Source organism: Mesoplodon densirostris, chromosome 3 (assembly GCF_025265405.1).
Source record: "Mesoplodon densirostris isolate mMesDen1 chromosome 3, mMesDen1 primary haplotype, whole genome shotgun sequence".
NCBI lineage: Eukaryota > Metazoa > Chordata > Mammalia > Artiodactyla > Ziphiidae > Mesoplodon > Mesoplodon densirostris.
In genome coordinates, this window is record NC_082663.1 from 177,759,688 (window position 1) to 178,048,045 (window position 288,358).

Here is a 288,358-nt window from a genome sequence, read left to right on the forward strand (position 1 = left end):
CTCTTGGGGGTACATGGACCCCAGAATAAGAACCCCTGTCCTAGGCGATGACAGAGCCGTAAGAGGAAAGGGTTTAGGCCCCTGAGTCACTACTAGGAAGAAAAATCACTTGCTGAGTGGTTACATGAGCAAGAAATTTTGTATCTGTTTATTAGAGAAGCTAGTATTTTCCTGAGCCAATACACTCCTATTTCTGCTTAAATTACTTCAAGTCAGGTTTCCAACACCCCATATCCCATAATAAGCAGCAAAGTAACAAAATGTTTTTTGCCCAGGGCAGTATCAATGATTAATCTGCCTGTAGGCCTTAAATCAAACTACCCTAAAGGCTGCCCTACATTTGGACTTTCAGTGATGGAAGTCAGTAAATATCCTTATTCGGTAAGCGTGTTTGAGAAGGTTTTGGCTTGTTTATTTTATTTTATTTTGTTATTTAAGGCCAAAGCCTTGTAAACAATTCAAATCTTTGAGGAGTGTGGCTGGAGTCGGGCCAGGGATGAGACCTCCACTTTCTTATTCATGCCTTTCTGTAATTTAGTCTTTTTTTTTTTTAAACCATGACCACAAATTATTTTTATCACAATGAATAAGGTGGTTTAATCTTAGGGAAAAAAACTATATATGGGCAAACTTCAGAGATATTGTGGGTTCAGTTCCAAATCACTGCACTAAAGCAAATATCAAGTTAAAGTGGGTCACACAAATTTTTTGGTTTCCCAGTGCATATAAAAGTTATGTTTACACTGTAGTGTATTTAGTGTGCAATAGCATTATGTCTAAAAAAATGTACATACCTTAATTAAGAAATACCTTACTGTTGGGACTTCCCTGGCTGTCCAGCGGTTAAGACTTCACCTTCCAATGAAGAGGGTGCGGGTTCAGTCCCTCGTTGGGGAGCTAAGATCCCACATGCCTCGCGGCCAAAAAACCAAAACATAAAACAGAAGCAATATTGTAACAAATTCAATAAAGACTTAAAAAAACAAACAAAAAAAGAAATGTCTTACTACTAAAAATTGCTAACCATCTGAGCCTTCAGCAAGTCATAATCATTTTTAAAAAAAATAATTTATTTATTTTTTATTTTTGGCTGCATTGGGTCTTTGTTGTGGTGTGTGGGCTTCTCATTGCAGTGGTTTCTCTTGTTGTGGAGCACGGGCTCTAGGCGCACGGGCTTCAGTAGTTGTGGCTTGCGGGCTCTAGAGTGTAGGCTCAGTAGTTGTGGCACACGGGCTCAGTTGCTCCAAGGCATGTGGGATCTTCCCGGACCAGGGCTGAAACCCGTGTCCCCTGCATTGGCAGGTGGATTCTCAACCACTGCGCCACCAAGGAAAGCCCAAGTCATAATCTTCTTGTTGGTGGAGGGTCTTGTCTTGATGTTTATGGCTGCTGACTGATCAGGGTGGTGATTGCTGAAGCCTAGGATGGCTGTGGCAATTTCTTAAAATAAGACAATAATGAAGTTTGCCATATTGATCGACTTCCTTTCATGAACCATTTCTCTGTAGCATGCAATGCCATGTGATAGTGTTTTACCCAAAGAAAAGCTTCTCTCAAAATTGGAGTCAATCCTCTCAAATACTCTTGCTGCCTTATCAACTAAGTTTATGTAATATTCTAAATCCTTTGTTGTCATTTCAAGAATCTTCACCAGGTGTAGATTCCATCTTAAGAAACCAGTTTCTTTGCTCATCTATAAGAAGCAACTCCTTATCCATTAAGTTTTTTTTTTTTTTTTGTGGTATGCGGGCCTCTCACTGTTGTGGCCTCCCCCGTTGCGGAGCACAGGCTCCGGACGCGCAGGCTCCGGACGCGCAGGCTCAGCGGCCATGGCTCACGGGCCCAGCCGCTCCGCGGCATATGGGATCCTCCCAGACCGGGGCACGAACCCGTATCCCCTGCATCGGCAGGCGGACTCTCAACCACTTGCGCCACCAGGGAGGCCCCATTAAGTTTTATAATGAGATTGCAGCAATTCAGTCACATCTTCAGGCTCTACTTCTAATTCAAGTTCTCTTGCTATTTCCATAACATCTGCAGTTACTTCCTCCACTAAAGTCTTGAACCCCCTTAAAGTTTTCCATGAGTGTTGGAATCAACTTTGTTCAAACTCCCATTAAAACTGATATGTTGACCTCTTCTCATGAGTCATGAATGGCATCTAGAATGCTGAAACTTTTCCAGAAGGTTTTTGATTGACTTTGCCTTGATCAGATGAATCACTCTCTATGGCAGTTGTAGCTTTACAAAATCTGTTTCTTAAATAAGAAGACTAGAAAGTCAAAATTACTTCTTGATCCATGGGCTTCAGAATAGATGTTGTGTTAGCAGGCAAGAAAACATTAATGTTGTACATCTCCATCAGAGCTCTTGGGTGACCAGGTGCTCATTGTCAATGAGCAGCAGTATTTTGAAAGGAATCTTTTTTTCTGAGCAGTAGGTCTCAACAGTAGTTTTTTTCGGTAAACTGTGATTCAAACAGGTGTGCTGTCATCCAAGCTTTGTTGTTCCATTTATATAGCACAGGCAGAGTAGATTGAGCATAATTCTTAAGGACCCTAGGATTTTTGGAATGGTAAATGAGCATTGACTTCAAGTCACCAGCTACATTAACCCCTAATGAGAGAGTCTGCCTGTCTTTTGAAGCTTTGAAGCCAGACATTGACTTCTCCTCTCTAACTATGAATGTCCTAGATGACACCTTCTTCCAATATAATGCTGTTTTGTCTACATTGAAAATCTGTTTAGTGTAGCCACCTTCATTCTTATTTTAGCTAAATCTTCTGGACAACTTGCTGCAGCTCCTACATCAGCACTGTTGCTTCACCTTGTACTTTTATGTTAAGGAGATGGCTTCTTTCCTTAAACCTTGTAAATCATCCTCTGCTAGCTTCAAAACTTTTCTTCTGCAGCTTCCTCACCTCTTTCAGTCTCCATAGAATTGAAGAGAGTTAGGACCTTGCTCTGGATTAGGCTTTGGCTTAAGGGAATGTTGTAGCTGGTTTGATCTTCTATCCAGACCATTAAAATGTTCTTCATATCAGCAATAGGGCTGTTTCACTTTCTGGTCATTCATCAGTTCACTGAAGTAGCACATTTAATTTCCTTTAAGAACTTTTCCTTTGCATTCACAGCTTGGCTGTTTGGCATAAGATGTCTAGCCTTCAGCCTATCTCAGCTTTTGACATGCCTTCTTCACTAAGCTTAATCATCTCTAGCTTTCGATTTAAAGTGAGAGATGTGTGACACTTCCTTTCATTTGAACACTTAGAGGCCATTGTAGGGTTATTAACTGGCCTAATTTCAATATTGTTGTGTCTCAGGGATTAGGGAGGACTGAAGAGAGGTATAAAGACAGAGGAAAGGCTGGTCAGTGGAGCAGTCAAAATGCACACAACACTTATTAAATTTGTTGCCTTACGTGGGCCCAGTTCATGGTGCTTCAAAACAATTACAAGAGTAACATCAAAGATCATTGATCACACGGGGCTTCCCTGGTGGTGCAGTGGTTGAGAATCTGCCTGCTAATGCAGGGGACGCAGGTTCGAGCCCTGGTCTGGGAGGATCCCACATGCCGCAGAGCGACTGGGCCCGTGAGCCACAGCTACTGAGCCTGCGCGTCTGGAGCTTGTACTCCGCAACAAGAGAGGCTGCCATAGTGAGAGGCCTGCGCACCGCGATGAAGAGTGGCCCCTGCTTGCCACAACTAGAGAAAGCTCTCTCACAGAAACGAAGGCGCAACACAGCAAAAATAAATAAATTAATTAATAAAAACTCCTATCCCCAACATCTTCTTAAAAAAAAAAAAGATCATTGATCACAGATCACCATAACAAATATAGTAACAATGAAAAAGTTTGAAATATTGTGAGAATTTTCAAGCATGACATAGAGACATGAAGTGAGCAAATGCTGATGGAAACTGATGCCAATAGACTTGCTTAATGCAGGGTTCCCACAAACTTTCAATTTGTAAAAAATGTACTCTCTGTGAAGTACAATAAAATGAGGTATGCATTTGCAGCTGGAGCTGTTAGAATCTAAGCCTGTAGATGCTAGTGGCCATCTTTCCTGCCTGGTTGCACAGCCCTTGTGAAGCCAGTGGGGAGGAAAGCTGAGTGGAGGGTGGAAGAGTGAGATTGGATTGATTCTTGTTGATATTTTAAGATGTCTGAACTTTTCAGTTATGTGATACCTGAATACATAAATGACCTCTTTCTGCATCAAGCCTATTTGAGTTTGGGTTTTATAACTTACACAGGGAAGTCTTGCCTAATATGAGGGGCACTTTGATCTGGATCTGGAAAGGCATTTGGTGGGGTTCTCTTCAGATATTCAGAAAGAAGAGGATGTGCACAGGCAGGGCCACCATTGGTTCCTTCTCTGTGGTAGCTAGTCTACTGAGATGGCCCCAAATAAGTCTCTCCTTCCCTTTATGTGCATGCAGCTCCTGCACTGCTTATGCCCTCTTCTCTTAAATCTGGACTGGGCTTGTGACTGTTTTGACCAATAGAATACAGAGAAAGTGACATTCTTCAAAGGGTCTTCCACTTCCTCTCTCTTGGAGCCCTGGGTTGCCATGAAAGATGTTCAGGATAACCTGCTAGAGAGAAGCCACAAAGAAAAGTGGGAGGATAAAACACTACAAAGGGAGGGCTTGTTGGGGACATGGAGGTGCCAGAATCCAACCCCAGCCACCATCTCAGTAGAGGCTTGAGAGACCCCAAGTGAGACCTGGAGCACTAGAATAATGAGATGTAATAAACTCGTGGTTCTATGCAAGTTTTTTTGTTATGCAACTGGACTTCCCTGCCCCCATACACATGGTACCAATCACAAAAAGTAGCTCCTTCTGGGCAGATGAATTACAAAAATTCACCCCTCTCTCCAGGCTGGAGCACAGGTTGCCAAGGCACAGCATTCACATGGGGGGCAGAGAGTGCCAGTGGTTCCTCCCTCAGTCTGGTGACACTTTGTAGAGCACAGGGACTGCACAACCCCAGTATTCAGAAGCCTGGGGTTGGAGGCTGTGGAGGGATGCCCACATGCAGCCAGTCAGTCTGCACTTGTTCTTGGCAACCCCCTACCCCTCCTGGGCTTTCATGTTGCCCTGCTGTTGTCTAGTGTCCTCTGACACTAGAGGACTGGACCGTTGATGCTGAAAACTCAGACTTCGTGCACTGGTGCTGAATTGAATCTTGGAGTTTTGGGTGAAGAGGAAAAGAATAGCTTTATTGCTTTGCCAGGCAAAGGGGGGACACAGCAGGGTTGTGCCCCTGAAAAACTGTGTGTCCCAACCTGGAAGGATTTGGTGAGGAGTTTTATAGCAATGGTTCAAGGGCAGGGTTGCTGATAAGATTAGGGTGTGTGCAGGGCATTCACTCCTTTAATCTGGTCTCTGGTAATCTCTTGATGAGCTTCTCTGGTTCCTTTAATCTGGCCTCAAGTGGTCTTCTCTGGAATGAAGAACGCTGACATCTTCTGTTTGTTGGGGTTTTAGTTCTGTAAAGAGCTCAAAGATACTATTATGTGTATCCCTTGAGGTAGTACCAGGACCCTGGCCCAAGGCTGCACGATTATTTCTTGGCTGCTCCTGCCTTGTCTCTGCAACCCCTCCCTTCCCTGACTAGCAACCGTTTGAAAAGCTTCCGTGCCCAGGAGTCCATAATGGTCTCAATCTTTTCCTTGCCCTTTTAGCTCTCCTCTGCCCCAACAGCAGCCAACCATTTCCCATATCCTCTAGCCCAGTATAGCAAGAAAGGGTGTCTCATTTTGTTGCTACTGTTAGTTCCTGGAACCCGTTTCACTCTCATTTCTTCAGAGTTGATTTTCCAGGAAAGAGCCAGGGGCCCATACTAGTTTGCCATGTAGGTGAGTGGACAGCTATTCCGTTTTCCTCAGGCCATGTCTGTCCTCATGCACTTCTAATGGGTTTTAACAGTCTGTTGAGTGTTTCTCTTGTCCCTAGGCTGTAAGCTTACTCAGGGCAGGCCGGGGCCTGATTCATCTCTTTGCCTTGGTCCCAGCACAGGGCCTTGACCACCAGTCAACTAATGTGCACTCATGCAAGCATCATTAATCCTTTCTCTGCTCATTTTCAATCTCCACCTGAATAGAACATCTTGCTCTTTGAACACATCTGCGGACAGTTACTCCGGGCTAGGATCCCACCGGAATTGTCCCTGAATTTACTGGACTGAATGACCATTAATGGACCGAATCGTGCCATTAATTAGATTTTTCTTCATATCTGAGGCAGGATGAATCAAGCCACTGTTCACGACTCAATGTCTTGTCTTTAGGCAGCTCAGGGTACTGGCTAAGGGTCAAAAGTCTGAGAGCTTGTCCCTGTTTCCATGTAATTGATAGGCGAAACGAAAGGGAGGAAGATCGAGGAAATAGAGGGAAGAGAGGAACAAAAATGAACAGCCTGAGACAAAAAAAAAAGAGAAAGAAAGAAAAAAAAAGAGCTAGTTGAAAAGCGTAGGAGCGTTAAGAAGATGAGAAAGTAGAAGCGACAAGGCAGGAAACGAGCGAGGAGAGCGGGAAGAGGAGAGGGATGTCTGACCCTGGAGCGCGCTCGGCCGGCTCACTGCTCCCCATCGTGGGGGTGGGGGAAGAGAGGGACGAGCAGAGAGAGACCTCCCCGGATGCTGAATGGTCGCGCCCGGCGGCGGCGGCCAATGGGTGGCCGGGATGTTGGAGCGGCAGCGTCGGTCGCGGCGCTCGCAGGCTTGGGGTGGAGGGGGGAGGGGGAAGGGGTGGAGGGGGAGGGGGAAGGGGGAAGGGGTGGGACGGCGGCCGCCGCCATGATGCTTGTTTGCTTTCAATGAAAACGAGGGGGGCGCAGAGGAGGAGGAGGCGGCGGCGTCGGTGGCGGCGGCGTCGGCTGCGCGAAGGGGAAGGCAGCGGTGGGTGCAGCGAGGAGGGTGAGGCCGGAGGCCGAGAGGCCGGGAGGCCGTAGTGGCGGCCCGTCGAGGCGGCTGAAGCGGGCGGCTGACGCGGTGGATCTCGGAGGGAGAACAAAGAGCGGCGGCTGAGGCGGCAGAGGAGCGGCGACGGCGGCGCTGCAGCAGCGGGCGGGATTGGTATGGTGGTTCCACAGGTCAGACTCCGCTGCACTCACAGGGAGGAGGCGGCGGCAGCGGCGGAGGAAGGCGGCGCACCCCAAGAGGTGAGCGAGACCGGCTCGAGGCCCGGCTGGGCGCTGCTCCCCACACTGGCTGCCCACGGGCCCCTCTCGGTCGTGTCCCCGGGACCGTAGCGCGGGGGACTCGAGCAAGAGCACCTTGAGTTTTGCGTGCAGCGGGCCCGGAGACTGGAGGAGATGGTGGCTGTTGGGGGTCCCTAGACGCGCGGCTGTCGCCATCCAGTTGGTCCCCAGACCGCGCCCCCGCGCCGAGTCCGGGGCTGGGGGGTGTTGTTTGACGGCGGGGGTGGGGCCGCGCGGGGGGCGCCAGGGTTGGGGGATGCCCTGGCTGTCGACCCTGGCTCTGGTCACCGAAGGAGGGGAGTTGGTGTCCGGGACTCTTGGCTGGGATGGGTGGCAACTTTGGAGAAGTGGCGGTGTGGGATTGCGCGGAGTGGAGTGTGGAACTTCGCAGTTACCGCAAAGCGGGAAACCAACTGTTCACCTCCTCCCCCAAATGTATTTAAAATTAAGTTTAACACAAATTTTTGGGGGGGTGGGGGGATGGGAATGACATGGTTAAAGAAGCCCTTAGCACCAGATGAAGAGATTTATATTGCTGAGGACTCAGAGATAGTTCTAATTACTTGAAGTTTTGTGTAATAACCTGAATCGTATCTCTTTTCTTTTTTCTAAACACCAATCATTATTTTCTTTGGAAAATTTTTTTGACCCTTTTTCTCCTACAGCTTCCCCTAAGAGCCTGCTAATGAACACCTGTAACCTCTTCTTGAACTGTTACTGCAGATGACAGCATTGTGAATGGTCATCTTGCTTGTCCTTTTTGGATTTGTTATTGTGTTAAGCTGACGTTTAAATAATCTCCTTGAACATGCGTTCCCATGCCTACCTGTTTTCCAGGTGGATTGCCCCGTTAGTGGTAGTGTGGAATCTTGCCTCTTTGTGTCTGGGGATTTTAATTTTGGAGAGGAAGAGAGTGAATATGAACAAGTGAAAAATAAAATGGCATATAATAGCACTTGGTGTTTTTCACAGTGCAATAGAATTTATCATCCCAAAACAGTTTTGTAGGTTTTAGGAGCTGTGTCCATTGATCGAAAGGTTTTGAAGACTTGTTTTGTAATTGCTATCAGAGCAATTACCGCAGTCTTTAGAATGTGATAACTTTTAGAATAAAAATTCCTTAATATTTTTAGACCAGTGATCTAGTCCAGTCAACTTGCTTTAAACAAAATATTTGAATAGCTGCTGTTGAGGAAACAGGCCTAGAAAGGTTAAAGTGACTTGCCCAAAATATTACAGTTAAGAGGGAAAGGACCAGGTTTTGTGTAAATGTGAGAGCACATGAGAGTGAGGTACTTGATGGAGATTAGTTTTTTTGGGAGGGCGGAGTGCGTTTTAATGGCTGGAAGTTATTTGAGGTAGTTGGGTCTGGTCAGTTCTCAGTAGGTGAATAAGATACTTAATGAAATGGTCAAAAAACTAGGATGTGACAAAAGACAACGTTTCCTGTGAGACTCAGAAGATTTTGCATAGTTTCAGAAGTGTCTTGATCATTGGTAACGTAGATGAGGAAGCTCTTTTGAATGCCTGTTTGATTTGTAGGTATTTTCAGGTTTCTTAAACCTTGGTGGCAAAGTAAAACTTTTCAGACTCTTGAACAGATATGAGTTGGTTACAGAACTTGTTCCTGGCTACAGATGAAGGCATTTGCTTCTGTACTTATGGTTTATAAATAATGCATTTATTTTGGTTAATGTGTAGGCTTTCCACCACGTTCATATTAGCCTTTTTTATATTTAAAGCGTAAACCTTTTTCATATCATAGTGAAACAGAAAGGGATAATATATGTAAGGCATACTGGAATAAATGGTCAAGGCTGCTCACAGCTGTAGCCTTTGGGCCATGAGAGGTGAGGGCCGTCTTCAGCATACTTGTAACTTTCCCATATGGAAGGTATACTGGTTGGGAAACTGCTTTTAAAGTGTTTATTTGCATGTAAGATAGGGACTAATTTAGACTGCCTTAATCTTACCCTTCTCTGGGCTTTACCTCTCCCTCATCCATTTTTATTTTCTTGATAAGTTATGTGCAAGGAATAGTATATGCTGGACATAGTGTTGGACCCTGGGAATTAAAAAGTGAATAACACTCATTTGCTGTCTTCTTGTTGCTGTAGTCTTAGTAGGTGCACAGAGTGCTGTGGGGAGAACAGGAGAGAACGATGAAATTTGTAGAATATGTGGGAGCAGTTTACAGAAATTAGCACGGAATAGGTGTTTGTCAAACTGGAGAGATGGGGACATTTCAGACAAAAGGAACTGTGGGTGCACTGAGGTGCCAAGTGTTGGGGTAAGGCCAATATCGATGTGTTACTGAAACAAGGATAGTGACTGAAGATGAGCCTGCAAAGGTGTGTCCATCCTAGATTTTGAAGAACCATACTTACTAAGCTAAAAGTGAGGTTTATATCTTTATCCTATAGGAAAGAAGAGAGCCAAAATATTTTTCATAGGGGAACAAGGTGATTTAGAGATCATTTGGGCAGCAGTGCAGAGAATTAAGTGGAGCCATACGTATAAAAAAGTCACATTTGAGATACTATGGAGTTAGTGACTCTGAATCTATTTTAAACTTGGATATAAGGTCTTTTGTGTCTTATCCATTTTATAGTGGGCTTGAGGGCTCGGTTCAATTGCTCTATAATACAGGGTAATTTAAAATCAAAATGTTTTGGAAAAAAGTTAAGAGCAATAAAAAAAATGAACCCCATATAATGGTATATGTGAAAGTTCAGGCAGTCAGAACTTGTCTTCTGAGTTAGGTTTAGGCAGACTGTAGAGCTTAAGCTGGAAAAATCAACTCTGCTCACCAGAAGTGAGAGCCACCAAGCTTAACGGTTATGGCTCTCCTGATGGTCTGTAAGGATATGGACTGTAAACATTTTGTGAAATTGGGGAGAGGGCAGAGTTTTCTCTCCTGTATGTTATTGGAATTGAAATATTGAAAATTTCTTAAAACCTAAGAACTCCTCATACAGCTGTTAATTTATATAGTCAGTTCTGCTGTAAAGCAACATATAAGTTCCTAAAAATTACCATGATATGGAAAATTGTGCAGTAAAAACTACAGGCCTTTTGGGAAAAGTGGAACTAAGGCATAACACTCAAAACTCTGTCAGTGACTTATTTTAATAAAAAGGAACCTGGTAAAAATGGTAGCATAGTTTTACACATGTTAAATGGTTATGGTATACATAAATACTACAATAAATGTGTCACTTTACCTTGAAAAAGACCTGGTCTGCTTGTGTTAATGGGCATCAGAAAGGTTGCTGCTTGTGAGTTACTGTACAGTGGTGGAAGGAGGGTTACCTGAAATCGAATGGAATGTTATAATAACACCAGAGGTGGGTGGGTGTGGCTCAGCTCATGTGCACACACACAGAGTGAACTGATGTAGCTGGTAGGTGTTTTAAGGTGTGTGTATTTTGTGTATTTCTATGCAGCTCAGTTCAGCTGGGGGCAGGTTTCTACCTTCATCTAGTTTTTTTACAGACAAAATCACACATAAGCAAATGGGAATTTTGTGTTAAGCTCAAATTTTCTAATATATCGGTTATGTTGGAACAGATTATTTTCAGAATAAGTGATACAGCAGAACTGATTATACTTGAATACAGCATTTTAAAATAGGGCTAAAACTCAGTTCCAGAAATACTGGAAACACCCATGTGTCAGGCACCATAATAGACTTGCTCCTCTAATAGGGCTTATGCTCTTATTCTAAATGGGTTTATAATGGTATGGAGATAAAAACAAATGAACCAATAAAGTGCTCATCAGGTTATATAGTAATGAGGAATACACAAAGCATTTGGGGCATGCTAAAGAAGGAGCAACTAATTCTGCTTGGGAAACTTGAGGGAGTCATCTCAGAGGTCTTTGGGCTGAGCTTTGAAGGTTGAATAGAGGTTTGTTAGACTGAGTAGGACCTTTTAGTGAGAAGAAAGAACATGTGCAAAGTCAAGTTACATAAAACTTGGGCTGTGAAACATAGGATGCAAAGATGAAAGGGACAGGAGGAGTGGCCAGAAACAGTCTGTGAATAGTCTTAGGCTTTTTCTTAAAGTGTTGAGACTTTCGTCTGTATATAATAGGGATTCATTGAAGGTTTAGGTGGATAGGGGTGGGGAAATTCTGTGTGTGACATACTTTTTCAGGAGACATAGTAAAAATGTGAAGGCTGGGGGGCCAAGAAACTAGGGTCAGAGAGTTCATTTAAACCCTTGTGAGAGAAATATTCTAGAGTTGTTAAAGGCTTCTTGATGATTTATAAGGTCAGCATTTCATGAATAATTTTCTTTCTTAGTTTTTAGGGGAAAAAAAGACTAGTGGGTCAAAACTGATTGCTACTATATTAGGACTTCCCAAAATGATTGTATACATGAATTAGCAGCTAGAATAAATGTTGACTGCCTCAAAAGGCCAAAATTCCAACTAGATAGGGGTAGCTAGAATACTGTGATTTTAAGAGTGGGAGGAGCAAATAGATTATGGAAACTGGAAGAAGATAAGAAAGAAATGAAAATATTTCTGTTGGCAGCCATCATTGCTGAAGGTGTAAACTAGACGGTTGTTGCTTGTCTCATACTAAGAGAACAGACTTAATATCGATGGCTCCCTCTCCTTTCCTTTTTGATCTCGGTGATGTTTCATCACACAAATCATGGTTTGACTTAATGTTAGTGGGCCCTCAGCTTTGCTGGCTAGATCATAAATCTAAATTGTCCTAATATGTTCTTTTGTTTTATACTTTATATTTGACTTAAAATACAGAAATTAAAAATTTTAAGCTAAGAAGTGTTTGTGTTTTAAATTGAAATTTGTGGATGACCTATACTTAGTGTATCTTTATAGTTCTATTTTGAGTTAATTTATTGAGTTGAATGACATTGCTAGTATTTGACCATTTTTGACCTTCAAAATTGGTAGTTTCCTGTGGTGTTGTAGTACACTCAGGCTTCTCTCTGACTGTATTTTATATTCACTTGTGTTATTAGGCACAGGCACATGATTAGAATTGCATTTTAACAGCAGTCTAGTAAACTCTTAGAGGCTGTTGGTTATTGGCTGGGCACTTCAGATGCAGATGGGTATGCCGGTCTTCTTTTAGAGCTTAGACTAACTACTACATCTGCTGTTTGACTCTGTTTTGGAGGAATATTTTATCATAATTTTAAAATCTTTTCGCAGAGGTCTTATTGATTGGAAATTTTAGTTAAACCAGTATGGACTTAAATTTATTCTTATTCTACTTGAGAAAAGGATTTAAGGAATTAAGATTTTGTGAGGCAGGAGGAGGTGGCTACAGAAACCTTAAGTTCTTAGAAATATCACTAAGATTATTTGCCTTTTTCATTCTCTTCCTCTTACGGGTCTACAGTGGAGTTTTCCAGAGACTGACAAAATGATATGTAATATCTGATCAGTTGAATTCAGAGCAGATAGGTGAATCCAGCTGTCTTCTAGCATGTCAGACCTTAAAGATTTGCAAAAATGTAAGACAGTGTCACTCTTCTCACAAAATATTACTTTGTTTTTGAAAGTAGTTACTTTTCATAAAAATGTTAACGTGATAGGTTTATTATATTTAATGAGTTAATACATATTTTAAAATTCCTTATTTCTAATTTCTAGTATGGTAAATATTGATAGATATAACCCACACAATTGAAAGGTCTTTGAGGTACTTGAGTATAAGGGTCCTGAGATGATAGCATTTTGAGGTCTGCTGTGTTAAGTATTAGGCAGAGTTTGGGAGTAGAGAATACAGGTGAAGAGTAGTTTGGAAAGATGATACATCTGAGAAGGAAACTCAGGGGCTCATGGTCTTAGCAACATAATATTTGGAGAATGAACACAAGACCTTGGTTTCATCAGTGACAGAATTCTAGACTTGTGTGAGGCATTGGTGTTATAGAGTACACCTGTGCAGCTAGATTGTCCCAGGTTCAAATCCTAGCTCTACTACTTACTAAGTGTGTGCAACCTCGGGCAAGTTATTTAAACTCAGAGTCTCAGTTTCCTCATCTAAAATAAAATGAGGATGATGTCTACTTCATGGATTGCTATGAGAATTAAATCGAGGTAATTACCAGTAAATGATTGCATAGTGGTTGAAAGCATAGACTTTTGGATCAGACTTGGGTTAAAATCACAGTTGTGCCAGTAGGATCTCTGTGATCTCAGGTAAATGACTCACTTTCTGGACCGTTCTTTATGTATGGAGAATAATACAATAGTATTTACTCATAAGAGTCCTGAGGGTTAAATGAGATAATGCGTGTGAAGGGCCTGCCAGTTGTTGAGTGCTCAAAACATGTTAGCTGTTACGTGCCTAGTTTAGAGTCTGGCAGATAGGCACTCCAACACAGTTTTGCCATAACCCCCACCTGTCTGAGGTTTGCTCTTATTTTGCCATAGCATGTCACTCAGATTATGTTTATACAGTTTTACCTTTAAGTTTGTCCCTTTGCTTCATATCCCAGCCTATCCTAGAACGAATATTCTCAGCCTTTGGTCACTTAGGTCCTTTCTGTCTCGTTTCTCTAGATTTTGCCTTCAAGATTAGAGGCCTATGTTAGTTTTTCTTACTCCTGGTAACATGGGCACTGCTTCTGTTAGCATACTTGTCCCTTACACAATGTTTGCTTTTTTTACTGTCCCAGCTTATTCCCTTGAATTCTTATAAGTATTCACGAAACACTATTTGCCAGGCTCTGAAAATATAAAAATATTTAAAATGTAAGTGCAAAGACCCTGTATTAGAGTAGGTGAATGAGACATGTCAAAAAAATTAAGGTGGGATTAAAGAATATAACATTAGAAATATTTTCAAGGTTCAGAGTAGCTCAAAGCAGGGAATGATAAACTCCTGTGTCTGTGAGGGGTAGGGAAGAAGTCCTAAATTAGAGTGATGTTTGTAAAAAGGGTTGTAGTGTGATTACATCGTCGTAAGATTTTTGTTTGCACTCCCCAGTAGATTAAGATCCGAGATCATGTGTGTATTTCCTATTTATTCTTTATTCCCAGAACCTGGCAGAGTGCTTGGCACATAGAGGCAGAAGGTGCTTAGTAAATATTTGTTGAATGAATGATTCTGTAAAGAAAGCTCCCTTAAGGAAGCATGGTTCGGATGTATTGAACTGCTTTTTTTAGATTTTTCTTTGAAAACCTGATTTTGAGTCATGAAGGAAAGAATGTTTAGGCCATTTTATTAGTACAACGTGCTAGGTGTTACACAAGACACTGGGAGATACAAACTGGGGTGATAGATGCTGTAGTAAATGTATGGTGTGCAGAGGAAAGAGTTGTGAACTTGTGCCTTTGTTGGGAAGGGCTTACAGGGACTCTGACATCTAACCTGAGTTGCCGTGAAGGGGGTGAGTAGGAGTTTAGGGTGAAGGTTCCCTTTGGTGAAGGGATTAGCATGTGTTATTGAAAGACTATGCCTTAGAAATAGGTTTACTTTGATTAATTTAGGACTTTATAGGGTGACTTGCGTGTCAGTGGCTGAAGATGAGTGAGAAAATAGTTGCCTAAATCCAGATTGTAAAGGACTTTGAAGTTAGGGCTTTAGCTATGTAGGCAGAAAAGGCCATCTTAGATTTTTAAGCAGGAGAGTGACATGAGCAGGCATCTATCAGGAAGGTATAGAGAAGGTTGTTTAAAAGTTGTAGCTGAGAAATGAGGGTGTAAATTAACTTCAGTAGCTGTGAAAATGGAGAAGACAGGTTTAGAAGTCCTGAAGAGGTAAAAATCAGTGGGATTTAGTGAAAAATTGGATAAGACGTAGTGAAAATTTGGATAGGAAGAAGTAACTTGGCACCAAGGCTAGTGGCACTGCCTTTTCATGTATTCCATAGCTTGTGGCTCTGTGAGGCTCCTGGTCATCAAATAAAAGGATTTTTCTGCACATGAGTTTATTTCCTCCTTCTCCCCTCCCTGCTTTTCCTCTGCGCTTTTCCTTTTTTTCTCCTTTGTGTATGTGAAAGAAGTAAAGCACCAAGAATGGAGGAGAAAATGTAACAAGCAAGGAAAGGAAAAGAGGAATTTAGCATTTTATCTTGTCAGTTAAGATTGGCTATAACTCAGCCTCATTTCCCTTGGAAAAAAATCTGGCCAATACAGTTTAAAATAAATTATTTAACTTCAGAGTGCCTTTTAACAAGAAATGCATTTTTGTACATTGTCAAAATAACATGATCTCATAATAATTCATTAATATTTCAAAATATGAACCAGGTGTTAAATGTTTCTCGAACAGTCCGCAGAATGTCCTTTGTTGCAGATTTGTGGATCCTATATAGGGAGCATTCATTGCATCTCATTCTATATATCCCTTAATTCTCTTTAAGTCTAGAATAGTCCTGACACCAGCTTGTTAAAGGTAGCAGACCATTTACCCTGCAGAAAGTCCTGCATTCCAATTGCTGCTTTGGTGTCATCTGGCTAGTTCCTCTAGTTCTTAATCAAGGTAAACACTGTTGGTGTGTATTTCATATTCTGTCAGATGCGAAGACCCACAGTATCTGGTTCTACCCCCATTAATGTTGGGAAGATTGATGAAGGGGGTAACAGTTTATTCCTCTTTTGAACATTTTCTACCTTATAATCAAAAAACAATCTGGGTGGTGGTGTTACCTTAGCATTATGCCAGTGCCAATGATTCATCTAATGATTTTAACCCAGTTTATAAATCCTTGTTTTAAAAAGGCTCATTAGGAATTATGAAATGATGTTGTTTTTGTTTTTTATTAATTCTTTCATTCTTCATTTATTCTTTTGTAAAATAGGACACGTTTTCACCTGGGGCTATTTGATGACTCTATTTACAGTACCCACTGAAAGGATAAAGACTTACATCTTTCTCTTTAGTACCAATTTTCTTAGTTTAAAAGCTGCCTCAGGGCCTCCCTGGTGACGCAGTGGTTGAGAGTCCGCCTGCCGATGCAGGGGATACGGGTTCGTGCCCCGGTCTGGGAGGATCCCATATGCCGCGGAGCGGCTGGGCCCGTGAGCCATGGCCGCTGAGCCTGCGCATCCGGAGCCTGTGCTCCGCAACGGGAGAGGCCACAACAGTGAGAGGCCCGCATACCGCAAAAAAAAAAAAAAAAAAAGCTGCCTCAAATGGTGGCTGACTTGCACTCATGGTCTCTCCCCCACCCTGCGCCCCCCTGCGTCTTCCTTCTTAGCTCCCTCCCGTGTGTATTTTTTAAGCCATTTCATGAAATGTTTAATAATGAAAGCATACCTTTCTATGCTGGTAAATAATGTCCTGTATTTCTTTAAGGTAAATAATTATTCTAAGATACTGAAAAACCGTTTCTCTGAGATCTAGATTAGGGACAGATTTTATGCTGCCAGGATCAGTAGTGATGTTTGGCACTGGATTGGAGGAATTAGAGATTGACTAGTCAGGGGCTGTATACCTGCTGACTCTGGCCTAGCTATTTTTTAAAAGTCTTTTAATTCTACTTGACAGTTTTCAAGCCTGTTTTGGAAACGTTTTATTCTTTTTAGATAGTAATCTGCAGTGACATACTGTATTTTTTTTTTTTTTTTTTTTTTTTTTTTTTTTTTTGCGGTACGTGGGCCTCTCACTGTCGTGGCCTCTCCCGTTGCGGAGCACAGGCTCCGGACGCGCAGGCTCAGCGGCCATGGCTCACGGGCCCAGCCGCTCCGCGGCATGTGGGATCTTCGCGGACCGGGGCACGAACCCGTATCCCCTGCATCGGCAGGCGGACTCTCAACCACTGTGCCACCAGGGAAGCCCCATACTGTATTTTTTAGAGAGTAAGATCTGCTTGTTGATTTCAAGCCTTGGGAAAAATCCTAAATTGTTTGTATTCTTATACCCTTTTCACTACCTGGTTTCCAATACTATGTTCGGTTGGACTCCAAGAAAAATGGGTGGGGTTGCTCACTGGGCAGATAGGCTCCTCAGAAGGGCTTGATTGTCCAATTTGCTGCCGTTTCTTTTATTCTGTCATATTCTTTTTTCCCCCCACTTCCTAATCTGCACTGTCAGGGATTTGGAAAATAAAGAAGATCTCACTGCTTTCAAGTAATGAGCTGTCTCTTAAATTTTAAGGCAACACATTGTATGTCATGAAAACCAAGAAAGGGAGTGGTTGGCGGCTTAGGCAGAAATCATGACTCTTTGATGGAATGACCCCAGGTCTAGGGCTTGGATTTCAGATTTCAGTTCAGTAATACTTATATTTATTCTCTGAAGCGTGATCAAACTCTGGACATTGATTCACACTAAATAAGCTCACATGAGAGTGGTAAATCAGACTTCTGAACTTTCACTAAGAAGTCAAATGATTAATAATTAATAGTAACTCAAAATACTAACCTCAGCTGGAGAGAGCAGCTTACCGTTATTAAATTCTATTTGGAAAAGCCAGTGAAGATCACACGGTCGTAAATAAAATCTAGTCAGAATAGTGGCATTTGGGTGATCTTAAGGAATCTTAAGGGATGTTGTCATCAAGCTCTGGTAACCTTACACAGCATTTTGTTATCACTGGTATATTCATATGATTCAGAATGGGCACTTGCTTCACCAAATTGTCCTCTAGATGGAACAGGAACAGTTCTTGACTGTAGCTTTCTCTGTTAGGTATTTTTTGTATTAGTCTAAAAACTTGAGGCACTGTATTTCTGTTTTGGAGAAATTAACGTGTAGGAGAAAAGTTTTATTAACAATATTTGACAAAACAAAAAAATGCGCTGTTTCTTATGCAGATGATTAGTCTCACCGTTTATATTTTTACTTTCTTCAAAAAGCTTTTTAGGATTACTTATCTCCTTCTGTGTTTTGACTACATGGTCAAAACCATTTCTACGTTTGAAAGATAGCTCTACTCATCATTAGAGGAGCAGCGTAGCATAATGAAAGTTGCTTTAACCTTTTTTCCATTTTTTTTACTGTAGAAAATATACATAACATAAAATTTACCATCTTAACCATTTTTAAGTGTAACATTCAGTGGTATTAAATACATTCATAATGTTTTGTAGCCTTCGCCATCATCCATCTCCATAACTCTTTTCTTCTTGTAAAACTAAAACCTCGAACACGTTCAACAGTAAGTCCATTTGACATAAGTGATTGCTGACTGGCTTACTTTAAATTCACATGATGGTAGGTTTTTCTCCAGCTTTGTTTAGCTGTGTAGGTATCCAGAGCAGGTAGAGACTTGGTTAAAGCAGATGATGGCTCATCCAGACACATAAGGTGAAGTGAGACTGGGGCAAGGAGTTTGGGAGAATATGCAAGGAAGTGAGATTTCATTTCACCTGAATATTTCAGAATGTTTCTATAAGAATAAGAATTTAAAAAATAACCACAAGCAAAATGAACAGTAGTCCCAATATCAACTTAGGTTTAGTTCTTCTTCAAATTTGTCCAATTCTCAGAAATGTTTTTTACACTTGATTTGGTCAGATCAGACCCAAACAAGGTCTGTACATTGCATTTGATTGTTGTGCCTCTTAAGTCATTTAATATCAACTTCCTTTCACTCCCCCTTTCTCATGTCATTCATTTGTTGAAGAAACTGGGTCTTCTGTCATGTTGAACTTTCCATGGTCTGTGTCTGGCTGGCTGTATTCTTGTGGCATTATTTTAAAATAAAGAAAAAATTTTTTAATCATGGTAAAATTATAACAAAATTTACTATCTTAATAATCATTTTAAGTGTACAGTTCAGTAGTGTTAAGTATATTCACATTGTTGGGTCTCGTGTTATTTTTAACATGTTCCTCTGTCTCCCTTACTTAGTGTAAACCGGTACTAGATCTAGAGAGGCAGATTTGATTCAGGTTCAATTTTACTTTTAATTTTTTGGATGAAGGGGCAAGGGCATACATAGTGTTGGCATGTAAGTCTAGTTGTCCTAATACTGAGATTGATCCTTGGGTTGAGGTCTTGCAGCCTGATCTATTTAAAATTTTTTCATTGGACTTTTTTTACCTAATGCTTTTATTAACCATTGATGGTCATCCATTTTTTCATTAGAGATTGTGAAATAGTGTTTTTTCTAATTATCTAACTCTTTTTACATTTATTAGATAGAATTCTGTTAAGAACATTTCCTCATCTAGTTTCTGCCAGAAATGCAGGATAAATGCTTGATTCTTTCCGTTTATTTTCCACTTTTCAGGTGACTGCATTTTTTTTTTCCTGTTAAAGTTTTGGATTCATGCAGTTTGAAATGTAGTCTTTCATTTGATGTTCAGATTGTCATATCTGTGGCCAGTGGGACCTCTTCAAGCTGGCTCCTGTGTCCTTCACAGCCACAGCATCTTTCTTAGTGTCCAGGCTCGTTTGTATTTTTCCGATCTCAGACCTGAAATCCTCCATTTCTCCAAGGAGCTCCTAGTTCCTTTTAGTGGGAAATTGTGTTTAGAGATATAATATGGGTGTCTACTTTAAAAAAAGATGTTATTTTCAGTTATTTGATTCTTCTGGGTATTGATTGGTTTCTTTTCTTAATTCAACAGGCATGCCCAAAGAAAAATATGAGCCCCCTGACCCTCGGAGGATGTACACAATTATGTCCTCTGAGGAAGCAGCAAATGGAAAGAAATCACACTGGGTGGAGCTTGAAATAAGTGGTAAGACACGCAAGCAAAAATTTATGGTATGGAAGTTAAGATATGGTAGAAAATTGTTTTCTAATGCTAATACACAAGGAAAGCAATGTTGTGTTTTACCAGTGCTCGTTTATCTTAGAAGCTGGAAGGTTCAGTAGGAAGAACATGGTTTGCGTCAAAGTTCAAAACCCATTCATTGCTTATTCTCTCACTATCAGTGTCCTTTTATAAAATGGGGATAATAATATCAAGGATGCAATGAAAATAACACATGTGAAATGCCTAGTGTACAAAAGTTTGTTCTGGTACTTAATTCTCTAATAAAGTAGGATAGAGCTTTTACATGATCAAATTACAGGTTTCCAATGAGGTGGGAAATGCCGGTTCTAGTATAGGTTCTGGGATAGATTTGTTTCTCCTTATTTTCTTCATTTGCTTTTCAGTCTTAGTCTCTGGGGACAGCTTTATTCAGAAACAAAATCTTAAAAGCGATTGGATCAGCTCTCAAAGTTCCCTTCTACCTTTAATGCAGTGTTCAGAAGTGGCAAAGGGACATTATTACTTCTCAAGGCAACCAGTGCTAAAGAAAGTTTGTGTTCATGTTGGCCTCCCCATACTTTCCTTCTAGTTTGTCTTGGTTTTTGCCTTCTGAAATAATACAGAGCAAGTTTTCTCTTCTTTCGCCTGACTGCCCTTGATTTTTCTTTTTTAATTTAATGCAGCAGACATACTGAGTATATGCTATGTGTAAAACATTTTGCCAGGTGCTATACTAGGCATATGGAAAATATGTAGATAAAAAAACATATTCTCTTTCATTCTGAAGCTTATGGCATATTAGGGAGTGAGAAGAAGGGAATATACCAGTGTAAATAACTAATAGACAAAATATAAGTGCCAAGTCTAAGCAGAAGCATGCTATACAGAAAGCAAAAAGGAAGTAATGATGATAGTATTTCTCCCTTGTCAGCTCAAGAGTTCTGATTAATCTATTGAGTAAACCTAAACACCCTCCTCTGCTGCAGCCATAGTAGAGGTCGGTGCCACATGGGTGTCTCCTTTTCTCCCTCTTCGATTTTTGGAGAGCTGGTGTGGTGTGATGGAGAGTGAAATTTCTCTCTTCTTTTGCCTCTCCTGTCAAATTTGATTTTCTGTGTCAGGGGAGCCTTTGAAGCACAGGCAGTCACCACTCCAACTTCCCCTTTGAATTTCTGCCGCATTGGTATTTAACTATATATATATATTTTTCAGTCTGTATTAGCAGTTTTTGAATTACAAGTCCTTTGCTTCTAGAAAGTTTAGGCAATCTAGAAAGTGCTCACTTGGGTCAGTGAGATTGTATATCTGAGGTTAAGGGGATTCTTCGCTCTCTCCTCCCTCTACCTCATGTTGGGAACTCCTTGGCAATTTTGAGTCACTGTTCTCTGCTTACTCTAAACTTTGGGAAGAAATCTGTGTACAAGATAGGAAGGAAGAGGAGAGATTCTTCTAAAGTAACATTCTTAACAAAGTCTTATCTTTACCAAGTATCATGGAGGATAAACTATTGATTGAATAGGTCTGTGGAACAAGACCTTATAATTAACAAAGCCACTATCAGGAAGGTCACTTTATTGTCTTAGTCAGTCCCTAATACATAAACTCCTGTGTGTAGAAAATTTCAAGGCTGAATTCATTTCATGCTAAGACAGTTATTTCATGAATATGCCCTAGCATCAGTTCCTTAAGATCCTGTGATATAAAGTTCCAGGGATCTGAGGTCATTGAATCCTGGACCTGCCATAATCTAATATACTCTTCTGGTTCTAGGGAGATGGGTGGTTAGATCCTTGTGCCATTTGGAGATAACCAGATAAGCCAAATGACTATTAATCATTTACTTTTTAAAGAAAGCCTTGTTTATTGTAAAATGAAACAGATAAAGAAAACCGGGAATTCCCTGGCTGTCCAGTGGTTAGGACTCTGAGCTCTAACTGCCGAGGGCCTGGGTTCAGTCCCTGGTTGGGGAATGAAGATTCCCCCCTGCAAGAGCTGCGTGCTGCAGTCAAAAAAAAAAAAAAAAAAAAATCCTCAAGAAAACCACACAGATATATTAGTGAATTATTATAAGGCCAGAAGCCTGATAATATGCAGGTCAAGAATTAGAAGTTTTTCACTTATCCCAGAACCCCTTCCACACCACAGCCAATCACAAGCCCTTCCCTGCTCCCCAAAAGTAACTGTTACCCTGACTTTTATAGTAATCACTTCTTTTGTTTCCTTATAGTTTTAACACCAAGTTATGTACACCTAAGCATTTTAGTTTAGTCCCCCCCTTTTTTATTTGATGTCTTAATTTACATGTTCCCCCTCCATCCTTTTCTTTACAATTTATCTGTTGAACCTGAGCAGTTTGACCTGTTGTTACCCCACAGTCTATATTTTGCTGCATGCATGTCAACATGTTTCCCATCCATATGGGCAGCAGGATGCAGAGGCTTGATCAGACTCAGAATTTAAGACCCTTGACAGGACTGAAGGTTGTGTTGTGTATGTGGTATTGTCCTTTTACTTCAGGAGGCAGATGAGGTAGAAAGGCCTTCTTTCCTACTGGTGTTCAGTGCAGTACCTAGAGCCATTAATTCTTTGAGGGTTGCAAAATAGTGATAGTCTGTCTTTTTTTTAATTAGGTGAGCTGCATCTGTAAAGAGATAATTTCCTTCATTTTTTTAAAATTTAATTTTTATTTTATATTGCAGTATAGTTGATTTACTCCCTCATTTACTAATTGATTACTCAAGGTACAATTTGTATAGGAAAGGCAGAAAAGAATGCTTATTTCTTTCCTTTTATTTACTAGTTTTCACGATAAACTATTTGAGGGTCCTTTGAGGGTGACCAATTAGATTTTTAAAGTATCATTATTAACTAGTATATTTTGGTTTCAAACATATGCCATGAGTTGTCATGATTACTCTTACTTTGTTGCTTAAAATTGTCCTGTTGTTGGCAAATGGGAGAGATTCTTTAAATGGCTTCTGGGTTCTTTGACATAACCTTAGTTGTCTTTGGTAGTTTCCTTGCTATCTGCAAAGATTAAATGGCAAGATCTTCTTGCCTTATCTTGTATTTCTTGCCTCAAACATGAAGTATGTCATTTTTTCCCAAGGAAGAATTGGTTGTTTTACTTGGAAATGCTATTTCAAGACCATAATATCTATTGCTAGGAGTGCTCATTGCTACTGGGTTGGTCGTTGTAGGTCTTTTCACTGGACTGTGCTAGGAAATTTGACATGTATGTATGTGGTTATATACATTTATGATGAAAGATGTGCTAAAAATATATATACGTACTTTTATGATAAAATATCTTTAAAGCTATAAAATATATTTGTATATTTAAAATTAAATATCTTAAGAAAAGATACTATTTTTGACTCAGATTCAGAATAACAGGAGTTTTAATTAACCTTTTTTATAATCACATCTATATCTTCTTTCATACTGAGAGTCCTAGTTCTCAGGGTCATGGGATGCTGGAGTTTGAGTATCCCATAATTACTTAATTGCTTTATCCCATATTACACAATAATCTTAAAATAACAGAACTAAAAATACCGCCAGTAATATGAGTTTTACCCCCCCATTTAAGTAGCTGTACTCAATCTACATTGTCATAGTACGTAGCCATTACATACTATCAGCTTTCCCATTTAACTTGCATAAACCCTCCCATTTAGAATTAGTTTTGCAAGTAACTATATATTCAGTACCTCCTACCAGTTCATTTGTTTCCTAATCATTTTGGTTTTCTGGAAGCTTGTTCTGTAGATGTTTCCTTAGAAAGGGCTCATGGGAACAATATTCTGAGTTTCTTGCAAGTTGATAACAACTTGCAAAAAACTCATTTGAGAGTTTGTCTTTGAGAGTCAGTTTGGTTTAATGAAATTCCTTGGGATTAAGGAAATGTGAATTCTTTCCTTAAGTGTCTTAAATATGTTACTCCAGTTTTGCTGTAGGCTTGGTGACAGTCTGATTTTTTTTTCATTGTTAGTTATTTGCCCAAAGGATTTTTTCTCCTTAAAATCAGTAATTTTACTTGAATATATTTTGGTATAGGTTGTTCTGCCTTGATATTCTCAGGTATAATATGCTCTTTCAATGTGTAGTTTGAATTTTTTCTCTTTTAATTTCAGGAAAGTTCCCTTGGATTATAATTTTAGTATTTGTTCTGATCCCTTGCTTTAATTTTTCTTTCAGAGAGATTTATTCTTTGAATTTGAGTATTTGCATATTTGTCTCAGAATCACTTTTAAAAATAAAGTACAGTAAGTTCAGTCCCTTACTGTTGTACCTTTCTTTTACAAGTACAGACAGACAGTCGTGTAACCACCATCACAATTACAATATAGAATGGTTTCATTCCCCCCAGAAAACTTCCCCCTGCTCCATTGTAGGCAGACCCTCCCCCCACTTTCAGCCCCTGGCAACTGCTGATTTTTAATTTTTTTTTTACTAGACTTTTTTAGAGCAGTTTTCGGTTCACAGGCACCTTTGACATAAAGTACAGTGTATGACCCCTCCACTGTCAACATCCCCCACCAGAGTGGTGCATCTGTTACAATCCATGAACCTACATTGACACGTCATTATCACCCAAAGTTCATAGTTTACATTAGGGTTCGCTCTTGGTGTTGTACATTTTGGGGTTTAGACAAATGTATAATGACACGTATCTACCATTGTCATATCATACAGAGTAGTTTCACTGCCCTGAAAATCCTCTGTGCTCTGCCTGTTCTTTCCTACTTTGCTCCCCCTGAACCCCTGGCAACCACTGATCTTTTTACTGTCTCCATAGTTTTGCCTTTTCCAGAATGCCACATCCTTGGAATCAAACAGTACGTAGACTTTTTAGATTGGGTTCTTTGACTTAGTAATGTGCGTTTAAGTTCCTCCATGTCTTTTCATGGCTTGATAGGTCATTTCTTTTTAGTGCTAAGTAATATTCCATTGTCTAGATGTATTGCAGTTTATCCATTCACCTACTGAAGGATACCTTGTTTACTTCCAAGTTTCAGCAGTTATGAATAAAGCTGCTATAAATGTCCACATGCAGGTTTTTGTGTGGATGTAAGTTTTCAACTCCTGGGTAAATGCCAAGGAGCATGATTGCTGGATCATAGGGTGAGAATGTGTTTAATTTTGTAAAAAAAAAAACCCTGCCAAACTGTCTTCCAAAATGGCTGTATCGTTTTGCATTTCCACTAGCAATGAATGAGAGTTCCTATTGCTGTACATCCTCTCCAGCATTTGACATTGTTATTGTTCTGGATTTTGCGCATTCTAATGGGTATGTGTAGTGGTATCTCATGTTATTTTAATTTTTATTTCCCTGATGACATATGATTAAGAGCATCTTTTCATATGCTTATTTACTGTGTACATATCTTCTTTGGTGAAGTGTCTGTTCAGGGCTTTTGCCCACTTTTTAATTGGGTTGTTTGTTTTCTTGTTTTAAGAGTTCTTTGTATAAATTAGATAACAGTTCCTTATCAGGTATGTCTTTGCAAGTGTTTTCTCCCAGCCTGTGGCTTGGCTTCTCATTCTCCTAACAGTGTCTTTCATAGAGCAGAAGTTATTAATTTTAATAAAGTCCAGTTTATTAATTATTTCTTTCACAGACTGTGCTTTTGGTGGTGTTTGTAAAGTCATTGCAAACTCAAATCATGTAGATTTTCTCTTGTGTTATCTTCTAGGAGTTTTATGGTTTTGTGTTTTATGTTTAGTTATATGATCTATTTTGAGTTAATTTTTATGAAGAGTGTAAGGTTAGATTATTTTTTTTTTGGCTTGTGGATGTCTGGTTGTTCCAGCACCATTTGTTGAAATGAGTTTTCTCCATGGCATTGCCTTTGCTCCTTTGTCAAAGATCAGTTGATTGTATTTATGTGGGTCTATTTCTGGGCTCTGTTTCATGGATCTATTTATGTGTTCTTTTGCCAATACCACAGTCTTGATTACTGTAACTTTATGGTAAGTCTTGAAGTCAGATAGCATCCAAATTCTGTTCTCTCCTTCAATTTTGTGTTGACTATTCTGTATCTTTTTCCTTTCTATATAAACTTTAGAATTAGTTTGTCAGTATCCACAAAATAATTTGCTGGGCGTTTAGTTGACATGGCATTGAATCTATAGATAAATTGAGAAGAGCTGACATTTGGACAAAGTTGAGTCTTCCTATTCAGGAACATGGAATATCTTTACATTTATTTAGTTCTTTGATAGCTTTCATCAGAGTTTTATAGTTTTCCTCATATAGAGTATGTACATATTTTGTTAGATTTATAACTAAATATTTCATTTTGGGAGGTGCTAACGGTATTGTGTTTTTAATGTCAAATTCCATTTGTTTATCTCTGGTATATAAGAAAGTGATTGGTTTTTTAATCCTTTTTTATTTTTTCCTTTGTGATTAATTTTTTTTTCTCTTTTCTAAAAGTGTTCTCTTGTGTGGTTATGCATTATTAAGTTCTTTGTAGTTTAGTTTTCCTTTACTGAGTTTTTCTAAATCTGATTTATGTTCTTTGATCGCTTTATCATTTCTTAATACCTTTCAGCTCATTTTGAAATTGTAGGTGATAGTTTTTGGGATGTGTTTGTGTTACGTTTTTGTTGTCTATAGGGAGTTATTCTAGTCCTTACACTCTTTTTTCTACTATCTTTTAAAAATATATAACTACTTTTATGGGATTTTACCTTAAAACTTTTCTGTTGTTCATTTTCATTTAAATTTAGTTTTTCTGAACTTCTAGTTGTGATTCAGGATACTTTTTCTAACTTCCGAGCTCCCTCTTCTGTGTTTTGTTTGTTTGTTTGCAGAGTGTTCACAATGTGGGACATTGTTTTCTGAAACTTTCTGGTTCTGTTCCCTTCTCTCATTTTTTTTTTTTTTTTTTTTTTTTTTTTATGGTACGCGGGCCTCTCACTATTGTGGCCTCTCCCGTTGCGGAGCACAGGCTCCGGACGCGCAGGCTCAGCGACCATGGCTCACGGGCCCAGCTGCTCCGTGGCATGTGGGATCTTCCCGGACCGGGGCACGAACCCGCGTCGCCAGCATCGGCAGGCGGACTCTCAACCACTGCGCCACCAGGGAAGCCCCCCTTCTCTCATTTTTATCTGGACCTTTTTTCCCCTTCATGTCTTTTTATACCTGTCCTGTTTAATTTCATTTCCATTTTTGGAGCTTTGTTTTTCTCAGTGTGGGGCCTTGGCTGGTCAGTTTGGAGAATCTCTGGGGCCCCGACTACTTTCAGACTTACTGTGGACACTTTGCACTTGTTACTGAATTGCACTAATTTCCTCCCAGTTGTGATAATGTGGCTGGTTGGGTGGGTGGGAGGGAGTATTCTCTTCAGATCTCCAGAGCTTTCTATCTGTTTAGTCTCTCCTTTCTGGCCCTCTGCCCTGTGAACTATAGCCACCTTGGCATCTTTGGACTCCCAGCTTTATCTCCTCAACTTACATAATATCGCCAGACTCCACCTGGTTTCTGTCTCCCTGCATTACTTTCTGGAAACTGTAGCAGTAAACTGGAACAGTCTTAAGGGCTCACCTTGTTTGTTCCCCATCTATCAACGATCACTGTCCTGTGCTGCCTGGTGTCCAGTGTCTGAAACTCAATTTTGCATATATTTGTCCGGTTTTTTCGTTGTTTTAGGTGGGAGGGTAAATCCAGTCCATATTACTCTATCTGGCTGAAAATGTAAGTCTATCAATTAAAAACAAATTGTGTTTGGTAACTCCAGTATCTGAATCTCCTGGGGGTTCTGTTTTGTTGTTTCTCTTTTTCTTCTGTTTTTCACTCCCTTGGTCTGGTAATTTTTATTAAATACTAGCAATTATATATGAATTGGTAGAATAATTTGATGGTCTGGATGGTATTCTCTTTCTTAGGAGTGAATTTGCTTCTGTGTTTGTCAGGCAGTTGTGGTAGGAATGGGTGGGTGACCTTAATCTAATCAGGGATTCATTCATCTCATTTAAGCCTGGTGTTCAGTGGTTGTAAAAGTTGACTTACTGCAGGGTCACCCCTATTCCATTTATAGATGCCAACTGGAATCTTGATGGTTAACAGAGTCTAATTCCTTGGTGGTTCTTCAGTTCCCATTTTGTCTTCCCAAATGTGTAAGAGGACTTAAAGTTGTGCTCAACAACTCAGCCTTTCAGCCCCAGCTTTCACTTCATCTACTTGCTTCTTCTGCTTGTGATTCAACGTATTCTTCCAGAAGTAACGTGGTGGGATGTGTCTTGCTCGTTACTGCTTGTGATTTAACATATTCTTCCAGAAGTAATGTGGTGGGATGTGTCTCGCTCATTACTTCTGTTTGCTTCCCTTTCCTCCAGGTTCTTTGTCTCTCACATCTTTGCTGCCTCTGTAGTCTTCCATTGCTTTTGAGCTCATTTGGGGGGGGTTCTTCTATTTTTACCTAGTTTTTCTTTCCCCCAGTGGGATGATTGGTCAACAACAAATTACTCTCTTGTTATAGGAAACTGAAATCCAGATGTGCACAGATTTGAAAATTGTGCTTAAAGAATCTGCAGGTACCAAACAACTCTCAGGTTCCTCATTTGGTGGTGGTCTTACTGCTTTTTCATTGTATGGGGACAACACTGGTTACCTGGTTTTGAGATACATCTATATCCCAGAAAAACTACTTGTTCCAGGCTCTTGAAGTAGCATTGTAGGGCAAGGAGAATGTACTAACCAGAGCCACATCCAGGAACCTTCCAGGAAATAGGGGCTTGGGTCTGGACTCCTTGGTCATTAAATGATCTTTGAATCCGGTGCCCTGGCTGTAGGCTGCATATTAGTCTTTTCTACTTTGTGACATTTTCCAACATTTTGAAAGCTTGAGTTTATCATGAAAGTCATCTGTATTCACACTTACTGTTTTTCCATAGGAGAGTGATAGACCATGTCTCTCAAATTCTGGATCAAATATTTCTGATTTTTAAAAAAATTTAAATATTGTATTTGGCTCTGTTTTGGTAATGTGAGAAGTGTAGCTCCAGAGTCAGGTAGCTTTAGTTATGTTATCAGCTTGTGCATCTGCTCACCCCCTGGACAACCCAGGTGTCTGCTATATGGAAGTTCATAGTGGGGGTGGGTAAACAGGGGAGGAGGGAAACCCAGGTAGAGGCAACAGATACTGAATGGTGGCTCTGAGTCCATCATGAACTCATTGGAATCACTTACATGTCACTCATTTATTCATTTATTCTGAAACTTCTGATGGGACATGAGATTTCGGGAATCCAGCAGGCTATAGGAGGAAATTCCCACAATAAGGTAATTATCAAACCATGATAAATACAGGGGAGAAAGCTTGAACCATTTATCGTCTCTAAGATTGTCTTAACCAGGGGGAATCATGGAAAGCATCCTTAGAATAGCTGACTCCTGAGTTAATGATATTAGTCAGTGGAATACAGAGTTAACCACATCTCAGGAAGAGGAGACATGTGAGAATATAAAAAAGTATATAGTGGAAGTCTCTCATCCCCCTGTTATACCTCCTAGCATGCACAGGCATGTGGCCATTCACATACAGCTTTATTAATTTCTTTTGCATCCCTTTGGAGTCCTGTGCATATACAAAATAGATTCTTATTCCATACCTTATTTTTAATTCAAAAGGTCGTATATTATACACATATTTCTGCACTGTGCTCTTTTTTTAAATGTAACATGTTTTAGAACGATTTCTAAATAAGTATATAGATAGCTTTCCTATATGTTTTTAGCTCCATAATATTCTATCACATGTGTACTGTAATTTATTTCAGTGGTACAGTACTGATGGTCAGTCTGTGACAAACAGTGTTGTAGTGAATAACCTTGTAGGTTATTTTGTATTTCTGCTGATATATTTGTAGGTCAAATGGTATATGCGTTTGTAATTTTGACAGAAGTAATGTAATGACTCGTTGGGAAGAAATGTAAAATGATGATCTCTTTCTGTTTTATTATAGGGAGTCAAGTTTAAAAGTGAAGCATGCAGTTAAAACTATACAGACTCTAACCTTTAATGTTTTTTAGAACTTCTCTTAACCTTAGAGGGATTTTAGAAAATCTTTTGTAGCAAAAGAAAAAGAAAAAAGAGTTTGAAGGTCTATAGTTCCATTAGTTTTTCATTTTTTCTTTTATTAAGTCAAATTAAAGAAGCATGTATAGTTCAGTCCATTTTGATTCCTATTTATTTTTTATATTAACAATATGAATGTGATATAATGGTAGTTATGCTGGGTGATAGAATTTTTTTTTAATGGTGCTGTATTATTTAATAAGCATGTTCATCTAAAAAATGTTATGTTTTTGAGAAAAGTGTAAGGAGATTAACTAGTTTAGATGTTAGTGACTCAGCTTTGCAAAAACCATCTTCTTTTCTTAAGGGCAGTTATTAAGTGGTGGAGCTACTTAGTGGTAGAGCTCAGAACTGTAAAATGTAAGTCCCCTGACTTTGAATGCATCACTCTTTTCTATATCACACTGTGGTGGTCGTTTTATTTTGAACTAACATTCTCCCCTTTCTCTCACTTTTTGTCTTCTTCCTAAGATTTGGCCTTAGTCTTTCCATTCTCAGGTTCTAGGCTTATTACCTTCAGGTATAATCTTCTTTTACTTAAATTAGATCTGTTTAATTTGAACAGGCTGCATCTCTGTGTTGCTCTGAGGACATGAATTCCTTGTCACCACAGTTCAACGATGTGTATGTACCTTTGCAATTGTGTTTTCCTTTATGGATCGAAACTTCCATTTATTAACTCATACGATTAACACTTGGTGCATTAAGTTCATTTCCTCCCATGTCAACGCTGCTATTTTTTTTTTTTTTTTTTTGCGGTACGCGGGCCTCTCACTGCTGTGGCCTCTCCCGTTGCGGAGCGCAGGCTCAGCGGCCATGGCTCACGGGCCCAGCCGCTCCGTGGCACGTGGGATCCTCCCGAACCGGGTCACGAACCCGTGTCCCCCGCATCGGCAGGCGGACTCTCAACTACTGCGCCACCAGGGAAGCCCAACGCTGCTATTTTTAAACTAAGCATTATTGCTGAATTTAATCTGCCAAATGTTTTCCTTAGCACCCTTTGTGTAATTTAATCTAGTTTCTTTCCAAATCTTACAACAGAGTCTTCCTTTTGTGAGGTTGCAGTTTCCCTTGCTAGGAGCCTGAAATCCTAGTCTTGAACTTCATCAGGAGTTGTGACTGGAGAAAAATTCAAATTACCACCTTTTCCAATTATAGTTGATTCTCATTATTCGCTGTAGTTATGTTCTATATAACTACCTGAGTTAGCAAATACTGAACCATTACTCCCAGAGGAAATAAAGAGCTAGGTTCCTATGAACTTCTGGTGGTAACATTTTTGTCAGCTGATCAGTACTTAAGCTGTTTTGTGTGTTTCTATTTAAAGACACCTTGTTTAATGTATATTGTCACTCATTAAAATTAAACTCATGGCCAGCAGCCCTGTAACTTGTGCCTGAAGGAAGCTTTATCTGAGGCACATTACACAGCCTTGCATTCAGCACTACACTTGAGGGCCATTTTATACATCAGAATCACTTAGAAAGCACAAAAATGCAAAAACTGTGGCACTGAACAGTTAAAAAGATACTTGTTTACATTGTGAGAGCTGCAACAAGAAGAAAGAATGTTGCCTTGTTGGACCTCAGCTGGAAACTTGAGCAACTCCAATTTTTATTACTCTGTGCATATTTGTGAATGACTGTGAAATCATTGTAAGAATTGATTTGGGAATTACACATAAATTTGAGGGAGTGGGCAAATTGCAAATACGGAATCCAGGAGTAATGAAGATCAACTGTAATTCTTATTTCTTCTACAATGTCAGAGTTTCAGAGATTTAGTCAAGATTTCGTGTTTTTTTCTGAATCTGCAAATGTGGAGGTAGTGATCTCTCTGTAGGTAACCGTGATTACACCTAATCTCTTTAGTGTTTGCTAATCACCCCTCTCATTTCAGGGAGCACTAATTAGATTCTTTCTGTCTCCTGATATTTAGCAATAAAGGATTCTGGGCACTTTAGAATGAAATTACTTATCAAAACAGGGCTCTTGGGCTTCCCTGGTGGCGCAGTGGTTGAGAGTCTGCCTGCCGATGCAGGGCACACGGGTTCGTGCCCTGGTCCAGGAAGATTCCACGTGCCGCGGAGCGGCTGGGCCCGTGAGCCATGGCCGCTGAGCCTGCGCGTCCAGAGCCTGTGCTCCGCAACGGGAGAGGCCACAACAGTGAGTGGCCCGCGTACCGCAAAAAACAAAACAAAACAAAACAAGGCTCTTAACCTAGACCAGGATAATCCCAGCTTTTCTCAAGTCACTAAACTGCTTAAAATTGAATGCAAATTTTTGAGTGCTCCATGAATATGTTCAATTTATTGAGTAAATAGATGTCATCAGAACCTCAAAAGTTGTCTTCCTTGTTCATTGCCCTCTACCAGAAAATTAGGAACCTTAATTTCTTGGATTACCTAGTTCTACCAGTAGAGATTTATTACAGTATGTTACAGTCTTTTGCTTCTATAACCTTTGATCTTTTAAACCAAATTTTTTTCAAAAATGGAGTACTATAATATAATGCTTTGAAATTTGCTTTTTTCCTACTTTCTTTTTTTTAAAGAAACATCTTTCCGTATCAATGTATATAGCTCTACTGCATCCTCTTTAATGGCTGCAGAACTGCATTGTATATGTGATCCAAAATTTAAGTATGCCCTATTAATGATCATTTATGTTATTTCAAATTTTTCCCTACTACTAAGAGTATATATCTTGGCATACTTGAATAGCATTGTCATAAGGTAAACCTCTAATTGTGGAATTGTGGTGGGGCAAAGAATATTCAGATTTAAAATTTTAGTAGCTATTACTACAGGATTAAAATATGGTTTAAAATATGGTTGTATTTTTTCCATAATGCATGAGTGCATCTGTTTCCCCCTTAGCCTTGTCATTACTGGGTATTAATCTTCTTATTTTGCTATTTGCGTAGGTAGAAGTGTTTTATTTAAATTTGCATCTCTTTCATTACTGAAATGAACTTTTTAAAATTACTGATCCTTTGTTTTTTATTGATTGATTTACTTGTTCTTATCTGTTGTTCGTTTTCCTTTTGCTGATTGCTTTATTTTTTGTTTTATGTTTTATTGTTTAAAAATTTATTTCATTTATTTATTTTTGGCTGCGTTGGGTCTTTGTTGCTTCGTGCTGCTTTCTCTAGCTGTGACGAGCAAGGGCTACCCTTCGTTGTGGTGCGCAGGCTTCTCATTTGTGGTGGCTTCTCTTGTTGCAGAGCACGGGCTCTAGGCGCATGGGCTCAGTAGTTGTGGCTCGCAGGCTCTAGAGCACAGGCTCAGTAGTTGTGGCGCACAGGCTTAGTTGCTCCACAGCATGTGGGATCTTCCCAGACCAGGGGTCAAACCCATGTCCCCTGCATTGGCAGACGGATTCTTAACCACTGTGCTACCAGGGAAGCCCATATTTTTGTTTTATTCTTTATTATGGAGCTCACATAAAAAATCCTGAGGGTAGGAACTTTGTCTTATTCTGTCCCCACACCAGCATACTAGTCACTGAAAGTTGGCTGAATTAATGGATGTTATCTCTTTGGCTGCTGAACATGTTGACATCTCCACTATATACAGTTGACCCTTGAAATTACCGGTTTGAACTGCATAGGCCCTCTTACGTGCAGGTATTTTTCAGTAAATGCACACTGCAGTACTACACGATCCAAGGTTGGTTGGATCCGAGGATGCAGAACTGCAGATACAGAGGACTTACTGCAGGTTATGTGTGGAGCCTCCACATTGTTCAAAGGTGAACTGTAGAGGTTTTAAATTTTAATGAATTCAAACCTGACAGTGCTTTCATTGTTGGATTCTAGGATAGGAGTTTTGCTTAGATATATTCTCTTCCATTTATTTTCTGGGTTTTGGTGTTTATAACTTTATTCCAGAATTTTTCTTTTTGGCGTATGGTAGAGATCTGAGTCTTCCCTTCCCTTTTCTCTCCAACCCCTGTATGATTTATGTATTTATACATGATTCCTTATACTTGACTTTTTCCCCCCTTCCCTTCTTCACAGACTTTCTGGTTTTCTTTTTGGCTACCTTATTGTTTGAGAATTTTATATCCTTCCAACTAAGTTGAAGTATAAAAATACATTTCTCAAGTCCTTCTACCTTTTCTTCTTAAGTAGTACCTTGAGTGTAGGGGGCTGAAACAAGTGGTAGGCTCTCAGTAAATAGTTTATTATATTTTAAGTGCTTTATTCATATTGAATATTAGCTGTGTGTTTCAGTTTTATGACCTGAAAATTAAGTAAATCAAATTGAGTTTACAAATAGTCTGTGTCACAGATTCTGCTCTTAATTATTATACAGTAAGGAAAAACACCTTCTTAGATCAAGATAGATTTTATTACACAACTTTATTGAGGTATAGTTGACATGTAATAATTGAGTAATGTGATTATTTTGATCTACGTGTACATCTTTGAAACCATCACCACATTCAGGAATGAACATACCCATCATTCCCCTAAATTTGTAATCCATCCTTCCCTGCCACCCTCGTTTCTTCATCCCCTCTCCCATACGCAGGCAACCACTGTTCTGATTTCTATAACCATAGATTACTTTACATTTTGTAGAATTTTTATGTAAGTGAAGTCATAAGGTATGTACTCTTTTTTGTCTACTCTACTTATTTTGAGATTTATCCATTTTTGTTGGTCAGTAGTTCATTCTTTTTATTATCGAGTATTATTCCATTATTTGGATATGCCAACATTTGTTTATCATTCACTTGTTGATGAACATATTTGGATGATTTCTAGTATTTGGCTATTACAAATTAAGCTACTGTGAACATTTTATGTGTAAGTCTTTGTGTGGGCATAGCTTTGTTTCTCTTGGGCAAATACCTAAGAATGGAACTGGTCTTATGATAGGTGTATGTCTCACTTTTAAAAATACTGACAGACTGTTTTGCAAAGAGGTTGTCTCATTTTACATTCCTGTTACATGTCTTTGATCCATACCCTCACCAACACTTGGCAAGGCAAGTCTTTTTAATTTCAGCCATTCTTCTGGGTGTGCAGTGGTATCTCATTGTGGTTTTAATTTGAATTTTCCTAATGACTACTCACGTTGAGCATCTTTTCATGTGATTATTTGCCGTCTCTATGTCGTCTTTGGTGAAGTGTCTGTTCACATCATTTACCTGTTTTAGGTTGTTTTCTTTTTATTGAGTTTTGAGAGTTCTTTATATAATTAGTCCTGAAATCAGGTAGTGTTGGTCTTTTAGCTTTGTTCTTTTTCAGAGTTGCTTTGGCTTTTCTAAGTCCTTTGAATTTTCAAATCAGCATGCCAGTTTCAAACTTGTTCATATTTTCATTGGGATTGTGTTGACTCTGTAAACCACTTTGGGGAGATCTAACATCTTAAGAATACTGAATCTTCTGATCTGTGAACACTATCTCTCTTCACTTACTTTGGACTTCTTTCATTTCTCTCAGCATTGTTTTGTAGTTCTTAGTACACACGGGTTCTGCACATTTTTTTGGTCAAATTTACCCCTAAATGTTTCATAATTTTGATACATAATACAGTAAATAATTGTAAATGTTATGATTTTTAAATTTCAATTTCTGATTGTTCATTGCTAGCATACAGAAATACGGTATTTTGGTATATCGATCTTTCGTTCTATGACTTTGCTAAACTCACATATTGGTAGCATTTTTATAGATTCCATAGGATTTTTAAATAGATGATTTGGTATTTGCAAATAAAGAGCTTTACTTCTCTCTTTTCAGTTTTTAATTTTTCTTGTCTTCTTGCAATGGCTAGGACTTCTGGTGTAATGTTGAATGGTAGTGGTGAGAGTAGATACTCTTGCTTTGTTTCTGACCTTAGGGAAAGGATTTATCCCTTAACCACTAAACTTTTTGTAGATGCTCTTTATCAAGATTGAGGAAGCTCTCTATTCTTAGCTTACTGAGAGTTAAAAAAAATTTTTTTAGTGTACAAGAGGATTCATTTTATTTTATTTTTATTAAATTTTTTTTCAAATTTCTTATACAATCTTTAGAGGTTACACTCCATTTACAGTTATTATAGAATATTGGCTATATTCTCCATGTTCTACAATACATCCTTGTGGCCTGTCTTTCACACAGTAGTTTGTACCTCCCACCCGTATATCGCCCCCGCCCTCCCACCACTGGTAACTACTAGTCTGTTCTCTATATCTATGAGTGTGTACCTCCTTTCTGTTATATTCACTAGTTATATTTTTTAGATTCCACATATAAATGATATCATACAACATTTGTCTTTCTCTTTCTGACTTATTCACTTAGCATAATGCCTTCCAAGCCCGTCCATGTTGTTACAAATGGCAAAATTTCATTCCTTTTTATGGCCGAGTAGTATTTCATTGTATCTCTATACCACGTTTATCCATTCATCTGTTGATGGACACTTAGGTTGCTTCCATGTCTTAGCAATTGCAAATAATGCTGCTATAAACATTGAGAAGCATGTATCTTTTGGAATTAGTGTTTAAAGAGTGGAATTGCTGGGTCGTATGTTAATTCTATTTTTAGGTTTTTCAGAAACCGTATACTGTCCTCCACAGTGGCTGCACCAGTTTACATTCCCACCAACAGTGCAGGAGGGTTCCCTTTCCTCCACATCCTCACCAACATTTGTTATTAGTGTTCTTTTTGGTGACAGCCATTCTGACAGGGGTGAGGGGTATCTCATTGTGGTTTTGATTTGCATTTCCCAATGATAAGAGATGTTGAGCATCGTTTCATCTGCCTGTTGGCCATCTACATTTCCTCTTTGGAAAACTAATCAGTTCTGCCCATTTTTTAATCGGGTTGGTTGTTTTTGATATTGAGTTGTATGAGCTTTTTGTATATGTTGGATATTAATCCCTTATAGGTCATATCATTAGCAAATATTTACTCCCATTGAGTAGGTTATCTTTGTGTTTTGTTGATGGTTTCCCTTGCTGTGCAAAAGCTTTTAAGTTTAATTAGGTTGCATTTGTTTATTTTTGCTTTTATTTCCTTTACTTTAGGAGACAGATCCCCAAAAAATATTGCTGCAATTTATGTCAAAGATTGTTCTGCCTATGTTTTCCTATAGGAGTTTTTTAGTATCTGGTCTTACATTTAGGTCTTAAATCCATTTTGCGTTTATTTTTGTACATGGTGTTAGAGAACGTTCTAATTTCACTCATTTACATATAGCTGTCCAGTTTGCCCAACACCACTTTTTGAAGAGATTGTCTTTTCTCTGTTGTATAGTCTTACCTCCTTTGTCATAGATTAATTGATCATAAGTGTGTAGGTTTATTTCTGGGCTTTCTGTCCTGTTCCACTGATCTATGTGTCTGTTTTTGTGCCAGTACCATACTGTTTTGAGTACTGTAGCTTGTAGTATAGTCTGAAGTCAGGGGGTATAATTCCTCCCACTCTGTTTTTCTTTCTCAAGATTGTTTTGGCTGTTCAGGGTCTTTTCTGTTTTGATACAAACTTAAAATTTGTTGTTCTAGTTCTGTGAAAAATGCCATTGGTAATTTGATAGGGATTGCATTGAATCTGTAGATTGCCTTGGATAGTACGGTCATTTTAACATTATTGATTCTTCCAATCCAAGAACATGATATATCTTTCCATCTGTGTTTCTTGTCTTTAGTTTCTTTCATCAGGGTCTCATAGTTGTTTGGAGTACAGGTCTTTAGGTAGGTTTATTCCTAGGTATTTTATTCTTTTTGATGTGATGCAAAATGACGTTGTTTCTTTCATTTCTTTCTGGTAGTTTGTTGTTAGTGTATAGAAATGCAACAGATATCTGTATATTAATTTTGTATCCTGCAACTTTACCGAATTCATTGATGAGCTCTAGTAGTTTTCTGGTGGCATCGTTAGAATTTTCTATGTATAGTATCATGTCATCTGCAAGCAGTGACAGTTTTACTTCTTCCTTTCTAATTTGATTCCTTTTATTTCTCTTCTGATTGCTGTGGCTAAGACTTCCAAACTATGTTGAATAAAAGTGGCAAGAGTGGGCATCCTTGTCTTGTTCCTGATCTTAGAGGGAATGCTTTCAGCTTTTCACCATTGAGTGTGATGCTAGCTGTGGGTTTGTCATATATGACCTTTATTGTGTTGAGGTAAGTTCCCTCTGTATCCACAATCTCTGGAGAGTTTTTTTATCATAAATATATGTTGGTTTTTTTCAGAAGTGTTTTCTGTATCTATTGAGATGATCCTATGGTTTTTATTCTTCAGTCTGTTAATGTGGTATATCCCATTGATTGGTTTGTGGATATTGAAAAATCCTTGCATCCCTGGGATAAATCCCACTTGATCATGGTGTATGATCCTTTTAATGTGTTGTTGGATTCAATTTGCTCTTCTTCTTCTTCTTCTTCTTCTTATTTTTTGCGGTACGCAGGCCTCTCACTGTTGTGGCCTCTCCCGTTGCAGAGCACAGGCTCCAGACGCGCAGGCTCAGTGGCCATGGCTCACCGGCCCAGCCGCTCCGTGGCATGTGGGATCTTCCCGGACCGGGGCACGAACCCGTGTCCCCTGCATTGGCAGGCGGACTCTCAACCACTGCGCCACCAGGGAAGCCCCAATTTGCTATTATTTTGTTGAGGATTTTTGTATCTGTGTTCATCAGTGATATTGGCCTGTAATTTTCTTTTTTTTTGTTATATCTTTGTCTGATTTTGGTATCAGGGTGATGCTGGCCTGATAGAACGAGATTAGAAATGTTCCTTCCTCTATAATTTTTTGGAATAGTTTTAGAAGGTTAGATGTTAACTCTTCTCTAAAAATTTAGTAGAATTCACCAGTGAAGCCATTTGGTCCTGGACTTTTGTTTCTTGGGAGTTTTAAAATTATTGATTCAAAATCAATACTGGTAATTGGTCTGTTCATGTTTTCTATTTCTTCCTGGTTCATTCTTGGGAGATTATACCTTTCTTAGAATTTGTCCATTTCTTATAGATTATCCATTTTATTGGTATATAGTTGTTCATAGTAGTCTCTTATGATCCTTCGTATTTCTGTGGTATCGGTTGTAACTTCTTTTTTCATTTCTGATTTTATTGATTTGGGCCCTCTCCCCTTTTTTCTTGATGAGTCTGGCTAAAGGTTTGTCAATTTTGTTTATCTTTTCAAAGAACCAACTTTTAGTTTTATTGATCTTTATTATTTTTTTAGTCTCCGTTTCATTTATTTCTGCTCTGATCTTCATGATTTCTTTCCTTCTACTAACTTTGGGTTTTGTTTGTTCTTTCTCTGGTTGCTTTAGGTGTAAGTTTAGGTTGTTTATTTGAGATTTTTCTTGTTTCCTGAGGTTAGCTTGTATCACTATAAATTTCCCTCTTAGAACTGCTTTTGCTGTGTCCCATAGGTTTTGGATCATTGTGTTTTCAGTTTCATTTTCATTTTCACTTGTCTCTAGGTATTTTTTTATTTCCTCTTTGATTTCTTCAGTGGTACATTGACTGTTTAATAGCATATTGTTTGTGTTTTTTGCATTTTTTCCCTTGTAGTTGATTTCTGGTCTCATAGCATTGTGGTCAGAAAAGATGCTCGATATGATTTCAATATTCTTTACAATTTTTTTTTTTTTTGCGGTATGCGGGCCTCTCACTGCTGTGGCCTCTCCTGTTGCGGAGCACAGGCTCCGGACGCACAGGCTCAGCGGCCATGGCTCATGGGCCCAGCCGCTCCACGGCATGTGGGATCTTCCCGGACCGGGGCACGAACCCGTGTCCCCTGCATCGGCAGGCGGACTCTCAACCACTGCGCCACCAGGGAAACCCTGATTTCAATATTCTTAAATTTACCAAGGCTTGTTTTGTGGCCTAGCATGTGATCTGTCCTGGAGAATGTTCCATGTGCACTTGACAAGAATGTTTATTCTGCTGCTTTTGGATGGAATGCTCTATATATTTATCAGTTAAGTCTATTTTGTCTAATGTGTCATTTAAGGTCTCTGTTTCCTTATTGATTTTCTCTCTGATGACTTGTCCGTTGATGTAAGTGGGGTGTTAAATCCCCTACTATTATTGTGTTATTGTTGATTTCTCCTTTTATGTATGTTAATATTTGCCTTATATATTTAAGTGCTTCTATGTTGGGTGCATATATATTTAAAGTTGTTATATCTTCTTCCTGGATTGATCCTTTGGTCATTATGTAGTCTCCTTCTTGGTCTTCTGTAACAATGTTTATTTAAAGTCTGTTTTGTCTGATATAAGTATTGCTACTCTGGCTTTCTTTTGGTTTCCATTTCGGTAGAATTCCTTTTTTCCATTCACTCACTTTGTGTGTGTCTTTAGTTCTGAAGTGAGTGTTTTGTAGGTAGCATATATAGGGTATTGTTTTTGCATCCATTCAGCCACTCTGTGTCTTTTGGTTGGAGCATTTAGTCTATTTACGTTTAAGGTAATTATTGATATGTATATTCTGTTTGCCATTTTGCTAATTGTTTTAGATTTGGTTTTTTAGGTCTTTTTTCCCTTATCTTCTTTTATTGTGATTTGATGACTGTCTTTAGTGTTATGTTTAAACTCCATTTCCTTTTTTGTGTGTATATCTATTATAGATACCTGGTTTGTGGTTACCATGAGGTTTGTATAGCAGTGTATATGCATTCTAAAAACCCTGCATTTGTACTCTCCTCCCCTTACAATTACTGTTTTTGATATCACATTTTATGTCCTATTTTTTTGCGTATCTCTTAACTGCTTATTGTGGATGTAGTGATTTTACTACTTTTTGGTTTTTAGCCTCCCTACTAGGATTGTGTGTGTGTATGATTTCCTACTTTTACTGTATGCTTGCCTTTACTGGTGAGCTTTTTCATAACTTTCATTCTAGTTGTGGCCTTTTATTTTTCACCTAGAGAAGTTCCCTTAACATTTGTTGTAAAACTGGTTTGTTGTAAAGCTTAGCTTTTGCTTGTCTGTAAAGCTTTTGATTTCTCCAAATCTGAATGCTGGGTAGAATATTCTTGGTTGTAGGTTTTTCCCTTTCATTACTTTAAATATATTGTGCCACTCCCCTCTGGCCTGTAGAGTTTCTGCTGAAAAATCCACAGGTATGAGAGATTTTTAAAAATCAGGAAAGGATGCTGATTTTGTCAAATGCTCTTCCTGCATTTATTTAGATGATTTTCTTTTCTGAGAAAACATTTTTTACATTATATTTTTTGAATGTTCAACAAACCTAGCATTTTCTGGCACAAATCTTACTTGGTCATTATCCTTTTAGTATATTGTTGGATCTGTTTTGTCAGTTTACATTTATGTTTTGTAGTTTTCTTGTACTAGTTTTGTCTGGTTTTGGTGTCAGGATGATGATGGCCTTATAGAATGAGTTGGGAAGTGTCCTCTTCAGTTTTCTGGATGAATTTGTGTAGAATTGATATTAATTCTTCCTTAAATGTCTGGTAGTATTCGCCAATGAACTCTTCTGGTTCTAGAATATTCTTTGTGGGAAGGTTTTTTTATCAGATACATTCATAATGTTGTGCATCCATCACTGCCATCCATCTCCATAGCTCTTTTCATCTTGCAATTTGCCATCACTCTTGAAAGTTTTTTTCTGGGTTGCTAGGTCGATAGGACTTTTTTCCTTCCGTGCATTAATGTGGAAATTTTTCTGCCTCTGTGTGTGGTGTCTGTTTGCCTCTCTTTTGGTGACAGCTGTAATTGGTAACAGTATAATTCACACAATTCACCCACTTAAGGTGCAAATTCAGTAGTTTTTATATATTTACAGAGTTGTGCACCCATTACCATAGTCAATTTGAGAACATTTTCACTGTCCCCAAAAGCAACCCTCAACACATTAACAGTCATTCCCCATTTCCTCTTAACCATGGTGTTCAACTTTAGAAATTCAATTTGAGTGTGCTATCTTGTATCACTAGTTACTATGTTTAGCCTTCTAGCTTCTGACCATATGGAATATAATTAAAGTAACTTCTAATGTTTGTCTACTAATTTTGTCATCATTGTCTTTTCTGGACTGGTCTTAATTGACTGACTTTTCATTATGGATGATATTTTCCTGTTTCTTTGCATACCTAGTAATTTTTAATTGGGTGCCAGATCTTGTGAATTTTACCTTATTGAGTGATGTGTGAACCTGGGTGATGTGTGAACCTAAGGGTTGTTACCTTTACTCCTTTTGGGTGTTTTTTTCCTCTGGCTCAGGCAATTTCTCACATGCATATGGTGATCAGTACTCAGTTGACAACTTGAGGGGAACCTCAAATCTCCAGACCTTTCTGTTCATCTGTCTCCTCTCTGGTACTCTGCCTTTGTAAATTCTAGTCATCCTGGCTTCCCTGGACATTCGCTTTGTGTCCTGAACTTGTGGGAGATCAGTGTTCTTTCCCTGGAATCCCCTCCCTGTGCTGCTGCTGGCCTGTCTTGTTTGTTTTTCATCCTTCAGGGATCACTCTCCTGTGCTGATTGGTGTCTGATCTCTGATATTTGTTGATTCATGTATATTGTCTGGTTTTATAATTGTTCAGGTGGGTTAGTAATTTTGGTTCCTGTTATTCCATTTTGATTAGAAGTTTCTAGACTGCTTTTTCAGCCAATAGAAAATCAGTTTTCAAAGACTTATATTTTCATTACATCCATTTGTTTCATTCTCTCTCAGACTGTAACCTGCACTATTAAAGATATTATGGGGAAAATCTTAGGTGAATTTAGAAACAATTGTCATCTTACCAAGAACTGCCAAAGTACAGATTTAATATTGCATTGAAAGAAATTATTCTGTTTCTAGTCACTACTCTTGACTCTTGAATCCTACGTCTGTTACTGTTTGATTTATTTAGTTATGACTTAATATCTGAAATGCTTCTGGGCAGCTATTTTTCCTTTTAATTATACAGTACAGATTTGTCTAATTACATGATTATTGATGAAATTATTACCTTGGTACTCTTGGTTTTAAAAGTTTGCTAAGCTGAGAATATCTCACGTACCTTCTGTTTTTAGGCAAAATTCTTGTTTTCTGGAGTACAGATATGAATAGCCTCTGAGATACTAGATTTGATTTTCTTTTTTTTGCATAAGTCCAAATCATTCATGTTGAAATATTGGACTTATCATTACTATAAATTATTCATGCTTTTTCTTGTCATAGCTGAGGCTAATTTAAAGGATAAAGTCTTAACTATTGTATTCTTAAAAATAACAATGGAATCTAAATATTGATATATTGCCTTAAATGGGTTTTTTTTTTTTTTAGTCTGCCAAGTGGAGAGTTTATAACTTAATCATAGCAGTGAATTGTTCTAGAATCGGTAAGGTTTCTACTATTGACCCCTTTCTCACAGTTTTTTGTGTGATAAATTATTATTCAATATGGGACTTCCCTGGTGACGCAGTGGTTAAGAATCCACCTGCAAATGCAGGGGATACGGGTTAAGCCCTGGTCCAGGAAGATCCCACATGCCGCGGAGCAACTAAGCCTGTGCTCCACAACTACTGAGCCTGTGCTCTAGAGCCCACAAGCCACAACTACTGAAGCCCCCTCTCCACAAATACTGAAGCCTGCACACCTAGAGCCCGTGCTCTGCAACAAGAGAAGCCACCAGAATGAGAAGCCCGCACAGCACAATGAAGAGTAGCCCCCACTCGCCACAACTAGAGAAAGCCCATGTGCAGCAACGAAGACCCAACACAGCCAAAAATAAATAAATAAATTTATTTAAAAAAAATTATTACTCAGTAAAATATCTAAAATGTTACTTAATCCATGGATCAAACTATAGAGAACACTATATAATTCTTTTTTTTTTAACATCTTTATTGGAGTATAATTGCTTTACAATGGTGTGTTAGTTTCTGCTGTTTAACAAAGTGAATCAGCTATACATATACATATATCCCCATATCTCCTCCCTCTTGCGTCTCCCTCCCATCCTCCCTATCCCACCCCTCTAGGTGGATGCAAAGCACCAAGCTGATCTCCCTGTGCTATGCAGCTTCTTCCCACTAGCTATCTATTTTACATTTGGTATAGAACACTATATAATTCTTACCCCATTTTTTTCTTCTTTTACAGGAAAAGTAAGAAGCTTAAGCTCATCTTTGTGGTCACTAACTCACTTGACAGCTTTGTATCTAAGTGACAATTCCCTGTCCCGCATTCCTTCAGACATTGCCAAGCTTCACAATCTGGTGTATCTGGACCTGTCCTCTAATAAAATCCGGAGTTTACCGGCAGAACTCGGAAACATGGTATCACTCAGGTATACAGATTCAACTTAGTACATAGCTATATCCCCCCTAAAAAAATATATTATTATATTGTTAGGAAACACCACTTTGTTGGGAAAGGACATTGTCAATTTAATGGTATTTGAACACAGTTAAACATGACTGTGTTCTTCAGGTAGAGTTTTCTGGGAGAATTGAATGTCAGCTAATAAATAAGTCATTTAGATCCATTGCCTAAAATTTATTTTATTGCTGTTTTGTGTAATATACTTTATTTTTGAAACAAAATTTTTGGGCAAAGTGGGGCAAACAAATAGAAGGCACTTGTGTTATCCCATATATGTACTCAGCTGTGACAGACAGTTGAGATGCTTTTCCCCCACTAAATTCTGGGGCCCTATACCATCCTTAATATGGGATCCAGGAAGCCATTGACAATTAATGATCCCATTTTGGCCATCCCAGGGCTTATATGCATGATAGTAACAAAGCCAGGACTTGAAAGAAGCTAGAATTAGTGATTGAATATGGGGGTCTATAGTGTGGACTATAGGAGGTGGATACTATGTGGAGTCACACAGAGTTCAGGTTAGAAACCTGACTCAGTCGTTTACAAGTTGTGTGATTTTGGGCAAGCTTCTTACAACCTTATGGAGTGTTTCTTCATCCGTGAAGTTGCTATGATAATGACCCAACTAAGGCTGAGATTAGAAATATTTGAGATAATGACTAAGAAACTACTAGCAACATTGCTTGGTACATATTGTATTAGTAAATGATAATTGCTGTAACCTCTGTTTTATAAGATAGATGAGATCTACCCAGGTTGAATATAAAGCCAATTTCCAGCTATTATGTTAATCCCAATAGAAAATCTTGCTCCATTTCATATTACCTCCCCCCCCTTTTAAAAAAAAATTCCACTGGCTTTTCTGCTGCCTTCTATCATTTGCTGCATAGTAAAAAGGAATAAGGACCTTGTGAGAGTTTCTTTACCTCTATTGCTTCCATTCCAGCCCTTTGACATTTTTTAGGCTTAATTATTGAGTATATACCATGACTATTTTTAATCCCCTGAACCAAATTTACTTAAAGGACCTCCTTTCCTGTGTGATATATTTGGAAATAAACAGGAACCAAGTATTCAGAGTGAATTTTTCTTATTCAGTTTATGGCCTCACCAGCCTCTGGTTTACTCAGTGGTAACCAAGCTTCATTTAAATTCCAAGAACCAAGTCAGTAGTTCTCATTCACATGTAAAAATTGACAAATAAAACTTATCATAGGACATTGCCAATATCTTAATATTGGGTCTTTCTTTTTTTCCTACTGAAGATTCCTTTCATAGTTATATTTTCTATACAAAACAAATCATTAAAATAATCAGTAGTTATTAATATAGCTGCCATTATTTCTAAAGTGAAACTTTAGTATTATTAATCATAAACATTGGTCAGCTACCATAAACTCTTGATTTGGTACTATATGATCATTTAAATTTTCTTTTAACAATTCACATGTTAGGCTGTTTTATCATTTCCACTTTCTTAAACATGTGTATTAGACCTCCATGTATGCTAGACCAGTTCTGCTCTCAGGGTGGTATCTGGACTGTGCCATTTTCAAACGTGTCACCAGCCTGCAGTGAGATACACAGCAAGTGTCTTTTGAATCCAATACCCTTAAAAAAATTGGGGCTTATATTTTGTTGGTCTTTTTTTTTCTCATCACATTTTTATAGTAATTGATTTTTTTCCTTTGTTTTACAAATGTATTGGTTTGTGGCAGTTTGGGGTTTTCTGTTGTGTCTTTTTTCTTGTTTGTTTTTTTAACCACATATGATTTAAGAAGCACTATACTAGACATTGGCATATAATACTAAATTTTGTATTCTTAGGAACTTATATCTTATATTCCTAGAAATTATATTGTTGATTTTAGCTGTTAGCTAAAGGTTAATATATCTTCTGACTTCCTGGAATTTTTACATCAACAGGGAACTCCATTTAAATAACAACCTGTTACGAGTTCTACCTTTTGAGCTGGGAAAACTGTTTCAGTTGCAGACTTTAGGCCTGAAAGGTATGACTTCCCATACTTGTGCTTCTTGTGGTTTGTATGTATGTCTTTGAGTCTAAAGAAGCCATAAAAGGGAATCCTTTTGCCAGGGATTTGCAGGTTCACTCTTCCCCAGAGTTCATCATTTTGTTAGATACAGTCCAATGGTTTTCTTTCCTTTTCACCTGTAGATTGTCTGCTAGTCTTCTTCTTAATTTTTGCTCCTAGCCCAGCCTTGCTTTTCTAGCCTTTCTTTTAGTCACCTGTATGTTTTGGTGATACATTCCTGACGTCAGACTTTATTTCATCATGCTGTAAAACAGCTTTTTTGTTTGTTTGTTGTATGTTCAAATCTCAAAAAATGGAGATTCTCACAAAATGCAGAAAGCAAGTAGAAAATTTTGATCTGTTTGGATCCTCTAATAAAGACCAGTATTTAAGCATTTCTTTAAAAATCAAAAATAAAATTGATTTATAAGGACTTTACTAATATTTTAGAACTCGGGGACATAATTAACCTAGTAAGAACTATTGGGAAATATTTTTTTAAACCAGCAAGGTTAAAAGTCCCATTTTAATAATATGTCAAAACCTATAAATTTTTTTTTATCACATTGTGGTTCTTCACCAGTCTTGTAGATGTATCCAGCTTACTCTATAATTGATTCCTTAAAAAAGATCACAGGGGGACTTCCCTGGCAGTCCAGTGGTTATGACTCTGCCCTTCGCTTCAGGGGCCATGGGTTTGATCCCTGGTGGGGGAGCTAAGATCCCACATGCTGTGTGGTGTGGCCCCCCAAAAAATCGCATGATGAAGTCTTCAAGAAGTGTACTTCTATTTCTTAAAAATATAGTTTTAAAGTGAGGTTTTATTTCTATAAATCCATATCATATTATAAAGGTAATGGTATTGTTCACAAAAACAAATGGAAAAATGCAAATAATACATTTACAAATATATGTAAAACCATGTTCAACAAACATCAGCTTTATAAATCATTCTTTGGAAAGTTTTTGTCTGTGTGGGCTACACTGGCTGAGACCTCTTAAAATGGAAGTGAGGGAAATGTGGGCTGCAAATGCCTTTTCTGTTGTATCTCCCTATGATAAGTCTAATTTATTCTTATTTTCCTATTTTTAAATTTGAAAAACAAAAATATAAAATGTAGCAAAGTGTAATTCATATACAGACTACCAGAATTAACCATTAATATTTTGTCACTTTTATGTCCGTTTTTTAATGCAAAAGAAATAGAACATTACACAACATCAAGGCCCTCTTTGTTCCTCTTCTAGTCTCTTTCTTGTCCCAGAGGCAGCTACTGTTGTATGTCCTTCTGGTTCAAGGTTTTGTAATCTTACAGTATATATTTTACAAACCTTAATCTGTATTCATTTCTCTAAGGATTTACAAACTTTATTTGAAGTTAGGGTCGTTGCTCACAAATTTTCACACTGATTTAAGTAAACGCTGGGGCCAGGTAGGGAAGTCTTTATGGTACATTTGTTTTTGATTAGTCCTTGGTCTTCCACTTCAGAAAGATCCTTTACTGTTTGACATTTATGCCTTTATGTTTCTTTCTTGGAAGTATAGTTTCACCGAGATAACTCGTTTATCTCAGCTATTCTGTTGGACATTGTTACACGTCTGTCTGCAATAGCAGTCTTTTCACTTGATTTCACCTTTTTAAGACAAATCCTATTTTATTTTCCTGACTTACACTTTAATGCTGTGCTAGCTACTTCTTAAAACAGTTGCATTTTCCTTGCTCTCTGAAAACTTCTTTAATGATTTCTCATGGCACCTGTTAATTATTTGGAAGAGACAATGTATTGCTTAGTTCAAAAATCATGCCTATTTGCTATATTATCCATTCGTACAGAGCCAAAGTATTTCTGCCTCACGAATCAGTTCATATCATTTTCTTTAAAGTTGATTGCATAGGGCTAGCATGCGTCACTTTTTTTTTTTTTTTTTTACATTTTTCCATGTTCTTCAAAACTGTTCTACTGTGAAAGATAGGACTAGAACCTTAGATAGTGTATTCATTTTTTTAATTTTGAGATAAGAGATTTATGTGAACCTGTAAGAAATAATGCAGGGAACAATCCATTTGCCTTTTACCAATTTCCCCCCAGTGATAACATTTTTTCAAAACTATAGTACATAGACTTGCCTGGTGGCACAGTGGTTAAGAATCTGCCTGCCAATGCAGGACACACAGGTTCAAGCCCTGGTTCAGGAAGATCCCACATGCTGAGGAGCAACTAAACCTGTGCGCCACAACTACTGAGCCTGCGCTCTAGAGCCTGCGAGCCACAACTGCTGAGCCCACGAGCCGCAACTACTGAGCCCACGAGCCGCAACTACTGAGCCCACGCACCTAGAGCCCGTGCTCCGCAACAAGAGAAGCAACCGCAATGAAAAGCCCGCGCAACACAACAAAGAGTAGCCCCCGCTCGCTGCAACTAGAGAAAGCCCGTGCGCAGTAACGAAGACCCACTGCAGCCAGAAAACACAAAACAAAAACAAAGCAAAACAAATACTGTAGTACAGCATCACAACCAGGATATTGACATTGATACAGTCAAGGTACAGAACAGTTCGATCACCAAAGGATCCCTCATGTTGCCCTTTGATAGGCACACTTGCTTTCCTCTTGCCCCAGTTGACTCCTTAACTTCTGACAACCACTGATACGTTATCTATTTCTATAATTTTGTTATTTCAAAAATAATATAGAAATAGAATCATGCTGTGTGTAACCTTTTGAGATTGAGTTCCCCTCCCCCCACCCAAGGTTAATTCTTTGGAGATTCACCCAGGTTGTTGGGTGTTTGCTCCTTTATATTGATTAGTAGTATTCCTTGGTATGGATGTATCACAGGTTGTTTAACCATTGACCTATTTAAGGACATCTGGGTGGTTTCCAGTATTTTGCTGTTACAGATGAAGCTGCTGTTAACAGTCTGTGTGCAGGTTATTGTGTGAATGTAAGTCTTCATTTCTCTAAGATAAATGCCCAGGAGTGCAGTAGCTGGGTCATAGGTTAGTTTCATGGTCAGTTTTTTTAAGAAACTGTCAGGTTGTTTTCCAGAGTGCTGTACTATTTTACATTTTCACCAGTAATAAATGAGTGATCCAGTTTCTTTGCATCCTTATGTACTGTCACTGCTTGGTTTTTTTTTTAACATCTTTATTGGAGTATAATTGCTTTACAATGGTGTGTTAGTTTCTGCTGTATAACAAAGGGAATCAGTTATACATATACATATATCCCCATATCTCCTCCTTCTTGCGCCTCCCTCCCATCCTCCCACCCCTCTAGGTGGACACAAAGCACCGAGCTGATCTCCCTGTGCTATGTGGCTGCTTCCCACTAGCTATCTGTTTTACATTTGGTAATGTATATATGTCCACGCCACTCTCTCCCTTTGTCCCAGCTTACCTTTCCCCCTCCTGGTGTACTCAAGTCCATTTTCTACATCTGTGTCTTTATTCTTGTCCTGCCCCTAGGTTCTTCAGAAGCATTTTTTCTTTTTTTAGATTCCATATATATGTGTTAGCATACAGTATTTATTTTTCTCTTTCTGACTTACTTCAGTCTGTGTGACGGTCTCTAGGTCCATCCACCTCACCACAAATAACTCAGTTTTGTTTCTTTTTATGGCTGAGTAATATTCCATTGTATATATGTGCCACATTTTTATCCATTCATCTGTTGATGGACACTTAGGTTGCTTCCATGTCTTGGCTATTGTAAAGAGACATGCAATGAACATTGTGGTACATGACTCTTTGAATTATGGTTTTCTCAGGGTATATGCCTGGTAGTGGGATTGCTGGGTCGTATGGTAGTTCTATTTTTAGTTTTGTAAGGAACCTCCATACTGTTCTCCATAGTGGCTGTATCAATTTACATTCCTACCAACAGTGCAAGAGGGTTCCCTTTTCTCCACACCCTCTCCAGCATTTACTATTTGTAGACTTTTTTTTTTTTTTTTTTTTTTGGCAGTACGCGAGCCTCTCACTGTTGTGGCCTCTCCCGTTGTGGAGCACAGGCTCCGGACACACAGGCTCAGCGGCCATGGCTCACGGGCCCAGCCGCTCTGCGGCATGTGGCACCTTCCCGGACCAGGGCACAAACCCATGTCCCCTGCATCGGCAGGTGGACTATCAACCACTGTGCCACCAGGGAAGCCCTGTTTGTAGACTTTTTGATGATGGCCATTCTGACAGGTGTGAGGTGATACCTCACTGTAGTTTTGATTTGCATTTCTCTAATGATTAGTGATGTTGAGCATCCTTTCATGTGTTTGTTGGCAGTCTGTATATCTTCTTTGGAGAAATATCTATTTAGGTCTTCTGCCCATTTTTGGATTGGGTTGTTGGTTTTTTTGATATTGAGCTGCATGAGCTGTTTGTATGTTTTGGAGATTAATCCTTTGTCAGTTGCTTCATTTGCAAATACTTTCTCCCATTCTGAGGGTTGTCTTTTGGTCTTGTTTATGGTTTCCTTTGCTGTGCAAAAGCTGTTAAGTTTCATTAGGTTCCATTTGCTTATTTTTGTTTTTATTTCCATTTCTCTAGGAGGTGGGCCAAAAAGGATCTTGCTGTGATTTATGTCATAGAGTGTTCTGCCTATGTTTTCCTCTAAGAGTTTGATAGTGTCTGGCCTTACATTTAGGTCTTTAATCCATTTTGAGTTTATTTTTGTGTATGGTGTTAGGGTGTGTTCTAATTTCATTCTTTTACAAGTAGCTGTCCATTTTTCCCAGCACCACTTATTGAAGAGGCTCCCTTTTCTCCATTGTATATTCTTGCCTCCCTTATCAAAGATAAGGTGACCATATGTGCATGGGTTTCTATCCAGTTCCACTGATCGAAATTTCTATTTTGGTGCCAGTACCATACTGTCTTGATTACTGTAGCTTTGTTAGTATAGTCTGAAGTCAGGGAGCCTGATTCCTCCACCCATTTTTCGTTCTCAAGATTGCTTTGGCTATTCGTGGTCTTTTGTGTTTCCATACAAATTTTGAAATTTTTTGTTCTGGTTCTGTGAAAAATGCCATTGGTCATTTGATAGGCATTGCATTGAATCTGTAGATTGCTTTGGGTAGTATAGTCATTTTCACAATGTTGATTCTTCCAATCCAATAACATGGTATATCTCTCCATCTGCTTGTATCGTCTTTAATTTGTTTCATCAGTGTCTTACAGTTTTCTGTGTACAGGTCTTTTGCCTCCTTAGGTAGGTTTATTCCTAGGTATTTTATTCTTTTTGTTGCAATGGTAAATGGGAGTGTTTCCTTAATTTCTCTTTCAGATTTTTCATCATTAGTGTATAGGAATGCAAGAGATTTCTGTGCATTAATTTTGTATCCTGCTTCTTTATCAGATTCATTGCTTAGCTCTAGTAGTTGTCTGGTAGCATCTTTAGGATTCTGTATGTATAGTATCATGTCATCTGCAAACAGTGACAATTTTACTTCCTCTTTTCCGATTTGGATTCCTTTTATTTCTTTTTCTTCTCTGATTGCTGTGGCTAACATTTCCAAAACTATGTTGAATAAGAGTGGTAAGAGTGGGCAACCTTGTTTTGTTCCTGATCTTAGAGGATAATGGTTTCAGTTTTTCACCATTGAGAACGATGTTGGCTGTGGGTTTGTCATATATGGCCTTTATTACGTTGAAGTAAGTTCCCTCTATGCTTACGTTCTGGACTGTTTTTATCATAAATGAGTATTGAATTTTGTCGAAAGCTTTTTCTGCATCTATTGAGATGATCATGTGGTTTTTCTCGTTCAGTTTGTTAATATGGTTTATCACATTGATTGATTTGTGTATATTGAAGAATCCTTGCATTCCTGGAATAAACCCCACTTGATCATGGTGTATGATCCTTTTAATGTGCTGTTGGATTCTGTTTTCTAGTATTTTGTTGAGGATTTTTGCATCTATATTCATACGTGATATTGGGCTGTAGTTTTCTTTTTTTGTGACATCTTTATCTGGTTTTGGTATCAGGGTGATAGTGGCCTCGTAGAATGAGTTTGGGGTTGTTCCTCCCTCTGCTATGTTTTGGAAGAGTTTGAGAAGTATAGGTGTTAGCTCTTCTCTAAATGTTTGATAGAATTCGCCTGTGAAGCCATCTGGCCCTGGGCTTTTGTTTGTTGGAAGGTTTTTAATCACAGTTTCAATTTCAGTGCTTGTGATTGTTCTGTTTATATTTTCAGTTTCCTAGTCCAGTGTCAGAAGGTTGTGCTTTTCTAAGAATTTGTCCATTTCTTCCAGGTTTTCCATTTTATTGGCATATAGTTGCTTGTAGTAATCTCTCATGATCCTTTGTATTTCTGCAGTGTCAGTTGTTACTTCTCCGTTTTCATTTCTAAGTCTGTTGATTTGAGTCTTCCTTTTTTTCTTTATGAGTCTGGCTAAAGGTTTATCAATTTTGTTTATCGTCTCAAAGAACCAGCTTTTAGTTTTATTGATCTTTGCTATTGTTTCCTTCATTTCTTTTTCATTTATTTCTGATCTGATCTTTATGATTTCTTTCCTTCTGCTAACTTTGGGGTTTTTTTTGTTCTTCTCTCTAATGCTTTAGGTGTAGGGTTAGTTTGTTTATTTGAGATGTTTGTTGTTTCTTAAGGTGGGATTGTATTGCTGTAAGCTTCCCTCTTAGAACTGCTTTTGCTGCATCCCATAGGTTTTGGGTCGTCGTGTTCTCATTGTCATTTGTTTCTAGGTATTTGTTGATTTCCTCTTTGATTTCTTCAGTGATCTCTTGGTAATTTAGTAATGTATTGTTTAGCCTCATGTGTTTGTAGTTTTTACAGATTTTTTTCCTGTAATTGATATCTAGTCTCATAGCATTGTAGTCGGAACAGATACTTGATACTATTTCAATTTTCTTAAATTTACCAAGGCTTGATTTTGTCACTATTTTTATTTTAGCCTTTCTGATAGCTGTATAGTGATACCTCATTGTAGTTGTAATTTGCATTTCCCCAACAGTTAAAGGTGCTGAACATCTTTGCATGTGCTTATTTGTCATCTGTATGGCATCGTATGTGAAATATCTCTTATTCCTTTGCCCATGCACTAATTGGATTGTTTACTTTTTTACTGTTGAAGTTTGGGAGTCCTTTATATATTTTTGATACTATGGTTTTGTCAAATATGCAATTTGCAGATATTTTCTCCCAGTATATAGCTTGTCTTTTCATCCACTTATTAGGGTGGGAGGGTGGGTGGGTGATTTCCCCCAACACCAACAAGCAATTCTAGGACAGTGGCTGGGTGTCCTACAATTCAACTCAGTTCTGACACTACTTACCCAGAGATAGCATCAGTTTCCATAGGTAAAGGGCTCAGTCCTACAAGACTGCCCCTTTCCCCTTTCCTTCCAACTTCAGATGCCGGTCACAACCCAGGTTGTCATTTGTGCTTGTGCTTCTGACCAACCAGCTACAGATTGGAGGTTCCCATCACTCCCTCATTGGGTTTGATTAACTCGCTAGAGTGGCTCACAGAACTCAGGTAACCCATTTACTCACTAGATTACCTGTTTATTGTGAAAGGATATAACTCAGGAATAGCCAAATTGGAGAAATGCATAGGCCAAGTTATGGGGAAAGGACACAGAGCTTCCATGCCATCTTCCAGGCACACCACTCTCCCTGAATCTCCACATGTTCACCAACCCAGAGGTCTCTGAGCCCCATCCTTTCAGGTTTTTGTAGAGGCTCCATTACGAAGGCATAATTGATGAGATCATTGGTCTTTGATGGTGATTGGTTTAACCTACAGCCTCTCTCCCCTTAGTAGGGTGGGACTGAAAGTTCCAACTCTAATCACATAGTGGGTTCTGTTGGCAACCAGCCTCGTCTTTCAGATAAGGCCAAAAGTCACCTCATTAACATAACGAGTCATCTTAGGAAATATCACTTAGGAAATATCAGAAATTTTATGATATGTGTGCCAGGAACAGTGGATGAAAAGCAAATATATATTTCTTAATATAAATCACAATACCACACAGGGCCTTTTATGTAGGAAAAGTTTTTAATTTTGATAAAATCCAGTTTTTCAGTTTTTCCTTTTATGGCTCTTGCTTTTGATGTCAAGTCTAAGAACTCTTTGAAATAGCCCTAGATCCCAAAGATTTTCTCCAGTGTTTTGTACTAAAGGATTTATGGTTTTGTTTTACATTTAAGTCTGTAATCCATTTTGAGTGAAAAGACATGAGGATTAATTCAAGGTTTGTTTTTTGCTTGTGTATGTCCAATTGCTCCAGCAAGATTTGTTGAAAAGTCTGTCCTCCATTGAATTGCCTTTTCACTGGACAATTGGACATATCTGTGTGGATTCTCTATTCTTTTCATTGATCTGTGTGTCTGTGCCAATATCACGTAGTTTTTGGAACTTGAAATAGGGTAATAATTTTTGAAATAGATAGACTGATTCCTCCTCTATAGTCTACTTCCTCAGAATGGTTTTAGCTATTCTAATTCTTTGGCCTTTCTATATACATTTTAGAATAATCTTATCTATAGTTACAAACAATATTACTGGGGTTTTGATAACCTGTATATCAAATTGGGGAGAACTGACGTCTTTAGTATGTAGAGTCTTCGAATCAATGAACGTGTTATGTCTCTCCATCTATTTAGATTTTGATTTTTTCATCACTGTTGTGTAGTTTTTTGTATAAAAGTCCTGTAAATGTTTTGTTAGATTTATACTTGATAAGGTATTTTAAATTTTGCTGTCCATGTTTTCATTCCCGGTATACAGAAATATAATGGATTTTTGTATTTTTATTTTGTATCCTTCTACTTTGTTGAACCCAGTTCTAGTTCTAGGAGTTGGCTTTTCTATTTTTTGTAGGTTTTTTGGTAATTAAAAAAAAATTATATATAGAAAATTAGTCACTTACAAATAGGGAGAAGTTTATTTCTTTCCAATATGTATGCTTTTCTTTCCTTTTTCTTGCCTTATGGCACTGACCAGAACTTGCAGCACTATGTTGATTAAGAGTTGTGAGAGCAGACATCCCCCCTTTTCCCCGACCTTAGAAAGTATTCTGTCTTCATTATTGAGTATAATGTTAGCATGGGTATTTTGTAGATGCCCTATCAATTTGAGGATTTTTCCTTCTATCCTTCTTTTTCTGAGAGTTTTAAATCATGAACAGGTATTTAATTTTGTCAAATGTTTGTTCTCCATCAGTTGATATGATGTGATATATAATTTTTCTTCTTTAGCCTGGTAATTAATTTTTTAATATGGAACCAGGCTTGCATTCCTGGAATAAAATCCGCTTGATCATGGTGTATAATTTGTTTATTGCTGATAAGTGTATGCTAATATTTTAATGATTTTTGACTGTATTCATGAGAGATATTTGTCATTTTGTTTTTTGTTTGTTTTATACTCACTTTGCCTTGTTTTGGTATCAGGGTGATATTAGCTTTATGAAATGGATTTGAAAGCGTTCCCTCATCTTCTGTTTTCCAGAAAAGATTCTGTAGAATTAGAGTTAATCCTTTTTAAAATGTTTAGTAGAATTTTTTAGTGCAACAGTCTGGGTTGGAGATTTCTTTTCTGGTAGTTTTAAAATTATGAATTCATTTCCTTTACTAGGTGTAGTGCTATTAAATTATCTACTGGGTGAGTTGTGATGGTTTGTGTTTTTCAGGGAAGTGGCCCATATCATCTGTGTTGTTAAGTTTATGTTTATAGAGTTGTTTATAGTATTCCCTTATCCTTCTGATTTCTGTAGGGTCTGTAGTCATACCCTTATCCCCTTTCGTTGTTGATATTGGTAATTTTTGTCTCTCTTTTTCTTTATCAGTCTTGGTTAAAGGTTCGTCAGTTTTATTGATCTTGTCAAAGAAACAGCTTTAAAATTTTTTTCCTCCATTTTTCTGTTTTCAGTTTCACTGATTTCTGCTCTTTAGTATTTCTGTGCTGCTTTTTCTTTGGATTTATTTTACTCTTTTTCTCTTGGTTCTTAGGGTAAAAGCTTAGATTATTGAATTGGGACTTTTTTCTTCTGATGTATGCATTTAGTGCTGTAACTCTCCCTCTTGACCCTGCTTTAGCTGTGTCCAGCAACAAATTTTATTTTCACTAGCTCAGTGCATTTTGAAATTTCCCTTCAGACTTCCTCTTTGACCCATGGATCATTCAGAATTTTCCAAGTGTTTGCACATTTTCCCATTGTCTTTCAGTTATTGATTTTTAGTGTCATTCCATTGTGGTTGAAGAGTACATTCTACATAATTTCAGTTCTTTTAAATTTGTGGACGTTTGGTTTTATGGCCCAGGATATGATCTATCCTAGTATTTGTCCCTTGGGCATTGGACAAGAGTTTTGTATTCTGCTGTTATTGTGTAGATGATGTATAAATAGCAGTTAGATCCAATATATTTGTCTAATGTCTATTAGATTGATGGTTTGTGGACTTTTGTCTGGTTCTTTCAATTTTTGAGAGAGGGGTGTTGACGTCTTCAACTGTAATTGTAGATTTCTCTATTGTCCTTTCAGTTCTATCAGTTTTTGGATGGAACTGTTTTTGCTTAAAATATTTTGCAGTTTTGTTGTTTGATAGATACACATTTAGAATTGCTAATTCTTCTCGGGGGATTGGCCCTTTATCGTTACATAAGGCCACTTGCAGTGTGGTGATTTTCTCTGAAATCTACTTGATCTGATATTAATATAGTCACTCCTGCTTTCCTCTGACTAATGTTTGCATGATTTTTTTTCCATCCTTTTCCTTTCAACCTGCTTATATTGTTATATTTGAAGTGAGTTTCTTGTTGATAGCATATAGTTGGGTCATGTTTTTAAATCCTCTCTGCCAATTTTCTGTCTTTTAATTGGTCTATTTAGACCATTTACATTTACTATAATTATTGATTTATTGGGGCTTACATCTGCCACTTTATTTTTTGTTTCTGTTTGTTCTCCTTGCTTTTGTTTTTCTGTTTTCTTTTTCTTGCTTTCCTATGGGTTAATTGAGCATCTTTTTACATTTCCATTTTAATTTGTCTGTGATGTGTTTGAATTATCTTTTTCAGTGGTTGCTCTAGGTATTTCAGTATATAAACTTAATTTATCATAGTCTTCTGGTGTTAACTGCTTTACCAGTTTGAGTGACATATAAAAACCATAGCTCTTTTTAGGACCTTTTATTTGCCTGCTCCCCCAATTAACTGCCAAACATGATTTAGAAAACTTGAGAAGGAAAGCCTATTATATTTGCCCCCCCCTTTTATTAAACCATAATCTTTTTTCTTTTTCCTTCCTGATATTCCAGGGTTCCTTCTGTTATCATTTCCTTTGCATTTAGAGAACTTTCATTAATGGTTCTCTTAGGGGAGGGTCTGCTGGCAACAGAGTCTCTTAGTTCTCTGTCATCTGAAAATGTCTTTGTTTCTCCTTCATTCCCAAAGGATATTTTCACTGGATATAGGATTCTGGGTTGACAGTTCTTTTCTTTCAGTGCTTGAAAAATACCATGCCACTTTCTACTGGTTTGTGATGAGAAATTTGTGGTTATTCATATTGTTTTTCCCCGACAGATAAGGTTGTTTTTCTCTGGCTGCCTTCAAGATTTTTTTCTTTGTCTTTAGTTTTCAGCAGTTTAATTACGATGTTGCTTGGGTTTGTCCTGTTTGAATTTTTTGAATCTATAGGTTTAGGTTTCTTGCCAGGTTGGGGGAGCTTTCACCATTTCTTTAGTACTTCTTCAGCCCTGTGCTCTTCTGCTTCCATTGCTCTGAGGACATGAACGTTAAGTCTTTTGTTGTAGTTCCACTGGTCCCTGAGGCTCTCTGTTCATTTATGTTTCAATCTGTTTCCTTTCTGTTGTTCAGATTGCATAATTCTAGTGTTATATCTTCCAGTTCACTGATTCTTTCCTTTGACCCTCCATTCTGCTATTGAACCCATCCAACTGAGTTTTTTTATTCCATTTACCCTATTTTACAGTTTTAATATTTCCATTTGGTTTTTTACATTTCATTTGTTTACCAAAACTTTCTTTTTGTTTACTGAGTCTTCTTGTTTTTTTGTCTTTTTACTTCAGGCATGTTTGTAATTTTTCATTGAAGCATTTTTATCATGCCTTCTCTGTTTTGCTCAGATCATTCTAATGTTTCTCTCATCTCAGTGTTGGAATCTGTTATCTTTTTCATTCAGTTTGAAATTTTCCTGGTTCTTGGTATGATTAGTGATTTTCACTTGAAGCTGGATATATTCACATTATGGTATAAGACTCTGGATCTTATTTAAACCTTTTTGCTGGCTTTCTCTAACACTGCTGTGGCAGGGAAAATGGAGAACACCATCTCCTTACTGCCAGGGGAGGTAGGAGTTAAGATTCCACTTAGCCTTTGTTGACACCTGAGGGTCAGCTGGGTACAGGTGGCAGTTTTGGCTCCTTATGTGGTCTCCATAGTCACTGCATTGGGGTGACCTCATTACCAGTGGGAGATGGTAAAAGTCTTGACTCTCCTCAGCCTCCTCTGACGTCATCCCCAGAAGGGAGGTGGAAGAACACCTCATTACTGCGGGTTGGGGTGGAAGTCCAGGCTTCCCTTCTTGGTCTCTGCTGACACCGCAGGGCGGAGGAGGAGGTGCTTGTTACTGCCTGGAGGGGATAAAAGTCCCAGCTACCTTCTTGGCCTTCTCTGACCCTACCCTGCGAGGGGTGTTGGGGTACCTCCTTACTTCCTCATAAGGGTGTAAGTCTAAGCTCCCTGCTTGGTCTTTGCTGGCCTGAGTAGAGAGGATGCCATGTATGTTTCTTTGGTGTTTAGCTGTAGTAGAGCTGTTACTATCTAAAAGTTTCGTTTTGTTAGGCTGCCCTTTCCTGGCCCTTTGGCTTTTGTTGGAATTTTTTTTCTGTACCCATAGGTGTTTCTCTGTTGCTGGCTTCTTAGCTCTGTGTCTGGGATATATGAGACAAATAGTAAACCCAAGGAATTCACCACTGTGTTGTTCCTCAGGTCCTGAGGTCTCTGAACATTCTGCCTTCTTACCACATTTCAGAGTCTTACATTTCTTTACACATAATTAATGGGATTTTAGTTGTATTCAGCAGGAGAAATAGGGAAAAGTATGTTTACTTCATCTTTCCAGAAACGACTTCTCTCATTCACTTTTGTTCCTTAGTTCTGAGACTCAATATCATGATTTAATTCCAGAATTGTACTTGCTAAGTTCACCCTATGTGTATTATTTTTCCAGGCAATGAAGAGTAGATTAAGTTTAAAGGAATTCCAAAGAACAAGCAGGTGTTGGGGGAAATATACCATTTGGCTTCATGCATTTATTAGAGAGTCAAAAATAGATATTTGGGTTTGGGGATGGTTTTTAATTTTATAGAAAGATCTTAGACGGGAGGATCACATAGTTATAAGTACTCAGCATTGCCTTTAAATATTTTTTGCACTAGAAAGTAGTAAAAATAACAGTAGTAATGTAGGTCTAGTTAGAATGGGATGCTTACCTGGTACTGAGAAGTTTTTTTGTTGACTTCATTTTCTCAAGATATCCTTAACAGGGTCCTGGTAACTTTCAGGTTATAGCTACCTGTCTCATAGGATTGTGACTAAATGAAAATTTCAGGACTCTGGTAGCTGTAAAGAACTGTACACATATGGGGAATGATACTATTGTTACTTGTCTTCCTACAAATATATACTTTGCACTTATAGGAGCATGTTTTTACCTTTACAGTTCTTAAAATCCTAACTTAGGATTCTTCCCATCCGTGTAATCCAGCTTTTAATGAAGGATACTCCACTACCTCACAGGTCAGGGCATTTCATCTTAAATAATTCTAATGTTTAACAAACACTTCTATTCTGAGCTTGGTCCTCATTCTGCCTTTTGAGTCTACTCTTTCACAAGAGAAAAGGAAGAAAACGCTTTTTTCTCTGTGCGGTGATCATTCTTATAGTCCATACCTTTTTGTTTTTTTTTTTTAATTTGGAATGGCTAAGATCTCTCATCATTTTACCTATCTTCCATCTATAGAATTTATTAGTCTTTCTTAAAATGGAGCATGGATAGGAACTTTGCTTTTGAAACAGTGTCCTGTGCTGTTACTTGTGCATAAGAAGTCCTTCTGAGAGAATTTGAGACTATTAACAATACATGTAAACCATTGCATTTGCTTTCATTTTTGGCCCTGTTGAAACAGTGATTGAATTGACTGTTGGATCACTGCCCTGGGGTTTTCCCCTTCATTAGTGGCTTAATCTTAAACCAAGTCTGTCCCATCCTGTTACTTTATTCATTAGAATTTAAAAAAATCTAAGTGTTAGACTGCATTTGTCATTAGGATGTTTTCTTATTAACTTTGTAGCGTTCTTAAATTTTGATTCTGTGATTCATGATATTGGCTCTCACCTTTCCTTTGCCTAGTCCTTCTTCCAGCTCTTTCCCAATCCAGTTTTACTCTCTTTTGATCATTATGAAAGTGTTGATGAGGCAGGGTCAGATGCAGAGATATACTATTAGATATCTCCTAGATTGACATCAGTCCATTAATAATCATTTTTTGGATACTTCTATAGAATGTGGTATGAATCATTTTTATTCTTCACATCAAAAGCTGAAAAAAATAATATTCTAGTTTGGTATGTTGAGTTAATATATAGTTTTTTATATACAGTTAATATATGTGGTTTATATAGTTAATATAGTTAATATACATTGTTATAGATGATCTGATAATTTTGGTATATTTTTGGTCTATTTTTCAGTTTTGAAATATTTTAGTATTTGTCTTGGTTTCATTTTACCTATTTAAAAAACATTTCCAGGAAATCCACTTACCCAGGATATATTGAACCTCTATCTGGAACCAGATGGAACAAGAAGGCTACTGAACTATTTGCTTGATAATTTGGCAGGTACTGCAAAAAGAAGTAAGTGGTCATTTGATTAAACCATTTTTTTTCGAAAGACATGTAAGAATATTGTTTAATTTTGTGTTTTATTTTCAACTAGTTTCAACAGAACAACCACCTCCAAGATCTTGGATTATGTTACAAGAACCAGACAGAACACGGCCAACTGGTTGGTAGCCTAATTTTTTAAATCTTATTTTTACTTTTTCTTGTAAACCTAATAGTATTGTTGGTATGCTTTAGATTTTGGGCAGTGTTACAGTAGAATGCTTAAGGTTGATTTGGTTTCGGAGATAGTAACGGAGACTTGTTTACCTGGCCTCTATACCGTGCTATGGAAAGTTTGGTATAAAGCAGTACTTCTCAACCAGAGGCGATTTTATGCCCCAGAGGACATTTGGCAATGCCTGGAGATATTTTTTGATTGTTAACAACTGGTAGAAGTGCTCTTGGCATCTTGTGGCTGGAGATCAGAGGTGCTGCTGTTGAGGAACTCTGCTCTAAAGTATTGATCAATTTCAGTTATAATAAATACACCAAAATCTTTCTATACTGTAAGTTTCCAAACCGTACTGTGTTCCAGATGTATTTGATAATACAAAAGTTTAAGATAACCAAAACACCTATTTGAAAGAGAAATCGAACTAATGACCTCTAATTTCCTTTTAAAACTGTATGAAAATAGTTTGAGCACTTCTGTGATGTGTGCAACAGGATTTGGTCTATTCTTTCACATGAATTAATAGTAGTTGCTCTGTAGAAGAAAAGTAGAGATGCCTGTTAAGCAAACTACCTGTCAGATTTCCACATTCTACATTAACAATTGTTGAAGTGGTGGAGGGAACATAGAAATGAGGGAGCCCTGGTCTTAGAGGCTGAAGGACTTAAGATTGTATTCTGTTAGTTTTTGAACCTTCCTGTGTGTACCTCTGTAGCAGGAAACACATTATTTATTTATATTATAATTTGTTCACATATCTGTCCTTCATTTATTTTCTAACATTATTTATGCCATGTCTGGCATATAGTAGCTTTTCAGTGAATATATATTGAATGAATAAAGTCAAACTTAGCACTTAAGTGAAAATTATTGAAATTAATTATGTTTTTTTTTTTCTGCCACGTGTGTGAATAAGTAAAGTTATCTTTCCTACAGCCTTGTTTTCTGTCATGTGCTATAATGTTCTTTGTGATAAATATGCGACCCGGCAGTTATATGGCTACTGTCCATCATGGGCACTAAATTGGGACTACAGGAAAAAGGCCATTATTCAAGAAATCTTGAGTTGCAATGCTGATGTCATAAGTCTTCAGGTAAGTTATCAGAAGAGCACTTGTTTAAATTGCAGAAATGCCCCAACATTGATCAAGCAAGGAACAGCTTGGGAACGGATTACACTGACACATTTGAAGTCCTAGCTTTAGCAGTTCTTAAAATATGGACTTTTTCTGTATTTAGTGAATTCTGGGAGCATTCACTGCCTGCTGTGCTTTGTAGCAGTGTGCTGCCAAATTAAGCAGATGGGTTAAGCTGGGTTTTAAGTGTTTGCTATGACAGCTAAATGTTTACTTTTTCCTCCCTGATGCCCCTGTACACTATTTTTTAATTGGGTGGCAATGTTACTGAAATTGTGGCACTATCAAGGTATAATTTTGCTTTACTACCAGTGGTAATTGAATAGTTAGGTCAAAGTAGAAAGGGCATTGAAACTTCTCAGTCCAACTCTCATAATAACTTACATGACCTTGGGCAAGTCACTCCTTGTGGTGTGAAATTTGACCTGTGGAGTTCCTGCTACCTCTCTGATTTTTGTTCTATGCCAATTCTAAAATATAAGGAAATATATATGCATGGGGGTGTATGTCCTTCTATTCTTTACTCCTAAACAACAAAGAATTGACCTTATCAACTGGTACCTGTAAAATGACAAGTAGGTGTTCTGATTGGTTTCAGATAAATTACATCGAAAAAATGTAATTCTTCATTCTGCAGATCAGTCCTTTGAAATTCTTTTAAGTTCTTAAACTGTACATATAAAGGTAATGCACAGGACTGATTTTTGTCTTAGGAAATAACTCTGCTATTTACAATTTTTCAGGAGGTTGAAACAGAACAGTATTACAGTTTTTTTCTGGTAGAACTGAAAGAACGTGGCTATAATGGATTCTTTAGTCCTAAATCTAGAGCAAGGACAATGTCAGAACAAGAAAGAAAACATGTTGATGGCTGTGCAATATTCTTTAAGACAGAAAAGTAAGTCATCTTCTTTCTTTCTTTTCTTTTTTTTTTGTCTGAGCCACATGGCACGCAGGATCTTAGTTCCCAGACCAGGCATCGAACCTTGCCTCCTGCAGTGGAAGTGCAGAGTCCTAACTACTGGACCGCCAGGGAATTCCCAGTCATCTTATTTCTTTCTTTTTTTTTTTTTTTTTTTTTTTTGCTGTACACGGGCCTCTCACTGCTGTGGCCTCTCCCGTTGCGGAGCACAGGCTCCGGACACACAGGCTCCGCGGCCATGGCTCGCGGGCCCAGCCGCTCCACGGCATGTGGGATCTTCCGGGATAGGGGCACGAACCCGTGTCCCCTGCATCGGCAGGCGGACTCTCAACCACTGCGCCACCAGGGAAGCCCCATCTTATTTCTTAAAAAGAAAACTTTCTCTGTTTGCAGGATGGGGCCAAGGGAATGGAAATTTGTTGGCAAATAAGAGAATGAGGCGTTACGTTATTACTCAAGAAAACAGTACTGTTGACTTAGAGGGGTTTGTTTTGATTCATCAGAAATAGTGTTTTGGAGGACATGTTGAAAGTGCTGCTGTTTCTTCAGGTGTTTGCTAGGGTTTAACTCCAGTTGTTACTTGAAACACCTTGTAATTGCATTCCCTCTGGGATGGTGGAGAGATTCTTAAGCGTGTACTTAGGAAGAGAATTATTTTAAAATTATAAGATGGAATTTTCCAATGTGAAACCTAAACAGAAGATGACTACATTTTCTTAAGTTGTAAAAGTTTATCGAAGTGTTATTTGTATCCGTAACAGACTGAGAACAACTTAAATGGACATGGGAAGCTTGGTGTTAAGTGGGGAGGATTTTCCATAATGTAATTTACATGCCATCATATCTGTTAAGGAAGTTTGGGAAAATTGCATTTTCCACAAAGCTAATGTCTTGGTATTCTCAATTTTATATTTGTGTGTGTGTTTTTGTTTTTGTTTTAGATTTACTTTGGTTCAGAAACACACTGTTGAATTTAATCAGCTAGCAATGGCAAATTCAGAAGGGTCTGAAGCTATGTTGAACAGAGTCATGACAAAAGATAACATTGGAGTTGCTGTACTGCTAGAACTGCGAAAGGAATTGATTGAAATGTCATGTGAGTGACCTTTCCATTTCCTATGAAATTGACCTCCAAAATTTAATAGAAAACAGAAAATTTGTTACATATTAATAGTCTTGTCTAACACCTGAAGAAACTCAGAATTTAAATCTTAGATTCTAAAACCTTATATCCATTTATCTCTACCGCAAAGCTCAAGATGAGGAAGCATTGCCCAGAAAAGTATTTCAAATCTTAAAAGGCATAAAGCCAAAGGAAAAAAACAGCTTTCTTTTCTCCTCAAGAATTTTTCACATAAAATGCTGAAGGAAATATTAGTTAAAATGACTGCTCAGAGAGAAGAACTCCATACGCTTATATAATTTCTTGGCAACAAGGATATTCTGTATGCTTACTGCTCTTCCTGACCTTTTTAGTCATTATTTTAAAGGTCTTGAGTTTTGGAGAAACGGACCACTTATTTCAAATTAAATGTATGTTTAGAGTGACCATCATGCTAAGAACTGAAACTTCTGTCACCTGAGGAACAGTTGGAAATGGGGATATTTAATCTGAGGGATAGAAAAGATGAAAGATGGAACTTAGTGACTATCTTAAATATATCTTAAGAAAAAGGGTGTCAATTTAATTTTATGATGCTCAATTTAGGACATCTAGAAGACCAGAATTTTTAAGGAGATGGAACTATTTAAAAATCCCAAATAGAATGGGCTGTCTCTGTTCAAGTAGTGAATACCCTATGCTGGAAGTACTCAACTGAGAGGTTAGGTGTCTATTTCTCAGGTTTGTTGTAGGGTAGATTCAGTCATCAGGTGGGAGATTGTTAACTAAATTTTAGGCTTCTTTATTATTCCCAAGATTCTGAGATATTACTTGCTTTCAAACCCTGTGAGCATATATGGGGTTATGGACAGGTTTTGTTTGTTTGTTTTCTTTTTATCTAATATAGCTGGAAAGCCACATCTTGGAACAGAAAAACAACTTATTCTCGTGGCTAATGCTCATATGCACTGGGACCCTGAATACTCTGATGTGAAGTTGGTTCAAACAATGATGTTCCTCTCAGAAGTGAAGAACATCATTGATAAAGCCTCGAGAAGCCTCCAGTCCAGTGCATTGGGAGAATTTGGAACTATTCCACTGGTGTTGTGTGCAGATCTTAATTCTTTGCCGGACTCTGGTAAAAACAAAACCAAACCAAACAATGCTATTTTATATGGAATACTTACTGACTTAAAATGTTTTTGTAGTGTGTTGTTTCTGATAATTCCAAATTTAGTCAAAATGAAAATTCAATTTATAGTGGCAGCTATGAATCAGGTTAAAAAAAATATGTTGTGGAGTAGGGGAACCTTTTGAAAATGAAATGGTATTATGAAAAACCTCAGGAGGAAGGATGTTAATCATCTTCATTAAACACGTAGGTGATAATTTGAAGTAACTTATTAAAGAACATATAATTGTATTTCATTATCCCCAGGTTACATGTAATGCACACTCTGAAAAGGTTATTAAGACAGACTCTTTGGGATTCCAGCATGTGGTAATAAAATCCAGTTTAAATTTGACCATATATTAAAGGATCTCCAGTTTTGGTGGGCTTGATTAGAAAAATACACCTCAGGTGGAAATTGAGATTTTTTTATTTACACAGATCATGCAAGTGATTTTAACAAACAAAGATCAAGAATCTTGATTTTTAATCACAAAGTAGAAGAATACAGAAAGCCTTATTCTTTTTTTTTTTTTTTTTTTTCTTTTTGCGGTATGTGGGCCTCTCACTGTTGTGGCCTCTCCCGTTGCGGAGCACAGGCTCCGGACGCGCAGGCCCAGCGGCCATGGCTCACGGGCCCAGCCGCTCCGCGGCATATGGGATCCTCCCAGACCAGGGCACGAACCCGTATCCCCTGCATCGGCAGGCGGACTCTTAACCACTTGCGCCATCAGGGAGGCCCAGAAAGCCTTATTCTTAAATATACTTTTCCATAGATAGTACAGTGAGTAAAAACCATAGTCCTTGTATTACAAGTCCTTGTATTACTATAAGTCCTTGTACTTACAAACTAAGTATTTCTTTTGATCTTTTAGCTCCTTGTTTATACTTTCTCACATACACAAGAATACTTTTCCATGGACTTACATGCATGCAAGAATGTGCACATTCACACGCTCGGAGTGTTTAAATTCAGTAGCACATCACTGTTCTCACAATAGATGAGAGAATAGATAATAAGTTAGAAACTATGTTAAAATTAGTTTTTAGGGCTTCCCTGGTGGCGCAGTGGTTGAGAGTCTGCCTGCTGATGCAGGGGACACGGGTTCGTGCCCCGGTCCGGGAAGATCCCACATGCCGCGGAGCGGCTTGGCCCATGAGCCATGGCCGCTGAGCCTGTGCGTCCGGAGCCTGTGCTCCGCAATGGGAGAGGCTACAACAGTGAGAGGCCCGTGTACCGCAAAAGAAAAAAATTCGTTTTCAGGGGAAATAAAGGTGTCTAAGATCCATAATTCTTCTTTCAAAGCCATCTGGGGATTACCGGCAATTTCTCTACATGCTTTGCATCCTCTTTTTAGCTACAAAGTATCTGAGGGGCCAAGAGAGACTCTTGTCAAATAATGCAGATCTTAGGACCTATTTCCATGTTGCAAAATATAGTATTTTAATAGCAAACACATGGGAAAATGTCCAGTCTTGTTAACTAATTAAATGAAAGTTAAATATTTTCAGAACCCATCTTATGCTTCGCATATTGGAAAAATAGTGTCCAGGGATGATGAAGTTTGCTCTGTAACTCTTTCAGAGTAGGCTGTGTGTGTGTGTATACATTTTTCATTTTCACCAAGAACTTTATTGAACGGTGTATTCACCGTTTTGTTCTACTACCTTCTGCCATTTTTCAGGCAACTTCATAATTCCATCTTCTCAAAGCTTTTTATCTTTTTGAGCAAAGAACTGTTCCAGGTGCCTTTTACAGTCTTCCAGGGAATTGAAATTTTTTCCATGAAGAGAATTTTGTAAAGATTGAAATCAATGGAAATCCGAAGGTGCAATGCCTAGTGAATATGGCCGATGAATCAGAACTTCCCAGCCAAGCTGAAACAGTTTTTGCCTGGTCATCAGAGAAACATGCGGGTCTTGCATTATCCTGATGGAAGATTATGCGTTTTCTGTTGACTAATTCCAGACGCTTTTTGTCGAGTGCTGCTTTCAGTTGGTCTAATTGGGAGCGGTACTTGTTGGGATTTAATCATTTGGTTTTCCGGAAGGAGCTTATAATAGAGGACTCCCTTCCAATCCCACCATATATACAATATCATCTTCTTTGAATGAAGACCGGCCTTTGGTGTGCTTGGTGATGGTTCATTTTGCTTGCCCCACGATCTTTTCCATTCCACATGGTTGTACAGTATCCACTTTTCATTAGCCATCACAATTTGTTTTAAAAACGGAACATTTTCATTATATTTCGGTAGAGAATCGCACGGGGGAATTGGTCAAGAAGGTTTTTTTCACTTATGTGGAACCCAAAAATCAAAGCAATTAACATAACCAGGCTGGTGCAGATGATTTTCAACGCTTGATTTGGATATTTTGAGTATATCGGCTATCTCCCTCGTGATACAACGTTGATTGTTCTCAATTAATGTCTCTATTTGATCGCTATCAACTTCAACTGATTTACCTGACTGTGGAGCATTATCCAGTGAGAAATCTGCAGCACGAAACTTTGCAAACCACTTTTGACACGTTCAGTCAGTCACAGCACCTTCTCCATACAGTGCACAAATCTTTTTTTTTGCGTTTCAGTTGCATTTTTAACTTTGTTGAAATAATAAGGCATAATATGCTGAAAATGTTGCTTTTTTTCTTCCATCTTCAGTATTGAAATGGCTACACAAAAATTCACCATTTGTGAGAAGTTTTTTTTTTAAATGCATGCTGATATAACTGCTGTCACATACAATCTAACAGAATTGTTTCGAATGAAGTTAAGTGCTGCTACTGGAGCCATCTTACGGAAAACACTGAAAGAACTTTTTGGCCAACCCAATGTATATTTAGGCACAATTAATCCTAATCTTGGTATTTTATACTAAGCATAGCAGAAACCTACATACTAAGATGTTGATTATAGTATTCATTTTTTAAGGTAGAAATAACATGAATTTAAAAGAATAAGGAACTAGCTTAACAAATACTATACATCAGCCCAGTTGTATTATGCAATCATTAAAAAAAATAATTGAGAAGACATATGAGCATAAGTTCATGTGATACAGTATAGAATATTCAGTATACTATGATTAGAACCATGTAAAAATGGGCTTATACAAGTTTTGGCAAATGTGAAAAACAATGAAACATTTTAGAAAGTGGGAATACGTGTGATTTAAAACTTTACTACTGAATTATGTTTTTAGTTATGTATTGTACACTGTGTATGATACTTGACAGTGCAAAAAGTACATTTATTTTCATTATAGGTGTTGTGGAATATTTGAGCACTGGTGGAGTAGAAACAAATCATAAAGACTTTAAGGAACTGAGATATAATGAAAGTCTTACAAACTTCAGCTGTAATGGGAAAAATGGGACAACCAATGGAAGGATCACTCATGGTTTCAAGTTAAAGAGTGCCTATGAGAGTGGCCTGATGCCTTACACCAATTACACGTTTGATTTTAAGGTGAGTTTTGAGATAATAAACTTTTTTTTTTTTTTTTTTTTTTTTTGCTGTACGCGGGCCTCTCACTGCTGTGGCCTCTCCCGTTGCGGAGCACAGGCTCCGGACACACAGGCTCCGCGGCCATGGCTCGCGGGCCCAGCCGCTCCGCGGCATGTGGGATCTTCCGGGATCGGGGCACAAACCCGTGTCCCCTGCATCGGCAGGCGGACTCTCAACCACTGCGCCACCAGGGAAGCCCGATAATAAACTTTTAAAGCCTTCATTTTTTTAAAGTGTCTTATAACTTTATGATGGCTTTAAACGTTAATGCCCAGAATGGAATTAAGCCATCTCAAACTAGTTGACAGCAGCATTCTTTTATTACTCTTAATGTAGAATTCCATGTGATTAGAGTCCCATCCCTACTTTATAGATACCTATTAGAATCATTTCCAAGGTAAGAAATAAGATGAAATAATGATAATAAATCCTGAGTTAACTGTCACCTTTTTGAGGCAATTATTTTTTTTTTATAGGCTCATTACTAACAGCTGGATATGCAGGGCCATCGCATTTAATTTGCTGTCAGTTGAGATGAGGTGTTCCATCTCTATTTCAGTTTAACTGAAACTGTAATACTTGAGAACCAAAATGTCTTTTATTATTAGCCATTTTTAAATTTCTAATATATATATTATTTATATGCCTTGTTACACAATTAATGGATTACAATATGGAGCCTTTTCCTTAGTAATTCTCCTCATTTTTATTATCTGTGGTTGTTTAGGACTTGTGTTCACCTGTCCTTTTTAGCTACCTTTTGCATTTATGCTCTCTAAAATCCTAATTTTCCATTGCTAACCTGCTGAGAAAATAATCATTCAGGTTAGATTGTCTATTAGAATAGTGTAAGTACTTGTGGTAACTGGTTCTTAATTTTAGAGTGGAGGTTGTTTAGACTCCTTTGAGAAACTGTTGCAAACTGACAATTTTTTTTTATTTGGCTTTGGAGGATCCACAGTACTGTAGATAATGATTTAACCCTGGGAACAGATGAGTGTGTAGAGTTGAAGAGAGACTGGAGTAGACTGGGGAAAACTGACATGTAAATGACAGTAACCAGAGAGGTGGAAAACCAGGACAGTATAGGGACTTAAATGCCAAGGAAAGAAAGCCTTTCTAGGGAAAGAGGTGTGTGTGTTAAGCTTCAGAAAGATATTGATAAGATTTGTTTCACTGGAGAGCTAGTTAGAGAAACTAGAATATCATGAGTTGGAGAATAACTGAGCAATGAGGTAGGAAAAACCAACTTCTAGATTCTTATTTCAAGCAGGTTGATTGAAGAAGAGGTGAGGGTGATAACTAAAAGGTGGGAGAGATTAGGGATTTTTTTTTTCCTCTTGTTCCTGTTCCTGATAGAAAGTTAGGAAGAAGACTCTTGAACATGCTTAAATGCTCTTGGCCAGGAGCATGTAAAGGAGAGTCTGAAGTTATAGGGAGGAAGTTACAGGGAGGAAAGGAGCAAACCAAGAGTAACCTAGCTGTGTGCCAGATGCTGTGCCTCGGTACTGTTGAGGGTGTTGAGAGCAGAGACAGTCTGGCCCTCGTGGAATCATGATCTGGTGGGAGAGATAGGTCTCAACCACACAAATGAGTATATAGTTACACCTTGGGGAGTGCGTTAGCAAGGGAAAAGAATCAGAGGTGATAGGAGCTATTAAGTGGGTGAGGGCAGGATTTAGGAAGGCCTTGGGAAAGTGATTAAACTTGGCACTTGAAGGTTGAGAAGGAGCTAGCCAGTTGACAAGTAGAAGAAAGTGTTCCAGACATGTGTGGAGGCCCTGGGGCAGGACAGAGCTTGGCGCCTACAAGGAATGTACCCCACTTCACACCGCACCTCCCTACTCCCCAAAGAGGGCTAGTGTGACAGTGGAGTAGTGAGCAAGGAAAAGTGTCACAAATTAAGTTAGGAAAGAGAAGCAGAGGTCCTATCATGAGGGATCCTTTAGGTCTTGTTAAAGATTTTGAACAGATCCAGATAGGAGGAAGAATGATTATCATGCCTAAACTTTCTTCATTCTCACATTTGGGGATGCCATTTGGTTTATGTAGTATTGCATTTTCCTACAGGCTTGTAAGTTTTTTGTTTGACTCTAAGGATATGTCTTGAAAGTTCTCAGTATTCAAGTGTTATCTTATATGGGGCCTTGTCTTTTTTTTCTTTTTGCCTTCTGTTTTTCAGGGTATAATTGACTACATCTTCTATTCTAAACCTCAGCTGAACACTTTAGGCATCCTGGGACCTCTGGACCACCATTGGCTAGTTGAGAACAATATCAGCGGCTGCCCACACCCACTCATCCCCTCTGACCACTTCTCACTTTTTGCACAACTGGAGCTCTTACTGCCTTTCCTGCCCCAAGTTAACGGCATTCACCTTCCTGGCAGGAGGTAGTCAAGTACCTTCAGAGGATGACCTCAGTTTCACTCGTAAACTCGTAAAAAATCTGAATATAGGGGAGTGAGGTATGGCCACTAGGGATTTTTTTTTCTTAATGATGATTTGAGTTTTCAATCTGATTATTTGATAAGGATATAGTATGAAAGCCAGGTGCTAGCAAACAGACAAATTCTGAGCCCGATATGCTTTATATACTGTTAGACAGGGACTGGTGTGTTTGCACCTATCTTTAATTTGTTACAAGTAATTTTCCTGTTTCTTCTATCCAATATAATATTTTCATGCCTTGAAATAGGAAAATGTTTGAACAGCATATTCTCTTTGCACAGAAATCTGTAGCACTACTTTTTTGAGGCCAGTAATAACATCCAGAGATCATTCTTCCATACTTTACTCCCTCCTTTTTCAGACTTGTTTGTAAAATATAGAATTTAAATTTAGCCTTTATGATTGTATATGATCCACAGAAGACCTGATTTATGAAATTTTGTACTAAAAAAATCAGATTTGGAAATGATTGTATTGTAATCTAAGGCTAAGTTTTTTTTACCTGTTTCATGTGTTATAAAGGCCAGCTTGTAAAAGAAGTTGCAACAGACTTTCTCTGCTGATGATTTGCACTGTTAGGGTTTTGTTAGCCCTTTTGTACTACTTTGTTTTTAAATTGAGAACATTGCTCTTTAAATCTAAATCTGTTTAAAGTTTAGGACATTTTCTTGGACCAGAGGCAACTTACCCATGAATTCCTGGGTTTTTACAAAAAGCTATCTACCAGGACAGATAAGCTGAGCAGTGAATGATCTGTAGGCATTATGGACTGAATGTAATGGTTGATATATGTACATTCTGATATTTTTAAATCCTCAGCTTTTTTAAGTTACAAAATTACAGCTGCTTAGGGACAGCTTCTTAACTCCTTTTTGAGACACTTCCTGTCCTCTCCACCGTGCCTGCCTGAATTTGTTCTCACCAAGCACTGCCTGTGCATGCAGAGAAAATCTGTGCATCCTCTTTTATATTTTTAAATACTGTTTAACATTTGTCAGAGTTTTATGAAAATGCTTTTGTATGGGCTGTGGCTTTTTTTCCATTGTGAAGCATTGAATATCACATTTTGGAACATGTTCATAGGGTGGGTCCCTGGGTCTTTACTTACCAGACCCAAGCACTGCTTCTTGGTGTCATTGCACAGTGCTGTTCGTCACCCAGAGTACTACTATCATGTGAATTCTTTTTGTTTTCTGTGTATTCCTTAGTTTCCATGTTTTTTAGAAATCATGCCTTTAAAAAAAAAAAAGTAATTTTCCGTTTATGAAGCAGTATAAAATAAATGAGATGTATTTTCAAAACAGGTCCCTAAGACAATACTTCAGATCATTTTAAAAGTGACTAAGTCATTTTAACATGTCAACCAAGATAAAAGTTATATTATACCTTGTATTTTGCCCATAGTGCTGTTAGTAGAGATTAAAGCCAGCTTTAACTTTGCAAAGTTAACTCCTATATGTTCTGTTCTCATTCATTCATTCTCTCAAAAAAATCAAATGAATTCACAGGGAACTTGGTCTAACTGCTTTTGTTTCAACTGCAGGCAGGGGAGCAAAAGGGCACCATGTATGTGAGCATTAAGAAAAGAAATTGTTGAATGTTAATAACAGTTTTTATACAGAGAGTGAGTCATTTTGGATAATGACTTAAAATTTTATGAAAAATGTTTAGCACTTAAATGTGCTTATTCTGTTTTTAAGAGAAAATAAAATCACATACTGTTTAAGTAAATGATTCTTTTTTTTTTTTTTTCTTTTTCTTTAAAAAAAAGAAAAAATTCTCCAAAAGGTTTTGATCTTGAATCTTTGTCTGGGACCTGGTTTTTCCTTTGAAGGTTTTTTTTTTTTTTTTTTTTTAACATTTTGTTGTGATGGTATTTTATTTTTTGCTTTTTGTTTTAAGTTGTGCTGGCACCGAACACATCCAGTTTATAGTCAGTATATTGGAAAGCTGGTATTACTGATATAGAACCAATGCATAACTTTTATGGGGTTTCTTTTTGGGTTTTTTGTTTTGTTTGTAAAGTGTGAATAAAAGGTGTGTTTACTCATTTATCCTAAACACTGTGTTGGTAATGTGCATCATGACAATTTCCAGCAAGGGCAAGCTGGAGCTGGTTGGACTGATGAGATGAAGGAAACTGCTTTTCCTATGATCTGCATTATGTAATAACAGGTCCAGAGAGCTTTATGGAAGGGGAAGGGGAGAAGCACTGTTTATGGAGGATATATTCTTTTCATAGATGCTGGAACTAGAGTGCACTTGTTAGATGCTAAAGGTTTGAGCTTTACACAAAGTGTTTTCATCTGTGTTTGTTATTGTCTACAAAATATTTGAATTTGGGGGCAGCATAGTAAGATATAATGGCCTGTTACATCTTGAAAATATTTGTTCTTGCCTCTTCTAGGCAGACTGCATTCTGTGGCAGACTACCTTCTGTGGGTCAGTTTGAACAGCTTCTCCACCTTATTAGATTAGATAAATTGAACCAAGAGTGCAGATTTACAACTGTAACCTTTAAAAGAGAGAAAAATATTTTAAGTCTATAGGGAATAAATGGTCACACCAAAATAGACTGTTAAGCAAGATTTTGTGTTTTAAATATTTTCTGTGTCCTGAGTAATTTCCAATAATCCGTACTCCCTAAAATGCAATAAAAACTAGTATGTTTTCACAGTATAGGTTTTCTTCAAAAATTCTGTAACAAATATATTTAATGTGGTGTTGCCATAATGTAATTTCAGTATTCTTACTGGATAAATCCATTTTATGAATGTTTTACAGAAAATTTGGGGTATATATTCTGTTTTTAATGATCAGAAATTTGGAGGCGCTCAGTTCCTTGTAAATCTCTTGAAGTACAGTTTACTGTATTAGTGATAATTATTTATGCTTTAAGAATTTAAACAATGTTCATCAAAATTAATTTATGGCATAATTTAAACTAAAGTTGTAGAAATAAATTGTTGATTACAACTTTAATAGTCCTAGAAGATAGGCAGGGAACATCTCCAAGAAATGTGCTTTTATTTTTACTTGATTTGGTGACAGCCAGGAAAACTTATTTTGAGTTAGCACTTTGAAACCTAAGGACATTATTAAATTGGGTGGAATGCACTTCTAAATGTTGAAATTAAAATTTCAAAGCTCTTAAAAGATTTCCGGTTTTCAATAATAAATTCCAATTTTAGTATTCCATTTTTTTACTATTTAAACTTATGGAATTAGTTTCCATAGTGACTTTTAAGGTTTTGGGGTCATGCTATATAAGTATAAAAGCCAACCTAAGTAAAACAGTTATAGCAATTTGCTCTTTTAATGAACCAATAAGAATAGCCGTACAAATGCTGCAGATAATTCAAAGAAAACCTTTAGCAAGTGTTTCTCCCCTACTTGTAAACAGTATTTTGAGATGTTCACTTTGCTCTTCTTCTTGGTTACATAAATTTTAGTAACCAGTATGTTGAAGTAGTGTTTAAAATAGAATATCTAGTCTTTATTTACAGTACATTAAATTGTGTAATGCACTGGACTAAGTTTTGTTTACCATTCATGTAACAAAACCCAGCACATTATCTGCACTAAGCTCAAAGAATGTCCCATTTGCCTAGGCAGCTCTTTGATAAGGGTAATGGGAAACTGAATATGACCTATGGACTGGCGGTAACAAGGGCTTTTACTCTTCTTTTCAGTGGAACCTTCTTGGTCAAATTGTAACTAGCTAGTATTATATTTATATACAGGGTCTCTTTTCTTTACCGATGTATTTTCCTACTCATAGTCAACCAATAAATTCAATTATCTGTTTCAAATATTTTTAAAGTGTAATTTGTATAGCTGTAGTATTGAGGTTTGAGAAAATATGTGTTAATCAGCAGACCACCTATTTAAAATTCTGAGTCATCTGGGACAGGGTTATAACTCACCCTTTGAAAGGGAAGAGTGAACAGGGACAGTGCCATGATATAGGAAGACGGTGTAAACTTAAGGATCTCCTTATTGGCTGTGGTATTCTGTATAACACTCATATCTTTGCCAAAGTTCAATTTTATATTTAGGCAACTGATGATCCTTTTGTATTTAGGATTTTTGTTGTTGTTACCATATACCTCATAATATAAGAAATGGGCTCATGTGTCTTTCATCCTTTGGAAGGAGGCTGACATATTTTGAATAAATGCTTTTAATACAGTAGCAAACATTGTATCGGTGGGGTTATATTAATTCATTAAATGTTTTAATTGTTACATGTATAGTTTGTTGTATATATAAACTTTAAAATTGTCTGACTTCCCAACTCTTCAGAGCATTGAGTCTGTTTTTAGAAACTACTTCTTTAACAACTAAATGTAAATTTTTATATAGATGCTGGGAAAAAAATCCTTTAAAATCACAACACAATTAGATCAAATGAATGTTTGCTCAGATGTCCAGTTTTTAAAGTAGGCATTTTCTACCTGATCCTTAATATATAATTTTATCTCTCTAAGAGAAGTCTTGTTCTTCCTTATGATTGCCAAAAAAATGTTGTAGAAGTTAATGAAATATGCCCATATTTATAAATTCTAGTTAATGTTCTGTAGAGGAACAAGTATCTAAGGAAACATGAACTGAAATGTATATGCAATAAAGTTTTTAGGTTTTAGGTAAAAATGTTACATATATTGAGAATTCCCTTCTTTAAGTGTTATTTATGTATTCAAATTTAAATTGAGTTTAAAATAAGCTTTCATAAATACTTTAAAGGCAATTTTAATATACAGGTTATATATTATAAGAATCCTATAGAAGATAGTTTTTACTAGAATTTTACAAGAATTTTAGGCTATTTCTGTAAGTTAATAATTTGCTCCAAATAATGAAAAATGTTCTAAATAGATTGTTCCTCAAATGAGTCTAACCAGCTAGTCTATAGCTAGGAATTGAGAAGACTGCTGGATTACCAGGTGACTTGAAGACCAGTTTCTACAGTTACTTTAGCAACATTGACAGTTTAAATCAAATGAGTAGGGATATGTCCATTTTCTCATTTTCTTTGAACTGCACACTTCAGTTCACTCTAATCTACTCAAAAGCTATTAAATTATTTTGGGCCCGTTGTAAGAAACTTTGTTCGCTATACCAATGTGACTGGAGGTGGTGGTCTCAAGAGCTTCTACTGCCATATACTTTTCAGGCTTACTAGCAAAGTGAATTTAAGCTGTGGGGTCCCAGAGAGCCAACTCAGCATGACTGCTTCATTAATTTATTAATGGCCTTTTAAAATATTAATTTTTTTATTATTATTTTTTGCGGAACGCGGGCCTCCCCCGCCGCAGAGCACAGGCTCCGGACGCGCAGGCCCAGCGGCCACGGCCCACGGGCCCAGCGCTCCACGGCATGCGGGATCCCCCTGGACCGGGGCACGAACCCACGTCCCCCGCATCGGCAGGTGGACCCCCAACCACTGCGCCACCAGGGAAGCCCTATAATGGCTTTTGACTGCCAACCCTATAGCCCTGGTGATTTCAGTATCCCCCCTTCATGGCAGTCCTGCTGGTGCTATTTTTTTCCAAGCTTTGTGTAATTCTTGAAAGCCTGATCCATGAAAGACATTGAAAAGGGACGCTGGTGTGATCAAATTCAGGGAGAAGAAAGCTGCAAAATGCAGGACTTGCTTTCCTTTTAATATTCATACTGATGCAGGTGGCTGCTTCTCAGGGCAATGATGTAGGTGTGAGGGGTATATGCTCACATTCTGAGCTTTATATAGGGAGTTACCATCTCCCCTCCCCATTAACATGATGCTTGCTAGTGGTGACTTTGAACAGACCTGATGAGTGGGAGGACTATATGTAATTAGTCCATTGCGATGAATCAGAGTTGTCCTTAATCTACTTTTCCTAGTCACCATACTGATCAATACTTATTTAGAATTTCTTCTTGTCAGACACTATGTTTAGGTTGGAAATAGAGATTTATCAGACGTTCTCTGACTTCAGGTTGTTCATTGGTCATTATAATCTAGTGTTATAATGTGCTGAAGATACACCAGGTATGGAGGGAGCAAATCTCTACATGGGTCTGTAAAGCCTTCCAGGTGACTGTAGAACTGGTTTTGAAGGACTAAGAACTTGCTTACTGGATGAATAATAGGAGCTGTATTAAATGCCTTTGTGAAATGTGTATAGCTATGAATGGAATGGATTTTGAACATCATGAGGGTCTTTCAGTGGGGAGTGCACTAATGGAGTGTCTGGAACACAGTGGGCACCTTTGAACTTTGAACCATGTACTAAAGTATGAACTTCATCCTGTAGGTGGTGGTAAAGAACCACACAGGGTTTTTTTTTTTTTTTTTGCGGTATGTGGGCCTCTCACTGTTGTGGCCTCCCCCATTGCGGAGCACAGGCTCCGGATGCGCAGGCCCAGCGGCCATGGCTCACGGGCCCAGCCGCTCCGCGGCATATGGGATCCTCCCAGACTGGGGCACGAACCCGTATCCCCTGCATCGGCAGGCGGACTCTCAACCACTGCGCCACCAGGGAGGCCCCACACAGGGTTTTAAATGGGAGTAGCATTACCCAATTTGTGTTTAGAAAGGTCACTCTAGCAGTGTTGTGGAGGGTGGATTAAGACAATGACTATTAGCTGGTTTCTGATGTGGTCCAGTTGACAGATGATAAGCTGAGGACAGCTTGCAGAGCAGTAAGAGTAGAAAGGAAGGGAAACTTGACACATTCAGGAAATAGAATCAATAAAAACCTTGATTCCTGCCTCATTCATGGGAGAAAAGACAGGTAAGTGAGTTTTGCTCATTCATTATTTCCATTAGGCAAATCCTGACTCAACATCTGTTATGTCTTTATCACCAAGGCCCTTGTTTTTCCTTTACTGACCTCACAAAAACATTTAGTCAAACAAATTTGTTTCTCAAACTGCATTTTACTTCATTTCCCATTATAATTCATTCAGATTTTAGTCTGCAAGAGAGATCCAATGTGCCCCTACTAGACAGTTAAGTAATTCTGGAAAATAATAAAAGATAGCACTTGATGCTAATTTGATTATTTCAGCCTGTTTCCTTTAGGCTTTTTTTTTTTTTTAGGCTTTTTTGTATACTTGTAAATGCCTTATGTGTAAAAAGACTGTCAGAGATCACTAGGTAAGATTATTCATTAGAAGATGCTTCTATAGAGAAGTACATAAATGGAAGGAATCCAGCAATTCTAAACCCACTTAAGTTTCCCCTCATGCAATGAATTAGACTGTGTTGTTCAATATGGTACCCTCTAACCACATGGCTTTTGAGCACTTGAAATATGGCTAGTGTGAATGGAACTGTAAAATGGTTTTTGTTAAATGAAACTTTTGATAGGACCATATTTCCCTTTATCTGTTGCATTGTGTAAGATAAGGGATCAGTGTATTGCTTGTTTGTATTAGGCATAAACACATCACCAGTTGATGTCAAAGAATTGGTTCCATTCTAACAATGATTTACTAACCAAAGTAATGTGTTCATTTGATATTTTATTCAAACAGCATGAGTTACTGTGCCTATGTAAGTCACAATTAGTAATTAAATTGAGATACCTATATTCATTTTAATACAATTGAATTATGTTTTCTAGTTCAAAAGTATGAACAAATTATTAAGTTTAAAATCAGTTCTACTGATACAGAACTGAGCTAGTACCACAACTGGAAAAGACTGGAAGATAATATCATGAATTTTATGATGAATGATTATTGCAATATGCTGCACCAGAGCAGAAGAAAAACTATGTAAAAAATAATAATAAAGTGAACAATATTAAGATACATTTTCTTCAAATGCATATTGAGTTTAATGTTTCAACAGTCAAAAAAGAATAGATGAAATTAATCACCTGAAATCAAAAGTCCAACAAAGTTTTTAAACAGTTTATAACAGGATAAGAGCTTATATACTTGGCCAGCTATAAAAGAGCTTGTATTCGTGCACAGAAAAAGATTTTTCTGTTGGATTTGTGATTTCTGTTATGGAAATTTTGTTAGAAAATTACGAGGAAAAGACAGTGTTTTACAAAAATGAAATATCTTCAGTTAAGCCAGCAACTACCTATAGAATATAAGACCTTTCTAATAGTACTAAAGATTAGTTGATTCAAAATTGAAAAACTGAAACTATGTTATCTTTAGATGAGCTGTGATGTAAAAGACACTGCCCAGTTAATACTTTGTATGCTTTGTATTAAAGGAGTTCCAAATTTACAAAAAAATATGAATTCTCAGCCTAAAAAAAAAAAATCACTTGTGGCATGTTTTTGCATCTTTGACATCTGCAGAAGAATTTTGCTAGATACAAAGAAAAAACTATCACTACAGAAAGTGCTTCTGCTATGTTAGGTCAAAAATCTGGATCTCTTGGAATTTTTTAATGAGCCTGGATTTCTCTTACTGTTTTGTTTCACCTAATGATGCTTATTGCAAATAAGTTTTCTGAAACAGACTCTTTGAAAAGTGTCACCATTGTTAAAATTGATCAGTATATAGATTCAAATCCAGGAACCATAACCAGTTTGTGATAAAAGACAACAATCTTGTCTTCCTTACTAATGCTCATTGGTTGAATTATTAAGATGTTTTAACAATGGTTTACATTCCTATTCCAGTTTCAGATTTTCTTGCAACAAAAGGAATGCCAAGTACTCAGTAATCAAGAACAAAACATGTCAGTGTAATACTTTCTTGCTGATACCACACTGTATATGAGTAAACCAAAATTAAAACTCCAAGGAAAGGAAAAGCTTGTCACCTTCACAGGTAGGTACAAAAGTTTAGTTGAAATTGAAGCATCATGATACGGATCAAGAAATGCTGATTTTGCATAGTTTCTGACATTATAAATTTTCATTGTAATTAGCATTTTGTAAATTTGCTGCAAAAGCTACCAGGAAAATTTGAAAAACACTTAGTTGATATTGAATAAGCTTAGAGTTGCTTTTGAAATTATGCAAATACCCCTCCCTTTGAATTTGATTTAATCTAGAGTTGACACAAGAATTAGTACTTGAGCAGAAAAGTTCTTTACTTGGAGAGAAATTGATAACTTTTTGCTAAAATGTTAAATAGGTTCATATAAAAACATTTTTGTTGATAGGGATCCAAAAAAATGTTTTAATGATTTTTTGAGTACTTGATTCAGTTATGGGAAAAGTATATTTGGAGCAATTTGGATATTTGAGTCTACTTTTTCAACTATGAACTCAATTATGAAATTGCAAAAATTTTGAAAGAATGTTACACTAGAAAATAGTCAATGCAAAAAGTAAATAAAGAATAAAGGAACAGAAAAGACATGAGACACAAGTTAAATGGTAGGCATAGGTCCAATAATAACATTAAATGTGAATGGATTAATCCAGTCAAAAAATAAGGGATCAGACTGGATAAAAATAAACATGATCCAACTATATGCTGTGTACAGGAGACACTTTAAAGATACAAATAGTGAAAGTAAAAGAATGGAAAAGGATGCAAATAAACTATCAGAAAGTTGGAGTGGCTATACTAATAGATAAAATAGACTTGAAAACAAAGTATGTTATTAGAAGGGCACAGTCTGAAATGATGAGCAACACCAATGATAAGGAACCCCAAGCTATATGAAACAAAAACTGACTGGAAGGGAATGACGGACAATTCAACAATGACAGTTGGACACTAATACCCTGCTCTCAGTGGATAGAACAACTGGGCAGATCAACAAAATAAGAGACTTTAACAACACTAAGGCAACTAGACCTAACGTGTAGAGCACGTAAAAACATCAGAATACACATTCTTCTCAAGTGCACGTGGGACGTTATTCAATATTCCACAGGCTACATCATAAAACAAGCTTCAAAATTTAAAAGAACTAAAATCATACAGAGTATATTCTCCAATCATAATGAAGTTAGATGTAAAGTTGAGAACTTTGGAAATATGTGGAAATTAAACAATACACTCCTAAAACCAATGGGTCTAAAAACTCAAAAGAGAAATTAGAAAATACTTTGAAATAAATGAAAAGACATACCAAACCTGGTGGGATGCAGCAAAAACTGCTTAAAGGGAAATTTATAGCTATAAATACATAGATTTATTAAAACAAAAACAGAAAAGCTAACCTTCCAATTTAAGACACTGGAAAACAAAGAGCAAAGTAAACCCAAAGCAAGCAGAAGAAAGAAAATAACGAAATGGAGAAAAGGAACACAATTGAGAAAGGAGCAAAACAAAAGTTAGTTCTTTGGAAAGATCAAAATTGATCAAGGAACACTCAAATTACTAAAATCAGGAATTAAAGGGGGACATTACTACTAACTTTACAGAAGAGTTATGGAATACTATGCTAATGAATTAAATAACATAGACAAATACCTAGAAAGACACATAATACCAAAACCGACTCAAGAAGAAATAGAAAAAATTTAATAAACTTAAAACAAGTAAAGAGGTTGAATTAGTAATGAAAAAAAAACCAAAAAACAACTATGGGGGCTTCCCTGGTGGCGCAGTGGTTGAGAGTCCGCCTGCCGATGCAGGGGACACGGGTTCGTGCCCCGGTCTGGGAAGATCCCACATGCCGTGGAGTGGCTGGGCCTGTGAGCCATGGCTGCTGAGCCTGCGCGTCCGGAGCCTGTTCTCCGCAACTGGAGAGGCCACAACAGTGAGAGGCCCGTGTACCAAACAAACAAACAAACAAACAAACAAAAACAACTATGGAAAGAAAAGCCCAGGCCCAGATGGCTTCACTGGCGGAGTTCTAAGAAGAATATCAATTCTTCACAAACTTCCAAAAACCTGAAGAAGGAACACTTATTAACTCATTCTATGAGGTCAATATTACCCTAATATCAAAACCAGGCAAAGCTATCACAAGGAAAGAAAACCACACACAAACATCACTTATGAATATAGATGCAAAATTCTTTAAAAAACTAGCAAAATAATCCAGCAAAATATTAAAAGATCAGACACTATGACCAAGTGGGACTTATCCCAGGAATGCAAGCTTGGCTTAATATCCCCAATTAATGTAATACACTATATCAGTAGTTTAAAGGACAAAATGACAGGATTATCACATTAGACATGGAAAAGGTATTTGACAAAATTCTACACTGCTTCATTTAAAAATAACAAAAACCCACTTGCCAAACTAGGAATGGAAGAGAACTTCCTCAACCTGATAAAGGCATTTACAAAGAACCCACAGCTAACATCCTACTTAATGGTGGAAGATTGAAGACTTTCCCCCTAAGATCGGGAAGAAAAAATATATGTCCACTCTTACCACTTCTATTCAACATTCTACTAGATGTTCTAGCCAGGGAAATTAGGCAAGAAAATGAAATAAAAGGCATTTTTTATTGTTTGTAAAACCATATGGCATTTGTTGTTCTTTGGAAAGATCAGCAAAATTGATGGGCCTTTATCCATACTGTACAGAAAAAAAGCCACTCAATTTACTAAAATCAGAAATGAAAAGGATGCATTACTACCACCCCTACAGAATAAAAAGGATTATTATGGAATACCAAGAACAATTGTATGCTGATGAATCAGATAACAGTGAAATTGGAGAGGAAAAAGTAAAACTATATTTGGAGGTGACATAATCTTGTACATAAAAAATCGTAGAAGCTGTTACAGTTAACAGGTAAGTTCAGCAAGATTACAGGATAAGATCAGTATACAAAAATCAATTGTATTTCTACTCACTAGCCATGAACAATTCCAAATTAAGAAAACAATTTCATTTACAATAGCATTAAGCAATAAAATACTTAGGAATAAATTTAACAGAAGAAATGCAAGACTTGTACACTGAAAACTATAAAACATTGAAAAAAAGACCTAAGTAAATGGAAAGACATTTCATTTTTATGGATTGAAAAACTTGATACTGTTAGGATGGCAATAGTCCCAAAATTGATCTACAGAGTCAATGCAGTCCCTCACAAAATCCCATTGGCTTTTTGTTTCAGAAATTTACAAACTTATCTTAAAAATTCATACAGAAACCTAAGGGACCCCAACAGCTAATCTCGAAAAAGAACGAATTTGGAAGGCTCAAACGTCCTGATTTCAAAACTTATTACAAAGCTACAGTAATCAACACAGTGTGGTACTGGCATAAGGAAAGCATATAGATCAATGGAATTAAATTGAGAGCCTAGAAATAAACTCTTACATTGGTCAATTGATTTTGAACAAAGGTGCCAAGACACCTCAATAGGGAAAATAATTGTCTCCAGCAAATGGTGCTAGACCACTGAATATGTACAAAAGAAAAGTTGAACCTCTACCACACACCATATACAGTTAACTCAAAATGAATAAAAAAATCTAAATGTGAAAGCTAAAACTACAAAAACCGTTGGGAAGAGACATAGGTAAATATCTTCATGACCTTAGATTAGGCAATAATTAACTTAGATAAGACATCTTTTAAAGCACAAGCAACCAAAGATAAAAATAGATTACCTGGATTTTATCAAAATTAAAAACTTTGGGGCTTCCCTGGTGGCTCAGAGGTTAAGAATCCGTCTGCCAATGCAGGGAACACAGGTTTGAGCCCTGGTCTGGGAAGATTCCACATGCTGCGGAGCAACTAAGCCTGTGCACCACAACTACTGAGCCTGTGCTCTAGAGCCCATGAGCCACAACTATTGAGCATGCCCGCCACAACTACTGAAGCCCACGTGCCTAGAGCCTGAGCTCCACAACAAGAGAAGCCACCACAATGAGAAACCTGCGCACCACAACAAAGAGTAGCCCCTGCTCACCACAACTAGAGAAAGCCCGCGAGCAGCAATGAAGACCCAATGCAGCCAAAAATAAATAAAATAAATTTTTAAAAATTAAAAACTTTTGTGCTTCAAAGGAAAAAAAAAAAGACAACCCAATATTTGCAAATCATGTATGAAACTAGTCTCCAGAATATATAAAGAACTCTTACAACTCAACAGTGAAATGACAACCCAATCTAAAAATGGTTAAAGGATTTGAATAAATATTTCCCCAATGAAGAGTGACTTCTAATGGGTATAGTTTCTTTTGGGGCTGATATAAATGTCCTGAGATTAGGTAGTGGTGATGATTGCACTACTGAATATTCTAAAACCTCTGAATTCACTTTAAAGGGGTGAATTTTATGGTACATGAATTATCTCAAAAATAATACATGAATGAAATCATTTTGTATGATTTCTTCTGCAACTTGAATTCTTTGGTCACTATGTTTTTTAGATTAATTCATGCTAATGCATGCAGTTGTAATAGCTGTAGTTAATTTGTTTTCCTTGTCGTCTGATATTGTATTGTGTGAATATTCCAAAACATATTTATTCATTTATTCTTTGCAAGTGTCTTTGAGTTGTTTCTAATTTTCTTCCACATTCCCCCAACCCTTACAAATCATTCTGCTCTGAACACTGTGGTACATGCTGGAGTACAAGAGCTTCTCTGGAGTATAAACTTGAGGGTTGGAATTGTTAGGTGATAGAGCATGCACATGTTTGACATACTAGGTATGCTTAACTCTGTTCAAAGTGTTTGTTCCCATTTACTCTCCCACGAGCACTTTGTGAGTTTTTTTCATTGTTCCACAACTTAGCCTATGCTTGTTTTTGTCTGATTTTTAATTTTTGGCAGTCTTGTGGATATAATATTTCACTGTGGTTTCAATTATGTTTCAGATTCCTCTTATGATTTTATGTGTATTTTTGGCACAATCCCAATAGTGTTTGGTAGCATCCTTCTATTCTGTATGGAAAGATGTTTCAGGTTCATCTTTCACATTTCCTGCTTCAGGCCTGGAACCAGGCATTCCTCCAAAGATTCTTGGTTCCTTTAGTTGGAAATGTTATCTAGAGGCCACAATTCTCATTAGTCATGTTATAGGATTAGTCAGTTTCTTGGTCCTTTTAGGAGACAGAGATAAGAGGGTTTTTTTCCCCCACTAAGGATAAAATACATCAGGATAATTATACTTCCAGTTCAAATTATACTTCCAGTTCAAATCTTAAGCTGTAAGGTTTTTACTCTAATCATCTCATATCAACATCTTCTTTCAACTTTGCCAGAAATCTCAGGTTTCAATGACACTAACATAATTACTCATTTGACTTAGAATATGCAAAGAATGACCTCAGTATGGCAATGACACCAACCAGAAAACTTCACTGTTTTTACAGTTCTTCTTGTCCTTGGGGTACAGGATGCAGAGTTCCAAATTACTACGTTTTTGTGTTACTTGAAATAGTTCCTCTCTGCTGATTATACCATCACTGACAACAAAGTTAGGTTTATATGTTTCTTTAAAAAAATTTTTTTATTGAAGTATAGTTGATTTACAATATTATAAATATTAGTTTCAGGTGTACAGAAATAGTGATGCAATATTTTTATAGATTATAAAAGTTAAAGTTTTAAAGTTATTACAGAATGCAGGGGCAGAGTCAAGATGGTGGAGTAAGAGGATGTGGAGTTCACATCTCCTCACAAGTAGAGCACCTACTAGGTGCTGGTGGGGGACCTCGAACATCCTAGGGGATGGGAGGAATCTGTGCATGACCAGGTAGGATGAGGGGAAGAAAAGTGGAGGTGGGACAGGACCAGCACCCCTGAGGTGGCGCTGGGGGAGAGGAGAAGTTCCCATGATCGGAAGGGCCCACTCATGGTGGGGTATCAGCGGGGATGGAGAGGGACTTTTGGGGGACTGGGGGATCTGAGAGGATGCAGCCAGCATCTCCCCTGCCCACTCGGGCCCTAGTGAGCCTGATGGAGATCAGGGCCTGAACAGCACCCCTCCCCCTGCCACACTAAGGCCACTTCCAGCCACATGAGTCCCAGGTCTGAGCCCCACTCCCACAAGGCCTCTTCCAGCTGGAGCCCCACCCCCGGGTCCCCTCCAGCTGCGTGGGTCCCAGGCCTGAGTCCCGCACCAGCTGGGGCCTCTTCCAGCCACATGGGTCCTGGTGGACTTGAGTACCAGCCCCCACAAAGCTGCTGTTAGCTGTGCAGGTCCCAAGAGCCCACACACCACCCCGACAAACCCTCTTCTGGCAGAGTAGGTCCTGGGCCTGAGCCCCACCCCCACCAAAGCCTCCTCTGGCTTTGTGGGAACTGGCAGCCCGAGTGATGCCCCTGACAGGGTCTCTGGCCATGTGGGTCCTGGCGGGCTGAAGGCTGTCCCCCTCGAAGTCCTAGTCTGGCTTCACCAGCCCCTGCAGGTATGCCTGTGGAGGCCTGTGTCTCAGCTGTCCTGCGCAGACACATGTGCTCCAGTCCAACTTCAGGAATAGATGCTGGTGAGAGAAACACATGCAGAGGTGGAGCTGACACAGTGGTTGCAGAAACCCACCTAGAGGTCTTGGAGGCCTACTGAGGAGGCAGGTGTTGGTTGGCTGTAGCTCACTGTGGGGGCAAGGACACTTATACAGGAGGCACCAGGGAGTTTTAATTTTTTTTAATCTTTTATTATTTTATTTTATTTTTATTTTTTTATTCTTATCTTTTAATTTATTTTTTATTTTAAAATTTTCTTTATTTTCTTTTTTTTGCTGTTGTGGCTCTGTTTTGTTTTGTTGTTGTTCCAATTTTATTGTTATTTTTCATAATATATTTTTTATTTTTCTAATTTTATTTTATTTTTTATTCTTTGTTATTGTTCTGCTCCTTGCTGTTTGTTGCTTTTTTTTTTTTTCTTTTCTTTCTGCCTGAGTATCTGTGGTGGGATTGTAGGGTCCAAGCCACTGGACTAACAGAGAACTTCAGGTCCCAGGGAATATTAATCAATGTGAGGTCTCCTGGAGGTCCTCATCTCGACATGAAGAACCAACTCCACTCAATGGCCTGCAAACTCCAGTGCTGGATGCATCAGGCCAAACAACAAGCAAGACAGGAACACAGCCCCACCCATCAGCAGACAGGCCACCTAAACTCATACTAAGCTCACTGACACCTGAAATCACACCACCTGATGTGGCCCTGCCCATCAGAGGGAAAAGACTCAGCTCCACCCACCAGAGCATGGGCACAAGTCCCTCACACCAGGAAGCCTACACAAACCCCTGAACCAACCTCACTCACGAGGGGGCAGACAACAGAAGCAAGAGGAACCATGACTCAGCAGCCTGCAGAAAGAAGAACATAAACAGAGTAGGTTAGACAAAATGAGACAACAGAGAAATATGTTGCAGATGAAGGAGCAAGGTAAAATCCCACAAGGTCAAATAAATGAAGAGGAAATAGGCAATCTACCCAAAAAAGAATTCAGAGTAATGATAGTAAAGATGATCCAAGATCTCGGAAATAGCATGGAGGCACTGCTCAAGAAGATACAAGAAATGTTTAACAAGGACCTCGAAGAACTAAAGAACAAACAAACAGTGATGAACAACACAATAACTGAAATGAAAAATACACTAGAAGGAAACAATAGCAGAATAACTGAGACAGAAGAAACAATAAGTGAGCTGGAAGATATAATGGTGGATAAAACTGTGGAGCAAAATAAAGAAAAAAGAATAAAAAGAAATGAGGACAGTCTCAGCTCTGGGACAATGTGAAACACACCAACATTTGAATTATAGGGGTCCCAGAAGAAGAAGAGAAAGGGAATGGGCCTGAGAAAATATTTGAAGAGATTATAGTCAAAAATTTCCCTAACATGGGAAAGGAAATAGTCAATCAAGTCCAGGAAGCACAGACAGTCCCATACAGGATAAACCCAAGGAGAAACATGCTGAGACACATGTTAATCAAACTAACAAAAATTAAATACAAAGAAAAAATATTAAAAGCTGCAAGGGAAAAGGCACAAATAACATACAAAGGAATCCCCATAAGGTTATCAGCTGACTTTTCAGCAGAAACTCTGCAAGCCAGAAGGGAGTGGCAGGACATATTTAAAGTGATGAAAGGGAAAAAGCTACAACCAAGATTACTCTACCCAGCAAGGATCTCATTCCTATTCGATGGAGAAATCAAAAGCATTACAGACAAGCAAAAGCTAAGAGAATTCAACACCACAAAACCAGCTTTAAAACAAATGCTAAAGGAAATTCTCTAGGTGGGAAACACAAGAGACAAAAAAGACCTATAAAAACAAGCCCAAAACAATTAAGAAAATGGTACTAGGAACATACATATTGATAGTTACCTTAAATGTAAGTGGATTAAATGCCCCAACCAAAAGACACAGACTAGCTGGATAGACACAAAAACAAGACTCGTATATATTCTGTCCACTTCAGATTTAGGAACACATACAGACTGAAAGTGAGAGGATGGAAAAAGATTTTCCATGCAAATGGGAATCAAAAGAAAGTTGGACTAGCAATACTCATTTCGGACAAGACAGACTTTAAAATAACCATTACAAGAGACAAGAAAGGATGCTACATAATGATCAAGGGATCAGTCCAAGAAAAACATAACAATTGTAAATATTTATGCACCCAACAGAGGAGAGCCTCAATACATAAGGCAAACACTAACAGCCGTAAAAGGGGAAATTGACAGTAACACAATCATAGTAGGGGCCTTAAACACCCCCACTTTCACCAATGGACAGATCATCCAAAATCAAAATAAATAAGGAAACACAAACCTTAAAAGACACATTAGACCAGATGGACTTAATTGATATTTATAGGACATTCCATCTAAAAGCATTAGAATACACTTTCTTCTCAAGTGGACACGAAACATTCTCTAGGATAGATTACATCCTGGGTCACAATCAAGCCTTAGTAAATTTAAGAAAATTGAAATCATGTCAAACATCTTTTCTGACAACAATAAACACTATGAGATTAGAAATCAATTACAGGAAAAAAAACTGTAAAAAACATAAACACATGGAGGCTAAACAATATGCTACTAAATAACCAAGAGATCACTGAAGAAATCAAAGAGGAAATCAAAAAAATACATAGAAACAAATGACAACAAAAACACAACAACCCAAAACATATGGGATGCAGCAAAAGCAGTTCTAAGAGGGAAGTTTATAGCAATTTAATCCTACCTCAAGAAACAAGAAAGATCTCAAAAAAACAACCTAACCTTACACTTAAAGCAACTAGAGAAAGAAGAACAAACAAAACCCAAAGTTAGTGGAAGGAAAGAACACATAAAAATCAAAGCAGAAATAAATGAAATGGAAATGAAGAAAACAATTGCAAAAAATCAATGAAAATAAAAGCTGGTTCTTTGAGAAGATCAACAAAATTGATAAACCTTTAGCCAGACACATCAAGAAAAAAGGGGAGAGGATTCAAATCAATAAAATTTGAAATGAAAAAGGAGAAATTATAAAGGACACTTCAGAAATACAAAGGATCATAAGAAATTACTACAAGCAACTCTATGCCAATAAAATGGACAACCTGGAAGAAATGGACAAATTCTTAGAAAGGTAGAACCTTCCAAGACTGAACCAGGAAGAAATACAAAATATGAGCAAGCATCACAAGTAGTGAAATTGAAACTGTGATTGAAAATCTTCCAACGAAAGTCCAAGACCAGATGGCTTCACAGGCGAATTCTATCAAACACTGAGAGAAGGGCTAACAACCATCCTTCTTAAACTCTTCCAAAAAATTGCAGCTGAAGGAAAACTCCCAAGCTCATTCTATGAGGCCACAATTACCCTGATACAAAAACCAGACAGATACTACAAAAAAAGAAAATTACAGACCAGTATCACTGATGAACATAGATGGAAAAATCCTCAATAAAATACTAGCAAACAAAATCCAACAACACATTAAAAGAATCATACACCATGATCAAGTGAGATTTATCCCAGGGATGCAAGAATTTTTAAATACACACAATCAATATGATAAACCATATTAACAAATTAAAGAATAAAAACCATTATGATCATCTCGATAGATGTAGAAAAAGCTTTTAACAAAATCCAACACCCATCTATGTTAAAAACTCTCCAGAAAGTGGTCAATGAGGGAAACTAGGTCAACATAAGAAAGACCATATATGACAAACCCACAACAAACATCATTTGCAATGGTGAAAATCTGAAAGCATTTCCTCTAAGGTCAGGAACAAGACAAGGATATCCACTCTCTCCCCTTTTATTCAAGATAGTTTTGGAAGTCCTAGCTATGGCAATCAGAGGAGAAAAAGAAATAAAAATTGGAAAAGAAGAAGTTAAACTATCACTGTTTGCAGATGACATGACATTATACATAGAAAATCCTAAAGATGCTACCAGAGAACTACTAGAACTCATCAATGAATTTGGTAAAATTTCAGGATACAGAATTGATGCACAGAAATCTCTTGCATTCCTATACACTAAAAACAAAAGATCAGAAAGAGAAATTAAGGAAACACTCCCATTTACCATTGCAACAGAAAGATTAATATACCTAGGAATAAACCTACCTAAGGAGGCAAAAGACCTGTACTCAGAAAACTATAAGACACTAATGAAAGAAATCAAAGATGACACAAACAGATGGAGAGATAGACCATGTTCTTGGATTGGAAGAATCAATATTGTGAAAATGACTATACTACCCAAAGCAATCTACAGATTCAATACAATCCCTATCAAATTACCAATGGCACTTTCCACAGAATGAGAACAAAAAATTTTACAATTTGTATGGAAACACCAAAGACCCCGAATAGCCAAAGCAATCTTGAGATAGAAAAATGGAGCTGGAGGAATCAGGCTCCCTGACTTCAGACTATACTACAAAGCAACAGTATTCCAAGACAGCATGGTACTGGCAGGAAAACAGAAATACAGATCAATGGAACAAGATAGGAAGTCCAGAGATAAAACACACGCACCTATGGTCACCTAATCTATGAAAAAGGAGGCAAGAATATATAGTGGAGAAAATGCAGTCTCTTTGATAAGCAGTGCTGGGAAAACTGAACAGCTACATATAAAAGAATGAAATTAGAACACTCCCCAACACCATTCACAAAGATAAACTCAAAATGGATTAAAGACCTAAATGTAAGACCGGACACTATAAAACTCTTAGAGGAAAACATAGGAAGAACACTGACATAAATCACAGCAAGACCTTTTTTGACCCAGCTCCTAGAGTAATGGAAATAAAAATAAAAATAAACAAATGGGACCTAATGAAACTTAAAAGCATTTGCACAGCAAAGGAAACTATAAACAAGATGAAAAGACAACCCTTAGAATGGGAGAAAATATTTGTAAATGAATCAGCGGACAAAGGATTAATCTCCAAAATACATAAACATTTCATTCGGCTCAATATTCATTCAGCTCAAAACATTTCATTCAGCCCAATCAAAAAATGGGCAGAAGACCTAAATAGACATTTCTTCAAAGAAGACATACAGATGGCCATGAAGCACACGAAAAGCTGCTCAACATCACTAATTACTAGGGAAATGCAAATCAAAACTACAATGAGGTATCACCTCACACCAGTTGGAATGGGTATCATCAGAAAATCCACAAACAACAAATGCTGGAGAGGTTGTGGAGAAAAGGGAACCTTCTTGCACTGTTGGTGGGAATGTCAATTGATACAGCCACTATGGAGCACATTATGGAGGTTCCTTAAAAACCTAAAAATAGGGCCTCCCTGGTGGCGCAAGTGGTTGAGAGTCCGCCTGCCGATGCAGGGGATACGGGTTCGTGCCCCGGTCTGGGAGGATCCCATATGCCGCGGAGCGGCTGGGCCCGTGAGCCATGGCCGCTGAGCCTGCGCGTCCGGAGCCTGCGCGTCCGGAGCCTGTGCTCCGCAACGGGGGAGGCCACAACAGTGAGAGGCCCGCATACCGCAAAAAAAAAAAAAAAAAAAAAAAAAAAAACCTAAAAATAGGGGCTTCCCTGGTGGCGCAGTTGTTGAGAGTCCGCCTGCCAATGCAGGGGACACGGGTTCGTGCCCCGGTCCGGGAAGATCCCACATGCCACAGAGTGGCTGGGCCCGTGAGCCATGGTTGCTGAGCCTGCGCTTCTGGAGCCTGTGCTCTTCAATAGGAGAGGCCACAACAGTGAGAGGCCTGTGTACCACAAAAACAAACAAACAAACAAAGAAAACCTAAAAATAGAATTACCATATGACCCAGCAATCCCACTATTGAGCATATACCCAGAGAAAACTGTAATTCAAAAAACACATGCACCCCAATGTTCATTGCAGCACTACTTACAATAGCCAGATCACAGAATAACCTAAAGGCCCATCGACAGATGAATGGATAAAGATGTTGTACATATATACAATGGAATATTACTCAGCCTTAAAAAGGAACAAAACTGGGTCATTTTTAGATATGTGGATGGACCTAGAGTCTGTCATACGTAGTGAAGTAAGTCAGAAAGAGAAAAACAAATATCGTATATTAATGCATGTATGTGGAATCTAGAAAAATGGTACAGATGGACCTGTTTGCAGGGCAGGAATAGAGATGCAGATGTAGAGAATGGACTTGTGGACACAGTGGTGAAGAGGAGGGTGAGATGAATTGGAAGATTAGGTTTGACATAAATACACTACCATGTGTAAAATAGATAGCTAGTGGGAACCTGCTATAAAGCACAGGTAGCTCAGCTCGGTGCTCTGTGACAACCTAGATGGGTGGGATCGGGGTGGGGTGGGGTGGGATGGAGGCCCAAGAGGGAGGGGATATATGTATACGTATAGCTGATTCACTTCACTGTACAGCAGAGACTAATGCAATATTGTACACAATTATACTCCAATAAAAATAAATAAATTAATTTAAAAAATAATGAGCCTAACAGGGAAAAAGGCTCCTTGTTAATTTTCAAATCAGTTTAACACAGATGCTTGCCTGATCCCTGTCAGCTTTCATTATTGGCTCTATGCCACCTACCACATGTCAATTATAATTCTCTCTCTCTCTCTCTCTCTCTCTCTCACACACACACACACACACACACAATCTGAGGGCATGGTGTACCTCCTGAGGTGTAGGGACCAACCCAGCCTTAGCCCCAGGCTGAGGCCCCTCTTCCTTCACTATTGCTCACAGCAGGGAAAGGAACTGGAATTAGCATAAAGGTGAGAAGACATCAACCCCAAAGCTGCTCTTATCCATGTTTATTGAGAGAATAGGGGAAGGGTACGAATGCTCAGGGCTGGGCAGCAGGTCCCCAGCCTGTAGGTGGCAGCATCTTGTCCCCAGGCTGGGATAGTCCAGCCTCAGCTCAGCCAGAGCACGTCAGGGCACCCTGAAAAGGAGAAGCCAAGCTTGAGCGTGCTCCCTGTCCAGCCACTGCCACTGGGAGAGTGAGGCGAGGCCACAGACGCCTGAAGGACCTCAGGCAGGAGGGTACTGCTGCAACTCTGGGGAGGGTTCCCAGGTGGGTCATGACACATACTTTGTGCTGGGACAGGCATGGGCGGCATCCCTGTGACAGGTACGTCCAGTACCTTACTCCTCCTGACCTCCACAGCCCCCGCTGCCGTTCAGATATGACCATCATCCTGATTCCTGCCCAGGAACAGCTAGCTTCTCCTGGGAGTGGGAAATGAGGTTTCCTTGACATAGGACCCAGATGCCTCTTGTAGGATTTTGAGGCGTGAAGTACTTCCACTCTGCTGGAGGATGGCTGGAGGGGGCTGCTGGCACGAGGAGGGTGCCCACATTACCAGCAGAGCCTTCAGGGCCCCCATGGCCTCCGGGTCCAGCTCAGCCACACACTTTCTGGAGCCCTCCACGAGATGCTCCACTGGGTTTCCCAGCCTGGCCAGGATGAACTTCAGAGGGTTGAAGCCTTTGAGAAAGGGGTTGGCCGCAGCCCCAGCCCTGGCCTCCACGGCAGGGGCGAGGGCAGCCGAAGGTGGAGCCACAGGCTTGGCTATGAAGTTCATGAAGAAAGCAGCAGCTGCAAACACAAGTAGAGATTGAGAAATGGAATATTTCCTGCCATATCATTAAACAAAAGATGTCATAGTCATCAGCAAATGCGGCCACCAGGAGGAATGTGAGCTGGTGAGCCCTGAGGAAAATTGGGAAGGAAAGAATACCTGCCATCTAGCAGCCATCAGACTGCAGCCACTCCCTGCTGTGAGCGCTGAGGAAACTCAGGGTGTGAAAACACAGGATACTGGCCCCAGAGAGCTGAGGCACATATCAAAGGAAAGATTTCAGTGAGCCCAGACCCTTGCATCTTCCCATATATAGAAAAGCACTAAATTCCTCAACTTGGGATATCTGGTTTTCTTTAATTGACAATAAATTTTGATGGTCAGACCACCTGCCCTTTGTTGCAAAACTTCTATATAACCAGGTTTCCCCCCTCGCCTCCTCGGGGCAGTTCTCTCCGGGTTACGTGAGATGCTGCCCCCAGGGTTTAAGTCCTAAACATTTCCGCTGAATGAAGCATAGCTCTCAACTTTTAGGTTGTGAATAATTTTTTAAGTCCACAAGATGAACTGCCCCCCGGGACCTGGGGCCCCAAGAAGGCCTGCTGAAGGCGTGTCTCCTATAGGAGGTGCCCAGGGCGCCTTTACAGCCTAAACAGCACCCCTGGCCACCCACTCCCTCCCTTGTTGACAGCTGGCCTGTGCTGCGTCCAGGCAGCCCTGGCCGGTTGGGAGAGGCAGCTGTATAAGCAGAGAGCTGGGGTCCAGCAAGGAGGTGGCTGGACAGAAGGACATAGGAGGTGGCTTAAGAGTGGAGGGAGAGAAGGTGAACTCTGTGCAAGCAAGGGCAGGCTTCCCAGAGGAAGGGACATCTGGGCTGTGCCTTAAAGAATGAAGCAGAGAGCAGACGAATGTTCCCAGACTAGGGCTCGTGCTTGCACCAGCTTAAGGGTGGGAGAGCCTGGTGTCGGTGGGTAAAGAAAAGAAACTGGGGTGGGCAGGGTCATGAGAGGAGGCCTGAGGGCTCAGGTGGGGCAGTCCCCAGAGGGCGTGAAGACCTTAGGGATGAGCAAGACTTCCTGCGCAGAGGGATGGGGAGCCCTGGGAGGTGGTAAGCAGAGGAATGTCCTGGTTCCTCCGGGGCACTAGATGGACAAGCACGAGGAGCCTGGTGCCCCAGGTGCAGAGGCAACAGGGTCAGGACCGGCTGGAGTGGAAGAGGGGGACAAGCAGAACCACTGTCAGGGGCCCGTGGCGAGGTGCCATGAACCAAGACCTGAGGGCTCCCCAAAGCGGAGACTGGTTCTGGAGTAAGTGGGGACGATAGCACAAGGCGGGTAAGGAAAATGTGGACACAGCTGAGGGTTTCCTCCCAGTTTCAAACCGAGGAGATTCTGTCTTTCCCCACCTTCCTCTTCCCCATATCAGCATGAATCAGTGGTCTCCCATGAGACTCCTCCAGATTGCACTGCTCTAAGTGGCTCTGCTGACTGCAGTGGCTGTGGCCAAGTTGTGTCCTGTATAATTAAGTCCAGCCCACCTGTTTCACCCTGGGCTAGAGTGGGGCCCTACAATCCATGGGCTGAAGGTGTAGCCAGCAGTCATTCCTTAAATGGAATGGTATCACCCTTACGAGTCAGAAGAAAGGCAGCTCAGAGAAAGTCAGTGACCTGCCAGGGGTCCCCAAGCCAGTTCCAGGTGTGTCTGCACACCTGGCTCTCTTCCCATGCCTTCTACTGCCCCTCAGGACTGGAAGGTCCCCCATTGGACCAGCACCGTGTGCTGCCTCCACGCACTGGGACTGGGAGCAGCTGCCTGCCAGGTGAGGAATGGGAGCTGGTGGATCAAACCCCAGGGGATGTCCCAGCCCAGATTCCAGATCAAGGCCCAACCTACAGACAGAAATGCTCCCTGCCATCCCAAAGTGAGGACTCTTTGCAGCTGATTCAACAGGTTAAAACCCAAGGGTTTAATAGCAATCCCTTCTGTTACTCCTATCTCTCCAGGCCATAGAGGGAACCATGATACCTATCTGTGCCCAAGGGGGCCAGGCCTTCCATTCTGGGGAGAGGGAGCAGCCTCCTTCCAGGTGGTCCACACCTGGCTGTCTTGCTGCATGGAAACCAGCTCTGATGGACTTCTGGCAGTAGCCCAGAGCAGCCCAGAGATATCACCCTGGGAGCCATTCTGACCTGCCTAACTGGACCCCGTGTCCCATGGAGGGTGACCGAGGCCTTCAAAGATGCTGCCCCACCACCTTCCAAAGCCCTCAATTCTCTCTCCCCAACCTCTCTGAGCTCCTCCCTCAGCCCCTCCATTAGCCCTCCTGCCTCCCACATGTGGCTTATGACAAACTTTGTCACCTATGGCTCCAGCTGGGAAGTAAAGAGCTTCCTATCTGGCTCTGAAGAGTCAGAGGTACACCCACTGCACTGTGGTCCAGGACAGGAACGACTCACTTGCCCTGCAGCGGTGCCTGCAGCCAGTTGCTCCAGCAGATCCTCAGAGGCTGCTCACTGACTTCTTGAACTCCCCAGTTTGGTCTCATACAAGGGATACATTTTCTTCTTTTAATATCGGGTTGACCCTAATCCTTCTAAAAACAGGCTTTCCACCTCCCCTGTCTGTTCTCTTCACTGAAGCCCTCACTGATTAGCCGAGAAAAACTCTGTCCCCATCCTCCCTGGCTGAAACCCCAAAAGGTCTCTGGGATTCCTGAAAGGGGCATTTGTGGGTGGGTTGAGTTCCCGTTTATTCAGCCACAGATGAATGGATGGGTGGGTGGATGGATGGGTGGGTGGATGGAGCAGTGGGTATCTGGGGGATAGGTAGGTGGGTGAGTCCATGGAGGGGAGGTGTCGGGGTTGGATACCACTGCAGACAGTGTCTTTCCCAGTTGACTTTTAATGTTGCTTTTGAAGGACATGACTTGGTGAGGGCAGGGCTTACTCCTTAGTGTGGTCACTCCTAGGGGCATTTCAATTTTTTTTTTTGGCATTTCAATTTTTATCTAATCATCAAGGTGGCAAGTCACAAATGAGAAGCTAAGGCCCTAAGGGGCAGTGCCTGGCCCAGGGCCACCCAGCCTCAGGGTGCCACATTCTCCACTCTCAGCTGTGAACAGCTTTCAGAGCACAACCTGGCCCAGGTTCTCTGCCTGGTGGCTCATGGCACCCAGACCTCGCTCAGGAGTCCACAGGGCAGGCCTCCTTCTTGGTGATGTTGCAGTTCCCTCTCTGAAGTTGCATGTGGACATCTGGTGGGGTGGGCCCCATGACATGGGCACTGGCCAGCACCTCGGACACTCTCTGTAGCTGATTATCTGGGCTGAGGTGCCCAGCCTCAAGAGTTGACCCGGGCCTCCTAGGGACAAGTGGCCTGGAGGATCCACCATGGGGGTGGGGGAGGCCAGTGTCTGTGCTGGAAGCTGTTTCCTGGGTTCCCCCTACTGACAGTGAACATCAAGGTCAGGGACTCTGTAGCCCAGCTTGACAGGGCTGGAGTCCTGACCTACCCACTCTGGGTGTCCCTCTGTCTTCCCCCAGGACATCAGCACTGCCACCTCATCCGGAAGATCCTGGGTGCTTCCAGTGCTGGCTGTCTCCTCTCTTTTGAACTATTTCTTCTTCCATTTGGACTTTCCTCCACTGAGGAAGCCAGGAAGACCCTTCCTTGGGTGCGGGTCAGGCTCTGTGTCCCCATCCTCTGCTCATCCTCCGGGCTCTTCCCTTGGTACTTAGGCGCCTGGACCCTCCTCCTGGACTGAGAACACCCTGGGCCTCAGGCAATGTGGGTGGAGCAGGTCTTAGGACTGGCTCTTGTAGAAGACCACTTAGGAAAAGGGATTTTTCCACATATGTAACCTGGATAAGGACCCCACTAAGAACAGAACTGCTCTGCCTTTCCGGTGTCTTCCAAAGCTGTCCTCTTCTGCCCCTCACAGCCCAGCCTGGTGCAGCCCAGACTCTCCCCACCCAGGCCTCACCCAGCTCCCAGGAGGTCCTGTTCTGCTCCTTCAAGAGGTGTGTTTCTCAGAGCATAAATGTAAGTCAGAGCTCATCACCACTTTCTCTAAACTTCACCTTAAAACAAGAAACCAACTCCTAATTTTGGGCTCCCAGGACCCACAGGATGGGCTCTTGCCAGCCTCTCCTCTTTACCTCCAGCCACCCCCCCAGGTTCCTCCTTCCTTCTGAACTTCCACACCAATCTTCCTCCTGTGCAGGGCTCCACCCACATGTCACTACTTACAATGGGAACTGTGGACAGGGGCTCTGCCATGTCCCAGGGCCCAGGACAATGCGTGGCTCAGAGCAGGGCCTGATGCCAAGGGGCAGTGGTAACATTAGGACAGAATCAAGGGACACTCAAGTGTTCCCTTGGCCTGATTCCTTCTAAAGGAGGTAACTCATGGCTCTCTGGTAGAAATGAATAGGAGTGTGAGACTGGGGAGGAGGGGAGGTGGGACAAGGGGGTGGGTGGGCACCCTGTGAAGGGCTGGGGCCTGAGAGGAGGAGAGAAGAGAAGGTTCCTGGGACGTGGGAAGGGCTGAGGGACCCTGAGGTGGGAATACACTGTTGCCTGGTAAGATGCTCCTGGATGGTGCCCTCGCTGGCCGAGTTCCTATTCACACCTGGAGTCTCTGGTGCTCTGGGGAGTGAGGGCAGGTGGGGACATTCCGTGCAGCCCTGAGTATCCAGCCCAGGCAGGACCAGAGTAGCCCAGAAGGGCAGTCCCACTTGGAACTGGGCACCGTGGGGGCACTGGTTCCCACAACATGTGGGTGCACTTCGGGCTGGGTGAACAGGCAGGCATCCGGATGGCTGACACCTAGGTTGAGACATTCGCCAAGGGAAAGTGGTTAAATTCAACCAATGATATTGTAAAGTTAAAATGTCCAAACTCTGTGGGGGTCTTTTCCGTATTCACATTTAGAATTATTATAGAGGTAAAAATAACAGCAAACCCACTGCCGCCAAAAGCTGCCTTTGTCGGGAGGGACTCTGCCCATGAAAGTTGAAAATGAGGCCGGGACAGTGGGCGTTGCAGCCGCGGGATATAGGCAACACAGCAGGTGCCCGAGGAGTGAGAGAGGCCTGAACAGGGTAGGCACAGGGCCTGGCCACAAAGTGGCCTCTGGCTCCCGACCTTTGCTGGGCTTCTGTCTGCTCACTTGGGTGAGGTGCCCGCTGTGCTGTGCTGACAGCTGGGTCCATGTGACATGGCCTGATTTCCTTCCTTAGTCCCTGGGACTGCTCCTGGGCTAGCCCTCCTGGGAAGCCTGCTGAGGCTGTGTCCAGAAGGCAAGTGTCACACTCCAATCTAAAACCACCTCTATTCGAGCCACTCACTTGTGAAGGGAAGGCATACAAATATCCCAGGGCAGGGCCCTGCCACACTCTCCTGGCTGGAGCTCATCTCTCTGGGTGGGGATTGAAGTAAGGGTCTTTGCTCAGAACCCCCTGATCTTGGAGTCCAGGAGTGCACTCAGTCATGGAGGTGACCCTGGGTGCACACCGAACCCCTCTTGTCCTGTCCCCGTCTGTGGTCTGTGATGGAGGTGGTCATAGGCTCTTTCTGGGGGGGAGGGTGAGACTTGGCGAGTTGATGGCAGGGACCCAGCCTGGGCTGTGCTCTCAGGCCCATGGGCCACCGGTGCTTAGGGCCTGAGGCAGCATTTGGTTCTAGTAGGTGGGGACAAAGCACTGTCACTTTATTCATAAAGTGAACATTAGGGGAGTGCGTTCTTAGCTCTCTCGGGAGCCAAGCTGGGCGCTTCCCAGCTCAGAGTGGAACCCTGCGTCCTGGTGCTTCCAGCACCCTCTGCTGGTGGCTTTGGGAGACTCCACAGCCCACTGGGCAGAGAAGGGGGGCTGAGCTGCCTCTGCTGCCCTTTCCTTTGCGTGGCCAGTCCTGTGACCTTGTGGGGCTGATGATCAGCAGGAGGAAGGCTGATCACAGAGACCTGGGATTTAGCTGAGAACCCATTCACCGTAACTCAGGACTGGCATCAAATTTATTATTATCTTTTGTTAAATATTTTATATTTTCAGAGCATATGTTCTACAAGGGGGGTGGGGCTAGATTTTCTTCCCAGTACATTTTTGTGTGTGCAGTTATGTGACAGGAGAATAAGTGACACAAACAGGTGGTACACATGTGAGAGGGGTCTCAGGACTGGGCCCCTGCACGCAAATCATGAGTTGCTCCTCTGATTGAAAACAGCCTCTGGACTTCCACCAGGTAAACCTGAGACCCAAATCTCACAGGCAGGTGACAACAGAAGGAGAGGTCCACTGGGGACAGTCATACCTGCCTTCACCATATCTTAAAGGAACAATACACAATGTGGGGAGGGGGTTCCTGCCGGGCAAGCCCCTGCTCGCTGCACGGCCGCCTGTCCTGCAAGCGTCTCATGGGGTGGGGGTGGGGTGTCAAACATTGTGGTGCTAACTGGGATGAGGGTCTTTCTCCTGCTAGGGGTGTGGGTAGCTAGGGAGTGTGAACTGGGCTGGGGGGGTGGTGCCCTGGGCATGATGGCTCCAGCCTCCAGATGGTCCTCTGCTGTTCTGTGAGAGCAGAGGCTTGACCTGCCTGACTCACTCTCCAGGGCACTGATGTCAGGTACAGATCAGAGGGCAGAAGACAGGGCCTCCCTGGGGCCACAGGGACATCCACTGATTGCCTCCTGGTACAGAGCTACGCTGGTGGGCCCTCTGGGCCAGGCCCAAAGCCTTCCTCGGTGGAACCCACAGTGTTTGCCTCTCACAAGGATGTTCACAGCTTGGATGGTGCCTTGGGTGGCAGATCTAGGTCCCAGAGGGAAGAACCAGGTGATTGTCAGATGGGGCATCTCTAGACCATCGGGTGATTCTTCCAGTTCTGGGGTAGGCAGGTGAGGCTGGGGACTTTCTCTGGAAAGAGGTGGCCACAGTGGGGTCTGTTACGACAGCACTTGACTGGGTGTCAGAGGCCAGGATCGTCCAGATTCAGAAAAACCTTCCCTGGGCTCCCTTCAGACTGAAGTTTTAAAAAGTAAATTCTTCACAGCAGCTCAAATAGTCTCTGAAGTTCTAAGGGAAAAACCAATGTTGAATAGTACTTGTCAACACGCAGGAGAAGAAGGCTTGCTGTAACTGGCTCGGCACTGCGGAGATGGCTACTCTGAGCCGTTTTGGCCAGGCTCAGGAGAGGACACCCCCATTCCCCCCACAAATTTCTCATTTGTTGCTTTGAGCTGGAATGCATCTTTGAGCCATATGCATCTTCTCCTGAGCCTTGGAGTGGCAAGTGAAGAAAGCCATTCCCACGGGAAGAGAGGCTGCATGGAGGGGGCAGCATTTTGGGTGGGTGCTGGGAGACCACAGCTGAACCTTGATAACTATGTGATTCTCAGACCCTCATATTCCTCATCAGAAATCAGGGATCACACCACCCACCATGCTGAGAGGAGGCACCCAAAGAGATATTTCCCATGAGAGTGCCCGACCCAGGGCTGGCCCCTGTGGATGCTGAGCTAAGTGGAATCTGAATCTGAAGGGGAGAAGGGCCCCAGGGGTCAGCAGGGTGGTCCTGGGCAGGCATGGTGGTGGAGGTCAAGAGAGCCCTGGAGCCTGGGGTTTGCTCTTCCCCAGACTGAATGAGATGAGTTCCCAGCCTGGGCCTCCAGCCTTCTGCTCGCTGGCAAGGCACAGTCCCCACCAACTGTTGGAGCCCAGGGTCCAGTGGGCCTTGCCCAAAGGTGCTTTAGTAGCTGCTGTCTGTGAAGGGCACTTGGGCAGATGGGATGCCGTCGCTCTCCTCTGGTGGCCCTGCCAGCTCCCCGTACTCGCTGTTGTAGAACACCTGGCCCTGGGCCCCTGGGTCTGGCCTCTGCCGCCTCCCTGGGGGGTCAGGGTGTGCCATGGTCACGTCCATATTCCTGCCTGGTCCTTTACAGCTGCTGAGACAGGGAAGGTGACGTCAGTAAGAAAAGAAGAGAAGAGTGATCGAAACCATGTTGGGTCTTCTAGGAATCACCAGGCACAACCGGAGCAATAAGAAAAGCCAATGGAAGCACACACAGACTTGACTTAAATACAAAAACAAACCGATGTGACTGTTGGCAAACACCAGAGCTTTCTTTGTCCCAAGCCTGGGTGTGGGACAATGGAGAAAGCCCAACTTCATCCCCCCAAACCTGCTTTTCTCCCAGTCTTGCCCACCTCTGTAAATGACACCAACGCTGATTCAATGACTCAAGCACCTGGGTGTCATCCTTTCTTCCTCCCTTTCCCTCATCCCTTATATCCAGCCCACCCAGAAGTCCTGTCCCGTCTATTCCAAAATGCATCCATGCCCCTCAGTCCATGCTCTTCCCCTACTTTAGAGTGAGCTGCCATCACTGCATGCTCTGGGCTGCCCTAGCACATCTCTCTTCTCCCACTCATGCCTCCCTATAGGCCAGTCTTCAGAGATCCTTCAAGTTAGATGGTGTCCTTCTCCTCTTGATACACCCTTCAGTGGCTTCCCATCACCCTCAGAATAAAATCCAAGCTTCTCCCCCTGGCCCAGGAGGCCTTACTGCATCCAGTCCCCACCTGCCTCACTGATGGCCCTATGATTCTCCCTCCTTAGCACTCATTTTCTTTGAGATTTTTGAAAATTTGTTTCTTTGCTTTTGCTTCTGTTTTGGCTTTGCATGGTGCTATTGAAAAGCTGGATGCCAATCTCTGTCTCTCTCTCTCTCTTTTTAAAAGTGACTTGGTCTTTTTACCTGAATTCCCAGAATCTTTATCTCTAAAGTCAAATAGTTCAACTAGGATATGCCTCAGAGTTTACTCTGCTTGGACCAGTTTTCCCAGGTACCCTTCCAATATGTAGATTCAGGTCTCCTTTTATTTAAGAGTTATCTTGAATTACATATTTAAAATATTAGTTCTGTTTCACTGTTGGCATTCTTCTTCCTCAGAGACACCAATTGTACATAGGTTGGATCTTTTCTACTCAACTCCTAAATGTTTCACGTTCCTTCTGACACTTTTTTACCTCTTTACTTATTTCAGTTTTAATTTCTTGACTTCTTTTCATGTCTATCAAATGTGCCCTCCACTATAAGTCTGATCATATCTAATTGTCCCTTGGGCACTCTGCTCTTCATTTTTGAGAGGATTTGTCTTTTATTTCAATTTCTTCCATGAATTTAGTCAGCTCCCATTTGATATCTTCACACTGTTCATCCATTTCTATTCTGAATTTTTGAATTTATGATTCATTGTGCAGCTGCTTATTTAATTATAAATTTAATTCATGTTGATGTGTTGTATCACAGTTTTTCCATGCTTTTTTTTTTGGAGTGTTTACAGCTACTGAAAACTTTTAATTCTAATTTTCTTTTTTATTCTTATATGGATAGTGCTTATTTTTTCTGTTCATGATTATTCACGCTGAGATTACCCTATGGAAGGGGGGTCAGGAATGTGGGTGTCTCCCTAGGTTTCCTCATTCAGGAGTGCCGTATCAGATCCACATCACCTTGAATTCCTTCAACTGCATCCCTCTTTCCAAAGGCTCCGTTTGTGTCCCATGCTGTATCACCACTGGGGACCAGCCAGTCACTTAGCAGGGAGTGGCTGCTGCCATTCATCCATACTGACCAACCACAAGCCCCGGGTTTCCAGATCTTCCTTTCACCTACAGACTTGGATGAAACGCCACACCACAGGGAATGAGATCTGGCATCCTGAGTGGCCATTGAAAGGGCTGGGTGAACCACCTGGAAGTGAGGGTGAGTTAACTTCCCATAGGGTGAGTACTAACCAGTGGTTAAGAGGAGATAGGAAAGAACTGGGCAGATAAACTCCCTCCTTCTCCCTGACAGATGCCTCCAAGGCACATTCCATCCTTGCACCTGTTTGGAGAATGGTCCATATGTCAAGTGAATGCACCTGCGAAGTCACCTGCTACACCTCTCTGTGGCTCATCACAAAGTGTTTCTAAGGGGACCTGGGAAGAGACTAGTGCACTTTGTTGCCTCTTTCATGAGGTGCAGTTTCTGTAATGAACAGATCCTTGGGTATCTGTCTTCTGGATTCTTAATACAATCTTGCTTCCATAAGAATCTTCTGCAACTTTCTTTTTCCTTCACCACCAGGCACCTGAGGTGTACACTCACTTCCTGCTCACTGCCCTTTCAGAAGCAGTGCCTTCCCAAGACAGTTGTTCTAGTGCTCATACTCCGTTATCTCCCCAGTCTGCACGGCCACCATCCCAAGGACCTTTACATTCCCTTCTCACGGGGCAGTCCCCATTCTGCCCTCCTTCTGCCAGGGCTTGGGCATGGCTCTGCTGGTTCTGCTGCTGAGTTCTACACCCACACATAGCTGGAGTCTCTCCCCTGGTTGTATCATAGGCATGGGCTCTGAGAGGCCTTGTTCCATGTGTTGTTTTTAGGAAGATCTGTGGAGATTTGAATTTAACAAGCTACCATCCTCTGGCTCACCCTCTTACTGAATTACTTTCTGGGGAGATAAACCAACTGTTGTGTAAAGAAACAGCCAGAAGCTCTTTCCGTCAAAGAAATTAGCATTAATTTTCCAAACCTAGGTTAGTAATAGGGATCACCTGATAGAATCAACAAAAACAAAAAATGCCAAGATGCATGATACAGATGCAGTAATTATCCCTAGGCATATGGCCCCACAACCACCAGTGTCCACAGTGCTGCAAACATGCCCTTTGTAAGCTTCTGGGAAAATAACAGATATTTGGCTAAGTTGTAGAGGTCTTAACTATACCTATCAGAAAGGCGAAAAATGGCATCAACTATACTAATGTGATACAAATTAACATCTGTGGACTAGGGTAAAATATTCAGAGACAACATCTATGACTGAAAAACAGCCTAGGCAGAAGCCAAGATTTGCTCTGAAAAACTGTCAGATGACCCAAAAAGGGGACCCTGACAGACACAGGTGTCAAAGGTGGAAGTGAACTGTCTGAACACAAGGATCTGAAGAAAGCAGAAAAGAGCAGTTTTATATAATATTGTAGGTACTGTCATTTAAACAGCTATGAGCAAGTCAACTAGTAAAGTGGATAAGTAGACGTTTAACTACTTTATATATACCCTTAAAAGTTTAAATATTCAGGTTTTTTTTTTTTTTTTTTTTTTTTTTTTAGAGACAGGGGCTATCTTCTTGGGCAAATGGAGGTCATTGTTTATGCAGGTCACCCCCCTATGCAAGCACACAGGAGGATTTCTCTGTAACCATATTCTTATAAAAGTAGGACACCAGCCAGCTCTAGGTCACATGATCTGTGGCCTCCCCTGGCTGGGGGAAGGGTGTTACATGCATTGGGCAGCCTCCCCTGGCTGGGGGAAGGGTGTTACATGCATTGGGCAGCCTCCCCTGGCTGGGGGAAGCGTGTTACATGCATTGGGCATGGTGGATCTTTCCTGGTTTCACAAAGAGATATTGTCTGAGCATCTGTCGAATGGCAGGGAGGTTTGGGGACCAGCGCCAGGCGTACTGGGTCAGGACAGTGATGGGGGAGAGGGGGCCTTTGGTAAGGCTGGTGGACAAAGGCCTCAAGTCCCAGAGTGGCCTGCCTTGAACACACAGAAAAGCACTATGGAGCCATGAAAGGTTTCAGGTAAGAGAGTGACAGGCACATGCCAGCCTGGCCTCCCTTCCCTGGCCCCTTCCAGGAGAGGAGGCTCCAGAAGCCCTACCTGAGCCCACTTTCTTGTCTGTGCCTGCTCTCCAGCCGCTCAAATTCCTCGGAGGCCAGCACCATCCCACTGTCCGTCTGGCTATCCTGTGCAGAGAAAAGAAGCCAAGGCTGTGGGCCCCAAGGACCTGCCCCGCTGTCAACCTGACACTCATCCTGCGTGAAGTGTGCGGGAAACAGGCATCCGTTCCATCACCAGAGCCTGTAGGTTAGGGTCACATGCCCCCACCACAGAGGGAGAAACTGAGGCCTGGCGGGGCCATGCCTCACTACTCAGGAGGGTGGCAAAAGTGGAACACCCCACTGGGAGACATAAAATGTGGCTATACACATGCTCAAGGCACAGGCAGAGTAGGAGCACCAGAAGAAACAGGGAAGGTATCAAAAGGATCTGGCAGCTCATAGTATAGAAAAATGATTCTTAGACACATCCCAGGTTTAGCGGGCCTAGGTCACCTTTAGCCTGACTTGGCGTTGTTTTCATTTTGATTTCCGTGGAGGGGAACTGCACTCTTGTCAAAGATGGGGGGCTCCCAGTGTTTTCATCTGGCCCTGGGAATGGGAGCCTGGGTCTGCATGGCTCTGATCCAGGGCACCCACTGCCGCCTCTGCACCCAGCCTCCCCTGGGCCTGCGCTCACTCACCAACCCCATCTGGAGGGAGGCTGGGAGGCTGTCTGTGCCTTCAGCCTCCTGGAGCTGTAAGAGATGTACTCTGCTTGACCGCACCTGAGAACACAGGTGGGTTTCCGTGCCCCTCACCCCAGCCTCCTCCTCTAGGGACACAATATCCTCCTCTCTGGCCATGCGGCTTGATGACCACCAAAGGGGGGTCCTGACTGAGGCTGATCCCAGGAGAACCATCTAGAAGGAGTCATCTTTCCGCTGGGTTCCTACTGGGGGTTCTACCTTGCTGGGAGAAAAAGGGGGTGCTAGGGAGGCGAGCCCCTCTGTGAGTGAGGAGGGCACAGATGAAAGCAGCAGAGACACGGTGGCACTGCATGGGTGCCCAGACCCCACCATGCCTGAGGCACAACCTGGACTTGACATTTTCAAGCTGGTTTCTGCTGCTGGCCTCAGGACTTCCTGACTTCTGACTCCCGGTGGAAAGAGCCCAGTGGCCCTGACCTGGGGCGCACAGGTGCACCCACTCCCACTTACCACTGAGGCCTTGTATGTTGTCAGGGTCATGGGAAATTCTTCGAACGTTTTCATCCTGAAGGGACCCTGGGTCTGAGTCCCCCTGGCAAGGCATCCCGGAAAGGACACACAATTATAATACCTGTGGGGAGAAAATGTAAAGTGCTGAGGAACGCACTCCAGCACCCTTCCTGAAAGCTCTTCCCACCTCTCGTTCTGCACCCCTCTCCAGTGGGGAGGGTGTGGAAGGTGAGTGGAGGGCACCCAGCTTATGTGTCACGTGGAACTGGAGAGAGACTGAGGGAGGACTTCACCCCAGGATGGGCCACCCTGTACAAGGCAGGCAGTTCCGGTGCTGCAAGCTACTGCCCGACCTGCACGTGTGTGTTTGTGTGTGCACATCTGAGTGCCTGTTTGGGGGCTGGTGGAAGGAGCCTGGCAAGAACCAGCTGGGTGTTCCTGTCCCCCAGGCCTGGCTTTGCTCTATGCTGGGAAAGATGGGGTGGGGAGTCTCAGAGCCCTTCTCTCAGCAACATCAATGGGAATGTGGATACACGACTTTCTTGGCCTATAGACGTACACTGGCAAGAGACCTCTGAGCCCAAACTCTGGGAACTTAGGCTGCATTCTAAATCCTAAATAAAGCTTAGCGAGTGACCTGCCCTGCTCCCAGGGTCCCTAACAGTGGCCCTTGGGACTCGCCCCTCTCCCCACCTGCTCCGCTTTCTTTCCCTGCAGTGTGGAGCTGGCCAGGGCATTGTGCCTGAGATGGGCACTTCCTTGAAATTGGCAGGGGGAGGGCCTCTCAGGGGCTAGGAGTGCGGGCAAGCAGGGGATGGCAGAGGGAAGAACTGAGGGGGTGTGAAGAAAAGCAAAGTCGCAAGGCTACATGGCCTTGGAGGGGTCCCGAGGCTGACCAGGACCACCAGGGAGTCACTGACACTGGCACTGTCATTTAATGTCACTTTGGTGAGTTGGTCTACAATGGCCTCTCAAGTCCTTGTAGTTCACTTTTCCTTGACGACTGACGAGGATAAAACATACTATGTTCCCCTTGCCTGGGGGACCCCTGGACCCGGAGAGGGTGGCTGACCTGGCAGCCAGGCTGTGCCGGTGCAGGCTTGCTGGGCTGTCCTCCATGTCAGCATCAGCCTCCGTGACATGCAGGGCCGTGGTGGACGCCTGCAAGAAGCTGCCCTCCTCTGAGCTCTGAGAGCCACAGGAAACCACGCAGTCCTCCTCTTCCTGGCAGGAACGGCACAAATGGCCAGGGTCAGAGGCCCCTGTGCCCCCTTAGCCCCACCCCTGCACTCAGGACTGCTGGAGCTCCTCACCCTTCACGTGCTGTGCTCAAGGGCACCGAAGACTAAAGGAGCAGGCAAATGCCCTCCACAGCCCTCCCAGGCGCCCCATTAGGCGCAACAAGAGCATCCTCACTCCAGAGCCCCGGCTGCTCCACAGCCTCAAGAACCAGCTCTAGTGCTTCCCACCCTCTTCCTGGGCAGAAGTGGACCCCAAGTGCCTTTCTCCAGCTCCTGAGGCTGGGGCAGCAGGCAGCTCCCGGCTCCCTCCTCCAGGTCCCAGGGCACTTGCTGAGGCCCTGAGCTGCCCTGAGCTGCCTTTGTTCCCCACCCCTGTGGGGGGAGGTACAAGTCAAAGGCAGGTGAAGGGGTCAGAGGGACAGAGAGGGAGGTAGAGAAACACATCACTATTCTGCTGGGAGACAGGGCTCCCTATAGGCTCCCCGAGGACCAGCCTGGGGCTCTTCATGGGCAAAGTTGGGCTCTGACCATCCACGTGATGGTCCCTGGGTTGGAGCCAGAGGTTGCTGTAGCAGGACAGGGAGAGTGGGGGCTCACCTGATGGCCCCTGCCCTGAAGCAGGTCCCCCAGGATCTCCACCAGGTCTGAGAATGCAGGCCTCTCTTTGGGGTCTCCGGCCCAGCAGCTCAGCATGATGCGGCGTCTGCGGGTACAGCCGGATGCTGGATTGTGCTCTGAGTGCACCCCTCACCCTACCCCAGCAGACCCCAAACCCCCTGCCTAACGATCCCTCACACCTGCTCTGCCTTCCTCCCTCCCCAGGGCTTAGGTAGGGCTGTCCATCCTGCCTGCAGGGAGGAGAGCTGTCAGTGGACCAGTGGTGGAGTGAGAGACTGTGTCTGCAGGCCTCCACCCCCACCCCTGTGACTGAACAACCCTCAGCCTCCCACCTCCCACCCTTGCCTGCATGCCGCCCTTCCCGTGCCCGTACACAACCCCTCTTCCCCTTTCCCAGTGCCCATCCACCCCTCTGGCCCCCCGGTGCGTCACGGCCTCCCAAGAGACTCACATGGCAGGAGTGGCCAGCTCTGGGGCCCTCATCCGGGTGCCTTCTTTCAGCCGTTGGCAGAACTCCTCATTGATCTGCACCCCGGGGTATGGGGAGGCCCCTGAGGGCAGGAACAGGATGGGTGGGTGGGTGGGGAGCAGGCTACTACTGTTCAGCCCAGACCCCAAATCGCCTCTGTCCTGGCCCTCCATGGCAGAGGGCTTGGCCTGCTGCTCCCCTCCCCCACTGCTAGTTCTTCATCTGGTTAAGAGGACGGTGGCATCCGCTTGCTAGAGCTGCCGTGAGCATCACCGCTTATCACAGGCACATTAACGAAAACATGTCCCATCCTGGGATCATCAGGGTCAGTAGAGCTTCGACGAGCCCGTTGAGCTGCCCTGTCACAATGACCCCTCTTAGGAGAAGCTTTCTCTAATGCTTCCTTAAGTCCCGTGGCTGTACCAGCAAACAGGACCTAACCCCTCCTAGCTCCCTCCTTGCCTCTCCTGACCAGGGGAAGAACAGCTCCTGCAAGCCATACAGCAGTGGAATGACACTTTTAAGACAAGAGTCAGATGGCTCTATCCCTCCCTCAAAACCCTGCATGGCTCCCAGTAGACCTAAATTCCAGGTGCTCATCCCAGCGGGCCTGCAGAGGCTGCACGAGCCACCTCTCCTAGCTCTCACCGCATCTCCCAATGCCACCTGCTTACACCCGGCCCACCTCCAACACGTGGGGACCATGGCCATGGCTAACCCCTCACCCTGGACTGCTATCCTCCCAGGCCCACCTGCACCAGCCTGGGCCCTCCTGGCCCCTCTGGCTCACACACAGTGCTGTCCTTCCTGCTCTTTTAGTTTTAGTAACAGCATCGGTCACGGCTGCCATTCCGTGTTTTCACTTTCCCACTTGCTTACTCCCTCACCCCTACCCTGGTGGAGGGGGGCTTCACCTTGGTCCCAGCAGGGCCCAGGGTCCCATGTGAGGTTCCTGCAGGTGTGGTCATTGAGTGAGCACCCAGTCTCCTCCCAGCTGCTCCCAGCCCTGCAAAAGCAGGAGCAGCATCCCCGATGGCAGGTGAGGAAGGGGGTCAGCCAGGGAGGGAGAGATCTGGGGGAGCTCGTATGGTGTTACCCTCTGTGACCTGTGTTGAACCCAGGGGCTGCTGAGTGAACACAGGGTTCTGCCCTGGCACAGGCTGGAGGTGAAGAGGAGAGGTAAGGGGCTCTCCAACCACCTGCCTCAGAATGACCTGGGCTGCTCCCTCCAGGTGTGCACCTCTGGGCTGCTCAGCTCCCTGTGCAGAGGGGCTGGTGGAGTGACCTGGAACCTGTGATCCTGCCTGCCCCCTCCCTGCACCCTGCCCTGCACTCACCCAGGGAGAAGATCTCCCAGAGCAGCACCCCGAAGGACCACACATCGCTCTGTGTGGTGTACACCTTGTCGAAGATGCTCTCGGGGGCCATCCACTTCAGGGGCAGTCGGGCCTGTGGGAGGAACATGTGTCCCCAGTGGGGTAGGGAAGAGAGGGAAGAGGCCAAACACTTGGGCAGCCCTCCTCCTGCCCCCAGTCTCCCCAGGACTCTGTGGAGTCACATCCCAAGAAAGGCTTTTTGGTTACATCCACCTTGTGTGTATTCGGACGGCTCTTGCAACTTGCCCTGTTCCCCCTCCCCCGTCCTGCAGGTAGGATGCAGAAGCCTTCAGTCCTCCCTTGAAGGCTTCTGCCCTGCTACTGTTCTCCTGGGTCCATCTGGGCCCCTCTCTTCCTCTGTGCTCTCCCAGGGAAAACTTGCAGCCCTCCTCCAGCTCCAGGCCCCTCGGCCCAGCATCCTGAGGAACACCTGTATCCCTGCACACCCTCACCAGCTCCACCTTTCTCCACTCACTTGGTCCCCAAGCTGGAAGCATGGCATCATTCCTGACCCCTCCTCCTGTGGCTTCTGATGTGCCTTTCCTCCTATGGCTTCTACCTGGGAGCCCTGAGGGCCATGGCCCTTCCAGAATTGCCTCTGCCTCCACCCCAGCACCCCCACTCCCCTCTCCTCACAGCCTGCAGAGAGGGTGCTTCTGGACCGCACACCTGACTCTTACCTCCACACACCTGCCAGTTAGAATGAAGGACAAAAGCCTTCACGGTGGGCCTCTCATAGCCCGGACCCATTTTGCCTGTTGACCTCCCTCTAAGCCTCTTCCTTCCTCCCCTGGGGCAAAACTCTAATCAGCTATAGATGCTCAGATGCCTGCCTGCCTCTGAGCACCACCAATGAGACATGAGTTGTACCTAGCACCCATGTACTTTGCTGTGACCCTGCTACACCAGGTCTGTCCACCTCCAAGACAGACACCATGTAGGGTCCACCTCTGCATGCCCAGCCCCTAGTGGGCAGGCATGGGGAGTCAGTGCCCACCTAATGGACCAAGGTACGGGGCCAAACACAAGCTCCAGTTGGAGCGCTCTGGTCCCTGTTTGTCAGCTCCTGTCTCCACTCACCTGCTCCAGGTGCCTCAGCAAGGTCACCAGCATCCGCGTAGGCGCAGGCCCTCAGACCTTCCATGTGGATGGCAGTGAGTCCACCACCCTGCTCCATGGCCCCCAACCCCCATCCTTCCTCTGTGGTCTGCACTCACACTGCCCTTGCGCACGTAGTCAGGGTCTTTGTAGATGTCCCGGGCCAGGCCGAAGTCACAGATCTTCACCACATCACTTTCTGACAGCAAGATGTTCCGAGCAGCCAGGTCTCTGTGGATGCACTAGGGGTGCAATGAGGTGCAATGCAGTGATCAGTGCAGGCCCCTGGGGCCACACCCACACCTAGAGCTCCAGGGTGCCCCACCTGAGCCCTGCTCTTTGAGAACAGATTTCTGTGTGCCCCCAGGACTTGCCATGGAGAGAGCTTGTGGAACCGTGCGGACAGCAGAAGAGGCTATGCAAGAGGGACAGGCTGATTCTATATCTAGTTCTGCCTCTGACTAGCTGGAGACCTTGGGAGGTCAATTCCACCCTTTGGGCTCAGTTTATAACTCTGCGAAGTGGGAGAGATGCGCCTTGATCATAGCTGTGCTGTGGGGTGAGCTGGGACCAAGCTTGACATGCTGGTGAGTTTTGGCCTTTTTCCCCTCTGAAGAGCCTGCCGGGGCAGTCACCTTGCGAGAGGCCAGGAACTCCATCCCTCGGGCCACCTGGAAGCTGTAGCAGACAAGGTCTTCCATGGTCAGTGGGCTCAGCCACAGGTCCTCAGCTGCACAAAGAAGTGAGGCTGGCTCAGGAGGGTCCTCATCCGTGACTCCCACCTTCCACCCAGCCCCAAAGGGAGCATTTGTTCACTGAACCTGGCTGCATCCCCCCTGGCCAGGCTCAACAGGCATGTTGGCCCCCTCTCCTGCCCCTCAGCTTCCATTCTCTCTGTGGCACCCACTAACCACTTCCAGAGCAGTGAATTCTGCCTGGACTGCTCCCCACCATGTTTGCAGGGCAAACTCCTGTTCATCTCTAGATGTCCAAATCAAACATCAAAAGTCTCTGTGCAAACTGGTCCTGAGGTGTCCTCCCTTCCTAAGGCAGAGTGCGTCACATGTTCTCCCACATAAGTCTCTCCAGGAGGGCCCCAGGCTGGCTTATCCCAGGGTCCCTGATCATGAGGTATGAGTGTGCCAGCCAACTCAGGCAAGGGGAAGCCAGACTCTTACCTTCTTGGACCGGAGGGGCTCGTCCTGCCCCGCCCTTGCCCATTAGGAGCCTTGTGAGGAGGGCCCTGTCGCTGCTCCCTGGCCTCCTCCGGTCAGCCTTGGCACCCTCCACCATGGAGCAGAAGCGCCTTCGCTGCTCAGGGGACTTCTCCTGAGATGCACAAAGCAGGACCGAGGGGGAGGAGGCTGGCCATCTACTGCAGAAGCACTCCCCACGCCTTCTCCCCAGCCCAGCTAAGAGCCTTGCCTGCTCACCAGCAGAGCTCTGGCCCCTGGTGGGGCGCCTACCTACCGCGTAGGGGTTGAAGGCCTCCCGCTTGGCGCGCAAGAAGTTGGAGAGGTTGCCGTACTTGCAAAACTCCACGATCACCATGAGGGGGCCTGGGGCAGGGCAGGAGCCAGGAGCTTGGTGACTGAGGGTACGCTGGAGGGCAAGCACCACAGCCACAGCCCTGCCCCAAAGCCCTCCTGCGCCCCTCCTCATCCCCGCCCATTCCCAGCCCGGCTGGCCCTGCGCACCCACAAAGACAGCACCCTGGGGGACTCACCCTCCCGCCAGGGCACCCGAGCTCTTTACCGTTGGGCTTGGTGCACGCCCCCAGGAGGTTGACCACGTTGAGGTGGTTGCCGATGTGGATTAGGATTTTGAGCTCTGACATCAGGGCACGGTGCTCGCTGGCTGTGGCACCCTCTGGAGGGAACGTGGGGGCTTCGCGTGGTGCCCAGCCCACCACCCAGCCCCCGCACGACTCTCTTTCCACGCCACTAGCTTAGCTGAGGCATGGCCAGTGCTCTTGCTGGTGTGGGCGCAGCACATCCCACCTGCCTCTCTGAGGCAAAGGGTTTAGGTGGAGCTTGGAAGTATTCCTCAGAGATGAGCCCCAGGCTCGGCTCTGATGCCCACGGACTCCCTGCAGAACCTAGGGTAAGAATCTGTTCCGAACCTCAGTTTCCCCTCCTGTACCACAGGCCCACCGGCCCACCCAGAGCGGCTGATCCTCACCAGCTCGGCCACCCCTTCTACCAGCTGAGGCCGCACCTTTCAGCATTTTCACGGCCACAGTGTTGCAGCTGCTGCCCTTGCTGATGCCAAAGGCCGAGGCTTCCACCACCTTCCCAAAGGCCCCATGGCCGAGGACTCTCCCTGTGGAAGCAGGGAGCCGGTTCCAGGTGAGCTGTATGGGGGTTAGGGTGGAGAGGATTGGGCAGAAGGGACAACCCCTGTGGAGGGCCAGGAAGGAAGGCCCAGGAGGCGGAGGAAAGTCAGGCTCCCCTCTGCCAAACAGGAAGTGCATGGGGAGCGGGAGTGGGAAGAGAGGGAGAGGAGAGGCAGACAGGAAGGCCTGCATCCTCTCCCAGCAGGTGCGATGGGCCCACCCTGCTGAGAGCAGCAGGAGGTGACCTCGGGGGCCTGGGAATTGAGAGCCCCAATCATTGTTCTGGGGATGCATGCCTAGATGGACAGGTCGGGCCAGGTGGGGGCTAGGTGGGACCTTCTGGCATGAGTTCTGAGAATAGAGGGATTTCAAGGCTCTAGCCTGCCCGGTCCCACAGCAGCTGAAGCTGTTTCTGCCCAGCAGTACAGGGTGGGTGAAGTAGGCTGGGTGCGGGGTCTCACCGAGGTGCAGCCGTTCCCTGGGGAACTCCCACTGACTGGCATCATAGGACAGGTATTCACACTGCTCCTCCAAAGGCACTTCGCCAGGGTCCATGATGATGGACAAGTAGCCGGTCTTGATGTCTGCATGGGTTGGCTGGGGGTGTGGATGGGGACAGCTCATTGACTTGGCCGTACCACCCTGGCTTGGGTAAAACTTTGCCTGGGACAGATGGGAGCTCCTTAGGGACTTTCAATATAGGACGGGGACAGATGGACAGACAACCTGTGGTCCTGTAAGAGCCCGGCATGGAGGGGTCAGGGAGGCCTCCCAGGATACAAGGCTTCCACGTGGAACGATGTTCCTTAACTTAAGGGCTAGCCAGGGTGGAGAGAGACCCCATGAGGAGCTGGGGAGAGACTCAGCTGGGGGGAGGAGCGCTCACCCTCCTCATGTTACAGAAGATGAGGAGGAGGAGGACCCAGAAGAAGACAGCGATGACCCCGGTGCCAATAAGGATCACGATCTCCATGTTGCCTTTATCCTCGGAGCCTGAGTGGGCAGAAAGAGGCTAGTGTGTGCGTGTTGTGAGGGGGGGGAGAGGGCGCACCCTGCGGGAAGTACCCCTTCTGGTGGGCACAACTAGCAATGAGGTGGCCACGAGAAGACGGCGCCAAGGGCGGGCGGAGGGTGGGTGGAGGGGTGTGAAGGGGAGGCCGGACCTTCCACGGCCACGCTGGCGGAGGAGTTGACGCAGCCCTTGGCGTTGCACACGCTGCACAGATAGCGCCCGGCATCCTCCTCGCGTACGCGCTGGATGCTCAGCCTCTGGTTCGAGTCCGCCAGGTCGATTCCTGCAGCGAGTTGGGGCGCAGGTTCGAGTTCAGGTAGGTCTGGGGCCTTGGCCTCACCAGCTTCCGGACCCCCCCCACCCCACCCTTACCCACGTCCATCCCCCTACCGGACTCTTCCTCCAGCGGCCTCTCATCTTTGTACCACACGATGCTGGGCATGTGCGCCCCGGCCACCGGGCACCTCATCTCCAAGGAATCGCTCACATTCACCAGGAGGTCGGTCAAGTTCTGCGTGAGCCGCGGGACTTCCAGGGCTGGGGGCGGGGTGGAGACGGAGCTAAGTGGAGCTGCAGGAAGCGGGAGGGCACTCCAGGAAGGGGCCCTCCAGGGCTGGGAACTCTCGAAGCTGAAGGGTCAGGATTTGAGTTCGGGGGTGGGCCGGGCTGCGCGCCTCCACAGAAGGGCTGGGGAGGGTGACGCTTTGCAGGCTCGGGCTCGGGAATGGACCGCCCAGGCGCGTGCTGGGCTGAGGGTGAAGGCTCCTTGGGAAGCGCCGCCCTGCCCTGCCCTCAGGCCCTGCCTGCCTCACCCTGCACTGACAGGTACTTCTTGTGGCAGTGCTTGTCGTGGCTGCGCCGGTCCTGCACCTCGCACACGTAGTCGCCTTCGTGTTCCGGTGCCACGCTGGGGATGGTCAGGCTCAGCGTGGTGTGGCGCGCCCCGGGCGCTGCCTCCTCCAGGCTGGCGGCCAGCGGCGTGGCGAATAGGTGCACGTTCTTGCAGTCAAGCAGCAGTGGGTTCCCGTGAGCGTCATGCAACGTGGACAGGTTGAGGCGATACCAGCGCAAATGCTGATAAGTGTAGTTGTCGGCCCGGCAGCTCAGGCGCACGGCCTGTCCCTCTAGAGGGTCTTCTGATGGCTCTGATTCTATGCTGAAGCCATCGGGGATGGCTGGGGAGGGAGGAGGAACCACTGTGAAGCTGTGTCTCAGTGTTGGCTCACTTACCCCCTTGCCCAGGGTCTCTGTCTCCCTTTTTCATTGGCCTTTGGACTCACTGAGCTCTCAACTAAGGGTGTACATCACATGTATCTGGGGCAGGGAGACCACTCTGGAGCCCTCTTCTCCCTCTCACTTACGAGAGACCAGCTCTCTGAAGTCACTTCCACCAGGGTCTCCTCCGGCCTTGCCTCCCTCTAGCTTTTTCCTAGACAAGCCCCAACTAGCTGCTGCCCCTACCTCTCCCAGGATCCCAGATCATCACTGAGTTCCTTGCTACCAGGCTCAGCAGGGGCCTAAGTCCCCATTCTCCCTCACTGCTGACCACACTCCCCACCACTGTCCTCTCCTTGAAACAATCTGGTTTCATCAGCTTTGGGCAATGCCTCCCAATTTCCTTTTGTCTCTCTGGCCATTCACTGTCAAGTTCCTACGGGCTCCTCTCCCCTCCAAAGTGCTCTCTTTGGATCCATCTTTCTTCCACATGCCCTCGTCTACACCTCTGGGCCCAGTGACTGTCCTTCCATGATCTTCTTAGCTTTTCTGAGGTCACTAACAAGTTTGAAAATCTGAGGAAACTATGGGTCCTTTTCCCCAGGGCAAAACGCACATAGGAACCAGCTGCTGTGCAGGATCCAGGGCTTAGGAAGGGGGTGGGAGGGAAGTGGAGTTAGGTGGAGCTGTGGGGAACAAGAGGGCACCCGTAGGGGAGGCACTCCAGGTCTGGGGGCAGATGGTGCCAATCCATCCCAGTGGATTACCACCCCAGTCCATATGCCTATGACCTCCAAATCTATCCCTCCTGCCCAGACCCAGGGGCCCAGTGGACCCTGGAGATCACTCCTGGGTGCCTCGAGGTCACCAGAACTCAATGGGCCCCAATCTAGGCATATCATCTTCTCCCAGGCCTGTTCGCCTCCTGTGCCCATCTGGCTCCTGACCTCCATCCAGGCGTGCCCACGTCACTCACTGGTCACGTAGAAGTAGATAAGCCGCTCATCCTGGCCCACCTTGTTGAAGACCACACACTTGTACATGGCAGACACATTGGCGTCCTGGATCACCAGCTTGCTCACCGTCTGGACAGGACACGTGTCAGGCATAAGGATCCATTTCCTGCACGAGTTCCCCTACCCCAACCTCCTTTTCTGCATGGAGGTTGCTGTGCCCACCAGAGTAATGGGGAAAACTGAGGCTCTGAGCTGGAGATGACCAAAGCTCAGAGACAGTACCAGGAATGCTGAGGCAGGGAGAAGGTGGTGAGGCCCTTGGGCAGCAGCAAGGGGTGGCTCCCCAGAAAACCCGAGGAACAGCACTATGGACAGTAGACCTCAACTGTGGCTGAGGTCGGAGGGCAGCATTAGGCAGGACCAGAGAGACCTCTGGCTGTGGATGGGCTCAGGCTATGGCCATATCGAGGAGGGGACAGGGGCCTGGTAGTACTGGGATGGTCCAAGCCAGAGTTAGGATTCATGCTCTGGTCACATCAAGGGTCAGCCTGTGGTCCAAGGGGAGAAGCTGGTCACTGTGTGAGATCCTTGTGATGTGCCCATAAATGCCCCAGGGCTTTTGTGACGTGCCCACAAGTGCCCTGGGTAGTGGCAAGGGGAGGGGCTGGGTTCCAGGGCTCCAGAAGGACTCTGGCCTGGGGGAGTAGGAAGCTTGGAAGCAGAGGAGGAGAGAGGGCCATAGGCCCTGCCTACCATCCAAAGACCCCACCCCCCACCCCCAAGCCGGGTACTTCCTGGCCAGCCTGGAACAGGAAGAGCTCTGGAGGTGTGTAGGAAAACAGGAAGTGACTGTAGGAAGTGGGTGCCTTTGTTCAGTCCTTCCCCTGCCTGGCCTCTCCTAGGCATTGCCCCCAGCCTGATCCAGCAGCTCAGCAGCCTTTGGTAAGGATGGAGCCGGCCCCCAGCCCCAACCCTCCCAGCCCTGGGTGGCTTGGGCCCATGGCCTTGAATCTCAGCCTGCCTGTCTGGGAAGCAGTTGGAGGTTTGGCCCCCACAGTCTACATGCACGCAGGGAAACTGATGCCCAGAGACACCGCAGAAAGGTTACTGACTCTCAGCTACTATCGGAAGAGCTCTGCAAGCCCAGTGGAAATCTAGAAGGCCAGGAGAGGGCCCCACCCCGCCTCCTTTCGTCTTCTCCCCCAGCCACTCAGTGACCTGGTTGGCCCATACCTTATTTTTGCCCTCCACAAATTCAGTCCAGGTGTCCAGGCTCTCAATGGGGTTCACAGCATCCTGCATGGTCACCTCCCTCCAGTCCTGGCACTGTGGTATTTGGTCTCGCTGCTGCCGCCGCTGGCTGCTAAAGACAAGGAGGGGCAAGGGCAGGTCAGGGATACAGGCAGAGAGGGCCCACGCTGGGGGTAGGGTCAAGCTTAATCCTACTCAGATTCATCTCACATCATGGTGGGTAAGGCTGGCCCTTGGGCTGAAGTGAGAGAGGGGGTTGGGGACTCTGTTTCTGGGACACTGTTCAGGGCCTGGCGACCCATCCTGCACGAGCTGCCAGACACAGCCTTCCCCAGTAAGCCAGGACCTGCGCCTGCAGAGTACCACAAGCCCGTGGCTCTGCAGTCATCCACTAGTCTGCTGTGCCTCCTGCTTCTACCTGCATGTGTCCCTTCCTGCAAAGTCCCCCCAGATCTCCTAGGGCAGCAAAGTCACCAATCCTGTTACAGGAAGCCCTCTCCCTCCTTACCCCTTCTAGAACTGCAGCCCCTCCCTGGGCTGGCTGTGCATCCCAGCACCTTTGGTCTCCTGCTGGGATGGGGGTCTGGGGGAAGGGGTGGCCCAAGGGAGGCTCTCGTCTGCCCCTCATGGAGTAGGGTTGGCCCCAGGGTTCTGTACTCGTGCAGAGCATAATGGTAGAGCGTAAGAGGGAGGCACATTTGGAGGTGCCAGTGCCCTGAAGCCTCGTGGTCTAGAAGAATCTCTTACGAGCCTTGAATGTTGTGGGCTGGCGACCCTGACTGAACCTTCCTAACTGACCATGCCAGGGCCACAGCCCCTCTGCCAGTTTAGCCACCCTGTCTCCCTTGGGTTCCCAGCTCCTGCCTCTCCCCAGCCTGTGACCCTGCACCCTGCCCGTTAGGACCTCTTGCCTTTAAGGCAAATGTGACTAGTTACTCCCCTGCTCAACACCATTCACTGATTCTCTAGTGCCTTCCAGACCACTGACCACCTTGGCCCCTCCATTCCGGGCCCTTGTTTGTCCAAGTTTTCTCTGTTCTCCCAGACTGTCTGTCCGGTTGGCTCCCAGTCAGGTAGGGCAGTGTGGCCCAGCAGTTGGGCAAGATCTGCTGCTGATTGCCGTGACCTTAGGAAAGTCACATCCCTTCTCTGACCTCACTTTTCTCCTCTCTAAGGGGTCATGGTGAGCGCTGCACAGATGAGCGGATGAGCATTGGACATGCTTAGTGTGCCTTGGGGCTTGGTACAAGTCTCCCAAAACTAGCCTAGGTCTGCCTGTTTGGTGAGAGGTGTCCTCCCTGGTGCCCAGAGGTCCTCTCCAGATATGCAACCGTGTGTCGGGAGGGCTTTGCTTTCCAGGGGGGTGGGTGGGCTGGACCATCCCCAGTGTCCAGCCCGGCCTGACTGATATAAGTGAGCCTTGCTCAGGCGAGGTGAGGTCAGGGATTGGCTACAATCCCTGAATCGCGATAGCGTTCGGGTTTAGAGCAGGGGTCTGGGGAGGGCTGTGGACAGTAAGTGGGGGTTATGATTGAGGTTGGAGATTGGGCTGGGAAGTAAGGGGAGACAGGGTGGAGCCACACTTACAGGCTGCGCTGGGTGAAGGTCTTGCAGGGCGTCCACGGCCGCCAGTGCCACTGGATGCTGAGAGGAGGGGGCACCGCATAGGCAGTACAGGTGAGGGCCTGGCGACTATGGCGGGAGTAGATGCTGGGGGAGGAGGCCTCCTTCTCGTGGATGTGGGGAGGCACTGGGGACACAGGCAGACAGCCCGTCAGTCAGCCTCCCCCGCCACACCCGCCTATCCACCACCTCCTCTCCTGTCCTGCCCACACATACCATTTACCACCAGCTCCAGGCTGATGTTGCGCCTCAGGCCGGCCGCGGAGTTCCACAGGGCAAGGGTGTAAATGCCCGCACTGGCTTCCGTCACCTCCTTGAGCACCAGAACGTGTGGACTATGGCGCCCTGACACTGCCTTTCGGTCCTTGTACCTGGACCAGGAAGGGAGCTCAGGGGGCTGTGCGGACCCCACCTCGGCCCTGTCCTGGCACTCCTTCCAGGAAGCACCCCAGCCCCTACAACTGGGATATACTGTCAGGAGGCAGGAGAGGCCAGGAGCAAGAGGCACCAGACCAGGCTGCTGGGAAGAGTGGTAGGGGTGTGGGCTGCGGCAGCTGACTCTGGACTGGGGAACAGATGGCCTAAAGGCTATGGGGGTGGTCTCCGGGCTCAACCTACCGGGTCTCAGAACACCTATAGGCTCAGGGCCAACTGCAGTCCCCAGGGGGCCTTGTCTGTCTCTCGTAGGCTTCACCGGTGTGTGCTGTGAAGGGGGGAGGTGCCGTCCCCGAGGGGCACAGCTCCTAACCACATGGGGGTCCAGGAGCCCCGACCCTGGCTCTGCCCTTTTTGGAACTCTCCAGATATGGGGCCTTCCCGTTGCCTTGCCCCCTCCCCAGGGCTATGCAACTCACTGTCCTGCCTTGCTTGGATGCTAGACACCTGCAAGCCTCCCTCTCTCCTAAATTCACATCACCCACTCATCAGAGAAGCTGTGTGAGCCTGGAGCTGGCCCTCGGGCCTGTGCCTGCTCATCTGTACACTAGTGTTCACACGTCTGTCTGTTGACTGTCCGTCTCCCCTACTGAGCTGTACAGGCACTGTCCCCTCCCTGCCACATCCCCTACACGCAGAGCAGCGCCCAGCACACGTAGGTGCTCGACACACATGTGAATGAATAAATAAACTCACACCCCAAAGGAGACTCCTCCCCAGTACTGAGCTGGGGATGCTGCAGGCAGTGCTCCTGCAACCCAAGCTCTGGACTTTGCCCGGAAGCTGCCCTCCCTTAGGCGGGTGCCTTACCCTGGTTTACTAAGCCAGAGAGACACTAGGAGAAGCACAGCCCTCGGGGCAGAGAGTAACAGTGAGGGGGATGCGGGGGTCTGACCCTCAGCTGCAACACCACAGCCCGGTCAGAAGAGACGTGACTTGCCAGGAGTCACACAACAGGGCAGAGCAGGACCCAGGCTGTGAGGCCTGCTGGGCTCTGGTGCAGAATCCTGGTTGCCACCTGCCGCATTTGTGATCCTAGGTGAACTGCTTCACTGCCCCAAGCCCCTGTGTCCTCAGCTGAAAACCAGGGAAACCAAATGAACCTTCTTGCAGGTGTTGTCAGGCCTACCCAAGATGTGGCCTTTAGGGTCAATCCAATGCCGGACACACAGAGGCTGCTTTGGGAACGAGGACCAGCCTATCTGTTTGTCCACTAGATCTCCATCCATTCACTTACTCATAATCATCACATGATTACCTGGAAGAGTTGGCCCCTGTGGAGCTATGGTCACCAGTAATGCCCTGGGGCAGGTGTCTCAGTGAACAGTGGGCCCAGCTGAGCACTTCTTGGAGGCAGGTATTGGCCAAGTGAGAAAAGAAAGGCCAGATGTGGTGGGAATGGTGAGAAGCAGTTAGCTGCCAGAGGATCAGGCCTGGGCCAGATCTCTGATGCAACAGAGCTGGCCACCCTCCTAGGCAGGGTCAGTACTACTGGCCTTGGAGGGCAGGGTACTGGGCTCTAGGCATCTCCAGGAGACCGCACCTGTGAGGGAGGCTCCAGACTGCATCAGCGCCCTTCCGGACCCTGTCTCAAGGGTCCTGGTCCTGCACCAGATGCCCCTGATGGACCCCAAAGCCTGTGGCCTCAGTGGTAGGGTCACAGAAGGCGCAGGCCCAGGGCATCTGGGGGATCTCCCAGGAGAAGCCTGCTTCCAGCCTGTGGCCAGTGAAGTGGGATGCTGGCTGAGAATGTCTGGGCTTCTGCTTGCCCAGCTTCAGGCTTTCAGCAGATGTCATCCTGCCTGGTGGGAGGTGCTCCTGGCTGGGAAGGCAAGGCTCCTCTGGCCAACTGTGAAAGAATGGACCAGACTCCTCCCAGGAGGCTCAGGGCTTGGGCAGGAATGCCCTTCCCCTTTCCTGGCCTGTTTTCCTCATGTGTACGATAAGGGTCAGGCTAGAGTGTGACCTCCCAGGGTCAGGCCAAGTGGACTGCTCAGATGGCCGAAGGGTGCATGGTGGGGTGCTATGCCTTCCTGAGCTCTCCGGGAGCTCTCGGGGAGCGCCCGGTGAGGGTGAAGCCACCAGTGAGGGACCCCTCACTGACCCTTGGCATACCCTGCAAGGGAGACCATACTCTCAGGTCACACACCAGAACTGGGGATCTGGAGCCTGAAAGCTTTCCAGAAGTTCTAGCTCACTGCCACACAGATCAGGCCCAGCCCAGGGCCCAGCACCATAATAATTTGTGAAACCCCTGTGACGTCTCCAAAATTCTGGTTAGAAGGCTCCTGGGGGTGGCAACCTGTTTGGAGAGGGGCCTAGGAAACCTGAAGTCATCCCTCTATGACACCCTCCAGCGGGGGCCCTCAGAGAGGCTGAGTGGGTGCAGGAAACAGTTAGATAAAGCCCAATGCTGTGCCCACACACACCCACACAAAACAGGAGACCGGTATTTACGCTCTTTCACAGTTTAGCGGCAATTCAGGCCAACATTTCCTCTAGCCAAAATATCGCATTACGTGCATATTCCTTAGAATCTTCATAGGGGTTCCCCGCCCAGAGTGCAGGCCCTGATGGTGGCGACAGTTCCCCACCCTGGTCTCAAGGAGTAGGCCGCGATGGGGAGAAGGCTGCCCTGCCCCTCCTGTGGTTACTTTCTGCATTCGACCTGGTGGGTGGTGAGGGGCAGGAGCGAGGGAGGTACCATTGGAACTCCGGCGGGGGGTAGGCTGCCAGCTTCACGGGCAGTTTCACCAGCTCGTCTCCTGCCGTGGCCTCCAGGACGGGACCCTTGAGCCACTCGACGCTGATGAAGGGCTTTTCTGCCAGACAGGAGGCATCAGGGTAAAGCCGGGGCCAGCATCGCTGACCCACAACCACCCAGGTATTCACAGCCACCCCCAGTGGCCAGATGCCTTGCCTTCTGGCGTGTGGGAACCAGGCAGTCCGTCCACTCACGGCCCTCCCTTCCCTCTGGCTGGATGCCACACTGCTCAGGTGCACCATGACCTATGACCCTGGGCCCACACTGCACAAGAACCCTTGTTCCCCAGGCTTGACAACTGACCTAGCCCAGGCCATGCTGGGCACAATGACCTGACAGGCCGTACCATGCACAATGACCTCAGTGCTCTCCTGGAATTGCTGGATGCCATTGTTGGCCAGGCACACATATGGGCCCAAGTCGTGCTGGCTGACGTTGTGGATGGTGAGGATGCTGGAGAGCTCTGTGTGAGTCTGCTGGGATCGCCGCTCCGGCACCCACTTACCCCGCTCTGCCTGCCCAGGACCAGGGGAAGCATAGGGTCAGAGCGGGCTGGCTGTGACAGAGCTAACCCCCACAGGCACACACCCCAGCCCAGCCAGCAATAGCTCCAGAAGCCTTGGACCCAGACCCAGAGTTTTCCACGGGATAGGAAAACTTCTGCATCAGACAGGGGCTCCTGGGGCAGGACTGAGTCTGCACCTCTTCTACACAGAGGTAAGTGTGTGCCTGACCAGGGTGAGTGTGGGTAGTGATGGGGATTCCTGGGGATGATTCAGTCACAGCCTCTGGCAGGGCTGCTGACCTCACCTGCTTCCCTGGATAGTCCCAGTCGAAGGTGACACCCGAATTGAACTCAGCCCACACAGTGCAGTTCAGGACCAGCTTTTCCCCAACCAGCAGCTCCAGTGATTTCTTGGGGAACAGCTGGATGTCATAGAGCTCATTTCCTGGTGACACACACACAGTGACCCCCATGTCCCTCATAGGACAACGTGCACAGAGTACAGGGCACCCACTGAGACCAGCCAAATCATGGCACCTACAGCCTCATTATTGTGAATTGGGGGGTCCCTGTCCTCTTCCTGCGGTTCTCCTCCCAGGACACGGAGAGTGGTTGCTTGGGGAGGGCCCTACAGCCCTAGGCAGCCCCTACCTGTGATATGCACGAGGAAGGGGTTGGATAGGAAGGCCTGGCCGCCCCAAGTGGTCTCACACTGCAGGTACAGGGCATCACGCAGCAGGGGAGTGGGCACACGCATGCCCCGGCGGTCGTCCCACACCACCTCCTGCCCATCAGGCCACAGTGCTGAGCTTTGCTGTAGAGACATGGTGGCTGTCAGCGCCCAGCTGCCCCCTTCCTCTTGGCCAGAGAAGCATCAGTTTTCCCAGGGACAGGACTGGAGGGCCAGATCCAGGGTGGGTGTTGGCGTGGGGTTGTACCGAGCGCAGCGTGACGTTGAGGCCAGGGATGGACACCAGGCAGGGCACCCACATGGAGTCCTTCCTGTTGACCAGGAGTGTGTCCGGCTTGTTGATGAATGGCTGCTCCAAGTCTGGGGAGAGGGGGCGTGTTGTGGGAGGGGAAGGCGGGGCTCAGGGAGTCTCTGCCCAGGTCTGGGGACGCAGGACAGCCCCATGGGGTTCAAAGGCTGGGGTTGGGGGTGCAGGTGCCAGCCACCCCTCCAGGACCCAGGACCCTGCCTCTGGCTCCTGAGTGGCTGCAGGGGTGAGTGCTGGACCCCTCTCACCTCTCACAAATACATAGGTGCTGGCTGCGGTGGTGCCCTCAATGCGAGCCTTGATATACTTGTAGTAGCAGCGGTAGCTGCCCGTGTCATTGGCGTGGGCCTCCTGCAGCAGCAGAACCTTGCAGTAGGGCCGGGCATCTGTGCCCTCACAGTCTCGCACGATCCCCATGTCCTCGCCGTCCTTCTCCCCTGTGACTGGTGCATCCTGAGCCCCTGGCCAGGCCCACTCCAGGGGGTGCTGCCCCCTGGCAGAGGATGCAGGACATCAAGAGGGGCCCAGGCTGCAGCCCTGGGGGACAGTCCCTGTGGAACCTCCTCAGGAGCCAAGCCTGGCCCATAGCTTATCTCACCCAGAGGTCAGGGCAGACCAGCGTTTGGGCACATACCATGAACCTGGGGCAGGGTGCTCCCTGAGCCCCTTGGGGCCTCTGCCTGGCTCCTGGGCCTGCATGTGGCAGGCTGTCCTGCAGAAAAGCCTGAGCCTCAGATTATAGCTGGGGCTGCAGGGAAGCTAACAGGTCTGGGGTCTGTGTGGGTGGGCCTGGGGCCAGTGAAGGGTGGCTGAGGGTGGGTGCAGGCAACCTGGGGTCCATGCAGGATGACCTGGGCATGGGCATGGGGTGGCCTGGGGTCAGTGTGGGGTGACCCAAGGGTGGATGCAGGGTGACTGATCTGTGGTCCATATGAAATTATGAGGGGTGGGTATGGGTGAAATGGGGGCGGGTGCAGGGTGCCTGTGTCTGCAGAGCAGGGGATGGTCTATGCCTCCAGGCACCTACAACTCAAGCCACTTGGAAGCGACCCTAAGCCTTGAGGCCTCTGCCCTGGGGAGAGGCTGCCTTCTGGGTGCTCCGCCACCATCTGCTCGGCCTTCTGTAGTCTCCTTGGCCTGCCAGGTGGGAGGGACCCAGTCCCCTGCCCTCCTGGCTGAGGGCTGAATACCTGCAGGAGATGGACAGGCTGTCACTGGAGTCGATGATGTGTGTCTCCTCCGTGATGTTCAGGGTTGGGGGGGTCATGGAGTAGCCACTCGCCAGGCCTGGGGTGGGAGATAGGGTTAGCATGGGACTGGGTCATGAGTTCACATGATGACATCCATCCGGTGCTGATGGGCCCCTCCCCGGACAGGGGCTGCCTAGGCTCTCAGCCCTGGGCAGTACCTATAAGGCCCCAAGACAACTGGTAACCTCCACCTCAGGTTGCCCCCTGGCCGCAGACTGGGCTCAGCCCCAAGTGAGCCCTGATTGAGGCCTGGACTGAACCTCTAAGCCCCGCATGAGCAGAGCTGCCAACATGAAGTCAACAGGGGAGACCACAGGCCTCATCCTACATTGGGCGAGGCCTGGAGCACATCACCTTGGCACTGTGACCCTCACATTTCTGCCTGAAGGCTCCTCCCCCCAGATGCACAGTTACTGCTTGTGAGGGAGACCTGCACAGTGCAGACCACCAAACGTGCCCAGAACTCAGGCCTTGGTTTCTCCCTGGAATTCTGCCTGTGACCTCGCCCTCTCCCATGTTCCACGGAGTCCAGCTCACATGTCCTTGGTTCCATCGGTTTCTCTTCAGCCCCAAGGCGCCCTCTGGCTGCCGCAGCTCTCCTCTCCCTGTCCCTCCTGCCTCAGCTCCGCATTCCTCCAAAAGGGCTAATCCCCAAACAGGTAACTGCCTCGCCTGTTTAAACACCCTCCTGTGGCCCTCCAGGACCTTGGCCCTGCTGCCCACGCAGCTCCTTACTCCCCATCCTCCTCCCAGCGGGATAGTGTGTGTAGTGTGTGCTTGTGTGTGTGCACGTGCACGCGTGTGTTGTCTCTGTGTGTGCGTAGATCTGTGTTTATAGGACTGATATGTGAGTGTTGTGTGTGACTTTGTGTGTGTGTCATTGACATGTCTGCGTGTGCACGCTCGTGAACGTGTGTGTGTGTGTGCGTGTGCGTGTGTGTGTGATCCTGGGGGAGGGTGGGAGCAGGCCCCAGGGGAGGTCTGGACCTGGAACTCTAGCAGATGCATCCTGCCAGGACCATCCTGAGACAACAGGAAGAGAGGACTGTGTGGCCGGAGGCCCAGGGCTGCGTCCTGTCCCTCCCCCAAGTCCCTGTCCTCCTGGGGGGCACAGCCCACTATCCTGCCCCAGCCCCCAGTGCTACAGGTTCAGCTCCTCTGCCCTTCCCAGCCCAGCTCCCTGAGGCTCGGGGTCTTGCCCTGGCAGCTAACTGTGGGAGGCAGAGGCTGGGGGAATCCCCACCATAGTTGCTTCTACACCAGCCTGACCCCAAGCTGCCCTAGGGAGAGCCACCAGGATGGCACACTCTGCACCCCAAGGTCTCATTTCAGCATCACCCGGACAAGTTGGCTGCCAGGGCCCGGCTGACCTCTCCCTTCTGTGCCTCCTGCTGGCCAAACTTTTCTAGGTACCACACCACCGTAGGTCAGAGGCAGACGGCCCTCATCCAGCATCTAATCCCACTAGTATCCAGTACAGCCAGGGAAACTGAGACCCTCCAGCTGGACTACAGCACAGCCCTAAGAAGGCAGCCCTTCATCTAGCCAGCTGCTGTGAACACTGAAGTCTCTCCTTACCTCGAATCCAGTGCACCCACTCCTGGCACTCAGGACAGTGGCCCCACCCTGGGGCCCCGAGATGGGAAAGTAGCCCTGGGCTCTGCCAACAGGTCCACTCCTCCCCAGGGTGGGTCCAGCCCCCCCCCAGCACACCTCCCCACCATGTACTCCCAGGGCTGCTGGGGTGGAGGAGTCCCACCGTGGGGAGGCTCTGCTCTGGTGGTGAGGGGCCAGGAAGGAATCCGAGGCGGACACCACTAAGATGGGCTTTGACAGAGAAGTAGGATTTTCCAGGCAGTGGAAAGTGAATAAAGCCATGCCAGGCAAACTGGCCTCTGAGCTACATAAGTGGGGGGAGAGGGGAATGAGGGACTTGGGTTTGGACCTGTGAGGGGATGAAAGAACTAGCTGTCCCTGTGGACCAGTCAGGAGTCAGGCCTGAGGCTGGCATGTGGGCACCAGAGGAGAGGTGCAGCGGCCAGGACCCACCTGCCCCGGGTTATGTATGCTCCGTGGTGAGGCCTGCAGCGTTGCCCAGGGGCCCCTGGGGAGGCCAAGCAAGGGTCCCCTTCTCTGGGGTGCTCCTCCAGGGCACACACCTGGCACCCTGGCAACAGAGCTAGGGCATTTGTCAGCCCAGCTTCCTTGTGCAACTCCTCGTTGCTTCCAAGATAAAGTGGGGGACCCCAGCCCTCTCCCTTCTGCCTACTCCGCTTCTCTCCAGCTTCAACTCCTGACACATCTGAGAGGAACAGACCTCTCACCGTTGTCCCAAAGTGCAAAGGTGTTCATATCTTGAAGTCTCTGTCTGCTCATTTTTTTTTTGCCCTGGACATTTGCACTTCCTTCCCTCCTGTGGAGCTCCGTCTTTAGGGTCTAGTTCATGAGTCCCTTCTCTATGGGGCAGTCACTGTTACTCAGGCAGTGTTGGCCTCCTAGGCTCATGGTGTTAGAACACTTATTGGACTGAACTGTGGTTTTCTGGTCACATCTGAACAGAGGCTGTATGTTATTCATCTTTCTAACCTTAGTACAAAAGAGGTGCACACCAAAGATTGAGGGGATGGATAGAAGAGTGGTAGGATGGGAGATGGATGATCAGATGAATAAATGGATGGATCTGTGGGAAGGTGGGTGGGTTGAGTGGATGGATGGGGGATGGAGCCTATAACAGCTTCCTCCCTAGAGGCCACCACACCACCAAAGGAAGCATCTCCATCAGTGTGCTCAACGGCAAGATCCACAGTGTTTGCCAACCATTTCACCCATCTGAGAGAGCCTTTCCTTTGTGGCCACGTGCCCTGAATTTCCCCAGTGCTTCTCTTTCTTCAGTCACCTCCACTGGACCCTGTGTGATCAGTGGTCTTCACTGTAGACATCACTGACCTCCTGCATCCTTCCTGCCTTAACTGAAACCTGGCTTTCTGAGGACACCACTGCCCCTGGGGTGATTATTGCTCCCATTGCACACATCAGAGAACTCCCTGAGGTCACTTCCCCTTTTCCAGCAGCCCCAGCCACTCCCCACTAAAGCTGTCATCAGCTGCTGTCCTGGTCACTTCCCCTCATTCTCTGCTCCGGGCTCTTCAGGCCCCTCCACCCCAACTCAGGCCATTCCTCATAACTTCGATATGCACACGGGTGAATCACCAGCGCCCTGGCCTTTGCAGTCCTCATCTTCATTGTCCTCCCTCCTCCCCTCAGCCCCTCACTTCCTGGGCGTACCCTGGACTTGGTCCCCACCAGGAGCTGTGCCATCACTGAGTGCCTGTCTTCTTGCACTTCTCTCCTTGCCTCCTCTGCCTCCTGCCAGGTGCCACTGTCTTACCACTGCTAAGTTCTTCAACCTCATCAAAACTCTGAGGCCAAGGACCCCTCTGCACTGCTCCCTCCTCCCGGCCTCACCTCTCTTTTGGCACTGCGTGCCCCATGGCCCATCGTTCTGAATGCTCCCTTGCCCCTGCTCTCCACTGCAACCCTGCAGCACCCATGTCCCTCAGTGGCTCAGCTTGCAGCACAAAGCCAGAGCCCCATGCTGCTTCCTCCCCTTTCTTTTCCTTTTGGCAGACTCTAAATGACCCCCGGGCTGCAGTTCAGGGTGTTCCCTTCTCTCTCACTCTCAGCACCAATGAAGTAGAGGCATCAGATGGAGACACCTCATCTTCCCACATCTGAATCCCACACCCTTGCCCTAGGCCCTGGAACTCTCTGACGTTCCTGCTCCCAAGGCAAAGCGCTCCAGCAAGCTAGGAATCCCAACCCCCCAGATCTGACCACCGTAGATAATTTCTTTCTTTCCCGATTACCAATTTTTCTCTATGGAATCATCTCCCATCTTATAAACAAACAAAAACTCCTCAATTCCTTGATCCTACATTCCCTTCCTCTTTTCTATTCCCATTCCTAGCAAAAGCTCTGCTCGCTGACTCCTTGCTCTAACATTCGCTCATCTTCCCACAGGGTGCAGCCCCCTCGCCTGCTTCATGGAGCCAGTGGTCAAGGTACCCTGTGGCCTCCGTGCTGCTGTGGGAGGCCCTCCAGGGCAGGGAGCAGGGCTGTTCCCTCTTCTGCTAGCTTCCGTGAGCTCACTCTCCCCTCGTCTTCTGTCCCCTGTGCCCAACACCAAGTGCTGCTGCTCCTCACTTCCTCTTCTCTACCAGTCTCTCTCCTAAGCGTCCATATACTTCCGAAATCTCTACCTCCAGCCCAGACCCCTTCGCTCAAGTCCAGCCTTAAGTATCCAGCTGCTACTTCACTTGGCCACCCCACGGACACCTTGAGTTCCACATTTCTGATGCTGAACTCCAGACTCACATCCTCTCCACCCCTGCCAAAGCTATCTCCTTGATAGCTCCCATCTCCCCAAATGGGAGCTCCTGTGGATGCCCACCTCTCCCACCCCGGCCCATCCACCCACCACCAAAGCATCCCAGAGCCAGCCCCCACTCTCCTGCTGGAGCCTACCCAACTGCACGCGCCCCCACAGTAGCCCCTGGCCCACTCTTGCCCTCCTCCAATCCTTCACACAGTTGATGGTGACAGTTTAATAATGCAAAGGGGCCAAATCATGCTCCTGCTTAAATTTCATCAGTGACTTTCCACTACACTTTAAAGAAAATCCAAACTTCTGACTGTGGCCTGGCCCCCGCCCCCTCTCCACACCCTCTTGGTCCACTCTCACGTCCTATTCTTGTCCTCCAGCCACCATGGCCTCCAGGCTGTTCTATGACATGCTACGCTCCTTCCTACCCCAGGGCCTTTACATACACCTCTCCTGATTTGTCTCCTCTCACATGCCTTGCACAGCTGGCTTCTTCCCATCTTCAGGCCTCAGCCCAGGCGTGACCTCCTCGCCCCCTCCAAAACCTAAAAGTCCTCCTTAAGCTTCACCTTAAGCTCCTGGTTGCTTATTTCATTCTTCTTATCACAATATGTAATTTTGTTATTTACTTTTTTATTTAAGTTATGTTTTTTCATTTCCTCTACTAGACAGTAAGCTTCAATGGGGCAAGGACCCAAACAGTCCTCTTTTCTACCCCACTCCATGCCTAGCACTTCACCTGACAGAGAGTCAAGGCTCCATAGATCCTTGTTGAATGAATAAATGCATGGACAGATGGACGAATGGATGGATGGATGGATGGATGGGTGGGTGCGTGAATGGAAGGTTGAGTGGATGGATGCTGGAAGGAAAGATGGTTAGCTGAATGGACAGATGGATGGATGGATGGATGGAAGGATGGAAAGGTGGAAGAAAGAACGAAAGGCTAGAGGGAAGGACAGATGGACAGATAGATGGATGGACAGGCAGATGGACAGAAGGGTGGATAGATAGATGAATGGATGGAAGAATAGGTGGATGGATGGAGGGATGAATGGCTGACTGGTTGGCTAAACACTCCTCTGAGGTCTTTCTTTGGGCTGGAACTCTGTCAAACCTTGCTGTTCCTTTGGAAAAGCTGTTTCTGGTTTTAAAGGCCAGGCTCCCTGGTGACCATCTGTACCCCAGGCTGCTCAACAGCTGGGGCAGATTCAGGCCTAGTTTGCCATGCCCAGAGGCTCTGTGCTGCCCAGCCCCCACCTGAAACCCCAAAGAAGGCGCATCCTTCCTGCCTGGCTGTTGTCTGTCCCCGCTGTCCTTCCTTTCCCGAAGCAGGAAGCACTGTCATCCTGGCTTCTGCCGCACTCCCCATGCCTTCCTGTTCCTGACCCAGGAACTGGCTTCTTCCTTCCCCTGGCCAGCAGCCCTGGCCCCCTAGCCTGAGCAGAGCAATCCGGGCAGGCGCCAGGCCGAGGTCAGGGAGGCCAGAGAGCATACCTCCTCTTCTCTGTGCTGTCAGCAGCCTTGGGCAGTGGGACCCTGGGGTCAGCCACAGGCGCTGGCTGTGGAAGCAGCACACCAGGATCCTGGGTGAGGGGCAGGCAGGAGGGGTGGGAAGTCCTGTGGGTTAGGCACTGAACCACAGCCCAGCAGTCACTGCCTCATTTGATCCTCACGTAGCCTGGGAGGGAGGGAGGGATCACGAGTCCAGTCAGCAATGAGGAAACTGAGGCTCCAGGCTCCACATCAGTGATAACCAGCAGCTGTGCAGGAGCCCAAGTCTGGCCAAGTCCAGGCCCGTCCCTGCCTGGGACTCAGCCCTCACACCTCTCCATCTCCTTGTCTCCCACTGCCACCCCGAGTGCCAGTCTCCCTACCTCTCTGCTCCCTAGCAGTCTCCTTCCTGGCCTCCAATTTGTCACTCAGCCCAGCGGACACCTTCACTGGCTCCCTGTGGCCCTCTGGAGCTGTGAATGCCCTTGGCCTGGCGTCCAGGGCGATGCCCTGCCCAACAGGCACCCCGCTTCTAACGAGCTTCACCTCCCAATGCTTCTGCCACACAGTCAAGACACCAGCCACACCCAGTATGCACCTGCTGAGCACACCAGGCCCTCACCCACCACACGGGGAAGGTTTGTACCTTTGGGTGGCTCCTGGGGGCCAGAATGTCATTGGCCCATGGCTCTGTCCTCACGTCGAGCACAACCAACCCAGGGATGATGTCAGGATGGTGTGTAAGCTCAGGGGTGCCCCTACATACTCTGGCAGAGTGTAGCACTAGTGGTTTTTGCATTTGCAAGTCCTTATTTCAAGGAAATGTCATGGTCACCTGGTGGGTGACAGGCGCTGTACTGCAGTCCTGCTAGTCTGGTCCACACTCTCCTTAGCACCTGTGCCCTGGAGGACAGAGGCAGCCAGGGCCAGGCCCATGGCTGCAGACTGAAGCCAAGCTGAGGGGAAAGCACTGGGGGCAGGTGAGGCCAGGTTGGGGTCACCATGCATCAATCCCAGGGCTGGGCTGAGTTGGGGAGCCGGCTCTAAGGCCCTCTCCCTTCAGTCTTGGGGCCAGGCTTGTGCATAGACCTTGGAAGAAGGCTCAGGGGTGTTCTGTCTTGGAGTCCCCCCACCCCCACCTGGATGGCAGCCTCTGTGCCTCCAGAGGTCAAGGGTGAGGTCAATAGTCCATGAGTCCTCCCATCTCCCACCCTGCAGGACTGAAAGGGCTGAGATGGGAGGGGCTGTACCGAGAGAGAGTGCCCGAAGCCCCGTGAACCCAGCTGCACGCCCTACAATGTCATTCTGACTGTATGACCTAGGGCAAGTCACTTCCCCTGCTCCAAACTTATGAAATGAGAATCGTCCCCAAGATTACTGGGAACAACAGACCACCATAATACCACACTAAGAACCATTGTAAGGCTAAACTGTGGCCTGCTCAGGCACACTGAGATCTTCACTGTCACTGCCTGTCCACTGTTTTGCATGTCACAGCAGTTGCATCCCGCTGTGACTCTGTGCTTTGGTCACAGTGCCAAGGTGGGGGGCAGTCAGAGAAAGCCTTGCCAGTGGGAGGGAGTGTTCCTGTGAGTTGAAATAGGCTTTGTAGACTGAACAGGAGCTTGCTGGCCCAGGAGGAGGGCACAGAGGGCAGAGGGACACGTGCAAAGACCAGAGTGCGGGTGACCTTGGACGGTCAGGTAGGTGGAACAGATGGAGCATGGTGTGGAGGAATGAGGCCCCAGAGAAGGGCCCCGGGTCACAGGCCCAGCCTTAGGCTCTTGGTGGCTCATTTAACTGGAGCTGCTCAAGGTGCGCTCGTTCCCCCTGGAGGTGGCACAACCCCAGGGCTTCAAGCCTACCTCTGAGCCCCCCACCCTCCCTGGCAGCTCTCCTGAGCTCCAGCCCCAGGGGACTCTGCTTCCCAGATGTCTCCTGCCAGGCGCCCCCAGCCCTCCTACCACACCACCCACTGAGGAGGACAGCGAGCCACAGGGCACAGAAATATCCCCAGCCCACATGAGCAAGTGTTAAAAGTATAGAGGATTCCCAGTGCTGGCAAGGATGTGGACAAACAGGCACTCACAGTAATAAAAAAACTGCTCATATGCTCTGACCCCCAAATTCTGCTTACCCCAATATACCCTGTTACAACAACAGACAACGAGAGCAAACATTTTCTGTATGCCAGCACAGCCTATGCACTTGTGCATACCACACCCCTCTATTGCCCCCCTGAGGTGGGTACTATTCTTACCATTTTGCAGATGAGAAAACTAAGGCACAGAGGTTAACTTGCTAGTCAGAGGTTATCTTTGGGGGACAGGATTGTGGGAAGCTGCTATTTACTTTCTACTTCCTCAGAACCAGCACCAACGGCAGCATGGCTGGAACCACCAGGCCTGCCCCTCTCGTCTCCCTGCCACTTGGCAAAGTGCTTTGCACTCGCAGAGCTCAGACGCTTAGCAGTAGATGCATTCCAGCCCGAGTGCCACCCCTAGACGTTCTGGGGCTGCCCTTTCCAGTCCCCTTCTTTGCCACCCCACTGCCTGGCTAACCTCAAAATCCCTCCTCTGGCTCACCACACCAGTGTCTCCCCACTGGTCCAGGCTTTTCCCAGTGGTCAGAGGAGCCTTCTAGAGACAAATCCCTCTTCTGCCTAAAACAATTTCCTGCCTCTCCGCTGCTTAGGGATGGAACCTGATCTTCTCAAGGGACTCACCAGTCACTCTCGTCACCTGCCTGGTGCCTGCTCCAGCCCCAGGGTCGCAATTTTAGTCCCCTCCTGGGGGCCTCTCTGCATGTTTCCACAGCTTCATGCAGCGGCCCCACCCACTGCACTTGACAGGTCCTCAGTGGAAGGATGAGAGGCTTTCCAGGGTGGCATCCCCAGCATGGACTTTACCCTGGATCGCTCTTGACTGGCTTTGAGGATCCAGGGAACAAAGCGACAGCACACAGTGTGTGGGCACGTGTGGAGGCAAGGGATGGAGGTGCAGATGTCCTGCCCTGAAGTAGGCACATCTGCCAGGCGTAGGCCTGGGGAAAAGCAATGTGTCTAGTGGCATGCTGCTTTTGAAAGCTGTACAGGACATCAAGGTGAAAAGGTCCATGAGGTGGTCAGAAATTTAGGACCGCACATGCCCACCTCTCCAGTGCTTTCCCTGGGGAATGTGGACAACACCTGCCATGTCTGCCCCTTCTTGCCCCTCAGACCCTATGCCATCTGGCACCAGGCACCAGACACTTGTCACTTCTCTCAAAGCTGCTCTAGCATCTAATGAGCCATTTCATTCCTCTGGCCTTAACTTTCTAATCTCTAAAATGGGCACAACAGCCTATGTCACAAGGTTAAAATCTTCACACACGCTAGTGTGAAGAAATTTGGTTAAGCATTTCAGACCGAGGTGTGGCTCACTGGTAGACACTCCAAGTGTGTGTGCGTGCATGTGTGCACATAAGTGCTGCTTCATACAAACGAAACTCCATTTGGTAGAATTCAGGCTAGCTTTGAGGATGGTGCTTTAGGTTGGATAAGGATAAGAGCTTCCCCTGAACCTACCTGGAAGCCTAGATTCTGTGCTCCTGGGGCACACAGGGAGTGGGAAGGAAGCCCCCCTCCCGCCCTAGTAGACCCCTCGCACTTGGAGCGGCATCACCTTCTGCCTGGAATTCTCAGCAGCCTTCTGCACGTATCTGGAGCAGGAGAAAGGTCATGTGCTGAGGCTGGGGTACGTGATGGGTGCAGGCTAGGTGGATGTCAGGCTACATACGGCTGCCCTTGGGACCCTAGCAGGAGGGCCTGTACTGTCAGCCCAAGAGGGGCCGGCAGGGGCGGGTGGCCCGAGGAAGGCTCAGATCTGTGTTTTAGAGTGGTCCTGCTGAAGCAGCAGAGAGGCAATTTTGGGAAGCAGGGAGTGTTGGAGAGGCTGAGTGGGACCGTGGGCTGCCTGAGTACCCCCTGGAGGTGAGATGGGGAGGAAGGGCACCCTGGTAGATGTGAAGCTCCCAGCGCAGCATAGCTGTGGGTGCAGCCAACTGTGCCAGGCAGTTGCCCTGGCCTTTCTGGGATCAGGGCTCTGCTCTGTGGCAGCGGGACGGGTGGTGTTATCAGACAGCCCAGCTGGCTCAGAGGTGGCCCCCCAGCGCTGCTAAATCTGGGCCATGGGCTCCTGCTGCAGGAAGAGGGAAATGCAGGCAGGATGTCCTCTCCTGTGGCTGACAAGTCCTTTCCCATGAACCCATGCTGACCTCGCTGGCCACGTGGCGGGGCTCCCCCACTTGCCACCCTGAAGCCTGTGCCGGCTCACTGGGCCACCACACCCCAGCCAGGCCTCGGGGATGGGGGTGGCCTGGGGCACCAGAGCCAGGCAGCAGCGGGCCTGCTGTCGGCCACACCCAGCCTCAGCAGCAGCCAGCGCCAAAGCCCGCATCTTCCTGCTCCCAGGCTTCTCCCTTTGGCGTGACCGGAAAACCGAGATCCCAGAGGAAGCCAGTGTCTGAAAAGGATCGAAACTCAGGAATCCCTGGCTCCAGCTGGACACGTCGGCTGTGTCTTGCTCAGAGGTCGGTGCAAGGAGTGTGAGAGGCTGTCCGGATCCCTCTCCCCATCCATCCCCCCTCTCTGAGGGGTATCTCAGGGCTGTGGGGCGCAGGCTAGGCCCTAGTGGAGAGAAATCTACAAGGGCAGGGCGGTGGGGGGGACACCCAAGCGGCAGCGGGAGGGGTGTAAGCTAGACATAGAGAAGAACTTCCCCTCATGGCTGAGACCCCACTTAGCTTCCCTGGGTTCCCCGACTCCCCTCTGCCTCATCACACTCAAGTGCCCCCAACTTTCCTCCTCCCTGCCTTCGACTTGAGGCCCTGCCTCCCTGGTGGAGTGTCTCACCTTTCCCCGCATTTCCTCCTCTTCTCAGGGTCCCCAGCTGGTAAACAATTTCATGACCTGTTCTGTTGCTTACGCCAGAGACTGGCACTTGCCCCTCTCTCTCCGCCATCCCCTGCTGCCTGCTTCCCTGGCGTATCTCCTGGCTTCACCCGCAGCCTCCTTGCTGTGGACTTGCATCTGGTCTTACCCCTCTGGTGATGCCTTCAGGGGCATCTGACCCGGTGACTCCCTGCTCAGTCCTCCCCTTTCCGGGTGAGCGGCTGGCTCCTGCCACCTCCACTTGCCTGTCTCCTCCATCCCATCCTTCCGCCCCTACGAGTCCAGCCTCACCTGATCACCATCTGACTCTTCTGCCTCTGGGCCTTTGAGGGGGTCTTTGCCCTACCTGGAATCCCTTTCCCTGGAGCCTGCAGACCCCTCCAGGAAGCCCCAAGCTAGAAGCAACCCTGTGCAGCCCACAGCCACCAGCTGGGGCCCACTGGGTCACTGAGCACTTTCGCCCCTGGGCTACGATACCATGTTTGTGCTCCTGCTAGCCTGGCGCTCAGGAAACCCCTGCAGGATGCGCTGGGTCCAAATCCTCCCTAGCCTGCCCGGACACCATACCTTTCAACTTGCACAGAACTGCAGTCCCCTTCCCCGGGTTGGGGTGCCACTGCCTGGGGGTCAGCGTGGGGATGGTAGAGCAAGGAGCTGGCCAGACAGTCCCCTTGCTATACCTCATGCCCAGTCTGGTGCCTGGCCACGTGGGCACTGGGCTCTGGGGAGGCAGAGAGCCTTCAGCCTCACTGACCTGGTACCTCTGGCATGCTGGGGATGTGAGCAGCACCTACACTTGAGTCCTCAGAGCACTGAGCCCCTGATCCACAGGCACCAAGTAAGATGGGCCCAGCCCCCACATTCTGCCTGCACTGACTTGCATCCCCACCCCCACCCCCACACCTCTGTCCACACCTGGGTCTGGCTCAGGGCTGAGGAGCAGGGACAGCAAACAGCTGGGATGGGTATGTGTGCCTCAGCCCATGGCAGGAGCCAGCATCCTCAGGCTGGGCCAACCAAGCTTCCCAGCAGTTGCCTCCTTCCCCCACATGTCCCCGAGCTGACTGCCCACTGTTCAGCGGCACAAACAGCCTCACTCTAGACTAAGCTCCAAGAGACAAAGTCTGCTGGAGGTGACCTCCGCCACCTACCTTCTCTACAGGGACACTGCTGGGGCAAAAAGCCCAACCCCAAGCACAGCCCCTCAGTGCTTGCCAGCTTGTTGCACTCCTATGCATGGGGAAACTGAGGCACAAGGAAAGGAAGAGAGGGGCCCAGGTAATATAGCAAGGAATTTAGGGGTAGAGCTAGGACAAGAGTCTCGTTCTGGGACCAACATCACACCTTTGAGGGTCAGCTTCACGGCCAGGCTGCTCACCTGCCAGCACTTGGCCTCCTACTCTGGCTGCACTGGAGTGTTTTTGCTTCTGCTCCAGTATCCCCCATCAGGCTGGCAGCTCCTCGGGCCCTCCTCAGCCCAGAAATGGGTGGTGCAAATGCAAGGCTCAGGGACACAGCAGCAGTGGTCTGTTCTCCATGGGACTTCTCCCCACGAGCCATGACCTAGTCCACCCCCCTTCCATGGGCCCCTTAGCTTCATTCTCTCTCTTGCCCTTCATTGCCCAACTTTGGTAAGAATCACCTGCACTCACTGTAACACTGACCTCGTCCCCCCCACCTCCTCCACCTCCCACCCTGCTCCACTCAGGAGCACCAGGACACAAGCCTCTCCTGGTTTTCCTCAAACCCTGCATGCCTAATATTCCCCGTCTCCCTGGAAGCCTCTCCCTCTCTGGTCCCCTCCTTGGGGGAGAGGGTCCCATCCTAGACCCTTTGCTCTGCTTCCGCTCCAGCTCTCCAGCCCAGCCTCTCTCCTGAGCCTTGGACACTACACCTAGTGCTTGCTGGATGTCACCTCAAGGTGGGATCTCCCACTCCTCTGCCCTAAAGCCCAGCCATGGCGCCATTCAACTCTTTCCCCACACTCATTCAGTCACTTAACACATGCTGAGCACCTGTGAGAGCCTGGTCCTGGGCAGGGTGCAGGGGAGCGAGGAAGGGCCGAGTGGCAGCCCCTCTGCTAAGACCTGCCCTGACTTGGAGGCCAGACAGATGTCTTCCTCCCTCCTCCTCCCCCTAGGTTCACCCACGCCTTCCTCGCCTCCGCTATCCCCAGCTCTTCAGCCCATATAGGCACAGAGAACAGAGCTCTGTTATTCCAAAGACCTGGGTTGACCATTTCCCTTATTACTGGCTTCCCGGGGACTTTGGGGGAAGTTATGTGTCATTGGTCTAAGTGTTCCCATCTGTAAAATGGGTCTAACACTCCCTTGTGAGGATTAAAAGAAATGAAGCACGTAAAGCCACTATTCAATGCCCATGGTGCTTAAAAATAGCGAGGTCCCCATCTCTCCCTTCAGACCTCCCAGAACTCCTCCCTCCACCACTGGGGACCCATTACCCCTCCTCCACCTTCTGATTTCCAGGGTCACCAGATCTTGCATCAGCTTCCAGCTCATCCTCCCCTCATTCCTGATGCTTTATACTGACATCTCCGAACAACCATACCCGCCTGCTCCCTCCCTCATCCCCCACACTCTCTTCCCTCCAATCCCTCAGCAGCAACCTCCAGTCATGTTCCCATCAGAAACCAGACCTTGCCTCTCCTGTGTTTAAGACCCGTCCTTGTCGGCCCCTGCCTTATGATCCAAGATCCTTAGCTTGGCCTTCCAGGGTCCTACCCCCCATCAGATACGGCGAGGGCCGGCCCCTGCCTCTTCTGCCATGCTGATCACTTACGAGTTGCCGACTCAAGATTCGCCTCAAGTTCCAACGGGCACCTGCGCCCAATCCGCCCCACGGCACCTATCTCCCACGATCCCGAGCCCCTGCCCCCGCAGTCCTTGGCCTGGGGAAGTTAGTTCCCTCTGGAGGACCGATCTCGAGCGCAGACTAGAGGTGTCGGGAAGTGCGCACCCAGGTCTACGACCCGGCGGGGATTGCAGCCTCTGCGCGGGGGGACAATGCCCAGTGCTCCCGGGTCCGAGGACAGAGCAGTGCGGTGCCTGGACTCCGCGGGAAAGCGTGTAAGCAAGCGAAGGATCCAGGCTGAGGGTGCAGCGCGAAGGGGCCCAAGTCCGAGGGAGCTGAGCCACAGACTGTGGAGCGCAGTCGGGGACTGAGCACCACCTCTAAGCTGCGGTGCAGCCCCGCGCCCCGTCCCCGCCCTTTCCTCATCCCGGCAAGCCCGGCCCGACTCGCCGTGCTCCTTCCGGTGTCTGAATCCCTGGCTCCCGACCCTGTGTCGTGCCGGAGGGTCCCGCGGGCCCTGTCCCCCGCCCGTCTCCCATCGGTGAGGTCCCACCATTTGCCCAGGGAAAACGTCCCCCCTCGTGGCCAGCTGTACACTGGGGCAGGCGGAGGGCTCACCACGCTCGCTGTCGAGCAGTCCGAGGCAAAGCCACAGGCGCAGGCACAGCGCGGCACCCCGCTGCATCTCCGGCCGCTGTGGCTCGGGTCAGATGAGCGACCGCGGCTCGGGCTCTGAGTGTGGGAGCGCGGCAAGGCGCGGGCGGGGCCGGGGCGGGGCTGCGGCCTGGGCGGGGCGGGGCCTGGGCGGGGCTCCCTGGAAAGAGCCTGGCATCTAAAGCAGCCCTCGCACCTCTCAGTCCCGCCCTGCCGCCTAGGGAGAATCCCTCCTAGACTGGAGGGTTGCTGGCTTTGCACAGTGGAGGGAAGGCTGGTCCGAGCCCCACTTCCAAATCCACCGCAGCCCTTCATGCCGGCCCTGGGGTTGCTCCGGCCAGTCCTTCATTGTGCGCTAAACAAGGAATGAATTCCGCCGTCAAGGTTGGACAAAATGTGGCACTACGTATTTTTCTGTAATTTTCTTCCATCAATAAATGCTATGTTTACCACTAGCTATCTATTTTACGTTTGCTAGTGTATATATGTCCATGCCACTTGCAGCCGCATAGCACAGGGAGATCAGCGCCTGCTTTGTGACCACCCGGAGGGGTGGGATGAGGAGGGTGGGTGGGAGGGAGACGCAAGAGGGAAGAGATATGGGGACATATGTGTATGTATAGCTGATTCACTTTATTATAAAGCAGAAACTAACACACCACTGTAGGGCAATTATACTCCAATAAAGATGTTAAAAAATAAATACTATGTTTAAAGCAAGAAAAAATGAGCAATAAACATATTTTAAAATAACAATATATCAAATATTTGAGAACATTCGGCAAACTTTATGTTACCGTCTACGTCGTGTAGCTGGAGGCTGTACCCTTGGGCCAGGCACCCAGTATAACCAACCTCCATCCTGCAGGCATGTCCTCTTTAGATTTCCTCCGAATAGTTTTGCTCTGAGCTCATTCATAAGTCCTTTTATCAGGTGACATTTTGCTCTCTGACTTGGCAAACCTCTCACAGACTTCCTCTCTCTTTTCGGTTCTGTCTCTAGAATTTTCCTATTTAAAAACAAATCCCATGAGGATGACTCTCTCCCTCTCCTGCTTTTTTATTCACACTTTTACTATCCCTCCCCTTTACCCACCCCTCGCAAAAGTCCATTCATCCTTGCCAAAAACTATTGTTGATAACAACAGTTACCAACTCTCAAGTGCAAGTAAGAATGGAATATATTAAGTTGTAATCACATATAGATGGTTTAATAAGTAATGTTGGGGAAAGTAGGCAACCAAATAAATGAAGTGAGATTTTTTTTCCTCAACCATATATTGATTTTCTTTCATTTTTTGTTTAGTTTTAATATATGGAAAGTATATATCAATGTATTATAAATGTAAATTTTAAAGCAAACACCTCTGTTTCAACCCTCCAGATCAAGGTATATAGAATGGCACTAGCTTTCCAGAAGCCCTCCCTTTCCCCTCCCTAACCCCCAAATCCTGGCTTTATCATTTCCCTGCTTTTCTTTATCATTTTATTGCCCAAATATGTTTTACTTGTTTTTTAACCTTACTTAAATAAATTCATCACACATATATTCTTTTGCTCAGCATCTTTTGTGAGATTAATGTGTACTGCTGTGAAGACCTATACTTCACTCATTTTCATTGCTGCAGTCTTCTGTGTGATACAGCATAGTTCACTTGTCCATCTACTGTTGATGGAAGTTTGAGTTGTTATCAGTTTCCAACTTTTGCTGCTACAAACTTGCTTTTATATGTTTCTTGCTGTACATGTGCCCTCTTCTCTAAGTTATGTGTCTAGGAGTGACACTATTAGGTCGTAGTATATGTATCTTCAACTTTGTAGATGGTACCAACTATCTTTTTCATTATTTGAATCGTTTTGCACTCCACAGCAGTATAACTAGCTCCCTGTGCCCCACATCTTCGCTGACACTTGTTGTCAGTTTTAATTTTTAAAGTTAGCCATTCTAGTTGGCTTGTAGTGGCATCTCTTTATGATTTTTGCTAGCTTTTCCTTAATTAATGTTGAGTTTGAGCACATGTTTACAATGGTCCATTTGGATTTCATGTCTTTTGCTTCTTAGTACTACCTTTTTCTTATTTTTTTGTAGTTCTTTATATATTTTGGATATGAGTCCTTTGCCAGTTCTCGTTATTATTGTTCTGGTTATTATTGCTGTGCATCTCTTTGTTTTCTGACTTTAGGGTTTATGGTATACATTTTTAACTCATAGTGGTCTACATTAAACTGATAAATATACCACTTCATGTATAATACAAAAACCTTCCAACAGTTTACCTCCATTCTTCCCTCTCAGCCTTTATGCTACTGTTGTCATTCATTTAATTTGTATGTATCATAAACCCCACAATATATTGTCATTACTTTTGTATAAGCTAGTCACTTATCTTTTAAAGACATTTAAATAGAAAGAAAAATATTATATATTTATTATTTATGATCTCATATTTTCATCAGGTATCATCAGGTATCAATTTCCTGCTGCCTGGAGGACTTCTTTTAACAATTCTTTTACTCCGGGTTTGCTAGTGATGAATTCTTTCAGCTTTGGTATGTCTGAAAAGTCTTTATTTCTTCTTACCTATTCTGGGACTCTGATGATATGAATATTATGAATATTAACAACTTGTTATTATCCCATACTTTCCTGAGAGTCTCTCCATTATTTTTTAACCATTTTATTTTTTAAATTGTGGTAAAATACACTAAACAGAAAATTTAGAATTTTTTTCAATTTTTATTTAAAAAAATTTTTATTGAAATACAGTCGATTTACCATGTTGTGTTAGTTTCAGGTGTACAGCAAAGTGATCTGTATATATATATATATATTTTCTTTTTTAGATTCTTTTCTATTATAGGCTATTACAAGATATTGAGTATACTTCCTTGTGTTGTACAGTAAGTCCTTGTTGGTTATTTATTTTATATATAGTAGTGTGTATATTTTAATCCTAAACTCCTAATTTATCCCTCCCCCTTGGTAACCTTAATATTATTTTCTATGTCTGTGAGTCTACCTCTGTTTTGTAAATAAGTTCATTTGTGTCATTTTTTTAGATTCCCTTTATAAGCGATATCATATGATATTTGTCTTTCTCTGCCTGACTTACTTCACTTAGTATGATAATCTCTAGGTCCATCCATGTTGCTGAAAATGGCATTAGTCTGTTCTTTTTTTATGGCTGAGTAATATTCCACTGTATATATATACCACATCTTCTTTACCTGTTGCTACGATTCACCTGCTGATGCACACTTAGGTTGCTTCTATGTCTTGGCTGTTGTAAATAGTGCTGCTATGAACATTGGGGTGCATGTATCTTTTTGGATTATAGTTTTGTCCAGATATATGCCCAGGAGTGGGATCACTGGAACATATATATCAAAGATATATATATATATATATATATATATATATATATATATATATATATATATATATATATATATATCTGAGTCCCTGATTTAAATTCCTAAAGGAATTGCTGGATCCTATGATAATCCTATTTTTATTTTTTAAAGGAACTTTCATACTGTTTCCATAGCAGCTGCACCATTTTACACACCTACCAACAGTGTGCAGGGCTTCCAAGTTCTCTGCATCCTCGTCTATACTTGTAATTTCTTTTTTTTTTCCCCTGATAGTATCCATGCTTAATGCGTGTGAGACAGTATCTTCTTGTCATTGTGATTTGCAGTTCCCTCATGGTTAGTGATGCTGAGCATCTTTTCTTGTACTTATTGGCCATTTGTACATCTCTGGAGAAATGTCTATTCAAGTCTTTTGCCCACTTTAAAAATTGGTTTTTTTTTTCCTTTAGCCTTTTTTTTCTAGTGTGTTTCAGTTGGATAGTTTCTATTGTTGTTTTTCAAGATCCCTGGTTTTTCCTTCTGCTAATTTGTTATTTAACCCTTCCAATGAATTTTTCATTTCTGATATTATAATTTTTAGCTCCAGGATTCCAATTGATATTTTTATATATCTTCGAGTTCCATGCTCATTGTGTTTGTTTGTTTGTTTTTTAAATTCTTCAACATATTTATAACTTTTAAAAATTTATTTTGTATTTTTATTTTTCACACACACACACACACAAACACACACACACTGTGTTTTATTTTTACAACAGATAAATAAACTGACACCAAACATTGTAAATGGATGACCACAACAAAAGAAACAATGATTGCAATTACCAAACACGAAACACACTCATACTATGTCATAATATTTTTAAAATATTTTTTAAATTTAACAAATTTAATCAGTTATACATATACATATGTTCCCATATCCGCTCCCTTTTGAATCTCCCTCCCGCCCTCCCTATCCCACCCCTCCAGGCGGTCACAAAGCACCGAGCTGATCTCCCTGTGCTATGCGGCTGCTTCCCACTAGCTATCTACCTTAGGTTTGGTAGTGTATATATGTCCATGCCGCTCTTTCACTTTGTCACAGTCACAGCTTCCCCTTCCCCTTCCCCATATCCTCAAGTCCATTCTCTAGTAGATCTGTGTCTTTATTCCTGTCTTACCCCTATGTTCTTCATGACATTTTTTTTCTTAAATTCTATATATATGTGTCAGCATACAGTATTTGTCTTTCTCTTTCTGACTTACTTCACTGTGTATGACAGGCTCTAGGTCCATCCACCTCATTACAGATAGCTCAATTTCGTTTCTTTTTATGGCTGAGTAATATTCCATTGTATATATGTGCCACATCTTCTTTACCCATTCATCCGATGATGGACACTTAGGTTGTTTCCATCTCCGGGCCATTGTAAATAGGGCTGCTATGAACATTTTGGTACATGTCTCTTTTTGAATTATGGTTTTCTCAGGGTATAAGCTCAGTAGTGGGATTGCTGGGTCATAGGGTAGTTCTATTTGTAGTTTTTTAAGGAACCTCCATACCGTTCTCCATAGTGGCTGTACCAATTCACATTCCCACCAGCAGTGCAAGAGTGTTCCCTTTTTTCCACACCCTCTCCAGCATTTACTGTTTCTAGATTTTTTGATGATGGCCATTCTGACTGGTGTGAGATGATATCTCATTGTAGTTCTGATTTGCATTTCTCTAATGAGTAAAGATGTTGAGCATCCTTTCATGTGTTTGTTGGCAACCTGTATATCTTCTGTGGAGAAATGTCTATTTAGGTCTTCTGTCCATTTTTGGATTGGGTTGTTTGTTTTTTTGTTATTGAGCTGCATGAGCTGCTTATAAATTTTGGAGATTAATCCTTTGTCAGGTGCTTCATTTGTAAATATTTTCTCCCATTCTGAGGGTTGTCTTTTGGTCTTGTTTATGGTTTCCTTTGCTGTGCAAAAGCTTTTAAGTTTCATTAGGTCCCATGTGTTTATTTTTGTCTTTATTTCCATTTCTCTAGGAGGTGGGTCAAAAAGGATCTTGCTGTGATTTATGTCATAGAGTGTTCTGCCTATGCTTTCCTCTAAGAGTTTGATAGTGTCTGGCCTTACATTTAGGTCTTTAATCCATTTTGAGCTTATTTTTGTGTATGGTGTTAGGGAGTGATCTAATCTCATACTTTTACATGTCCCTGTCCAGTTTTCCCAGCACCACTTATTGAAGAGACGGTCCTTTCTCCACTGTACATTCCTGCCTCCTTTATCAAAGATAAGGTGACCATATGTGCGTGGGTTTATCTCTGGGCTTTCTATCCTGTTCCCTTGATCTATCTTTCTGTTTTTGTGCCAGTACCACACTGTCTTGATTACTGTAGCTTTGTAGTGTAGTCTGAAGTCAGGGAGCCTGATTCCTCCAGCTCCATTTTTCATTCTCAAGATTGCTTTGGCTATTCGGGGTCTTTGGTGTTTCCATACAAATTGTGAAATTTTTTGTTCTAGTTCTGTGAAAAATGCCAGTGGTAGTTTGATAGGGATTGCATTGAATCTGTAGATTGCTTTGGGTAGTAGAGTCATTTTCACAATGTTGATTCTTCCAATCCAAGAACATGGTACATCTCTCCATCTATTTGTATCATCTTTAATTTCTTTCATCAGTGTCTTATAATTTTCTGCATACAGGTCTTTTGTCTCCTTAGGTAGGTTTATTCCTAGATATTTTATTCTTTTTGTTGCAATGGTAAATGGGAGTGTTTCCTTGATTTCACTTTCAGATTTTTCATCATTAGTATATAGGAACGCCAGAGATTTCTGTGCATTAATGTTGTATCCTGCTACTTTACCAAATTCATTGATTAGCTCTAGTAGTTTTCTGGTAGCATCTTTAGGATTCTCTATGTATAGTATCATGTCATCTGCAAACAGTGACAGCTTTACTTCTTCTTTTCCGATTTGGATTCCTTTTATTTCCTTTTCTTCTCTGATTGCTGTGGCTAAAACTTCCAAAACTATGTTGAATAAGAGCGGTGAGAGTGGGCAACCTTGTCTTGTTCCTGATCTTAGTGGAAATGCTTTCAGTTTTTCACCATTGAGGACGATGCTGGCTGTGGGTTTGTCATATATGGCCTTTATTATGTTGAGGAAAGTTCCCTCTATGCCTACTTTCTGCAGGATTTTTATCATAAATGGGTGTTGAATTTTGTCGAAAGCTTTCTCTGCATCTATTGAGATGATCATATGGTTTTTCTCCTTCAATTTGTTAATATGGTGTATCACGTTGATGGATTTGCGTATATTGAAGAATCCTTGCATTCCTGGAATAAACCCCACTTGATCATGGTGTATGATCCTTTTAATGTGCTGTTGGATTCTGTTTGCTAGTATTTTGTTGAGGATTTTTGCATCTATGTTCATCAGTGATATTGGCCTGTGGTTTTCTTTCTTTGTGACATCCTTGTCTGGTTTTGGTATCAAGGAGATGGTGGCCACGTAGAATGAGTTTGGGAGTGTTCCTCCCTCTGCTATATTTTGGAAGAGTTTGAGAAGGATAGGTGTTAGCTCTTCTCTAAATGCTTGATAGAATTCGCCTGTGAAGCCATCTGGTCCTGGGCTCTTGTTTGTTGGAAGATTTTTAATCACAGTTTCAATTTCAGTGCTTGTGATTGGTCTGTTCATATTTTCTATTTCTTCCTGATTCAGCCTTGGCAGGTTGTGCATTTCTAAGAATTTGTCCATTTCTTCCAGGTTGTCCATTTTATTGGCATAGAGTTGCTTGTAGTAATCTCTCATGATCTTTTGTATTTCTGCAGTGTCAGTGGTTACTTCTTCTTTTTCTTTTCTAATTCTATTGATTTGAGTCTTCTCCCTTTTTTCCTTGATGAATCTGGCTAATGGTTTATCAATTTTGTTTATCTTCTCAAAGAACCAGCTTTTAGTTTTATTGATCTTTGCTATCGTTTCCTTCATTTCTTTTTATTTCTGATCTGATTTTTATGATTTCTTTCCTTCTGCTAACTTTGGGATGTTTGCGTTCTTCTTTCTCTAATTGCTTAAGGCATTTAGGTTGCTTCCATTACCTGGCTATTGTAAATAGTGCTGCAATGAACATTGTGGTGAATGTGTCTTTTTGATTTATAGTTTTCTCTGGGTATATGCCCAGAAGTGGGATTGCTGGATCATATGGTAATTCTATTTTGAGTTTTTTAAGGAACCTCCATACTGTTCTCCATAGTGACTGTATCAATTTTCATTCCCACCAATAGTGGAAGAGGGTTCTTTTTGTCCACCCCCTCCCCAGAATTTGTTGTTTGTAGATTTTCTGATGATGCCGATTCTAACAGGTGTGAGGTGATACCTCATTGTAGTTTTGATTTGCATTTCTCTAATAATTAGTGATGTTGAGCAGCTTTTCATGTGCGTCTTGGCCATCTCTGTGTCTTCTTTGAAGAAACGTCTCTTTAGATCTTCTGCCCATTTTTGTATTGGGTTGTTTGTTTTTTTAGTATTAAGCTGCATGAGCTGTTTATATATATTGGAGATTAAACCTCTGTCCATTGATTTGTTTGCAAATATTTTCGCCCATTCTGAGGTTTGCCTCTTTCCATTCCCGTTTCTTTAACAAAAAAGAAAGAAAAAGAGGCAGAACACTAATGTGCGTAAAATATGCCTCTTGAAACTGTCTTTTTGAAATATGGACGTCTTTTGAATTTTTTGGTCGATATATGACCCCAGGATTGGTTTTCAGAGCAGGTGTCATTTATAGGCCTGCAATGATTTTGAATATCAACTCACCATTAGCGCTGGGATTAAAGCTGCTGTTGCGTGAAACGGCCACAAGGTGGCAGCAGTTCTCCATTACCAAATCTGGTTACTAGGACAACAGAGCCTCAATGGAAGTCGTGTTCTAAGTTGTCATTTAGAATGGAATGTGCCAGGAGAAAGCCCCTTAAGTTTGTCTCACTACTTGTTCGTTTTTAAATTTAATTTTTAAATTTTTTATCACAGCAAGTTTGATTACAATGTTTGGCTTGTTGTAGGTGTGCAAGATGTGGTTCTTTTACACATATACAGATGTCTGTTCTTCCTGGGATCCTTTTCCCATGTACGTTATGACAGAATATTGAGTAGTCTTCTCTTGGTATTCCGTAGGTCTTTGGTGATTATATATTTCACCTGTGTTTGTATATGTCTGTTAACCCCAATATCCTAATAGATCCAATCCTCACACGTTTCCATTGGTGAACCATAAGTTTGTTTAATGAATCTGTGATTGCCCTACTCTGTGGAAATATGTGCACTGGTATCAATTTTTAGGTAACACCTATAAGTGATAACATACGATATGTGTCCTACTCTTTCTGACTTACTACAAGTCACGTGATTACCTCTAGACTCATCTACGGTGCTGCAAATGGCATTGTGTCCTTTGTTCCTTGGCTAATGTTCTGTCTTAGAGAGGTCCATTTTCTGCAAAGTGAGTCCCTGAGGGGTGAGGATTAGCTGACCAGGGCAGCCTGACCCTGCCGGCCAGTCCTCCCCAGGTGTGCCTGGGTTGAGGTCAATATAAACAGCGCTCCAGGCAGCAAGAGCCCCTGCAGCTGTGCCTGACGCCATATTCTCTGCCCCGTCAGCAGTCTCGGGGCTGTGCTGGTGGGAGGGAGTGAGGGGCCACGGCTTTGTGGGTGGCCCGGTGTGAGTGGGGCTCTGCTGGACTTTCTGCAGGAGTTGCCAGGCTGCCACCTGCTAAAGAAGAGGATGTGTCACCCATACCTTCCGCTGGAATTTCTCTCTGGGCAGAGGTGAGGAAGGAAAAAAGCAGTGGGGGCCGGGACAGGAGGGGTATCTCAGGCAGGGGAATGGAAAGCTTCCAGAAGAGCGCCCGGGGCCAGGACCATCCTGGCTGGCCTGCAGGCACAAAGTTGGCCTGCATGATGTCGCTGGTGTGGCTCCACGGCCCTTCCTCTAGGCTTTCAAGTCCTTGTACATATTCAGGTGTTTTACCTGGGAAGGGTGGGAACAGTTCAGCAGCAGCTGGCCTGGGGCTCAGCTCACGTTTACTCACAGACGCCTCGGCACGGTCCCCTAGCTTTGCAATGAGGACACTCCTTGCGGGGGGTGAGGGGGGTGCTGCTGGCTGTATGGGAGATGATTCCCCACCACTGACCAATTCCAGAGTTGTTTACCGCTGGAGCAAGTTCCCTGATAGGGTTTTCCTCTGTATAACTGGTGGGTTTAGTTTTATTTTATTTTTTTGGTTCAACTTAGATTTTATTCCTCTTTTATGTATTTATAGATATAAGCATGGAAATAATTCATTCATATAAATACATCTGTGAAGGGGACAACATTTTTCTGTTTTATTTTTAAATTTTATTTTTAAAAATTTTGAAATTTAATTATCTTTATGTTTTTATACAGCAGGTTATTTTATTTTTTATTTTTTTTTGCTTTATAACAAATTTCATCAGTTATACATATACATATGTTCCCATATCCCCTCCCTTTTGCGTCTCCCTCCCACCCTCCCTATCCCACCCCTCCAGGCGGTCACAAAGCACCGAGCTGATCTCCCTGTGCTATGCGGCTGCTTCCCACTAGCTATCTACCTTAGGTTTGGTAGTGTATATATGTCCATGCCGCTCTTTCACTTTGTCACAGCTTACCCTTCCCCCTCTCCATATCCTCAAGTCCATTCTCTAGTAGGTCTGTGTCTTTATTCCTGTCTTACCCCTATGTTCTTCATGACATTTTTTTCTTAAATTCTATATATATGTGTCAGCATACAGTATTTGTCTTTCTCTTTCTGACTTACTTCACTGTGTATGACAGGCTCTAGGTCCATCCACCTCATTACAAATAGCTCAATTTCGTTTCTTTTTATGGCTGAGTAATATTCCATTGTATATATGTGCCACATCTTCTTTACCCATTCATCCGATGATGGACACTTAGGTTGTTTCCATCTCCGGGCCATTGTAAATAGGGCTGCTATGAACATTTTGGTACATGTCTCTTTTTGAATTATGGTTTTCTCAGGGTATAAGCTCAGTAGTGGGATTGCTGGGTCATAGGGTAGTTCTATTTGTAGTTTTTTAAGGAACCTCCATACCGTTCTCCATAGTGGCTGTACCAATTCACATTCCCACCAGCAGTGCAAGAGTGTTCCCTTTTTTCCACACCCTCTCCAGCATTTACTGTTTCTAGATTTTTTGATGATGGCCATTCTGACTGGTGTGAGATGATATCTCATTGTAGTTCTGATTTGCATTTCTCTAATGAGTAAAGATGTTGAGCATCCTTTCATGTGTTTGTTGGCAACCTGTATATCTTCTGTGGAGAAATGTCTATTTAGGTCTTCTGTCCATTTTTGGATTGGGTTGTTTGTTTTTTTGTTATTGAGCTGCATGAGCTGCTTATAAATTTTGGAGATTAATCCTTTGTCAGGTGCTTCATTTGTAAATATTTTCTCCCATTCTGAGGGTTGTCTTTTGGTCTTGTTTATGGTTTCCTTTGCTGTGCAAAAGCTTTTAAGTTTCATTAGGTCCCATGTGTTTATTTTTGTCTTTATTTCCATTTCTCTAGGAGGTGGGTCAGAAAGGATCTTGCTGTGATTTATGTCATAGAGTGTTCTGCCTATGCTTTCCTCTAAGAGTTTGATAGTGTCTGGCCTTATATTTAGGTCTTTAATCCATTTTGAGCTTATTTTTGTGTATGGTGTTAGGGAGTGATCTAATCTCATACTTTTACATGTCCCTGTCCAGTTTTCCCAGCACCACTTATTGAAGAGACGGTCCTTTCTCCACTGTACATTCCTGCCTCCTTTATCAAAGATAAGGTGACCATATGTGCGTGGGTTTATCTCTGGGCTTTCTATCCTGTTCCCTTGATCTATCTTTCTGTTTTTGTGCCAGTACCACACTGTCTTGATTACTGTAGCTTTGTAGTGTAGTCTGAAGTCAGGGAGCCTGATTCCTCCAGCTCCATTTTTCATTCTCAAGATTGCTTTGGCTATTCGGGGTCTTTGGTGTTTCCATACAAATTGTGAAATTTTTTGTTCTAGTTCTGTGAAAAATGCCAGTGGTAGTTTGATAGGGATTGCATTGAATCTGTAGATTGCTTTGGGTAGTAGAGTCATTTTCACAATGTTGATTCTTCCAATCCAAGAACATGGTACATCTCTCCATCTATTTGTATCATCTTTAATTTCTTTCATCAGTGTCTTATAATTTTCTGCATACAGGTCTTTTGTCTCCTTAGGTAGGTTTATTCCTAGATATTTTATTCTTTTTGTTGCAATGGTAAATGGGAGTGTTTCCTTGATTTCACTTTCAGATTTTTCATCATTAGTATATAGGAACGCCAGAGATTTCTGTGCATTAATGTTGTATCCTGCTACTTTACCAAATTCATTGATTAGCTCTAGTAGTTTTCTGGTAGCATCTTTAGGATTCTCTATGTATAGTATCATGTCATCTGCAAACAGTGACAGCTTTACTTCTTCTTTTCCGATTTGGATTCCTTTTATTTCCTTTTCTTCTCTGATTGCTGTGGCTAAAACTTCCAAAACTATGTTGAATAAGAGCGGTGAGAGTGGGCAACCTTGTCTTGTTCCTGATCTTAGTGGAAATGCTTTCAGTTTTTCACCATTGAGGACGATGCTGGCTGTGGGTTTGTCATATATGGCCTTTATTATGTTGAGGAAAGTTCCCTCTATGCCTACTTTCTGCAGGATTTTTATCATAAATGGGTGTTGAATTTTGTCGAAAGCTTTCTCTGCATCTATTGAGATGATCATATGGTTTTTCTCCTTCAATTTGTTAATATGGTGTATCACGTTGATGGATTTGCGTATATTGAAGAATCCTTGCATTCCTGGAATAAACCCCACTTGATCATGGTGTATGATCCTTTTAATGTGCTGTTGGATTCTGTTTGCTAGTATTTTGTTGAGGATTTTTGCATCTATGTTCATCAGTGATATTGGCCTGTGGTTTTCTTTCTTTGTGAAATCCTTGTCTGGTTTTGGTATCAAGGTGATGGTGGCCTCGTATAATGAGTTTGGGAGTGTTCCTCCCTCTACTATATTTTGGAAGAGTTTGAGAAGGATAGATGTTAGCTCTTCTCTAAATGCTTGATAGAATTCGCCTGTGAAGCCATCTGGTCCTGGGCTCTTGTTTGTTGGAAGATTTTTAATCACAGTTTCAATTTCAGTGCTTGTGATTGGTCTGTTCATATTTTCTATTTCTTCCTGATTCAGCCTTGGCAGGTTGTGCATTTCTAAGAATTTGTCCATTTCTTCCAGGTTGTCCATTTTATTGGCATAGAGTTGCTTGTAGTAATCTCTCATGATCTTTTGTATTTCTGCAGTGTCAGTTGTTACTTCTCCTTTTTCATTTCTAATTCTATTGATTTGAGTCTTCTCCCCTTTTTTCTTTATGAGTCTGGCTAATGGGTTATCAATTTTGTTTATCTTCTCAAAGAACCAGCTTTTAGTTTTATTGATCTTTGCTATCATTTCCTTCATTTCTTTTTCATTTATTTCTGATCTGATTTTTATGATTTCTTTCCTTCTGCTAACTTTGGGATGTTTTTGTTCTTCTTTCTCTAATTGCTTCAGGTGCAAGGTTAGGTTGTTTATTCGAGATGTTTCCTGTTTCTTAAGGTGGGATTGTATTGCTATAAACTTCCCTTTTAGAACTGCTTTTGCTGCATCCCATAGGTTTTGGGTCGTTGTGTCTCCATTGTCATTTGTTTCTAGGTATTTTTTAATTTCCTCTTTGATTTCTTCAGTGATCACTTCGTTATTAAGTAGTGTATTGTTTAGCCTCCATGAGTTTGTATTTTTTACAGCTCTTTTCCTGTAATTGATATCTAGTCTCATAGCATTGTGGTCGGAAAAGATACTTGATACAATTTCAATTTTCTTAAATTTACCAAGGCTTGATTTGTGACCCAAGATATGATCTATCCTGGAGAATGTTCCATGAGCACTTGAGAAAAATTTGTATTCTGTTGTTTTTGGATGGAATGTCCTATAAATATCAATTAAGTCCATCTTGTTTAATGTATCATTTAAAGCTTGTGTTTCCTTATTTATTTTCATTTTGGATGATCTGTCCATTGGTGAAAGTGGGGTGTTAAAGTCCCGTACTATGATTGTGTTAATGTCGATTTCTCCTTGTATGGCTGTTAGTATTTGCCTTATGTATTGAGGTGCTCCTATGTTTGGTGCATAAATATTTACAATTGTTATATCTTCTTCTTGGATCGATCCCTTGATCATTATGTAGTGTCCTTCTTTGTCTCTTCTAGTGGTCTTTATTTTAAAGTCTATTTTGTCTGATATGAGAATTGCTACTCCAGCTTTCTTTTGGTTTCCATTTGCATGGAATATCTTTTTCCATCCCCTTACTTTCAGTCTGTATGTGTCTCTAGGTCTGAAGTGCGTCTCTTGTAGACAGCATATATATGGGTCTTGTTTTTGTATCCATTCAGCCAGTCTGTGTCTTTTGGTGGGAGCATTTAGTCCATTTACATTTAAGGTAATTATCGATATGTATGGGTTCGTTATTGTAGGTCTTTTCCTTCTGCTGTGTTTCTTGCCTAGAGAAGTTCCTTTAGCATTTGTTGTAAAGCTGGTTTGGTGGTGCTGAACTCTCTCAGCTTTTGCTTGTCTGTAAACGTTTTAATTTCTCCATCAAATCTGAATGAGATCCTTGCTGCGTAGAGTAATCTTGGTTGCAGGTTTCTCTCCTTCATCACTTTAATTATGTCCTGCCACTCCCTTCTGGCTTGTAGAGTTTCTGCTGAGAGATCAGCTGTTATCCTGGTGGGGATTCCCTTGTGTGTTATTTGTTGTTTTTGCCTTGCTGCTTTTAATATGATTTCTTTGTGTTTAATTTTTGACAGTTTGATTAATATGTGTCTTGGCATATTTCTCCTTCGATTTATTCTGTATGGGACTCTCTGTGCCTCCTGGACTTGATTAACTATTTCCTTTCCCATATTAGGGAAGTTTTCAACTATAATCTCTTCAAATATTTTCTCAGTCCCTTTCTTTTTCTCTTCTTCTTCTGGAACCCCCATAATTCGAATGTTGGTGCGTTTAATGTTGTCCCAGAGGTCTCTGAGACTGTCCTCTGTTCTTTTCATTCTTTTTTCTTTATTTTGCTCTGCAGCAGTTATTTCCACTATTTTATCTTCCACGTCACTTATCCGTTCTTCTGCCTCAGTTATTCTGCTATTGATCCCATCTAGAGTGTTTTTTATTTCATTTATTGTGTTTTTAATCTATGCTTGATTCATCTTTAGTTCTTCTAGATCCTTGTTAACTGTTTCTTGCATTTTGTCTATTCTATTTCCAAGATTTTGAATCTTGGAAATAGAATCTTGGATCATCTTTACCATCATTATTCTGAATTCTTTTTCAGGTAGCCTGCTTATTTCCTCTTCATTTGTTAGGTCTGCTGGGTTTTTATCTTGCTCCTTCTCCTGCTGTGTGTTTTTCTGTCTTCTCATTTTGCTTATGTTACTGTGTTTGGGGTCTCCTTTTTGCAGGCTGCATGTTCATAGTTCCTGTTGTTTTTGGTGTCTGTCCCCAGTGGCTAAGTTTGGTTTAGTGGGTTGTGTAAGCTTCCTGGTGAAGGGGACTAGTGCCTGTGTTCTGGTGGATGAGGCTGGATCTTGTTTTTCTGGTGGGCAGGTCCACGTCTGGTGGTGTGTTTTGGGGTGTCTGTGGACTTTTTATGATTTTAGGTAGCCTCTCTGCTAATGGGTGGGGTTGTGTTCCTGTCTTGCTAGTTGTTTGCCATAGGGTGTTCAGCACTGTAGCTTGCTGGTCGTTGAGTGAAGCTGGGTGTTGGTGTTGAGATGGAGATCTCTGGAAGATTTTCGCCGTTTGATATTATTTGGAGCTGGGAGGTCTCTTGTGGACCCGTGTTCTGAAGTTGGCTCTCCCACCTCAGAGGCACAGCACTGACTCCTGGCTCCTCAATTTGGGATGATTTGTTGTCTATTCATGTATTCCACAGATGCAGGGTACATCAAGTTGATTGTGGAGCTTTAATCCGCTGCTTCTGAGGCTGCTGGGAGAGATTTCCCTTTCTCTTTGTTCTCACAGCTCCCAGCACTCAGCTTTGGATTTGGCCCCGCCTCTGCATGTAGGTCACCAGAGGGCGTCTGTTCTTCGCTCAGACAGGACAGGGTTAAAGGAGCAGCCGGTTAGGGGACTCTGGCTCACTCAGGCTGGGGGGCGGGAGTGGCACGGGGTGCGGGGCAAGCGTGCAGCAGCAGAGGCCGGCGTGACGTTGCACCAGCCTGAGGCGTGCCATGCATTCTCCCAGGGAAGATTTCCCTGGCTCCCGGGACCCTGGAAATGACGGGCTGCACAGGCTCCCAGAAGTGCAGCGTGGACAGTGACCCGCTCTCGCACACAGGCCTCTTGGCGGCAGCAGCAGCAGCAGCCCCAGCGTCCCATGCCCGTCTCTGGGGTCCCTGCTTTTAGCCCGGCTCATGCCCATCTCTGGAGCTCCTTTAAGCAGTGCTCTTAATCCCTTCTCCTCGTGTACGAGGAAACCAAGAGGGAAGAAAAAGTCTCTTGTCTCTTCGGCTGCTCCAGAGTTTTCCCAGACTCCCTCCCGGCTAGCTGTGGTGCATTAGCCCCCTTCAGGCTGAGTTCACACCGCCAGCCCCAGTCCTCTCCCTGCGCTCTGACCGAAGTCCGAGCCTCAGCTTCCAGTGGCGCCCGCCCCAGCAGGCGAGCAGACAAGCCTCTCGAGCTGGTGCGTGCCGGTCGGCACCGATCCTCTGTGCGGGAAGCACTCCACTTGGCCCTACCCAGGTACGTGGGGAGTTTCCTTCCTTTTGGGAGGTCTGAGGTCTTCTGCCAGCGTTCAGTAGTAGTTCTGTAGGAGTTGTTCCATGTGTAGCTGTATTTCTGGTGTATTTGTGGGGAGGAAGGTGATCTCCGCGTCTTACTCTTCCGCGATCTTGAATCTCGAGTCCTGCCTATTTTCATGTGCTTTAAAGGCGATTCCAATCTACCTCTTGAAGTCTGATTCCTGGAATTCTGCCTCATTTTCAAGTCCTCCTGGTTGCCTTCCCTCAACAGATTTTTGGATGATAGTTGTCCTTTATAACTCTGCAAGTTTCTGAATTGTTGTGCCCCTGAGCTCCATTTGTCAACACACATTTTTGTGAGCTGGCCGCAAAACCGCAGGATAGCTTCAGGCCCTATCCTGGTTCCGGGGCGGCAGGCTGAGACTTTGGTTAATTCCTCTTCCTAATGGGAAATTAGAGTGACTTGTGCCCGTCCAAATGCCTACAGCTTGGCTCTCATTGGTTCCCCCTCTTCATTTTCACCCTGGGAACATGTTGCAAACTGTGAGAAACAGGAGGTTGAAGGCACTGACTCCCCAAGTTGGGAGATTGAGAGTAAAGCGCCTGGAATATCGAACCTGAGCACCAGGAGAGGAAAAATGAGGAGGGCTTTAGAAATCTTTCCGAATCACATGGTGCCCCATCCTGTGTGTTTCACATGCATGTTTTAACTACACCAAGATTGCCTTAAACATGGAGAGTAGAGCCCCATGGCATGGGTGGAACGCATTATTGCTTTAAAGGGCTACATTTGCTCACCCAACCTCACCAATTGTCTCAGGCCCAAGTGTCCAGCCTTTTGACTCTTCCAGGTGTGGATGTGGATGTGGTCAATCCAGGATGCATCAGAGCCTTTGAACGAATTGTGTAAGAATTTTGCTGTTTCTGTGTTTTGTTTTTGAAATTTATTTTTATAATGGGGATGAGCTGATTTTGTCTGCTTTGTTTATGCCGCTCTAGGCACTTGATTCCCTTATGGAGTCATATCAGTACATAGGTTTTAAGATTCTTACTAGTCAGATATATTCCTCTGCACGGAATAGCAGGTGTTGAGTCCAACTCACTGAGCAAAGTGTAGGTCTTGTCTATTACATATTTGGTTTATGGAACGGTACCTGTGCTAATATCAAACTCTGGTTTTATGCGTCACCCCACCTCACCCTTCCCCTTGAGCAGGCATAGGAGTCTTTTCTAAATGTGAGAATCTGTTCTGATTTCTATTTTAGTTCAGGTGTAGCGTTTTTACATTCCCTTCATAAGTGATATCTTAGGATAAGTTTCTTTTTCTGTGTGACTTATTTCACTTAGAACCATCATACCTATATCCACCCATTATGCTGCTACTGGCCTTATGACATTGATTTCATGGCTGAGTGATATTCCATCGTACAAAAGTATCGCAGCTTTTTAATCTATTTTTGGGTTTTCTGCGATATTTGAGGTGTTCTGAAGTCAAGGTGCTTGTAAACAGAGCAGCCCTTAACTTTGGGGTGGTTGTGTCTTGTTGATTTTCAGGTTTTCCAACGTATACATCCATGAGTGAAAGTGCCCTAGGCTCTGTAGTTGAGTTGTTTAGTTGTTTTTGGGAAACGCCAGGCAGTTCTCTGGAGTGAGTGACTGCTGGCAATTTTCCTCCCTACCATCTTCGTAAGAACGCTCCCTTTTCTTCGCGGCCTGTCCTGCTTTTCTGGTTTGTACAATTTTTTCGGATGTCCCTTTTGACCGGTGGGAAGTGAGACTTCTTTTTAGTGCGTATTTGCATTTCCCGCTTGCTTGGTTGGCCACAAAGCGTGTATGCGTTTTTTCCTCAATATGTTCTGGAAAACACGCATACACCCTCTTTGGCCAAGTGCATCATTGTGGAAGTTCTGCCGATTTTCATGTGCTTTAAAGGCGATTCCAATCTACCTCTTGAAGCCTGTTCCTGGAATTCTGCCTGGCTTTCAAGTCCTCCTGGTTGCCTTCCCTCAACAGATTTTTGGATGATAGTTGTCCTTTATAACTCTGCAAGTTTCTGAGTTGTTGTGCCCATGAGCTCCATTTGTCAACACACATTTTTGTGAGCTGGCTGCAAAACCGCAGTATTGCTTCAGGCCTTATCCTGATTTTGGGGGTGGTAGGCTGAGACTTTGGTTATTTCTTCTTCCTGGCAGGAAAATAGAGTGTCATGTGCCCGTCCAAATGCCTACAGCTTGGCTCTCATTGGTTCCTCCTCTTCCCTTTCATCCTGCACACAAGTTGCAAACTGTGAGAAACAGGAGGTTAAAGGCACTGACTCCCCAAGTTGGGAGATTGTGAGTAAAGTGTCTGGAATGTCGAACCAGAGTACCAGGAGAGGAAAATTGAAGAGCGTTTTAGAAATCTTTCCCGATCACACGGTGTCCCATCCTGTGGGTTTCGAACGCATGTTATAATTTCACTAATATTCCCTTAAAGCTGGAGAGTAGGGACCCATGGCATGGGTGGCATGCATTATTGCTTTAAAGATGAACATTTGCTCACCCAGCCTCACCAATCCTCTGAGCCCCAAGTGCCCAGCCGTTTGTCTCTTTCAGGTGTGGGTGTAGATGGGGTCAATCCAGGTTGCATCAGAGCCCCTGAACGAATTGTGTAAGAATTTCGCTGTTTTTGTGTTTTGTTTTTGAAATTTATTTTTATAATGGGCTTGAGCTGATTTTCACTGCCATGTTTATGCCGCTCTAGGCACACTTGAATCCCTTACGGAGACATATCAGTACATAGGTTTTAAGATTCTTACTAGTCAGATATATTCCTCTGCACGGAATAGGGGGTGTTGAGTCCAGTTCACTGAGCAAGGCGTAGGTCTTGTCTATTACATAGTTGGCTTCTGAAAAGGTACCTGTGCTAATATCAAACTCTGATTTTATGCATCAACCCACCTCACCTTTCCCCTTGAGCAGGCCTAGGAGTGTTTTCTAAATGTGAGACTCTGTTCTGATTTCTACTTTAGTTCATGTGTAGCCTTCTTACATTCCCTTTATAAGTGATATCTTAGGATAAATTTCTTTTTCTGTGTGACTTATTTCACTTAGAATCATCATACCTATATCCACCCATTATGCTGCTACTGGCCTTATGACATTGATTTCATGGCTGAGGGATATTCCATCGTACAAAGTACCACAACTTTTTTATCCATTTTTGTCTTTTCTGCAATATTTGAGGTGTTCTGAATTCGGGGTCCTTGTGTACAGTGCAGCCCTTAAATTTAGGGTGGCTGTGTGTCTTTGATTTTCAGGTTTCCCAACGTATACGTCCATGAGTGAAAGTGCCCTAGGCTCTGTAGAAGAGTTGTTTAGTTGTTTTTGGGAAACACCAGGCAGTTCTCTTGAGTGGCTGCTGGCAATTTTCCTCCTTACCATCTGCGTAAGAAGGCTCCCTTTTCTCCACGGCCTGTCCTGCTTTTCTGGTTTTTACAATGTTTTTCAGATGTCCCTTTTGACCGGTGGGAAGTGAGACTTCATTTTAGTGAGTATTTGCATTTCCCGCTTGCTTGGTTGGCCACAAAGCGTGTATGCGTTTTTTCCTCAATATGTTCTGGAAAACACGCATACGCCCTCTTTGGCCAAGTGCATCATTGTGGAAGTTCTGCCGATTTTCTTGTGCTTTCAAGGCGATTCCAATCTACCTCTTGAAGCCTGTTTCCTGGAATTCTGCCTGGCTTTCAAGTCCTCCTGGTTGCCTTCCCTCAACAGATTTTTGGATGGTAGTTGTCCTTTATAACTGCAAGTCTCTGAATTGTTGTGCCCATGAGCTCCATTTGTCAACACACATTTTTGTGAGCTGGCCGCAAAACCGCAGGATTGCTTCAGGCCCTATCCTGGTTTTGGGGGTGGCAGGCTGAGACTTTGGTTAATTCTTCTTCCTGCCAGGAAAATAGAGTGACATGTGTCCGTCCAAATGGCTACAGCTTGGCTCTCATTGGTTCCTCCTCTTCCCTTTCATCCTGCACACAAGTTGCCAACTGTGAGAAACAGGCAGTTAAAGGCACTGACTCCCCAAGTGGGGAGATTGAGAGTAAAGCGCCTGGAATGTCAAACCCAAGCAACAGGAGAGGAAAATTGAGGAGCGTTTTAGAAATGTTTCCCTATCACACGGTGTCCCATCCTGTGGGTTTCCCATGCGTGATTTAACTGTACTAACATTCCCTTAAACGTGCAGAGTAGGGCCCCATGGCATGGGTGGCACACATTATTGCTTTAAAGGTGTACATTTGCTCACCCAACCTCACCAATCCTCTCAGCCCCAAGTGTCCAGCCTTTTGTCTCATCCAGGTGTGGGTGTAGAAGGGGTCAATCCAGGTTGCATCAGAGCCCCTGAACGAATTGTGTAAGAATTTCACTGTTTTTGTGATTTGGTTTTGAAATTTATTTTTATAATGGGTTTGAGATGATTTTCACTGCCGTGTTTATACTGCTCTAGGCCCAGTTGAATCCCTTACGGAGACATATCAGTACATAGGTTTTAAGATTTTTCCTAGTCAGATATATTCCTCTGCGTGGGATAGGGGGTGCTGAGTCCAGTTGACTGAGCAAGGAGTAGGTCTTGTCTATTACATAGTTGGTTTATGAAAAGGTACCTGTGCTAATATCAAACTCTGATTTTATGCATCAACCCACCTCACCTTTCCCCTTGAGCAGGCATAGGAGTGTTTTCTAAATGTGAGACTCTGTTCTGATTTCTATTTTAGTTCATGTGTAGCCTTTTTACATTCCCTTCATAAGTGATATCTTAGGATAAGTTTCTTTTTCTGTGTGACTTATTTCACTTAGAATCATCGTACCTATATCCACCCATTATGCTGCTACTGGCCTTATGACATTGATTTCATGGCTGAGGGATATTCCATGGTACGAAAGTACCACAACTTCTTTATCCATTTTTGTCTTTCCTGCAATATTTGAGGTGATCTGAGGTCGAGGTGCTTGTAAACTGTGCATCCGTTATGTTTGGGGTGGCTGTGTGTCTTTGATTTTCAGGTTTTCCAATGTATACATCCATGAGTGAAAGTGCCCTAGGCTCTGTAGCTGAGTTGTTTAGTTGTTTTTGGGAAACACCAGGCAGTTCTCTGGAGTGAGTGTCTGCTGGCAATTTTCTTCCCTACCATCTTCGTAAGAACGCTCCCTTTTCTCCACGGCCTGTCCTGCTTTTCTGGTTTGTACAATTTTTTCGGATGTCCCTTTTGACCGGTGGGAAGTGAGACTTCTTTTTAGTGCGTATTTGCATTTCCTGCTTGCTTGGTTGGCCACAAAGCGTGTATGCGTTTTTTCCTCAATATGTTCTGGAAAACACGCATACACCCTCTTTGGCCAAGTGCATCATTGTGGAAGTTCTGCCGATTTTCAGGTGCTTTAAAGGCGATTCCAATCTACCTCTTGAAGCCTGTTTCCTGGAATTCTGCCTGGCTTTCAAGTCCTCCTGGTTGCCTTCCCTCAACAGATTTTTGGATGATAGTTGTCCTTTATAACTCTGCAAGTTTCTGAGTTGTTGTGCCCATGAGCTCCATTTGTCAACACACATTTTTGTGAGCTGGCCTCGAAACCGCAGGATTGCTTCAGGCCTTATCCTGATTTTGCGGGTGGCAGGCTGAGACTTTGGTTATTTCTTCTTCCTGGCAGGAAAATAGAGTGTCATGTGCCCGTCCAAATGCCTACAGCTTGGCTCTCATTGGTTCCTCCTCTTCCCTTTCATCCTGCACACAAGTTGCAAACTGTGAGAAACAGGAGGTTAAAGGCACTGACTCCCCAAGTTGGGAGATTGTGAGTAAAGTGTCTGGAATGTCGAACCAGAGTACCAGGAGAGGAAAATTGAAGAGCGTTTTAGAAATCTTTCCCGATCACACGGTGTCCCATCCTGTGGGTTTCGAACGCATGTTATAATTTCACTAATATTCCCTTAAAGCTGGAGAGTAGGGACCCATGGCATGGGTGGCATGCATTATTGCTTTAAAGATGAACATTTGCTCACCCAGCCTCACCAATCCTCTGAGCCCCAAGTGCCCAGCCTTTTGTCTCATTCAGGTGTGGGTGTAGATGGGGTCAATCCAGGTTGCATCAGAGCCCCTGAACGAATTGTGTAAGAATTTCGCTGTTTTTGTGTTTTGTTTTTGAAATTTATTTTTATAATGGGCTTGAGCTGATTTTCACTGCCATGTTTATGCCGCTCTAGGCACACTTGAATCCCTTACGGAGAAATATCAGTACATAGGTTTTAAGATTCTTACTAGTCAGATATATTCCTCTGCACGGAATAGGGGGTGTTGAGTCCAGTTCACTGAGCAAGGCGTAGGTCTTGTCTATTACATAGTTGGCTTCTGAAAAGGTACCTGTGCTAATATCAAACTCTGATTTTATGCATCAACCCACCTCACCTTTCCCCTTGAGCAGGCTTAGGAGTGTTTTCTAAATGTGAGACTCTGTTCTGATTTCTACTTTAGTTCATGTGTAGCCTTCTTACATTCCCTTTATAAGTGATATCTTAGGATAAATTTCTTTTTCTGTGTGACTTATTTCACTTAGAATCATCATACCTATATCCACCCATTATGCTGCTACTGGCCTTATGACATTGATTTCATGGCTGAGGGATATTCCATCGTACAAAGTACCACAACTTTTTTATCCATTTTTGTCTTTTCTGCAATATTTGAGGTGTTCTGAATTCGGGGTCCTTGTGTACAGTGCAGCCCTTAAATTTAGGGTGGCTGTGTGTCTTTGATTTTCAGGTTTCCCAACGTATACGTCCATGAGTGAAAGTGCCCTAGGCTCTGTAGAAAAGTTGTTTAGTTGTTTTTGGGAAACACCAGGCAGTTCTCTTGAGTGGCTGTTGGCAATTATCCTCCTTACCATCTGCGTAAGAAGGCTCCCTTTTCTCCACGGCCTGTCCTGCTTTTCTGGTTTGTACAATGTTTTTCAGATGTCCCTTTTGACCGGTGGGAAGTGAGACTTCATTTTAGTGAGTATTTGCATTTCCCGCTTGGTTGGTTGGCCACAAAGCGTGTATGCGTTTTTTCCTCAATATGTTCTGGAAAACACGCATACGCCCTCTTTGGCCAAGTGCATCATTGTGGAAGTTCTGCCGATTTTCTTGTGCTTTCAAGGCGATTCCAATCTACCTCTTGAAGCCTGTTTCCTGGAATTCTGCCTGGCTTTCAAGTCCTCCTGGTTGCCTTCCCTCAACAGATTTTTGGATGGTAGTTGTCCTTTATAACTGCAAGTCTCTGAATTGTTGTGCCCATGAGCTCCATTTGTCAACACACATTTTTGTGAGCTGGCCGCAAAACCGCAGGATTGCTTCAGGCCCTATCCTGGTTTTGGGGGTGGCAGGCTGAGACTTTGGTTAATTCTTCTTCCTGCCAGGAAAATAGAGTGACATGTGTCCGTCCAAATGGCTACAGCTTGGCTCTCATTGGTTCCTCCTCTTCCCTTTCATCCTGCACACAAGTTGCCAACTGTGAGAAACAGGCAGTTAAAGGCACTGACTCCCCAAGTGGGGAGATTGAGAGTAAAGCGCCTGGAATGTCAAACCCAAGCAACAGGAGAGGAAAATTGAGGAGCGTTTTAGAAATGTTTCCCTATCACACGGTGTCCCATCCTGTGGGTTTCCCATGCGTGATTTAACTGTACTAACATTCCCTTAAACGTGCAGAGTAGGGCCCCATGGCATGGGTGGCACACATTATTGCTTTAAAGGTGTACATTTGCTCACCCAACCTCACCAATCCTCTCAGCCCCAAGTGTCCAGCCTTTTGTCTCATCCAGGTGTGGGTGTAGAAGGGGTCAATCCAGGTTGCATCAGAGCCCCTGAACGAATTGTGTAAGAATTTCACTGTTTTTGTGATTTGGTTTTGAAATTTATTTTTATAATGGGTTTGAGATGATTTTCACTGCCGTGTTTATACTGCTCTAGGCCCAGTTGAATCCCTTACGGAGACATATCAGTACATAGGTTTTAAGATTTTTCCTAGTCAGATATATTCCTCTGCGTGGGATAGGGGGTGCTGAGTCCAGTTGACTGAGCAAGGAGTAGGTCTTGTCTATTACATAGTTGGTTTATGAAAAGGTACCTGTGCTAATATCAAACTCTGATTTTATGCATCAACCCACCTCACCTTTCCCCTTGAGCAGGCATAGGAGTGTTTTCTAAATGTGAGACTCTGTTCTGATTTCTATTTTAGTTCATGTGTAGCCTTTTTACATTCCCTTCATAAGTGATATCTTAGGATAAGTTTCTTTTTCTGTGTGACTTATTTCACTTAGAATCATCGTACCTATATCCACCCATTATGCTGCTACTGGCCTTATGACATTGATTTCATGGCTGAGGGATATTCCATGGTACGAAAGTACCACAACTTCTTTATCCATTTTTGTCTTTCCTGCAATATTTGAGGTGATCTGAGGTCGAGGTGCTTGTAAACTGTGCATCCGTTATGTTTGGGGTGGCTGTGTGTCTTTGATTTTCAGGTTTTCCAATGTATACATCCATGAGTGAAAGTGCCCTAGGCTCTGTAGCTGAGTTGTTTAGTTGTTTTTGGGAAACACCAGGCAGTTCTCTGGAGTGAGTGTCTGCTGGCAATTTTCTTCCCTACCATCTTCGTAAGAACGCTCCCTTTTCTCCACGGCCTGTCCTGCTTTTCTGGTTTGTACAATTTTTTCGGATGTCCCTTTTGACCGGTGGGAAGTGAGACTTCTTTTTAGTGCGTATTTGCATTTCCCGCTTGCTTGGTTGGCCACAAAGCGTGTATGCGTTTTTTCCTCAATATGTTCTGGAAAACACGCATACACCCTCTTTGGCCAAGTGCATCATTGTGGAAGTTCTGCCGATTTTCAGGTGCTTTAAAGGCGATTCCAATCTACCTCTTGAAGCCTGTTTCCTGGAATTCTGCCTGGCTTTCAAGTCCTCCTGGTTGCCTTCCCTCAACAGATTTTTGGATGATAGTTGTCCTTTATAACTCTGCAAGTTTCTGAGTTGTTGTGCCCATGAGCTCCATTTGTGAACACACATTTTTGTGAGCTGGCCTCGAAACCGCAGGATTGCTTCAGGCCTTATCCTGATTTTGCGGGTGGCAGGCTGAGACTTTGGTTATTTCTTCTTCCTGGCAGGAAAATAGAGTGTCATGTGCCCGTCCAAATGCCTACAGCTTGGCTCTCATTGGTTCCTCCTCTTCCCTTTCATCCTGCACACAAGTTGCAAACTGTGAGAAACAGGAGGTTAAAGGCACTGACTCCCCAAGTTGGGAGATTGTGAGTAAAGTGTCTGGAATGTCGAACCAGAGTACCAGGAGAGGAAAATTGAAGAGCGTTTTAGAAATCTTTCCCGATCACACGGTGTCCCATCCTGTGGGTTTCGAACGCATGTTATAATTTCACTAATATTCCCTTAAAGCTGGAGAGTAGGGACCCATGGCATGGGTGGCATGCATTATTGCTTTAAAGATGAACATTTGCTCACCCAGCCTCACCAATCCTCTGAGCCCCAAGTGCCCAGCCGTTTGTCTCTTTCAGGTGTGGGTGTAGATGGGGTCAATCCAGGTTGCATCAGAGCCCCTGAACGAATTGTGTAAGAATTTCGCTGTTTTTGTGTTTTGTTTGTGAAATTTATTTTTATAATGGGCTTGAGCTGATTTTCACTGCCATGTTTATGCCGCTCTAGGCACACTTGAATCCCTTACGGAGACATATCAGTACATAGGTTTTAAGATTCTTACTAGTCAGATATATTCCTCTGCACGGAATAGGGGGTGTTGAGTCCAGTTCACTGAGCAAGGCGTAGGTCTTGTCTATTACATAGTTGGCTTCTGAAAAGGTACCTGTGCTAATATCAAACTCTGATTTTATGCATCAACCCACCTCACCTTTCCCCTTGAGCAGGCCTAGGAGTGTTTTCTAAATGTGAGACTCTGTTCTGATTTCTACTTTAGTTCATGTGTAGCCTTTTTACATTCCCTTTATAAGTGATATCTTAGGGTAAATTTCTTTTTCTGTGTGACTTATTTCACTTAGAATCATCATACCTATATCCACCCATTATGCTGCTAGTGGCCTTATGACATTGATTTCATGGCTGAGGGATATTCCATCGTACAAATGTACCACAACTTTTTTATCCATTTTTGTCTTTTCTGCGATATTTGAGGTGTTCTGAATTCGGGGTCCTTGTATACCGTGCAGCCCTTAAATTTGGGGTGGCTGTGTGTCTTTGATTTTCAGGTTTCCCAATGTATACGTCCATGAGTGAAAGTGCCCTAGGCTCTGTCGATGAGTTGTTTAGTTTTTTTTGGGAAACATCAGGCAGTTCTCTGGAGTGGCTGTTGGCAATTATCCTCCTTACCATCTGCGTAAGAAGGCTCCCTTTTCTCCACGGCCTGTCCTGCTTTTCTGGTTTTTACAATGTTTTTCAGATGTCCCTTTTGACCGGTGGGAAGTGAGACTTCATTTTAGTGAGTATTTGCATTTCCCGCTTGCTTGGTTGGCCACAAAGCGTGTATGCGTTTTTTCCTCAATATGTTCTGGAAAACACGCATACGCCCTCTTTGGCCAAGTGCATCATTGTGGAAGTTCTGCCGATTTTCTTGTGCTTTCAAGGTGATTCCAATCTACCTCTTGAAGCCTATTTTCTGGAATTCTGCCTGGCTTTCAAGTCCTCCTGGTTGCCTTCCCTCAACAGATTTTTGGATGGTAGTTGTCCTTTATAACTGCAAGTCTCTGAATTGTTGTGCCCATGAGCTCCATTTGTCAACACACATTTTTGTGAGCTGGCCGCAAAACCGCAGGATTGCTTCAGGCCCTATCCTGGTTTTGGGGGTGGCAGGCTGAGACTTTGGTTAATTCTTCTTCCTGCCAGGAAAATAGAGTGACATGTGTCCGTCCAAATGGCTACAGCTTGGCTCTAATTGGTTCCTCCTCTTCCCTTTCATCCTGCACACAAGTTGCAAACTGTGAGAAACAGGCGGTTAAAGGCACTGACTCCCCAAGTGGGGAGATTGAGAGTAAAGCGCCTGGAATGTCAAACCCAAGCAACAGGAGAGGAAAATTGAGGAGCGTTTTAGAAATGTTTCCCGATCACACGGTGTCCCATCCTGTGGGTTTCCCATGCGTGATTTAACTGTACTAACATTCCCTTAAACGTGCAGAGTAGGGCCCCATGGCATGGGTGGCACACATTATTGCTTTAAAGGTGTACATTTGCTCACCCAACCTCACCAATCCTCTCAGCCCCAAGTGTCCAGCCTTTTGTCTCATCCAGGTGTGGGTGTAGAAGGGGTCAATCCAGGTTGCATCAGAGCCCCTGAACGAATTGTGTAAGAATTTCACTGTTTTTGTGATTTGGTTTTGAAATTTATTTTTATAATGGGTTTGAGATGATTTTCACTGCCGTGTTTATACTGCTCTAGGCCCAGTTGAATCCCTTACGGAGACATATCAGTACATAGGTTTTAAGATTTTTCCTAGTCAGATATATTCCTCTGCGTGGGATAGGGGGTGCTGAGTCCAGTTGACTGAGCAAGGAGTAGGTCTTGTCTATTACATAGTTGGTTTATGAAAAGGTACCTGTGCTAATATCAAACTCTGATTTTATGCATCAACCCACCTCACCTTTCCCCTTGAGCAGGCATAGGAGTGTTTTCTAAATGTGAGACTCTGTTCCGATTTCTATTTTAGTTCATGTGTAGCCTTTTTACATTCCCTTCATAAGTGATATCTTAGGATAAGTTTCTTTTTCTGTGTGACTTATTTCACTTAGAATCATCGTACCTATATCCACCCATTATGCTGCTACTGGCCTTATGACATTGATTTCATGGCTGAGGGATATTCCATGGTACGAAAGTACCACAACTTCTTTATCCATTTTTGTCTTTCCTGCAATATTTGAGGTGATCTGAGGTCGAGGTGCTTGTAAACTGTGCATCCGTTAAGTTTGGGGTGTCTGTGTGTCTTTGATTTTCAGGTTTTCCAATGTATACATCCATGAGTGAAAGTGCCCTAGGCTCTGTAGCTGAGTTGTTTAGTTGTTTTTGGGAAACACCAGGCAGTTCTCTGGAGTGAGTGTCTGCTGGCAATTTTCTTCCCTACCATCTTCGTAAGAACGCTCCCTTTTCTCCACGGCCTGTCCTGCTTTTCTGGTTTGTACAATTTTTTCGGATGTCCCTTTTGACCGGTGGGAAGTGAGACTTCTTTTTAGTGCGTATTTGCATTTCCTGCTTGCTTGGTTGGCCACAAAGCGTGTATGCGTTTTTTCCTCAATATGTTCTGGAAAACACGCATACACCCTCTTTGGCCAAGTGCATCATTGTGGAAGTTCTGCCGATTTTCAGGTGCTTTAAAGGCGATTCCAATCTACCTCTTGAAGCCTGTTTCCTGGAATTCTGCCTGGCTTTCAAGTCCTCCTGGTTGCCTTCCCTCAACAGATTTTTGGATGATAGTTGTCCTTTATAACTCTGCAAGTTTCTGAGTTGTTGTGCCCATGAGCTCCATTTGTGAACACACATTTTTGTGAGCTGGCCTCGAAACCGCAGGATTGCTTCAGGCCTTATCCTGATTTTGCGGGTGGCAGGCTGAGACTTTGGTTATTTCTTCTTCCTGGCAGGAAAATAGAGTGTCATGTGCCCGTCCAAATGCCTACAGCTTGGCTCTCATTGGTTCCTCCTCTTCCCTTTCATCCTGCACACAAGTTGCAAACTGTGAGAAACAGGAGGTTAAAGGCACTGACTCCCCAAGTTGGGAGATTGTGAGTAAAGTGTCTGGAATGTCGAACCAGAGTACCAGGAGAGGAAAATTGAAGAGCGTTCTAGAAATCTTTCCCGATCACACGGTGTCCCATCCTGTGGGTTTCGAACGCATGTTATAATTTCACAAATATTCCCTTATAGCTGGAGAGTAGGGACCCATGGCATGGGTGGCATGCATTATTGCTTTAAAGATGAACATTTGCTCACCCAGCCTCACCAATCCTCTGAGCCCCAAGTGTCCAGCCTTTTGTCTCATTCAGGTGTGGGTGTAGATGGGGTGAATCCAGGTTGCATCAGAGCCCCTGAACGAATTGTGTAAGAATTTCGCTGTTTTTGTGTTTTGTTTTTGAAATTTATTTTTATAATGGGCTTGAGCTGATTTTCACTGCCATGTTTATGCCGCTCTAGGCACACTTGAAACCCTTACGGAGACATATCAGTACATAGGTTTTAAGATTCTTACTAGTCAGATATATTCCTCTGCACGGAATAGGGGGTGTTGAGTCCAGTTCACTGAGCAAGGCGTAGGTCTTGTCTATTACATAGTTGGCTTCTGAAAAGGTACCTGTGCTAATATCAAACTCTGATTTTATGCATCAACCCACCTCACCTTTCCCCTTGAGCAGGCCTAGGAGTGTTTTCTAAATGTGAGACTCTGTTCTGATTTCTACTTTAGTTCATGTGTAGCCTTTTTACATTCCCTTTATAAGTGATATCTTAGGGTAAATTTCTTTTTCTGTGTGACTTATTTCACTTAGAATCATCATACCTATATCCACCCATTATGCTGCTAGTGGCCTTATGACATTGATTTCATGGCTGAGGGATATTCCATCGTACAAATGTACCACAACTTTTTTATCCATTTTTGTCTTTTCTGCGATATTTGAGGTGTTCTGAATTCGGGGTCCTTGTATACCGTGCAGCCCTTAAATTTGGGGTGGCTGTGTGTCTTTGATTTTCAGGTTTCCCAATGTATACGTCCATGAGTGAAAGTGCCCTAGGCTCTGTCGATGAGTTGTTTAGTTGTTTTTGGGAAACATCAGGCAGTTCTCTGGAGTGGCTGTTGGCAATTATCCTCCTTACCATCTGCGTAAGAAGGCTCCCTTTTCTCCACGGCCTGTCCTGCTTTTCTGGTTTTTACAATGTTTTTCAGATGTCCCTTTTGACCGGTGGGAAGTGAGACTTCATTTTAGTGAGTATTTGCATTTCCCGCTTGCTTGGTTGGCCACAAAGCGTGTATGCGTTTTTTCCTCAATATGTTCTGGAAAACACGCATACGCCCTCTTTGGCCAAGTGCATCATTGTGGAAGTTCTGCCGATTTTCTTGTGCTTTCAAGGTGATTCCAATCTACCTCTTGAAGCCTATTTTCTGGAATTCTGCCTGGCTTTCAAGTCCTCCTGGTTGCCTTCCCTCAACAGATTTTTGGATGGTAGTTGTCCTTTATAACTGCAAGTCTCTGAATTGTTGTGCCCATGAGCTCCATTTGTCAACACACATTTTTGTGAGCTGGCCGCAAAACCGCAGGATTGCTTCAGGCCCTATCCTGGTTTTGGGGGTGGCAGGCTGAGACTTTGGTTAATTCTTCTTCCTGCCAGGAAAATAGAGTGACATGTGTCCGTCCAAATGGCTACAGCTTGGCTCTAATTGGTTCCTCCTCTTCCCTTTCATCCTGCACACAAGTTGCAAACTGTGAGAAACAGGCGGTTAAAGGCACTGACTCCCCAAGTGGGGAGATTGAGAGTAAAGCGCCTGGAATGTCAAACCCAAGCAACAGGAGAGGAAAATTGAGGAGCGTTTTAGAAATGTTTCCCGATCACACGGTGTCCCATCCTGTGGGTTTCCCATGCGTGATTTAACTGTACTAACATTCCCTTAAACGTGCAGAGTAGGGCCCCATGGCATGGGTGGCACACATTATTGCTTTAAAGGTGTACATTTGCTCACCCAACCTCACCAATCCTCTCAGCCCCAAGTGTCCAGCCTTTTGTCTCATCCAGGTGTGGGTGTAGAAGGGGTCAATCCAGGTTGCATCAGAGCCCCTGAACGAATTGTGTAAGAATTTCACTGTTTTTGTGATTTGGTTTTGAAATTTATTTTTATAATGGGTTTGAGATGATTTTCACTGCCGTGTTTATACTGCTCTAGGCCCAGTTGAATCCCTTACGGAGACATATCAGTACATAGGTTTTAAGATTTTTCCTAGTCAGATATATTCCTCTGCGTGGGATAGGGGGTGCTGAGTCCAGTTGACTGAGCAAGGAGTAGGTCTTGTCTATTACATAGTTGGTTTATGAAAAGGTACCTGTGCTAATATCAAACTCTGATTTTATGCATCAACCCACCTCACCTTTCCCCTTGAGCAGGCATAGGAGTGTTTTCTAAATGTGAGACTCTGTTCCGATTTCTATTTTAGTTCATGTGTAGCCTTTTTACATTCCCTTCATAAGTGATATCTTAGGATAAGTTTCTTTTTCTGTGTGACTTATTTCACTTAGAATCATCGTACCTATATCCACCCATTATGCTGCTACTGGCCTTATGACATTGATTTCATGGCTGAGGGATATTCCATGGTACGAAAGTACCACAACTTCTTTATCCATTTTTGTCTTTCCTGCAATATTTGAGGTGATCTGAGGTCGAGGTGCTTGTAAACTGTGCATCCGTTAAGTTTGGGGTGTCTGTGTGTCTTTGATTTTCAGGTTTTCCAATGTATACATCCATGAGTGAAAGTGCCCTAGGCTCTGTAGCTGAGTTGTTTAGTTGTTTTTGGGAAACACCAGGCAGTTCTCTGGAGTGAGTGTCTGCTGGCAATTTTCTTCCCTACCATCTTCGTAAGAACGCTCCCTTTTCTCCACGGCCTGTCCTGCTTTTCTGGTTTGTACAATTTTTTCGGATGTCCCTTTTGACCGGTGGGAAGTGAGACTTCTTTTTAGTGCGTATTTGCATTTCCTGCTTGCTTGGTTGGCCACAAAGCGTGTATGCGTTTTTTCCTCAATATGTTCTGGAAAACACGCATACACCCTCTTTGGCCAAGTGCATCATTGTGGAAGTTCTGCCGATTTTCAGGTGCTTTAAAGGCGATTCCAATCTACCTCTTGAAGCCTGTTTCCTGGAATTCTGCCTGGCTTTCAAGTCCTCCTGGTTGCCTTCCCTCAACAGATTTTTGGATGATAGTTGTCCTTTATAACTCTGCAAGTTTCTGAGTTGTTGTGCCCATGAGCTCCATTTGTGAACACACATTTTTGTGAGCTGGCCTCGAAACCGCAGGATTGCTTCAGGCCTTATCCTGATTTTGCGGGTGGCAGGCTGAGACTTTGGTTATTTCTTCTTCCTGGCAGGAAAATAGAGTGTCATGTGCCCGTCCAAATGCCTACAGCTTGGCTCTCATTGGTTCCTCCTCTTCCCTTTCATCCTGCACACAAGTTGCAAACTGTGAGAAACAGGAGGTTAAAGGCACTGACTCCCCAAGTTGGGAGATTGTGAGTAAAGTGTCTGGAATGTCGAACCAGAGTACCAGGAGAGGAAAATTGAAGAGCGTTCTAGAAATCTTTCCCGATCACACGGTGTCCCATCCTGTGGGTTTCGAACGCATGTTATAATTTCACAAATATTCCCTTATAGCTGGAGAGTAGGGACCCATGGCATGGGTGGCATGCATTATTGCTTTAAAGATGAACATTTGCTGACCCAGCCTCACCAATCCTCTGAGCCCCAAGTGTCCAGCCTTTTGTCTCATTCAGGTGTGGGTGTAGATGGGGTGAATCCAGGTTGCATCAGAGCCCCTGAACGAATTGTGTAAGAATTTCGCTGTTTTTGTGTTTTGTTTTTGAAATTTATTTTTATAATGGGCTTGAGCTGATTTTCACTGCCATGTTTATGCCGCTCTAGGCACACTTGAAACCCTTACGGAGACATATCAGTACATAGGTTTTAAGATTCTTACTAGTCAGATATATTCCTCTGCACGGAATAGGGGGTGTTGAGTCCAGTTCACTGAGCAAGGCGTAGGTCTTGTCTATTACATAGTTGGCTTCTGAAAAGGTACCTGTGCTAATATCAAACTCTGATTTTATGCATCAACCCACCTCACCTTTCCCCTTGAGCAGGCCTAGGAGTGTTTTCTAAATGTGAGACTCTGTTCTGATTTCTACTTTAGTTCATGTGTAGCCTTTTTACATTCCCTTTATAAGTGATATCTTAGGGTAAATTTCTTTTTCTGTGTGACTTATTTCACTTAGAATCATCATACCTATATCCACCCATTATGCTGCTAGTGGCCTTATGACATTGATTTCATGGCTGAGGGATATTCCATCGTACAAATGTACCACAACTTTTTTATCCATTTTTGTCTTTTCTGCGATATTTGAGGTGTTCTGAATTCGGGGTCCTTGTATACCGTGCAGCCCTTAAATTTGGGGTGGCTGTGTGTCTTTGATTTTCAGGTTTCCCAATGTATACGTCCATGAGTGAAAGTGCCCTAGGCTCTGTCGATGAGTTGTTTAGTTGTTTTTGGGAAACATCAGGCAGTTCTCTGGAGTGGCTGTTGGCAATTATCCTCCTTACCATCTGCGTAAGAAGGCTCCCTTTTCTCCACGGCCTGTCCTGCTTTTCTGGTTTTTACAATGTTTTTCAGATGTCCCTTTTGACCGGTGGGAAGTGAGACTTCATTTTAGTGAGTATTTGCATTTCCCGCTTGCTTGGTTGGCCACAAAGCGTGTATGCGTTTTTTCCTCAATATGTTCTGGAAAACACGCATACGCCCTCTTTGGCCAAGTGCATCATTGTGGAAGTTCTGCCGATTTTCTTGTGCTTTCAAGGCGATTCCAATCTACCTCTTGAAGCCTATTTTCTGGAATTCTGCCTGGCTTTCAAGTCCTCCTGGTTGCCTTCCCTCAACAGATTTTTGGATGGTAGTTGTCCTTTATAACTGCAAGTCTCTGAATTGTTGTGCCCATGAGCTCCATTTGTCAACACACATTTTTGTGAGCTGGCCGCAAAACCGCAGGATTGCTTCAGGCCCTATCCTGGTTTTGGGGGTGGCAGGCTGAGACTTTGGTTAATTCTTCTTCCTGCCAGGAAAATAGAGTGACATGTGTCCGTCCAAATGGCTACAGCTTGGCTCTCATTGGTTCCTCCTCTTCCCTTTCATCCTGCACACAAGTTGCAAACTGTGAGAAACAGGCGGTTAAAGGCACTGACTCCCCAAGTGGGGAGATTGAGAGTAAAGCGCCTGGAATGTCAAACCCAAGCAACAGGAGAGGAAAATTGAGGAGCGTTTTAGAAATGTTTCCCGATCACACGGTGTCCCATCCTGTGGGTTTCCCATGCGTGATTTAACTGTACTAACATTCCCTTAAACGTGCAGAGTAGGGCCCCATGGCATGGGTGGCACACATTATTGCTTTAAAGGTGTACATTTGCTCACCCAACCTCACCAATCCTCTCAGCCCCAAGTGTCCAGCCTTTTGTCTCATCCAGGTGTGGGTGTAGAAGGGGTCAATCCAGGTTGCATCAGAGCCCCTGAACGAATTGTGTAAGAATTTCACTGTTTTTGTGATTTGGTTTTGAAATTTATTTTTATAATGGGTTTGAGATGATTTTCACTGCCGTGTTTATACTGCTCTAGGCCCAGTTGAATCCCTTACGGAGACATATCAGTACATAGGTTTTAAGATTTTTCCTAGTCAGATATATTCCTCTGCGTGGGATAGGGGGTGCTGAGTCCAGTTGACTGAGCAAGGAGTAGGTCTTGTCTATTACATAGTTGGTTTATGAAAAGGTACCTGTGCTAATATCAAACTCTGATTTTATGCATCAACCCACCTCACCTTTCCCCTTGAGCAGGCATAGGAGTGTTTTCTAAATGTGAGACTCTGTTCCGATTTCTATTTTAGTTCATGTGTAGCCTTTTTACATTCCCTTCATAAGTGATATCTTAGGATAAGTTTCTTTTTCTGTGTGACTTATTTCACTTAGAATCATCGTACCTATATCCACCCATTATGCTGCTACTGGCCTTATGACATTGATTTCATGGCTGAGGGATATTCCATGGTACGAAAGTACCACAACTTCTTTATCCATTTTTGTCTTTCCTGCAATATTTGAGGTGATCTGAGGTCGAGGTGCTTGTAAACTGTGCATCCGTTAAGTTTGGGGTGGCTGTGTGTCTTTGATTTTCAGGTTTTCCAATGTATACATCCATGAGTGAAAGTGCCCTAGGCTCTGTAGCTGAGTTGTTTAGTTGTTTTTGGGAAACACCAGGCAGTTCTCTGGAGTGAGTGTCTGCTGGCAATTTTCTTCCCTACCATCTTCGTAAGAACGCTCCCTTTTCTCCACGGCCTGTCCTGCTTTTCTGGTTTGTACAATTTTTTCGGATGTCCCTTTTGACCGGTGGGAAGTGAGACTTCTTTTTAGTGCGTATTTGCATTTCCTGCTTGCTTGGTTGGCCACAAAGCGTGTATGCGTTTTTTCCTCAATATGTTCTGGAAAACACGCATACACCCTCTTTGGCCAAGTGCATCATTGTGGAAGTTCTGCCGATTTTCAGGTGCTTTAAAGGCGATTCCAATCTACCTCTTGAAGCCTGTTTCCTGGAATTCTGCCTGGCTTTCAAGTCCTCCTGGTTGCCTTCCCTCAACAGATTTTTGGATGATAGTTGTCCTTTATAACTCTGCAAGTTTCTGAGTTGTTGTGCCCATGAGCTCCATTTGTGAACACACATTTTTGTGAGCTGGCCTCGAAACCGCAGGATTGCTTCAGGCCTTATCCTGATTTTGCGGGTGGCAGGCTGAGACTTTGGTTATTTCTTCTTCCTGGCAGGAAAATAGAGTGTCATGTGCCCGTCCAAATGCCTACAGCTTGGCTCTCATTGGTTCCTCCTCTTCCCTTTCATCCTGCACACAAGTTGCAAACTGTGAGAAACAGGAGGTTAAAGGCACTGACTCCCCAAGTTGGGAGATTGTGAGTAAAGTGTCTGGAATGTCGAACCAGAGTACCAGGAGAGGAAAATTGAAGAGCGTTCTAGAAATCTTTCCCGATCACACGGTGTCCCATCCTGTGGGTTTCGAACGCATGTTATAATTTCACAAATATTCCCTTATAGCTGGAGAGTAGGGACCCATGGCATGGGTGGCATGCATTATTGCTTTAAAGATGAACATTTGCTCACCCAGCCTCACCAATCCTCTGAGCCCCAAGTGTCCAGCCTTTTGTCTCATTCAGGTGTGGGTGTAGATGGGGTGAATCCAGGTTGCATCAGAGCCCCTGAACGAATTGTGTAAGAATTTCGCTGTTTTTGTGTTTTGTTTTTGAAATTTATTTTTATAATGGGCTTGAGCTGATTTTCACTGCCATGTTTATGCCGCTCTAGGCACACTTGAAACCCTTACGGAGACATATCAGTACATAGGTTTTAAGATTCTTACTAGTCAGATATATTCCTCTGCACGGAATAGGGGGTGTTGAGTCCAGTTCACTGAGCAAGGCGTAGGTCTTGTCTATTACATAGTTGGCTTCTGAAAAGGTACCTGTGCTAATATCAAACTCTGATTTTATGCATCAACCCACCTCACCTTTCCCCTTGAGCAGGCCTAGGAGTGTTTTCTAAATGTGAGACTCTGTTCTGATTTCTACTTTAGTTCATGTGTAGCCTTTTTACATTCCCTTTATAAGTGATATCTTAGGATAAATTTCTTTTTCTGTGTGACTTATTTCACTTAGAATCATCATACCTATATCCACCCATTATGCTGCTACTGGCCTTATGACATTGATTTCATGGCTGAGGGATATTCCATCGTACAAATGTACCACAACTTTTTTATCCATTTTTGTCTTTTCTGCGATATTTGAGGTGTTCTGAATTCGGGGTCCTTGTATACAGTGCAGCCCTTAAATTTGGGGTGGCTGTGTGTCTTTGATTTTCAGGTTTCCCAATGTATACGTCCATGAGTGAAAGTGCCCTAGGCTCTGTCGATGAGTTGTTTAGTTGTTTTTGGGAAACATCAGGCAGTTCTCTGGAGTGGCTGTTGGCAATTTTCCTCCTTACCATCTGCGTAAGAAGGCTCCCTTTTCTCCACGGCCTGTCCTGCTTTTCTGGTTTTTACAATGTTTTTCAGATGTCCCTTTTGACCGGTGGGAAGTGAGACTTCATTTTAGTGAATATTTGCATTTCCCGCTTGCTTGGTTGGCCACAAAGCGTGTATGCGTTTTTTCCTCAATATGTTCTGGAAAACACGCATACGCCCTCTTTGGCCAAGTGCATCATTGTGGAAGTCCTGCCGATTTTCTTGTGCTTTCAAGTGATTCCAATCTACCTCTTGAAGCCTATTTTCTGGAATTCTGCCTGGCTTTCAAGTCCTCCTGGTTGCCTTCCCTCAACAGATTTTTGGATGGTAGTTGTCCTTTATAACTGCAAGTCTCTGAATTGTTGTGCCCATGAGCTCCATTTGTCAACACACATTTTTGTGAGCTGGCCGCAAAACCGCAGGATTGCTTCAGGCCCTATCCTGGTTTTGGGGGTGGCAGGCTGAGACTTTGGTTAATTCTTCTTCCTGCCAGGAAAATAGAGTGACATGTGTCCGTCCAAATGGCTACAGCTTGGCTCTAATTGGTTCCTCCTCTTCCCTTTCATCCTGCACACAAGTTGCAAACTGTGAGAAACAGGCGGTTAAAGGCACTGACTCCCCAAGTGGGGAGATTGAGAGTAAAGCGCCTGGAATGTCAAACCCAAGCAACAGGAGAGGAAAATTGAGGAGCGTTTTAGAAATGTTTCCCGATCACACGGTGTCCCATCCTGTGGGTTTCCCATGCGTGATTTAACTGTACTAACATTCCCTTAAACGTGCAGAGTAGGGCCCCATGGCATGGGTGGCACACATTATTGCTTTAAAGGTGTACATTTGCTCACCCAACCTCACCAATCCTCTCAGCCCCAAGTGTCCAGCCTTTTGTCTCATCCAGGTGTGGGTGTAGAAGGGGTCAATCCAGGTTGCATCAGAGCCCCTGAACGAATTGTGTAAGAATTTCACTGTTTTTGTGATTTGGTTTTGAAATTTATTTTTATAATGGGTTTGAGATGATTTTCACTGCCGTGTTTATACTGCTCTAGGCCCAGTTGAATCCCTTATGGAGACATATCAGTACATAGGTTTTAAGATTTTTCCTAGTCAGATATATTCCTCTGCGTGGGATAGGGGGTGCTGAGTCCAGTTGACTGAGCAAGGAGTAGGTCTTGTCTATTACATAGTTGGTTTATGAAAAGGTACCTGTGCTAATATCAAACTCTGATTTTATGCATCAACCCACCTCACCTTTCCCCTTGAGCAGGCATAGGAGTGTTTTCTAAATGTGAGACTCTGTTCCGATTTCTATTTTAGTTCATGTGTAGCCTTTTTACATTCCCTTCATAAGTGATATCTTAGGATAAGTTTCTTTTTCTGTGTGACTTATTTCACTTAGAATCATCGTACCTATATCCACCCATTATGCTGCTACTGGCCTTATGACATTGATTTCATGGCTGAGGGATATTCCATGGTACGAAAGTACCACAACTTCTTTATCCATTTTTGTCTTTCCTGCAATATTTGAGGTGATCTGAGGTCGAGGTGCTTGTAAACTGTGCATCCGTTAAGTTTGGGGTGGCTGTGTGTCTTTGATTTTCAGGTTTTCCAATGTATACATCCATGAGTGAAAGTGCCCTAGGCTCTGTAGCTGAGTTGTTTAGTTGTTTTTGGGAAACACCAGGCAGTTCTCTGGAGTGAGTGTCTGCTGGCAATTTTCTTCCCTACCATCTTCGTAAGAATGCTCCCTTTTCTCCACGGCCTGTCCTGCTTTTCTGGTTTGTACAATTTTTTCGGATGTCCCTTTTGACCGGTGGGAAGTGAGACTTCTTTTTAGTGCGTATTTGCATTTCCTGCTTGCTTGGTTGGCCACAAAGCGTGTATGCGTTTTTTCCTCAATATGTTCTGGAAAACACGCATACACCCTCTTTGGCCAAGTGCATCATTGTGGAAGTTCTGCCGATTTTCAGGTGCTTTAAAGGCGATTCCAATCTACCTCTTGAAGCCTGTTTCCTGGAATTCTGCCTGGCTTTCAAGTCCTCCTGGTTGCCTTCCCTCAACAGATTTTTGGATGATAGTTGTCCTTTATAACTCTGCAAGTTTCTGAGTTGTTGTGCCCATGAGCTCCATTTGTGAACACACATTTTTGTGAGCTGGCCTCGAAACCGCAGGATTGCTTCAGGCCTTATCCTGATTTTGCGGGTGGCAGGCTGAGACTTTGGTTATTTCTTCTTCCTGGCAGGAAAATAGAGTGTCATGTGCCCGTCCAAATGCCTACAGCTTGGCTCTCATTGGTTCCTCCTCTTCCCTTTCATCCTGCACACAAGTTGCAAACTGTGAGAAACAGGAGGTTAAAGGCACTGACTCCCCAAGTTGGGAGATTGTGAGTAAAGTGTCTGGAATGTCGAACCAGAGTACCAGGAGAGGAAAATTGAAGAGCGTTCTAGAAATCTTTCCCGATCACACGGTGTCCCATCCTGTGGGTTTCGAACGCATGTTATAATTTCACTAATATTCCCTTATAGCTGGAGAGTAGGGACCCATGGCATGGGTGGCATGCATTATTGCTTTAAAGATGAACATTTGCTCACCCAGCCTCACCAATCCTCTGAGCCCCAAGTGTCCAGCCTTTTGTCTCATTCAGGTGTGGGTGTAGATGGGGTGAATCCAGGTTGCATCAGAGCCCCTGAACGAATTGTGTAAGAATTTCGCTGTTTTTGTGTTTTGTTTTTGAAATTTATTTTTATAATGGGCTTGAGCTGATTTTCACTGCCATGTTTATGCCGCTCTAGGCACACTTGAAACCCTTACGGAGACATATCAGTACATAGGTTTTAAGATTCTTACTAGTCAGATATATTCCTCTGCACGGAATAGGGGGTGTTGAGTCCAGTTCACTGAGCAAGGCGTAGGTCTTGTCTATTACATAGTTGGCTTCTGAAAAGGTACCTGTGCTAATATCAAACTCTGATTTTATGCATCAACCCACCTCACCTTTCCCCTTGAGCAGGCCTAGGAGTGTTTTCTAAATGTGAGACTCTGTTCTGATTTCTACTTTAGTTCATGTGTAGCCTTTTTACATTCCCTTTATAAGTGATATCTTAGGGTAAATTTCTTTTTCTGTGTGACTTATTTCACTTAGAATCATCATACCTATATCCACCCATTATGCTGCTAGTGGCCTTATGACATTGATTTCATGGCTGAGGGATATTCCATCGTACAAATGTACCACAACTTTTTTATCCATTTTTGTCTTTTCTGCGATATTTGAGGTGTTCTGAATTCGGGGTCCTTGTATACCGTGCAGCCCTTAAATTTGGGGTGGCTGTGTGTCTTTGATTTTCAGGTTTCCCAATGTATACGTCCATGAGTGAAAGTGCCCTAGGCTCTGTCGATGAGTTGTTTAGTTGTTTTTGGGAAACATCAGGCAGTTCTCTGGAGTGGCTGTTGGCAATTATCCTCCTTACCATCTGCGTAAGAAGGCTCCCTTTTCTCCACGGCCTGTCCTGCTTTTCTGGTTTTTACAATGTTTTTCAGATGTCCCTTTTGACCGGTGGGAAGTGAGACTTCATTTTAGTGAATATTTGCATTTCCCGCTTGCTTGGTTGGCCACAAAGCGTGTATGCGTTTTTTCCTCAATATGTTCTGGAAAACACGCATACGCCCTCTTTGGCCAAGTGCATCATTGTGGAAGTTCTGCCGATTTTCTTGTGCTTTCAAGGCGATTCCAATCTACCTCTTGAAGCCTATTTTCTGGAATTCTGCCTGGCTTTCAAGTCCTCCTGGTTGCCTTCCCTCAACAGATTTTTGGATGGTAGTTGTCCTTTATAACTGCAAGTCTCTGAATTGTTGTGCCCATGAGCTCCATTTGTCAACACACATTTTTGTGAGCTGGCCGCAAAACCGCAGGATTGCTTCAGGCCCTATCCTGGTTTTGGGGGTGGCAGGCTGAGACTTTGGTTAATTCTTCTTCCTGCCAGGAAAATAGAGTGACATGTGTCCGTCCAAATGGCTACAGCTTGGCTCTCATTGGTTCCTCCTCTTCCCTTTCATCCTGCACACAAGTTGCAAACTGTGAGAAACAGGCGGTTAAAGGCACTGACTCCCCAAGTTGGGAGATTGAGAGTAAAGCGCCTGGAATGTCAAACCCAAGCAACAGGAGAGGAAAATTGAGGAGCGTTTTAGAAATGTTTCCCGATCACACGGTGTCCCATCCTGTGGGTTTCCCATGCGTGATTTAACTGTACTAACATTCCCTTAAACGTGCAGAGTAGGGCCCCATGGCATGGGTGGCACACATTATTGCTTTAAAGGTGTACATTTGCTCACCCAACCTCACCAATCCTCTCAGCCCCAAGTGTCCAGCCTTTTGTCTCATCCAGGTGTGGGTGTAGAAGGGGTCAATCCAGGTTGCATCAGAGCCCCTGAACGAATTGTGTAAGAATTTCACTGTTTTTGTGATTTGGTTTTGAAATTTATTTTTATAATGGGTTTGAGATGATTTTCACTGCCGTGTTTATACTGCTCTAGGCCCAGTTGAATCCCTTACGGAGACATATCAGTACATAGGTTTTAAGATTTTTCCTAGTCAGATATATTCCTCTGCGTGGGATAGGGGGTGCTGAGTCCAGTTGACTGAGCAAGGAGTAGGTCTTGTCTATTACATAGTTGGTTTATGAAAAGGTACCTGTGCTAATATCAAACTCTGATTTTATGCATCAACCCACCTCACCTTTCCCCTTGAGCAGGCATAGGAGTGTTTTCTAAATGTGAGACTCTGTTCCGATTTCTATTTTAGTTCATGTGTAGCCTTTTTACATTCCCTTCATAAGTGATATCTTAGGATAAGTTTCTTTTTCTGTGTGACTTATTTCACTTAGAATCATCGTACCTATATCCACCCATTATGCTGCTACTGGCCTTATGACATTGATTTCATGGCTGAGGGATATTCCATGGTACGAAAGTACCACAACTTCTTTATCCATTTTTGTCTTTCCTGCAATATTTGAGGTGATCTGAGGTCGAGGTGCTTGTAAACTGTGCATCCGTTAAGTTTGGGGTGTCTGTGTGTCTTTGATTTTCAGGTTTTCCAATGTATACATCCATGAGTGAAAGTGCCCTAGGCTCTGTAGCTGAGTTGTTTAGTTGTTTTTGGGAAACACCAGGCAGTTCTCTGGAGTGAGTGTCTGCTGGCAATTTTCTTCCCTACCATCTTCGTAAGAACGCTCCCTTTTCTCCACGGCCTGTCCTGCTTTTCTGGTTTGTACAATTTTTTCGGATGTCCCTTTTGACCGGTGGGAAGTGAGACTTCTTTTTAGTGCGTATTTGCATTTCCTGCTTGCTTGGTTGGCCACAAAGCGTGTATGCGTTTTTTCCTCAATATGTTCTGGAAAACACGCATACACCCTCTTTGGCCAAGTGCATCATTGTGGAAGTTCTGCCGATTTTCAGGTGCTTTAAAGGCGATTCCAATCTACCTCTTGAAGCCTGTTTCCTGGAATTCTGCCTGGCTTTCAAGTCCTCCTGGTTGCCTTCCCTCAACAGATTTTTGGATGATAGTTGTCCTTTATAACTCTGCAAGTTTCTGAGTTGTTGTGCCCATGAGCTCCATTTGTGAACACACATTTTTGTGAGCTGGCCTCGAAACCGCAGGATTGCTTCAGGCCTTATCCTGATTTTGCGGGTGGCAGGCTGAGACTTTGGTTATTTCTTCTTCCTGGCAGGAAAATAGAGTGTCATGTGCCCGTCCAAATGCCTACAGCTTGGCTCTCATTGGTTCCTCCTCTTCCCTTTCATCCTGCACACAAGTTGCAAACTGTGAGAAACAGGAGGTTAAAGGCACTGACTCCCCAAGTTGGGAGATTGTGAGTAAAGTGTCTGGAATGTCGAACCAGAGTACCAGGAGAGGAAAATTGAAGAGCGTTCTAGAAATCTTTCCCGATCACACGGTGTCCCATCCTGTGGGTTTCGAACGCATGTTATAATTTCACAAATATTCCCTTATAGCTGGAGAGTAGGGACCCATGGCATGGGTGGCATGCATTATTGCTTTAAAGATGAACATTTGCTCACCCAGCCTCACCAATCCTCTGAGCCCCAAGTGTCCAGCCTTTTGTCTCATTCAGGTGTGGGTGTAGATGGGGTGAATCCAGGTTGCATCAGAGCCCCTGAACGAATTGTGTAAGAATTTCGCTGTTTTTGTGTTTTGTTTTTGAAATTTATTTTTATAATGGGCTTGAGCTGATTTTCACTGCCATGTTTATGCCGCTCTAGGCACACTTGAAACCCTTACGGAGACATATCAGTACATAGGTTTTAAGATTCTTACTAGTCAGATATATTCCTCTGCACGGAATAGGGGGTGTTGAGTCCAGTTCACTGAGCAAGGCGTAGGTCTTGTCTATTACATAGTTGGCTTCTGAAAAGGTACCTGTGCTAATATCAAACTCTGATTTTATGCATCAACCCACCTCACCTTTCCCCTTGAGCAGGCCTAGGAGTGTTTTCTAAATGTGAGACTCTGTTCTGATTTCTACTTTAGTTCATGTGTAGCCTTTTTACATTCCCTTTATAAGTGATATCTTAGGATAAATTTCTTTTTCTGTGTGACTTATTTCACTTAGAATCATCATACCTATATCCACCCATTATGCTGCTACTGGCCTTATGACATTGATTTCATGGCTGAGGGATATTCCATCGTACAAATGTACCACAACTTTTTTATCCATTTTTGTCTTTTCTGCGATATTTGAGGTGTTCTGAATTCGGGGTCCTTGTATACAGTGCAGCCCTTAAATTTGGGGTGGCTGTGTGTCTTTGATTTTCAGGTTTCCCAATGTATACGTCCATGAGTGAAAGTGCCCTAGGCTCTGTCGATGAGTTGTTTAGTTGTTTTTGGGAAACATCAGGCAGTTCTCTGGAGTGGCTGTTGGCAATTTTCCTCCTTACCATCTGCGTAAGAAGGCTCCCTTTTCTCCACGGCCTGTCCTGCTTTTCTGGTTTTTACAATGTTTTTCAGATGTCCCTTTTGACCGGTGGGAAGTGAGACTTCATTTTAGTGAATATTTGCATTTCCCGCTTGCTTGGTTGGCCACAAAGCGTGTATGCGTTTTTTCCTCAATATGTTCTGGAAAACACGCATACGCCCTCTTTGGCCAAGTGCATCATTGTGGAAGTTCTGCCGATTTTCTTGTGCTTTCAAGGCGATTCCAATCTACCTCTTGAAGCCTATTTTCTGGAATTCTGCCTGGCTTTCAAGTCCTCCTGGTTGCCTTCCCTCAACAGATTTTTGGATGGTAGTTGTCCTTTATAACTGCAAGTCTCTGAATTGTTGTGCCCATGAGCTCCATTTGTCAACACACATTTTTGTGAGCTGGCCGCAAAACCGCAGGATTGCTTCAGGCCCTATCCTGGTTTTGGGGGTGGCAGGCTGAGACTTTGGTTAATTCTTCTTCCTGCCAGGAAAATAGAGTGACATGTGTCCGTCCAAATGGCTACAGCTTGGCTCTCATTGGTTCCTCCTCTTCCCTTTCATCCTGCACACAAGTTGCAAACTGTGAGAAACAGGCGGTTAAAGGCACTGACTCCCCAAGTTGGGAGATTGAGAGTAAAGCGCCTGGAATGTCAAACCCAAGCAACAGGAGAGGAAAATTGAGGAGCGTTTTAGAAATGTTTCCCGATCACACGGTGTCCCATCCTGTGGGTTTCCCATGCGTGATTTAACTGTACTAACATTCCCTTAAACGTGCAGAGTAGGGCCCCATGGCATGGGTGGCACACATTATTGCTTTAAAGGTGTACATTTGCTCACCCAACCTCACCAATCCTCTCAGCCCCAAGTGTCCAGCCTTTTGTCTCATCCAGGTGTGGGTGTAGAAGGGGTCAATCCAGGTTGCATCAGAGCCCCTGAACGAATTGTGTAAGAATTTCACTGTTTTTGTGATTTGGTTTTGAAATTTATTTTTATAATGGGTTTGAGATGATTTTCACTGCCGTGTTTATACTGCTCTAGGCCCAGTTGAATCCCTTACGGAGACATATCAGTACATAGGTTTTAAGATTTTTCCTAGTCAGATATATTCCTCTGCGTGGGATAGGGGGTGCTGAGTCCAGTTGACTGAGCAAGGAGTAGGTCTTGTCTATTACATAGTTGGTTTATGAAAAGGTACCTGTGCTAATATCAAACTCTGATTTTATGCATCAACCCACCTCACCTTTCCCCTTGAGCAGGCATAGGAGTGTTTTCTAAATGTGAGACTCTGTTCCGATTTCTATTTTAGTTCATGTGTAGCCTTTTTACATTCCCTTCATAAGTGATATCTTAGGATAAGTTTCTTTTTCTGTGTGACTTATTTCACTTAGAATCATCGTACCTATATCCACCCATTATGCTGCTACTGGCCTTATGACATTGATTTCATGGCTGAGGGATATTCCATGGTACGAAAGTACCACAACTTCTTTATCCATTTTTGTCTTTCCTGCAATATTTGAGGTGATCTGAGGTCGAGGTGCTTGTAAACTGTGCATCCGTTAAGTTTGGGGTGGCTGTGTGTCTTTGATTTTCAGGTTTTCCAATGTATACATCCATGAGTGAAAGTGCCCTAGGCTCTGTAGCTGAGTTGTTTAGTTGTTTTTGGGAAACACCAGGCAGTTCTCTGGAGTGAGTGTCTGCTGGCAATTTTCTTCCCTACCATCTTCGTAAGAACGCTCCCTTTTCTCCACGGCCTGTCCTGCTTTTCTGGTTTGTACAATTTTTTCGGATGTCCCTTTTGACCGGTGGGAAGTGAGACTTCTTTTTAGTGCGTATTTGCATTTCCTGCTTGCTTGGTTGGCCACAAAGCGTGTATGCGTTTTTTCCTCAATATGTTCTGGAAAACACGCATACACCCTCTTTGGCCAAGTGCATCATTGTGGAAGTTCTGCCGATTTTCAGGTGCTTTAAAGGCGATTCCAATCTACCTCTTGAAGCCTGTTTCCTGGAATTCTGCCTGGCTTTCAAGTCCTCCTGGTTGCCTTCCCTCAACAGATTTTTGGATGATAGTTGTCCTTTATAACTCTGCAAGTTTCTGAGTTGTTGTGCCCATGAGCTCCATTTGTGAACACACATTTTTGTGAGCTGGCCTCGAAACCGCAGGATTGCTTCAGGCCTTATCCTGATTTTGCGGGTGGCAGGCTGAGACTTTGGTTATTTCTTCTTCCTGGCAGGAAAATAGAGTGTCATGTGCCCGTCCAAATGCCTACAGCTTGGCTCTCATTGGTTCCTCCTCATCCCTTTCATCCTGCACACAAGTTGCAAACTGTGAGAAACAGGAGGTTAAAGGCACTGACTCCCCAAGTTGGGAGATTGTGAGTAAAGTGTCTGGAATGTCGAACCAGAGTACCAGGAGAGGAAAATTGAAGAGCGTTCTAGAAATCTTTCCCGATCACACGGTGTCCCATCCTGTGGGTTTCGAACGCATGTTATAATTTCACTAATATTCCCTTATAGCTGGAGAGTAGGGACCCATGGCATGGGTGGCATGCATTATTGCTTTAAAGATGAACATTTGCTCACCCAGCCTCACCAATCCTCTGAGCCCCAAGTGCCCAGCCTTTTGTCTCATTCAGGTGTGGGTGTAGATGGGGTCAATCCAGGTTGCATCAGAGCCCCTGAACGAATTGTGTAAGAATTTCGCTGTTTTTGTGTTTTGTTTTTGAAATTTATTTTTATAATGGGCTTGAGCTGATTTTCACTGCCATGTTTATGCCGCTCTAGGCACACTTGAAACCCTTACGGAGACATATCAGTACATAGGTTTTAAGATTCTTACTAGTCAGATATATTCCTCTGCACGGAATAGGGGGTGTTGAGTCCAGTTCACTGAGCAAGGCGTAGGTCTTGTCTATTACATAGTTGGCTTCTGAAAAGGTACCTGTGCTAATATCAAACTCTGATTTTATGCATCAACCCACCTCACCTTTCCCCTTGAGCAGGCCTAGGAGTGTTTTCTAAATGTGAGACTCTGTTCTGATTTCTACTTTAGTTCATGTGTAGCCTTTTTACATTCCCTTTATAAGTGATATCTTAGGATAAATTTCTTTTTCTGTGTGACTTATTTCACTTAGAATCATCATACCTATATCCACCCATTATGCTGCTAGTGGCCTTATGACATTGATTTCATGGCTGAGGGATATTCCATCGTACAAAAGTACCACAACTTTTTTATCCATTTTTGTCTTTTCTGCGATATTTGAGGTGTTCTGAATTCGGGGTCCTTGTATACAGTGCAGCCCTTAAATTTGGGGTGGCTGTGTGTCTTTGATTTTCAGGTTTCCCAACGTATACGTCCATGAGTGAAAGTGCCCTAGGCTCTGTCGATGAGTTGTTTAGTTGTTTTTGGGAAACATCAGGCAGTTCTCTGGAGTGGCTGTTGGCAATTATCCTCCTTACCATCTGCGTAAGAAGGCTCCCTTTTCTCCACGGCCTGTCCTGCTTTTCTGGTTTTTACAATGTTTTTCAGATGTCCCTTTTGACCGGTGGGAAGTGAGACTTCATTTTAGTGAATATTTGCATTTCCCGCTTGCTTGGTTGGCCACAAAGCGTGTATGCGTTTTTTCCTCAATATGTTCTGGAAAACACGCATACGCCCTCTTTGGCCAAGTGCATCATTGTGGAAGTTCTGCCGATTTTCTTGTGCTTTCAAGGCGATTCCAATCTACCTCTTGAAGCCTATTTTCTGGAATTCTGCCTGGCTTTCAAGTCCTCCTGGTTGCCTTCCCTCAACAGATTTTTGGATGGTAGTTGTCCTTTATAACTGCAAGTCTCTGAATTGTTGTGCCCATGAGCTCCATTTGTCAACACACATTTTTGTGAGCTGGCCGCAAAACCGCAGGATTGCTTCAGGCCCTATCCTGGTTTTGGGGGTGGCAGGCTGAGACTTTGGTTAATTCTTCTTCCTGCCAGGAAAATAGAGTGACATGTGTCCGTCCAAATGGCTACAGCTTGGCTCTCATTGGTTCCTCCTCTTCCCTTTCATCCTGCACACAAGTTGCAAACTGTGAGAAACAGGCGGTTAAAGGCACTGACTCCCCAAGTTGGGAGATTGAGAGTAAAGCGCCTGGAATGTCAAACCCAAGCAACAGGAGAGGAAAATTGAGGAGCGTTTTAGAAATGTTTCCCGATCACACGGTGTCCCATCCTGTGGGTTTCCCATGCGTGATTTAACTGTACTAACATTCCCTTAAACGTGCAGAGTAGGGCCCCATGGCATGGGTGGCACACATTATTGCTTTAAAGGTGTACATTTGCTCACCCAACCTCACCAATCCTCTCAGCCCCAAGTGTCCAGCCGTATGTCTCATCCAGGTGTGGGTGTAGAAGGGGTCAATCCAGGTTGCATCAGAGCCCCTGAACGAATTGTGTAAGAATTTCACTGTTTTTGTGATTTGGTTTTGAAATTTATTTTTATAATGGGTTTGAGATGATTTTCACTGCCGTGTTTATACTGCTCTAGGCCCAGTTGAATCCCTTACGGAGACATATCATTACATAGGTTTTAAGATTTTTCCTAGTCAGATATATTCCTCTGCGTGGGATAGGGGGTGCTGAGTCCAGTTGACTGAGCAAGGAGTAGGTCTTGTCTATTACATAGTTGGTTTATGAAAAGGTACCTGTGCTAATATCAAACTCTGATTTTATGCATCAACCCACCTCACCTTTCCCCTTGAGCAGGCATAGGAGTGTTTTCTAAATGTGAGACTCTGTTCTGATTTCTATTTTAGTTCATGTGTAGCCTTTTTACATTCCCTTCATAAGTGATATCTTAGGATAAGTTTCTTTTTCTGTGTGACTTATTTCACTTAGAATCATCGTACCTATATCCACCCATTATGCTGCTACTGGCCTTATGACATTGATTTCATGGCTGAGGGATATTCCATGGTACGAAAGTACCACAACTTCTTTATCCATTTTTGTCTTTCCTGCAATATTTGAGGTGATCTGAGGTCGAGGTGCTTGTAAACTGTGCATCCGTTAAGTTTGGGGTGGCTGTGTGTCTTTGATTTTCAGGTTTTCCAATGTATACATCCATGAGTGAAAGTGCCCTAGGCTCTGTAGCTGAGTTGTTTAGTTGTTTTTGGGAAACACCAGGCAGTTCTCTGGAGTGAGTGTCTGCTGGCAATTTTCTTCCCTACCATCTTCGTAAGAACGCTCCCTTTTCTCCACGGCCTGTCCTGCTTTTCTGGTTTGTACAATTTTTTCGGATGTCCCTTTTGACCGGTGGGAAGTGAGACTTCTTTTTAGTGCGTATTTGCATTTCCTGCTTGCTTGGTTGGCCACAAAGCGTGTATGCGTTTTTTCCTCAATATGTTCTGGAAAACACGCATACACCCTCTTTGGCCAAGTGCATCATTGTGGAAGTTCTGCCGATTTTCATGTGCTTTAAAGGCGATTCCAATCTACCTCTTGAAGCCTGTTTCCTGGAATTCTGCCTGGCTTTCAAGTCCTCCTGGTTGCCTTCCCTCAACAGATTTTTGGGTGATAGTTGTCCTTTATAACTCTGCAAGTTTCTGAGTTGTTGTGCCCATGAGCTCCATTTGTGAACACACATTTTTGTGAGCTGGCCTCGAAACCGCAGGATTGCTTCAGGCCTTATCCTGATTTTGCGGGTGGCAGGCTGAGACTTTGGTTATTTCTTCTTCCTGGCAGGAAAATAGAGTGTCATGTGCCCGTCCAAATGCCTACAGCTTGGCTCTCATTGGTTCCTCCTCTTCCCTTTCATCCTGCACACAAGTTGCAAACTGTGAGAAACAGGAGGTTAAAGGCACTGACTCCCCAAGTTGGGAGATTCTGAGTAAAGTGTCTGGAATGTCGAACCAGAGTACCAGGAGAGGAAAATTGAAGAGCGTTCTAGAAATCTTTCCCGATCACACGGTGTCCCATCCTGTGGGTTTCGAACGCATGTTATAATTTCACAAATATTCCCTTATAGCTGGAGAGTAGGGACCCATGGCATGGGTGGCATGCATTATTGCTTTAAAGATGAACATTTGCTCACCCAGCCTCACCAATCCTCTGAGCCCCAAGTGCCCAGCCTTTTGTCTCATTCAGGTGTGGGTGTAGATGGGGTCAATCCAGGTTGCATCAGAGCCCCTGAACGAATTGTGTAAGAATTTCGCTGTTTTTGTGTTTTGTTTTTGAAATTTATTTTTATAATGGGCTTGAGCTGATTTTCACTGCCATGTTTATGCCGCTCTAGGCACACTTGAAACCCTTACGGAGACATATCAGTACATAGGTTTTAAGATTCTTACTAGTCAGATATATTCCTCTGCACGGAATAGGGGGTGTTGAGTCCAGTTCACTGAGCAAGGCGTAGGTCTTGTCTATTACATAGTTGGCTTCTGAAAAGGTACCTGTGCTAATATCAAACTCTGATTTTATGCATCAACCCACCTCACCTTTCCCCTTGAGCAGGCCTAGGAGTGTTTTCTAAATGTGAGACTCTGTTCTGATTTCTACTTTAGTTCATGTGTAGCCTTTTTACATTCCCTTTATAAGTGATATCTTAGGATAAATTTCTTTTTCTGTGTGACTTATTTCACTTAGAATCATCATACCTATATCCACCCATTATGCTGCTAGTGGCCTTATGACATTGATTTCATGGCTGAGGGATATTCCATCGTACAAAAGTACCACAACTTTTTTATCCATTTTTGTCTTTTCTGCGATATTTGAGGTGTTCTGAATTCGGGGTCCTTGTATACAGTGCAGCCCTTAAATTTGGGGTGGCTGTGTGTCTTTGATTTTCAGGTTTCCCAACGTATACATCCATGAGTGAAAGTGCCCTAGGCTCTGTCGATGAGTTGTTTAGTTGTTTTTGGGAAACATCAGGCAGTTCTCTGGAGTGGCTGCTGGCAATTATCCTCCTTACCATCTGCGTAAGAAGGCTCCCTTTTCTCCACGGCCTGTCCTGCTTTTCTGGTTTGTACAATGTTTTTCAGATGTCCCTTTTGACCGGTGGGAAGTGAGACTTCATTTTAGTGAGTATTTGCATTTCCCGCTTGCTTGGTTGGCCACAAAGCGTGTATGCGTTTTTTCCTCAATATGTTCTGGAAAACACGCATACGCCCTCTTTGGCCAAGTGCATCATTGTGGAAGTTCTGCCGATTTTCTTGTGCTTTCAAGGCGATTCCAATCTACCTCTTGAAGCCTGTTTCCTGGAATTCTGCCTGGCTTTCAAGTCCTCCTGGTTGCCTTCCCTCAACAGATTTTTGGATGGTAGTTGTCCTTTATAACTGCAAGTCTCTGAATTGTTGTGCCCATGAGCTCCATTTGTCAACACACATTTTTGTGAGCTGGCCGCAAAACCGCAGGATTGCTTCAGGCCCTATCCTGGTTTTGGGGGTGGCAGGCTGAGACTTTGGTTAATTCTTCTTCCTGCCAGGAAAATAGAGTGACATGTGTCCGTCCAAATGGCTACAGCTTGGCTCTCATTGGTTCCTCCTCTTCCCTTTCATCCTGCACACAAGTTGCAAACTGTGAGAAACAGGCGGTTAAAGGCACTGACTCCCCAAGTTGGGAGATTGAGAGTAAAGCGCCTGGAATGTCAAACCCAAGCAACAGGAGAGGAAAATTGAGGAGCGTTTTAGAAATGTTTCCCGATCACACGGTGTCCCATCCTGTGGGTTTCCCATGCGTGATTTAACTGTACTAACATTCCCTTAAACGTGCAGAGTAGGGCCCCATGGCATGGGTGGCACACATTATTGCTTTAAAGGTGTACATTTGCTCACCCAACCTCACCAATCCTCTCAGCCCCAAGTGTCCAGCCTTTTGTCTCATCTAGGTGTGGGTGTAGAAGGGGTCAATCCAGGTTGCATCAGAGCCCCTGAACGAATTGTGTAAGAATTTCACTGTTTTTGTGATTTGGTTTTGAAATTTATTTTTATAATGGGTTTGAGATGATTTTCACTGCCGTGTTTATACTGCTCTAGGCCCAGTTGAATCCCTTACGGAGACATATCAGTACATAGGTTTTAAGATTTTTCCTAGTCAGATATATTCCTCTGCGTGGGATAGGGGGTGCTGAGTCCAGTTGACTGAGCAAGGAGTAGGTCTTGTCTATTACATAGTTGGTTTATGAAAAGGTACCTGTGCTAATATCAAACTCTGATTTTATGCATCAACCCACCTCACCTTTCCCCTTGAGCAGGCATAGGAGTGTTTTCTAAATGTGAGACTCTGTTCCGATTTCTATTTTAGTTCATGTGTAGCCTTTTTACATTCCCTTCATAAGTGATATCTTAGGATAAGTTTCTTTTTCTGTGTGACTTATTTCACTTAGAATCATCGTACCTATATCCACCCATTATGCTGCTACTGGCCTTATGACATTGATTTCATGGCTGAGGGATATTCCATGGTACGAAAGTACCACAACTTCTTTATCCATTTTTGTCTTTCCTGCAATATTTGAGGTGATCTGAGGTCGAGGTGCTTGTAAACTGTGCATCCGTTAAGTTTGGGGTGGCTGTGTGTCTTTGATTTTCAGGTTTTCCAATGTATACATCCATGAGTGAAAGTGCCCTAGGCTCTGTAGCTGAGTTGTTTAGTTGTTTTTGGGAAACACCAGGCAGTTCTCTGGAGTGAGTGTCTGCTGGCAATTTTCTTCCCTACCATCTTCGTAAGAACGCTCCCTTTTCTCCACGGCCTGTCCTGCTTTTCTGGTTTGTACAATTTTTTCGGATGTCCCTTTTGACCGGTGGGAAGTGAGACTTCTTTTTAGTGCGTATTTGCATTTCCTGCTTGCTTGGTTGGCCACAAAGCGTGTATGCGTTTTTTCCTCAATATGTTCTGGAAAACACGCATACACCCTCTTTGGCCAAGTGCATCATTGTGGAAGTTCTGCCGATTTTCATGTGCTTTAAAGGCGATTCCAATCTACCTCTTGAAGCCTGTTTCCTGGAATTCTGCCTGGCTTTCAAGTCCTCCTGGTTGCCTTCCCTCAACAGATTTTTGGATGATAGTTGTCCTTTATAACTCTGCAAGTTTCTGAGTTGTTGTGCCCATGAGCTCCATTTGTGAACACACATTTTTGTGAGCTGGCCTCGAAACCGCAGGATTGCTTCAGGCCTTATCCTGATTTTGCGGGTGGCAGGCTGAGACTTTGGTTATTTCTTCTTCCTGGCAGGAAAATAGAGTGTCATGTGCCCGTCCAAATGCCTACAGCTTGGCTCTCATTGGTTCCTCCTCTTCCCTTTCATCCTGCACACAAGTTGCAAACTGTGAGAAACAGGAGGTTAAAGGCACTGACTCCCCAAGTTGGGAGATTGTGAGTAAAGTGTCTGGAATGTCGAACCAGAGTACCAGGAGAGGAAAATTGAAGAGCGTTTTAGAAATCTTTCCCGATCACACGGTGTCCCATCCTGTGGGTTTCGAACGCATGTTATAATTTCACTAATATTCCCTTAAAGCTGGAGAGTAGGGACCCATGGCATGGGTGGCATGCATTATTGCTTTAAAGATGAACATTTGCTCACCCAGCCTCACCAATCCTCTGAGCCCCAAGTGCCCAGCCGTTTGTCTCTTTCAGGTGTGGGTGTAGATGGGGTCAATCCAGGTTGCATCAGAGCCCCTGAACGAATTGTGTAAGAATTTCGCTGTTTTTGTGTTTTGTTTTTGAAATTTATTTTTATAATGGGCTTGAGCTGATTTTCACTGCCATGTTTATGCCGCTCTAGGCACACTTGAATCCCTTACGGAGAAATATCAGTACATAGGTTTTAAGATTCTTACTAGTCAGATATATTCCTCTGCACGGAATAGGGGGTGTTGAGTCCAGTTCACTGAGCAAGGCGTAGGTCTTGTCTATTACATAGTTGGCTTCTGAAAAGGTACCTGTGCTAATATCAAACTCTGATTTTATGCATCAACCCACCTCACCTTTCCCCTTGAGCAGGCTTAGGAGTGTTTTCTAAATGTGAGACTCTGTTCTGATTTCTACTTTAGTTCATGTGTAGCCTTCTTACATTCCCTTTATAAGTGATATCTTAGGATAAATTTCTTTTTCTGTGTGACTTATTTCACTTAGAATCATCATACCTATATCCACCCATTATGCTGCTACTGGCCTTATGACATTGATTTCATGGCTGAGGGATATTCCATCGTACAAAGTACCACAACTTTTTTATCCATTTTTGTCTTTTCTGCAATATTTGAGGTGTTCTGAATTCGGGGTCCTTGTGTACAGTGCAGCCCTTAAATTTAGGGTGGCTGTGTGTCTTTGATTTTCAGGTTTCCCAACGTATACGTCCATGAGTGAAAGTGCCCTAGGCTCTGTAGAAGAGTTGTTTAGTTGTTTTTGGGAAACACCAGGCAGTTCTCTTGAGTGGCTGTTGGCAATTATCCTCCTTACCATCTGCGTAAGAAGGCTCCCTTTTCTCCACGGCCTGTCCTGCTTTTCTGGTTTGTACAATGTTTTTCAGATGTCCCTTTTGACCGGTGGGAAGTGAGACTTCATTTTAGTGAGTATTTGCATTTCCCGCTTGCTTGGTTGGCCACAAAGCGTGTATGCGTTTTTTCCTCAATATGTTCTGGAAAACACGCATACGCCCTCTTTGGCCAAGTGCATCATTGTGGAAGTTCTGCCGATTTTCTTGTGCTTTCAAGGCGATTCCAATCTACCTCTTGAAGCCTGTTTCCTGGAATTCTGCCTGGCTTTCAAGTCCTCCTGGTTGCCTTCCCTCAACAGATTTTTGGATGGTAGTTGTCCTTTATAACTGCAAGTCTCTGAATTGTTGTGCCCATGAGCTCCATTTGTCAACACACATTTTTGTGAGCTGGCCGCAAAACCGCAGGATTGCTTCAGGCCCTATCCTGGTTTTGGGGGTGGCAGGCTGAGACTTTGGTTAATTCTTCTTCCTGCCAGGAAAATAGAGTGACATGTGTCCGTCCAAATGGCTACAGCTTGGCTCTCATTGGTTCCTCCTCTTCCCTTTCATCCTGCACACAAGTTGCCAACTGTGAGAAACAGGCAGTTAAAGGCACTGACTCCCCAAGTGGGGAGATTGAGAGTAAAGCGCCTGGAATGTCAAACCCAAGCAACAGGAGAGGAAAATTGAGGAGCGTTTTAGAAATGTTTCCCTATCACACGGTGTCCCATCCTGTGGGTTTCCCATGCGTGATTTAACTGTACTAACATTCCCTTAAACGTGCAGAGTAGGGCCCCATGGCATGGGTGGCACACATTATTGCTTTAAAGGTGTACATTTGCTCACCCAACCTCACCAATCCTCTCAGCCCCAAGTGTCCAGCCTTTTGTCTCATCCAGGTGTGGGTGTAGAAGGGGTCAATCCAGGTTGCATCAGAGCCCCTGAACGAATTGTGTAAGAATTTCACTGTTTTTGTGATTTGGTTTTGAAATTTATTTTTATAATGGGTTTGAGATGATTTTCACTGCCGTGTTTATACTGCTCTAGGCCCAGTTGAATCCCTTACGGAGACATATCAGTACATAGGTTTTAAGATTTTTCCTAGTCAGATATATTCCTCTGCGTGGGATAGGGGGTGCTGAGTCCAGTTGACTGAGCAAGGAGTAGGTCTTGTCTATTACATAGTTGGTTTATGAAAAGGTACCTGTGCTAATATCAAACTCTGATTTTATGCATCAACCCACCTCACCTTTCCCCTTGAGCAGGCATAGGAGTGTTTTCTAAATGTGAGACTCTGTTCTGATTTCTATTTTAGTTCATGTGTAGCCTTTTTACATTCCCTTCATAAGTGATATCTTAGGATAAGTTTCTTTTTCTGTGTGACTTATTTCACTTAGAATCATCGTACCTATATCCACCCATTATGCTGCTACTGGCCTTATGACATTGATTTCATGGCTGAGGGATATTCCATGGTACGAAAGTACCACAACTTCTTTATCCATTTTTGTCTTTCCTGCAATATTTGAGGTGATCTGAGGTCGAGGTGCTTGTAAACTGTGCATCCGTTATGTTTGGGGTGGCTGTGTGTCTTTGATTTTCAGGTTTTCCAATGTATACATCCATGAGTGAAAGTGCCCTAGGCTCTGTAGCTGAGTTGTTTAGTTGTTTTTGGGAAACACCAGGCAGTTCTCTGGAGTGAGTGTCTGCTGGCAATTTTCTTCCCTACCATCTTCGTAAGAACGCTCCCTTTTCTCCACGGCCTGTCCTGCTTTTCTGGTTTGTACAATTTTTTCGGATGTCCCTTTTGACCGGTGGGAAGTGAGACTTCTTTTTAGTGCGTATTTGCATTTCCTGCTTGCTTGGTTGGCCACAAAGCGTGTATGCGTTTTTTCCTCAATATGTTCTGGAAAACACGCATACACCCTCTTTGGCCAAGTGCATCATTGTGGAAGTTCTGCCGATTTTCAGGTGCTTTAAAGGCGATTCCAATCTACCTCTTGAAGCCTGTTTCCTGGAATTCTGCCTGGCTTTCAAGTCCTCCTGGTTGCCTTCCCTCAACAGATTTTTGGATGATAGTTGTCCTTTATAACTCTGCAAGTTTCTGAGTTGTTGTGCCCATGAGCTCCATTTGTGAACACACATTTTTGTGAGCTGGCCTCGAAACCGCAGGATTGCTTCAGGCCTTATCCTGATTTTGCGGGTGGCAGGCTGAGACTTTGGTTATTTCTTCTTCCTGGCAGGAAAATAGAGTGTCATGTGCCCGTCCAAATGCCTACAGCTTGGCTCTCATTGGTTCCTCCTCTTCCCTTTCATCCTGCACACAAGTTGCAAACTGTGAGAAACAGGAGGTTAAAGGCACTGACTCCCCAAGTTGGGAGATTGTGAGTAAAGTGTCTGGAATGTCGAACCAGAGTACCAGGAGAGGAAAATTGAAGAGCGTTTTAGAAATCTTTCCCGATCACACGGTGTCCCATCCTGTGGGTTTCGAACGCATGTTATAATTTCACTAATATTCCCTTAAAGCTGGAGAGTAGGGACCCATGGCATGGGTGGCATGCATTATTGCTTTAAAGATGAACATTTGCTCACCCAGCCTCACCAATCCTCTGAGCCCCAAGTGCCCAGCCGTTTGTCTCTTTCAGGTGTGGGTGTAGATGGGGTCAATCCAGGTTGCATCAGAGCCCCTGAACGAATTGTGTAAGAATTTCGCTGTTTTTGTGTTTTGTTTGTGAAATTTATTTTTATAATGGGCTTGAGCTGATTTTCACTGCCATGTTTATGCCGCTCTAGGCACACTTGAATCCCTTACGGAGACATATCAGTACATAGGTTTTAAGATTCTTACTAGTCAGATATATTCCTCTGCACGGAATAGGGGGTGTTGAGTCCAGTTCACTGAGCAAGGCGTAGGTCTTGTCTATTACATAGTTGGCTTCTGAAAAGGTACCTGTGCTAATATCAAACTCTGATTTTATGCATCAACCCACCTCACCTTTCCCCTTGAGCAGGCCTAGGAGTGTTTTCTAAATGTGAGACTCTGTTCTGATTTCTACTTTAGTTCATGTGTAGCCTTTTTACATTCCCTTTATAAGTGATATCTTAGGGTAAATTTCTTTTTCTGTGTGACTTATTTCACTTAGAATCATCATACCTATATCCACCCATTATGCTGCTAGTGGCCTTATGACATTGATTTCATGGCTGAGGGATATTCCATCGTACAAAAGTACCACAACTTTTTTATCCATTTTTGTCTTTTCTGCGATATTTGAGGTGTTCTGAATTCGGGGTCCTTGTATACAGTGCAGCCCTTAAATTTGAGGTGGCTGTGTGTCTTTGATTTTCAGGTTTCCCTACGTATACGTCCATGAGTGAAAGTGCCCTAGGCTCTGTCGATGAGTTGTTTAGTTTTTTTTGGGAAACATCAGGCAGTTCTCTGGAGTGGCTGTTGGCAATTATCCTCCTTACCATCTGCGTAAGAAGGCTCCCTTTTCTCCACGGCCTGTCCTGCTTTTCTGGTTTTTACAATGTTTTTCAGATGTCCCTTTTGACCGGTGGGAAGTGAGACTTCATTTTAGTGAGTATTTGCATTTCCCGCTTGCTTGGTTGGCCACAAAGCGTGTATGCGTTTTTTCCTCAATATGTTCTGGAAAACACGCATAAGCCCTCTTTGGCCAAGTGCATCATTGTGGAAGTTCTGCCGATTTTCTTGTGCTTTCAAGGTGATTCCAATCTACCTCTTGAAGCCTATTTTCTGGAATTCTGCCTGGCTTTCAAGTCCTCCTGGTTGCCTTCCCTCAACAGATTTTTGGATGGTAGTTGTCCTTTATAACTGCAAGTCTCTGAATTGTTGTGCCCATGAGCTCCATTTGTCAACACACATTTTTGTGAGCTGGCCGCAAAACCGCAGGATTGCTTCAGGCCCTATCCTGGTTTTGGGGGTGGCAGGCTGAGACTTTGGTTAATTCTTCTTCCTGCCAGGAAAATAGAGTGACATGTGTCCGTCCAAATGGCTACAGCTTGGCTCTAATTGGTTCCTCCTCTTCCCTTTCATCCTGCACACAAGTTGCAAACTGTGAGAAACAGGCGGTTAAAGGCACTGACTCCCCAAGTGGGGAGATTGAGAGTAAAGCGCCTGGAATGTCAAACCCAAGCAACAGGAGAGGAAAATTGAGGAGCGTTTTAGAAATGTTTCCCGATCACACGGTGTCCCATCCTGTGGGTTTCCCATGCGTGATTTAACTGTACTAACATTCCCTTAAACGTGCAGAGTAGGGCCCCATGGCATGGGTGGCACACATTATTGCTTTAAAGGTGTACATTTGCTCACCCAACCTCACCAATCCTCTCAGCCCCAAGTGTCCAGCCTTTTGTCTCATCCAGGTGTGGGTGTAGAAGGGGTCAATCCAGGTTGCATCAGAGCCCCTGAACGAATTGTGTAAGAATTTCACTGTTTTTGTGATTTGGTTTTGAAATTTATTTTTATAATGGGTTTGAGATGATTTTCACTGCCGTGTTTATACTGCTCTAGGCCCAGTTGAATCCCTTACGGAGACATATCAGTACATAGGTTTTAAGATTTTTCCTAGTCAGATATATTCCTCTGCGTGGGATAGGGGGTGCTGAGTCCAGTTGACTGAGCAAGGAGTAGGTCTTGTCTATTACATAGTTGGTTTATGAAAAGGTACCTGTGCTAATATCAAACTCTGATTTTATGCATCAACCCACCTCACCTTTCCCCTTGAGCAGGCATAGGAGTGTTTTCTAAATGTGAGACTCTGTTCTGATTTCTATTTTAGTTCATGTGTAGCCTTTTTACATTCCCTTCATAAGTGATATCTTAGGATAAGTTTCTTTTTCTGTGTGACTTATTTCACTTAGAATCATCGTACCTATATCCACCCATTATGCTGCTACTGGCCTTATGACATTGATTTCATGGCTGAGGGATATTCCATGGTACGAAAGTACCACAACTTCTTTATCCATTTTTGTCTTTCCTGCAATATTTGAGGTGATCTGAGGTCGAGGTGCTTGTAAACTGTGCATCCGTTAAGTTTGGGGTGGCTGTGTGTCTTTGATTTTCAGGTTTTCCAATGTATACATCCATGAGTGAAAGTGCCCTAGGCTCTGTAGCTGAGTTGTTTAGTTGTTTTTGGGAAACACCAGGCAGTTCTCTGGAGTGAGTGTCTGCTGGCAATTTTCTTCCCTACCATCTTCGTAAGAACGCTCCCTTTTCTCCACGGCCTGTCCTGCTTTTCTGGTTTGTACAATTTTTTCGGATGTCCCTTTTGACCGGTGGGAAGTGAGACTTCTTTTTAGTGCGTATTTGCATTTCCTGCTTGCTTGGTTGGCCACAAAGCGTGTATGCGTTTTTTCCTCAATATGTTCTGGAAAACACGCATACACCCTCTTTGGCCAAGTGCATCATTGTGGAAGTTCTGCCGATTTTCAGGTGCTTTAAAGGCGATTCCAATCTACCTCTTGAAGCCTGTTTCCTGGAATTCTGCCTGGCTTTCAAGTCCTCCTGGTTGCCTTCCCTCAACAGATTTTTGGATGATAGTTGTCCTTTATAACTCTGCAAGTTTCTGAGTTGTTGTGCCCATGAGCTCCATTTGTGAACACACATTTTTGTGAGCTGGCCTCGAAAGCGCAGGATTGCTTCAGGCCTTATCCTGATTTTGCGGGTGGCAGGCTGAGACTTTGGTTATTTCTTCTTCCTGGCAGGAAAATAGAGTGTCATGTGCCCGTCCAAATGCCTACAGCTTGGCTCTCATTGGTTCCTCCTCTTCCCTTTCATCCTGCACACAAGTTGCAAACTGTGAGAAACAGGAGGTTAAAGGCACTGACTCCCCAAGTTGGGAGATTGTGAGTAAAGTGTCTGGAATGTCGAACCAGAGTACCAGGAGAGGAAAATTGAAGAGCGTTCTAGAAATCTTTCCCGATCACACGGTGTCCCATCCTGTGGGTTTCGAACGCATGTTATAATTTCACAAATATTCCCTTATAGCTGGAGAGTAGGGACCCATGGCATGGGTGGCATGCATTATTGCTTTAAAGATGAACATTTGCTGACCCAGCCTCACCAATCCTCTGAGCCCCAAGTGTCCAGCCTTTTGTCTCATTCAGGTGTGGGTGTAGATGGGGTGAATCCAGGTTGCATCAGAGCCCCTGAACGAATTGTGTAAGAATTTCGCTGTTTTTGTGTTTTGTTTTTGAAATTTATTTTTATAATGGGCTTGAGCTGATTTTCACTGCCATGTTTATGCCGCTCTAGGCACACTTGAAACCCTTACGGAGACATATCAGTACATAGGTTTTAAGATTCTTACTAGTCAGATATATTCCTCTGCACGGAATAGGGGGTGTTGAGTCCAGTTCACTGAGCAAGGCGTAGGTCTTGTCTATTACATAGTTGGCTTCTGAAAAGGTACCTGTGCTAATATCAAACTCTGATTTTATGCATCAACCCACCTCACCTTTCCCCTTGAGCAGGCCTAGGAGTGTTTTCTAAATGTGAGACTCTGTTCTGATTTCTACTTTAGTTCATGTGTAGCCTTTTTACATTCCCTTTATAAGTGATATCTTAGGGTAAATTTCTTTTTCTGTGTGACTTATTTCACTTAGAATCATCATACCTATATCCACCCATTATGCTGCTAGTGGCCTTATGACATTGATTTCATGGCTGAGGGATATTCCATCGTACAAATGTACCACAACTTTTTTATCCATTTTTGTCTTTTCTGCGATATTTGAGGTGTTCTGAATTCGGGGTCCTTGTATACCGTGCAGCCCTTAAATTTGGGGTGGCTGTGTGTCTTTGATTTTCAGGTTTCCCAATGTATACGTCCATGAGTGAAAGTGCCCTAGGCTCTGTCGATGAGTTGTTTAGTTGTTTTTGGGAAACATCAGGCAGTTCTCTGGAGTGGCTGTTGGCAATTATCCTCCTTACCATCTGCGTAAGAAGGCTCCCTTTTCTCCACGGCCTGTCCTGCTTTTCTGGTTTTTACAATGTTTTTCAGATGTCCCTTTTGACCGGTGGGAAGTGAGACTTCATTTCAGTGAATATTTGCATTTCCCGCTTGCTTGGTTGGCCACAAAGCGTGTATGCGTTTTTTCCTCAATATGTTCTGGAAAACACGCATACGCCCTCTTTGGCCAAGTGCATCATTGTGGAAGTTCTGCCGATTTTCTTGTGCTTTCAAGGCGATTCCAATCTACCTCTTGAAGCCTATTTTCTGGAATTCTGCCTGGCTTTCAAGTCCTCCTGGTTGCCTTCCCTCAACAGATTTTTGGATGGTAGTTGTCCTTTATAACTGCAAGTCTCTGAATTGTTGTGCCCATGAGCTCCATTTGTCAACACACATTTTTGTGAGCTGGCCGCAAAACCGCAGGATTGCTTCAGGCCCTATCCTGGTTTTGGGGGTGGCAGGCTGAGACTTTGGTTAATTCTTCTTCCTGCCAGGAAAATAGAGTGACATGTGTCCGTCCAAATGGCTACAGCTTGGCTCTCATTGGTTCCTCCTCTTCCCTTTCATCCTGCACACAAGTTGCAAACTGTGAGAAACAGGCGGTTAAAGGCACTGACTCCCCAAGTTGGGAGATTGAGAGTAAAGCGCCTGGAATGTCAAACCCAAGCAACAGGAGAGGAAAATTGAGGAGCGTTTTAGAAATGTTTCCCGATCACACGGTGTCCCATCCTGTGGGTTTCCCATGCGTGATTTAACTGTACTAACATTCCCTTAAACGTGCAGAGTAGGGCCCCATGGCATGGGTGGCACACATTATTGCTTTAAAGGTGTACATTTGCTCACCCAACCTCACCAATCCTCTCAGCCCCAAGTGTCCAGCCTTTTGTCTCATCCAGGTGTGGGTGTAGAAGGGGTCAATCCAGGTTGCATCAGAGCCCCTGAACGAATTGTGTAAGAATTTCACTGTTTTTGTGATTTGGTTTTGAAATTTATTTTTATAATGGGTTTGAGATGATTTTCACTGCCGTGTTTATACTGCTCTAGGCCCAGTTGAATCCCTTACGGAGACATATCAGTACATAGGTTTTAAGATTTTTCCTAGTCAGATATATTCCTCTGCGTGGGATAGGGGGTGCTGAGTCCAGTTGACTGAGCAAGGAGTAGGTCTTGTCTATTACATAGTTGGTTTATGAAAAGGTACCTGTGCTAATATCAAACTCTGATTTTATGCATCAACCCACCTCACCTTTCCCCTTGAGCAGGCATAGGAGTGTTTTCTAAATGTGAGACTCTGTTCCGATTTCTATTTTAGTTCATGTGTAGCCTTTTTACATTCCCTTCATAAGTGATATCTTAGGATAAGTTTCTTTTTCTGTGTGACTTATTTCACTTAGAATCATCGTACCTATATCCACCCATTATGCTGCTACTGGCCTTATGACATTGATTTCATGGCTGAGGGATATTCCATGGTACGAAAGTACCACAACTTCTTTATCCATTTTTGTCTTTCCTGCAATATTTGAGGTGATCTGAGGTCGAGGTGCTTGTAAACTGTGCATCCGTTAAGTTTGGGGTGTCTGTGTGTCTTTGATTTTCAGGTTTTCCAATGTATACATCCATGAGTGAAAGTGCCCTAGGCTCTGTAGCTGAGTTGTTTAGTTGTTTTTGGGAAACACCAGGCAGTTCTCTGGAGTGAGTGTCTGCTGGCAATTTTCTTCCCTACCATCTTCGTAAGAACGCTCCCTTTTCTCCACGGCCTGTCCTGCTTTTCTGGTTTGTACAATTTTTTCGGATGTCCCTTTTGACCGGTGGGAAGTGAGACTTCTTTTTAGTGCGTATTTGCATTTCCTGCTTGCTTGGTTGGCCACAAAGCGTGTATGCGTTTTTTCCTCAATATGTTCTGGAAAACACGCATACACCCTCTTTGGCCAAGTGCATCATTGTGGAAGTTCTGCCGATTTTCAGGTGCTTTAAAGGCGATTCCAATCTACCTCTTGAAGCCTGTTTCCTGGAATTCTGCCTGGCTTTCAAGTCCTCCTGGTTGCCTTCCCTCAACAGATTTTTGGATGATAGTTGTCCTTTATAACTCTGCAAGTTTCTGAGTTGTTGTGCCCATGAGCTCCATTTGTGAACACACATTTTTGTGAGCTGGCCTCGAAACCGCAGGATTGCTTCAGGCCTTATCCTGATTTTGCGGGTGGCAGGCTGAGACTTTGGTTATTTCTTCTTCCTGGCAGGAAAATAGAGTGTCATGTGCCCGTCCAAATGCCTACAGCTTGGCTCTCATTGGTTCCTCCTCTTCCCTTTCATCCTGCACACAAGTTGCAAACTGTGAGAAACAGGAGGTTAAAGGCACTGACTCCCCAAGTTGGGAGATTGTGAGTAAAGTGTCTGGAATGTCGAACCAGAGTACCAGGAGAGGAAAATTGAAGAGCGTTCTAGAAATCTTTCCCGATCACACGGTGTCCCATCCTGTGGGTTTCGAACGCATGTTATAATTTCACAAATATTCCCTTATAGCTGGAGAGTAGGGACCCATGGCATGGGTGGCATGCATTATTGCTTTAAAGATGAACATTTGCTCACCCAGCCTCACCAATCCTCTGAGCCCCAAGTGTCCAGCCTTTTGTCTCATTCAGGTGTGGGTGTAGATGGGGTGAATCCAGGTTGCATCAGAGCCCCTGAACGAATTGTGTAAGAATTTCGCTGTTTTTGTGTTTTGTTTTTGAAATTTATTTTTATAATGGGCTTGAGCTGATTTTCACTGCCATGTTTATGCCGCTCTAGGCACACTTGAAACCCTTACGGAGACATATCAGTACATAGGTTTTAAGATTCTTACTAGTCAGATATATTCCTCTGCACGGAATAGGGGGTGTTGAGTCCAGTTCACTGAGCAAGGCGTAGGTCTTGTCTATTACATAGTTGGCTTCTGAAAAGGTACCTGTGCTAATATCAAACTCTGATTTTATGCATCAACCCACCTCACCTTTCCCCTTGAGCAGGCCTAGGAGTGTTTTCTAAATGTGAGACTCTGTTCTGATTTCTACTTTAGTTCATGTGTAGCCTTTTTACATTCCCTTTATAAGTGATATCTTAGGATAAATTTCTTTTTCTGTGTGACTTATTTCACTTAGAATCATCATACCTATATCCACCCATTATGCTGCTACTGGCCTTATGACATTGATTTCATGGCTGAGGGATATTCCATCGTACAAATGTACCACAACTTTTTTATCCATTTTTGTCTTTTCTGCGATATTTGAGGTGTTCTGAATTCGGGGTCCTTGTATACAGTGCAGCCCTTAAATTTGGGGTGGCTGTGTGTCTTTGATTTTCAGGTTTCCCAATGTATACGTCCATGAGTGAAAGTGCCCTAGGCTCTGTCGATGAGTTGTTTAGTTGTTTTTGGGAAACATCAGGCAGTTCTCTGGAGTGGCTGTTGGCAATTTTCCTCCTTACCATCTGCGTAAGAAGGCTCCCTTTTCTCCACGGCCTGTCCTGCTTTTCTGGTTTTTACAATGTTTTTCAGATGTCCCTTTTGACCGGTGGGAAGTGAGACTTCATTTTAGTGAATATTTGCATTTCCCGCTTGCTTGGTTGGCCACAAAGCGTGTATGCGTTTTTTCCTCAATATGTTCTGGAAAACACGCATACGCCCTCTTTGGCCAAGTGCATCATTGTGGAAGTTCTGCCGATTTTCTTGTGCTTTCAAGGCGATTCCAATCTACCTCTTGAAGCCTATTTTCTGGAATTCTGCCTGGCTTTCAAGTCCTCCTGGTTGCCTTCCCTCAACAGATTTTTGGATGGTAGTTGTCCTTTATAACTGCAAGTCTCTGAATTGTTGTGCCCATGAGCTCCATTTGTCAACACACATTTTTGTGAGCTGGCCGCAAAACCGCAGGATTGCTTCAGGCCCTATCCTGGTTTTGGGGGTGGCAGGCTGAGACTTTGGTTAATTCTTCTTCCTGCCAGGAAAATAGAGTGACATGTGTCCGTCCAAATGGCTACAGCTTGGCTCTCATTGGTTCCTCCTCTTCCCTTTCATCCTGCACACAAGTTGCAAACTGTGAGAAACAGGCGGTTAAAGGCACTGACTCCCCAAGTTGGGAGATTGAGAGTAAAGCGCCTGGAATGTCAAACCCAAGCAACAGGAGAGGAAAATTGAGGAGCGTTTTAGAAATGTTTCCCGATCACACGGTGTCCCATCCTGTGGGTTTCCCATGCGTGATTTAACTGTACTAACATTCCCTTAAATGTGCAGAGTAGGGCCCCATGGCATGGGTGGCACACATTATTGCTTTAAAGGTGTACATTTGCTCACCCAACCTCACCAATCCTCTCAGCCCCAAGTGTCCAGCCTTTTGTCTCATCCAGGTGTGGGTGTAGAAGGGGTCAATCCAGGTTGCATCAGAGCCCCTGAACGAATTGTGTAAGAATTTCACTGTTTTTGTGATTTGGTTTTGAAATTTATTTTTATAATGGGTTTGAGATGATTTTCACTGCCGTGTTTATACTGCTCTAGGCCCAGTTGAATCCCTTACGGAGACATATCAGTACATAGGTTTTAAGATTTTTCCTAGTCAGATATATTCCTCTGCGTGGGATAGGGGGTGCTGAGTCCAGTTGACTGAGCAAGGAGTAGGTCTTGTCTATTACATAGTTGGTTTATGAAAAGGTACCTGTGCTAATATCAAACTCTGATTTTATGCATCAACCCACCTCACCTTTCCCCTTGAGCAGGCATAGGAGTGTTTTCTAAATGTGAGACTCTGTTCCGATTTCTATTTTAGTTCATGTGTAGCCTTTTTACATTCCCTTCATAAGTGATATCTTAGGATAAGTTTCTTTTTCTGTGTGACTTATTTCACTTAGAATCATCGTACCTATATCCACCCATTATGCTGCTACTGGCCTTATGACATTGATTTCATGGCTGAGGGATATTCCATGGTACGAAAGTACCACAACTTCTTTATCCATTTTTGTCTTTCCTGCAATATTTGAGGTGATCTGAGGTCGAGGTGCTTGTAAACTGTGCATCCGTTAAGTTTGGGGTGGCTGTGTGTCTTTGATTTTCAGGTTTTCCAATGTATACATCCATGAGTGAAAGTGCCCTAGGCTCTGTAGCTGAGTTGTTTAGTTGTTTTTGGGAAACACCAGGCAGTTCTCTGGAGTGAGTGTCTGCTGGCAATTTTCTTCCCTACCATCTTCGTAAGAACGCTCCCTTTTCTCCACGGCCTGTCCTGCTTTTCTGGTTTGTACAATTTTTTCGGATGTCCCTTTTGACCGGTGGGAAGTGAGACTTCTTTTTAGTGCGTATTTGCATTTCCTGCTTGCTTGGTTGGCCACAAAGCGTGTATGCGTTTTTTCCTCAATATGTTCTGGAAAACACGCATACACCCTCTTTGGCCAAGTGCATCATTGTGGAAGTTCTGCCGATTTTCAGGTGCTTTAAAGGCGATTCCAATCTACCTCTTGAAGCCTGTTTCCTGGAATTCTGCCTGGCTTTCAAGTCCTCCTGGTTGCCTTCCCTCAACAGATTTTTGGATGATAGTTGTCCTTTATAACTCTGCAAGTTTCTGAGTTGTTGTGCCCATGAGCTCCATTTGTGAACACACATTTTTGTGAGCTGGCCTCGAAACCGCAGGATTGCTTCAGGCCTTATCCTGATTTTGCGGGTGGCAGGCTGAGACTTTGGTTATTTCTTCTTCCTGGCAGGAAAATAGAGTGTCATGTGCCCGTCCAAATGCCTACAGCTTGGCTCTCATTGGTTCCTCCTCTTCCCTTTCATCCTGCACACAAGTTGCAAACTGTGAGAAACAGGAGGTTAAAGGCACTGACTCCCCAAGTTGGGAGATTGTGAGTAAAGTGTCTGGAATGTCGAACCAGAGTACCAGGAGAGGAAAATTGAAGAGCGTTCTAGAAATCTTTCCCGATCACACGGTGTCCCATCCTGTGGGTTTCGAACGCATGTTATAATTTCACTAATATTCCCTTATAGCTGGAGAGTAGGGACCCATGGCATGGGTGGCATGCATTATTGCTTTAAAGATGAACATTTGCTCACCCAGCCTCACCAATCCTCTGAGCCCCAAGTGCCCAGCCTTTTGTCTCATTCAGGTGTGGGTGTAGATGGGGTCAATCCAGGTTGCATCAGAGCCCCTGAACGAATTGTGTAAGAATTTCGCTGTTTTTGTGTTTTGTTTTTGAAATTTATTTTTATAATGGGCTTGAGCTGATTTTCACTGCCATGTTTATGCCGCTCTAGGCACACTTGAAACCCTTACGGAGACATATCAGTACATAGGTTTTAAGATTCTTACTAGTCAGATATATTCCTCTGCACGGAATAGGGGGTGTTGAGTCCAGTTCACTGAGCAAGGCGTAGGTCTTGTCTATTACATAGTTGGCTTCTGAAAAGGTACCTGTGCTAATATCAAACTCTGATTTTATGCATCAACCCACCTCACCTTTCCCCTTGAGCAGGCCTAGGAGTGTTTTCTAAATGTGAGACTCTGTTCTGATTTCTACTTTAGTTCATGTGTAGCCTTTTTACATTCCCTTTATAAGTGATATCTTAGGATAAATTTCTTTTTCTGTGTGACTTATTTCACTTAGAATCATCATACCTATATCCACCCATTATGCTGCTAGTGGCCTTATGACATTGATTTCATGGCTGAGGGATATTCCATCGTACAAAAGTACCACAACTTTTTTATCCATTTTTGTCTTTTCTGCGATATTTGAGGTGTTCTGAATTCGGGGTCCTTGTATACAGTGCAGCCCTTAAATTTGGGGTGGCTGTGTGTCTTTGATTTTCAGGTTTCCCAATGTATACGTCCATGAGTGAAAGTGCCCTAGGCTCTGTCGATGAGTTGTTTAGTTGTTTTTGGGAAACATCAGGCAGTTCTCTGGAGTGGCTGTTGGCAATTATCCTCCTTACCATCTGCGTAAGAAGGCTCCCTTTTCTCCACGGCCTGTCCTGCTTTTCTGGTTTTTACAATGTTTTTCAGATGTCCCTTTTGACCGGTGGGAAGTGAGACTTCATTTTAGTGAATATTTGCATTTCCCGCTTGCTTGGTTGGCCACAAAGCGTGTATGCGTTTTTTCCTCAATATGTTCTGGAAAACACGCATACGCCCTCTTTGGCCAAGTGCATCATTGTGGAAGTTCTGCCGATTTTCTTGTGCTTTCAAGGCGATTCCAATCTACCTCTTGAAGCCTATTTTCTGGAATTCTGCCTGGCTTTCAAGTCCTCCTGGTTGCCTTCCCTCAACAGATTTTTGGATGGTAGTTGTCCTTTATAACTGCAAGTCTCTGAATTGTTGTGCCCATGAGCTCCATTTGTCAACACACATTTTTGTGAGCTGGCCGCAAAACCGCAGGATTGCTTCAGGCCCTATCCTGGTTTTGGGGGTGGCAGGCTGAGACTTTGGTTAATTCTTCTTCCTGCCAGGAAAATAGAGTGACATGTGTCCGTCCAAATGGCTACAGCTTGGCTCTCATTGGTTCCTCCTCTTCCCTTTCATCCTGCACACAAGTTGCAAACTGTGAGAAACAGGCGGTTAAAGGCACTGACTCCCCAAGTTGGGAGATTGAGAGTAAAGCGCCTGGAATGTCAAACCCAAGCAACAGGAGAGGAAAATTGAGGAGCGTTTTAGAAATGTTTCCCGATCACACGGTGTCCCATCCTGTGGGTTTCCCATGCGTGATTTAACTGTACTAACATTCCCTTAAACGTGCAGAGTAGGGCCCCATGGCATGGGTGGCACACATTATTGCTTTAAAGGTGTACATTTGCTCACCCAACCTCACCAATCCTCTCAGCCCCAAGTGTCCAGCCTTTTGTCTCATCTAGGTGTGGGTGTAGAAGGGGTCAATCCAGGTTGCATCAGAGCCCCTGAACGAATTGTGTAAGAATTTCACTGTTTTTGTGATTTGGTTTTGAAATTTATTTTTATAATGGGTTTGAGATGATTTTCACTGCCGTGTTTATACTGCTCTAGGCCCAGTTGAATCCCTTACGGAGACATATCAGTACATAGGTTTTAAGATTTTTCCTAGTCAGATATATTCCTCTGCGTGGGATAGGGGGTGCTGAGTCCAGTTGACTGAGCAAGGAGTAGGTCTTGTCTATTACATTGTTGGTTTATGAAAAGGTACCTGTGCTAATATCAAACTCTGATTTTATGCATCAACCCACCTCACCTTTCCCCTTGAGCAGGCATAGGAGTGTTTTCTAAATGTGAGACTCTGTTCCGATTTCTATTTTAGTTCATGTGTAGCCTTTTTACATTCCCTTCATAAGTGATATCTTAGGATAAGTTTCTTTTTCTGTGTGACTTATTTCACTTAGAATCATCGTACCTATATCCACCCATTATGCTGCTACTGGCCTTATGACATTGATTTCATGGCTGAGGGATATTCCATGGTACGAAAGTACCACAACTTCTTTATCCATTTTTGTCTTTCCTGCAATATTTGAGGTGATCTGAGGTCGAGGTGCTTGTAAACTGTGCATCCGTTAAGTTTGGGGTGGCTGTGTGTCTTTGATTTTCAGGTTTTCCAATGTATACATCCATGAGTGAAAGTGCCCTAGGCTCTGTAGCTGAGTTGTTTAGTTGTTTTTGGGAAACACCAGGCAGTTCTCTGGAGTGAGTGTCTGCTGGCAATTTTCTTCCCTACCATCTTCGTAAGAACGCTCCCTTTTCTCCACGGCCTGTCCTGCTTTTCTGGTTTGTACAATTTTTTCGGATGTCCCTTTTGACCGGTGGGAAGTGAGACTTCTTTTTAGTGCGTATTTGCATTTCCTGCTTGCTTGGTTGGCCACAAAGCGTGTATGCGTTTTTTCCTCAATATGTTCTGGAAAACACGCATACACCCTCTTTGGCCAAGTGCATCATTGTGGAAGTTCTGCCGATTTTCATGTGCTTTAAAGGCGATTCCAATCTACCTCTTGAAGCCTGTTTCCTGGAATTCTGCCTGGCTTTCAAGTCCTCCTGGTTGCCTTCCCTCAACAGATTTTTGGATGATAGTTGTCCTTTATAACTCTGCAAGTTTCTGAGTTGTTGTGCCCATGAGCTCCATTTGTGAACACACATTTTTGTGAGCTGGCCTCGAAAGCGCAGGATTGCTTCAGGCCTTATCCTGATTTTGGGGGTGGCTGGCTGAGACTTTGGTTATTTCTTCTTCCTGGCAGGAAAATAGAGTGTCATGTGCCCGTCCAAATGCCTACAGCTTGGCTCTCATTGGTTCCTCCTCTTCCCTTTCATCCTGCACACAAGTTGCAAACTGTGAGAAACAGGAGGTTAAAGGCACTGACTCCCCAAGTTGGGAGATTGTGAGTAAAGTGTCTGGAATGTCGAACCAGAGTACCAGGAGAGGAAAATTGAAGAGCGTTCTAGAAATCTTTCCCGATCACACGGTGTCCCATCCTGTGGGTTTCGAACGCATGTTATAATTTCACAAATATTCCCTTATAGCTGGAGAGTAGGGACCCATGGCATGGGTGGCATGCATTATTGCTTTAAAGATGAACATTTGCTCACCCAGCCTCACCAATCCTCTGAGCCCCAAGTGCCCAGCCTTTTGTCTCATTCAGGTGTGGGTGTAGATGGGGTCAATCCAGGTTGCATCAGAGCCCCTGAACGAATTGTGTAAGAATTTCGCTGTTTTTGTGTTTTGTTTTTGAAATTTATTTTTATAATGGGCTTGAGCTGATTTTCACTGCCATGTTTATGCCGCTCTAGGCACACTTGAAACCCTTACGGAGACATATCAGTACATAGGTTTTAAGATTCTTACTAGTCAGATATATTCCTCTGCACGGAATAGGGGGTGTTGAGTCCAGTTCACTGAGCAAGGCGTAGGTCTTGTCTATTACATAGTTGGCTTCTGAAAAGGTACCTGTGCTAATATCAAACTCTGATTTTATGCATCAACCCACCTCACCTTTCCCCTTGAGCAGGCCTAGGAGTGTTTTCTAAATGTGAGACTCTGTTCTGATTTCTACTTTAGTTCATGTGTAGCCTTTTTACATTCCCTTTATAAGTGATATCTTAGGATAAATTTCTTTTTCTGTGTGACTTATTTCACTTAGAATCATCATACCTATATCCACCCATTATGCTGCTAGTGGCCTTATGACATTGATTTCATGGCTGAGGGATATTCCATCGTACAAAAGTACCACAACTTTTTTATCCATTTTTGTCTTTTCTGCGATATTTGAGGTGTTCTGAATTCGGGGTCCTTGTATACAGTGCAGCCCTTAAATTTGGGGTGGCTGTGTGTCTTTGATTTTCAGGTTTCCCAACGTATACGTCCATGAGTGAAAGTGCCCTAGGCTCTGTCGATGAGTTGTTTAGTTGTTTTTGGGAAACATCAGGCAGTTCTCTGGAGTGGCTGTTGGCAATTATCCTCCTTACCATCTGCGTAAGAAGGCTCCCTTTTCTCCACGGCCTGTCCTGCTTTTCTGGTTTTTACAATGTTTTTCAGATGTCCCTTTTGACCGGTGGGAAGTGAGACTTCATTTTAGTGAATATTTGCATTTCCCGCTTGCTTGGTTGGCCACAAAGCGTGTATGCGTTTTTTCCTCAATATGTTCTGGAAAACACGCATACGCCCTCTTTGGCCAAGTGCATCATTGTGGAAGTTCTGCCGATTTTCTTGTGCTTTCAAGGCGATTCCAATCTACCTCTTGAAGCCTATTTTCTGGAATTCTGCCTGGCTTTCAAGTCCTCCTGGTTGCCTTCCCTCAACAGATTTTTGGATGGTAGTTGTCCTTTATAACTGCAAGTCTCTGAATTGTTGTGCCCATGAGCTCCATTTGTCAACACACATTTTTGTGAGCTGGCCGCAAAACCGCAGGATTGCTTCAGGCCCTATCCTGGTTTTGGGGGTGGCAGGCTGAGACTTTGGTTAATTCTTCTTCCTGCCAGGAAAATAGAGTGACATGTGTCCGTCCAAATGGCTACAGCTTGGCTCTCATTGGTTCCTCCTCTTCCCTTTCATCCTGCACACAAGTTGCAAACTGTGAGAAACAGGCGGTTAAAGGCACTGACTCCCCAAGTGGGGAGATTGAGAGTAAAGCGCCTGGAATGTCAAACCCAAGCAACAGGAGAGGAAAATTGAGGAGCGTTTTAGAAATGTTTCCCGATCACACGGTGTCCCATCCTGTGGGTTTCCCATGCGTGATTTAACTGTACTAACATTCCCTTAAACGTGCAGAGTAGGGCCCCATGGCATGGGTGGCACACATTATTGCTTTAAAGGTGTACATTTGCTCACCCAACCTCACCAATCCTCTCAGCCCCAAGTGTCCAGCCGTATGTCTCATCCAGGTGTGGGTGTAGAAGGGGTCAATCCAGGTTGCATCAGAGCCCCTGAACGAATTGTGTAAGAATTTCACTGTTTTTGTGATTTGGTTTTGAAATTTATTTTTATAATGGGTTTGAGATGATTTTCACTGCCGTGTTTATACTGCTCTAGGCCCAGTTGAATCCCTTACGGAGACATATCAGTACATAGGTTTTAAGATTTTTCCTAGTCAGATATATTCCTCTGCGTGGGATAGGGGGTGCTGAGTCCAGTTGACTGAGCAAGGAGTAGGTCTTGTCTATTACATAGTTGGTTTATGAAAAGGTACCTGTGCTAATATCAAACTCTGATTTTATGCATCAACCCACCTCACCTTTCCCCTTGAGCAGGCATAGGAGTGTTTTCTAAATGTGAGACTCTGTTCCGATTTCTATTTTAGTTCATGTGTAGCCTTTTTACATTCCCTTCATAAGTGATATCTTAGGATAAGTTTCTTTTTCTGTGTGACTTATTTCACTTAGAATCATCGTACCTATATCCACCCATTATGCTGCTACTGGCCTTATGACATTGATTTCATGGCTGAGGGATATTCCATGGTACGAAAGTACCACAACTTCTTTATCCATTTTTGTCTTTCCTGCAATATTTGAGGTGATCTGAGGTCGAGGTGCTTGTAAACTGTGCATCCGTTAAGTTTGGGGTGGCTGTGTGTCTTTGATTTTCAGGTTTTCCAATGTATACATCCATGAGTGAAAGTGCCCTAGGCTCTGTAGCTGAGTTGTTTAGTTGTTTTTGGGAAACACCAGGCAGTTCTCTGGAGTGAGTGTCTGCTGGCAATTTTCTTCCCTACCATCTTCGTAAGAACGCTCCCTTTTCTCCACGGCCTGTCCTGCTTTTCTGGTTTGTACAATTTTTTCGGATGTCCCTTTTGACCGGTGGGAAGTGAGACTTCTTTTTAGTGCGTATTTGCATTTCCTGCTTGCTTGGTTGGCCACAAAGCGTGTATGCGTTTTTTCCTCAATATGTTCTGGAAAACACGCATACACCCTCTTTGGCCAAGTGCATCATTGTGGAAGTTCTGCCGATTTTCAGGTGCTTTAAAGGCGATTCCAATCTACCTCTTGAAGCCTGTTTCCTGGAATTCTGCCTGGCTTTCAAGTCCTCCTGGTTGCCTTCCCTCAACAGATTTTTGGATGATAGTTGTCCTTTATAACTCTGCAAGTTTCTGAGTTGTTGTGCCCATGAGCTCCATTTGTGAACACACATTTTTGTGAGCTGGCCTCGAAACCGCAGGATTGCTTCAGGCCTTATCCTGATTTTGCGGGTGGCAGGCTGAGACTTTGGTTATTTCTTCTTCCTGGCAGGAAAATAGAGTGTCATGTGCCCGTCCAAATGCCTACAGCTTGGCTCTCATTGGTTCCTCCTCTTCCCTTTCATCCTGCACACAAGTTGCAAACTGTGAGAAACAGGAGGTTAAAGGCACTGACTCCCCAAGTTGGGAGATTGTGAGTAAAGTGTCTGGAATGTCGAACCAGAGTACCAGGAGAGGAAAATTGAAGAGCGTTCTAGAAATCTTTCCCGATCACACGGTGTCCCATCCTGTGGGTTTCGAACGCATGTTATAATTTCACTAATATTCCCTTATAGCTGGAGAGTAGGGACCCATGGCATGGGTGGCATGCATTATTGCTTTAAAGATGAACATTTGCTCACCCAGCCTCACCAATCCTCTGAGCCCCAAGTGCCCAGCCTTTTGTCTCATTCAGGTGTGGGTGTAGATGGGGTCAATCCAGGTTGCATCAGAGCCCCTGAACGAATTGTGTAAGAATTTCGCTGTTTTTGTGTTTTGTTTTTGAAATTTATTTTTATAATGGGCTTGAGCTGATTTTCACTGCCATGTTTATGCCGCTCTAGGCACACTTGAAACCCTTACGGAGACATATCAGTACATAGGTTTTAAGATTCTTACTAGTCAGATATATTCCTCTGCACGGAATAGGGGGTGTTGAGTCCAGTTCACTGAGCAAGGCGTAGGTCTTGTCTATTACATAGTTGGCTTCTGAAAAGGTACCTGTGCTAATATCAAACTCTGATTTTATGCATCAACCCACCTCACCTTTCCCCTTGAGCAGGCCTAGGAGTGTTTTCTAAATGTGAGACTCTGTTCTGATTTCTACTTTAGTTCATGTGTAGCCTTTTTACATTCCCTTTATAAGTGATATCTTAGGATAAATTTCTTTTTCTGTGTGACTTATTTCACTTAGAATCATCATACCTATATCCACCCATTATGCTGCTAGTGGCCTTATGACATTGATTTCATGGCTGAGGGATATTCCATCGTACAAAAGTACCACAACTTTTTTATCCATTTTTGTCTTTTCTGCGATATTTGAGGTGTTCTGAATTCGGGGTCCTTGTATACAGTGCAGCCCTTAAATTTGGGGTGGCTGTGTGTCTTTGATTTTCAGGTTTCCCAATGTATACGTCCATGAGTGAAAGTGCCCTAGGCTCTGTCGATGAGTTGTTTAGTTGTTTTTGGGAAACATCAGGCAGTTCTCTGGAGTGGCTGTTGGCAATTATCCTCCTTACCATCTGCGTAAGAAGGCTCCCTTTTCTCCACGGCCTGTCCTGCTTTTCTGGTTTTTACAATGTTTTTCAGATGTCCCTTTTGACCGGTGGGAAGTGAGACTTCATTTTAGTGAATATTTGCATTTCCCGCTTGCTTGGTTGGCCACAAAGCGTGTATGCGTTTTTTCCTCAATATGTTCTGGAAAACACGCATACGCCCTCTTTGGCCAAGTGCATCATTGTGGAAGTTCTGCCGATTTTCTTGTGCTTTCAAGGCGATTCCAATCTACCTCTTGAAGCCTATTTTCTGGAATTCTGCCTGGCTTTCAAGTCCTCCTGGTTGCCTTCCCTCAACAGATTTTTGGATGGTAGTTGTCCTTTATAACTGCAAGTCTCTGAATTGTTGTGCCCATGAGCTCCATTTGTCAACACACATTTTTGTGAGCTGGCCGCAAAACCGCAGGATTGCTTCAGGCCCTATCCTGGTTTTGGGGGTGGCAGGCTGAGACTTTGGTTAATTCTTCTTCCTGCCAGGAAAATAGAGTGACATGTGTCCGTCCAAATGGCTACAGCTTGGCTCTCATTGGTTCCTCCTCTTCCCTTTCATCCTGCACACAAGTTGCAAACTGTGAGAAACAGGCGGTTAAAGGCACTGACTCCCCAAGTTGGGAGATTGAGAGTAAAGCGCCTGGAATGTCAAACCCAAGCAACAGGAGAGGAAAATTGAGGAGCGTTTTAGAAATGTTTCCCGATCACACGGTGTCCCATCCTGTGGGTTTCCCATGCGTGATTTAACTGTACTAACATTCCCTTAAACGTGCAGAGTAGGGCCCCATGGCATGGGTGGCACACATTATTGCTTTAAAGGTGTACATTTGCTCACCCAACCTCACCAATCCTCTCAGCCCCAAGTGTCCAGCCGTATGTCTCATCCAGGTGTGGGTGTAGAAGGGGTCAATCCAGGTTGCATCAGAGCCCCTGAACGAATTGTGTAAGAATTTCACTGTTTTTGTGATTTGGTTTTGAAATTTATTTTTATAATGGGTTTGAGATGATTTTCACTGCCGTGTTTATACTGCTCTAGGCCCAGTTGAATCCCTTACGGAGACATATCATTACATAGGTTTTAAGATTTTTCCTAGTCAGATATATTCCTCTGCGTGGGATAGGGGGTGCTGAGTCCAGTTGACTGAGCAAGGAGTAGGTCTTGTCTATTACATAGTTGGTTTATGAAAAGGTACCTGTGCTAATATCAAACTCTGATTTTATGCATCAACCCACCTCACCTTTCCCCTTGAGCAGGCATAGGAGTGTTTTCTAAATGTGAGACTCTGTTCTGATTTCTATTTTAGTTCATGTGTAGCCTTTTTACATTCCCTTCATAAGTGATATCTTAGGATAAGTTTCTTTTTCTGTGTGACTTATTTCACTTAGAATCATCGTACCTATATCCACCCATTATGCTGCTACTGGCCTTATGACATTGATTTCATGGCTGAGGGATATTCCATGGTACGAAAGTACCACAACTTCTTTATCCATTTTTGTCTTTCCTGCAATATTTGAGGTGATCTGAGGTCGAGGTGCTTGTAAACTGTGCATCCGTTAAGTTTGGGGTGGCTGTGTGTCTTTGATTTTCAGGTTTTCCAATGTATACATCCATGAGTGAAAGTGCCCTAGGCTCTGTAGCTGAGTTGTTTAGTTGTTTTTGGGAAACACCAGGCAGTTCTCTGGAGTGAGTGTCTGCTGGCAATTTTCTTCCCTACCATCTTCGTAAGAACGCTCCCTTTTCTCCACGGCCTGTCCTGCTTTTCTGGTTTGTACAATTTTTTCGGATGTCCCTTTTGACCGGTGGGAAGTGAGACTTCTTTTTAGTGCGTATTTGCATTTCCTGCTTGCTTGGTTGGCCACAAAGCGTGTATGCGTTTTTTCCTCAATATGTTCTGGAAAACACGCATACACCCTCTTTGGCCAAGTGCATCATTGTGGAAGTTCTGCCGATTTTCATGTGCTTTAAAGGCGATTCCAATCTACCTCTTGAAGCCTGTTTCCTGGAATTCTGCCTGGCTTTCAAGTCCTCCTGGTTGCCTTCCCTCAACAGATTTTTGGGTGATAGTTGTCCTTTATAACTCTGCAAGTTTCTGAGTTGTTGTGCCCATGAGCTCCATTTGTGAACACACATTTTTGTGAGCTGGCCTCGAAACCGCAGGATTGCTTCAGGCCTTATCCTGATTTTGCGGGTGGCAGGCTGAGACTTTGGTTATTTCTTCTTCCTGGCAGGAAAATAGAGTGTCATGTGCCCGTCCAAATGCCTACAGCTTGGCTCTCATTGGTTCCTCCTCTTCCCTTTCATCCTGCACACAAGTTGCAAACTGTGAGAAACAGGAGGTTAAAGGCACTGACTCCCCAAGTTGGGAGATTGTGAGTAAAGTGTCTGGAATGTCGAACCAGAGTACCAGGAGAGGAAAATTGAAGAGCGTTCTAGAAATCTTTCCCGATCACACGGTGTCCCATCCTGTGGGTTTCGAACGCATGTTATAATTTCACAAATATTCCCTTATAGCTGGAGAGTAGGGACCCATGGCATGGGTGGCATGCATTATTGCTTTAAAGATGAACATTTGCTCACCCAGCCTCACCAATCCTCTGAGCCCCAAGTGCCCAGCCTTTTGTCTCATTCAGGTGTGGGTGTAGATGGGGTCAATCCAGGTTGCATCAGAGCCCCTGAACGAATTGTGTAAGAATTTCGCTGTTTTTGTGTTTTGTTTTTGAAATTTATTTTTATAATGGGCTTGAGCTGATTTTCACTGCCATGTTTATGCCGCTCTAGGCACACTTGAAACCCTTACGGAGACATATCAGTACATAGGTTTTAAGATTCTTACTAGTCAGATATATTCCTCTGCACGGAATAGGGGGTGTTGAGTCCAGTTCACTGAGCAAGGCGTAGGTCTTGTCTATTACATAGTTGGCTTCTGAAAAGGTACCTGTGCTAATATCAAACTCTGATTTTATGCATCAACCCACCTCACCTTTCCCCTTGAGCAGGCCTAGGAGTGTTTTCTAAATGTGAGACTCTGTTCTGATTTCTACTTTAGTTCATGTGTAGCCTTTTTACATTCCCTTTATAAGTGATATCTTAGGATAAATTTCTTTTTCTGTGTGACTTATTTCACTTAGAATCATCATACCTATATCCACCCATTATGCTGCTAGTGGCCTTATGACATTGATTTCATGGCTGAGGGATATTCCATCGTACAAAAGTACCACAACTTTTTTATCCATTTTTGTCTTTTCTGCGATATTTGAGGTGTTCTGAATTCGGGGTCCTTGTATACAGTGCAGCCCTTAAATTTGGGGTGGCTGTGTGTCTTTGATTTTCAGGTTTCCCAACGTATACGTCCATGAGTGAAAGTGCCCTAGGCTCTGTCGATGAGTTGTTTAGTTGTTTTTGGGAAACATCAGGCAGTTCTCTGGAGTGGCTGTTGGCAATTATCCTCCTTACCATCTGCGTAAGAAGGCTCCCTTTTCTCCACGGCCTGTCCTGCTTTTCTGGTTTTTACAATGTTTTTCAGATGTCCCTTTTGACCGGTGGGAAGTGAGACTTCATTTTAGTGAATATTTGCATTTCCCGCTTGCTTGGTTGGCCACAAAGCGTGTATGCGTTTTTTCCTCAATATGTTCTGGAAAACACGCATACGCCCTCTTTGGCCAAGTGCATCATTGTGGAAGTTCTGCCGATTTTCTTGTGCTTTCAAGGCGATTCCAATCTACCTCTTGAAGCCTATTTTCTGGAATTCTGCCTGGCTTTCAAGTCCTCCTGGTTGCCTTCCCTCAACAGATTTTTGGATGGTAGTTGTCCTTTATAACTGCAAGTCTCTGAATTGTTGTGCCCATGAGCTCCATTTGTCAACACACATTTTTGTGAGCTGGCCGCAAAACCGCAGGATTGCTTCAGGCCCTATCCTGGTTTTGGGGGTGGCAGGCTGAGACTTTGGTTAATTCTTCTTCCTGCCAGGAAAATAGAGTGACATGTGTCCGTCCAAATGGCTACAGCTTGGCTCTCATTGGTTCCTCCTCTTCCCTTTCATCCTGCACACAAGTTGCAAACTGTGAGAAACAGGCGGTTAAAGGCACTGACTCCCCAAGTGGGGAGATTGAGAGTAAAGCGCCTGGAATGTCAAACCCAAGCAACAGGAGAGGAAAATTGAGGAGCGTTTTAGAAATGTTTCCCGATCACACGGTGTCCCATCCTGTGGGTTTCCCATGCGTGATTTAACTGTACTAACATTCCCTTAAACGTGCAGAGTAGGGCCCCATGGCATGGGTGGCACACATTATTGCTTTAAAGGTGTACATTTGCTCACCCAACCTCACCAATCCTCTCAGCCCCAAGTGTCCAGCCGTATGTCTCATCCAGGTGTGGGTGTAGAAGGGGTCAATCCAGGTTGCATCAGAGCCCCTGAACGAATTGTGTAAGAATTTCACTGTTTTTGTGATTTGGTTTTGAAATTTATTTTTATAATGGGTTTGAGATGATTTTCACTGCCGTGTTTATACTGCTCTAGGCCCAGTTGAATCCCTTACGGAGACATATCATTACATAGGTTTTAAGATTTTTCCTAGTCAGATATATTCCTCTGCGTGGGATAGGGGGTGCTGAGTCCAGTTGACTGAGCAAGGAGTAGGTCTTGTCTATTACATAGTTGGTTTATGAAAAGGTACCTGTGCTAATATCAAACTCTGATTTTATGCATCAACCCACCTCACCTTTCCCCTTGAGCAGGCATAGGAGTGTTTTCTAAATGTGAGACTCTGTTCTGATTTCTATTTTAGTTCATGTGTAGCCTTTTTACATTCCCTTCATAAGTGATATCTTAGGATAAGTTTCTTTTTCTGTGTGACTTATTTCACTTAGAATCATCGTACCTATATCCACCCATTATGCTGCTACTGGCCTTATGACATTGATTTCATGGCTGAGGGATATTCCATGGTACGAAAGTACCACAACTTCTTTATCCATTTTTGTCTTTCCTGCAATATTTGAGGTGATCTGAGGTCGAGGTGCTTGTAAACTGTGCATCCGTTAAGTTTGGGGTGGCTGTGTGTCTTTGATTTTCAGGTTTTCCAATGTATACATCCATGAGTGAAAGTGCCCTAGGCTCTGTAGCTGAGTTGTTTAGTTGTTTTTGGGAAACACCAGGCAGTTCTCTGGAGTGAGTGTCTGCTGGCAATTTTCTTCCCTACCATCTTCGTAAGAACGCTCCCTTTTCTCCACGGCCTGTCCTGCTTTTCTGGTTTGTACAATTTTTTCGGATGTCCCTTTTGACCGGTGGGAAGTGAGACTTCTTTTTAGTGCGTATTTGCATTTCCTGCTTGCTTGGTTGGCCACAAAGCCTGTATGCGTTTTTTCCTCAATATGTTCTGGAAAACACGCATACACCCTCTTTGGCCAAGTGCATCATTGTGGAAGTTCTGCCGATTTTCATGTGCTTTAAAGGCGATTCCAATCTACCTCTTGAAGCCTGTTTCCTGGAATTCTGCCTGGCTTTCAAGTCCTCCTGGTTGCCTTCCCTCAACAGATTTTTGGGTGATAGTTGTCCTTTATAACTCTGCAAGTTTCTGAGTTGTTGTGCCCATGAGCTCCATTTGTGAACACACATTTTTGTGAGCTGGCCTCGAAACCGCAGGATTGCTTCAGGCCTTATCCTGATTTTGCGGGTGGCAGGCTGAGACTTTGGTTATTTCTTCTTCCTGGCAGGAAAATAGAGTGTCATGTGCCCGTCCAAATGCCTACAGCTTGGCTCTCATTGGTTCCTCCTCTTCCCTTTCATCCTGCACACAAGTTGCAAACTGTGAGAAACAGGAGGTTAAAGGCACTGACTCCCCAAGTTGGGAGATTGTGAGTAAAGTGTCTGGAATGTCGAACCAGAGTACCAGGAGAGGAAAATTGAAGAGCGTTCTAGAAATCTTTCCCGATCACACGGTGTCCCATCCTGTGGGTTTCGAACGCATGTTATAATTTCACAAATATTCCCTTATAGCTGGAGAGTAGGGACCCATGGCATGGGTGGCATGCATTATTGCTTTAAAGATGAACATTTGCTCACCCAGCCTCACCAATCCTCTGAGCCCCAAGTGCCCAGCCTTTTGTCTCATTCAGGTGTGGGTGTAGATGGGGTCAATCCAGGTTGCATCAGAGCCCCTGAACGAATTGTGTAAGAATTTCGCTGTTTTTGTGTTTTGTTTTTGAAATTTATTTTTATAATGGGCTTGAGCTGATTTTCACTGCCATGTTTATGCCGCTCTAGGCACACTTGAAACCCTTACGGAGACATATCAGTACATAGGTTTTAAGATTCTTACTAGTCAGATATATTCCTCTGCACGGAATAGGGGGTGTTGAGTCCAGTTCACTGAGCAAGGCGTAGGTCTTGTCTATTACATAGTTGGCTTCTGAAAAGGTACCTGTGCTAATATCAAACTCTGATTTTATGCATCAACCCACCTCACCTTTCCCCTTGAGCAGGCCTAGGAGTGTTTTCTAAATGTGAGACTCTGTTCTGATTTCTACTTTAGTTCATGTGTAGCCTTTTTACATTCCCTTTATAAGTGATATCTTAGGATAAATTTCTTTTTCTGTGTGACTTATTTCACTTAGAATCATCATACCTATATCCACCCATTATGCTGCTAGTGGCCTTATGACATTGATTTCATGGCTGAGGGATATTCCATCGTACAAAAGTACCACAACTTTTTTATCCATTTTTGTCTTTTCTGCGATATTTGAGGTGTTCTGAATTCGGGGTCCTTGTATACAGTGCAGCCCTTAAATTTGGGGTGGCTGTGTGTCTTTGATTTTCAGGTTTCCCAACGTATACATCCATGAGTGAAAGTGCCCTAGGCTCTGTCGATGAGTTGTTTAGTTGTTTTTGGGAAACATCAGGCAGTTCTCTGGAGTGGCTGCTGGCAATTATCCTCCTTACCATCTGCGTAAGAAGGCTCCCTTTTCTCCACGGCCTGTCCTGCTTTTCTGGTTTTTACAATGTTTTTCAGATGTCCCTTTTGACCGGTGGGAAGTGAGACTTCATTTTAGTGAGTATTTGCATTTCCCGCTTGCTTGGTTGGCCACAAAGCGTGTATGCGTTTTTTCCTCAATATGTTCTGGAAAACACGCATATGCCCTCTTTGGCCAAGTGCATCATTGTGGAAGTTCTGCCGATTTTCTTGTGCTTTCAAGGCGATTCCAATCTACCTCTTGAAGCCTGTTTCCTGGAATTCTGCCTGGCTTTCAAGTCCTCCTGGTTGCCTTCCCTCAACAGATTTTTGGATGGTAGTTGTCCTTTATAACTGCAAGTCTCTGAATTGTTGTGCCCATGAGCTCCATTTGTCAACACACATTTTTGTGAGCTGGCCGCAAAACCGCAGGATTGCTTCAGGCCCTATCCTGGTTTTGGGGGTGGCAGGCTGAGACTTTGGTTAATTCTTCTTCCTGCCAGGAAAATAGAGTGACATGTGTCCGTCCAAATGGCTACAGCTTGGCTCTCATTGGTTCCTCCTCTTCCCTTTCATCCTGCACACAAGTTGCAAACTGTGAGAAACAGGCGGTTAAAGGCACTGACTCCCCAAGTTGGGAGATTGAGAGTAAAGCGCCTGGAATGTCAAACCCAAGCAACAGGAGAGGAAAATTGAGGAGCGTTTTAGAAATGTTTCCCGATCACACGGTGTCCCATCCTGTGGGTTTCCCATGCGTGATTTAACTGTACTAACATTCCCTTAAACGTGCAGAGTAGGGCCCCATGGCATGGGTGGCACACATTATTGCTTTAAAGGTGTACATTTGCTCACCCAACCTCACCAATCCTCTCAGCCCCAAGTGTCCAGCCTTTTGTCTCATCTAGGTGTGGGTGTAGAAGGGGTCAATCCAGGTTGCATCAGAGCCCCTGAACGAATTGTGTAAGAATTTCACTGTTTTTGTGATTTGGTTTTGAAATTTATTTTTATAATGGGTTTGAGATGATTTTCACTGCCGTGTTTATACTGCTCTAGGCCCAGTTGAATCCCTTACGGAGACATATCAGTACATAGGTTTTAAGATTTTTCCTAGTCAGATATATTCCTCTGCGTGGGATAGGGGGTGCTGAGTCCAGTTGACTGAGCAAGGAGTAGGTCTTGTCTATTACATTGTTGGTTTATGAAAAGGTACCTGTGCTAATATCAAACTCTGATTTTATGCATCAACCCACCTCACCTTTCCCCTTGAGCAGGCATAGGAGTGTTTTCTAAATGTGAGACTCTGTTCCGATTTCTATTTTAGTTCATGTGTAGCCTTTTTACATTCCCTTCATAAGTGATATCTTAGGATAAGTTTCTTTTTCTGTGTGACTTATTTCACTTAGAATCATCGTACCTATATCCACCCATTATGCTGCTACTGGCCTTATGACATTGATTTCATGGCTGAGGGATATTCCATGGTACGAAAGTACCACAACTTCTTTATCCATTTTTGTCTTTCCTGCAATATTTGAGGTGATCTGAGGTCGAGGTGCTTGTAAACTGTGCATCCGTTAAGTTTGGGGTGGCTGTGTGTCTTTGATTTTCAGGTTTTCCAATGTATACATCCATGAGTGAAAGTGCCCTAGGCTCTGTAGCTGAGTTGTTTAGTTGTTTTTGGGAAACACCAGGCAGTTCTCTGGAGTGAGTGTCTGCTGGCAATTTTCTTCCCTACCATCTTCGTAAGAACGCTCCCTTTTCTCCACGGCCTGTCCTGCTTTTCTGGTTTGTACAATTTTTTCGGATGTCCCTTTTGACCGGTGGGAAGTGAGACTTCTTTTTAGTGCGTATTTGCATTTCCTGCTTGCTTGGTTGGCCACAAAGCGTGTATGCGTTTTTTCCTCAATATGTTCTGGAAAACACGCATACACCCTCTTTGGCCAAGTGCATCATTGTGGAAGTTCTGCCGATTTTCATGTGCTTTAAAGGCGATTCCAATCTACCTCTTGAAGCCTGTTTCCTGGAATTCTGCCTGGCTTTCAAGTCCTCCTGGTTGCCTTCCCTCAACAGATTTTTGGATGATAGTTGTCCTTTATAACTCTGCAAGTTTCTGAGTTGTTGTGCCCATGAGCTCCATTTGTGAACACACATTTTTGTGAGCTGGCCTCGAAAGCGCAGGATTGCTTCAGGCCTTATCCTGATTTTGGGGGTGGCAGGCTGAGACTTTGGTTATTTCTTCTTCCTGGCAGGAAAATAGAGTGTCATGTGCCCGTCCAAATGCCTACAGCTTGGCTCTCATTGGTTCCTCCTCTTCCCTTTCATCCTGCACACAAGTTGCAAACTGTGAGAAACAGGAGGTTAAAGGCACTGACTCCCCAAGTTGGGAGATTGTGAGTAAAGTGTCTGGAATGTCGAACCAGAGTACCAGGAGAGGAAAATTGAAGAGCGTTCTAGAAATCTTTCCCGATCACACGGTGTCCCATCCTGTGGGTTTCGAACGCATGTTATAATTTCACAAATATTCCCTTATAGCTGGAGAGTAGGGACCCATGGCATGGGTGGCATGCATTATTGCTTTAAAGATGAACATTTGCTCACCCAGCCTCACCAATCCTCTGAGCCCCAAGTGCCCAGCCTTTTGTCTCATTCAGGTGTGGGTGTAGATGGGGTCAATCCAGGTTGCATCAGAGCCCCTGAACGAATTGTGTAAGAATTTCGCTGTTTTTGTGTTTTGTTTTTGAAATTTATTTTTATAATGGGCTTGAGCTGATTTTCACTGCCATGTTTATGCCGCTCTAGGCACACTTGAAACCCTTACGGAGACATATCAGTACATAGGTTTTAAGATTCTTACTAGTCAGATATATTCCTCTGCACGGAATAGGGGGTGTTGAGTCCAGTTCACTGAGCAAGGCGTAGGTCTTGTCTATTACATAGTTGGCTTCTGAAAAGGTACCTGTGCTAATATCAAACTCTGATTTTATGCATCAACCCACCTCACCTTTCCCCTTGAGCAGGCCTAGGAGTGTTTTCTAAATGTGAGACTCTGTTCTGATTTCTACTTTAGTTCATGTGTAGCCTTTTTACATTCCCTTTATAAGTGATATCTTAGGATAAATTTCTTTTTCTGTGTGACTTATTTCACTTAGAATCATCATACCTATATCCACCCATTATGCTGCTAGTGGCCTTATGACATTGATTTCATGGCTGAGGGATATTCCATCGTACAAAAGTACCACAACTTTTTTATCCATTTTTGTCTTTTCTGCGATATTTGAGGTGTTCTGAATTCGGGGTCCTTGTATACAGTGCAGCCCTTAAATTTGGGGTGGCTGTGTGTCTTTGATTTTCAGGTTTCCCAACGTATACGTCCATGAGTGAAAGTGCCCTAGGCTCTGTCGATGAGTTGTTTAGTTGTTTTTGGGAAACATCAGGCAGTTCTCTGGAGTGGCTGCTGGCAATTATCCTCCTTACCATCTGCGTAAGAAGGCTCCCTTTTCTCCACGGCCTGTCCTGCTTTTCTGGTTTTTACAATGTTTTTCAGATGTCCCTTTTGACCGGTGGGAAGTGAGACTTCATTTTAGTGAGTATTTGCATTTCCCGCTTGCTTGGTTGGCCACAAAGCGTGTATGCGTTTTTTCCTCAATATGTTCTGGAAAACACGCATACGCCCTCTTTGGCCAAGTGCATCATTGTGGAAGTTCTGCCGATTTTCTTGTGCTTTCAAGGCGATTCCAATCTACCTCTTGAAGCCTGTTTCCTGGAATTCTACCTGGCTTTCAAGTCCTCCTGGTTGCCTTCCCTCAACAGATTTTTGGATGGTAGTTGTCCTTTATAACTGCAAGTCTCTGAATTGTTGTGCCCATGAGCTCCATTTGTCAACACACATTTTTGTGAGCTGGCCGCAAAACCGCAGGATTGCTTCAGGCCCTATCCTGGTTTTGGGGGTGGCAGGCTGAGACTTTGGTTAATTCTTCTTCCTGCCAGGAAAATAGAGTGACATGTGTCCGTCCAAATGGCTACAGCTTGGCTCTCATTGGTTCCTCCTCTTCCCTTTCATCCTGCACACAAGTTGCAAACTGTGAGAAACAGGCGGTTAAAGGCACTGACTCCCCAAGTTGGGAGATTGAGAGTAAAGCGCCTGGAATGTCAAACCCAAGCAACAGGAGAGGAAAATTGAGGAGCGTTTTAGAAATGTTTCCCGATCACACGGTGTCCCATCCTGTGGGTTTCCCATGCGTGATTTAACTGTACTAACATTCCCTTAAACGTGCAGAGTAGGGCCCCATGGCATGGGTGGCACACATTATTGCTTTAAAGGTGTACATTTGCTCACCCAACCTCACCAATCCTCTCAGCCCCAAGTGTCCAGCCTTTTGTCTCATCCAGGTGTGGGTGTAGAAGGGGTCAATCCAGGTTGCATCAGAGCCCCTGAACGAATTGTGTAAGAATTTCACTGTTTTTGTGATTTGGTTTTGAAATTTATTTTTATAATGGGTTTGAGATGATTTTCACTGCCGTGTTTATACTGCTCTAGGCCCAGTTGAATCCCTTACGGAGACATATCAGTACATAGGTTTTAAGATTTTTCCTAGTCAGATATATTCCTCTGCGTGGGATAGGGGGTGCTGAGTCTAGTTGACTGAGCAAGGAGTAGGTCTTGTCTATTACATAGTTGGTTTATGAAAAGGTACCTGTGCTAATATCAAACTCTGATTTTATGCATCAACCCACCTCACCTTTCCCCTTGAGCAGGCATAGGAGTGTTTTCTAAATGTGAGACTCTGTTCCGATTTCTATTTTAGTTCATGTGTAGCCTTTTTACATTCCCTTCATAAGTGATATCTTAGGATAAGTTTCTTTTTCTGTGTGACTTATTTCACTTAGAATCATCGTACCTATATCCACCCATTATGCTGCTACTGGCCTTATGACATTGATTTCATGGCTGAGGGATATTCCATGGTACGAAAGTACCACAACTTCTTTATCCATTTTTGTCTTTCCTGCAATATTTGAGGTGATCTGAGGTCGAGGTGCTTGTAAACTGTGCATCCGTTAAGTTTGGGGTGGCTGTGTGTCTTTGATTTTCAGGTTTTCCAATGTATACATCCATGAGTGAAAGTGCCCTAGGCTCTGTAGCTGAGTTGTTTAGTTGTTTTTGGGAAACACCAGGCAGTTCTCTGGAGTGAGTGTCTGCTGGCAATTTTCTTCCCTACCATCTTCGTAAGAACGCTCCCTTTTCTCCACGGCCTGTCCTGCTTTTCTGGTTTGTACAATTTTTTCGGATGTCCCTTTTGACCGGTGGGAAGTGAGAGTTCTTTTTAGTGCGTATTTGCATTTCCTGCTTGCTTGGTTGGCCACAAAGCGTGTATGCGTTTTTTCCTCAATATGTTCTGGAAAACACGCATACACCCTCTTTGGCCAAGTGCATCATTGTGGAAGTTCTGCTGATTTTCATGTGCTTTAAAGGCGATTCCAATCTACCTCTTGAAGCCTGTTTCCTGGAATTCTGCCTGGCTTTCAAGTCCTCCTGGTTGCCTTCCCTCAACAGATTTTTGGATGATAGTTGTCCTTTATAACTCTGCAAGTTTCTGAGTTGTTGTGCCCATGAGCTCCATTTGTGAACACACATTTTTGTGAGCTGGCCTCGAAAGCGCAGGATTGCTTCAGGCCTTATCCTGATTTTGGGGGTGGCAGGCTGAGACTTTGGTTATTTCTTCTTCCTGGCAGGAAAATAGAGTGTCATGTGCCCGTCCAAATGCCTACAGCTTGGCTCTCATTGGTTCCTCCTCTTCCCTTTCATCCTGCACACAAGTTGCAAACTGTGAGAAACAGGAGGTTAAAGGCACTGACTCCCCAAGTTGGGAGATTGTGAGTAAAGTGTCTGGAATGTCGAACCAGAGTACCAGGAGAGGAAAATTGAAGAGCGTTCTAGAAATCTTTCCCGATCACACGGTGTCCCATCCTGTGGGTTTCGAACGCATGTTATAATTTCACAAATATTCCCTTATAGCTGGAGAGTAGGGACCCATGGCATGGGTGGTATGCATTATTGCTTTAAAGATGAACATTTGCTCACCCAGCCTCACCAATCCTCTGAGCCCCAAGTGCCCAGCCTTTTGTCTCATTCAGGTGTGGGTGTAGATGGGGTCAATCCAGGTTGCATCAGAGCCCCTGAACGAATTGTGTAAGAATTTCGCTGTTTTTGTGTTTTGTTTTTGAAATTTATTTTTATAATGGGCTTGAGCTGATTTTCACTGCCATGTTTATGCCGCTCTTGAAACCCTTACGGAGACATATCAGTACATAGGTTTTAAGATTCTTACTAGTCAGATATATTCCTCTGCACGGAATAGGGGGTGTTGAGTCCAGTTCACTGAGCAAGGCGTAGGTCTTGTCTATTACATAGTTGGCTTCTGAAAAGGTACCTGTGCTAATATCAAACTCTGATTTTATGCATCAACCCACCTCACCTTTCCCCTTGAGCAGGCCTAGGAGTGTTTTCTTTTTTCTTTTTTCTTTTTTTTTTTTTTTGCGGTATGCGGGCCTCTCACTCTCGTGGCATCCCCCATTGCGGAGCACAGGCTCCGGACGCGCAGGCTCCGGACGCGCAGGCTCAGCGGCCATGGCTCACGGGCCCAGCCGCTCTGCGGCATATGGGATCCTCCCAGACCGGGGCACGAACCCGTATCCCCTGCATCGGCAGGCGGACTCTCAACCACTTGCGCCACCAGGAAGGCCCCCTAGGAGTGTTTTCTAAATGTGAGACTCTGTTCTGATTTCTACTTTAGTTCATGTGTAGCCTTTTTACATTCCCTTTATAAGTGATATCTTAGGATAAACTTCTTTTTCCGTGTGACTTATTTCACTTAGAATCATCATACCTATATCCACCCATTATGCTGCTAGTGGCCTTATGACATTGATTTCATGGCTGAGGGATATTCCATCGTACAAAAGTACCACAACTTTTTTATCCATTTTTGTCTTTTCTGCGATATTTGAGGTGTTCTGAATTCGGGGTCCTTGTATACAGTGCAGCCCTTAAATTTGGGGTGGCTGTGTGTCTTTGATTTTCAGGTTTCCCAACGTATACGTCCATGAGTGAAAGTGCCCTAGGCTCTGTCGATGAGTTGTTTAGTTGTTTTTGGGAAACATCAGGCAGTTCTCTGGAGTGGCTGCTGGCAATTATCCTCCTTACCATCTGCGTAAGAAGGCTCCCTTTTCTCCACGGCCTGTCCTGCTTTTCTGGTTTTTACAATGTTTTTCAGATGTCCCTTTTGACCGGTGGGAAGTGAGACTTCATTTTAGTGAGTATTTGCATTTCCCGCTTGCTTGGTTGGCCACAAAGCGTGTATGCGTTTTTTCCTCAATATGTTCTGGAAAACACGCATACGCCCTCTTTGGCCAAGTGCATCATTGTGGAAGTTCTGCCGATTTTCTTGTGCTTTCAAGGCGATTCCAATCTACCTCTTGAAGCCTGTTTCCTGGAATTCTGCCTGGCTTTCAAGTCCTCCTGGTTGCCTTCCCTCAACAGATTTTTGGATGGTAGTTGTCCTTTATAACTGCACGTCTCTGAATTGTTGTGCCCATGAGCTCCATTTGTCAACACACATTTTTGTGAGCTGGCCGCAAAACCGCAGGATTGCTTCAGGCCCTATCCTGGTTTTGGGGGTGGCAGGCTGAGACTTTGGTTAATTCTTCTTCCTGCCAGGAAAATAGAGTGACATGTGTCCGTCCAAATGGCTACAGCTTGGCTCTCATTGGTTCCTCCTCTTCCCTTTCATCCTGCACACAAGTTGCAAACTGTGAGAAACAGGAGGTTAAAAGCACTGACTCCCCAAGTTGGGAGATTGTGAGTAAAGTGTTTGGAATGTCGAACCAGAGTACCAGGATAGGAAAATTGAAGAGCGTTTTAGAAATCTTTCCCGATCACACGGTGTCCCATCCTGTGGGTTTCGAACGCATGTTATAATTTCACTAATATTCCCTTAAAGCTGGAGAGTAGGGACCCATGGCATGGGTGGCATGCATTATTGCTTTAAAGATGAACATTTGCTCAACCAGCCTCACCAATCCTCTGAGCCCCAAGTGCCCAGCCTTTTGTCTCATTCAAGTGTGGGTGTAGATGGGGTCAATCCAGGTTGCATCAGAGCCCCTGAACGAATTGTGTAAGAATTTCGCTGTTTTTGTGTTTTGTTTTTGAAATTTATTTTTATAATGGGCTTGAGCTGATTTTCACTGCCATGTCTATGCCGCTCTAGGCACACTTGAATCCCTTACGGAGACATATCAGTACATAGGTTTTAAGATTCTTACTAGTCAGATATATTCCTCTGCGTGGAATAAGGGGTGCTGAGTCCAGTTCACTGAGCAAGGCGTAGGTCTTGTCTATTACATAGTTGGCTTCTGAAAACGTACCTGTGCTAATATCAAACTCTGATTTTATGCATCAACCCACCTCACCTTTCCCCTTGAGCAGGCCTAGGAGTGTTTTCTTTTTTTTTTTTTTTTTTTTCGCGGTATGCGGGCCTCTCACTGTCGTGGCCTCCCCCGTTGCGGACCACAGGCTCCGGACGCGCAGGATCCGGACGCGCAGGCTCAGCGGCCATGGCTCACGGGCCCAGGCGCTCCGCGGCATATGGGATCCTCCCAGACCGGGGCATGAACCCGTATCCCCTGCATCGGCAGGCGGACTCTCAACCACTTGCGCCACCAGGGAGGCCCCCTAGGAGTGTTTTCTAAATGTGAGACTCTGTTCTGATTTCTACTTTAGTTCATGTGTAGCCTTTTTACATTCCCTTTATAAGTGATATCTTAGGATAAACTTCTTTTTCCGTGTGACTTATTTCACTTAGAATCATCATACCTATATCCACCCATTATGCTGCTAGTGGCCTTATGACATTGATTTCATGGCTGAGGGATATTCCATCGTACAAAAGTACCACAACTTTTTTATCCATTTTTGTCTTTTCTGCGATATTTGACGTGTTCTGAATTCGGGGTCCTTGTATACAGTGCAGCCCTTAAATTTGGGGTGGCTGTGTGTCTTTGATTTTCAGGTTTCCCAATGTATACGTCCATGAGTGAAAGTGCCCTAGGCTCTGTAGATGAGTTGTTTAGTTGTTTTTGGGAAACACCAGGCTGTTCTCTGGAGTGGCTGCTGGCAATTTTCCTCCTTACCATCTGCGTAAGAAGGCCCCCTTTTCTCCATGGCCTGTCCTGCTTTTCTGGTTTTTACAATGTTTTTCAGATGTCTCTTTTGACCGGTGGAAGTGAGACTTCATTTTAGTGAGTATTTGCATTTCCCGCTTGCTTGGTTGGCCACAAAGCGTGTATGCGTTTTTTCCTCAATATGTTGTGGAAAACACGCATACGCCCTCTTTGGCCAAGTGCATCATTATGGAAGTTCTGGCGATTTTCTTGTGCTTTCAAGGCGATTCCAATCTACCTCTTGAAGCCTGTTTCCTGGAATTCTGCCTGGCTTTCAAGTCCTCCTGGTTGCCTTCCCTCAACAGATTTTTGGATGGTAGTTGTCCTTTATAACTGCACGTCTCTGAATTGTTGTGCCCATGAGCTCCATTTGTCAACACACATTTTTGTGAGCTGGCCGCAAAACCGCAGGATTGCTTCAGGCCCTATCCTGGTTTTGGGGGTGGCAGGCTGAGACTTTGGTTAATTCTTCTTCCTGCCAGGAAAATAGAGTGACATGTGTCCGTCCAAATGGCTACAGCTTGGCTCTCATTGGTTCCTCCTCTTCCCTTTCATCCTGCACACAAGTTGCAAACTGTGAGAAACAGGAGGTTAAAAGCACTGACTCCCCAAGTTGGGAGATTGTGAGTAAAGTGTCTGGAATATCGAACCAGAGTACCAGGAGAGGAAAATTGAAGAGCGTTTTAGAAATCTTTCCCGATCACACGGTGTCCCATCCTGTGGGTTTCGAACGCATGTTATAATTTCACTAATATTCCCTTAAAGCTGGAGAGTAGGGACCCATGGCATGGGTGGCATGCATTATTGCTTTAAAGATGAACATTTGCTCACCCAGCCTCACCAATCCTCTGAGCCCCAAGTGCCCAGCCTTTTGTCTCATTCAGGTGTGGGTGTAGATGGGGTCAATCCAGGTTGCATCAGAGCCCCTGAACGAATTGTGTAAGAATTTCGCTGTTTTTGTGTTTTGTTTTTGAAATTTATTTTTATAATGGGCTTGAGCTGATTTTCACTGCCATGTCTATGCCGCTCTAGGCACACTTGAATCCCTTACGGAGACATATCAGTACATAGGTTTTAAGATTCTTACTAGTCAGATATATTCCTCTGCGTGGAATAAGGGGTGCTGAGTCCAGTTCACTGAGCAAGGCGTAGGTCTTGTCTATTACATAGTTGGCTTCTGAAAACGTACCTGTGCTAATATCAAACTCTGATTTTATGCATCAACCCACCTCACCTTTCCCCTTGAGCAGGCCTAGGAGTGTTTTCTTTTTTTTTTTTTTTTTTTTTTCACGGTATGCGGGCCTCTCACTGTCGTGGCCTCCCCCGTTGCGGACCACAGGCTCCGGACGCGCAGGATCCGGACGCGCAGGCTCAGCGGCCATGGCTCACGGGCCCAGGCGCTCCGCGGCATATGGGATCCTCCCAGACCGGGGCACGAACCCGTATCCCCTGCATCGGCAGGCGGACTCTCAACCACTTGCGCCACCAGGGAGGCCCCCTAGGAGTGTTTTCTAAATGTGAGACTCTGTTCTGATTTCTACTTTAGTTCATGTGTAGCCTTTTTACATTCCCTTTATAAGTGATATCTTAGGATAAATTTCTTTTTCTGTGTGACTTATTTCACTTAGAATCATCATACCTATATCCACCCATTATGCTGCTAGTGGCCTTATGACATTGATTTCATGGCTGAGGGATATTCCATCGTACAAAAGTACCAAAACTTTTTTATCCATTTTTGTCTTTTCTGCGATATTTGAGGTGTTCTGAATTCGGGGTCCTTGTATACAGTGCAGCCCTTAAATTTGGGGTGGCTGTGTGTCTTTGATTTTCAGGTTTCCCAACGTATACGTCCATGAGTGAAAGTGCCCTAGGCTCTGTCGATGAGTTGTTTAGTTGTTTTTGGGAAACATCAGGCAGTTCTCTGGAGTGGCTGCTGGCAATTATCCTCCTTACCATCTGCGTAAGAAGGCTCCCTTTTCTCCACGGCCTGTCCTGCTTTTCTGGTTTTTACAATGTTTTTCAGATGTCCCTTTTGACCGGTGGGAAGTGAGACTTCACTTTAGTGAGTTTTGCATTTTCCGCTTGTTTGGTTGGCCACAAAGCGTGTATGCGTTTTTTCCTCAATATGTTCTGGAAAACACGCATACACCCTCTTTGGCCAAGTGCATCATTGTGGAAGTTCTGCCGATTTTCTTGTGCTTTCAAGGCGATTCCAATCTACCTCTTGAAGCCTGTTTCCTGGAATTCTGCCTGGCTTTCAAGTCCTCCTGGTTGCCTTCCCTCAACAGATTTTTGGATGGTAGTTGTCCTTTATAACTGCAAGTCTCTGAATTGTTGTGCCCATGAGCTCCATTTGTCAACACACATTTTTGTGAGCTGGCCGCAAAACCGCAGGATTGCTTCAGGCCCTATCCTGGTTTTGGGGGTGGCAGGCTGAGACTTTGGTTAATTCTTCTTCCTGCCAGGAAAATAGAGTGACATGTGTCCGTCCAAATGGCTACAGCTTGGCTCTCATTGGTTCCTCCTCTTCCCTTTCATCCTGCACACAAGTTGCAAACTGTGAGAAACAGGCGGTTAAAGGCACTGACTCCCCAAGTTGGGAGATTGAGAGTAAAGCGCCTGGAATGTCAAACCCAAGCAACAGGAGAGGAAAATTGAGGAGCGTTTTAGAAATGTTTCCCGATCACACGGTGTCCCATCCTGTGGGTTTGCCATGCGTGATGTAACTGTACTAACATTCCCTTAAATGTGCAGAGTAGGGCCCCATGGCATGGGTGGCACACATTATTGCTTTAAAGGTGTACATTTGCTCACCCAACCTCACCAATCCTCTCAGCCCCAAGTGTCCAGCCTTTTGTCTCATCCAGGTGTGGGTGTAGATGGGGTCAATCCAGGTTGCATCAGAGCCCCTGAACGAATTGTGTAAGAATTTCACTGTTTTTGTGATTTGGTTTTGAAATTTATTTTTATAATGGGTTTGAGATGATTTTCACTGCCGTGTTTATACTGCTCTAGGCCCAGTTGAATCCCTTACGGAGACATATCATTACATAGGTTTTAAGATTTTTCCTAGTCAGATATATTCCTCTGCGTGGGATAGGGGGTGCTGAGTCCAGTTGACTGAGCAAGGAGTAGGTCTTGTCTATTACATAGTTGGTTTATGAAAAGGTACCTGTGCTAATATCAAACTCTGATTTTATGCATCAACCCACCTCACCTTTCCCCTTGAGCAGGCATAGGAGTGTTTTCTAAATGTGAGACTCTGTTCTGATTTCTATTTTAGTTCATGTGTAGCATTTTTACATTCCCTTCATAAGTGATATCTTAGGATAAGTTTCTTTTTCTGTGTGACTTATTTCACTTAGAATCATCGTACCTATATCCACCCATTATGCTGCTACTGGCCTTATGACATTGATTTCATGGCTGAGGGATATTCCATGGTACGAAAGTACCACAACTTCTTTATCCATTTTTGTCTTTCCTGCAATATTTGAGGTGATCTGAGGTCGAGGTGCTTGTAAACTGTGCATCCGTTAAGTTTGGGGTGGCTGTGTGTCTTTGATTTTCAGGTTTTCCAATGTATACATCCATGAGTGAAAGTGCCCTAGGCTCTGTAGCTGAGTTGTTTAGTTGTTTTTGGGAAACACCAGGCAGTTCTCTGGAGTGAGTGTCTGCTGGCAATTTTCCTCCCTACCATCTTCGTAAGAACACTCCCTTTTCTCCACGGCTTGTCCTGCTTTTCTGGTTTGTACAATTTTTTCGGATGTCCCTTTTGACCGGTGGGAAGTGAGACTTCTTTTTAGTGCGTATTTGCATTTCCTGCTTGCTTGGTTGGCCACAAAGCGTGTATGCGTTTTTTCCTCAATATGTTCTGGAAAACACGCATACACCCTCTTTGGCCAAGTGCATCATTGTGGAAGTTCTGCCGATTTTCATGTGCTTTAAAGGCGATTCCAATCTACCTCTTGAAGCCAGGTTCCTGGAATTCTGCCTGGCTTTCAAGTCCTCCTGGTTGCCTTCCCTCAACAGATTTTTGGATGATAGTTGTCCTTTATAACTCTGCAAGTTTCTGAGTTGTTGTGCCCATGAGCTCCATTTGTGAACACACATTTTTGTGAGCTGGCCTCGAAACCGCAGGATTGCTTCTGGCCTTATCCTGATTTTGCGGGTGGCAGGCTGAGACTTTGGTTAATTCTTCTTCCTGCCAGGAAAATAGAGTGACATGTGTCCGTCCAAATGGCTACAGCTTGGCTCTCATTGGTTCCTCCTCTTCCCTTTCATCCTGCACACAAGTTGCAAACTGTGAGAAACAGGAGGTTAAAGGCACTGACTCCCCAAGTTGGGAGATTGTGAGTAAAGTGTCTGGAATGTCGAACCAGAGTACCAGGAGAGGAAAATTGAAGAGCGTTTTAGAAATCTTTCCCGATCACACGGTGTCCCATCCTGTGGGTTTCGAACGCATGTTATAATTTCACTAATATTCGCTTAAAGCTGGAGAGTAGGGACCCATGGCATGGGTGGCATGCATTATTGCTTTAAAGATGAACATTTGCTCACCCAGCCTCACCAATCCTCTGAGCCCCAAGTGCCCAGCCTTTTGTCTCATTCAGGTGTGGGTGTAGATGGGGTCAATCCAGGTTGCATCAGAGCCCCTGAACGAATTGTGTAAGAATTTCGCTGTTTTTGTGTTTTGTTTTTGAAATTTATTTTTATAATGGGCTTGAGCTGATTTTCACTGCCATGTTTATGCCGCTCTAGGCACACTTGAATCCCTTACGGAGACATATCAGTACATAGGTTTTAAGATTCTTACTAGTCAGATATATTCCTCTACGTGGAATAAGGGGTGCTGAGTCCAGTTCACTAAGCAAGGCGTAGGTCTTGTCTATTACATAGTTGGCTTCTGAAAACGTACCTGTGCTAATATCAAACTCTGATTTTATGCATCAACCCACCTCACCTTTCCCCTTGAGCAGGCCTAGGAGTGTTTTCTAAATGTGAGACTCTGTTCTGATTTCTACTTTAGTTCATGTGTAGCCTTTTTACATTCCCTTTATAAGTGATATCTTAGGATAAACTTCTTTTTCCATGTGACTTATTTCACTTAGAATCATCGTACCTATATCCACCCATTATGCTGCTAGTGGCCTTATGACATTGATTTCATGGCTGAGGGATATTCCATCGTACAAAAGTACCACAACTTTTTTATCCATTTTTGTCTTTTCTGCGATATTTGAGGTGTTCTGAATTCGGGGTCCTTGTATACAGTGCAGCCCTTAAATTTGGGGTGGCTGTGTGTCTTTGATTTTCAGGTTTCCCAATGTATACGTCCATGAGTGAAAGTGCCCTAGGCTCTGTAGATGAGTTGTTTAGTTGTTTTTGGGAAACACCAGGCTGTTCTCTGGAGTGGCTGCTGGCAATTTTCCTCATTACCATCTGCGTAAGAAGGCCCCCTTTTCTCCATGGCCTGTCCTGCTTTTCTGGTTTTTACAATGTTTTCAGATGTCCCTTTTGACCGGTGGGAAGTGAGACTTCATTTTAGTGAGTATTTGCATTTCCCGCTTGCTTGGTTGGCCACAAGCGTGTATGCGTTTTTTCCTCAATATGTTCTGGAAAACACGCATACGCCCTCTTTGGCCAAGTGGATCATTGTGGAAGTTCTGCCGATTTTCTTGTGCTTTCAAGGCGATTCCAATCTACCTCTTGAAGCCTGTTTCCTGGAATTCTGCCTGGCTTTCAAGTCCTCCTGGTTGCCTTCCCTCAACAGATTTTTGGATGGTAGTTGTCCTTTATAACTGCAAGTCTCTGAATTGTTGTGCCCATGAGCTCCATTTGTCAACACACATTTTTGTGAGCTGGCCTCGAAACCGCAGGATTGCTTCAGGCCCTATCCTGGTTTTGGGGGTGGCAGGCTGAGACTTTGGTTATTTCTTCTTCCTGCCAGGAAAATAGAGTGACATGTGTCCGTCCAAATGGCTACAGCTTGGCTCTCATTGGTTCCTCCTCTTCCCTTTCATCCTGCACACAAGTTGCAAACTGTGAGAAACAGGAGGTTAAAAGCACTGACTCCCCAAGTTGGGAGATTGTGAGTAAAGTGTCTTGAATGTCGAACCAGAGTACCAGGAGAGGAAAATTGAAGAGCGTTTTAGAAATCTTTCCCGATCACACGGTGTCCCATCCTGTGGGTTTCAAACGCATGTTATAATTTCACTAATATTCCCTTAAAGCTGGAGAGTAGGGACCCATGGCATGGGTGGCATGCATTATTGCTTTAAAGATGAACATTTGCTCACCCAGCCTCACCAATCCTCTGAGCCCCAAGTGCCCAGCCTTTTGTCTCATTCAGGTGTGGGTGTAGATGGGGTCAATCCAGGTTGCTTCAGAGCCCCTGAACGAATTGTGTAAGAATTTCGCTGTTTTTGTGTTTTGTTTGTGAAATTTATTTTTATAATGGGCTTGAGCTGATTTTCACTGCCATGTTAATGCCGCTCTAGGCACACTTGAATCCCTTACGGAGACATATCAGTACATAGGTTTTAAGATTCTTACTAGTCAGATATATTCCTCTGCGTGGAATAAGGGGTGCTGAGTCCACTTCACTGAGCAAGGCGTAGGTCTTGTCTATTACATAGTTGGCTTCTGAAAACGTACCTGTGCTAATATCAAACTCTGATTTTATGCATCAACCCACCTCACCTTTCCCCTTGAGCAGGCCTAGGAATGTTTTCTTTTCTTTTTCTTTTTTTTTTTTTTTTTGCGGTATGCGAGACTCTCACTATCGTGGCCTCCCCCGTTGCGGAGCACAGGCTCCGGACGCGCAGGCTCCGGACGCGCAGGCTCATCGGCCATGGCTCACGGGCCCAGCCGCTCCGCGGCATATGGGAACCTCCCAGACCGGGGCACGAACCCGTACCCCTGCATCGGCAGGCGGACTCTCAACCACTTGCGCCACCAGGGAGGCCCCCTAGGAGTGTTTTCTAAATGTGAGACTCTGTTCTGATTTCTACTTTAGTTCATGTGTAGCCTTTTTACATTCCCTTTATAAGTGATATCTTAGGATAAATTTCTTTTTCTGTGTGACTTATTTCACTTAGAATCATCATACATATATCCACCCATTATGCTGCTAGTGGCCTTATGACATTGATTTCATGGCTGAGGGATATTCCATCGTACAAAAGTACCAAAACTTTTTTATCCATTTTTGTCTTTTCTGCGATATTTGAGGTGTTCTGAATTCGGGGTCCTTGTATACAGTGCAGCCCTTAAATTTGGGGTGGCTGTGTGTCTTTGATTTTCAGGTTTCCCAATGTATACGTCCATGAGTGAAAGTGCCCTAGGCTCTGTCGATGAGTTGTTTAGTTGTTTTTGGGAAACATCAGGCAGTTCTCTGGAGTGGCTGCTGGCAATTATCCTCCTTACCATCTGCGTAAGAAGGCTCCCTTTTCTCCACGGCCTGTCCTGCTTTTCTGGTTTTTACAATGTTTTTCAGATGTCCCTTTTGACCGGTAGGAAGTGAGACTTCATTTTAGTGAGTATTTGCATTTCCCGCTTGCTTGGTTGGCCACAAAGCGTGTATGCGTTTTTTCCTCAATATGTTCTGGAAAACACGCATACGCCCTCTTTGGCCAAGTGCATCATTGTGGAAGTTCTGCCGATTTTCTTGTGCTTTCAAGGCGATTCCAATCTACCTCTTGAAGCCTGTTTCCTGGAATTCTGCCTGGCTTTCAAGTCCTCCTGGTTGCCTTCCCTCAACAGATTTTTGGATGGTAGTTGTCCTTTATAACTGCACGTCTCTGAATTGTTGTGCCCATGAGCTCCATTGGTCAACACACATTTTTGTGAGCTGGCCGCAAAACCGCAGGATTGCTTCAGGCCCTATCCTGGTTTTGGGGGTGGCAGGATGAGACTTTGGTTAATTCTTCTTCCTGCCAGGAAAATAGAGTGACATGTGTCCGTCCAAATGGCTACAGCTTGGCTCTCATTGGTTCCTCCTCTTCCCTTTCATCCTGCACACAAGTTGCAAACTGTGAGAAACAGGCGGTTAAAGGCACTGACTCCCCAAGTTGGGAGATTGAGAGTAAAGTGCCTGGAATGTCAAACCCAAGTAACAGGAGAGGAAAATTGAGGAGCGTTTTAGAAATGTTTCCCAATCACACGGTGTCCCATCCTGTGGGTTTCCCATTCGTGATTTAACTGTACTAACATTCCCTTAAATGTGCAGAGTAGGGCCCCATGGCATGGGTGGCACACATTATTGCTTTAAAGGTGTACATTTGCTCACCCAACCTCACCAATCCTCTCAGCCCCAAGTGTCCAGCCTTTTGTCTCATCCAGGTGTGGGTGTAGAAGGGGTCAATCCAGGTTGCATCAGAGCCCCTGAACGAATTGTGTAAGAATTTCACTGTTTTTGTGATTTGGTTTTGAAATTTATTTTTATAATGGGTTTGAGATGATTTTCACTGCCGTGTTTATACTGCTCTAGGCCCAGTTGAATCCCTTAAGGAGACATATCAGTATATAGGTTTTAAGATTTTTCCTAGTCAGATATATTCCTCTGCGTGGGATAGGGGGTGCTGAGTCCAGTTGACTGAGCAAGGAGTAGGTCTTGTCTATTACATAGTTGGTTTATGAAAAGGTACCTGTGCTAATATCAAACTCTGATTTTATGCATCAACCCACCTCACCATTCCCCTTGAGCAGGCATAGGAGTGTTTTCTAAATGTGAGACTCTGTTCTGATTTCTATTTTAGTTCATGTGTAGCATTTTTACATTCCCTTCATAAGTGATATCTTAGGATAAGTTTCTTTTTCTGTGTGACTTATTTCACTTAGAATCATCGTACCTATATCCACCCATTATGCTGCTACTGGCCTTATGACATTGATTTCATGGCTGAGGGATATTCCATGGTATGAAAGTACCACAACTTCTTTATCCATTTTTGTCTTTCCTGCAATATTTGAGGTGATCTGAGGTCGAGGTGCTTGTAAACTGTGCATCCGTTAAGTTTGGGGTGTCTGTGTGTCTTTGATTTTCAGGTTTTCCAATGTATACATCCATGAGTGAAAGTGCCCTAGGCTCTGTAGCTGAGTTGTTTAGTTGTTTTTGGGAAACACCAGGCATTTCTCTGGAGTGAGTGTCTGCTGGCAATTTTCCTCCCTACCATCTTCGTAAGAACACTCCCTTTTCTCCACGGCCTGTCCTGCTTTTCTGGTTTGTACAATGTTTTCGGATGTCCCTTTTGACCGGTGGGAAGTGAGACTTCTTTTTAGTGCGTATTTGCATTTCCTGCTTGCTTGGTTGGCTACAAAGCGTGTATGCGTTTTTTCCTCAATATGTTCTGGAAAACACGCATACACCCTCTTTGGCCAAGTGCATCATTGTGGAAGTTCTGCCGATTTTCATGTGCTTTAAAGGCGATTCCAATCTACCTCTTGAAGCCTGTTTCCTGGAATTCTGCCTGGCTTTCAAGTCCTCCTGGTTGCCTTCCCTCAACAGATTTTTGGATGATAGTTGTCCTTTATAACTCTGCAAGTTTCTGAGTTGTTGTGCCCATGAGCTCCATTTGTGAACACACATTTTTGTGAGCTGGCCTCGAAACCGCAGGATTGCTTCAGGCCTTATCCTGATTTTGGGGGTGGCAGGCTGAGACTTTGGTTATTTCTTCTTCCTAGCAGGAAAATAGAGTGTCATGTGCCCGTCCAAATGCCTACAGCTTGGCTCTCATTGGTTCCTCCTCTTCCCTTTCATCCTGCACACAAGTTGCAAACTGTGAGAAACAGGAGGTTAAAGGCACTGACTCCCCAAGTTGGGAGATTGTGAGTAAAGTGTCTGGAATATCGAACCAGAGTACCAGGAGAGGAAAATTGAAGAGCGTTTTAGAAATCTTTCCCGATCACACGGTGTCCCATCCTGTGGGTTTCGAACGCATGTTATAATTTCACAAATATTCCCTTAAAGCTGGAGAGTAGGGACCCATGGCATGGGTGGCATGCATTATTGCTTTAAAGATGAACATTTGCTCACCCAGCCTCACCAATCCTCTGAGCCCCAAGTGCCCAGCCTTTTGTCTCATTCAGGTGTGGGTGTAGATGGGGTCAATCCAGGTTGCATCAGAGCCCCTGAACGAATTGTGTAAGAATTTCGCTGTTTTTGTGTTTTGTTTTTGAAATTTATTTTTATAATGGGCTTGAGCTGATTTTCACTGCCATGTTTATGCCGCTCTAGGCACACTTGAATCCCTTATGGAGACATATCAGTACATAGGTTTTAAGATTCTTACTAGTCAGATATATTCCTCTGCGCGGAATAAGGGGTGCTGAGTCCAGTTCACTGAGCAAGGCGTAGGTCTTGTCTATTACATAGTTGGCTTCTGAAAAGGTACCTGTGCTAATATCAAACTCTGATTTTATGCATCAACCCACCTCACCTTTCCCCTTGAGCAGGCCGAGGAGTGTTTTCTAAATGTGAGACTCTGTTCTGATTTCTACTTTAGTTCATGTGTAGCCTTTTTACATTCCCTTTATAAGTGATATCTTAGGATAAATTTCTTTTTCTGTGTGACTTATTTCACTTAGAATGATCATACATATATCCACCCATTATGCTGCTAGTGGCCTTATGACATTGATTTCATGGCTGAGGGATATTCCATCGTACAAAAGTACCACAACTTTTTTATCCATTTTTGTCTTTTCTGCAATATTTGAGGTGTTCTGAATTCGGGGTCCTTGTATACAGTGCAGCCCTTAAATTTGGGGTGGCTGTGTGTCTTTGATTTTCAGCTTTCCCAACGTATACGTCCATGAGTGAAAGTGCCCTAGGCTCTGTCGATGAGTTGTTTAGTTGTTTTTGGGAAACATCAGGCAGTTCTCTGGAGTGGCTGCTGGCAATTATCCTCCTTACCATCTGCGTAAGAAGGCTCCCTTTTCTCCACGGCCTGTCCTGCTTTTCTGGTTTTTACAATGTTTTCAGATGTCCCTTTTGACCGGTGGGAAGTGAGACTTCATTTTAGTGAGTATTTGCATTTCCCGCTTGCTTGGTTGGCCACAAAGCGTGTATGCGTTTTTTCCTCAATATGTTCTGGAAAACACTCATACGCCCTCTTTGGCCAAGTGCATCATTGTGGAAGTTCTGCCGATTTTCTTGTGCTTTCAAGGTGATTCCAATCTACCTCTTGAAGCCTGTTTCCTGGAATTCTGCCTGGCTTTCAAGTCCTCCTGGTTGCCTTCCCTCAACAGATTTTTGGATGGTAGTTGTCCTTTATAACTGCAAGTCTCTGAATTGTTGTGCCCATGAGCTCCATTTGTCAACACACATTTTTGTGAGCTGGCCGCAAAACCGCAGGATTGCTTCAGGCCCTATCCTGGTTTTGGGGGTGGCAGGCTGAGACTTTGGTTAATTCTTCTTCCTGCCAGGAAAATAGAGTGACATGTGTCCGTCCAAATGGCTACAGCTTGGCTCTCATTGGTTCCTCCTCTTCCCTTTCATCCTGCACACAATTTGCAAACTGTGAGAAACAGGCGGTTAAAGGCACTGACTCCCCAAGTTGGGAGATTGAGAGTAAAGCGCCTGGAATGTCAAACCCAAGCAACAGGAGAGGAAAATTGAGGAGCGTTTTAGAAATGTTTCCCGACCACACGGTGTCCCATCCTGTGGGTTTCCCATGCGTGATGTAACTGTACTAACATTCCCTTAAATGTGCAGAGTAGGGCCCCATGGCATGGGTGGCACACATTATTGCTTTAAAGGTGTACATTTGCTCACCCAACCTCACCAATCCTCTCAGCCCCAAGTGTCCAGCCTTTTGTCTCATCCAGGTGTGGGTGTAGATGGGGTCAATCCAGGTTGCATCAGAGCCCCTGAACGAATTGTGTAAGAATTTCACTGTTTTTGTGATTTGGTTTTGAAATTTATTTTTATAATGGGTTTGAGATGATTTTCACTGCCGTGTTTATACTGCTCTAGGCCCAGTTGAATCCCTTACGGAGACATATCAGTACATAGGTTTTAAGTTTTTTACTAGTCAGATATATTCCTCTGCGTGGGATAGGGGGTGCTGAGTCCAGTTGACTGAGCAAGGAGTAGGTCTTGTCTATTACATAGTTGGTTTATGAAAAGGTACCTGTGCTAATATCAAACTCTGATTTTATGCATCAACCCACCTCACCTTTCCCCTTGAGCAGGCATAGGAGTGTTTTCTAAATGTGAGACTCTGTTCCGATTTCTATTTTAGTTCATGTGTAGCGTTTTTACATTCCCTTCACAAGTGATATCTTAGGATAAGTTTCTTTTTCTGTGTGACTTATTTCACTTAGAATCATCGTACCTATATCCACCCATTATGCTGCTACTGGCCTTATGACATTGATTTCATGGCTGAGGGATATTCCATGGTACGAAAGTACCACAACTTCTTTATCCATTTTTGTCTTTCCTGCAATATTTGAGGTGATCTGAGGTCGAGGTGCTTGTAAACTGTGCATCCGTTAAGTTTGGGGTGGCTGTGTGTCTTTGATTTTCAGGTTTTCCAATGTATACATCCATGAGTGAAAGTGCCCTAGGCTCTGTAGCTGAGTTGTTTAGTTGTTTTTGGGAAACACCAGGCAGTTCTCTGGAGTGAGTGTCTGCTGGCAATTTTCCTCCCTACCATCTTCGTAAGAACACTCCCTTTTCTCCACGGTCTGTCCTGCTTTTCTGGTTTGTACAATTTTTTCGGATGTCCCTTTTGACCGGTGGGAAGTGAGACTTCTTTTTAGTGCATATTTGCATTTCCTGCTTGCTTGGTTGGCCACAAAGCGTGTATGCGTTTTTTCCTCAATATGTTCTGGAAAACACGCATACACCCTCTTTGGCCAAGTGCATCATTGTGGAAGTTCTGCCGATTTTCATGTGCTTTAAAGGCGATTCCAATCTACCTCTTGAAGCCTGTTTCCTGGAATTCTGCCTGGCTTTCAAGTCCTCCTGGTTGCCTTCCCTCAACAGATTTTTGGATGATAGTTGTCCTTTATAACTCTGCAAGTTTCTGAGTTGTTGTGCCCATGAGCTCCATTTGTGAACACACATTTTTGTGAGCTGGCCTCGAAACCGCAGGATTGCTTCAGGCCTTATCCTGATTTTGCGGGTGGCAGGCTGAGACTTTGGTTATTTCTTCTTCCTGGCAGGAAAATAGAGTGTCATGTGCCCGTCCAAATGCCTACAGCTTGGCTCTCATTGGTTCCTCCTCTTCCCTTTCATCCTGCACACAAGTTGCAAACTGTGAGAAACAGGAGGTTAAAGGCACTGACTCCCCAAGTTGGGAGATTGTGAGTAAAGTGTCTGGAATGTCGAACCAGAGTACCAGGAGAGGAAAATTGAAGAGTGTTCTAGAAATCTTTCCCGATCACACGGTGTCCCATCCTGTGGGTTTCGAACGCATGTTATAATTTCACAAATATTCCCTTAAAGCTGGAGAGTAGGGACCCATGGCATGGGTGGCATGCATTATTGCTTTAAAGATGAACATTTGCTCACCCAGCCTCACCAATCCTCTGAGCCCCAAGTGCCCAGCCTTTTGTCTCATTCAGGTGTGGGTGTAGATGGGGTCAATCCAGGTTGCATCAGAGCCCCTGAACGAATTGTGTAAGAATTTCGCTGTTTTTGTGTTTTGTTTGTGAAATTTATTTTTATAATGGGTTTGAGCTGATTTTCACTGCCATGTTTATGCCGCTCTAGGCACACTTGAATCCCTTACGGAGACATATCAGTACATAGGTTTTAAGATTCTTACTAGTCAGATATATTCCTCTGCGTGGAATAAGGGGTGCTGAGTCCACTTCACTGAGCAAGGCGTAGGTCTTGTCTATTACATAGTTGGCTTCTGAAAAGGTACCTGTGCTAATATCAAACTCTGATTTTATGCATCAACCCACCTCACCTTTCCCCTTGAGCAGGCATAGGAGTGTCTTCTAAATGTGAGACTCTGTTCTGATTTCTACTTTAGTTCATGTGTAGCCTTTTTACATTCCCTTTATAAGTGATATTTTGGATAAACTTCTTTTTCCGTGTGACTTATTTCACTTAGAATCATCATACCTATATCCACCCATTATGCTGCTAGTGGCCTTATGACATTGATTTCATGGCTGAGGGATATTCCATCGTACAAAAGTACCACAACTTTTTTATCCATTTTTGTCTTTTCTGCAATATTTGAGGTGTTCTGAATTCGGGGTCCTTGTATACAGTGCAGCCCTTAAATTTGGGGTGGCTGTGTGTCTTTGATTTTCAGGTTTCCCAATGTATACGTCCATGAGTGAAAGTGCCCTAGGCTCTGTAGATGAGTTGTTTAGTTGTTTTTGGGAAACACCAGGCTGTTCTCTGGAGTGGCTGCTGGCAATTTTCCTCCTTACCATCTGCGTAAGAAGGCCCCCTTTTCTCCATGGCCTGTCCTGCTTTTCTGGTTTTTACAATGTTTTTCAGATGTCTCTTTTGACCGGTGGAAGTGAGACTTCATTTTAGTGAGTATTTGCATTTCCCGCTTGCTTGGTTGGCCACAAAGCGTGTATGCGTTTTTTCCTCAATATGTTCTGGAAAACACGCATACGCCCTCTTTGGCCAAGTGCATCATTGTGGAAGTTCTGCCGATTTTCTTGTGCTTTCAAGGCGATTCCAATCTACCTCTTGAAGCCTGTTTCCTGGAATTCTGCCTGGCTTTCAAGTCCTCCTGGTTGCCTTCCCTCAACAGATTTTTGGATGGTAGTTGTCCTTTATAACTGCAAGTCTCTGAATTGTTGTGCCCATGAGCTCCATTTGTCAACACACATTTTTGTGAGCTGGCCTCGAAACCGCAGGATTGCTTCAGGCCCTATCCTGGTTTTGGGGGTGGCAGGCTGAGACTTTGGTTATTTCTTCTTCCTGCCAGGAAAATAGAGTGACATGTGTCCGTCCAAATGGCTACAGCTTGGCTCTCATTGGTTCCTCCTCTTCCCTTTCATCCTGCACACAAGTTGCAAACTGTGAGAAACAGGAGGTTAAAAGCACTGACTCCCCAAGTTGGGAGATTGTGAGTAAAGTGTCTTGAATGTCGAACCAGAGTACCAGGAGAGGAAAATTGAAAAGCGTTTTAGAAATCTTTCCCGATCACACGGTGTCCCATCCTGTGGGTTTCAAACGCATGTTATAATTTCACTAATATTCCCTTAAAGCTGGAGAGTAGGGACCCATGGCATGGGTGGCATGCATTATTGCTTTAAAGATGAACATTTGCTCACCCAGCCTCACCAATCCTCTGAGCCCCAAGTGCCCAGCCTTTTGTCTCATTCAGGTGTGGGTGTAGATGGGGTCAATCCAGGTTGCTTCAGAGCCCCTGAACGAATTGTGTAAGAATTTCGCTGTTTTTGTGTTTTGTTTGTGAAATTTATTTTTATAATGGGCTTGAGCTGATTTTCACTGCCATGTTAATGCCGCTCTAGGCACACTTGAATCCCTTACGGAGACATATCAGTACATAGGTTTTAAGATTCTTACTAGTCAGATATATTCCTCTGCGTGGAATAAGGGGTGCTGAGTCCACTTCACTGAGCAAGGCGTAGGTCTTGTCTATTACATAGTTGGCTTCTGAAAACGTACCTGTGCTAATATCAAACTCTGATTTTATGCATCAACCCACCTCACCTTTCCCCTTGAGCAGGCCTAGGAATGTTTTCTTTTCTTTTTCTTTTTTTTTTTTTTTTTGCGGTATGCGAGACTCTCACTATCGTGGCCTCCCCCGTTGCGGAGCACAGGCTCCGGACGCGCAGGCTCCGGACGCGCAGGCTCATCGGCCATGGCTCACGGGCCCAGCCGCTCCGCGGCATATGGGAACCTCCCAGACCGGGGCACGAACCCGTACCCCTGCATCGGCAGGCGGACTCTCAACCACTTGCGCCACCAGGGAGGCCCCCTAGGAGTGTTTTCTAAATGTGAGACTCTGTTCTGATTTCTACTTTAGTTCATGTGTAGCCTTTTTACATTCCCTTTATAAGTGATATCTTAGGATAAATTTCTTTTTCTGTGTGACTTATTTCACTTAGAATCATCATACATATATCCACCCATTATGCTGCTAGTGGCCTTATGACATTGATTTCATGGCTGAGGGATATTCCATCGTACAAAAGTACCAAAACTTTTTTATCCATTTTTGTCTTTTCTGCGATATTTGAGGTGTTCTGAATTCGGGGTCCTTGTATACAGTGCAGCCCTTAAATTTGGGGTGGCTGTGTGTCTTTGATTTTCAGGTTTCCCAATGTATACGTCCATGAGTGAAAGTGCCCTAGGCTCTGTCGATGAGTTGTTTAGTTGTTTTTGGGAAACATCAGGCAGTTCTCTGGAGTGGCTGCTGGCAATTATCCTCCTTACCATCTGCGTAAGAAGGCTCCCTTTTCTCCACGGCCTGTCCTGCTTTTCTGGTTTTTACAATGTTTTTCAGATGTCCCTTTTGACCGGTAGGAAGTGAGACTTCATTTTAGTGAGTATTTGCATTTCCCGCTTGCTTGGTTGGCCACAAAGCGTGTATGCGTTTTTTCCTCAATATGTTCTGGAAAACACGCATACGCCCTCTTTGGCCAAGTGCATCATTGTGGAAGTTCTGCCGATTTTCTTGTGCTTTCAAGGCGATTCCAATCTACCTCTTGAAGCCTGTTTCCTGGAATTCTGCCTGGCTTTCAAGTCCTCCTGGTTGCCTTCCCTCAACAGATTTTTGGATGGTAGTTGTCCTTTATAACTGCACGTCTCTGAATTGTTGTGCCCATGAGCTCCATTGGTCAACACACATTTTTGTGAGCTGGCCGCAAAACCGCAGGATTGCTTCAGGCCCTATCCTGGTTTTGGGGGTGGCAGGATGAGACTTTGGTTAATTCTTCTTCCTGCCAGGAAAATAGAGTGACATGTGTCCGTCCAAATGGCTACAGCTTGGCTCTCATTGGTTCCTCCTCTTCCCTTTCATCCTGCACACAAGTTGCAAACTGTGAGAAACAGGCGGTTAAAGGCACTGACTCCCCAAGTTGGGAGATTGAGAGTAAAGTGCCTGGAATGTCAAACCCAAGTAACAGGAGAGGAAAATTGAGGAGCGTTTTAGAAATGTTTCCCAATCACACGGTGTCCCATCCTGTGGGTTTCCCATTCGTGATTTAACTGTACTAACATTCCCTTAAATGTGCAGAGTAGGGCCCCATGGCATGGGTGGCACACATTATTGCTTTAAAGGTGTACATTTGCTCACCCAACCTCACCAATCCTCTCAGCCCCAAGTGTCCAGCCTTTTGTCTCATCCAGGTGTGGGTGTAGAAGGGGTCAATCCAGGTTGCATCAGAGCCCCTGAACGAATTGTGTAAGAATTTCACTGTTTTTGTGATTTGGTTTTGAAATTTATTTTTATAATGGGTTTGAGATGATTTTCACTGCCGTGTTTATACTGCTCTAGGCCCAGTTGAATCCCTTAAGGAGACATATCAGTATATAGGTTTTAAGATTTTTCCTAGTCAGATATATTCCTCTGCGTGGGATAGGGGGTGCTGAGTCCAGTTGACTGAGCAAGGAGTAGGTCTTGTCTATTACATAGTTGGTTTATGAAAAGGTACCTGTGCTAATATCAAACTCTGATTTTATGCATCAACCCACCTCACCATTCCCCTTGAGCAGGCATAGGAGTGTTTTCTAAATGTGAGACTCTGTTCTGATTTCTATTTTAGTTCATGTGTAGCATTTTTACATTCCCTTCATAAGTGATATCTTAGGATAAGTTTCTTTTTCTGTGTGACTTATTTCACTTAGAATCATCGTACCTATATCCACCCATTATGCTGCTACTGGCCTTATGACATTGATTTCATGGCTGAGGGATATTCCATGGTATGAAAGTACCACAACTTCTTTATCCATTTTTGTCTTTCCTGCAATATTTGAGGTGATCTGAGGTCGAGGTGCTTGTAAACTGTGCATCCGTTAAGTTTGGGGTGTCTGTGTGTCTTTGATTTTCAGGTTTTCCAATGTATACATCCATGAGTGAAAGTGCCCTAGGCTCTGTAGCTGAGTTGTTTAGTTGTTTTTGGGAAACACCAGGCATTTCTCTGGAGTGAGTGTCTGCTGGCAATTTTCCTCCCTACCATCTTCGTAAGAACACTCCCTTTTCTCCACGGCCTGTCCTGCTTTTCTGGTTTGTACAATGTTTTCGGATGTCCCTTTTGACCGGTGGGAAGTGAGACTTCTTTTTAGTGCGTATTTGCATTTCCTGCTTGCTTGGTTGGCCACAAAGCGTGTATGCGTTTTTTCCTCAATATGTTCTGGAAAACACGCATACACCCTCTTTGGCCAAGTGCATCATTGTGGAAGTTCTGCCGATTTTCATGTGCTTTAAAGGCGATTCCAATCTACCTCTTGAAGCCTGTTTCCTGGAATTCTGCCTGGCTTTCAAGTCCTCCTGGTTGCCTTCCCTCAACAGATTTTTGGATGATAGTTGTCCTTTATAACTCTGCAAGTTTCTGAGTTGTTGTGCCCATGAGCTCCATTTGTGAACACACATTTTTGTGAGCTGGCCTCGAAACCGCAGGATTGCTTCAGGCCTTATCCTGATTTTGGGGGTGGCAGGCTGAGACTTTGGTTATTTCTTCTTCCTAGCAGGAAAATAGAGTGTCATGTGCCCGTCCAAATGCCTACAGCTTGGCTCTCATTGGTTCCTCCTCTTCCCTTTCATCCTGCACACAAGTTGCAAACTGTGAGAAACAGGAGGTTAAAGGCACTGACTCCCCAAGTTGGGAGATTGTGAGTAAAGTGTCTGGAATATCGAACCAGAGTACCAGGAGAGGAAAATTGAAGAGCGTTTTAGAAATCTTTCCCGATCACACGGTGTCCCATCCTGTGGGTTTCGAACGCATGTTATAATTTCACAAATATTCCCTTAAAGCTGGAGAGTAGGGACCCATGGCATGGGTGGCATGCATTATTGCTTTAAAGATGAACATTTGCTCACCCAGCCTCACCAATCCTCTGAGCCCCAAGTGCCCAGCCTTTTGTCTCATTCAGGTGTGGGTGTAGATGGGGTCAATCCAGGTTGCATCAGAGCCCCTGAACGAATTGTGTAAGAATTTCGCTGTTTTTGTGTTTTGTTTTTGAAATTTATTTTTATAATGGGCTTGAGCTGATTTTCACTGCCATGTTTATGCCGCTCTAGGCACACTTGAATCCCTTATGGAGACATATCAGTACATAGGTTTTAAGATTCTTACTAGTCAGATATATTCCTCTGCGCGGAATAAGGGGTGCTGAGTCCAGTTCACTGAGCAAGGCGTAGGTCTTGTCTATTACATAGTTGGCTTCTGAAAAGGTACCTGTGCTAATATCAAACTCTGATTTTATGCATCAACCCACCTCACCTTTCCCCTTGAGCAGGCCGAGGAGTGTTTTCTAAATGTGAGACTCTGTTCTGATTTCTACTTTAGTTCATGTGTAGCCTTTTTACATTCCCTTTATAAGTGATATCTTAGGATAAATTTCTTTTTCTGTGTGACTTATTTCACTTAGAATGATCATACATATATCCACCCATTATGCTGCTAGTGGCCTTATGACATTGATTTCATGGCTGAGGGATATTCCATCGTACAAAAGTACCACAACTTTTTTATCCATTTTTGTCTTTTCTGCAATATTTGAGGTGTTCTGAATTCGGGGTCCTTGTATACAGTGCAGCCCTTAAATTTGGGGTGGCTGTGTGTCTTTGATTTTCAGCTTTCCCAACGTATACGTCCATGAGTGAAAGTGCCCTAGGCTCTGTCGATGAGTTGTTTAGTTGTTTTTGGGAAACATCAGGCAGTTCTCTGGAGTGGCTGCTGGCAATTATCCTCCTTACCATCTGCGTAAGAAGGCTCCCTTTTCTCCACGGCCTGTCCTGCTTTTCTGGTTTTTACAATGTTTTCAGATGTCCCTTTTGACCGGTGGGAAGTGAGACTTCATTTTAGTGAGTATTTGCATTTCCCGCTTGCTTGGTTGGCCACAAAGCGTGTATGCGTTTTTTCCTCAATATGTTCTGGAAAACACTCATACGCCCTCTTTGGCCAAGTGCATCATTGTGGAAGTTCTGCCGATTTTCTTGTGCTTTCAAGGTGATTCCAATCTACCTCTTGAAGCCTGTTTCCTGGAATTCTGCCTGGCTTTCAAGTCCTCCTGGTTGCCTTCCCTCAACAGATTTTTGGATGGTAGTTGTCCTTTATAACTGCAAGTCTCTGAATTGTTGTGCCCATGAGCTCCATTTGTCAACACACATTTTTGTGAGCTGGCCGCAAAACCGCAGGATTGCTTCAGGCCCTATCCTGGTTTTGGGGGTGGCAGGCTGAGACTTTGGTTAATTCTTCTTCCTGCCAGGAAAATAGAGTGACATGTGTCCGTCCAAATGGCTACAGCTTGGCTCTCATTGGTTCCTCCTCTTCCCTTTCATCCTGCACACAATTTGCAAACTGTGAGAAACAGGCGGTTAAAGGCACTGACTCCCCAAGTTGGGAGATTGAGAGTAAAGCGCCTGGAATGTCAAACCCAAGCAACAGGAGAGGAAAATTGAGGAGCGTTTTAGAAATGTTTCCCGACCACACGGTGTCCCATCCTGTGGGTTTCCCATGCGTGATGTAACTGTACTAACATTCCCTTAAATGTGCAGAGTAGGGCCCCATGGCATGGGTGGCACACATTATTGCTTTAAAGGTGTACATTTGCTCACCCAACCTCACCAATCCTCTCAGCCCCAAGTGTCCAGCCTTTTGTCTCATCCAGGTGTGGGTGTAGATGGGGTCAATCCAGGTTGCATCAGAGCCCCTGAACGAATTGTGTAAGAATTTCACTGTTTTTGTGATTTGGTTTTGAAATTTATTTTTATAATGGGTTTGAGATGATTTTCACTGCCGTGTTTATACTGCTCTAGGCCCAGTTGAATCCCTTACGGAGACATATCAGTACATAGGTTTTAAGTTTTTTACTAGTCAGATATATTCCTCTGCGTGGGATAGGGGGTGCTGAGTCCAGTTGACTGAGCAAGGAGTAGGTCTTGTCTATTACATAGTTGGTTTATGAAAAGGTACCTGTGCTAATATCAAACTCTGATTTTATGCATCAACCCACCTCACCTTTCCCCTTGAGCAGGCATAGGAGTGTTTTCTAAATGTGAGACTCTGTTCCGATTTCTATTTTAGTTCATGTGTAGCGTTTTTACATTCCCTTCACAAGTGATATCTTAGGATAAGTTTCTTTTTCTGTGTGACTTATTTCACTTAGAATCATCGTACCTATATCCACCCATTATGCTGCTACTGGCCTTATGACATTGATTTCATGGCTGAGGGATATTCCATGGTACGAAAGTACCACAACTTCTTTATCCATTTTTGTCTTTCCTGCAATATTTGAGGTGATCTGAGGTCGAGGTGCTTGTAAACTGTGCATCCGTTAAGTTTGGGGTGGCTGTGTGTCTTTGATTTTCAGGTTTTCCAATGTATACATCCATGAGTGAAAGTGCCCTAGGCTCTGTAGCTGAGTTGTTTAGTTGTTTTTGGGAAACACCAGGCAGTTCTCTGGAGTGAGTGTCTGCTGGCAATTTTCCTCCCTACCATCTTCGTAAGAACACTCCCTTTTCTCCACGGTCTGTCCTGCTTTTCTGGTTTGTACAATTTTTTCGGATGTCCCTTTTGACCGGTGGGAAGTGAGACTTCTTTTTAGTGCATATTTGCATTTCCTGCTTGCTTGGTTGGCCACAAAGCGTGTATGCGTTTTTTCCTCAATATGTTCTGGAAAACACGCATACACCCTCTTTGGCCAAGTGCATCATTGTGGAAGTTCTGCCGATTTTCATGTGCTTTAAAGGCGATTCCAATCTACCTCTTGAAGCCTGTTTCCTGGAATTCTGCCTGGCTTTCAAGTCCTCCTGGTTGCCTTCCCTCAACAGATTTTTGGATGATAGTTGTCCTTTATAACTCTGCAAGTTTCTGAGTTGTTGTGCCCATGAGCTCCATTTGTGAACACACATTTTTGTGAGCTGGCCTCGAAACCGCAGGATTGCTTCAGGCCTTATCCTGATTTTGGGGGTGGCAGGCTGAGACTTTGGTTATTTCTTCTTCCTGGCAGGAAAATAGAGTGTCATGTGCCCGTCCAAATGCCTACAGCTTGGCTCTCATTGGTTCCTCCTCTTCCCTTTCATCCTGCACACAAGTTGCAAACTGTGAGAAACAGGAGGTTAAAGGCACTGACTCCCCAAGTTGGGAGATTGTGAGTAAAGTGTCTGGAATGTCGAACCAGAGTACCAGGAGAGGAAAATTGAAGAGCGTTCTAGAAATCTTTCCCGATCACACGGTGTCCCATCCTGTGGGTTTCGAACGCATGTTATAATTTCACAAATATTCCCTTAAAGCTGGAGAGTAGGGACCCATGGCATGGGTGGCATGCATTATTGCTTTAAAGATGAACATTTGCTCACCCAGCCTCACCAATCCTCTGAGCCCCAAGTGCCCAGCCTTTTGTCTCATTCAGGTGTGGGTGTAGATGGGGTCAATCCAGGTTGCATCAGAGCCCCTGAACGAATTGTGTAAGAATTTCGCTGTTTTTGTGTTTTGTTTGTGAAATTTATTTTTATAATGGGTTTGAGCTGATTTTCACTGCCATGTTTATGCCGCTCTAGGCACACTTGAATCCCTTACGGAGACATATCAGTACATAGGTTTTAAGATTCTTACTAGTCAGATATATTCCTCTGCGTGGAATAAGGGGTGCTGAGTCCACTTCACTGAGCAAGGCGTAGGTCTTGTCTATTACATAGTTGGCTTCTGAAAAGGTACCTGTGCTAATATCAAACTCTGATTTTATGCATCAACCCACCTCACCTTTCCCCTTGAGCAGGCATAGGAGTGTCTTCTAAATGTGAGACTCTGTTCTGATTTCTACTTTAGTTCATGTGTAGCCTTTTTACATTCCCTTTATAAGTGATATTTTGGATAAACTTCTTTTTCCGTGTGACTTATTTCACTTAGAATCATCATACCTATATCCACCCATTATGCTGCTAGTGGCCTTATGACATTGATTTCATGGCTGAGGGATATTCCATCGTACAAAAGTACCACAACTTTTTTATCCATTTTTGTCTTTTCTGCAATATTTGAGGTGTTCTGAATTCGGGGTCCTTGTATACAGTGCAGCCCTTAAATTTGGGGTGGCTGTGTGTCTTTGATTTTCAGGTTTCCCAATGTATACGTCCATGAGTGAAAGTGCCCTAGGCTCTGTAGATGAGTTGTTTAGTTGTTTTTGGGAAACACCAGGCTGTTCTCTGGAGTGGCTGCTGGCAATTTTCCTCCTTACCATCTGCGTAAGAAGGCCCCCTTTTCTCCATGGCCTGTCCTGCTTTTCTGGTTTTTACAATGTTTTTCAGATGTCTCTTTTGACCGGTGGAAGTGAGACTTCATTTTAGTGAGTATTTGCATTTCCCGCTTGCTTGGTTGGCCACAAAGCGTGTATGCGTTTTTTCCTCAATATGTTCTGGAAAACACGCATACGCCCTCTTTGGCCAAGTGCATCATTGTGGAAGTTCTGCCGATTTTCTTGTGCTTTCAAGGCGATTCCAATCTACCTCTTGAAGCCTGTTTCCTGGAATTCTGCCTGGCTTTCAAGTCCTCCTGGTTGCCTTCCCTCAACAGATTTTTGGATGGTAGTTGTCCTTTATAACTGCAAGTCTCTGAATTGTTGTGCCCATGAGCTCCATTTGTCAACACACATTTTTGTGAGCTGGCCGCAAAACCGCAGGATTGCTTCAGGCCCTATCCTGGTTTTGGGGGTGGCAGGCTGAGACTTTGGTTAATTCTTCTTCCTGCCAGGAAAATAGAGTGACATGTGTCCGTCCAAATGGCTACAGCTTGGCTCTCATTGGTTCCTCCTCTTCCCTTTCATCCTGCACACAAGTTGCAAACTGTGAGAAACAGGCGGTTAAAGGCACTGACTCCCCAAGTTGGGAGATTGAGAGTAAAGCGCCTGGAATGTCAAACCCAAGCAACAGGAGAGGAAAATTGAGGAGCGTTTTAGAAATGTTTCCCGACCACACGGTGTCCCATCCTGTGGGTTTCCCATGCGTGATGTAACTGTACTAACATTCCCTTAAATGTGCAGAGTAGGGCCCCATGGCATGGGTGGCACACATTATTGCTTTAAAGGTGTACATTTGCTCACCCAACCTCACCAATCCTCTCAGCCCCAAGTGTCCAGCCTTTTGTCTCATCCAGGTGTGGGTGTAGATGGGGTCAATCCAGGTTGCATCAGAGCCCCTGAACGAATTGTGTAAGAATTTCACTGTTTTTGTGATTTGGTTTTGAAATTTATTTTTATAATGGGTTTGAGATGATTTTCACTGCCGTGTTTATACTGCTCTAGGCCCAGTTGAATCCCTTACGGAGACATATCAGTACATAGGTTTTAAGTTTTTTACTAGTCAGATATATTCCTCTGCGTGGGATAGGGGGTGCTGAGTCCAGTTGACTGAGCAAGGAGTAGGTCTTGTCTATTACATAGTTGGTTTATGAAAAGGTACCTGTGCTAATATCAAACTCTGATTTTATGCATCAACCCACCTCACCTTTCCCCTTGAGCAGGCATAGGAGTGTTTTCTAAATGTGAGACTCTGTTCCGATTTCTATTTTAGTTCATGTGTAGCGTTTTTACATTCCCTTCATAAGTGATATCTTAGGATAAGTTTCTTTTTCTGTGTGACTTATTTCACTTAGAATCATCGTACCTATATCCACCCATTATGCTGCTACTGGCCTTATGACATTGATTTCATGGCTGAGGGATATTCCATGGTACGAAAGTACCACAACTTCTTTATCCATTTTTGTCTTTCCTGCAATATTTGAGGTGATCTGAGGTCGAGGTGCTTGTAAACTGTGCATCCGTTAAGTTTGGGGTGGCTGTGTGTCTTTGATTTTCAGGTTTTCCAATGTATACATCCATGAGTGAAAGTGCCCTAGGCTCTGTAGCTGAGTTGTTTAGTTGTTTTTGGGAAACACCAGGCAGTTCTCTGGAGTGAGTGTCTGCTGGCAATTTTCCTCCCTACCATCTTCGTAAGAACACTCCCTTTTCTCCACGGTCTGTCCTGCTTTTCTGGTTTGTACAATTTTTTCGGATGTCCCTTTTGACCGGTGGGAAGTGAGACTTCTTTTTAGTGCATATTTGCATTTCCTGCTTGCTTGGTTGGCCACAAAGCGTGTATGCGTTTTTTCCTCAATATGTTCTGGAAAACACGCATACACCCTCTTTGGCCAAGTGCATCATTGTGGAAGTTCTGCCGATTTTCATGTGCTTTAAAGGCGATTCCAATCTACCTCTTGAAGCCTGTTTCCTGGAATTCTGCCTGGCTTTCAAGTCCTCCTGGTTGCCTTCCCTCAACAGATTTTTGGATGATAGTTGTCCTTTATAACTCTGCAAGTTTCTGAGTTGTTGTGCCCATGAGCTCCATTTGTGAACACACATTTTTGTGAGCTGGCCTCGAAACCGCAGGATTGCTTCAGGCCTTATCCTGATTTTGCGGGTGGCAGGCTGAGACTTTGGTTATTTCTTCTTCCTGGCAGGAAAATAGAGTGTCATGTGCCCGTCCAAATGCCTACAGCTTGGCTCTCATTGGTTCCTCCTCTTCCCTTTCATCCTGCACACAAGTTGCAAACTGTGAGAAACAGGAGGTTAAAGGCACTGACTCCCCAAGTTGGGAGATTGTGAGTAAAGTGTCTGGAATGTCGAACCAGAGTACCAGGAGAGGTAAATTGAAGAGTGTTCTAGAAATCTTTCCCGATCACACGGTGTCCCATCCTGTGGGTTTCGAACGCATGTTATAATTTCACAAATATTCCCTTAAAGCTGGAGAGTAGGGACCCATGGCATGGGTGGCATGCATTATTGCTTTAAAGATGAACATTTGCTCACCCAGCCTCACCAATCCTCTGAGCCCCAAGTGCCCAGCCTTTTGTCTCATTCAGGTGTGGGTGTAGATGGGGTCAATCCAGGTTGCATCAGAGCCCCTGAACGAATTGTGTAAGAATTTCGCTGTTTTTGTGTTTTGTTTGTGAAATTTATTTTTATAATGGGTTTGAGCTGATTTTCACTGCCATGTTTATGCCGCTCTAGGCACACTTGAATCCCTTACGGAGACATATCAGTACATAGGTTTTAAGATTCTTACTAGTCAGATATATTCCTCTGCGTGGAATAAGGGGTGCTGAGTCCACTTCACTGAGCAAGGCGTAGGTCTTGTCTATTACATAGTTGGCTTCTGAAAAGGTACCTGTGCTAATATCAAACTCTGATTTTATGCATCAACCCACCTCACCTTTCCCCTTGAGCAGGCATAGGAGTGTCTTCTAAATGTGAGACTCTGTTCTGATTTCTACTTTAGTTCATGTGTAGCCTTTTTACATTCCCTTTATAAGTGATATTTTGGATAAACTTCTTTTTCCGTGTGACTTATTTCACTTAGAATCATCATACCTATATCCACCCATTATGCTGCTAGTGGCCTTATGACATTGATTTCATGGCTGAGGGATATTCCATCGTACAAAAGTACCACAACTTTTTTATCCATTTTTGTCTTTTCTGCGATATTTGACGTGTTCTGAATTCGGGGTCCTTGTATACAGTGCAGCCCTTAAATTTGGGGTGGCTGTGTGTCTTTGATTTTCAGGTTTCCCAATGTATACGTCCATGAGTGAAAGTGCCCTAGGCTCTGTAGATGAGTTGTTTAGTTGTTTTTGGGAAACACCAGGCTGTTCTCTGGAGTGGCTGCTGGCAATTTTCCTCCTTACCATCTGCGTAAGAAGGCCCCCTTTTCTCCATGGCCTGTCCTGCTTTTCTGGTTTTTACAATGTTTTTCAGATGTCTCTTTTGACCGGTGGAAGTGAGACTTCATTTTAGTGAGTATTTGCATTTCCCGCTTGCTTGGTTGGCCACAAAGCGTGTATGCGTTTTTTCCTCAATATGTTGTGGAAAACACGCATACGCCCTCTTTGGCCAAGTGCATCATTGTGGAAGTTCTGCCGATTTTCTTGTGCTTTCAAGGCGATTCCAATCTACCTCTTGAAGCCTGTTTCCTGGAATTCTGCCTGGCTTTCAAGTCCTCCTGGTTGCCTTCCCTCAACAGATTTTTGGATGATAGTTGTCCTTTATAACTCTGCAAGTTTCTGAGTTGTTGTGCCCATGAGCTCCATTTGTGAACACACATTTTTGTGAGCTGGCCTCGAAACCGCAGGATTGCTTCAGGCCTTATCCTGATTTTGGGGGTGGCAGGCTGAGACTTTGGTTATTTCTTCTTCCTGGCAGGAAAATAGAGTGTCATGTGCCCGTCCAAATGCCTACAGCTTGGCTCTCATTGGTTCCTCCTCTTCCCTTTCATCCTGCACACAAGTTGCAAACTGTGAGAAACAGGAGGTTAAAGGCACTGACTCCCCAAGTTGGGAGATTGTGAGTAAAGTGTCTGGAATGTCGAACCAGAGTACCAGGAGAGGAAAATTGAAGAGCGTTTTAGAAATCTTTCCCGATCACACGGTGTCCCATCCTGTGGGTTTCGAACGCATGTTATAATTTCACAAATATTCCCTTAAAGCTGGAGAGTAGGGACCCATGGCATGGGTGGCATGCATTATTGCTTTAAAGATGAACATTTGCTCACCCAGCCTCACCAATCCTCTGAGCCCCAAGTGCCCAGCCTTTTGTCTCATTCAGGTGTGGGTGTAGATGGGGTCAATCCAGGTTGCATCAGAGCCCCTGAACGAATTGTGTAAGAATTTCGCTGTTTTTGTGTTTTGTTTTTGAAATTTATTTTTATAATGGGCTTGAGCTGATTTTCACTGCCATGTTTATGCCGCTCTAGGCACACTTGAATCCCTTATGGAGACATATCAGTACATAGGTTTTAAGATTCTTACTAGTCAGATATATTCCTCTGCGCGGAATAAGGGGTGCTGAGTCCAGTTCACTGAGCAAGGCGTAGGTCTTGTCTATTACATAGTTGGCTTCTGAAAAGGTACCTGTGCTAATATCAAACTCTGATTTTATGCATCAACCCACCTCACCTTTCCCCTTGAGCAGGCCTAGGAGTGTTTTCTAAATGTGAGACTCTGTTCTGATTTCTACTTTAGTTCATGTGTAGCCTTTTTACATTCCCTTTATAAGTGATATCTTAGGATAAATTTCTTTTTCTGTGTGACTTATTTCACTTAGAATGATCATACATATATCCACCCATTATGCTGCTAGTGGCCTTATGACATTGATTTCATGGCTGAGGGATATTCCATCGTACAAAAGTACCACAACTTTTTTATCCATTTTTGTCTTTTCTGCGATATTTGAGGTGTTCTGAATTCGGGGTCCTTGTATACAGTGCAGCCCTTAAATTTGGGGTGGCTGTGTGTCTTTGATTTTCAGCTTTCCCAACGTATACGTCCATGAGTGAAAGTGCCCTAGGCTCTGTCGATGAGTTGTTTAGTTGTTTTTGGGAAACATCAGGCAGTTCTCTGGAGTGGCTGCTGGCAATTATCCTCCTTACCATCTGCGTAAGAAGGCTCCCTTTTCTCCACGGCCTGTCCTGCTTTTCTGGTTTTTACAATGTTTTCAGATGTCCCTTTTGACCGGTGGGAAGTGAGACTTCATTTTAGTGAGTATTTGCATTTCCCGCTTGCTTGGTTGGCCACAAAGCGTGTATGCGTTTTTTCCTCAATATGTTCTGGAAAACACGCATACGCCCTCTTTGGCCAAGTGCATCATTGTGGAAGTTCTGCCGATTTTCTTGTGCTTTCAAGGCGATTCCAATCTACCTCTTGAAGCCTGTTTCCTGGAATTCTGCCTGGCTTTCAAGTCCTCCTGGTTGCCTTCCCTCAACAGATTTTTGGATGGTAGTTGTCCTTTATAACTGCAAGTCTCTGAATTGTTGTGCCCATGAGCTCCATTTGTCAACACACATTTTTGTGAGCTGGCCGCAAAACCGCAGGATTGCTTCAGGCCCTATCCTGGTTTTGGGGGTGGCAGGCTGAGACTTTGGTTAATTCTTCTTCCTGCCAGGAAAATAGAGTGACATGTGTCCGTCCAAATGGCTACAGCTTGGCTCTCATTGGTTCCTCCTCTTCCCTTTCATCCTGCACACAATTTGCAAACTGTGAGAAACAGGCGGTTAAAGGCACTGACTCCCCAAGTTGGGAGATTGAGAGTAAAGCGCCTGGAATGTCAAACCCAAGCAACAGGAGAGGAAAATTGAGGAGCGTTTTAGAAATGTTTCCCGACCACACGGTGTCCCATCCTGTGGGTTTCCCATGCGTGATGTAACTGTACTAACATTCCCTTAAATGTGCAGAGTAGGGCCCCATGGCATGGGTGGCACACATTATTGCTTTAAAGGTGTACATTTGCTCACCCAACCTCACCAATCCTCTCAGCCCCAAGTGTCCAGCCTTTTGTCTCATCCAGGTGTGGGTGTAGATGGGGTCAATCCAGGTTGCATCAGAGCCCCTGAACGAATTGTGTAAGAATTTCACTGTTTTTGTGATTTGGTTTTGAAATTTATTTTTATAATGGGTTTGAGATGATTTTCACTGCCGTGTTTATACTGCTCTAGGCCCAGTTGAATCCCTTACGGAGACATATCAGTACATAGGTTTTAAGTTTTTTACTAGTCAGATATATTCCTCTGCGTGGGATAGGGGGTGCTGAGTCCAGTTGACTGAGCAAGGAGTAGGTCTTGTCTATTACATAGTTGGTTTATGAAAAGGTACCTGTGCTAATATCAAACTCTGATTTTATGCATCAACCCACCTCACCTTTCCCCTTGAGCAGGCATAGGAGTGTTTTCTAAATGTGAGACTCTGTTCCGATTTCTATTTTAGTTCATGTGTAGCGTTTTTACATTCCCTTCATAAGTGATATCTTAGGATAAGTTTCTTTTTCTGTGTGACTTATTTCACTTAGAATCATCGTACCTATATCCACCCATTATGCTGCTACTGGCCTTATGACATTGATTTCATGGCTGAGGGATATTCCATGGTACGAAAGTACCACAACTTCTTTATCCATTTTTGTCTTTCCTGCAATATTTGAGGTGATCTGAGGTCGAGGTGCTTGTAAACTGTGCATCCGTTAAGTTTGGGGTGGCTGTGTGTCTTTGATTTTCAGGTTTTCCAATGTATACATCCATGAGTGAAAGTGCCCTAGGCTCTGTAGCTGAGTTGTTTAGTTGTTTTTGGGAAACACCAGGCAGTTCTCTGGAGTGAGTGTCTGCTGGCAATTTTCCTCCCTACCATCTTCGTAAGAACACTCCCTTTTCTCCACGGTCTGTCCTGCTTTTCTGGTTTGTACAATTTTTTCGGATGTCCCTTTTGACCGGTGGGAAGTGAGACTTCTTTTTAGTGCATATTTGCATTTCCTGCTTGCTTGGTTGGCCACAAAGCGTGTATGCGTTTTTTCCTCAATATGTTCTGGAAAACACGCATACACCCTCTTTGGCCAAGTGCATCATTGTGGAAGTTCTGCCGATTTTCATGTGCTTTAAAGGCGATTCCAATCTACCTCTTGAAGCCTGTTTCCTGGAATTCTGCCTGGCTTTCAAGTCCTCCTGGTTGCCTTCCCTCAACAGATTTTTGGATGATAGTTGTCCTTTATAACTCTGCAAGTTTCTGAGTTGTTGTGCCCATGAGCTCCATTTGTGAACACACATTTTTGTGAGCTGGCCTCGAAACCGCAGGATTGCTTCAGGCCTTATCCTGATTTTGCGGGTGGCAGGCTGAGACTTTGGTTATTTCTTCTTCCTGGCAGGAAAATAGAGTGTCATGTGCCCGTCCAAATGCCTACAGCTTGGCTCTCATTGGTTCCTCCTCTTCCCTTTCATCCTGCACACAAGTTGCAAACTGTGAGAAACAGGAGGTTAAAGGCACTGACTCCCCAAGTTGGGAGATTGTGAGTAAAGTGTCTGGAATGTCGAACCAGAGTACCAGGAGAGGAAAATTGAAGAGTGTTCTAGAAATCTTTCCCGATCACACGGTGTCCCATCCTGTGGGTTTCGAACGCATGTTATAATTTCACAAATATTCCCTTAAAGCTGGAGAGTAGGGACCCATGGCATGGGTGGCATGCATTATTGCTTTAAAGATGAACATTTGCTCACCCAGCCTCACCAATCCTCTGAGCCCCAAGTGCCCAGCCTTTTGTCTCATTCAGGTGTGGGTGTAGATGGGGTCAATCCAGGTTGCATCAGAGCCCCTGAACGAATTGTGTAAGAATTTCGCTGTTTTTGTGTTTTGTTTGTGAAATTTATTTTTATAATGGGTTTGAGCTGATTTTCACTGCCATGTTTATGCCGCTCTAGGCACACTTGAATCCCTTACGGAGACATATCAGTACATAGGTTTTAAGATTCTTACTAGTGAGATATATTCCTCTGCGTGGAATAAGGGGTGCTGAGTCCACTTCACTGAGCAAGGCGTAGGTCTTGTCTATTACATAGTTGGCTTCTGAAAAGGTACCTGTGCTAATATCAAACTCTGATTTTATGCATCAACCCACCTCACCTTTCCCCTTGAGCAGGCATAGGAGTGTCTTCTAAATGTGAGACTCTGTTCTGATTTCTACTTTAGTTCATGTGTAGCCTTTTTACATTCCCTTTATAAGTGATATTTTGGATAAACTTCTTTTTCCGTGTGACTTATTTCACTTAGAATCATCATACCTATATCCACCCATTATGCTGCTAGTGGCCTTATGACATTGATTTCATGGCTGAGGGATATTCCATCGTACAAAAGTACCACAACTTTTTTATCCATTTTTGTCTTTTCTGCGATATTTGACGTGTTCTGAATTCGGGGTCCTTGTATACAGTGCAGCCCTTAAATTTGGGGTGGCTGTGTGTCTTTGATTTTCAGGTTTCCCAATGTATACGTCCATGAGTGAAAGTGCCCTAGGCTCTGTAGATGAGTTGTTTAGTTGTTTTTGGGAAACACCAGGCTGTTCTCTGGAGTGGCTGCTGGCAATTTTCCTCCTTACCATCTGCGTAAGAAGGCCCCCTTTTCTCCATGGCCTGTCCTGCTTTTCTGGTTTTTACAATGTTTTTCAGATGTCTCTTTTGACCGGTGGAAGTGAGACTTCATTTTAGTGAGTATTTGCATTTCCCGCTTGCTTGGTTGGCCACAAAGCGTGTATGCGTTTTTTCCTCAATATGTTGTGGAAAACACGCATACGCCCTCTTTGGCCAAGTGCATCATTGTGGAAGTTCTGCCGATTTTCTTGTGCTTTCAAGGCGATTCCAATCTACCTCTTGAAGCCTGTTTCCTGGAATTCTGCCTGGCTTTCAAGTCCTCCTGGTTGCCTTCCCTCAACAGATTTTTGGATGATAGTTGTCCTTTATAACTCTGCAAGTTTCTGAGTTGTTGTGCCCATGAGCTCCATTTGTGAACACACATTTTTGTGAGCTGGCCTCGAAACCGCAGGATTGCTTCAAGCCTTATCCTGATTTTGGGGGTGGCAGGCTGAGACTTTGGTTATTTCTTCTTCCTGGCAGGAAAATAGAGTGTCATGTGCCCGTCCAAATGCCTACAGCTTGGCTCTCATTGGTTCCTCCTCTTCCCTTTCATCCTGCACACAAGTTGCAAACTGTGAGAAACAGGAGGTTAAAGGCACTGACTCCCCAAGTTGGGAGATTGTGAGTAAAGTGTCTGGAATGTCGAACCAGAGTACCAGGAGAGGAAAATTGAAGAGCGTTTTAGAAATCTTTCCCGATCACACGGTGTCCCATCCTGTGGGTTTCGAACGCATGTTATAATTTCACAAATATTCCCTTAAAGCTGGAGAGTAGGGACCCATGGCATGGGTGGCATGCATTATTGCTTTAAAGATGAACATTTGCTCACCCAGCCTCACCAATCCTCTGAGCCCCAAGTGCCCAGCCTTTTGTCTCATTCAGGTGTGGGTGTAGATGGGGTCAATCCAGGTTGCATCAGAGCCCCTGAACGAATTGTGTAAGAATTTCGCTGTTTTTGTGTTTTGTTTTTGAAATTTATTTTTATAATGGGCTTGAGCTGATTTTCACTGCCATGTTTATGCCGCTCTAGGCACACTTGAATCCCTTATGGAGACATATCAGTACATAGGTTTTAAGATTCTTACTAGTCAGATATATTCCTCTGCGCGGAATAAGGGGTGCTGAGTCCAGTTCACTGAGCAAGGCGTAGGTCTTGTCTATTACATAGTTGGCTTCTGAAAAGGTACCTGTGCTAATATCAAACTCTGATTTTATGCATCAACCCACCTCACCTTTCCCCTTGAGCAGGCCTAGGAGTGTTTTCTAAATGTGAGACTCTGTTCTGATTTCTACTTTAGTTCATGTGTAGCCTTTTTACATTCCCTTTATAAGTGATATCTTAGGATAAATTTCTTTTTCTGTGTGACTTATTTCACTTAGAATGATCATACATATATCCACCCATTATGCTGCTAGTGGCCTTATGACATTGATTTCATGGCTGAGGGATATTCCATCGTACAAAAGTACCACAACTTTTTTATCCATTTTTGTCTTTTCTGCGATATTTGAGGTGTTCTGAATTCGGGGTCCTTGTATACAGTGCAGCCCTTAAATTTGGGGTGGCTGTGTGTCTTTGATTTTCAGCTTTCCCAACGTATACGTCCATGAGTGAAAGTGCCCTAGGCTCTGTCGATGAGTTGTTTAGTTGTTTTTGGGAAACATCAGGCAGTTCTCTGGAGTGGCTGCTGGCAATTATCCTCCTTACCATCTGCGTAAGAAGGCTCCCTTTTCTCCACGGCCTGTCCTGCTTTTCTGGTTTTTACAATGTTTTCAGATGTCCCTTTTGACCGGTGGGAAGTGAGACTTCATTTTAGTGAGTATTTGCATTTCCCGCTTGCTTGGTTGGCCACAAAGCGTGTATGCGTTTTTTCCTCAATATGTTCTGGAAAACACTCATACGCCCTCTTTGGCCAAGTGCATCATTGTGGAAGTTCTGCCGATTTTCTTGTGCTTTCAAGGCGATTCCAATCTACCTCTTGAAGCCTGTTTCCTGGAATTCTGCCTGGCTTTCAAGTCCTCCTGGTTGCCTTCCCTCAACAGATTTTTGGATGGTAGTTGTCCTTTATAACTGCAAGTCTCTGAATTGTTGTGCCCATGAGCTCCATTTGTCAACACACATTTTTGTGAGCTGGCCGCAAAACCGCAGGATTGCTTCAGGCCCTATCCTGGTTTTGGGGGTGGCAGGCTGAGACTTTGGTTAATTCTTCTTCCTGCCAGGAAAATAGAGTGACATGTGTCCGTCCAAATGGCTACAGCTTGGCTCTCATTGGTTCCTCCTCTTCCCTTTCATCCTGCACACAATTTGCAAACTGTGAGAAACAGGCGGTTAAAGGCACTGACTCCCCAAGTTGGGAGATTGAGAGTAAAGCGCCTGGAATGTCAAACCCAAGCAACAGGAGAGGAAAATTGAGGAGCGTTTTAGAAATGTTTCCCGACCACACGGTGTCCCATCCTGTGGGTTTCCCATGCGTGATGTAACTGTACTAACATTCCCTTAAATGTGCAGAGTAGGGCCCCATGGCATGGGTGGCACACATTATTGCTTTAAAGGTGTACATTTGCTCACCCAACCTCACCAATCCTCTCAGCCCCAAGTGTCCAGCCTTTTGTCTCATCCAGGTGTGGGTGTAGATGGGGTCAATCCAGGTTGCATCAGAGCCCCTGAACGAATTGTGTAAGAATTTCACTGTTTTTGTGATTTGGTTTTGAAATTTATTTTTATAATGGGTTTGAGATGATTTTCACTGCCGTGTTTATACTGCTCTAGGCCCAGTTGAATCCCTTACGGAGACATATCAGTACATAGGTTTTAAGTTTTTTACTAGTCAGATATATTCCTCTGCGTGGGATAGGGGGTGCTGAGTCCAGTTGACTGAGCAAGGAGTAGGTCTTGTCTATTACATAGTTGGTTTATGAAAAGGTACCTGTGCTAATATCAAACTCTGATTTTATGCATCAACCCACCTCACCTTTCCCCTTGAGCAGGCATAGGAGTGTTTTCTAAATGTGAGACTCTGTTCCGATTTCTATTTTAGTTCATGTGTAGCGTTTTTACATTCCCTTCATAAGTGATATCTTAGGATAAGTTTCTTTTTCTGTGTGACTTATTTCACTTAGAATCATCGTACCTATATCCACCCATTATGCTGCTACTGGCCTTATGACATTGATTTCATGGCTGAGGGATATTCCATGGTACGAAAGTACCACAACTTCTTTATCCATTTTTGTCTTTCCTGCAATATTTGAGGTGATCTGAGGTCGAGGTGCTTGTAAACTGTGCATCCGTTAAGTTTGGGGTGGCTGTGTGTCTTTGATTTTCAGGTTTTCCAATGTATACATCCATGAGTGAAAGTGCCCTAGGCTCTGTAGCTGAGTTGTTTAGTTGTTTTTGGGAAACACCAGGCAGTTCTCTGGAGTGAGTGTCTGCTGGCAATTTTCCTCCCTACCATCTTCGTAAGAACACTCCCTTTTCTCCACGGTCTGTCCTGCTTTTCTGGTTTGTACAATTTTTTCGGATGTCCCTTTTGACCGGTGGGAAGTGAGACTTCTTTTTAGTGCATATTTGCATTTCCTGCTTGCTTGGTTGGCCACAAAGCGTGTATGCGTTTTTTCCTCAATATGTTCTGGAAAACACGCATACACCCTCTTTGGCCAAGTGCATCATTGTGGAAGTTCTGCCGATTTTCATGTGCTTTAAAGGCGATTCCAATCTACCTCTTGAAGCCTGTTTCCTGGAATTCTGCCTGGCTTTCAAGTCCTCCTGGTTGCCTTCCCTCAACAGATTTTTGGATGATAGTTGTCCTTTATAACTCTGCAAGTTTCTGAGTTGTTGTGCCCATGAGCTCCATTTGTGAACACACATTTTTGTGAGCTGGCCTCGAAACCGCAGGATTGCTTCAGGCCTTATCCTGATTTTGCGGGTGGCAGGCTGAGACTTTGGTTATTTCTTCTTCCTGGCAGGAAAATAGAGTGTCATGTGCCCGTCCAAATGCCTACAGCTTGGCTCTCATTGGTTCCTCCTCTTCCCTTTCATCCTGCACACAAGTTGCAAACTGTGAGAAACAGGAGGTTAAAGGCACTGACTCCCCAAGTTGGGAGATTGTGAGTAAAGTGTCTGGAATGTCGAACCAGAGTACCAGGAGAGGTAAATTGAAGAGTGTTCTAGAAATCTTTCCCGATCACACGGTGTCCCATCCTGTGGGTTTCGAACGCATGTTATAATTTCACAAATATTCCCTTAAAGCTGGAGAGTAGGGACCCATGGCATGGGTGGCATGCATTATTGCTTTAAAGATGAACATTTGCTCACCCAGCCTCACCAATCCTCTGAGCCCCAAGTGCCCAGCCTTTTGTCTCATTCAGGTGTGGGTGTAGATGGGGTCAATCCAGGTTGCATCAGAGCCCCTGAACGAATTGTGTAAGAATTTCGCTGTTTTTGTGTTTTGTTTGTGAAATTTATTTTTATAATGGGTTTGAGCTGATTTTCACTGCCATGTTTATGCCGCTCTAGGCACACTTGAATCCCTTACGGAGACATATCAGTACATAGGTTTTAAGATTCTTACTAGTCAGATATATTCCTCTGCGTGGAATAAGGGGTGCTGAGTCCACTTCACTGAGCAAGGCGTAGGTCTTGTCTATTACATAGTTGGCTTCTGAAAAGGTACCTGTGCTAATATCAAACTCTGATTTTATGCATCAACCCACCTCACCTTTCCCCTTGAGCAGGCATAGGAGTGTCTTCTAAATGTGAGACTCTGTTCTGATTTCTACTTTAGTTCATGTGTAGCCTTTTTACATTCCCTTTATAAGTGATATTTTGGATAAACTTCTTTTTCCGTGTGACTTATTTCACTTAGAATCATCATACCTATATCCACCCATTATGCTGCTAGTGGCCTTATGACATTGATTTCATGGCTGAGGGATATTCCATCGTACAAAAGTACCACAACTTTTTTATCCATTTTTGTCTTTTCTGCGATATTTGACGTGTTCTGAATTCGGGGTCCTTGTATACAGTGCAGCCCTTAAATTTGGGGTGGCTGTGTGTCTTTGATTTTCAGGTTTCCCAATGTATACGTCCATGAGTGAAAGTGCCCTAGGCTCTGTAGATGAGTTGTTTAGTTGTTTTTGGGAAACACCAGGCTGTTCTCTGGAGTGGCTGCTGGCAATTTTCCTCCTTACCATCTGCGTAAGAAGGCCCCCTTTTCTCCATGGCCTGTCCTGCTTTTCTGGTTTTTACAATGTTTTTCAGATGTCTCTTTTGACCGGTGGAAGTGAGACTTCATTTTAGTGAGTATTTGCATTTCCCGCTTGCTTGGTTGGCCACAAAGCGTGTATGCGTTTTTTCCTCAATATGTTGTGGAAAACACGCATACGCCCTCTTTGGCCAAGTGCATCATTGTGGAAGTTCTGCCGATTTTCTTGTGCTTTCAAGGCGATTCCAATCTACCTCTTGAAGCCTGTTTCCTGGAATTCTGCCTGGCTTTCAAGTCCTCCTGGTTGCCTTCCCTCAACAGATTTTTGGATGATAGTTGTCCTTTATAACTCTGCAAGTTTCTGAGTTGTTGTGCCCATGAGCTCCATTTGTGAACACACATTTTTGTGAGCTGGCCTCGAAACCGCAGGATTGCTTCAGGCCTTATCCTGATTTTGGGGGTGGCAGGCTGAGACTTTGGTTATTTCTTCTTCCTGGCAGGAAAATAGAGTGTCATGTGCCCGTCCAAATGCCTACAGCTTGGCTCTCATTGGTTCCTCCTCTTCCCTTTCATCCTGCACACAAGTTGCAAACTGTGAGAAACAGGAGGTTAAAGGCACTGACTCCCCAAGTTGGGAGATTGTGAGTAAAGTGTCTGGAATGTCGAACCAGAGTACCAGGAGAGGAAAATTGAAGAGCGTTTTAGAAATCTTTCCCGATCACACGGTGTCCCATCCTGTGGGTTTCGAACGCATGTTATAATTTCACAAATATTCCCTTAAAGCTGGAGAGTAGGGACCCATGGCATGGGTGGCATGCATTATTGCTTTAAAGATGAACATTTGCTCACCCAGCCTCACCAATCCTCTGAGCCCCAAGTGCCCAGCCTTTTGTCTCATTCAGGTGTGGGTGTAGATGGGGTCAATCCAGGTTGCATCAGAGCCCCTGAACGAATTGTGTAAGAATTTCGCTGTTTTTGTGTTTTGTTTTTGAAATTTATTTTTATAATGGGCTTGAGCTGATTTTCACTGCCATGTTTATGCCGCTCTAGGCACACTTGAATCCCTTATGGAGACATATCAGTACATAGGTTTTAAGATTCTTACTAGTCAGATATATTCCTCTGCGCGGAATAAGGGGTGCTGAGTCCAGTTCACTGAGCAAGGCGTAGGTCTTGTCTATTACATAGTTGGCTTCTGAAAAGGTACCTGTGCTAATATCAAACTCTGATTTTATGCATCAACCCACCTCACCTTTCCCCTTGAGCAGGCCTAGGAGTGTTTTCTAAATGTGAGACTCTGTTCTGATTTCTACTTTAGTTCATGTGTAGCCTTTTTACATTCCCTTTATAAGTGATATCTTAGGATAAATTTCTTTTTCTGTGTGACTTATTTCACTTAGAATGATCATACATATATCCACCCATTATGCTGCTAGTGGCCTTATGACATTGATTTCATGGCTGAGGGATATTCCATCGTACAAAAGTACCACAACTTTTTTATCCATTTTTGTCTTTTCTGCGATATTTGAGGTGTTCTGAATTCGGGGTCCTTGTATACAGTGCAGCCCTTAAATTTGGGGTGGCTGTGTGTCTTTGATTTTCAGCTTTCCCAACGTATACGTCCATGAGTGAAAGTGCCCTAGGCTCTGTCGATGAGTTGTTTAGTTGTTTTTGGGAAACATCAGGCAGTTCTCTGGAGTGGCTGCTGGCAATTATCCTCCTTACCATCTGCGTAAGAAGGCTCCCTTTTCTCCACGGCCTGTCCTGCTTTTCTGGTTTTTACAATGTTTTCAGATGTCCCTTTTGACCGGTGGGAAGTGAGACTTCATTTTAGTGAGTATTTGCATTTCCCGCTTGCTTGGTTGGCCACAAAGCGTGTATGCGTTTTTTCCTCAATATGTTCTGGAAAACACTCATACGCCCTCTTTGGCCAAGTGCATCATTGTGGAAGTTCTGCCGATTTTCTTGTGCTTTCAAGGCGATTCCAATCTACCTCTTGAAGCCTGTTTCCTGGAATTCTGCCTGGCTTTCAAGTCCTCCTGGTTGCCTTCCCTCAACAGATTTTTGGATGGTAGTTGTCCTTTATAACTGCAAGTCTCTGAATTGTTGTGCCCATGAGCTCCATTTGTCAACACACATTTTTGTGAGCTGGCCGCAAAACCGCAGGATTGCTTCAGGCCCTATCCTGGTTTTGGGGGTGGCAGGCTGAGACTTTGGTTAATTCTTCTTCCTGCCAGGAAAATAGAGTGACATGTGTCCGTCCAAATGGCTACAGCTTGGCTCTCATTGGTTCCTCCTCTTCCCTTTCATCCTGCACACAATTTGCAAACTGTGAGAAACAGGCGGTTAAAGGCACTGACTCCCCAAGTTGGGAGATTGAGAGTAAAGCGCCTGGAATGTCAAACCCAAGCAACAGGAGAGGAAAATTGAGGAGCGTTTTAGAAATGTTTCCCGACCACACGGTGTCCCATCCTGTGGGTTTCCCATGCGTGATGTAACTGTACTAACATTCCCTTAAATGTGCAGAGTAGGGCCCCATGGCATGGGTGGCACACATTATTGCTTTAAAGGTGTACATTTGCTCACCCAACCTCACCAATCCTCTCAGCCCCAAGTGTCCAGCCTTTTGTCTCATCCAGGTGTGGGTGTAGATGGGGTCAATCCAGGTTGCATCAGAGCCCCTGAACGAATTGTGTAAGAATTTCACTGTTTTTGTGATTTGGTTTTGAAATTTATTTTTATAATGGGTTTGAGATGATTTTCACTGCCGTGTTTATACTGCTCTAGGCCCAGTTGAATCCCTTACGGAGACATATCAGTACATAGGTTTTAAGTTTTTTACTAGTCAGATATATTCCTCTGCGTGGGATAGGGGGTGCTGAGTCCAGTTGACTGAGCAAGGAGTAGGTCTTGTCTATTACATAGTTGGTTTATGAAAAGGTACCTGTGCTAATATCAAACTCTGATTTTATGCATCAACCCACCTCACCTTTCCCCTTGAGCAGGCATAGGAGTGTTTTCTAAATGTGAGACTCTGTTCCGATTTCTATTTTAGTTCATGTGTAGCGTTTTTACATTCCCTTCATAAGTGATATCTTAGGATAAGTTTCTTTTTCTGTGTGACTTATTTCACTTAGAATCATCGTACCTATATCCACCCATTATGCTGCTACTGGCCTTATGACATTGATTTCATGGCTGAGGGATATTCCATGGTACGAAAGTACCACAACTTCTTTATCCATTTTTGTCTTTCCTGCAATATTTGAGGTGATCTGAGGTCGAGGTGCTTGTAAACTGTGCATCCGTTAAGTTTGGGGTGGCTGTGTGTCTTTGATTTTCAGGTTTTCCAATGTATACATCCATGAGTGAAAGTGCCCTAGGCTCTGTAGCTGAGTTGTTTAGTTGTTTTTGGGAAACACCAGGCAGTTCTCTGGAGTGAGTGTCTGCTGGCAATTTTCCTCCCTACCATCTTCGTAAGAACACTCCCTTTTCTCCACGGTCTGTCCTGCTTTTCTGGTTTGTACAATTTTTTCGGATGTCCCTTTTGACCGGTGGGAAGTGAGACTTCTTTTTAGTGCATATTTGCATTTCCTGCTTGCTTGGTTGGCCACAAAGCGTGTATGCGTTTTTTCCTCAATATGTTCTGGAAAACACGCATACACCCTCTTTGGCCAAGTGCATCATTGTGGAAGTTCTGCCGATTTTCATGTGCTTTAAAGGCGATTCCAATCTACCTCTTGAAGCCTGTTTCCTGGAATTCTGCCTGGCTTTCAAGTCCTCCTGGTTGCCTTCCCTCAACAGATTTTTGGATGATAGTTGTCCTTTATAACTCTGCAAGTTTCTGAGTTGTTGTGCCCATGAGCTCCATTTGTGAACACACATTTTTGTGAGCTGGCCTCGAAACCGCAGGATTGCTTCAGGCCTTATCCTGATTTTGCGGGTGGCAGGCTGAGACTTTGGTTATTTCTTCTTCCTGGCAGGAAAATAGAGTGTCATGTGCCCGTCCAAATGCCTACAGCTTGGCTCTCATTGGTTCCTCCTCTTCCCTTTCATCCTGCACACAAGTTGCAAACTGTGAGAAACAGGAGGTTAAAGGCACTGACTCCCCAAGTTGGGAGATTGTGAGTAAAGTGTCTGGAATGTCGAACCAGAGTACCAGGAGAGGAAAATTGAAGAGTGTTCTAGAAATCTTTCCCGATCACACGGTGTCCCATCCTGTGGGTTTCGAACGCATGTTATAATTTCACAAATATTCCCTTAAAGCTGGAGAGTAGGGACCCATGGCATGGGTGGCATGCATTATTGCTTTAAAGATGAACATTTGCTCACCCAGCCTCACCAATCCTCTGAGCCCCAAGTGCCCAGCCTTTTGTCTCATTCAGGTGTGGGTGTAGATGGGGTCAATCCAGGTTGCATCAGAGCCCCTGAACGAATTGTGTAAGAATTTCGCTGTTTTTGTGTTTTGTTTGTGAAATTTATTTTTATAATGGGTTTGAGCTGATTTTCACTGCCATGTTTATGCCGCTCTAGGCACACTTGAATCCCTTACGGAGACATATCAGTACATAGGTTTTAAGATTCTTACTAGTGAGATATATTCCTCTGCGTGGAATAAGGGGTGCTGAGTCCAGTTCACTGAGCAAGGCGTAGGTCTTGTCTATTACATAGTTGGCTTCTGAAAAGGTACCTGTGCTAATATCAAACTCTGATTTTATGCATCAACCCACCTCACCTTTCCCCTTGAGCAGGCATAGGAGTGTCTTCTAAATGTGAGACTCTGTTCTGATTTCTACTTTAGTTCATGTGTAGCCTTTTTACATTCCCTTTATAAGTGATATTTTGGATAAACTTCTTTTTCCGTGTGACTTATTTCACTTAGAATCATCATACCTATATCCACCCATTATGCTGCTAGTGGCCTTATGACATTGATTTCATGGCTGAGGGATATTCCATCGTACAAAAGTACCACAACTTTTTTATCCATTTTTGTCTTTTCTGCGATATTTGACGTGTTCTGAATTCGGGGTCCTTGTATACAGTGCAGCCCTTAAATTTGGGGTGGCTGTGTGTCTTTGATTTTCAGGTTTCCCAATGTATACGTCCATGAGTGAAAGTGCCCTAGGCTCTGTAGATGAGTTGTTTAGTTGTTTTTGGGAAACACCAGGCTGTTCTCTGGAGTGGCTGCTGGCAATTTTCCTCCTTACCATCTGCGTAAGAAGGCCCCCTTTTCTCCATGGCCTGTCCTGCTTTTCTGGTTTTTACAATGTTTTTCAGATGTCTCTTTTGACCGGTGGAAGTGAGACTTCATTTTAGTGAGTATTTGCATTTCCCGCTTGCTTGGTTGGCCACAAAGCGTGTATGCGTTTTTTCCTCAATATGTTGTGGAAAACACGCATACGCCCTCTTTGGCCAAGTGCATCATTGTGGAAGTTCTGCCGATTTTCTTGTGCTTTCAAGGCGATTCCAATCTACCTCTTGAAGCCTGTTTCCTGGAATTCTGCCTGGCTTTCAAGTCCTCCTGGTTGCCTTCCCTCAACAGATTTTTGGATGATAGTTGTCCTTTATAACTCTGCAAGTTTCTGAGTTGTTGTGCCCATGAGCTCCATTTGTGAACACACATTTTTGTGAGCTGGCCTCGAAACCGCAGGATTGCTTCAGGCCTTATCCTGATTTTGGGGGTGGCAGGCTGAGACTTTGGTTATTTCTTCTTCCTGGCAGGAAAATAGAGTGTCATGTGCCCGTCCAAATGCCTACAGCTTGGCTCTCATTGGTTCCTCCTCTTCCCTTTCATCCTGCACACAAGTTGCAAACTGTGAGAAACAGGAGGTTAAAGGCACTGACTCCCCAAGTTGGGAGATTGTGAGTAAAGTGTCTGGAATGTCGAACCAGAGTACCAGGAGAGGAAAATTGAAGAGCGTTTTAGAAATCTTTCCCGATCACACGGTGTCCCATCCTGTGGGTTTCGAACGCATGTTATAATTTCACAAATATTCCCTTAAAGCTGGAGAGTAGGGACCCATGGCATGGGTGGCATGCATTATTGCTTTAAAGATGAACATTTGCTCACCCAGCCTCACCAATCCTCTGAGCCCCAAGTGCCCAGCCTTTTGTCTCATTCAGGTGTGGGTGTAGATGGGGTCAATCCAGGTTGCATCAGAGCCCCTGAACGAATTGTGTAAGAATTTCGCTGTTTTTGTGTTTTGTTTTTGAAATTTATTTTTATAATGGGCTTGAGCTGATTTTCACTGCCATGTTTATGCCGCTCTAGGCACACTTGAATCCCTTATGGAGACATATCAGTACATAGGTTTTAAGATTCTTACTAGTCAGATATATTCCTCTGCGCGGAATAAGGGGTGCTGAGTCCAGTTCACTGAGCAAGGCGTAGGTCTTGTCTATTACATAGTTGGCTTCTGAAAAGGTACCTGTGCTAATATCAAACTCTGATTTTATGCATCAACCCACCTCACCTTTCCCCTTGAGCAGGCCTAGGAGTGTTTTCTAAATGTGAGACTCTGTTCTGATTTCTACTTTAGTTCATGTGTAGCCTTTTTACATTCCCTTTATAAGTGATATCTTAGGATAAATTTCTTTTTCTGTGTGACTTATTTCACTTAGAATGATCATACATATATCCACCCATTATGCTGCTAGTGGCCTTATGACATTGATTTCATGGCTGAGGGATATTCCATCGTACAAAAGTACCACAACTTTTTTATCCATTTTTGTCTTTTCTGCAATATTTGAGGTGTTCTGAATTCGGGGTCCTTGTATACAGTGCAGCCCTTAAATTTGGGGTGGCTGTGTGTCTTTGATTTTCAGCTTTCCCAACGTATACGTCCATGAGTGAAAGTGCCCTAGGCTCTGTCGATGAGTTGTTTAGTTGTTTTTGGGAAACATCAGGCAGTTCTCTGGAGTGGCTGCTGGCAATTATCCTCCTTACCATCTGCGTAAGAAGGCTCCCTTTTCTCCACGGCCTGTCCTGCTTTTCTGGTTTTTACAATGTTTTCAGATGTCCCTTTTGACCGGTGGGAAGTGAGACTTCATTTTAGTGAGTATTTGCATTTCCCGCTTGCTTGGTTGGCCACAAAGCGTGTATGCGTTTTTTCCTCAATATGTTCTGGAAAACACGCATACGCCCTCTTTGGCCAAGTGCATCATTGTGGAAGTTCTGCCGATTTTCTTGTGCTTTCAAGGCGATTCCAATCTACCTCTTGAAGCCTGTTTCCTGGAATTCTGCCTGGCTTTCAAGTCCTCCTGGTTGCCTTCCCTCAACAGATTTTTGGATGGTAGTTGTCCTTTATAACTGCAAGTCTCTGAATTGTTGTGCCCATGAGCTCCATTTGTCAACACACATTTTTGTGAGCTGGCCGCAAAACCGCAGGATTGCTTCAGGCCCTATCCTGGTTTTGGGGGTGGCAGGCTGAGACTTTGGTTAATTCTTCTTCCTGCCAGGAAAATAGAGTGACATGTGTCCGTCCAAATGGCTACAGCTTGGCTCTCATTGGTTCCTCCTCTTCCCTTTCATCCTGCACACAATTTGCAAACTGTGAGAAACAGGCGGTTAAAGGCACTGACTCCCCAAGTTGGGAGATTGAGAGTAAAGCGCCTGGAATGTCAAACCCAAGCAACAGGAGAGGAAAATTGAGGAGCGTTTTAGAAATGTTTCCCGACCACACGGTGTCCCATCCTGTGGGTTTCCCATGCGTGATGTAACTGTACTAACATTCCCTTAAATGTGCAGAGTAGGGCCCCATGGCATGGGTGGCACACATTATTGCTTTAAAGGTGTACATTTGCTCACCCAACCTCACCAATCCTCTCAGCCCCAAGTGTCCAGCCTTTTGTCTCATCCAGGTGTGGGTGTAGATGGGGTCAATCCAGGTTGCATCAGAGCCCCTGAACGAATTGTGTAAGAATTTCACTGTTTTTGTGATTTGGTTTTGAAATTTATTTTTATAATGGGTTTGAGATGATTTTCACTGCCGTGTTTATACTGCTCTAGGCCCAGTTGAATCCCTTACGGAGACATATCAGTACATAGGTTTTAAGTTTTTTACTAGTCAGATATATTCCTCTGCGTGGGATAGGGGGTGCTGAGTCCAGTTGACTGAGCAAGGAGTAGGTCTTGTCTATTACATAGTTGGTTTATGAAAAGGTACCTGTGCTAATATCAAACTCTGATTTTATGCATCAACCCACCTCACCTTTCCCCTTGAGCAGGCATAGGAGTGTTTTCTAAATGTGAGACTCTGTTCCGATTTCTATTTTAGTTCATGTGTAGCGTTTTTACATTCCCTTCATAAGTGATATCTTAGGATAAGTTTCTTTTTCTGTGTGACTTATTTCACTTAGAATCATCGTACCTATATCCACCCATTATGCTGCTACTGGCCTTATGACATTGATTTCATGGCTGAGGGATATTCCATGGTACGAAAGTACCACAACTTCTTTATCCATTTTTGTCTTTCCTGCAATATTTGAGGTGATCTGAGGTCGAGGTGCTTGTAAACTGTGCATCCGTTAAGTTTGGGGTGGCTGTGTGTCTTTGATTTTCAGGTTTTCCAATGTATACATCCATGAGTGAAAGTGCCCTAGGCTCTGTAGCTGAGTTGTTTAGTTGTTTTTGGGAAACACCAGGCAGTTCTCTGGAGTGAGTGTCTGCTGGCAATTTTCCTCCCTACCATCTTCGTAAGAACACTCCCTTTTCTCCACGGTCTGTCCTGCTTTTCTGGTTTGTACAATTTTTTCGGATGTCCCTTTTGACCGGTGGGAAGTGAGACTTCTTTTTAGTGCATATTTGCATTTCCTGCTTGCTTGGTTGGCCACAAAGCGTGTATGCGTTTTTTCCTCAATATGTTCTGGAAAACACGCATACACCCTCTTTGGCCAAGTGCATCATTGTGGAAGTTCTGCCGATTTTCATGTGCTTTAAAGGCGATTCCAATCTACCTCTTGAAGCCTGTTTCCTGGAATTCTGCCTGGCTTTCAAGTCCTCCTGGTTGCCTTCCCTCAACAGATTTTTGGATGATAGTTGTCCTTTATAACTCTGCAAGTTTCTGAGTTGTTGTGCCCATGAGCTCCATTTGTGAACACACATTTTTGTGAGCTGGCCTCGAAACCGCAGGATTGCTTCAGGCCTTATCCTGATTTTGCGGGTGGCAGGCTGAGACTTTGGTTATTTCTTCTTCCTGGCAGGAAAATAGAGTGTCATGTGCCCGTCCAAATGCCTACAGCTTGGCTCTCATTGGTTCCTCCTCTTCCCTTTCATCCTGCACACAAGTTGCAAACTGTGAGAAACAGGAGGTTAAAGGCACTGACTCCCCAAGTTGGGAGATTGTGAGTAAAGTGTCTGGAATGTCGAACCAGAGTACCAGGAGAGGAAAATTGAAGAGTGTTCTAGAAATCTTTCCCGATCACACGGTGTCCCATCCTGTGGGTTTCGAACGCATGTTATAATTTCACAAATATTCCCTTAAAGCTGGAGAGTAGGGACCCATGGCATGGGTGGCATGCATTATTGCTTTAAAGATGAACATTTGCTCACCCAGCCTCACCAATCCTCTGAGCCCCAAGTGCCCAGCCTTTTGTCTCATTCAGGTGTGGGTGTAGATGGGGTCAATCCAGGTTGCATCAGAGCCCCTGAACGAATTGTGTAAGAATTTCGCTGTTTTTGTGTTTTGTTTGTGAAATTTATTTTTATAATGGGTTTGAGCTGATTTTCACTGCCATGTTTATGCCGCTCTAGGCACACTTGAATCCCTTACGGAGACATATCAGTACATAGGTTTTAAGATTCTTACTAGTGAGATATATTCCTCTGCGTGGAATAAGGGGTGCTGAGTCCACTTCACTGAGCAAGGCGTAGGTCTTGTCTATTACATAGTTGGCTTCTGAAAAGGTACCTGTGCTAATATCAAACTCTGATTTTATGCATCAACCCACCTCACCTTTCCCCTTGAGCAGGCATAGGAGTGTCTTCTAAATGTGAGACTCTGTTCTGATTTCTACTTTAGTTCATGTGTAGCCTTTTTACATTCCCTTTATAAGTGATATTTTGGATAAACTTCTTTTTCCGTGTGACTTATTTCACTTAGAATCATCATACCTATATCCACCCATTATGCTGCTAGTGGCCTTATGACATTGATTTCATGGCTGAGGGATATTCCATCGTACAAAAGTACCACAACTTTTTTATCCATTTTTGTCTTTTCTGCGATATTTGACGTGTTCTGAATTCGGGGTCCTTGTATACAGTGCAGCCCTTAAATTTGGGGTGGCTGTGTGTCTTTGATTTTCAGGTTTCCCAATGTATACGTCCATGAGTGAAAGTGCCCTAGGCTCTGTAGATGAGTTGTTTAGTTGTTTTTGGGAAACACCAGGCTGTTCTCTGGAGTGGCTGCTGGCAATTTTCCTCCTTACCATCTGCGTAAGAAGGCCCCCTTTTCTCCATGGCCTGTCCTGCTTTTCTGGTTTTTACAATGTTTTTCAGATGTCTCTTTTGACCGGTGGAAGTGAGACTTCATTTTAGTGAGTATTTGCATTTCCCGCTTGCTTGGTTGGCCACAAAGCGTGTATGCGTTTTTTCCTCAATATGTTGTGGAAAACACGCATACGCCCTCTTTGGCCAAGTGCATCATTGTGGAAGTTCTGCCGATTTTCTTGTGCTTTCAAGGCGATTCCAATCTACCTCTTGAAGCCTGTTTCCTGGAATTCTGCCTGGCTTTCAAGTCCTCCTGGTTGCCTTCCCTCAACAGATTTTTGGATGATAGTTGTCCTTTATAACTCTGCAAGTTTCTGAGTTGTTGTGCCCATGAGCTCCATTTGTGAACACACATTTTTGTGAGCTGGCCTCGAAACCGCAGGATTGCTTCAGGCCTTATCCTGATTTTGGGGGTGGCAGGCTGAGACTTTGGTTATTTCTTCTTCCTGGCAGGAAAATAGAGTGTCATGTGCCCGTCCAAATGCCTACAGCTTGGCTCTCATTGGTTCCTCCTCTTCCCTTTCATCCTGCACACAAGTTGCAAACTGTGAGAAACAGGAGGTTAAAGGCACTGACTCCCCAAGTTGGGAGATTGTGAGTAAAGTGTCTGGAATGTCGAACCAGAGTACCAGGAGAGGAAAATTGAAGAGCGTTTTAGAAATCTTTCCCGATCACACGGTGTCCCATCCTGTGGGTTTCGAACGCATGTTATAATTTCACAAATATTCCCTTAAAGCTGGAGAGTAGGGACCCATGGCATGGGTGGCATGCATTATTGCTTTAAAGATGAACATTTGCTCACCCAGCCTCACCAATCCTCTGAGCCCCAAGTGCCCAGCCTTTTGTCTCATTCAGGTGTGGGTGTAGATGGGGTCAATCCAGGTTGCATCAGAGCCCCTGAACGAATTGTGTAAGAATTTCGCTGTTTTTGTGTTTTGTTTTTGAAATTTATTTTTATAATGGGCTTGAGCTGATTTTCACTGCCATGTTTATGCCGCTCTAGGCACACTTGAATCCCTTATGGAGACATATCAGTACATAGGTTTTAAGATTCTTACTAGTCAGATATATTCCTCTGCGCGGAATAAGGGGTGCTGAGTCCAGTTCACTGAGCAAGGCGTAGGTCTTGTCTATTACATAGTTGGCTTCTGAAAAGGTACCTGTGCTAATATCAAACTCTGATTTTATGCATCAACCCACCTCACCTTTCCCCTTGAGCAGGCCTAGGAGTGTTTTCTAAATGTGAGACGCTGTTCTGATTTCTACTTTAGTTCATGTGTAGCCTTTTTACATTCCCTTTATAAGTGATATCTTAGGATAAATTTCTTTTTCTGTGTGACTTATTTCACTTAGAATGATCATACATATATCCACCCATTATGCTGCTAGTGGCCTTATGACATTGATTTCATGGCTGAGGGATATTCCATCGTACAAAAGTACCACAACTTTTTTATCCATTTTTGTCTTTTCTGCGATATTTGAGGTGTTCTGAATTCGGGGTCCTTGTATACAGTGCAGCCCTTAAATTTGGGGTGGCTGTGTGTCTTTGATTTTCAGCTTTCCCAACGTATACGTCCATGAGTGAAAGTGCCCTAGGCTCTGTCGATGAGTTGTTTAGTTGTTTTTGGGAAACATCAGGCAGTTCTCTGGAGTGGCTGCTGGCAATTATCCTCCTTACCATCTGCGTAAGAAGGCTCCCTTTTCTCCACGGCCTGTCCTGCTTTTCTGGTTTTTACAATGTTTTCAGATGTCCCTTTTGACCGGTGGGAAGTGAGACTTCATTTTAGTGAGTATTTGCATTTCCCGCTTGCTTGGTTGGCCACAAAGCGTGTATGCGTTTTTTCCTCAATATGTTCTGGAAAACACTCATACGCCCTCTTTGGCCAAGTGCATCATTGTGGAAGTTCTGCCGATTTTCTTGTGCTTTCAAGGCGATTCCAATCTACCTCTTGAAGCCTGTTTCCTGGAATTCTGCCTGGCTTTCAAGTCCTCCTGGTTGCCTTCCCTCAACAGATTTTTGGATGGTAGTTGTCCTTTATAACTGCAAGTCTCTGAATTGTTGTGCCCATGAGCTCCATTTGTCAACACACATTTTTGTGAGCTGGCCGCAAAACCGCAGGATTGCTTCAGGCCCTATCCTGGTTTTGGGGGTGGCAGGCTGAGACTTTGGTTAATTCTTCTTCCTGCCAGGAAAATAGAGTGACATGTGTCCGTCCAAATGGCTACAGCTTGGCTCTCATTGGTTCCTCCTCTTCCCTTTCATCCTGCACACAATTTGCAAACTGTGAGAAACAGGCGGTTAAAGGCACTGACTCCCCAAGTTGGGAGATTGAGAGTAAAGCGCCTGGAATGTCAAACCCAAGCAACAGGAGAGGAAAATTGAGGAGCGTTTTAGAAATGTTTCCCGACCACACGGTGTCCCATCCTGTGGGTTTCCCATGCGTGATGTAACTGTACTAACATTCCCTTAAATGTGCAGAGTAGGGCCCCATGGCATGGGTGGCACACATTATTGCTTTAAAGGTGTACATTTGCTCACCCAACCTCACCAATCCTCTCAGCCCCAAGTGTCCAGCCTTTTGTCTCATCCAGGTGTGGGTGTAGATGGGGTCAATCCAGGTTGCATCAGAGCCCCTGAACGAATTGTGTAAGAATTTCACTGTTTTTGTGATTTGGTTTTGAAATTTATTTTTATAATGGGTTTGAGATGATTTTCACTGCCGTGTTTATACTGCTCTAGGCCCAGTTGAATCCCTTACGGAGACATATCAGTACATAGGTTTTAAGTTTTTTACTAGTCAGATATATTCCTCTGCGTGGGATAGGGGGTGCTGAGTCCAGTTGACTGAGCAAGGAGTAGGTCTTGTCTATTACATAGTTGGTTTATGAAAAGGTACCTGTGCTAATATCAAACTCTGATTTTATGCATCAACCCACCTCACCTTTCCCCTTGAGCAGGCATAGGAGTGTTTTCTAAATGTGAGACTCTGTTCCGATTTCTATTTTAGTTCATGTGTAGCGTTTTTACATTCCCTTCATAAGTGATATCTTAGGATAAGTTTCTTTTTCTGTGTGACTTATTTCACTTAGAATCATCGTACCTATATCCACCCATTATGCTGCTACTGGCCTTATGACATTGATTTCATGGCTGAGGGATATTCCATGGTACGAAAGTACCACAACTTCTTTATCCATTTTTGTCTTTCCTGCAATATTTGAGGTGATCTGAGGTCGAGGTGCTTGTAAACTGTGCATCCGTTAAGTTTGGGGTGGCTGTGTGTCTTTGATTTTCAGGTTTTCCAATGTATACATCCATGAGTGAAAGTGCCCTAGGCTCTGTAGCTGAGTTGTTTAGTTGTTTTTGGGAAACACCAGGCAGTTCTCTGGAGTGAGTGTCTGCTGGCAATTTTCCTCCCTACCATCTTCGTAAGAACACTCCCTTTTCTCCACGGTCTGTCCTGCTTTTCTGGTTTGTACAATTTTTTCGGATGTCCCTTTTGACCGGTGGGAAGTGAGACTTCTTTTTAGTGCATATTTGCATTTCCTGCTTGCTTGGTTGGCCACAAAGCGTGTATGCGTTTTTTCCTCAATATGTTCTGGAAAACACGCATACACCCTCTTTGGCCAAGTGCATCATTGTGGAAGTTCTGCCGATTTTCATGTGCTTTAAAGGCGATTCCAATCTACCTCTTGAAGCCTGTTTCCTGGAATTCTGCCTGGCTTTCAAGTCCTCCTGGTTGCCTTCCCTCAACAGATTTTTGGATGATAGTTGTCCTTTATAACTCTGCAAGTTTCTGAGTTGTTGTGCCCATGAGCTCCATTTGTGAACACACATTTTTGTGAGCTGGCCTCGAAACCGCAGGATTGCTTCAGGCCTTATCCTGATTTTGCGGGTGGCAGGCTGAGACTTTGGTTATTTCTTCTTCCTGGCAGGAAAATAGAGTGTCATGTGCCCGTCCAAATGCCTACAGCTTGGCTCTCATTGGTTCCTCCTCTTCCCTTTCATCCTGCACACAAGTTGCAAACTGTGAGAAACAGGAGGTTAAAGGCACTGACTCCCCAAGTTGGGAGATTGTGAGTAAAGTGTCTGGAATGTCGAACCAGAGTACCAGGAGAGGAAAATTGAAGAGTGTTCTAGAAATCTTTCCCGATCACACGGTGTCCCATCCTGTGGGTTTCGAACGCATGTTATAATTTCACAAATATTCCCTTAAAGCTGGAGAGTAGGGACCCATGGCATGGGTGGCATGCATTATTGCTTTAAAGATGAACATTTGCTCACCCAGCCTCACCAATCCTCTGAGCCCCAAGTGCCCAGCCTTTTGTCTCATTCAGGTGTGGGTGTAGATGGGGTCAATCCAGGTTGCATCAGAGCCCCTGAACGAATTGTGTAAGAATTTCGCTGTTTTTGTGTTTTGTTTGTGAAATTTATTTTTATAATGGGTTTGAGCTGATTTTCACTGCCATGTTTATGCCGCTCTAGGCACACTTGAATCCCTTACGGAGACATATCAGTACATAGGTTTTAAGATTCTTACTAGTCAGATATATTCCTCTGCGTGAAATAAGGGGTGCTGAGTCCACTTCACTGAGCAAGGCGTAGGTCTTGTCTATTACATAGTTGGCTTCTGAAAAGGTACCTGTGCTAATATCAAACTCTGATTTTATGCATCAACCCACCTCACCTTTCCCCTTGAGCAGGCATAGGAGTGTCTTCTAAATGTGAGACTCTGTTCTGATTTCTACTTTAGTTCATGTGTAGCCTTTTTACATTCCCTTTATAAGTGATATTTTGGATAAACTTCTTTTTCCGTGTGACTTATTTCACTTAGAATCATCATACCTATATCCACCCATTATGCTGCTAGTGGCCTTATGACATTGATTTCATGGCTGAGGGATATTCCATCGTACAAAAGTACCACAACTTTTTTATCCATTTTTGTCTTTTCTGCGATATTTGAGGTGTTCTGAATTCGGGGTCCTTGTATACAGTGCAGCCCTTAAATTTGGGGTGGCTGTGTGTCTTTGATTTTCAGGTTTCCCAATGTATACGTCCATGAGTGAAAGTGCCCTAGGCTCTGTAGATGAGTTGTTTAGTTGTTTTTGGGAAACACCAGGCTGTTCTCTGGAGTGACTGCTGGCAATTATCCTCCTTACCATCTGCGTAAGAAGGCCCCCTTTTCTCCATGGCCTGTCCTGCTTTTCTGGTTTTTACAATGTTTTTCAGATGTCTCTTTTGACCGGTGGAAGTGAGACTTCATTTTAGTGAGTATTTGCATTTCCCGCTTGCTTGGTTGGCCACAAAGCGTGTATGCGTTTTTTCCTCAATATGTTGTGGAAAACACGCATACGCCCTCTTTGGCCAAGTGCATCATTGTGGAAGTTCTGGCGATTTTCTTGTGCTTTCAAGGCGATTCCAATCTACCTCTTGAAGCCTGTTTCCTGGAATTCTGCCTGGCTTTCAAGTCCTCCTGGTTGCCTTCCCTCAACAGATTTTTGGATGGTAGTTGTCCTTTATAACTGCAAGTCTCTGAATTGTTGTGCCCATGAGCTCCATTTGTCAACACACATTTTTGTGAGCTGGCCGCAAAACCGCAGGATTGCTTCAGGCCCTATCCTGGTTTTGGGGGTGGCAGGCTGAGACTTTGGTTAATTCTTCTTCCTGCCAGGAAAATAGAGTGACATGTGTCCGTCCAAATGGCTACAGCTTGGCTCTCATTGGTTCCTCCTCTTCCCTTTCATCCTGCACACAAGTTGCAAACTGTGAGAAACAGGCGGTTAAAGGCACTGACTCCCCAAGTTGGGAGATTGAGAGTAAAGCGCCTGGAATGTCAAACCCAAGCAACAGGAGAGGAAAATTGAGGAGCGTTTTAGAAATGTTTCCCGACCACACGGTGTCCCATCCTGTGGGTTTCCCATGCGTGATGTAACTGTACTAACATTCCCTTAAATGTGCAGAGTAGGGCCCCATGGCATGGGTGGCACACATTATTGCTTTAAAGGTGTACATTTGCTCACCCAACCTCACCAATCCTCTCAGCCCCAAGTGTCCAGCCTTTTGTCTCATCCAGGTGTGGGTGTAGATGGGGTCAATCCAGGTTGCATCAGAGCCCCTGAACGAATTGTGTAAGAATTTCACTGTTTTTGTGATTTGGTTTTGAAATTTATTTTTATAATGGGTTTGAGATGATTTTCACTGCCGTGTTTATACTGCTCTAGGCCCAGTTGAATCCCTTACGGAGACATATCAGTACATAGGTTTTAAGTTTTTTACTAGTCAGATATATTCCTCTGCGTGGGATAGGGGGTGCTGAGTCCAGTTGACTGAGCAAGGAGTAGGTCTTGTCTATTACATAGTTGGTTTATGAAAAGGTACCTGTGCTAATATCAAACTCTGATTTTATGCATCAACCCACCTCACCTTTCCCCTTGAGCAGGCATAGGAGTGTTTTCTAAATGTGAGACTCTGTTCCGATTTCTATTTTAGTTCATGTGTAGCGTTTTTAAATTCCCTTCATAAGTGATATCTTAGGATAAGTTTCTTTTTCTGTGTGACTTATTTCACTTAGAATCATCGTACCTATATCCACCCATTATGCTGCTACTGGCCTTATGACATTGATTTCATGGCTGAGGGATATTCCATGGTACGAAAGTACCACAACTTCTTTATCCATTTTTGTCTTTCCTGCAATATTTGAGGTGATCTGAGGTCGAGGTGCTTGTAAACTGTGCATCCGTTAAGTTTGGGGTGGCTGTGTGTCTTTGATTTTCAGGTTTTCCAATGTATACATCCATGAGTGAAAGTGCCCTAGGCTCTGTAGCTGAGTTGTTTAGTTGTTTTTGGGAAACACCAGGCAGTTCTCTGGAGTGAGTGTCTGCTGGCAATTTTCCTCCCTACCATCTTCGTAAGAACACTCCCTTTTCTCCACGGTCTGTCCTGCTTTTCTGGTTTGTACAATTTTTTCGGATGTCCCTTTTGACCGGTGGGAAGTGAGACTTCTTTTTAGTGCATATTTGCATTTCCTGCTTGCTTGGTTGGCCACAAAGCGTGTATGCGTTTTTTCCTCAATATGTTCTGGAAAACACGCATACACCCTCTTTGGCCAAGTGCATCATTGTGGAAGTTCTGCCGATTTTCATGTGCTTTAAAGGCGATTCCAATCTACCTCTTGAAGCCTGTTTCCTGGAATTCTGCCTGGCTTTCAAGTCCTCCTGGTTGCCTTCCCTCAACAGATTTTTGGATGATAGTTGTCCTTTATAACTCTGCAAGTTTCTGAGTTGTTGTGCCCATGAGCTCCATTTGTGAACACACATTTTTGTGAGCTGGCCTCGAAACCGCAGGATTGCTTCAGGCCTTATCCTGATTTTGCGGGTGGCAGGCTGAGACTTTGGTTATTTCTTCTTCCTGGCAGGAAAATAGAGTGTCATGTGCCCGTCCAAATGCCTACAGCTTGGCTCTCATTGGTTCCTCCTCTTCCCTTTCATCCTGCACACAAGTTGCAAACTGTGAGAAACAGGAGGTTAAAGGCACTGACTCCCCAAGTTGGGAGATTGTGAGTAAAGTGTCTGGAATGTCGAACCAGAGTACCAGGAGAGGAAAATTGAAGAGTGTTCTAGAAATCTTTCCCGATCACACGGTGTCCCATCCTGTGGGTTTCGAACGCATGTTATAATTTCACAAATATTCCCTTAAAGCTGGAGAGTAGGGACCCATGGCATGGGTGGCATGCATTATTGCTTTAAAGATGAACATTTGCTCACCCAGCCTCACCAATCCTCTGAGCCCCAAGTGCCCAGCCTTTTGTCTCATTCAGGTGTGGGTGTAGATGGGGTCAATCCAGGTTGCATCAGAGCCCCTGAACGAATTGTGTAAGAATTTCGCTGTTTTTGTGTTTTGTTTGTGAAATTTATTTTTATAATGGGTTTGAGCTGATTTTCACTGCCATGTTTATGCCGCTCTAGGCACACTTGAATCCCTTACGGAGACATATCAGTACATAGGTTTTAAGATTCTTACTAGTGAGATATATTCCTCTGCGTGGAATAAGGGGTGCTGAGTCCACTTCACTGAGC

General features: G+C 44.0%; 3 protein-coding genes across 7 annotated transcripts; 1 reads left to right on the forward strand and 2 right to left on the reverse strand.

Annotated features, from left to right (window-relative positions):
• The first annotated feature begins 6,801 nt into the window (after window positions 1-6,801).
• On the forward strand, window positions 6,802-73,112 carry CNOT6 (CCR4-NOT transcription complex subunit 6). Of its 5 annotated transcripts, none has more exons than XM_060095062.1 (12): window positions 6,802-7,174; window positions 19,727-19,840; window positions 44,008-44,194; window positions 46,159-46,244; window positions 61,066-61,170; window positions 61,253-61,321; window positions 62,309-62,466; window positions 63,252-63,406; window positions 64,372-64,526; window positions 65,440-65,670; window positions 68,973-69,175; window positions 71,397-73,112. In XM_060095062.1, exons 2-12 carry the CDS (start codon window positions 19,729-19,731, stop codon window positions 71,607-71,609), a joined length of 1,674 nt encoding a protein of 557 aa, XP_059951045.1. In that variant the 5' UTR covers window positions 6,802-7,174; window positions 19,727-19,728; the 3' UTR covers window positions 71,610-73,112. The 5 variants fall into 5 exon arrangements, with proteins under 5 accessions (XP_059951045.1, XP_059951047.1, XP_059951046.1 ...); XM_060095064.1 differs by having other exon boundaries at window positions 71,433-73,112; XM_060095063.1 differs by having other exon boundaries at window positions 61,066-61,155.
• Window positions 73,113-94,186: 21,074 nt separating this feature from the next.
• On the reverse strand, window positions 94,187-94,552 carry SCGB3A1 (secretoglobin family 3A member 1). Its single transcript, XM_060094582.1, has one exon. The coding sequence runs from the start codon at window positions 94,550-94,552 to the stop codon at window positions 94,187-94,189; it is 366 nt and encodes a 121-aa protein (XP_059950565.1).
• A 7,740-nt stretch (window positions 94,553-102,292) lies between these two features.
• On the reverse strand, window positions 102,293-140,875 carry FLT4 (fms related receptor tyrosine kinase 4). The gene is made up of 30 exons (XM_060092673.1): window positions 140,799-140,875; window positions 126,505-126,601; window positions 125,563-125,807; window positions 125,255-125,367; window positions 124,968-125,130; window positions 124,622-124,761; window positions 124,158-124,326; window positions 123,752-123,869; window positions 120,829-120,983; window positions 120,577-120,739; window positions 118,972-119,098; window positions 117,759-117,867; window positions 116,380-116,742; window positions 115,958-116,104; window positions 115,719-115,850; window positions 115,442-115,548; window positions 115,017-115,152; window positions 114,438-114,542; window positions 113,976-114,089; window positions 113,691-113,779; window positions 113,399-113,549; window positions 112,856-112,950; window positions 112,340-112,462; window positions 111,084-111,195; window positions 109,729-109,828; window positions 109,257-109,362; window positions 108,491-108,642; window positions 107,419-107,539; window positions 106,260-106,345; window positions 102,293-102,488 (listed from the first exon to the last, which is right to left on the reverse strand). Exons 1-30 carry the CDS (start codon window positions 140,863-140,865, stop codon window positions 102,293-102,295), a joined length of 4,101 nt encoding a protein of 1,366 aa, XP_059948656.1. The 5' UTR covers window positions 140,866-140,875.
• Between the last annotated feature and the right edge of the window lie 147,483 nt (window positions 140,876-288,358).

Bases quoted from the DNA above. Each gene is read 5' to 3' on its own strand.
- CNOT6 (XM_060095062.1), top strand. From the start codon at position 19,729: ATGCCCAAAGAAAAATATGAGCCCCCTGACCCTCGGAGGATGTACACA. The intron at 46,245-61,065 runs GTATGACTTCCC...AAACATTTCCAG, and splicing joins GCAGACTTTAGGCCTGAAAG to GAAATCCACTTACCCAGGAT. The intron at 65,671-68,972 runs GTAAAAACAAAA...TTTTCATTATAG, and splicing joins TAATTCTTTGCCGGACTCTG to GTGTTGTGGAATATTTGAGC.
- SCGB3A1 (XM_060094582.1), bottom strand. From the start codon at position 94,552: ATGAACTTCATAGCCAAGCCTGTGGCTCCACCTTCGGCTGCCCTCGCC.
- FLT4 (XM_060092673.1), bottom strand. From the start codon at position 140,865: ATGCAGCGGGGTGCCGCGCTGTGCCTGCGCCTGTGGCTTTGCCTCGGA. The intron at 124,762-124,967 runs GTAGGGGCTGCC...GTGTGTCACCAG, and splicing joins CTTCCTCGTGCATATCACAG to GAAATGAGCTCTATGACATC. The intron at 112,951-113,398 runs GTAAGAGTCTGG...TTCTTTGTGCAG, and splicing joins AGCCCCTCCGGTCCAAGAAG to CTGAGGACCTGTGGCTGAGC.